The following is a 255,610-nucleotide window of genomic DNA, read 5'->3' on the forward strand; positions in this document are numbered from 1 at the left end:
AGTCTACCACTGAACACCAGCTGCCAGGGAGCAACAACCGTAGATGGATATTACTTTTAAGTCCTGCTTGTGGGCTTCCTTGAGGCACCTGGCTGACCACTGTGGCAAGAACAACACAGGACTAGATGGACCAGTAGAGTCTTATGGCTGCCCTCCATTGTTACAGAGGGGTGCTGCTGGTGAACCAGCCATGAGGATGCAGATTTTGGTGACACTCCCATAGCAAACGTGACATGTACAAAGTGGAGTGGGTGCTATGGTGCTGTCAGGCCTAGCTGCCTCCTGCCAAATTAGGAGAAAGGTCCTGGAAGCAAGACAGGACCAGGGCAAGTCTGAGGCAGGGAGAAGAATCCAGCTGAGTCCCGTTGCTGGTCAGAATAGAGAGCTAACCTGTTATCTAGTTTTAAATGGAATTTTAATCTGCTTTCCATTGGTTTTTGATTTCAATTTTTACATAATTTTTGATGTTAGTGTAAACCACCCTGAGCCACTTTAGGAAGGGCGGTATATAAATAAAATAAATAAAAACCTTCAACCATTGGGGCAAACCTCTTATTTCCTCCCCCCCCCCACCCGCTTGAGCTAGGAATGCCCCTGGCACCACTGTTTGGCTTGGTGGCATAGACTGAGGACATTTGCAAGTCACCATTGCTGCCTTGGCAGCAGGCCCCGAGAATGCTGCCTACTCAAACCCACAGATTTGGGGTGTGTGTGTGTGTGGCGGCATCATATTGTCCTTTGCCTCAGGCCGCAATGCCCCACTGTGGGCTCGAGTCCTAATAGCAGCAGATACCACAGCTGCTGATTAAGCAGGGGTGTGAAAACTTTTTGAGGAACCATTTTGGACAAAAACTTTAAACACAAACAACTAAACTTAATATCCTCCAATAAAGAACATTGTAGTTTGTGTCAGGCTTCCTGTTTTGCTAATGAATCCCTTTTAATAGTTTTCTTTTGATCTCGCCACTTTTGGGAGCGGGGGGGCGGGGAGCGGTCACAGCTAAGAAGAATTCAGAGTCTTCGAATCTGGGAGGTTTCCCCACTCCCCGCTTCTCTCAATTCCTGTTTTTCACCCCCTCGCTATGGGCTATCTCAAGACCTCTGGCTTTGCCCCAGCTTATGTTACTATTTATATCGGTATGGGTGTCCCACTGGACACTTTAATGAATTACCTTGCCTAATAGGTTTCAGCCTACTATTGTAAAGGAACGAAAGATAGCTAGGCCACTTGCTTGCTGAAGGATTTAACATGCCAACTGGGAAGGGGAGAGGAGGAGGGAGTGTGACAATGAGGGTCAGGAGGCCAGGGAGGGGCTCCAGGGCTGGGAAAGGCTACGTGCTGGAACTGGACTCAGGGGCACAGTGCTCAAGGCCTGGATGATCGGCCCGTGAGGAGAGGGCAGGGGAGCTCTGCCACTTCCCACCTCGTCCCTCTCCATTCCCGTCACTGGCAGAGTTTCCTTGGCCAAATGCCCCAGCCGCTGGCAACAGCAAAGCTCCTTTGAACCAATAAAGAGCCCTTTGTGTCTCTTTGGGGCTCACATTTCTCCAAATGGAATTTGAGCTTTTTTTTAAAAAAAGGAGGGGAAAGGTGTAAGGAGAAACACTTACAGTTGTGGGCCAAGGCATTGTGGGAGGCTGCAGAGGAAGGCACGCAACAGTATTCCTTCCATTTCTTCCAACTGTTCCGTCCTCACAGTTCAGGGGAAATTATTATTTCCCCTGAAGAAAATAATGATTATTAAATTATTGTTTTCCCTGAAGAGAGGAGAGCTGGTCTTGTGGTAGCAAGCATGATGTGTCCCCTTAGCTAAGCAGGGTCTGCCCCGGTTGCATATGAATGGGAGACTTGAAGTGTGAGCACTGTGAGATATTCCCCTTTGGGGGATGGAGCCACTCTGGGAAGAGCAGAAGGTTCCAAGTTCCCTCCCTGGCAGCATCTCCAAGATAGGGCTGAGAGAGATTCCTGCCTGCAACCTTGGAGAAGCCGCTGCCAGTCTATGTAGACAATACTGAGCTAGATAGACCAATGGTCTGACTTGGTATATGGCAGCTTCCTGTGTTCCTATTATTACACTAGTCGGTGAGGCCCGCTGACCTGTCATTGACTGGGCAAATTAAATATATGTAATAGAATTTTTAATTAATGTGCTTGCAAAAGAGAAGTAAAATAATTTGAAATTTGAAAACTGCAAACATTATTCATTTTATTCATTAATGACTATATGTGGTCATTAATGACTATATATGGATATATACGGACTATATATCTTTCCCTGGACCCCACAGCAATGAACAGTTACAGGCCAATCTCTAATCTCCCTTGGTTGGGCAAAGTGATTGAGAGGGTGGTGGCCGACCAGCTCCAGGCAGCCTTGGAGGAAACTGATTATCTAGACACATTTCAAACTAGCTTTAGAGCTGGCTTAGGGGTTGAGACAGCCTTGGTCGGCCTGATGGATGACCTTTACTGGGGAAACGACAGAGGGAGTGTGACTCTGCTGGTTCTTCTGGATCTCTTGGCGGCATTCGATACCATCAACCATGGTATCCTTCTGGATCGCCTGGGGGAGTTGGGGATAGGGGGCACTGCTTTGCAGTGGTTCCATTCCTATCTCTCAGGTAGATTCCAGATGGTGGAGCTTGCTGCAGTTGCTCCTCAAAACAGAAGCTGTCATATGGAGTCCCTCAGGGCTCCATTCTGTCACCAATGCTTTTTAACATCTACATGAAACCGCTGGGTGAGGTCATCAGGAGGTTTGGTGCTGAGTATTATCAGTATGCTAATGACACCCAAATCTACTTTTCCTTTTCATCTTCAGGAAATGGCACTAATTCTCTAAATGCCTACCTACAGGCAGTAATGGGCTGGATGAGGGATAACAAATTGAAGCTGAATCCAAGCAAGACGGTGCTCATTGTGGGGGCTCAGAATCTGAGGGGTGAGTTAGATATTCCTGTGCTGGATGGGGTTACACTCCCCCAGAAGGAGCAGGTGCGCAGCTTGGGAGTACTCCTGGACCCAGGCCTCACCCTGGTATCTCAGGAGGCCATGGCCAGGAGTGCTTTCTATCAGCTTCGGCTGATTCGACAGCTGCGCCCATTCCTTGAAGAGGATGACCTCAAAACAGTGGTGCATCAGCTGGTAACCTCCCGGCTTGACTATTGCAATGCGCTCTACGTGGGGCTGCCTTTGTACATAGTCCGGAAACTTCAGTTAGTTCAGAATGCGGCAGCTAGATTGGTCTCTGGGGCAACCCGGAGAGACCACATGATGCCTGTTTTGAAACAGTTACACTGGCTGCTGATATGTTTCCGGGCAAAATACAAAGTGCTGGTTATTACCTTTAAAGCCCTGAACGACTTGGATCCAAGATATCTTAGAGAGCGCCTTCTTTTATATGATCCCCACCGCACATTAAGGTCATCTGAGGAGGTCCGTCTCCAATTACCACCAGTTCGTTTGGTGGCGACTCAGAGGCGGGCCTTCTCTATTGCTGTTCCCGGGCTGTGGAATGCACTCCCAGCAGAAATTTGTAATCTTAACTCCTTACTGACTTTCAAGAGAGCCCTTAAAACCCATTTGTTTGGCCTGGACTTTCAGGGTTTTTAATTCGTTTTAACTGTTTTAATGTTAACCTGGTTTTCAGGGATTTAATTGTTGTGATAGTTTAATTGTTTTTTAAGATGTGTTTTAATTGGTGTTCATATTTATATTTCTGTTTTAATTGTTATTGGTTTTAAAGGTTTCTGTTTTTAATTGTAAACTGCCCTGAGCCATTTCGGAAGGGCGGTTTAAAATTTGAATGAATAAATGAATGAATGAATGAATAAATAATTTGAACCTGAGAAAGATCCTCTGATTCTCTTGGGCATGATGTTATTTTGGAATTACTGATCTGATTATTGAGTGTTCAAGTGTGTTGAGAACAGTAACAGTTAAAATATGATGATGGTATTAAAAATTCCTTCTAAAACATACATTTTTTTTTTATTTAAACCATTCTCTGAGCTTATTCTGGTGTAAAATGTGGTGCATTCAGATAATTTAAGTGGCAGGATTATTCATGCAAAATTACCTGTAGGTAGTTGGGAAGTATGATATTCCGAATTTCTTCAAAAACATCAAAAAGATTATTTAAAATTTCACCAGGTATATTGCAGTATAAATATTCATTCAGCTAATTTCAGTGGTAAGACTGTATGCAAAATTTGGCATCTGCAGATCAGTGGTTCTTAATGTGGGGTCCACCAGATGTTTCTGAACTACAATTCCCAGCATCCCAGCCTTAATACATTGTGGCTGGGGATGCTGGGAGTTGTAGTTCAGCAACATCTAGCGGAGCCCATATTAAGAACCACTGCTGTAGATCATCAAGAAATATGACTTTATTTCACACAACCATACATACAGATTCTTCTCTCTCTATATATATAGAATTTACATCCAATGGTTTACAAGACTCTTCCCACCCCAATTTTTTCCTTACAACCACGCTATGAGTTAGGCTGGCTAAGAGTTAGTGGGGCTATTCACTCAACCTACTGGGCAGGGGGAAGGCTGTGCAAACCTGGCCCTTCTGCTAGAAAAACAGTAAAAGTGTTTGTGCTCCCAGACAATCCAGCTTCAGAGGGCCGGGACGATGCGTCCTAGCCTCCAGGAATCCCACAATGCACCACATGCTGAGCGTGGTGCATGGGGGGGATTCCCCTAGGAGGCAGGCGCTCTTCTCTGCATCTCCTTGGACTGTGTGCACAATTCCAGAGTACATGATCCCGGAGCCCGGGTTAAGGGTGTGCTCACTCCCTTAATCCTGGCTAAAAGCTGGGTTTAAAAGCTGCCCTGCCAGGATCAGGCACAATCCTGGCGGTTCTCATGCGCAGCCTGACTTCCCTAGCTTGGGTTAGACTGCCCGTGAAAACAGCTTCAGTGGCTGACAGCCAGACTAAATTACCCATGAGCAGTCCTACTGAAAAGAGTAACTTCCCATTAGTGGGACTTCTCATGAGTCACTTAGTCTGGATGTCGGCCAGTGACTGGCCCAAGGTCACCCAGTGAGGACTCCCAGCGCATAGTCATCTCCCATTCTAGACATTATCATTTTCTCCCATCAGTTCTGGCTCTTAGTTTATCAAATGCAGTGGGAGGGAGCACTAGGAACTTCTTATGGAGCCACAAAGCCCTCTTCTTTTCTCCCATACACACCAACGGAGTGAATTCACTCCTTTCATATAATGGAACTGCAATCAGGGTAAAAGAACCAGTTATGGGAAGGGAATGCTTGATCCACTACCCCAGATTCGTGGGGGCTGGAAAAGGAAGTGTTCCCTTCCTAATGGTTACCCAACTGCAGCCATTCAGAAAGCTAGCCTTTCAAAACTGTGGTCATTGCCAAGGTTGTCATGTGACCACATTGGTTGCTGCAGCTCAAGTCCAGCTTGTGAACCTCTACCCTGGCTTACGATCTCTCTGCTTTGTTCCCAAAAGGAATGTGGTGTGTCTTTCCAGGGATACCCCTCGGGCAAAGGTAGGAAAATCAACCAAATGTAGACTGTATCGCTCCTACTGGTCCTGCACCACTCTCCAACTAGACTCATGGAGGCTTGGATGAGGCAAACTGAAAGTCTGGTTTTGGCTAGCCAGGAGTACTGAAAAAACTTGCTGAGTCCCTGTGATTAAAGGGCTCAAAGATAAGCTTACATGTGTATGTATATTACTTGATTATACAGTCACTTGGTGATTCTTGGGTGAAAGTGTGAATGGATTTCTACTGGGGTTGAGCCTACTGTTGAACCTCAAAACCACTTCTATGCCCAGAGCCTTTCTATGATTGTAGCAGAGAGTGATTCTTTCAGGACTCACCCAGGCAGGGAGAGGGCACATGGAGGGCAATTTGCAGAGCGCCCACTGAAATCTGGTGTTGACTCTGGTTAGATCCATGATGGCTTGTTCACACACACAAGCCACTGCTGGATGCTGCACTGAATAAGGAATATACATATCTGAATCAGCACCTAGAACCAATACAAGAGGCTGCTTTCTTCTTTAGAGGTGCCAATGAATCTATGTGCAGTCTGAAAGATGTACCCCACTCTCAAAATGCCATGCAATATAAGTAGATACTGGGGCATACCTCTCAGATCACGTATGGGTGTGCGTTAAGAGTTGCGCCCATGCCCCAAGCATCCTCTGTGACATGGCTGTTGTGTTGTGGCTGTTCCTTTTTATAACGTTTTTGGTGGTTTGTTTTATATTTACTTTGAATAATAAGGCTAGCTATAGTCTGCTTTCAAGGCCTGCAAAAAGTGGCATTTGCATTTTTAGAATTCGGACAAAACGTTTCCCTGGATCCTGAGCTGTATTACTTCGATTGCACAGCTGGTTGGGGGCACCAGCACATCCTGGACTGGCCCTGCATGAACCTAGTAAAGAAGAACAATGAAGCCCAAGCTCTTGAATCCATTGAGTGATGACAGGGAATGGAATATTTGCTATTGACATCAGTTCTCACACAGTTTCCCACCTTATGTGGGATTTAAAAAACTGAATATATATGCATTGGATCATTTTATTACAAGCAGCCAGGATCTCTGCTTCTGTGCATGACGGGGGTGGGGAGGTTTACTTTCGGAAGAATCCCACCCACAGAGGAAAGCCACTGGCGGAAGAGTACATTTCTGGAGGCACCTGCAGATTTAAATAAGAATAACAATAAAAACAAACCTGCAATCTCTTGGCTTGGGCAACTTTCCATGACTAGGATTGTGCAGAGGCTCTTCAGGTGGTTCTTGGCCTGGTGCTCCTGCCTGCTGCTCTGTGAAGTCAGGCAGGTTAAGTGGTAGCTGTGCTCTGGTGCAGCCGAGCTGATGTGTTTATTTGATGCAGAGTGTTTGGATTTGCACAGCAAGGGGACAGGTAATGGAGCTTCTAGTTCTTGTATGAGTAAATCCAGCAGATTGTGTGACAATCCAACCCACTGAGTACCTAGCATGGAAGAAGAAGAAGAGGGGGTAAGAAGAAGTGGGGTTCCCCAGGGATCTGTACTGGGACCAGTGCTTTTGAACTTGTTCATAAATTATCTAGAACTTGGAGTAAGCAGCAAGGTGGCCAGATCTGCAGATGACACTAAACTATTTAGGGTAGTCAGAACAGATTAAGAGGAGATCCAAGAGGCTCTCCAAACTGGGGGAGTGGGCAACAAGATGGCAGATGCAGTTCAATGCTAGCAAGCGTAAAGTGATGCATATTGAGGCAAAGAAACACCCAACTTCACATATACACTGATCAGGTCTGAGCTGTCAGTGACTGACCAGGAGAGGGATCTTGGGGTCGTGGTGGACAGCTCGTTGAAAGTGTCCACACAATGTGTGGCAGCTGTGAAAAAGGCCTATTCCATGCTTGGAATCATTAGGAAAGGGATTGAAAATAAAACGGCTAATAGCATGATGCCCTTATACAAATCTGTGGTTCGGCCACAGCTGGAGTACTGTGTAGGGAAGTACATGAACCAGTTCGGAGACCCTTTTATGGACCTCCAAACCGGTTTGAAAGTCCGGTGGTTCAGCCGGTTTGAAGGTGTGTGTGTGGGGGATAGCTTTAAGGACCGGAGAGGGTGCTCTCTCCCCCATCCACCACGTTTTCCCTGCTGGCACGGTGTCTAAAAATGGCCCCATGGGGCAACAGCGTACCTCCTTGACGCCCCAGTGTACGTCGGACCGGAAGTACCTGGAAATGCCCGGTGCACTTCCAGCCTGATGTACACCGGCACAGCAAGGAGGCACACTGCCACCCCGCGGGACCATTTTTAGACACAGCGCCAGAGGAGGAAACATGGTGGGGTCGGTGGGTAAGAGCACCCTCCCCAGTTCTTAATGCTATCCCCACCCCCACCTTCGAACTGGCAGTTGCCAGTTCCTGGCACACCACTAGTACTGTGTACAGTTCTGGCCACCATACTTCAAAAAGTACATTATAGAACTGGAGAAGGTGCAGAAAAGGGCAACCAAGATGAACAGGGGCCTAGAGCACCCTCCTTACAAGGTAAGCCAACACCTGGAGCTTTTTAGTTTAGGGGGAAAATGACTGAGGAGAGACATGATAGAGGTGTATAAAATCATGTATGGTGTAGAAAAAGTTGATAGAGAGAAACGTTTCTCCCTCTCACATAACACTAGAACCAGTGGTCATCACATGAAACTGATTGTCAAGAAATTTTGGACCAATAAAAGGAAATATTTCCGCCCACACATACAATGCATAATTAACCTATGGAATCCTCTGCCACAAGATGTGGTGACAGCCACCAGCCTAGATGGGTTTAAGAAAGGCTTAGATAAATTCATGGACAAGTCTATTAATGGCTACTAGCTTGAGGGCTAGAAGCCACCTGCAGCCTAAGAGGCAAGATGCCTCTAAATAGCTGTTGCAGGGGAGCAACTGCAGGAGAGGGGGCATGCCCTCAGTTCTTGCCTGTGGTTTCCCCAGAAGCATCTGGTGGGCCACTGTGTGAAACAGGATGCTGGACTAGATAGGCCTTGGTTGGGCCTGATCTATCAGGGCTGTTCTTATGTTCTTAAGATGTTAGTATACTTTGCTATCTGCACCAGCTGCTACTGTAAAGGTAAAGGTAACATGTGCTGTCAAGTTGATTTCGACTTCTGGCGCCCACAGAGCCCTGTGGTTTTATTTGGTAGAATACAGGAGGGGTTCACCATTGCCTCTTCCTGTGCAGTATGAGATTATGCCTTTCAGCATCTTCCTATATCACTGCTGCCCGATATAGTACCAGCAGGGATTTGAACCGGCAACCTTCTGCTTGTTAGTCAAGCATTTCCCCGCTGCGCCACTTAAGGTGATGCTGTGGGACTGTCCAGTTCTCATGGGTAAACATTTTAAAATGAAGTTCTAGAAGCCCCAAAAGATTATCTGTAAGACCCTCCCACCCCCTGCAAACCTCACCCTGTTTACTTCCCTTCTTGGCAGCTGCTCTATGTGATGCTGGCTATGTGATGATATCATAAAGTCAAATCAGAGAAGGCACAGGACTTCATGCCCTTGGTCTATTCTAAATGGACAAACATTTTTGCGTATTTTGCAGCCCTCCCTCATACTATTGGCAAAATTAGGGATGTATTTCACAGTGCCGAAAGGTTTTTGTTGTTGTTGGTTTTTTGCAGTCCCGCCACCAAATTCAGCTCAGCCCTACTAATAATTTAGTTTTAGGAAAGCTTTGAATAGCCGTCCAACCACTAGATAACACTACCCATTCTTGCTTCTATTAATTCTGTATCTACTGTGTTTTATAATATTGATCTCCAGCTCTGCTATCATATTATCTTCACTTCTGTTTTGTGCCTAAGGAGGTCTACAAGTTCCTATTAATGCCGGGGACAATTCAGATAGCTACTGAGTTCTAGATTTTCAAAGGTAGGGCCACTGCTGTGTCTATGTCCCAACAGGCCTCTGAGTAATCTGGTACTTTTGCACATGGCACAAGTCCTAAACTAATCACCATCACTATCTTAAATTGCACACATGGTATAGTACCATGCATTTAAATGTTTTTTTTTTCTTCCTTCATTTGTTTTTCTTTGTTTAACATCCTGCCTGAGGAAGAGTTCTGTGACACACAAAAGCTCATTGGAAATTTTGGTTAGTCCTAGTAAAGATATTCACTGCGGGCTTAAAGATATTAATCACTCACTTGAGGCTGTTATGTTAAGGGGGAAAGACAGCTGAGGAATAGACATGATAATTAAAAAACAACAACAATTATATGGTGAGACTGAATAGGTGGAAAAATCATGCTATTTCAAAATGCAAAGCTTGGGGTCAGGCCTGAGACCTTGATTTGGGGCAGTATACAAAATATGTTAAATAATAAATAAATAAATAAATAAATAAATAATGTGTGGACTGTAGATTTAAGGCAAACCAAAAGAAAACACAACCACAAATGCATTTTAAACATATGGAATGTATTGCTATGGGATGTTGCAATTCCAGTCACTAGCACGTATAGTTTTTAAGACCTTTCAAGGATAATCACCTAGGCATGAGGTTAGACTTCAGAGACAATATAGCATTTTTTAGATCAGATGCTAGGGCAGGCCTGCTCAACTTTGGCCCCCCAGCTGTTTTTGGACTACAACTCCCAGTCCCATAATCCTAGCCATAGCGGCCAAAAGCCAGGGATTATGGGAGTTGTAGGCCAACATCTGCAGGAGGGCCGAAGTTGAGCAGGCCTGTGCTAGGGTTTACATCAGAGTCTGGCTATCGCCATCAAGTCTTGCTGATACTCCTGAGGCATCTGGTTGGCCACTGCTGGACACAGAATGCTGAACGGAATGGACCATTGGTCTAACCCAGCATGGTAATGCTTGCATACTGATTGTTATTTATCACCAACCATATGCATAGGTACTGTACAAGATCACAGAAGAGGAGCATCCTTAACCAAGAGGGACTTGCAATCTACATTGTGTAGTAAGAGGGACATAATGCACTATGGGATATAGTGTTGGGGTGTTCTGCCTCTAGGAATTAGGGATGAGGGGTGTGGAGAAGGCTCATGGGGACTATGAATTTCTGAAGGAGGACTTCCAAAAAGAAAGAGGAATGGGAACTTCAGCCTTGACTGTTACTTCAGTTTAGAGCAAAATCTTACAAAGCCATCTACATACTACACAGACTAAGGTGGCAAAGTTCTGGACTGTACCACTTCATGGGGGGAGGGTTCCTTGCAGGTAGGAAATTAGCACATAGAGGAGAGGGTTATACTAAATCTTTCTAAATGGTGGCCCAAAACGTTTGACTACCTGAGGTGAGGCACCAAATGCCATCCTGCCTTCATCTCACCTCACCTGCCACTCTTGCCTTCACTGCTGTTGTCATCCTTTCTGTGCACCCCTGCCCTCCAGGGTGAGCTGCTCAGATTGTTCCCTTCCTCTTCAGGAGAGGAGAGGAGGAGAGGAGAGTGGTGGCTACAAAGAGGAGAGGGATGAAAATGAGCTGAGTTTGGTGAGGCAACTGGTAGACAAGATGGTGGCAGCTGTCCCCTCACTCCAGTGGTCTGCCACCTTTGGTTAATACCTCACCACACTTCATTGTGGAGTTAGCTATGAACTTTCTCCCTTGATGTGTTAGTTTGCTACATACAGGGGTTTTAAAAATTTAAACAAACAAATCTTAAAAGACTTGACCCCATCATTGGCAGTCTGAAATGATACACTCCAGAATTCTAGCAAATGCTCTGTTTCTCATCTGCAGAATGGGTACAATGGTTCTAGTGTTCTTTAACTCAGGTTGGAGGTTTGGTCTATACATGCAGCAGAATGAGGTGGTAGAATCCTGAGGTAGCAGGCTCTATTGCTTCAGAGGGCAGCTAGAGAATTAGTTGCCCTCTGAAGAAACAGATACTTTCTGAATGCTCCCCCATGAAAAAAATAACCTGCAAGTAAAAAAACCCAAAACCACTATCACATCAGGCAGAAAGGTTCTAGCTCAGTTTGCTCCCTGTTATGCTAGTTGGTTTGTTGTTGTTGGTTTTTTTGCAGGAATTGTTTCATGTAGAGTAGTGTTAAACTGTATTCCCCTAGCAGCAGTCTGAGTCTCAAAACTCTACCATCTCATTCTCCTGCATGTGAAATCAGGCCTTATTCCCTCTGAGTGAGAATTCACACATGCATGTGCATCTCCCTTGATTTCTCCTGATATTAAGCGATGATTTGCATAATAATAGCCCTGCTGGGTCAGGCCCAAGGGGCCTATCTAGTCCAGCACCCTGTTTCCCACAGCGGCCCACCAGATGCCTCTGTGAAACCCACAGGCAAGAGATGAAGGCATGCTCTCTCCCCCACTGTTGCTCTCCCCCTGCAACCACTGTTCCCTCTAAGGCGTGCTGAATGCAGGTGTGCACACACTGCCTTGATACTGCCACCCAGGACAAAATTCATTCCGCACAGAGATTAAAAAAATTAGATGGACCACTGACTGCAACTGATATTTGGAGGCATCCTGCCTCTGAGCTTGGAGGCAGCCTATATAGCCGTCATGACTAGTAGCCCCTGATAGATGTGTCCTTCATGAATTTGTCTAAGCCCCACTTAAAGCCATCCAAGTGGTCATCATCATGTCCCATGGCAGAGAATCCCACAGATTAATTATATACTGTGTGCAAAAGTACTTCCTTTTCTTAGTCCTAAATTTCCTGTCAAGTTTACTTGTGCCATTAATTCCAATGGGAGTAAAGTTGTGCTGTGGAGTCAGTGTAGACTCCTGGCAACCACAGAGCCATGTGGTTTACTTTTGGTAGAATACAGGAGTACTCAGTGCTAATTTTCTGAAGCCTGTCAGTCAGCCTGAGGGGAGGGGTACACTGAGCTTCAGCATGTAACCAACCAGTCAGGAGCAGATGAGGAGGGTCTTCACCCTCCTCCTCTCCTTCTGTAATAAACACATCTCTGAGATGTGAGCGAGGATGTTCTAAACTGTCTTGGGGGTGGGGGGGAATTAACAAATTGCCAGGGCCGGATGGCATCCACCCAAGAGTTCTGAAGGAACTCAAATGTGAAAATGCTGACTTCCTAGCAAAAATATGTAACTTGTTCGTACAATCAGGCTCTGAAACAGTGGACTGGAAAGTAGCTAATGTGACTCCAATTTTCAAAAAAGGATCCAGGAGGGTTCTGGGAAATTACAGGCCGGTTAGCTAACTTCTGTGCCAGGTAAATTTATGGGAAGTATACTTAAGGACAAAATTATTAAACATATAGAAGAACAGCCTTGATGAAGGAGAACCAGCATGGCTTCTGCAAGAGCAAGTCTTGCCTACTTGCCCCAAGAACCTTTTGGAGTTCTTTGAGAGTGTCAACAGGGATGTGGATAAAGGTGATCCAGTTGACATAGTATACTTGGAGTTCCAAAAAGCTTTTGACAGAGTTCCCCACTAAAGGCTCTTGAGTAAACTTAGGTCATGGGATAAGAGGACAGGTTCATATGTAGATTGGTAACTGGTTGAAGGACAGGAAACAGAGGAGAATAAATGGACAGTTTTCACAATGGAGGGAAGTAAGAAGTGGGGTGCCCCAAAGATCTGTACTGGGTCCAGTGCTCTTTGTTCATGATCTAGAACAGTATTTCTCAACCACTGGTCCGTGAGGCATTGGGTACCGGTCTGTGAGGCATCACTAATAAAAATCAACCCCACAAAAGAACAATTTCAGGCCAGCAGGGGCCGTGCCAAGAGCTCCCCGAAGCTCATTTCCAGGCAGCCCTTGCCACCGGATAATGTTCATTTTGAGGAAGCGAAATGAACATTAACCAGCAGCGAGGGCTGCCTGCCTAGAAATGAGCTCTGGAGAGCTCGCCTGGGCTCCGTGGACCCTGGACCCTGCCCCCTTTGCACATGACATCACTGGGGGTAGGAGGTGGCAGCGAGGGGGGCGGCCCCTTTACTAACTGCTGGTCCAAGAAACCAAGTATGAAGAATGTACTGGTCCATGACTCCAAAATCGTTGAGAAACACTGATCTAGAAGTTGGGGTAACCAGTGAAGTGGCCAGATTTGCAGATGACACCAAACTATTTAGGGTAGTGAAATCTAAAACAGATTGTGAGGAGCTCCAAAAGGATCTCTCCAAACTGCATGAGTGCGGAGGGGGGGAAAGCAAATCTGGTTCAATGTAAGCAAGTGTAAAGTGATGCAAACTGGGGCAAAAAACCTCAACTTCACATATACACTGACGGGGTCTGAGCTTTCAGTGACTGACCAAGAGAGAGATCTTGGGGTTGTGGTGGACAGCTTGTTAAAAGTGTCGACTCAGCGCATGGCAACTGTGAAAAAGGCAAATTCCATGCTAGGGATCATTAGAAAATAGGAAGGGGATTGAAAATAAGAATGCTAATATTATAGTGCCCTTATACAAATCTATGGTCCAGCCACATTTATTTATTTATTTATTTATTGTTAAATTTATATACCGCCTTTCATTAAAAGAATCCCATGGCAGTTGACAGCAAAATTTAAAAACAAGATGGTAAAAAAGACACAATTAAAATATTAAGTGAAAATATTAAACAAATCTGATTAAAAATTTGAAACAAAAGCATAAAAGCAATACAGAGTACAAAGAGCAGCAGCTGAGAATCAAATAATGCCTGGGCAAAAAGCCAAGATTTTACACTCTTTCTAAAAGCTGTGATGGAGACCGAGGAGCAAATAGCCACTGGGAGAGCATTCCAGAGTCTTGGGGCAGCAACAGAGAAGGCCCTGTCCTGCATGTATAACAACTGAGACTCCCTCATTGTCGGCACCCGGAGCAGAGCCCCCTCAGATGACCTCATCAAGCGGGCAGCAACCCTTGGGAGCAGGTGGTCCCTCAGGTATCCCGGGCCCAAACCATTAAGGGCTTCAAAGGTCAAAACCAGCACCTTGAATTGGACCCAGAAACAAACTGGTAGCCAGTGCAGCTCTTTCAAAATGGGTGTGATGTGCTACCACCGGGCAGCTCCAGATAAAACCCTAGCTGCTGCATTTTGCACTAGCTGCAGTTTCCAGATATTCTTCAAGGGCAGCCCCATGTAGAGCATCCTCTCTAATAAAACGCTTGGTGTCCGTCCGTGCCTCGGCTCTTCTGGGCATGTGCAGAGCGCATGCCCAGAACAGAGCCAGGGAGGCACGAAAGGCAGGACCCGGCGGCCATCCTGGGCGGCCAGAAACGGCTGCCCCAAAGAAGCCGGGACTGCGGAGAAGGGGGACACTGGCCGAGGCGGCAGCAAAGCCACCACCTCGGCCAGAGGACGCAGTGCGGCCAAGGCGGCGGCGGAGCCATGGCCGCGGCCTGGCCGTGCCGCCAAAGCCGGGCGGGGGGAGGAGGCGGTGGGGGAAGCCAGCCGAGGTGGTGGCGGAGCCGCCGCCGAGGCCTGGCACCGCCGCCGCCGCCGGGCGGCTGCAAGTCCTTGGGGCCCTTGCCCGGGAGACCGGCCAGGAATGTGAGGCGGGGGCGGCCTGGACCGGACCGGCAGCAGCGCCCCCAGAGTCTGCCCGGCCGCCGCCGCCCGCTCTCCCGCCCTCCCAGCTGCCCAAATACTCCTTCCCCGCTCCCCCGCCCAATGATTAAGGGCCAAAATGGCCCAGAAGAATGCCTCCGCGGCCGCCGCCACGGCCACCAACCGCCCTCCCAGCTGGCCGAGACCTCCTTACCCGAAGCAGCCCGCGACAGTCGGGCGAACTAAAAGCCGTTTTTGCGAAGAAGAGAGGAGCTCCCGAACAGAGCTCCTCTCTGTGCTAAGCCTCTTCCCGAAGTGGTGCTTTGGGCGCAAAGGATGCCTATTGCGTCCTTTGCGTCCATAGCAGCAGTTTGGGCATTGGCTTAGCACAGAGAGGAGCTCTGTTCGGGAGCTCCTCTCTTCTTCGCAAAAACTGCTTTTAGATCGCCCGACTGTCGCGGGCTGCTTCGGGTAAGGAGGTCTCGCCCAGCTGGGAGGGCATGGGGGGGGGGCAAAGGCCAGAGGGAGTGGGGCGGGGGGGAAACTCCCCCCTACTAGCGCCCGTTATTACAATGGGCCTGAAAACACTAGTGTTACAATAATCCAGCCATGACGTAATAATCCAGCCATGACACATTGGTAACTGTGGCCAGATCTGCCTTCTCGAGAAAGGGACGCAGCTGGCGCACTAGCCGAAGCCGTGCAAAGGTACACTTGGCCACCGCCTCCACCTGAGCTTCCAAAATCAGAGCCGGGTCCAGTAATACCCCCAGCTGCGTACTTGCTCCTTCAAGGGGAATGCAACCCCATTCAGAACCGGTAAAATCTCCTCATCCCGATTGGCTCTCCTACTGACCAACAGTACCTCTGTCTTGTCCTGATTCAATTTCAGTTTGTTAGCCCACATCCAACCCATCACGGCCTCCAGCCCCCGATTCAGGACATCCACCGCCTCCCTAGGATCAGGTGAGAAGGAGAGATAGAGCTGAGTGTCATCCGCATATTGCTGACAACTCAGTCCAAGTCCCCGGATGACCTCTCCCAGCGGTTTCATGTAGATGTTAAACTGAGCATGGAGTACTGTGTGCAGTTCTGGTCACTGTATCTTAAGAAGGATATTGCAGAACTGGAAAAGGTGCAGAAGAGGACAACCAAGATGATCAGGGGCCTGGAGCACCTTCCTTTTGAGGCAAGGCTACAGCATCTGGGGCTTTTTAGTTTGGAAAAGAGGCAACTACGGGGAGACATGATAGAAATGTATAAAATTATGCATGGAGTAGAGAGAGTGGACAGAGAGAAGTGTTTCTCCCTCTTTCCCAACACTAGAATCAGGGGTCATCCTCTGAAACTGAAGGCCAGGAAATTTAGGACCGACAAAAGGAAATACTTTCTCACACAGCGCATAATTAATCTATGGAGTTCTCTGCCACAAGATGTGGTGATGGCCACCTGCCTGGATGGCCTTAAACGAGGCTTGGCCAAATTCATGGAAGACAGGTCTAGCAACTGCTACTAATTTGGTGGCTATTGGCCACCTGTAGCCTCAGAGGCAAGAAGCCTCTAAAAACCAGTTGCAGGCGAGGAACAGCAGGAGAGAGGGCATGCCCTCACCTCATGCCTGTGGGTTTCTCAGAGGCATCTGGTGGGCCACTGCGTGTAACAGGATGCTGGACTCAATTGGCCTTTGGTCTGATCCAGCAGGGCTGTTCTTATGAGGACATGTTGGCTTCAAGCCAGGGTCCCTGTTAGGGTATCGGACCATATTGAATGTGTGTACTTGAGTTTGGGGACCAGGGATAGATTGGGACTTCTGTTGGTGTACCGATCGCCCCGCTGCCCAATGGAATCCCTTACTGAGCTCACGGACTTGGTCGAGGAACTTGCGTTGGAGTCTCCCAGACTTTTGGTGCTGGGGGACTTCAATGTTCATTTTGGGACCAATTTGTCCGGGGCAGTTCAGGAGTTCATAGCGGCCATGACAACTATGGGCCTATCCCAAGTGGTCTCTGGATCGATGCATATTGCAGGTCACACGCTTGATTTGGTCTTTTATTCTGATCAGGGTGGTGTTCCGTGGGTGGGGACTCTTACGATCTCCCCGTTGTCATGGACGGACCACCATCTGGTTAAGGTTGGACTTACAACCGCTTTCCACTTTTGCAGGGGCGAGGGGCCTATTAGAATGGTCTGCCCGAAGAGGCTACTGGATCCGGTAGGATTCCAAGAAGCCTTGGAGGGACTCAATGTTGGCTCTGCTGGTGATCCTCTTGATGCCCTGGTTGAGAACTGGAACAACTTGCTCACCAGGGCAGTAGACACGATTCCTCCTAAGCGTCCCCTCCAACCTGCTTCAAAATTGGACCCTTGGTATACGGAAGATCTACGGGGACTGAAGCGGCAAGGTAGGCGACTGGAGCGCAAGTGGAGAAAAACTTGACTCGAATCCGACAGATTACGACATGGAGCACATTTAAAGATCTATGCTCAGACGATACGTGTGGCAAAGAAGCGGTTCTTTTCTGCCCATATTGCCTCTGTGAGTTCATGTCTGGCGGAGTTGTTCAGGGTTGTGAGGGGATGAGTATCTGCCCCCTCTTCCTTGAACCAGAATTTGGAAGCATCAGTTACCCGCTGTGTTGTGTTTAATGAATTTTTCGCAGACAAAATCTCTCGGATTCGGACCGACTTGGATGGAGACTCCACAATTAATTTGATGTCTGAACTGGAGGTGTCCGACAACTCCTCTTATACGATTCAACTGGATCAATTTCAGTTTGTGACTCCTGATGATGTGGACAAGCTGCTTGGAGTGGTGAGGCCTACCACTTGTCCTCTTGACCCTTGTCCAACATGGCTTGTTCTATCTAGCAGGGAGGCTGTTGTAGGCAGCCTGGTAGAAATCATAAATGCTTCTCTGAGGGAAGGCAGGATGCCTCCTTGTCTTAAGGAGGCAATTATTAGATCTCTTCTAAAGAAGCCTGTGTTAGATCCCTCAGAGCTGAGCAATTTTAGGCCAGTTTCCAATCTCCCATGGCTGGGCAAGGTAATTGAGAGGGTGGTGACCTCTCAGCTCCAGGCGGTTTTGGAGGAAACTGATTATCTAGACCCATTTCAAACTGGTTTTCGGGAAGGCTATGGGGTGGAGACTGCCTTGGTCGGCCTGATGGATGATCTCCAATTGGCAATTGACAGAGGAAGTGTGACTCTGTTGATCCTCTTGGATCTCTCGGCGGCTTTCGATACTATCGACCATAGTATCCTTCTGGAACGTCTGAGGGTGTTGCGGGTGGGAGGCACTGTTTTACAGTGGTTCCGTTCCTACCTCTTGGACAGATTCCAGATGGTGTCGATTGGAGATTGTTGCTCTTCAAAATCTGAGCTTAAGTATGGTGTCCCTCAAGGCTCCATACTCTCTCCAATGCTTTTTAACATCTACATGAAACCACTGGGAGAGATCATCAGGGGATTTGGAGCTGAGTGTTACCAGTATGCTGAGGACACCCAGATCTACTTCTCCATGTCAACTTCTTCAGGAGTTGGCATATCCTCCCTAAATGCCTGCCTGGAAGCAGTAATGGGCTGGATGAGGGAGAATAAACTGAAGCTGAATCCAGATAAGACGGAGGTACTTATTGTGCGGAGTCAGAACTCTAGAGACGATTTTGATCTGCTTGTTCTAGACGGGGTCACACTTCCCCAAAACGAACAGGTTCGCAGTCTGGGAGTACTTCTGGATCAACGTCTCTACTTGGTTTTTCAGGTTGAGACGGTGGCCAGGGGTGCTTTCTATCAGCTCCACCTGATACACCAGCTTCTCGAGATCTGATACACCGTTTCTCGAGATCAATGACCTCAAAAGAGTGGTACATTTGTTGGTAACCTCCAGACTTGACTTCTGTAATGCGCTCTATGTGGGGCTGCCTTTGTACGTAGTCCGGAAACTTCAGTTGGTTCAGAATGCGGCAGCCAGGTTGGTCTCTGGGTCATCTCGGAGAGACCACATTACTCCTTTGTTGATGGAGTTACACAAGCTGCCAATAGGTTTCCGGGCAAAATACAAAGTGCTAGTTATAACTTATAAAGCCCTAAACGGCTTAGGCCCTGGGTATTTAAGAGAGCGTCTTCTTTGCTATGAGCCCCACCGCCCATTGAGGTCACTTGAGGAGGTCCGTCTCCAGTTGCCACCAACCTGTTTGGTGGCTACACAGAGATGGGCCTTCTCGGCTGCTGCCCCGAGATTGTGGAATGCGCTCCCTGCTGAGATAACATCCTCCCCATCTCTGGCAATGTTCAAAAAACACCTGCAAACACATCTCTTCAACCAGGCTTTCTCAGCTTTTTAAAATTTGTTTTTAAATTGTTCTGATTATTTAATTGTTGTTTTATGATGTTTTTAATTGTTAATCATTGTTTTTATGCTTTATAATTTTTGTTTTACTTATTAACTGATTTTAATGGTGTTTTAATGTAAACCGCCCTGAGCCTTTTGGAAGGGCGGTATAAAAGTTTTAATAATAAATAAATAAATAAATAAAATCCTCAGATGGGAAGCAAAGAGCACAGCTGCAGCATAGGGAGGCAGGAGTGCTTCGAGTACCCCCTGGCAGCCCTTCAGGTACCCCTAGGGGGTATAATATCCCCTGTCTGGAACCCCTGGGCTAGAGCAAAAGCACTGACTCATCTTTAAAGAGGAGCATATACTCTCCTCTATCCTAAACTGTTCTTGTGAATCTTTAACTAACTGGACTCACAGGACTAACTGGACTCACAGATGATTAAACAGCTTGCTGAAGGTAAGCTGGTTTGGGGGTGGTCAGTGCTTGGGAGGGAGACTGCCTGGCAACCCTGTAGCACGTTATGAGTTCCATAATTGAATATATACACTAGCCTGATTTCTCCTGACCGTGGGAACCCCTGGGCTTGCAGGCGAGCCTGGTGGCCTCCAGGCGGTTAACCCGCCTAACTACCCCTCCCCTTAAACTGGGTTTGCAGAGTGAGCGTTCCGCAAACCCGGTTTTAAAAATCGTGGGTAGCCACAGTGCGGCTCCTCACGAGTAGACCCCCGGCTGGAGGCTGAAAAGCAGCCTCCCAGCTCGGGGCTCTCCCTAGTATGCCATGCGCACTCACGCAGGGTATACTGGAGCTTCCGGGGGCCGCGCGGCCCTCAAACTCCCCAGCCCCCGCCGGCTCTGTCCGGAGCCAGCAGTCATTTGGACGGCCGGTCTGGCCACCCAGGGCTCCCTCCCTGCTTGCTTACTTTTCCAAACCGGGTCTCGCTGATCGTGAGATTGTTCTAAGTCACTGTCTGGCTTTCTGACTAATGCTGTGCTGGGGAAGTGAACAAAGTTGTGTTGGCTGCACAAAGTTGGGGATTTTTTGAACTGCACTATTGTGCAAAAGTTCCCTCCAAAACATATGAGGCATGCCATAGGTGTGCCACATTGTGTTGCACAAGCACTAGTCTGGAACACAAGCTCAAGACTTCGTGCAACAGGCCGATCTTAGAACAATGTCCTTGTGCGAGTGCAGCATTAGTCGGGATGCTGGCCAATGTTTATAAATGAATATTCATTTAATATGCACATGAATAATAAATGAAACAGACTCAGCCTAAGCACACTTACTAATGATTTATTCCCTGCAGTACATACTTGTTTAGGATTCTACTGCAGAGGTAATTCCATTCCCTCCTTCTGCCTACCCTGTGGGGAGTGACTAAGCAGAATAAAATAAGGCTCTTGGGATAACCATAGGGCGGGATCACACTTGCTTGCTCACCACTTGATGCGGTATCGTGCATGTGTGAATAGGACACAGCACAGACTGAACTTCCATTTCACGGCACATCACCCCAAACACAAGGCGTTTCCGTGGAGCCCGTCCGCACATTCCGTTGTGCGTCATCTGGTGGTCAATACTAATCGAGGGATGTCCAATAAACATGCATATGACCTTGTGTATACCTAACACCGCGTGCCTTTGTTCCCATGAATGCAACCAGACATGCTGTCCATTGCTCTCTCCCTCTCTTTGCCTTGGGGTGGCTGTGTGCTGAACCGAGCATGCACAGCATGACACTCCCCCAGGGGCCCTCCTGCCTGGTCTATTTTGGCCTCCGTCGCGTGCTTGGGCCAGCTTCCTGCCCTCGGACAATAGCGCTGGGGCGTGGGGGGGGGGCGGGGGCGAAGACGACACCCAAGTCCAGGCCCAACACCCCACGCCCCCATCACCCTGGCAGGCTGCAAGCTGCCAGCTGGCCCAGCGCCAAGGCTAATCCTCGGAGGCCCATCCAAAACACAGGAACCCATCCGGGAGTGATCCTCCCCGCAAACAATGAGAGCCTGGAGGGGGAGCTCCCTGCGGTGGGATTAAGGCTGACGGGACGTGTCGAGCCAGCGGGCCAGGCAGCCAGCCGCCAAGATAAGACGCCACTGGGAACAATAGAAGGAATTGGAAGGCTGCGGGCTGTTAGCGTGCACCACCCAGACTTTGAAGAATGGGCTTTGGGGATGGATGAGAAGCGGCGGCGGCTGCAGCAGGCTCTGGCTGGTGCTCGCAAGAGGCAGGGGGAGGAGGCCGCGGCGTGATGGCAGGCTGCCCCTAATCAGCGGCATGGAGCTGGGCTGGGGGAGCATTCAAGTCACACTGGGTGCGTGTGGTGTGTGAGTGAGCCGTTCTGACTTACGCCAGGCTTTACTGAGCAGGGGTGCAGGGGGAAAGTTTGCGGAGCAACTCCTCCCTTCATTTTTTTATTTTATTTTATTGCGGGGGAGGAGGAGAATGGACACTTAGAGGGGGCAAGATTGCTATAGGTTCGTTTGGGCGGTTCAGCGAAACGAGGGTGGAGCTCTTCAAATGCTTAGAGGGCTCTTTGCACCTCTCTTCCTGAGGGCATGCTTTTGCACAGGCCAGTTGGACCTCCGCGGTGTTGAAACAAAACACCCCTCCTTGCTCCCAAGAAGTGAGCATATCAGCTAGAAGCTTAGCAGGCTCCCTGATGTGCAAAGGGAGGTGTTCTTTAAAAAGAACAACGAAAGAAACCCAGGTGTTTTGGGTTTTCTTCTTCTTCTTTGCATTATCAGTTAACTTTTCGATCCTGCTCTTACTGAAAGAGTGCAGAGTAGCTTACAAGGTTTTCTCTTGCCCATTCCATTCTAGCTACACAATGACCCTGTGAGGTGGGTTAGCTGAGAGAGCAACCAGTGCAAAGTGCAGAATTACCCAGTGAGTTTCATGGCTGAGTGGGGATTTGAACCTGGCCCTCCCAAGTCCTAGTCCACCGTTGTAATCACTGCCTGTAAAAAGCTATCTAGAGGAGTATTCAAATATTTGGCCCTTCTCCTCTGCAGTTTTAATTAGTACAGTAGTGAAAACTTCACCTGGCTTGTAATTCTGCTGAGTTTTGAAGCTTGCTGGGCTCCAAGGACCAGTTCACAAAATCACAGACACTTCACTTCTTGAGTGTGCTGTGTGAACTGGCCCTAAATACATAAGAGCCAGCATGGTGTAGTGGTTAGAGTCCTGGACTAGGACCGGGGAGACCCGAGTTCAAATCCCCATTCAGCCGTGATACTTGCTGGGTGACTCTGGGCCAGTCGCTTCTCTCTCAGCCTAACCTACTTCACAGGGTTGTTGTGAGGAGAAACCTAAGTATGTAGTACACCGCTCTGGGCTTTTTGGAGGAAGAGTGGGATATAAATGTTAATAACAATAACTGCCTTGCTGGATTAGATGAAAGCTACATCTAGATGTTCATTTTGTTTCGAGAAGTGGCCAGCCAGATGCCTCTAGGAAGTGTATGAGCAGGACATGAAAGCAGCAGCCCTCTCATATTTTGTCACCAGCACCTCATATTCAGGGGTATACTGCCTCTGAACATAGAGGTTCCATTTAGCTATTATGGTTTATTAGAAGTCACTTTAAGTGGCGCAACGGGGAAATGCTTGACTAACAAGCAGAAGGCTGCCAGTTCAAATCCCTCCTGGTATGTTTCTCAGACTATCGGAAGACTATGCTGGTGTTTCCCAGACTATGTTTCCCAGACTATGGGAAACACCTATACCAGGCAGCAGTGATATAGGAAGATGCTGAAAGGCATCATCTCATACTGCATGGGAGGAGGCAATGGTAAACCCCTCCTGTATTCTACGAAAAGAAAATCACATTGCTCTGTGGGCGCCAGGAGTTGAAATCAACTTGACAGCACACTTTACCTTTACCATTGATAGACCTATCCTCCACAAATTTGTTTGAACCTTTTAAAAAGCCACCTAAGCTTACAGTCACCTTATCTATCTAGTGGCAATGAATCCCACAGGTTAATTATGTAGTGTATAAATAAGTACTTCCTTTTTCCTAGGAACCTATTGCTGGTCAACTTAAATGGATGACCTTGTATTCTAAGATGATGAGAGAGGGAGTCAGCATCTGGGTAGGCAGCTGTCTTCTGCATTAGCTGGAGGGGCTGTGTGTTCTTTAAAGTGAGAATGACATTAATTATGAATGGCAGTAATACACATTAAATACGGGAAGATTCATGAATGGTGAGTAAAGCTCTTTAAAATGCATATGTGATTTTGGTTATAGGCACTGGAGTGGGAGGGATCAGATGTCCCGATGCAAGTTGCCAGTGATAAGTAAGAAGAAGAAATGAATTGTAAAGAACTGTGAGCAGCAATAAACATGTGAGATGCTTCTTTAATACTCAAAGGCTAGGGGTGTATCATCTACTACCCCCCCCCCCATATCCCGCAAAAGGCCTTATGAGGAAGGCTGGAGCTTGGGAGTGTGATGGCGCCATGACTGGCGTCGTGTGGCTGTTCTGTCTGGACCCCTGCCTGACTCCTCCTGGACCCCAGCAGCTTACCAGTGCTGTGTGCCCTCAGCTTGCACCCAAGCAAATAATAGTCCTTGTGTTTTGTGTAGCATAGCATAGTGTAGCATAGCGGCAGTGGGCGGTGGGGGCAGAAAACCTGGGGACAGCCTGTGCTGAGCTGGGACTATGGGCTGCCCAAAGAAGCATTTATTTTGATAGTAGCTCTTGGCCCAAGATCCTGTTTCAATGAGAAGATACTGTTTATAGAAAGGGATTTGCTCCAGTGCAGGTTACGCAAAGGCCAGGCTGCCATGTCGGAGACAAAACAAATTTGCAGGGGTAAACACGGGGACTCAAGTTAAACAGGCTGCCCAGTCGACTATAGTAGGTTCTGAGACTAACGGGGTTAACAGAAAGCAAGATCTCTGCAAAAAGAGAAAGAAATCTGCCATCCTAACTTTTATAGAGGCAATTCATGGATTAGATTCCCCTTAATATACTTGTAGATTTGCCTTTTTAGCCTGCTTTCTGGTGATGATCTCATATCACCCAGCATCCTGTGTGTGTCCGTCCATGTGTCCCCACTGCCCAATCAACTTCACAACACCTGGACCAATGTGAACCAAATCGGGCACAGTTGTAGGGACATCTCAACAGCATAGTTTGTAATGGTGTCATCCACCCCGATCGAAGATGGAGGATGCATAAACCTTTGAGGTGCAAGTGGGCTAACTTGTGAACCACCTAACCGATTTGAACCAAATTTGCTACAGCTGTAGGACACATAGGGACACCTCAACTGTGTAGATTGTGATGATGTCACCCACCCCAATCCAAGACGATGGATGTGTAACTTTTGAGGCACAAGCCAGATAATATGTGGACTGTCTAACCTCTTTGAACCAAATTGGGTACAGCTGCAGTGAGTGATACATAGGGACTCCTCAGTGGCATAGTTTGTGATGATGTCATCCACACCGATTCAGGATGACAGAAGCATAAACTTTGGAGGCGCAAGTTGGCTAACTGTGGTTTTCTTGGTAGAATACAGGAGGGGTTGACCATTGCCATCTCCCACACAGCATGAGATGATGCATTTCAGCATCTTTCTAGATTGCTGCTGCCTGATATACAGTAGGTGTTTTCTATAGTTTGGGAAACATACCAGTGGGGATTCAAACTAGAAACCTCTTGCTCCCTCGGCAAGTTACTTCCCCGCTGTGCCATTAGGTGGCTTGTTCTACAGAGTAAACAGTAAGATAATTTCCCCAAATATTGTACACTCCTGAGAAAGGAAAAAGTAACTTCAGTATTATCTGAAAGGTATTAATTTTCATTACTGCTTTGGTAGGCATCACATGAAGGACTCAAGCAGCCAATAGAAAAATATTGACAGCAGATTTTAAAAAGTGCTTATATTGATTGCTGTTTTGCTACTTTAGAAGCTTCAGATGAAAAGTGGCCTAGATTTTTTTTTAAAGTAAATAATTTCTAAAGACTATAAAGGCTACCTAGTTAGTAGTGGCCAATGAAGTGTGTGGTTCTCTGACAGGAGCTACTTGACACCACTGCAGGATGCTTAAAGAGGAAGGGAAGAGCCTATTCATACCAGAAACTGTTGGGAGGCTGCTGTGGAGGCAGCCAACTCCATGCAAGATTGTGATCGTGATGGCTGGCTGGCTAGCTAGCCCTACTGATATCAGCAGCTTGCAGAAAGGGCTACTGACCAATCAGCAAGCATGTGCTTGAGCAATGCCGATAAGTCTCCCCCATCGCCACCTGTTAGTTATTGGGTTTGCCTTCCCTCTCAGTTAGTCCACAGCTGCAGTCTGCGATTCCTGCTAGTGGACCACCTGACCATCAGCTACTGCTGCATCTAAACCAGCATCTGGTCTTTGAGAGTGACTTGCCTGATGTGCCAGGGAAGCACCCAAGCAGAGAAAGATCTTGGGGAAGCCATCCCCAGTCCTTTGTCCCCAACACTTAATAATCTTTGATCTGCTGCCTTTAATAATGAATGGTCCCTTCTTTTCTAACTTGAAGCACTAATAAATCTGTTTTCCATGAACTTACTGAAGTGGTTTGAAAAGCTATATGCTGGTTACTATCAGAGCATCCTGTGGCAATTAATTCCATAAGTTAATTGCACACTGCGTGAAGGGCGACTTCGTTTGTCTATCCTGACCCCTTCTGAGAACCATTGTGGTTCAGGAGTGGGATACTGTGTTGAGTGTGGAGGGAGATGGGTTAAAAATCCTTACTTGGCCATGAAGCAATCTGGGTATCCTTGGGCCAATCACAATTTTTAATCTACGTCCCAGGCTTATGAGAAAGATAAAGTGGGAGACAGCTCAGCCATGAATGCTTCCTGGAGAAAAGGTAGGATCTAAACATGATCCATAAATAAAATATTGCTAATCACTTTAACTGCATGAGCCTGAGTTCTAGTGTTTTGACAGTGAGCAGTTTCTCTACTCTACAGTATTTGTGTATATATAAGCTTCTATAACTTTTGTTTAGTGTATTAATTTGTACTGTAGTGTATTAATTTGTCTTTCTGCACAGAAGGGCACTCGGGGTTGCTTACATTCAAAATATAGTGTCATTAATATAAAAAGTAAAGTGTGCCATCAAGTTGATTTTGACTCCTGGCGCACACAGAGCCCTGTGGTTTTCTTTGGGAGAATACAGGAAGGGTTTACCATTGCCTCCGCCCACACTTTATGAGATGAGATTATGCCTTTCAGCATCTTCCTATATCACTGCTGCCCGATATAGTACCTGTGGGAATTCGAACTGGCAACTTTCTGCTTGTTAGTCAAGCACTTCCCCGCTGTGCCATTTAAGATGACGACATTAATATAAACTGGCTGAATAATACACAGAAAGAGAGAAAAAGCGCAGATTAAAACAAACTAGCTGGGAGCATCTGCACCTCCAGCCGGCCCGCCCACCGCCACTACCTTTCTCTCTGCCCCCCAGCCTGCCTGGCTTTCTGGCCGGCCCGTTTCTCCCCCGCCCCACTTCTCGGCCCTCCCCCGTGCTTTCTGGCTGGCTGGCTTATTCTTCCCCCCCTTCTCTGCCCCCTCCCCCGGCGCTTTCTGGCTGGCTGGCCGGAAAGCCGTCCTGCCACCTCCTCCTTCTTGCCCACCAATTCCTGGCAGCAGCCTCCTGCTCCTGGCAGCTTGGCCAGGCTGCCACCACCTCCTGCTCCTGGCGGCCGGGCTGCCTCCTCCTCTTCCGGCCAGCATAGCTATTTTCACCCCGTCGCTATCCTGCCACGCATGGGATTATTGACAGGTACGCCTAGGAGAATTAAATATATGAGGCCATTTTAGAAAGTCTAAAGAGTGCTTTTCGTTCTTTAAAATAAAATAAAAATCGCCTGGTATCTTGACTAGAGGGAGTGGCACCCTTGCAGCTGGAGGATTCCCTAGCGGTGGAGTGCACATGCCCAGGGAGGACGAAGCCATGTTTGCTGATCTTCCCTGCCTCCAGAAATGCTCTGTGCCTTCCAGAAATATGACCCTGAGGGTTGTGTGAGGGGAAAATTGCTTCCCCCTCCGCATGCAAGCAATACAAAGATTGATTGTACTGTTTCTTTATTTCAGTCTTTGACAAGCATAAGGCAAAAGGAGACATAAAAGCTGTGAAATTAGCAACTATTAACATTAAAAGCAGTAGGATCTATGCCTGGAAACTGTGAAATGTAGAATTAAAGGGTAGTGACATAAAAGTTGTACAACTAGAATCTATAAATCTATGTCTATAAAATCTATAAAAAGCTATAGAATCTGTAAAAAGCTACACAGGCTATAAGACTTAAAACAATGACTATTTACTATAATAAAATATACTCCGTGCTATCTAAGATGCTGAGGCAGTAAAAACAGTAGGACTGAGTAACTGGACAACAAGTATGAGCTGTGTTGGGGCTGGTTAACTTTTGCTGGCGGTCAGAGCCCGATGAATATTACACGCTGCCGCGCAGAGCTTGACAACATTGTATGTTATGTGGGAGTTGCCGTCAGACTAGAGTGGTAGAGAAACCTAGAACTGGGCTGTAGAGCCTGATGACCTCGTGTGTAGTGGTAGAATAAGGGTGTTACAGATGTCTCTGTAAAATAGGCAGTATAAGAGGATGTGTTCGGTGGTTTCAACTTGCCTGGCGACGCAGGGGCACGGACAAGGGGATCTTCCCGTATCTTCCGTCAAACACAGCCGAAGGGAGGGTGTTGCACCGGGCCAAGGTGAAGTTCCTTCTGTGGTTAAAGACCTCCAGTTGCCTAAGGTATGCAGCTGGTATTACTATGTGCCTGAGCCTCTCAGCGATAGGGAGGTTTGGAGCCCTGCCTAAATCCGTTTGGCGCTCAATATCCATACTGCGCTGCTTAAGGAGTGTTTTCTGGCCGGCTCATGACTCAGGGAGAGTAGATGGGGAGGAGGGAGCCTGAATGAGGATAGTTTTGCCGGCAGGGTTTGCTTCTATGTGGATTGGTGTCCATCCTCCATCGTTAAGGGGACTAATCCCAATGGGAAGAAGGATAGTCTTAGCCAGTAGTTGAGCATGGACACCTATACTCTGGCCTCCACTTTCACGAGGCCTGCCTCCAATTGTAGACCGGTGTGAAGAGACATATGGGGGTATGTGGAATACTGCTCTTAGGAATTTGGATTGGACTAGCTCCAGAGGGGCACCCCGCATGCAAGCACACACTGCTGGGGAAGCCTCGGGCTGTGAGGACATAGCACCTCACTGTATCCTTGCTCTGTTGCTCTGGATGTCAGCCATAAAGTCTAACACGTAAAGTTTAAAAACAGTACTAAGTCTAAAAAAACTCTCTCTCCTCTCTCTCCATTAGCTGATCTGGTGCAGAGCATCTGTGCCCCTAGTTCTCCCTGCATCTCCTCCCCATCTTCATTCCACCCACCCCTGCTTCAGCCCCAGTCTGTTCTCCCCCTCCCAGTTCACTTTCCCTCGCCGTTTGGCCTGGCTGGTGCTTTCCCCTACTCCCCGCCGGCGGCGCTTTCCCTCACCGGCTGGCCTGGTTGGCACTTTCTAGTTCTCCCCGCTGCTGTTTCCTCCCCCATCTGCCTTCCTCATTGCTGCCATCCCCGACTTCTCTGGCCGCTGGCCAGCCGCCCCCGCCTTCTCATGCCCGCCAGTGCCATTGTTTGCCCACCACCACCATTATCTTCCTGGCCCACCGGCCGGATGGCTGCCGCTGCCACCATTTTCTTTCCCCTGTCTGTCCCCATCGCTATCCAGCAGCTATCCTCCAAACTCTCGCAAGAGCTGCCACGCATGGGATTAGACACAGGTATGCCTTAGCGAATATATATATATATATATATATATATATATATATATATTCATTCTCCTGGGTAGGCCTTGGAATGTGCGTCCCAGTGCCCAGCTGATTGGCTGGGCGACGGAGGTGCCTGATTGGCTGAGGCCCACCCAGGAGGATTGGTCACCGTGGCGGTGGGCCCAGCTGTGGAGGACAGAGGCAGTGGCTGGCGGAAGCAAGGCCCAGGAGGGGGGAAAGAAAGGGGGGGGCAGAAGTGGCGGTGCGGAGGCGGCTGGGCCTGGCACGGGCCGGCCATGGTGGGGAAGCGGAGACTGGGGCAGAAGGTGGGGGGAGGAGGTGCGCTCTTTGGGGCTAGTGGTTACAGGTGCTCTGTGCGGGGTTGGCTAGTCTATATTATTAATTCTCCTGGGTGTGCCTTGAAATGTGTGTCCCAGCACCCAGCTGATTGGCTGGGCGGCATCCGGGCCTGATTGGCTGAGGCGCACCCAGGAGGATTGGTCGCCGCGGCAGACCTGGTCGCAGAGGCCAGAGGCAGCGGCGGGCCCAGCCGAGCCGTGGAGGCCAGGCCCAGGAGGGCGGGGGGAGAAAGTGGGGGTGGGGGGAAGAAGTGGCGGTGGGGAGGAGAGGCTGCTGGGCCTGGAAGCGGAGACTATGGCAGAAGGTGCGGGGGAAGAGGTAACCGCCGGTCCCAAAGAGTGCACAGATGCTCTGTGCAGGGTTGGCTAGTATATATATAATTTGAGAGAGAGAGTCTGTCTATAGTTCAAAAAATAAATAAAAAATACAGTTTTCATTGTCCTTTTGAAGGCAAGCAGTAAGGGCCAGGCATTCCTCTTTCTCCCTTGGAGTCAATTAAAACGCCATTTGAAGGCTGCCACAAACACTTTTTTTCGGATGGGGAGGACATATTCCATGTGAGAACCATAACAGATGAAACCTACTTTCTACCTGGATGGCCCGGTCAGTGGAAATTTCCCTTGTCAGTGCCTGTGGCTGCCAAGAATGTGCAAAGCCAGTGTGATATGACTTCTACAAGTGACCACAGATATTAAATAAGTGTGCATATGAAAATTATTGAATATGAAGAGCCCAGTTAGATAAAGAACCTGAGGGTTGAAGACACAAACTAGGAATCTGCACTGCCTGTTCGAAGGCAGGGGGTTGACTTTAAGGGTGGGGAGGGTGCCTTTACCCCTTCCTCCGCTTTTCTCCCGCTAGCGTTCTGTTAACAAAGGGTCTTTCGGGGCGGCAGCATACTTCCTTGCTGCCCCGTCCCCTCGTTGGACCCTACATAACTGGAAGTACCTGACGCACCTGTGAGCGTGCATGTTGGGTGCGCAAGCGTGATGTGTGTGCACATGCGCTGACATATGCAGGCGCATCGGGTACTTCCGGTGACGTAGGGTCCGATGAGGGGATGGGGTGACAGGGAGGTACATTGCCACCCTGACGGACCCTTTGCTAATGGAGCACCAGTGAGGGGGAAGCAGAGGGAGGGATAAGTGCACCCTGCCTTCAAGGTCAAACCCCACCACCCCCTTGAACTTCCCCCACTTGGTTCCATGCACATCCCTAACACAAACTGCCCAACAGCCACATATTGCAACCTGCCACTTGCTTGGTAGGCCTTGTATTTTTGCCCAGGCAGGCTGCAAAAATGGAAGGTGTATCAAGATCCAAGCGGGCCACTACACACAACTGGTAGATGGCATTTAGTTTAGTAGACCACAAATTGTAGACGAATAATGGTTAAATTACAATTTATTGCATTTCTATTCCACCTTTCATTCAAGGAATGCAGCAGGCGCGTAACAATGATAGGGCAAGGGGAGACAGTTGTCTGGGGGCCCCACTGCCTGGAGGGGCACCCCAGAGGCACCTCATGTGACTCCCCATTGCCCCCTGCCCAGCCCCAAGGCCCCTTAGCCACTTGCCCTGTTCGCCGTCTCTCCAGCTTGTTCTCCTGGCCGGCAATCGAGGCAGCAGCCCAGCTGCAAAGAGCTCCTTTTCTCCCGCCTCTCAGCTGATTGGCGGGTGGGCGGGGCTTCCACGGAGGCCTCGTGTAGGCCTCTGTGAAGCCTGAACTCCAGTAGGGCCCAAGCAAGCCAGGAAGGAGGAGGCAGCCAGAGAGGCCTCCACTGTTCTCTGCAGCAGAAGACCCCCTGCTGCCAGGTAGAGTGTGAACTCCTTTTTGTGGTTACCTTTCCCGCCCCCCCCCCCCTTTTATAGGGATCTGCTTGCCATAGGGCTTGGATATGGGGGTGGGGGAGGAGGGACCGAGAAGTCTCTGAAAATTTATTTTGAAACAGCTTGGAAAATTTGCTGACTTAAAAAAACTATCTAAAAAGTCCTATAAGTGGCTTGTTTCATGGCAGAAAATTGCAAAAACTTCTGGAACAGTATTTTATTAATTTTATTTATTCATTCATTCATTTATAAATGCACTTATGTTCAAGTTGTTTTGCAACCCAGAAGGTCTGAGTGAGAACTGTGAAGCATGTGTGGTGCTTTTATTTTATTTTTCTTGTGTGTGAACTGCTCCCCAATAACTTGCAGGGACTTCAGGGTCAATCTGGCCAACATGTGAATGCAGCACCTCCATTCCAGAGGAGATGTGTCTTAAAGGGCTTTAAAAGCCTCCTGTGAAAAACCTCCTGCAATCAAACTTGACTGAATTTGTTCAGAATTCTGAGAAAACAAACATAGGTTCACCCTGCATGGTTGAAAGTCTCCTTTGCTAATCTGCAGCGAGGGGCCCATTTTAATAATTCATCTTTCTAGTGTGTTCTAGGCATTAAAAGTAATACAAATGTATAGTACTCAATGTATATCACTATATATTGTGACGTGTGTGTGTGTGTATTCAGTGAAATGTATTTGCAGGCAGCATACTTATTTTGGAATATGAGACTTAAATCCTTGGGGGCCTGGGGTGTGCGGAGGCCCTGGACTTTGGGGGGGGGGCCATTTTAAAATCTTGTCTCTGGGCCCACTCCAACCTTGCTACGCCCCTGGAATGCAGGCCTTGTTTGGTGGCTATAGGCCATCTCCAGCCTCGGAGGCAAGATGCCTCTAAATACCAGTTGCAGGGGAGCAACAGCAGGAGAGAGGGCATGCTAGGGATGTGCAAACAGGTTCGAATCTGAACTGGTTCAATATCAAACCAGTTCTGTTTGAAGGTTCAGGGTTGAGTTGAACCATCCCCGGTTCAGCTTGACTCCAGACCGAACAGCCCCCTCCCCCATTCGGGGGTTCGTCGAACATTTTTGAGAATCCCCCCTCTTTTCCTTCTTTATAACTTACCCCCTCTGAGGGGTTTCTCCAAGGTGGCGAGGGGTCCGTGGAGGTTCCCCCTTCCCCTGCCGGCCTTCCTTTTTGTAAAAATTGCCTGGTTCGGCTGTCTTTGGCCTTTTCTGGGCCTATTCCCTGGCGTGGCGGCCGTTTTGGAGGCTGCTATGCCTGTGCAGTGGGACCCTGCGTGGCCGATGAACACTAACTGGACCAAACCCAGGGGGCGGGGGGAGGTTCGAAGAGGGCCAAAACCAAACTGGCCCAGTGCAGTTCAGGTTCGGTTCGAACTCAAACCGAACCAGGCCAGATAGTTTTGTGCACACCCCTACCTCTTGCCTTATCAGAGACATCTGGTGGGCCACTGTGTGAAACAGGATGCTGGACTAGATAGATGTTGGACCTGATCCAGCAGGGTTGTTGTTATGACCGTCACACGTGTTTCTTCCTCCACCATTTTATCTTTACAACAATCTTGTGAGGTGGGTTAGGCCGAGTGGCTGGTCCAAGGTCACTCAGCTTCATGGGTATTTGAACTCATGCCTTCGCAGCTAATCGGGTTCTGACCACTGCATCTCCTGACAAGGAATGCCTGAGCTCAAAACATATCAAGATCTGGTACCTTGTAGTAAATTGTTTTGATACTTATGTATTGAACTTCTGTTGCCATGGGGGGTGTAATGTTTGAATTGGCTTTTCTGTTTTATGTGCTGAAGCAAAACAAATAAAATAGAATCCAACTGTTTCAGAGCTAGCAGTAAAACACAGGGAAAATCAGAAACAGAAAGAAAGCTTAAAAACCATTATGTTCAAAAAACTGAGGAAGTACCTGGTAGTTATAAGGACACTGGAGAAGTGCCTAGAAAGCTGCATGTCTCAATGAGCACAGGAAGGCATTGGAGTCAGGGTGCCCTATGTCTGACCCTTGGCACCCTGAGCTTCCTCCCCCTTCCTGCCCAGACCCCATTCTGCTTCCCTGAGGGAGGAGAATCCCTGCTCCCTAAGCCTTGCGATTGGCCAGGAAAGCTGAGCCCAGCTGGGGATAAAAGGTGACAGTGTGCATCCTGCCCGCCTGCAGCCATCAGTATGAGCAGCTTGGCCTTGTACCGGGGCATCTACACCGAGGAGCGCTTCCAGCAGGTCTATGGGACACCGCTGGAGCCAGGAAGCAGTCTGGCAGGGATGCTGAGGAGCAGGCTGGCCCGTGGCTGCCGGTGCTCCAGAGCTGCTGCCTTGCACTTCCTTCGAGGCAGGCTTCCCATTGCAAGCTGGCTGCCAAGGTATCAACCCAAGAAGTGGCTTCTGGGGGATGTGGTAGCAGGGCTAACTGTGGGCATTGTGCACATCCCGCAAGGTGAGTTTTTGTGTGTGCATGCATGCATGCGTGTTTGTGTGTGTGTGTAGGTAGGGATAGGGATACTGCTGAACTGAATGCCAGGTGGCAATTCCAACAGAAATATCTTGGCTAAAAAGACTGAAGAAGAACATTATCAAAGGGAGCAAGCCCCCCCCCTTTATTGGAGAATTTTCCTCTGGAAATACCTGCTGGAGCAGGGCAGCAAAAGGAACAGTCTTGGGAAATTGGGGAGGGGGGACATGTCACTTTTAGGTACCATCCCTGCTCCACATATGTCTGTATACACGCTCTCTCTCTCTACCATGTCTCCCTGCTTCTCTGATCTCTCCTGGTTCTGATACCCTTCCTCCTAATCTGTTTTAGCTACCTGATTTCTGCTGCCCATCTGTAAGATCTTCAGAGCTCTGCAGTCTCTCCCTGCTCCCCAGGTTCTGCTCTGTCTCTCTTAAGAGTCTAATGCTTGCATTCCCTTTCGCTCCATGGGGTTCTACACTTCTCCATTCCCACTCTAACACCCGCCCGCCTTACTTCTTCTGGTGGCGAAGATGATCTCAGCCCACCTTCCTGAAAACTAGGTTTCCGATATCTGTTCCCTGCCCCCCACCAAACTTTCTCTGATTCCCCACACACACGTCAGTGTCCTCCCGACATCCACTTCTCCTGTAATTCCAGTTTATGCTTTTCCAAATACCACCCCCCTTCACATACTTTTCAAATCTTTGATCAGCTTTGTTATGTAATTTCCTTTTGAATTCTCTTCAGTCATCTGTCCTCTACTCCTACCTCAGCTTTCTGAGGCTGCAATTCTGTGCACACTTACCTGGTAGCAAGCCCCACTGAACACAATGGAACTTACTTCTGAGTAACTGTGCAGAGAATTGGGCTGCCCATCTTGCTGCTGGAGTTGATCCCTCTGTTTTCTCTGGTTGAGTGAGGTGGGGGGGGGGCACTCCGCTACTGAATGTTTTTCCGCCCTAGAGGCCACAGGTTGGAATCAGTCCCTGCCTAGCCTTGTTAAGGTGGAACCTCTCTTCCTCCATTGCCAGCCCAGACCTAGGGAGCTGTGCCTAATGGAGCATGCATCAGTGAGTTCCTGGTCAGGGCAATTGCTGCCAGCATTACCTCCTCCACCTTTTGACCGAGGAAGAGAAGGAAACTTCCATGGGGACAAGTTCCACTAAAGAACATGTGAAAGATTCCTTTCAAAATGCATAGCTCTTTGAGAGCCCATTTTCAGGAGGAGATGGCATCGAATCCTCTGTTTTTATTTGTCATACAACATTCTGCCCCTCAAACAGTTATAAGTTCAGAATTCCATATTTCAAAGCATAATTGCAGCTTTGTGAGACCCTCTTCCTGAGGGAGACTATATCCCTGAGGGAGAGGTTTTGACCATTCTGCATACATGCCTGATTCCTACAAGCTGTTTGGAGACTGGCTAATTCCTCTGATTGGGCCAAAATGACATGTTTTGTTATACTAAATGTGTAGTTACAGCAGCCATAGAGTGGGGTGACGGTCAGGATCAGGCTACAACGAATGGGAATATTTAATCCTTTGTTATGCTCTGTACCCCCTAAATTGACACACTTACCTTTTGGAGCTAACAGCAGTTCCAGAGATGTGATTTTCATTTAAACCGCAGCATGGCAACACAGAGTTAAGCACACCCTCCTCACGTTCCCTGCTCCCAACTCAGAGCCCTGTTTGGCTTCTCCCATCTGCTGGCTATTTCACCTTTTAAAAAATACACAAAAGATGGGCCAAATTGTGCATTTAATGTAATGTATGGCAAAGACATCTACTTAAGTCAATTTCCTTCTTTTGCCACATGGGGCTCAAAAGGTTAACATCCCACTCCCTCTGAGCTGGCTGTCTTCTCTACTCTCCTCTTTCTGATCCTTCTTCCCCATGTTCAAACCCTATCCCTATGATGTCTCCCTTTCCCAAGCATTACCCCAATTTCATCTAGTGAGACAGCAAATGTTGATTGTGATTGAGTTGCAGCCTTTCTATAACACAACCAAATTCACTGTGAAATGAACCATTTTTAATTATAAATAAGGGCGTTGTTATGGTCAGTTTACTAACAGTTACATTTATAGTTCACCCTTTCTCCAAATAACTAAGGGTGGCATTCATGGTTCTTCCTCCCCCTCGCCACGTGTTGTGCTCGCAATAACCCTGCGAGGTAGGTTAGTCTAAGAAACAATAGGGTGGATCTTAATTTGTGCTTCTTCGGCAGAAGTGTCATTTCTATGGTGGGTGGTGAGGGTGGGGATCCCTCCCTTCCCTCTGCAACCCCTTGGAAATATGCTCTTGAAGACCCTCCAACCCACAGTGGTGACATATTTCTAGAGGGCATGGAAGGCTGAAGAGGGGATTGGTAAAGTTCATCTCCACCCCCACCCCACCCCACCCCACCCCTGTACAAAGAGAATTTACTTTGTTCAGGGAAGTACTAGGTGGTATCCAATCGGAGCCAGGATCACTCAGTAAGGTTATACAGAATGCTGCTTTATAGCGTCAGATCTGTTGGTCCATCTAGTCAGCACCGACTGGCAGCACCCTCTAGGGTTTCAGGCAGGTCTTTCCTGGTCCTACCTAGACATGCCAGGGATTGAAGCTGGGACTTCTGCAGGCAGAACAGATGCTTCCCCACTGAGCTACACTCCTGCCCCAGTGAGTTTCTTGACTGAGTGGGGATGCAAACCTGGGTCTCCTGCTGCTAGTCCAACCACCACCCCACACCGGCTCTGAGCAGCAGCAGCAGCAGCATACCAACAGTGAAGAAGAAGAAGAAGAAGAAGAGCCCTCAGCCCTCAGGGTTGAAGGTGTGTGTATGGGGTGGGGGAGGGGAGTGTGCAGCAGCCCTTGGCTGTGAGAATACAGGGTCCCTTTTTCATCAGTGAAATGTGGGTGGTCAGGTGGTGTCTGCTCTTCCTTTGACAGCAGGGCAGGGAACAGGAGAGGGGAATTCGCGATTATGCTAGGAGCACCAGGAGCCTTGTGGCTTCCTAACAATGGATGCCCTAGGGTGGTGCCACCATGGGCAAGGTGGTACTACTCTAGAGCAGGTGTTCCCAACCTGTAGTACTCCAGATGTTGCTGGACTGCAACTCTCACCGTCCCCAGCCACAATAAATTGTAACGGGGGGTGATGGGAGTTGTAGTTCGGCAACATCTGGAGTGCCATAGGTTGGGAGCCCCGGTCCTAAAGGAACTGCTTTTGAAACTTTCATGTAATGGGCATCCCAGCACCAGCTTCCATGCAGTTCCCCGCTGCTTCTGTATGAGGCTTGTTTCCATGAGATTAAAACTACCTTTTTGGGGGGGGTACAACGTTTGCTAGCCTGAAATAGCACCTCAAAAGTGTCGTCTGAGACAGGGCCTTTAGCTTGCCTCGTGAACAGATTGGCATGGTGCTACTTGTAACTTTTTTCTAGTGATCTCCCTTTCCTCTCCTTTTGGTTTAGCAGGAAGTTTAGCTGTCGTCCAGATTTTCCCCAGATAAAATAGATGGTATTATACCAGCCAGACAGGCAGTTTTCAGCATTAGTTGCATGTGTAAGGAATCCCCGGGAGCTTTCCCAGACAGCAGGCTTTACCATGGGTTTTCTGCAAGGCTTTACTGTGAGGTCAAAGTTGCCCAAAAAGACTGATGCAAAAAGTGGATTTTTTTTACCCCAGATATAAATCAGGCTATACTCTAACATGCAGTGAAAAAACCTGAATTGTATGTTAAGTGCTCCCCGATAACTCACAGGGATTTCAGGGTAAATTTGGCCAATATTTATTTATTTATTTAACATATTTTTATACTGCCCAAAACTTACGTCTCTGGGCGATTTACAACAAGATAAAACATTAAAACATTAGTTAAAAACAAAAATAAGAAATTTAAAACACAACAATTTTAAAAAGTTTTAAAACAATATTCTAAAACAACATTAAAAACAATCAAAACAGTATCAGTTAAAAGCCTGAGTGAACAGATGCATCTTTAAAGACTTTTTAAAAATTGTCAGAGATGGGGAGGCTCTTTTTTCACTAGGGAGTGCATTCCAAAGCCTCGGGGCAGCAACGGAGAAGGCCCATCCCTGAGTAGCCACCAGACAAGCCGGTGGCAAATGCAGACGGACCTCTCCTGAGGACCTTGCCTCAATGGGCGGTGGGGTTCATAACGATATGTGAACACACACCCTCCATTCCAGAGGAGATACGAACTAAAAGCCAGGTGTGAAAAACGTCTGGCTGCCCTTTCTTTCCAGAAGCAAAAAACCTGCTCTGGGAGGGAGTGATGAGGGTATTCATGTATTTGGAGCCCACAAGAGGAAAAGTAACTGGAGAGGGTTGATTTGGGGTGGTGAGGCATTAGTCAGGGGATGATTAAGTGCCCCCTTCCTATGCCAGGCTTTTTGCTTGCCCCCATCCTGCACCGGGACAGTCTCCACCTCTGACAACAGCAGTGGTGAGGAGAGGGAGGGCCTCCAAGATGGTTTTGCTTAGAAAAAGCAATTGTGGGGGAGGAATGTGTAGCTAGGCCCTGAGTACATCCTGAAATGGTTACAAGTAGCAGGGGGGAAAACAGATAGAGCTTTTGTATTGGCTCAGTCAGAACATACTGAAGGGCCAGTATATTGTAGTGTAGGTGTGGGCAACCTCTGGCACTCCAGCTATTGTTGGACTACAACTTCTGTTATCCCCAGCCACAATAATGTGTTCAAGGAATTGCAGTTCAATAGTAGCTGGAGTACCAATGGTTATCTACCCTGGTGCATTGGTTAGCACAGAAGCTGGGATGAGGGAAGCTTGGGTAATCTTGGGCCAGGCATTAGCCTAGCCTACCTCACAAGATGTTGTAACACATTCACACCACAGGATTGACATGTAATCAATAACAAGATTTTTCTGCGGTGTTTCCTATAGGGATGGCCTTTGCTCTGCTCACCTCAGTGGCACCGGTCTACGGCCTCTACACTTCATTCTTCCCTGCCCTACTGTACATGCTCTTTGGCACTGGGCGCCATGTGTCCACAGGTGAGTGTGCCACAGAATTCGGACAGAATGTAGTCATCACAGTTGGCTCTGAAGGTACTCCTCTTGGGCTCCCTAATAAATAGTGGTCTGGTTCACATAGTTGTTTGATTCTAGGTGGGTGACCAACATTAACATGATTGTGTGGATCCATGCCAAGGTGGGAACCTCAGATTCATCTCAGGGGTGATGAGTCACCCCTGGGTCATGCAGAGGCCAATTGTGCAGGTGCTGCGGCCTCCAAAATGGGCCGAAGAGCTGGCCAAACGGCTGGTGGCAGCATAAAGGGAGGCCAGTGTGGGGAGGGGGAACCTCCGTGGACCCCCCCTGCCTCCAGCAGCTCCCCCTAAGGGGGTAAGTGTGTCTGTGTGGGGGGGGTGTGTGTTTGGTCCGGGTTGGACCAAACGGGATGGTTGGGTTTGACCCCAAACAGCTGAACCAAATAGGTTCGACGTCAAATGCATTTGATATCGAACCTGTCTGCACATCGCTACCTTGGAGGTGGAGTAGCACTGTATGAATTGATAGAAGCTAACAAGGTAGAAAACCTAGGTGGGCCGGTGTCCTCCACAGAAGCCCTGTGGGTGACAATACAAGGCCTGAAAGGAAATGTGCTACTGGGGATGTGCTATCGCCCTCCAGATCAAAATGCTGACAGTGACTGGGAGTTGCAGAAGGAAATCAGGGAGGCGTCAAGTAGAGGCAGGGCAGTAATAATGGCAACTGGGGATGATGGGAGTTGTAGTTCACTTTTAGTTGACTTCATTTGTAGTTGACTTCAATTACCCACACATAGACTGGGTAAATTGACAATCAAGTAATGACAAAGAGGTAACATTTCTAGATATGCTGAATGACTGTGCCCTAGGACGACCTGGTGCGTGATGTCAGTGTCATCGACCCTTTAGGCAACAGTGACCATAGTGAGATCAAATTCAGCATATATGTGGGGAGAGAATCACCAAGGTGGTCTAACACAGACACTTTGGATTTCAGAAGAGGAACTTCTCCCAAATGAGGAGTATGGTGAAAAGAAAGCTGAAAGGGAAAATCAGGAGAGTCACTTTGTTCCAGAATGCATGGAGTTTACTCAAAACCACAATACTAGAAGCCGAGTTAGACTGTATACCCCAAAGGAGGAAAGGTACCACTAAGTGCAGGAGGATGCCAGCATGGCTATCAGATACCGTCAAAAAAAGCCATAAAAGGGAAGAAGACTTCCTTCTGCAATTGGAAGGCCTGTCCAAATGAAGAGAACAGAAAGGAACACAAACTATGGCAAAAGAAATGCAAGGTGACACTAAGGGAGGTGAAAAGAGTTTGAGGAACATTTAGCTAAAAGCATCAAAGGGAATAATAAAAACTTCTTTAAATACATCAGAAGCAGGACACCTGCCAGGGAGATGGTTAGACAATGAGGGAGTGAAAGGGATTATTAAGAAGGATAGGGAGGTTATAGAGAAGCTAAATGAGTTATTTGCGTCCGTCTTCATGGCAGAGGATACTGAGCATATATCTGTTCCTGAACCAGGCTTTTCGGTGAGGGAGGCTAAAGAACTGAGTCAGATAGAAGTGACGAGATGATGTTCGAAACTGTCTGGAAAAACTTAAAACTAGCAAATCGCCAGGGCTGGATGGCATCCACCCAAGAGTCCTCAAAGAACTCAAATGTGAAATTGCCAACGTCCTTGCTGAAATATATAACGCATCCCTGCAATCAGGCTCTGTACCGGAGGACTGGAAAGTAGTCAATGTAACACTGATTTTCAAAAAGAGATCCAGGGGCAATCCGGAAAATTACAGGCTGGTTAGCTTAACATCCATTCCAGGAAAATTAATGGAAAGCATCCTCATGGATAACATTGTAAATCACATAGAACAATAGGCCCTGCTGGGAGAGAACCAGCATGGCTTCTGCAAAGCTAAATCTTGCTCTCAAAACCTTTGAAGTTCTTTGAGAGTGTCAACAAGTGTGTGGATCAAGGTGATCCAGTTGACATAGTATACCTGGACTTCCAAAAAGCTTTCAACAAAGTTCCTCATCAAAGACTCCTGAGAAAACCTAGCAGTCATGAGATAAGGGGACAAGTACGTGTGTGGGTTGCTAACTGGTTGAAGGACAGGAAACAGAGGGTATAGATAAATGGAGCGTTTTCACAATGGAGGGAAATAAGAAGTGAGGTACCCCAGGGTTCTGTACTAAGACCAGTGCTTTTTAATGTATTCATCAGTGATCTAGAAGTAGGGGTAAGCAGTGAGGTGGCCAAATTTGCAGATGATTCCAAACTATTTCAGGTAGTGAAATCCAAAATGAATTGTGAGGAGCTCCAAAAGGATTTCTCCAAACTGGGTGTATGGGCAACAAAATGGCAAATGCGGTTCAGTGTTGGCAAGTGTAAAGTGATGCACATTGGAACGAAAAGCCCCAATTCAAGTATATGTTGATGGGATCTGAGTTGTCGGTGACTGACCAGGAGAGGGATCTTGGAGTCGTGATGGACAGCTCATTGAAAGTGTCGAGTCAATGTGCGGCAGCTATGAGGAAGGCCAATTCTATGCTAGGGATCATTAGGAAGGGGGTTGAAAATAAAACTGCAAATATTATAATGCCTTTATACAAAAGTATGGTGTAGCCACACCTGGAGTACTTCTGGTCGCCACATCTAAAAAAGGACATTGTAGACCTGGAAAAGGTGCAGAAGAGGGCAACCAAGATGATCAGGGGCCTAGAGCACCTTTTTATGAAGCAAGGCTACAACATCTGAGGCTATTTCATTTAGAAAAAAGACAACTGCGGGGAGACATGATAGAGGTCTATACAATCATGCATGGTGTGGAGAAAGTTGATAGAGAAAAATCCTTCTCCCTCTCACATAACACTAGAACCAGAGGTCTTCCCATCAAACTGATTGTCAGGAAATTTAGTACCAGCAAATGGAGGTACTTTTTCACACAATGCATAATCAACTTGTGGAATTCTCTTCCACAAGATGTGGTGACAGCCATCAACCTGGATGGCTTTAAGAGGGGTTTGGATAACTTCATGGAGGAGAGGTCTATCAGTGGCTACTAGTCAGAGGGCTATAGGCCACCTCCAGCCTCAGAGGAAGGATGCCTCTGAGTACCAGTTGCAGGGGAGTATCAGCAAAAGAGAGGCCATGCCCTCAACTCTTGCCTGTAGGCTTCCAGCGGCATCTGGTGGGCCACTGTGTGAAACAGGATGCTGGACTAGATGGGCCTTGGGCCTGATTCAGCAGGACTGTTCTTATGTTCTAAATAATAAATATTCCTCTCTCACTAGATACACAGATAAAGGCCAGCTTTCAATGTTCTTTCACACTATAGCATGACTAAGAAACAGATATATAAGGCTATGCAAACAAACAGAGACAGGCTATGTGGATGGGAGCATGGGAGCATGCTGGAATCAACAGGCGAAGGAGGAATTTTAGCTCCACCTTGTCCCAGTAGTGTCCTAGAGTGCACCCTTTTCCCCATATAAGTGAAGGATTGTCATCACTGCTGTAGAGAAAGGTAAAGCGCTCAACTTGGGGATACTCTTGCAGTGAGGGTAAAATTTGCTCTCCACCTTCGACTGGGTAGCACATCTCATTGACTAGGATCCTGCAGAGGGACAGGGTTGCAGTGTATTGCATCTCTCGGGGGCGGGGGAACAATGTATAGTCTCTCTCTGCATATGTGCTGCCTGTTCTAATGACAACTGGTAGGCTAATTAATAGCAGCAATGCATTTGAATTGGACATATTTACTGGGACAGATATAACCTTTTAAAAAAAAAGTTTTTACTAGGCAATACCAAAAGCTGAAATTCACTCCAGACATGGGAAATTCACTCAGAACTTACAAACTCCACACATTTAAAATTCAGATTTTGGGCTCTTCGACTTTTCAGGGGAAATGTGCAAATTGGAAAATGCGGCAACCCTCCCTTCCTCCTACTCATGTTCACTCTTAAGACTAAATTGACATTCTGCGGGGTTGGACTGAGTGCTGCGTTTGGACATTGCATACCCAGCTTCAGATCCCTCCGCTGCCATAAACCTCACCAGGTGGTGTTGATCCTTGTCTCTCAGCCTATTTGATTTCATCCCCCCAAAGCCCTTGAAATTGAGTAGGGCATAAACAGAGATTTCTCAGCTCTCTGAACTCAGAAAGATTGTGCGGCTGGGCCCACAGGTGACTGCCTTGTGGTTGCCTTCCCCTCTGGTCCCGTCTTCCACTCACTCACCTGCCTGCCTGGCCCCTGCCACCTGTCTGCCTGCTCAGCTACCTGCCGTGTCCACGTCATCCAGTGCTGCCAGCCTGGTCTTTGGTTAGGTCTCAAAGTGCTGCGGCATATTATAATTACATTACCATGTGCTGCCAAATGCTGTGACACATTTGAATGACGTGTCATGGTGACGTCATAATAACATGTTGCAGTACTTTGCGTCATAGCAAAGCCAGGCCTGCGACAGACACAGTGGACGCGGCAGCCACAAAGGCGGGCAGATGGTGGCATCGGTGGTGGGTCCTGGGCAGGCGTGTGAGTAGACATTGGGTGGGGATGAGCATCTGCATATCTTCTGCCCCCCCCCGCCTCCCCACTGGGCCAAAGCCAGGCTTCACCTGGGCGCCAAAAATCCATGGGATTTTTGAAAGTATGAATGGTTGGCATTATCTACTGTATTTTATCCTACCTTAAATTCAAAGTAGCATGGATAGTTCTCTTCTTTTCTTTATCCTCAAAATAACCTGTAAGGTAGGCTAGGCTGATAGACAGTGACTAGCCCAGAATCACCCAATGAGTTTCATGGCTGAATAAGGATTTGAACCTGGGTCTTCCAAGCCCTAGTCCAACATCCTAACCATTAGTGCAGTAACACAGGGATAATTGGGTATGATCAAATGCAGTCCAGTATGGCACACAGAGATTTGCTTGTCCTTCTTTTCTCCCAGGCACCTTTGCTGTGGTCAGCCTGATGACAGGCTCTGTTGTGGAGCATTTGGTTCCTATGCCTCAGCAGTCCAATGACACAGATCCTGATAAGATGGCCTTGCTCGAGGGACAGCGCATTGGAGTGGCTGCTGCCATGGCTTTCCTCATGGGGCTCCTTATGGTGAGTCAAGCTGTGCTGCTCAGAACTCAACGAGACTGAAGCAGGCCCCTCAAAGCTTAGCCAGAGAGAGAGAGAAAGAATGAGAATTGGTCCTTGCCAAAAGATGACAAGTGGGAAGAGGATCAAAGATGGCCACAAACTCACAACCAACACACAAGCAGGACAGCTGCTTGGACTGGAGTTGCTTTTTGCTGGCATTCCCAACATATTTTGAGTCTTTATTGAGGGGATATCTTCCTTGGAGGCCTTCAGGAGACCCTTAAAGACCCAGCTTTTTAGCTTGGCTTTTAATCATATTTAAATTGCCATTTTAACCTGCTTTTAATTGGTTTCTGATTTTAATTATGTATTTCTGATTTCACTGTAAACCACCCTGAGCCACTTTAGGAAGGGCGGTAAATAAAATAAATAAGATATTTAACTCTCCTATAAAACCAACTCCATGGAAGCTCATCAGCAGGGCATGAAGGCAACAGAGCTCTTCTCCCCCGTCATCTGTGCCCAGCATCTGGTGTGCGGAAGTCAAGGCGGGCCTGCATGAGGCGAGGTGAGGCAGTCCCCTCAAGGCAGCAGATTGTTGGGGTGTCAGCAAGGCAGCAAGAGGCCCTCCTGCCCATCACCCCTTTGGGAAAGGAGAGTAGGAGGGTGCAAGCAAGGGGAGCAGCAATTGACACCCTGCCTCAGGCACACAGAGGTCTTAAGCCGCCACTGACTGAAGTATACAGTCTTTGAAAATGGATCCTCTTTTTCTCCGTGATGTGGTCTGATCCTTTTAGAAAGGCGTCTTAACTAATGGCCGCCACCACATCTTGTGACAATGAGTTCTACACGTTAGTTGTGTATTGGGTGGGAAAGTATTTCCTGATGTCTCTTCTGAAGAGTTCTGAAGCTGATGGCATAGGTATCAGTGACACTTTGTTTTGTTGCAGACCACTGTTCTGCACCAGAATGGAGAAATTAGCTCCCCTAGAAAGACTTTGGCACAATTCACACGCTCCTTCTTTTGTAAATGTGTTATTGGCAGGGCTGTTTGTACTCTGTTATTTGCTTATTTTTAATCTAAATGCTGCAGCAAGAAAAGCTGATTTCTGTGACTTGTATAAATTATGCAAAATTGGTGCAATTTCTCTTATTTTGGATTGAATCTACTTCCTCCTGCTGCCATTTTGAATAATGCATTTTGGTTCTGCTAGTCATGAGACTATATAAGGCACTAAAACCCTGCCCTCTGATCACTTAAATTCCTATCCATTCACTCTGTTCCTCTGACTTTTGAGATTTTATGAGGTATAGCCTGCAGAACTGTTCCTCTAACAGGAATTTCCAGATGATGTTCACTACAACTCCCAGCAACCCCAGCTGCAATGACTTTTAGCTGGGGATTATGGGAAGTATAGTCAACAACACCTGGGAATCTCTGTTAGAGAGAACACTGGCCTTCAGACCTTCAACCATACCTCCACCACCATAAGGACTAGAAACTTGTGATTTAAAAACAAAAAAAAATGAACATGAAATTATTGGGAAGTTGGAATTCCACACACCCAGTACTGTGGGTTTTTTGTTCTTTTGTGGAATCATAGCAGACACACAGCCCTGGTACTGGAAACAGCTTCAGATGGTGCTGACATCTCCTCCTCCTCCCCAGATAGCGATGTTTACACTTCACCTGGGCTTCCTCTCCACCTATCTCTCAGAGCCTGTCATCAAGGCCTTTACTAGTGGTGCTGCCTTGCATGTGGTGGTGTCACAGCTCCAGAGCTTACTGGGTCTACCCCTTCAACGTCCTGATGGCTGCTTCGCCATCTTCAAGGTATGTATTTGAAACCGTACTAGTTAAAGGACTTGGAGGCCCTATGCAGATCTACATATTGAGGCTCTGTGTGTGTCTGTTTAGAAAGCCACCAGGAACATAAATCCAAAATGCCTTTCTTATAACTGGGAACATGGCTGCTGTTTCTCTCTTTCTACCTGTGGTAATAGCTAGGATAGCTTAAAGTTGTTCTCAGACCAACTGTTTTGTAGATCAAGAGTTCTAGACCTAGGATTCCCAGCAGTGTTCCCTGTTACAGGGATTCCTAGATGTTGTTGACTACAACTCCCATAATCCCCAGCTAAAGGTCGTTGTAACTGGGCATGATGGGAGTTGTAGTCAGCAACGTCTGGGAATCCCTGTTACAGGGAACACAGATTCCCAGATGTTGTTGAACCTCAACCAGGGGCGGTCCTTCCACGAGGCAAGGTGAGGCGGTTGCCTTAGACAGCAGATTATTGGGGCACCAGTAAGGCTGCGAGGTACATGCCGCCCGCCAGCTCTTCAGGACCAATCTGATCCTTGCATGTTTTGCAAGGAGTGCCTCTCCTCACACGCCTTGCAAAGCCTGCAAAACGCATGAGGAGAGAAGAGGAGGCTGCTGGCAACATTCCTTCATGCCAACCCCCTGCATTTCAAAGCTTGCAAGGGTTGGTTTTGAAAGAAGGCTAGCCTCCTCCAGGGCCACAGGGCAAGACAGCATCTGACACCTCGTCTCAGGCATCACAGTACCTTGGGACACCCCTGACTACAATTTCCATCATCCCTAGTCACAATGCTGTTGTGGCTGGGGGTGATGGGAGTTGTAGTCCAACAACATGTGGGGACTCAGGGTTGGGAACCCCTGTTGAAGATCATGGAACATGCTGAGTTGGCCTGCTCGTATCCAAGCCAGTTGTTGCTAGAAGGGCTCAGTCAGCATTGCTGTTCCCAGGCTGCTCAGGGCATTCCAGTGTGACAGAAGACCTGGCTGCCCCTTGTTAATACCATGTCAGATGTTTGTGTCTGTCTTATTCCCTAGACGGTGGCCTCTGTGGTGGAAGCCTTGCCTTTAACCAATGTGGCCGAATTGCTGATCTCAGGCCTCTGCTTGGCGGTGTTGGTACCCATCAAGGAGATCAATAACCGCTTCCGTAGCCGGATGAGGGTTCCCATCCCAGGAGAGATCATCATGGTATGTGTGGGGTCTTAGCCTAGCCAGGCCTGTCCTGTCTTTCTCCATTCAACTAGAGGATGGTGGATGCATAGAAAACCCCCATTTTACACACATGAACAAATCGATAGAGTGTGCATCACTCATATTTCCTTTGTAGGGATGTCCACCTCCCCCCATCCTTAGCCACTAATTTCCATGTGACTCTGGCGGGTGGACCTTGGGCATTTTAATTAAAAATTCTGCAGCTTTTGCAGAATTCTGCAAGTCTGAAATCTACTCATCCTTGCTTTAAGAGGGTGCTTTTAAAAATGATGTACCATGGACCCCCTTGAATTTGACAGGTACTTTCTTCGACAGGTACTGCTGGCCACTGGTATCTGCTTTGCTTCCTCCCTCAGCACTCACTACAACGTGCAGATTGTTGGACACCTCCCAGCAGGGTAAGAGCCTTTCTTTCTCTCTGTTCTCTATGCTCACTGCCACTCTGTCGGCATGGCAACGACAGTGAGGCTTCCTGGCTTGGTCTGACCTGACCTTCGCATTGGGATGACATTGAGGTCAACCTGGTATGGGGGTGATGGGTGGGGAGGGGCAGGGAATGCTCTCTGTCCCAGCCCACGATGATTCCCCTTCCACCATTCTTTCATGCAGGTTCCCACAGCCCCAGCTCCCAGCCCTGCATCTGCTGCCCCAAGTGCTGGGGGACACGGTGGCCCTCACATTCGTGGCCTACGCCATCTCAGTGTCACTGGCCATGATCTACGCTGAGAAGCACCACTATGTCATTGACCCCAACCAGGTGTGTGTCCAGCCTGGAAAGCGAGGGTCTCCTCAGGGTGGGGTTAGAACCTGGACATTTCCAGCCAAGGATTCTGCTTCCTTTGCTCGTCAAGCTCCCTCCCCTATGCCCTGTAGGACTTGGGTTCTTCTTGAAACCTTTAGTTACTCAGAAAATGAACATCTATTATCGCACTCAGAAAGATAATCTGATCCCTAAGCGAGGATGGGCTTTTGCCTTTGCCTTCTATTTCTCAAAGAGACAGGGAAAACCAGAGCTACACGTCAATGAGACTTCAGAGCTGTAGGCTAATCACAACTTGTATCCTGCCAAGTATGGGGTAACCAGTGCTAGGCAAATGGGGAATAGCAAAATCAAGACAGTGGGGTGGGGTGGCGCCCCATTCCTGCTCTTTCTACATTGTGTTCTTGCTCTGTAGCTTTCATTTGAGAAACAGAAATTCAAGGCTGTGTCTCACTCACTCCAGGCATTTCTGTCTCCATCACCTGATATCCTGTCCCTATTTCAGCCCTGTTTGGGGTACTACAGGAAGCTTTTCACATGGGGCTTCTGAAGCCCTTTAATTCACATCTCCTCCAGAATAGAGGGGGTGGGGAGGGTTCACATATTGGCTAGATTTATCCCAAAGTCCCTGAGAGTTATCAAGGAGCAGTTAAGACACAATTCGGGTTTTTCACTGCGTGTTGGAGTATAGCCTGATTTCCGGGGTAAAAAAATCCACTATTTGTGTTGTTGTTTTTGGGACAACTTCGAGTTTGCAGTGAAGCCTCCCTGTAAACTTGCAGTAAAACCTGCTGTGAGTGTGTAAATGTCCCAGGAGACCTTGTTGCTGCTGTTTTCCCTATCTGTATTGATCCCCCAGCCAGCTTTCTGACCTCCTCAGGGCATCTCAGTTGGGATATTTTGTCTGAACACTTCATGGCACAGCTTTCCAAAGCATGAGAGATGCCACGTGTACACCTGCACCCCGCCTCCCAATGTCACTGCTGGGTAACTGACTTGTCTGTAATAACTCCCTTACACTCCCACTCTCACCACCCTCTATGATCAGGGAATCCTGGGAAGTATAATTCTATGAGTAGGGGTGTGCACAAACCGAAAATTGTGGCTCAGTTCGTATTCAGACCGAATTTGAATCGAACCACTTGTCCCCAAACTGGTTTGGTCAAACTGACTGACCGGTTTGTTTGACCGAACTGGTTCAGCGGTTCGAGGGGCTGTACTTGTAGAGGGGAATCAGGTGAGGATTCCCCTTTACAAGCAAACGGTGGGGCGATCGTCTAAAGCAGGGATTCTCAACATTGGGTCCCCAGATGTTATTGGACTTCAATTCCCATAATCTCCAGCCAAAGGCCACTGGGCCTGGGGATTATGGGAGTTGAAGTCCAATAACATCTGGGGACTCCATGTTGAGAATCCCTGGTCTGAAGGGCAGCCAGGGTGGTGGCAATGAGAGAAGTAGTTTAAAGTTCTTACCAGTTCAGCATACCTGCCGGTGCGGCCACTTGCCCCCCTGGTGCAGCCCAAGCATGTGGTGTTCCCTCTTCAGCAAGCCACCTGCTTGGCAGTGCAATTCCGGCCTCCAGGTGTTCAATGCGGCTTGCTGAAGAGGGATCGCCGTGTGCTGGGGATGTACTGGGGGCGATTGGCAGCACCAACCTCTGTGCCGGGCTGGTAGGAACTTTGAACTACTTCTGTTGGCACCACCCTGGCCGCCCTTTCAATGCCAAATAGGGATGTGCATGAACTGGCAGCTGGCGGGGAGGGTGACCTTTAAGAAGTTCGGCAGGGAGGGTGACCTTTAAGAAGCGGGAAGGGTGCTTTTACCCCTCCTGGCGCATTTTCCCCACCAGTGCTGTGCTCAAAATCCTGTACCCTCTTGCCACCCCGGTCAGCGTAAGACCAGAAGTGGCCGGTTCGTGTGCGCAACGTGCGTTCGCACACTGGCCACTTCCGGCCTGACACTGACCGGGGTGGCAAGAGGGTACACTGCCGCCCCACACCAGCGATCTTGAGCACAGCATCAGTGGGGGAAATGCAATGGGGGCGGGGGTAAGAGCACCCTCCCTGCTCCTTAAAGGTAACCCCCCCTGCTGCTGGACCGGTCCGGAGGTCTGGAAAAGGACCTCCAAACTGGTTCATCCACATCCCTAATGCCAAACTGGTCTGCCCGAAACGGGCTTGGTTTGATCATGGACTGAACTGCCTCTGGTTCCATTCACAATCAAACTGCCAAACTGGCCCAGTTCAAGGCATACCTGTTCAGCGTCAGACGGTTTGTCCACACCCCTATCTGTGAGGTCTTTATAGTGCCCACACAAACATGCAGTCTGCAGGGCCCTTTGGGGGAAAGGCATGAAGTAAGCTTGTTTAAAATTGCCCTTGGTTTGTATTGTAGATGTAGCTCAAGAATTCTTCCCTTGCTCCCTTTCTAGTTCCTCTCAAGGCAGGGCAGCTTCAACCAGATAAGAACCTGTCCTCACCTCACCTTCCTGTCTCCTCCCGCAGGAACTACTGGCCCATGGCCTCTCAAACCTGGTTTCTTCCCTGTTTACCTGTTTCCCCAATTCAGCCACACTGGCTACAACCAACATCTTGGAGAGTGCTGGTGGACACACACAGGTATAAGTCGATGTCTTGGAAGCATCTTGACGACAACTTGCCTTGCCTAGCACCACCTTGGTATATTCATGGTTGCTGCTTAGGCATAGCCAGTGGCAAAGGGCCTGATGCTATCAAAGGAAATGGAAGTGGAAAGCAGTGGGCAAAGGATGTCAGTGGCAGTCGGAAGCGAGTGGGTGAGCCCCAGGTCAGGTATGAGCAGAGCTGGGACAAAGGGTAGATGGGTAAGGAAGCCACCAAGGGTGCAAGCTCACATAGGGGCGCAAGGAACTAAAATTTTAACTATTAAGTGTTATAATTTATAAACATGTTTTTAATATCAGAAAACTTCTCCCTCCATGGCACATATTTTGGACAGTACCACGTGTGTATTTGGTGATTTGCAGTGCAGGGGAGGGACGGTTTACCTAAACCATTACAAAGAGTGGGTCCATGGCTACAGTGCAAAACAAAACTTCCGCCCTCTTTTCAACAGTAATTCACTAATCCTGAAGCCTGAACTGTTCGCACGATTTAACGGCTCCTCTAAAAAGCTATAGATACGTTGTTTATATATAGGAATGGTTCACATAATTGCCCAAAATTAAGTAAGATGGGAACCAGAGCTTCCCAGGGAACGTGTGCTAGGGATGTGAACAAAAGCAGGTTGCTCAGTGAGGTTTGAATCCAAACTGGATTCGAACTGGACCGGTCATGTTCAGCTCTGGCACCCCAAATGAGGTGCCTGGCTTGGTTCACATTTGAGCCAGTTCAAGCGGGTTCGGGGGTGCCAGACGTGGTTAATTTCTTTCTTTCTTTTTTTTTTTTGAAAGATTGCACTTCTGCCAAGGGCTTTAGTGGCTGCAGGGGGGGTCTCCAGCTGCTCCCCCCCCAGCCTCCCTCCCATTTTGGGGCTGTTTGGGGCCTTTGGCCCTCTGTGAGCATGCGGTGGCCATTTTGGAGGCTGCCACACATGTGTGCTAACCATTTGCTTGGCCAGGTCATGACCCATGCTCAAAGAGGGCCAAAATGGTCTGAAAACAGGCCAAAACGGACCATGGGAGACCGGCAGGGGGAGGGGGAGTGCTGGAAAATGCACCCTGCTGGCTGCAGCAGCACCCTCCCAAGGCCACTGAAGCCCACGGAGGTAAGTGTGATTTAAAAAACAACAACAACCCCATGTCCGGCACCCCCGAACCTGCCTGAACTGGTCCAGGGGGTTCAGCTCGACCTCAAGCCAAACTGGGCCAGCTTGAGCGCGAACCAGCTTGACCTCAAGCCAGTTCGCACATCCCTAGCACATGTTCTTAGCAAGTGTGTCGTCTAAGCCTACCAACCTCTGATTCCCATGTTGGTTCTTGACTTTTGCTGAGGATTTTCCACTTAACTTCAAACGTCCACAACAAGTTGGGTGAAGAATCTCGGGTGGAAGTTGGTAACTGGTTTTGAGAGGTAAAATTGTGTACTTTCACTGAGGATGTAATTTTCAAACTTTGTCTAGAACACACAAATGCTTTGTCCTGGCTCTGGATATGAGGCACAAGTGAATGGGAAGAAGCAGCCTGTTGGCAATGGAGAAACCAACTTTTCCCCTTACAGGGCTCCTGTGCCTTTAATAGTACTGTGTTAGAGAATAGTAATGTGTTAGAATAGTAATGTGAATAGAGATCCGGCTAAGAAGCTTTTCCCAACATGGAGATACAATAGTAGTAAGAAAAGCTTTGGCTCTTTCATCTCTGCTTGTCATGCAGCTGTTAAAAGCACAGGAGCCCTGCTAGAAAAAAATGGTTGGCAAATCTAGTTAGAACCTGGAGGCTGGGGCTTACTGATAAAGGCATATAATCTCTGTCCATAGAAAGGTGGCAAACCTATTCATTTTTAACACACAGAAATCAACAAGTTCTTTGTCTATGCCAGGAAAAAATATATATTTTGTTTGTTTTTGGTTCTTATGCACAAAGCCTTTGCCAATAAAAATGTGACGACTTTATGGTGGGAATGCCATGAGCTTTAGGTACTGATTGGCATGACTGTGAAGAGAAGGGGAAGTGAAGTAATTTTAAGCATATGGTATTAATACACATATATGACCTGGGTAAGGGCTCCAGTTTAACTGGGGTTTTACTCATGACAAAATCTGCTTCCCTTTCTGACAGCTCTCTGGCCTCTTCACTAGTGCTGTGGTCCTTATTGTGCTGATGTGGATCGGACCGCTCTTCTACTATTTGCCCAAGGTGAGCCAGTCAGGGCCATGGATGGTTGAGTAGGGATAATCAGGCGTGCAGTTCATTACCCTCAGTCATTGAAATCAATTTATTTATTTATTATTTATTAAAAATATTTATACCCCGCCCCTCCAGTGCACTACTGCTCAGGGCGGCTCACAACAATAAAATAGATACAAGACACAATAAAAGTAATATGGTCTTCGGTGCACCGATCTCTGCAAAGGACTGTGCTGTCTATGCCTTGAGGCACTGAGACAGGATGCAGCTGGGGTACCTTCCACGGCCAGCAGTGCTAGCCATCGAGAACTGAGAAATCATAGCATGTTTTCTCAGCCTTTGGCTTTGAACAGCTTCATATCAGATCTCAAGATCTGTATGTTTAAGTACTTGACCTGTAGGTGGCTATAAATGAAAGTGCCAAACTATTTATTCCAGCATGATCATAGCCAACGTTCTCCTGTCATGCTAGCAAACAGGGTGTTGGAGAGTTGTCTTGTAGCAGACCCAGTTTTTCTTTATCATCTAGGCTGTTCTAGCTTGTATCAATGTCACCAGCCTTCGCCAGATGTTTCTGCAATTCCAGGATTTGCCTGAGCTGTGGAGGATCAGCCACATTGACTTCGTAAGCAATGACAGCATCTGGGAATGGGCCACTTTCTATTTTGGTGGTTAGAAATTAAGCACTCTAAATGTTCCTTCCCTACCAAAAGGGTTTTTGTAGCTGTCATTTTTTTTTTTTTTTGCAGCTGGAATAGATTCATTTATTTACTACATTTATTTACTGCTTTGCAGCTGGAATAGATTTATTTATATATGCTGCTTCTCTGACTATGCACACAAGGCAGTTCATACAGTCTGATGGAGGGAGGCTTGTTGTCTCACCTGCTGTCTCTTACTGTATGTCCCAACCCAGACCTTAAGATCTTCGGAGGTCCTCCTTCGAGTGCCCCTGCCAAACGAGGTGAGGTGGGTGGCTACTAGGGAGAGGGCCTTTGCGGTGGTTGCACCCCGTTTATGCAACAGCCTCCCCAGTGAGGTTCACCTGGCTTAATCACTTTGTTCTTTTAGACATCAGGTGAAGACCTTTTTGTTCACTCAGGCTTTTTAAATTTCAAAATTTTGATCTGATTTTAATTGATTTTTTAAAAATGTTTTTTAAACTGTTTTGTATTATATTTTGTATTTTCTTCCTCTCCCCCACCTTTCTGGTCTGTTATGATTTAATATGTTAAGGCTCTACACACGATCAGTGTGCAAAGCAAAAAGGGGTTCAGTGGGGAGAGCGGGCCTGATCCACTCTGCCTGCAGACGATCACTCACCCACTTAGGTTCATATCTAGCTTTATTTCAAGAAAGTTGGTTAGGAAAAAACCCAAGATTGGAATATGATATCTGAACCAACCAATCTTTGTTACATTGTATCCTAAATTGGAAATAAAATTCCTAGGAGGTTTGAGTGGACAGGAGAGGGGAGCAGCAGCACGTATTCTTGAGGACCTTACATGGAACCATGCATTGACTGTGGTTTTCTGTGATGTCTGGACTGACCCTATGCCTAGAGTCCCACTATAGTGTTGTTAAATGGATACATTAAAGCTGTTAGCTCTAAAATGTATAAGACTACAGCCCTGTTCAGTCATTTGGGAATCTAGGGGCACTGTATTGGCGAACATCATCCCCGAGAGCATGCCCACAAGCCCCACCCCTGAGCTGACATGCTCTGAAACCCCACCCTCTCCCTCTCCACAATTACAGCATTCATCTGCACAGGCAGACACTGTTCTTGTGGAGAGAGCCTTCCTGTTATGAAACCCGGTCCCTGGAGCGCTCCAGTACTCTGATGACAGGAGGAATCTCCGTACGAGTGCAGCATGGATCACTGCAGGCAAATGTTGTAATCATGGAGTGGGGGTAAAGTTTCAGAGTGCATCAGGGTGGGTCTTGTGGGCACACCTCTGGGGTATAGCTCCCCCCAGATTCCATCAAGACTGAACAGGGCTCCTGCATGGTATGTTTACTGCATTACAAATAGTCCAGACCTCCTCATGGTTTCTTTAACACCATTTAATGGTGGGGGAGTTGGGAGTGTCAGTGGTATAAAGCAGGGATTCTCAACGTTGGGTCCCCAGATGTTATTGGACTTCAACTCCCATAATCTCCAGGCCCAGTGGCTTTTGGTTGGGGATTATGGGAACTAAAGTCCAATAACATCTGGGGACCCAACATTGAGAATCCCTGGTATAAAGGTTGCAGAGATTTAAGCCAACGATCTGCAGTTAACAGACCTTTCCTCCTGCCAAGAGCCATTTCTGCAGACTCCCTTGACTGAGTGGTATGAAACCTGAGTGGGCAGAGGGAAAAGCAGAGCCAGTGGAAGGGGGCAAAGTCAAGAAACGCCTATCTGTGTCAAAGCCGCTTCCATCTTCTGAGTGGTTCTTCTGTGGCCCTACTGATCCTGTTGCATCTTTTCTCATCTGTTGCAGGCTGTGTGGGTGGTGACGTGGCTCTCCGTGGTTGTGCTCAGTGTAGACCTGGGCTTGGCAGTGGGAGTTGTGTTCTCCATGGTGACTGTTGTTTGTCGGACACAGAGGTACATGGATGCCTGTCTGTCCGTTTCTTCTGCATAGTCCTCTTGCAGATGTAATTGGTTTCATCTGATGCAATTGATATAAATAAAAGCAATACTCCTGTTGGGGCGGAGTTGGGGGGCGGGGCGGAGAAAGCATGCTTTGTTTTTAGATTATGCTAGAATTGTCAATTATCCCTCAGACGAGGATTGTATCCGAGGATCATGGGTTGTTGCCACCTACTGCTCCGAGACAGGGCCAATCAAAAAAGATCTTGACAGCAGGAGGGAAGGACAACCCCCTCGCCCCTTCAGTCTTCCGCCCTGTCTCGCTCCAAGCAGGTGCTCCTTTTTGCTTCGCTCCAGTGTCACCTCTCCTTTTCATTTTCCTGGTGGTTCTGGGTTAGTTAGACCTTTGAGAGAAGGATCTGTCCTAGTGTGTCCGCTCGCGATCTTTCCTGCATTCGTGGCGGCAATTTGTGAACCATGGAGGTTTCAGTTTCACGCTGTGAGAGGGAGGCCTCTTCCTCCCTCTCTGAGGACTTGGTCGCCCCAGCGACGTGCCGTGCTGAGTGGGCTGCGGCTACCTCTCCCGCGCCCAAGACTCAGCCCCCCAAGGCGAAAAAACTTAAGAAGCTCTCCGAGGAGAAAAAAGCGGCAGCGTGCGCGGCCAAGTGTGTCGCCCACAGTCGCCTGTGGGGTCCCAGCTGGTGGGTGTTGCTCGAGGGCAGGGAGTGTCAGGCGGGGGAATTCAGCCCCCACCGCTGCTACAGGAGGGCGGCTCGGTAGCTCGAGCGGAGGAAGAGTCGGGCGGAGGAATTCCGTCCCCGCTGCCTCTACAGGAGAGCGGCGTGGTGCCTCAGCTTCGGTCAGCAGAGTGGAGCTCTCAGGTAGGGACTCCGCTGCCAGGAGAGTCGCCTGCCAAGCACGCCTGCCCTTCTCCCTCTCTTCAAGAACGGGGGCAATCTGGGGCGACTGAGGAGGAGATTCCTCCGAGTTTCGCTGCCCTCCTCTGGCGGGTAGTCGCGGAGGAGTTTGGCAAGCTTGTTCCTGATCTCGCCCGGCAGATTCCCACCTCTGCCGCTCCGGCTGCCATTTTGGGTGCTCAGGCAGCGGGAACAGCCAATCCGGCCGCCATTTCGGGTGTTCAAGCGGGAACATCTCCCGTTTTGCCACCTCAGCCGTTTGTTCCTGGGTCTCTGCGGGCACCCTTGGGACCGCCTACCCTGCCCCCCTGTGCTCCTTCTCACCCTACTGGGCAGGGGTCTGCCTTAACGGCACCCATTTTGTTCCCAGCAGAGGACAGGGAGCAGCCTTCTGAGGATTCAGATTCGGGCAGAGAGGAGGGGGAGCTGTCTGGAGATGAAGGAGAAATTTTGCCGCCTTCCCAGGCCCCCTATAGTTTATTTAGTCAAGCTGATTTCCCAGTTCTCCTGCATAAGGCGCATAAATCTCTGCGTTTTGAGGGACTGGTGCCGGCTCCTCAGGAAGCTCCTGAAGGAGATCCAGCTGTTTTGCCTTTGCTCAGGGCCCCAGAGGTGGCGGTCCCTTGTTCTCAGATATTTCTAGACATTATTCGGGGTGAGTGGGACCGGCCCTTAGAAAGCAAGGGCCCTCCACCCGGGGTTAGGCGCCTTTACACTATTACTAAGCCCATTATGGATATGCTCCAGGTTCCCCCAGTGGACAAGGAAGTCGTGGCTCTCGTGACTGGGGCAGTCCTCCCGAAGGACGGGGACGAGGTGCTTCGTAACATTGAGGACAGGAAGTGTGATGCTTCGTTGCGTCATTCCCATGAAGCTTTGGCGCTTGCTGTGAGAGCCTTGGTGGCCACTTCTATTTTTGCTCGGGCCTCGGTCCTGTGGGTCAGGGAGCTTCTTCCTCTGGTCCCGCCGGAACTAGTGACCCTTAGAAAGGGTCTAAACAAATTAGGCAAGGCTTCTGCCTTTATGGCAGATAGCTCCCTTGACACCGTCCAACTGTCTGCCTGGGCCATGGCCTCTGACATCACCGTCAGAAGGCACTTGTGGCTCAAGAATTGGAAAGTAGATCAAAAATCGAGAAGTAATTTAGCCAATTCTTCCTCTAAGGGAGGTAAGCTTTTTTGGGAAGCATTGGATCCGGTGCAAATCGAAACTAAGGATAAGAAAAAGGCTATGCCCTCCTCCGTGCAGCGGCAGGAGCGCAGATCCTTCTCTAATGCTTCTTCTTCTTATTCCTACTCCTCAAGCAGTTTTGGGCAGAGGGGGTTCCTGTCTAATTTTCGTTCCCGTCAGAACAAGCAGGACAAGCCTTCCTGATCCAGATCCCAGGGCTTTGCCAGAGACCGTCCTCAACCAAAATTCCAGCAGTCAGGCCAGTATGCAAAGTCCAGGTTCAAACGTCCCGCTCCACAATGACTCCGTTTCGGGGCGGCAGGTGGGCGGCCGGCTGGGGTTCTTTGCTCACCAGTGGGCCCGGACGTCCATAGACGCCTGGGTTCGGCGCACAGTTTCCCTGGGCTACAGCCTGGAGTTCCTGTCCCGTCCTCCAGATCGCTTTCTCTCCTCTCCTCAGTCCTGCAATGTCCACAAGCATTCCCTGATGGTCAAGGCAATTCACCATCTGCTCGACATCAGGGCGATCGAACCGGTCCCCCCAGAGGAGGTGGGACATGGAGTCTATTCTATACTCTTCTTGGTTCCAAAAAAGACCACGGAATGGAGAGCCATCCTGGACTTAAAGTTTGTCAACGGCTTCCTCAAGGGGAGGCACTTTTGGATGGAAACCCTGAGGTCCATCCTAATGGCTCTCCAGGAAGGGGACTTCTTGGCCTCCATAGACCTCAAGGAGGCTTATCTCCATGTTCCCATTCATCCTCTGGACAGGAGGTTTCTGCGTTTCGCATACGCAGGGGTTCACTACCAGTACTGGGCTCTCCCCTTCGGTCTCTCGACTGCGCCGCGAGTGTTCACCAAGATCATGGTGGCACTTGTGGCGCACTTGCGGACCAATGGGATACATCTTTACCCGTATTTGGACGACCTTTTAATAAGGTCACCATTTTGGGAGAAGGGGCTGTAGGATATCAAGGAGACCCTGGCGGTCTTGGCAGGTCACGGTTTTCTAGTGAACTTCAAAAAGAGCTCCCTCACCCCCAGCAACGTGATTCAGCATTTGGGGGTGATAATAGATACGTCGCGGGGGATGGTCCACCTGACTGACTAAAGGAGACAGAAACTGTTCGCTGCTTGCTGCAGGCTGCTGGGCCATGCTCGATCAAACATTTTGTTTCTATCACAATTGCAGGGTCTGATGGTTTCCACGATCGGGATCGTGCCTTGGGCACGTTTTCATTCTCGTCCTCTGCAGTGGCTTCTCCTACCTCTTCAGGATCTAGTCGCGGGCAGGTCGAGACTCAGAGTGTCCCTGACCCCTCGTGTGCGCCTATCTCTCAGGTGGTGGGCATCCCAGGCTCTCCGCAAGGGGGTGAGTTTCCTTTCGGTCGACCGTGTCGTGGTAACGACCAACGCAAGTCTCCTAGGTTGGGGAGGTCACTGCGGTCACCAGGTGTCTCAAGGTCAGTGGTCAGATGAAGAGCGGTGTCAGTCCATCAACTGGCTAGAACTCCGGGCGGTCCGACTGACTCTTGCTCAGTTTCTTCCCGAGGTTCGCGGTCGGCATGTCCTGGTTCGCACCGACAATGCCACCACCAAGGCACACCTCAATCGTCAGGGGGGGACGAAGTCTTGGCCCTTGATGTGTGAGGCCGAGAGCCTGCTGCTTTGGGCAGAAAAGACTCTGTGCTCATTGGAGGCCGATCATGTCAGCGGGGTGGACAACACGGTGGCAGACTGGCTGAGCCTGTCCCAGCTGGATCAGGGGAGTGGATCCTGGACAATCAGGTCTTCAGGGAGATTGTTCGCCAGTTCGGGGCTCCCCTGGTCGACCTCTTTGCGCTTCTAGACAACGCCAAGCTGCCCAGATTCTTCTCAAGGTATCCATCTCCGGGGACGGAGGGGGTGGATGCTCTGATGTCCCCCTGGCCGCAGGGTCTGCTTTATGCCTTCCCGCCTTTTGCAGTGCTATCCCGGACGGTGCGAAGGATCAGGCACCAGAAAATGGAGGTCATTCTGGTAGCTCCGCATTGGCCGCGACGGCCATGGTTTTCGGACCTGGTCGCCCTCTCAACGGAACCTTCACTACCTCTAGGGGATCGGGCGCATCTCCTTCATCAGGGTCCTATATTTCATCCAGACCCAGAGTGGATCAATCTTCACGCCTGGAGATTGAGCGGAGCTCACTAATGCGTTGCAGCTATCCCTCTGCGGTCCAGGACACCATGATGGCCTCTAGGCGCCCATCCACAGCTCGCGTCTATCAGTCCACCTGGCAGGCATTTTCGCAGTGGTGTCACGCTTCTGGGGGGGATCCCCTGTCGGCTTCTGTGGCGCAGGTTTTGGGGTTCTTGCAGATGGGGCTAGATAGAGGCCTTCGCCCTAACACTTTGCGTCATCAGGTGTTCTCTATCTCATCCGTACTACAGGTCCCGGGCCTTTCTTCCATGGCTGGGCATCCTCATGTGCAGCGTTTCCTGAAAGGGGCGGCCATTTTGAAGCCTCCTCCCATTCATCGTTTTCCAACTTGGGATCTTAATCTGGTTCTCAGGGTCCTTTCGAAGGCTCCATTCGAGCCTCTGCGTACTGTCCCCTTACGTATTCTTACTCTGAAGGTTCTGTTCTTGGTGGCCATCACCTCGGCTCGACGGGTCTCCGATCTGGGTGCTCTGTCCGTTAGGAAGGAGTTGTGCCTGGTCTTTCCTGACTATGTGGTGTTACGTACAGATCCAACTTATCTCCCCAAAGTGAACTCGATTTTTCACAGAGTGCAGGAGCTGATGCTTCCTTCCTTTTGTCTCAGTCCCTCCTCCCCTAAGGAGAGGGACTGGCACAAATTGGATGTTCGTTGTGTGATCCGTATTTACCTAAGGCGGACTAAATCCTTCAGAGTATCCCAATCCTTCTTTGTTTCTTTCCGCGCTTGCTCTATGGGGAAGAAGGTTTCTAATTCCTCTTTGTCTCGCTGGATCTGTCAAACTATCCAGTTGGCATATGCTACAGCGGGGGAGGCTGCGCCTGAAGGCATTACTGCTCACTCCACACACAGCGCAGTAGCTTCTGCGGCCCTCTCTACCTTGGCCCCTTTGGCTGACATTTGTAGGGCGGCCACCTGGGCTTCCCTTTCAACTTTCATTAGGCATTACAAGATACACGATTGGGCCTCTGCGGATGCATCCTTTGGCCGACGTGTATTGCAGAGGGTGGTTCCGCCTTAGGATCAGACCTTCTGTTTTGTGCCCCCCCCCCCAAATTGGTTGCAGCTTGGGTATGTCCCATGATCCTCGGATACAATCCTTTTCTGAGGGAGGATGAATCGTTGGCACTTACCTGAATGGCCATTCTCCTCAGACGTATGGATTGTATCCGACCCACCTGATTGTGTGTCTGATCCTGTTCCCCTCTAATTGTCCTTCTTCTACTGCACCCTATATTACTGTGGGGTGGTGTTTTCCTCCTCTGGTGTGTGGTCTACTTGAGGGGGTGATTTAGTGTTAGGCTTGGACCTTGGTTCTTTGTCCATTTGGCTGTTCTGCATTCTTGGGCATGTTGCCTTATTTTATTCTTCTGCAGTGTCTGTTCTAGTTTCTTTTTGGAGCTTCGAAGCACTTTGTTAATGACTGAAGGGGCGAGGGGGTTGTCCTTCCCTCCTGCTGTCAAGATCTTTTTTGATTGGCCCTAACTCGGAGCAGTAGGTGGCGACAACCCATGATCCTTGGATACAATCCATACATCTGAGGAGAATGACCATTCAGGTAAGTGCCAACGATTCATTTTCTATGATTGCCCTGGAATCTCCAGGGCTAATCTCCATGTTTGCTGATCGAATGACCATAACAATAAAGATTTGATTTGATTTGATCTCCATGTGGCCACTGAAAGCAATCCTAGGTCTCCTAATGGCTTGATGGTGTGCAAATATGATGAGGTGGGATCTTCAGGAGTAGCTTCAGGCAGAGTTGGCATACATTTATTTCTCAGCCATCACTGTCTTAGAAAAATTGTTAATTCCTAAGTGAGAAAGAAAGGAGAATACCACTTCTTAGATAATGTTGGTTACCTGCTATTGTAAATTCTTACATTAAAAATCATTTTTTAAAATTCAAAAAACTGCTAGAGGGCACGCCATCCAAAAGATTTCCCATCAATTAATCTAATTTATTTAATTCTGTAAGGCTGCGGCCCAATGTACACTTACCTAGAGTCAGAAGGTATAGGACAGTCAACATGTAGGATTGGAAGCAAGTCCCAAAGCAATCAAAAGGGCTCACTTCTGGGTAGACGCACCACAAACTGGGATTTAAATATTGTAGCTCTGCTTTCATAGTATTGTTGAATTACTTTGACAGAACAATCCCAATAAATAATTTTGAGTTTCTTGCTTGTGGGACTTGCAGTCATTGCTCAGTCCTAAAAGAATGAAAAATTATCATTAAATAAAGACTAGATATTGAAAATCTGGCAAATTACATCCTGGCAAATTACATCCACTTAGTAGTAATTCAGTGTAAGGTGGAAGAGACAATGGAATGGGGTGTTTGAAAATATGTGGACCAATGTTAATCATCAGTGATTTTTTTTTTATTTTTTAATTCGGCGAGGAAATAACCACAAGACTTAAATCCCAGGGTTTATATTATTTTACACAGTTGCTAATTCTTGGTCTCGTCTTCTTTTCTTTTCTTATGTGTGTGTGGGTGGTGGGTTTTTTTGCATATTACTACTTTACAAAAAATAATACTTTTTAAAAGAATGCATGTGAACTGGGCCTATGGAGATGATCTTGGGGTGCCAAGTGGTGGCTAAGGCTGCACTAGTGCCAGAGGTTCCTGGTTGGAAATGTTGAGCCACTTCTCCTGTTTATCTTGACAACGTTGGCACTTTTGCATAATGGTTCAGCTTATGGTGCAGCTCCTCCCTCCGTGCCAGCGTTACCCCTCCTGGCAACTGGGACAATGCTGGCTCAGTGAGAAGCTGCCTTGTGAGCTTCTTCCAAAGTGGCCTGGGGCTTCTCCAGTTTTCCTGGCACTGCAGGAAGGAGCCATGTTGGAGCAGCTCCCATGCCACAGAGGTAACATGAGACTCTGGCTCCCTAAAAAGCTTTCACCTCCTGTCATGCTTGCTTGGGGTGTTGGGGAGGCTCTGCCCAAAAGGATAACAGCCAGCTCAGTCGTTCATGTTGCTTGCTCTTCCAACAGGGCCGAGTGTTCAGTGCTGGGCAGGGCAGCTGATACGGAGATCTACAAACCTGTCAAGTCCAATAGCAAGGTAAGGGTGGTGGGGACATAAAAATGCACTCTCGTATCATGCCTGTGTCTGAAGTTGTAGCCCCACTGCAGTCACTACTACAGCAAGAAAAGGACAAAAACTCTGCAGTGGAACCTCCAGTTTTTGATAGGCTACGACAATTCTTTACTAGATAATTCATCCCGATACTTGCTGGGTGACTCTGGGCCAGTCACTTCTCTCTCAGCCTAACCTACTCCACAGGGTTGTTGTGAGGAGAAACTCAAGTATGTAGTACACCGCTCTGGGCTCCTTGGAGGAAGAGCGGGATATAAATGTAGTAAATAAATAAATAAATTCCCTGCCTCTGTCTTACCTTTTGATAAATCCTTTTGCTTTCCCCCTACTCCACCCCACCCCCGAATATTGAGGGTGGGTCATAAAGTGGTGGGGGGATTGCATTTTGGGGCTTATTGTGCATCCTTGGCCATTGTTTCTGGAAAAGCAGGCTGTTTTGTCATTGTTAGTGACATTGTGATAAGATCCAAGTGGTGTGGAAATCCGTCACTGAAATTATAAGGACTGGAGAAATTTGATATTGGAAATTTTACAGCAGACCAACAAAAAAGATGGTTTAACAGATTTTGTAATGAAGATTTGATAGATTTTCCATAATTATTAGAAGCATTATAGTGGCTGACACCCAGACCAATGTTTTCCTAGTGCAAACATTGTCCTAGCTATTTCTGCTAAGTAGGGAGCTTGCATTCCAGGTGTGAAGCTGCTGTGAAACCTCTTCCTCAGTCCATATCTTCTGCAGGGATTGATGCCAAGCTATCCACTGTCCTTGTGCAGGTGCTGCACTTGCACAATTGGACCAAGTGTGTAAGAGATTGCGCAACTTTGAGCATTTGCTCAGCTACATGATCTTCTTGTTTGTTGTACTAATGCAGCATTAGTCTGGATGTCACCCAGTGTCTGTAATGGATTATAATTTAGCTTTAGACTGTATGATATTATAGGGCTGTTTAAAGGCTGTTCTCTCAGAAGACAGTCTGAAGTTAGTATTCAGTATTCTGATGCTGCTAGTATGGAAACAGCATGACATTGGAGGTCAGAACTGTATCCCAGGAGGACCTGGAATGTAGCAGAAATTACTAAATTAGTGGACCTAGTTAACGCCCCAAATGGGTAAAACATAACCAGTAGCTTTGGGATAAGAAGAGGCTTTTTTCTTAATTACTGGAATAGATATTTGAATTACAGCAGATTACAGTAAACTTGTTTTCAAAACCTTCAGATTTACTGGAATTTGTATTTTGTTATGTATACTTAAACAAGCATTTTATTTTTTAAAAATGGATTCATTTCCTAAAAGATTGTGCCTCAGGAACAAATTGTGTACCCAGGGGAATGAGGTAGGCCATGCCAAACATGATGCATTATGCACCTCTTTTCTCTGCCCCCATCCTCGTTTCTCAGTGCTTTGAGATCCCAGGCGTGAAGATTTTGAGTTACCAGGCCCCCATCTATTATGGGAACCGCAGCTTCTTCCGTGACACGCTGAGCCAACTTGTGGGGCTGGACCGGGACTGGGAGCAGCATGAGGACCAAGGTCTAGAGAGCAGCATCAAGATGAACATCAGCACTGTGGTAATGTTCTGGGCAGGCTGAGCCGAAATGGGTCCAGGGGTTTTGTTAACCCATCTGCAGACAGAAAAAAATTGGGTGTTGTTTTGGGGTCAGGGCAGAAAACTCAATGGTGGCAGTGGTGTTCCTCCCGATGGCCCTCGTATCCCCCCCTCTACCCTCTCCAAACGACACTTCATCATCACATAGTGTTGTTCCAAGGGGCATTCTGGGAAAAACACGGCCATTCCGTGCCCCCCTTCCCAACACACAGAGAAACCCCTCCAGAACAATGCAACAGGAAATAAGGTAAGGCAGGTGTTGCCCCCCTTTTTGGCCCAGATCACCTTCCTCAATTTTGAGCTAAACATTCTCAACTGAGAACACTTGGCTTGGCCCTAATTCTGGGTGAAGGACTGGAGAGGACATCGGGGATTCTAGTACTGGGAGTTAGCATTTCAGATAGAATCAGTTTTGGCCAAATGTCCATTCCAGCTCTAGGGGTGTGCACGGAACCATGGAGCTGCGGTCCGGCACTGGGGTGGGGGGTTCCATTAAGGGCGGGGGGGGTTTACTTACCCCTCCCGCGCTTTCCACTGTTGGCGCCGTAATTATTGTAAAAATCCCAGCGGCAGGATCCCTCGCCGCCCGCTTCAATCGACGATGATGGCTCCTCCGTGGTACTTCCCTGCCGCCCCCTTGAAGCCTCCTTGAAGACCCTGCTGCTGCCGCCCCCTTGAAGCCCCCTGCCGCCCCCTTAAATCTCACCCCGGACCCGACCGCTCGCTCTTCAGAAACGGGCGGGCGGCAGGGGGATGTCCTCCCGCCCCCTTCCCTGACGTCTGCAAAAGTCTTTAAGAAGCCTTCTGCGCGTGTGCGCACAGAAGGCTTCCTAAAGACTTTTGCAGCCCGGCAGGGAAGTAGGTGGGAGGACATCCCCCTGCCGCCCGTTTGACTTTTGCAGACCGGCAGGGAAACGGGTGGCAGGGGGATGTCCTCCTGCCCCCTTCCCTGCCGAACTGCAAAAGTCTTTAGGAAGCCTTCTGCACGCGCAGAAGGCTTCCTAAAGACTTTTGCAGACGGCAGGGAAGGGGGCAGGAGGACATCCCCCTGCCGCCCGCCCATTTCTAGAGAGTGAGCGGTCGGGTCGGGGCGAGATTTAAGGGGGCGGCAGGGGGCTTCAAGGGGGCGGCAGCAGCAGGGTCTTCAAGGAGGCTTCAAGGGGGCGGCAGGGAAGTACCACGGAGGAGCTATCGTCGTCGATTGAAGCAGGCAGCGAGGGATCCTGCCGCCGGGATTTTTACAATAATTACAGCTCCAAAGGTGGAAAGCACGGGAGGGGTAAGTAAAGCCCCCCCCGCCCTTAATGGAACCCCCCACCCTACCCTTCCGAACCCTGAACCGCCCATATCCGGACCGGTCCGGAGGCCAGTAGAATGGCCTCCGAACCGGTCCGTGCACATTCCTATCCAGCTCTACATTGGGAGAAGTAGTGGCTGCTGGTTCCTGGGACTGGGAGTGGGGCTAGGCAAGGCAGGTCATGGGTGGAGCCACAGGTATTGAGAGGTGGAGTCAATTGTGGGCAGCTATGGAGGTGGAGCCAGGACTAGGGTGTCTTAGCAAGAACTGGCAAAGTGCAGATTTGCAGCTAATGAGTGGGATCAAAACACAAGCACACACACACACACACACACATACACACACACACACACACACGAAATGAACTGTACAAGCCCTAAGTAAAGCTCAGACCAGCAACAAAAGGCTGCTTCTGTGGAGAGTAAATGCATTCTGAAGTCACCAGGGCAGCTCTGTCTGCCTGATTGTTGCAAAAAACCGAATACTACTAATAATAAATAAGAAGAAAAAACTTTGAGCCAAAGTGGTACAGTGGTTAGCAGGCTGGACTAGACCGAGGAAATCCAAGTTCAAATTCCTATTCAACCATGAAGCTCATTGGGTGGTTCTGGGACAGACACTTCTCTCTCAGCATAACCTTCCGCGTAGGGCTTTTGGGAGGATAGATGTACCCATGTGCACCACTCTGGCTTCTTGGAGGAAGCACAGGCTATAAGTAAAAGTAAATATATCTATATAAGCCACAGGTACAGCAGAGACCAGCCAAAAAAGTGGAGATCAAATGCATTTTGAAGTTTCAAGGATAGCACTGCCTGCCTACTTTAAAAAATGCATACATAAGTAATAGAAAAATAACAGGATTTTCAATTGAAGTTGTTGACGATGAATATTTATATACCACTCTTCCACCAAAGTTCTCAAAGCAGTTTACATAGAAAAACAAATAATAAATACGTAAGATGGTCCCCTGTCCCCAAAGGGCTCACAATCTAAAAATAAACATAAGGCAGAAACCAGCAACAGCCACTGGAGGAATGTTATGCTGGGGTTGGATAAGACCAGTTGCTCTCCCCCTGCTAAATATAAGAGAATCACCACTTTAAAAGGTGTCTCTTAGTCACCCGTAACTTAGAGGACACCATGGGAAGCAAAGATGTTTGGGGACACTCTCTCTCTACTCCATGCCTGCTGAACAGCTGGGTGCACTTTCTGCTCACCTTGGATTCTCACCACTTAGCCTGAGTGTCCATCCTAGCAAACAGCAAATGTTATTTATAGAGATCACTTTCATAACATAACTGCCAGTGGGTATATTAATGTTACAGAAACTGGCTTCAATCCAGACTAAAACCTGATTAGCTCTCTGCATAGCAAATGGATTTTTAAAATTATTTCCCTTCCAACAGAATCCATTCCTTCTCTCCACCACACCAACATGGCAAACCACTTCTACAATTATTTGAAAAGCAATTTGGACTCAGAAATCCACACATATGTCCTAAAAGAACTTTCTGACTTCTTATGCCAGTTTCTAATCTAATTAGTCCAGTCTTTCAATTTGCTGTTCCTTCCAATGTTTTATGGCATGTCATTTTGGGAATGGGTCATAATGCTTTACATATAGATCTGATCAGAGAGCAAGGGAGAGAAAGCAGAGGTTGCATTCCTCCCCTCCAAACAAACACCAACAAAGAAGCCAGCAAGAGATCAGCCAGCCTACCTGCTCTCTAGCCAAAATGGTGATTGGATTCTTCTGGGTAGTGTTTTATAGCTGTTTCTTGCATAAACTTAAGGAAATCTTAAGTAGATGTAATTAAAGGTTTACTCAGCAACAACTCCATTTTCTACATCCCTTTCCCTCCCCTTCCCTCTTGACTCCTCTCCCACAAACCCTACAGGATCCCCCTTGGGACAAATGTCCCAAGCAAACTGCAGAAGTTTACTGAGTAGAATTCAACAAGCAGCTAAAAGAAAAAGACTTCTCCACTCTCTGGGCACTCTGATTGACTTCTTGAAGAGTTAATCACCATGATGCCTTCTGATTGGTGCTCAGGGTATTTTAAGCTCTGCCCACCTTCTGAAAACAAAGGCAAGCCTTGTAATTGGCTCCTGCCTCATTAATATTCAAATTTGAACAACTCTTTGTGTTTTTATGGGTGTTTACAAAATTCTGGTACTGTCGCCCACCCTACATACCCACTGGGGCCAGGCTGCAGGCAGGGAAAAGGCACAGATAGTGAGGCAGGCAGAGAAATGGCTACAGAAGACAGATGGAGGAGGTAAAATGGCTGACAAATATTTTCAGGTATTTTCAGGTGGGTGCTGCCCACTCTGCCCTCAAATAAGAGCCACCACTTATTGGGAGTGAGCCATGTGAGAGTTGGTCTTGTGGTAGCAAGCATGACTTGTCCCCTTAGCTAAGCAGGGTCTGCCCTGGTTGCATATGAATGGGAGACTAGAAGTGTGAGCACTGCAAGTTATTCCCCTCAGGGGATGGAGCTGCTCTGGGAAGAGCAGAAGGTTTCAAGTTCCCTCCCTGGCTTCTCCAAGAAAGGGCTGAGAGAGATTCCTGCCTGCAACCCTGGAGAAGCTGCTGCCAGTCTGTGAAGATAATACTGAGCTAGATAGACCAATGGTCTGACTCAGTATATGGCAGCTTCCTATGTTCCTAGCAACCAGGAGAGCAGCTGTTAGTCAGAACAGACAATACTGGGCTAGTTGGATACTGGCTTGATTTGGTATAAACTGGAAGAAAAAGCGTCATACTGAACCAAAGATACAATTTATGGAAACAACAAAATGGTCCACTTATAATTTCAAGCACAATGTTTAATAAAGTTAAAATCTGATGTATGTTGCCTTACCTCAGAGTCCTTTCTGCAATGCATGGTTCTATGCAGCAGGGGGCTACCATGAAGCAGGGTGAAGTAGGCTGCTTCAAGCAGAAGATAGTGGGCCAGTTCTCAGGGGTGTCATAGCATCCCACACACCCCAAGGATGACCTGTTAGAAGAAGGGAAAGGTACCACACTACTTTCCATCTTCCCTTCCTAAGAGAAAATGAAGGAAGGGGGAGGGATTTCAAAGATGGAGGGAACTGGAGATAAGATTTTAATAGGGAGGGTGGGAAGGGAGGGCATGCCGTTTGGTGCTCCACTTCAGGCAGCAAAATGCCATGCACTGGCATTGGCTACGTGCTACTGTACATCGTGGACAGGTTCACATGACTGCCAAAAAGTAAGGAAGCAAAGGACAAGTTGGGTGAATGTTGCAAAGCAGCAGCAGAGGATATGACATCTGAACTTGCCTAAGTGTGGTTCTTTCCACACCAAAATTCCAAACATTCTTCACAAATTATCTGCCCAACTCCAAATGGCGATGACAAATGGGCTGAGAATCTGGGGAGGATTTCAGGAATTGAGCGCAGGAACTGAACTTACGTGGGTTCGGATGTCATGTCTGTTTCCTTACATTTGCCTGACATGTCTCTAGCTTCCTTACTTTTGATCAGTTGTGTGAACCCACCCAGTGGATGCACTCATGATGGTCAGCTGAGCTGGGTTATTGGATCAGCTTACGGTCAAAGAGTTATCAGGAATGTTCATTTGGATTTAATCTAAGTTTTCAAAGGAGTTATCAAGAACATGTGTCTAACCAAGGGCACAGGTACCATGGAGGAAGGGGGAATGAGTGTCCCACAGCCTCCAGGGTCTGGGGGAGCTGCCAAGCCTCCCCCTTGGCCTCAGTCAGGGGGCCTCACCCCCTCCCACACTCAGCTGGCGAATGAAATGGTTGCCGGCTCGGCAGAGGCGTATCTAGGGAAAATAGCGCCTAGGGCAAGCACTGAAATTGCACCCCGTCCAAACATCCGACACCCATCTGTCAGATAACGTTACCATAATATCAGCTGAAAAATACAAGTCAGGCTCGTTAATCTTTTAATATTTCAAGAACTATTTAGCAGTGGACGTAGCCAGACCAAAAAATGCTGGAAAACTACACATTTCAGTATGCTGGGGCTCATAAAATACCCAAATACTATGTGGAGGTGTACTTGGAAAACTAAACAGAAGTGCCTGTCTAATTCTCTACTATGCCCTGTAGCATCACCATTACATAAGTTTTAAAAATCAATGGAGAATTTGACTTTTCCCAGATACTCTGTAAATAATTAAAGGATATGCAAAGTAAACTGTGTCGCTGCTTGGAATATATTCTAGTCTTTCAGAAAGACAGTTAAAATGAGAGAAAGAGAGCAAGAAACTCCCAGTGGGCCTTAATATTAAGGGTTTCACACTGATTCAAAGACAAATTCACCATTAATAGTCATATTAGCAAGACATCACATTTAACTCACTTATCGCAAGAAGCAAAGTAAGAGCAAATGAATACAATCCTAGCTCATACCGTACTCTTCAGCTCAGTTTTCATAAGCCCTGGTACATAGTGCCAATCTGAATATGTGTACAGTGTCTTATATTATATATATATTTTAACCTGTAGCCCCTTTGGGGGGCTTCCTACAGTCTGGGGGGTTTTTTTTTTTGCAAAGGTTCCCCCTCCCCCCGCTGGCCTCTAGGGCCTTCCATTTGAGCATTTGCGGTGACCATTTTTAAAAATAATCTTTTTTTTAAAGGCCACTGAAAACAAAATGGCCACCACGCATGCTCAAATGGCCTCTGCAAGACCTGGCATGACCTAGGACCTCACAGAGGCCATTTGAGCATGCACTGTGGCCATTTTATTTTTGGCAGCCATTTTTTTTTAAAAAAAATTAATTTTACAAAATGGCGCCCCCTTTAAGTGGTGCCCGGGGCACATGCCCTGCCTGCCCTACCCTAGATACGCCCCTGCGGCTGGGAGTGGGAAGCATGCCCCTCTCCTCCCCAGCCAGTGTTTCACTGAAATGCTGGCTGTGCTGTGGCGAAAAGCTCAGCCAGCCAGCGTTTCAAAGAAACTGGGGAGGGATGGGAGAGGGTCCGAATAGACCCTCCCCTGGGCATTGGCCCCACCCCTGCCTCTGATGTAAAGGGGTTGGGCCAATGCTGAGGCCGGGGCCCATCAGCCCGGCAGAGCTTCCCTTCCCCAGTCAGAGGTTCATGGGATCGCTGACGGGTAGCTCCTTTCCCTGTCTCCTTGAGAAGGCAGGGGAAGAAGCTCCTAGGCAGTGATTCCGTGATCCACTGACTGGGAAAGGGAAGCTCTGATGGCCTCCGGCCTTGGCATTGGTCCTGCCCCCTTGCGTCTGACGTCAGCTGCAGGGGGGTGGCTTGGGGCTTTGCGCACCTAGGGGGAGGCAGAGCCTCCGGAGGACTTTGTCCTCCAGCCATGGCCAAGCACCCTACGCCCCTGTGTCTAACATTTGGACTTAAAATATGTATATGCTGCCCTCCAGTACACTACTGCTCAGCCGGAGGGGGCACATTGTATGTAGGTGCCTCATTGTATGTACAGTAGGTGCCATTAAAGGCACCTTTTATGTTCATAGGAATTCTAAGGTGTTTTCAGCTAAGTTGCCTGGGAAACTTGCTGGGTCATTTTTAGGAAACATGGAAGTTTTTCTGGAACTGTGAATTCTACCTAGGAGCTATTGTTTAGGTGATCATATCCCGGGGGTGAGTTCTGAGCCCCCCGATCATGGTTGGAGTGATTGACTGTGTTTCAGCCTCTGATTCAGAGGCGCACCTAGGTAATTTTGGAGCCTGGACCTAGATGCCTCCTCCACTTCTGTCTGATGGCAGCGGAAGATCAACATCATCCCCCCTATACACACACACACACACACACACACACACACACACACACACACACAATGCAGTACTTTTAACACATAGGTTCTTGAGGACCCAAACAGCAACTGAACTCATAAGGATGTAAAACTATGTTTATGCAAATATGCATTAACAGAAACGTATATTCCCATCACACGTTTCTGGGAAGGGCGCCCCTGCCCAGCAACATCACATGCACCTTCTCTCTCGCCCCCACACTTCTCATCCCCACGCACACACCCCACCCCAAGACCACAACCCACAGCATAACATGAGAACTCAGGCAACTCTGTTTACTTGTTCTCGCTCACAGATTGGTGATCTGGGTTGTGTGTGTAGTTGTCAGTGGCAACCCACCAAGGGAGGCACACGCCGCGGGCTGGCTGGCTGCAGGCATGCCTGCTCAGATGGCCGCTGGGCTGCTACTGCAGAGCCTCTGAGCGGGACAGGAGAGTCAGTGACCCAACAGTGGTTGCTGCTGTGGCTGCCTGCTCACCTCTCAGGCTGCAGAGAACACCCGGCTGGCTGCTCCGTAACTGGAGACCTGCTACACTGTGCAGGCACACTGCGGGGTGGGGTGGGGTGGGGGACTTGGGCTGCTCCTGCTCACCCTGCCAGGCCCAGGTGGCCAGGACTGGCCCTGGCCACACCCAAGAGGAGATTGGGCGGTGGTGCCCCCGGGACATTTCAAAGAGAACTTGGGGTGCCAGGCGGAAGAGCACCACTGCTCTGATTAGTCCCTAATGTGTTAACAAAACAAACATTGAAGTGTGTTTGGCAGTTGTTATGATCATTATAAACAAGACTTAGATTGGAGGGTTGACTTTGAGACCCTCCCGTCCTCCCCACCTCACCCCAGTGGAGGTTAATTGCTCGTTTATGTGCTTTTCCCCCCTCTAGGGGAGCACCATTTCCATTCTGGAGAAGAAGCCTGACTCAGGTATGCAAAGATTTATTCCTGCCTGATTCCTGAGGAAACCTCCTGGGTACACACATTTTGTACTTTGTGGTTAAGAAAAGCTGGTTGGAGGGGGGCAACCTGAAGGAGAGAAATGGGTAAGGGGAAGGATTAAACTCCCACTTCTCAGCACCTCTCTGCCCATCCTTTGATGGGAAACTGCAGCTTAGGTGGCCATTTTCAGTGGAGAAACTGCACCAGAGGAAAGGGTTAAGCCCCTCTTTCTACACTGCAATCCCAACCTGGATCAGGGCCCCTGTAGCTGCTTTTTGTTGAAGAAGAGATGTTTCCTGTCTTAAGACTGTCTTTTAATAATACAGTTATTATTTTGGCCCTAAAGGAGCACATGACTCCAGACTCTCATACAAATAAAATAAAAAGGCAGAACTAGTCAAATGAAGCAAAATATGAAGAATCCTGCCCATTTGGATGTATTACACTCACCTAAACTTTGCCTAGCTGAAAGTGCACCACATGGAGCTTTCCCCCTGCATTCAAGAGGGCAAGAAACCTTTTTCCATTCTTGGATTGTGTGGACAATATTGAATTCCAGCACAAAGGCAATCAGGTTCCTTGCTTCTCTGTGCAGTAGTGACCATACAGTTGGCGAAGATTTCTCTGAGTACTCAGCAACAGTAGCCTGTGTGTTAGAAATCAACTAGCCAGTGTTGATGAATGTTTGTGGTCTGTTGTGTGCATGAACCTGCCTGCATGTCTGTGGCAGAGTTTCAGAAAGCTGGCTGGAGAAGGGAGTGCTTTTCAGCCACTGTAGAATGGCACATGGCAAACTCCCATTGAAGCTGTCAGCTGTGCTCAAATTGCAGAGGGAGCCTGGCCCTCTTTTGTTTATGTGTTCGGAAGGCTAATGGGGAGCCATTGTTTGGCTACAATTGTAAGGAGTTGGGTATGGGGTGTGCGGATTTCATTAAGGGCTCCCCTACTCCCCCCCCTCCATAATTCAAGCACTAGTTGGTGGGCTCAGGCGTGTAGATCACCATGGATTTTGCTGGTGCGTCATCTGTCTTGTTTGCTCCTCCAGGTACAGCATTACAGGCGGTGATTCTTGACTGCAGTGCCGTAGCCTTTGTTGACTCAGCTGGGGCACGTCTCCTTATACAGGTACCAAAAGACCACTGTGTATGCTGGGGGAAGAGTGTACCAAGTACCAGAAAGAACGAGTGCTGAGACTTAGAGCATCTGGCCAGGGAGGCTGCGATCCAGATCTCCTTAACCCCCAAAGCATCGGGAAGGGGCAGGTTGGCTGTGATGGCCCATGTGTGAATGTATTCTGCAGCTATTCAGGCATGCTCTCCTTGCTAACTAGTACATAAATGCAGACAACTGTACAAACAGGAGATTCAGGTTCCAAGCAAGGCTGCAGATGGATCTTTTAAATTACAAAATTGCCTGGCTTTTTATGGATTGAGTAATCCAGTTACACATTAGAAAGCCTTGCAAGGTGCTCTCATTTATTTCTTACACTAGTGACCCCTCTTCCTCTAGTGCAGGGCTGCTCAACTTTGGCCCTCCTGCAGATGTTGGCCTACAACTCCCATAATCCTGGGCTATTGGCCACTCTGGCTGGGGATTATGGGTCCAAAAACAACTGGGGGGCCTAAGCTGAGAATGGAGCCCTTTCCATGCAGCAATCAAGTAACATTACTGCTGTTGTGAAGTGTCGTTTATCTCTAGCATTTTAACTTTACCATGTACAGGTGAAACTCGGAAAATTAGAATATCGTGCAAAAGTCCATTAATTTCAGTAATGCAAATTAAAAGGTGAAACTGATATATGAGACAGACGCATTACATGCAAAGCGAGATAAGTCAAGCCTTAATTTGTTATAATTGTGATGATCATGGCGTACAGCTCATGAAAACCCCAAATCCACAATCCCAGAAAATTAGAATATTACATGGAACCAAGAAGACAAGGATTGAAGAATAGAACAATATCGGACCTCTGAAAAGTATAAGCATGCATATGTATTCAGTACTTGGTTTGGGCCCCTTTTGCAGCAATTACTGCCTCAATGCGGCGTGGCATGGATGCTATCAGCCTGTGGCACTGATGAGGTATTATGGAAGACCAGGATGCTTCATTAGTGGCCAGCAATTCTGCATTGTTTGGTCTCATGTCTCTCATCCTTCTCTTGGCAATGCCCCATAGATTCTCTGTGGGGTCAGGTCAGGCGAGTTTGCTGGCCAATCAAGCACAGTACACTGTATACTTTTCAGAGGTCCGATATTGTTCTATTCTACAATCCTTGTCTTCTTGGTTCCATGTAATATTCTAATTTTCTGGGATTGTGGATTTGGGGTTTTCATGAGCTGTATGCCATGATCATCACAATTATAACAAATTAAGGCTTGACTTATCTCGCTTTGCATGTAATGCGTCTGTCTCATATATCACCTTTTTTCACCTTTTAATTTGCATTACTGAAATTAATGGACTTTTGCACGATATTCTAATTTTCCGAGTTTCACCTGTACATCTCTTTAACATCAACTTCACTCCCACCTCCCACCCCCACTTTCCCCCCTATCTGGGTGTGTGTACTTGCCAGTTGAGGATAATCTGGTGAAATGAACTCAAGTCTACTAGAAGCTGCTTCTGTTAACATAAATGTATTAAAGGTGTCACCAAAACTTGGTTGCTTTTGCTGCATCAGACTAACTTGGCAACTTCTCTGTCTGGAGTCACAATTTTGTGTACTTAAAAGAAAAACAAGTGGAGCACAAACAGTGACCAGTTCTAGTCCGTGAAATGCAGACAGTGGCCCTCTCTGTGTGCAGCTGCAGGGCAGCAGATGCCAGCCAAAAAACCCGACTCGTCTCAAGGTACCCCAACTTTGGATCACCAAAAATGATGTCAGCCTATAGCTCCCATCACCCCCAGCCATCATTACCATTGGCTGATGGAAGGTGTAGTCCAAAAACATCTGGGGACTCAAGGCTGGGAACCCAGGGCTGGCCGATCTTCCAACTGTATGATCCTACGACTGAGAAGATCCCAATGCACCTGGGCCCTTGGCAATCAGGGAGTTGCTATCAGGGACCTACAGAGGCAGGCTGTGTCTGAAGGACACATTTCCAGATTGGCCAGGATGGTAATGGCTTTTCTTGTCTTGCAGGTGTGTGTGGAATGCCAGAAAGCAGGTGTGCGGATGCATTTAGCTGCCTGCAACGGTAAGTGAGGCAAGAGGGGCCACCAGTCTTTATCACCTAGCTGACTTTTAAAGCAAATGTTTGTGTGTGTGTGTGTGTGTGTGTGTGTGTGTGTGTGACAGACAGACAGACAGACAGACAGACAGGTTACTGCAGGATCGGCAGTTAGGATACTGCTGCTTGGGCAACCAGCATCGCTACAGTTTCTTGGATTGTGCCTAATGGGAGAAACAGTGGGGACACTTCTTGTGCAAGCAGCATCAGCATCCTCACTGCCTTCCAAGCCCACAGTAGCATCGCTGTGGTTTGCACCATCTCCATAATAGTGCACATCATTTTGGCTACTATTTATACTTTTATTTAGAGGAAATTTCATTCATTCAAAAGATTTAGTATCCTGCCTTTTCAGGCCACAATTCTCCCAAGGAGGTTTAGAATATAAAATGCTTATAAAAATGTAACACTTGACTAAACAATAACTTGGGTGATCACTTTAATATGTAGTGTCAGAAGTATCCTTTGACCTCCTGCCCACCGATTCAGGACTGGACGATCATTGCAGGGGTGATGGTAGGGTCTCATTCTTAGGTGTGAACTAGTCCTTGGTTATGCAAGATCAAATGTTTGTGAAATTACAGGAAAGTTTTGTCCATGGTGCTTGGTCATGTCTCATTCACATGTGCACATCCATCAAGAGGCAACTTGCACATGTGAGACCAGCCCCTCAATGACCCGTCTGTTTCCTCTTTTTCATACAGCCAAGGTTCTGCAGACCCTGAGCTTCTGCGGCCTTATGCATAACCTAAACCCACAACAGATTTTTGTCACCGTTCATGATGCTGTTTCCTATCTCCAGCAGACCACGGTAAGAGGCCAGGGGTGTAGAGAGACAATAGGAGGGCTTTTTCCCCCGTTAGCTCCAATCTAGGATTCTCTACATCCAGTTGTGCTGCGTAGAGGTGGATATAGTTGCGAAACCTGCAGCCTGGTTCTCCTGAGCAGAAGATGGGGTGGTAAACCTGTGTTTAGATTTTGTACCACTTTAGACTACACCAGTTGTGGGCTTCACATCACTGAATGCTCCCCCATGAGAATAAAAATCTAAATATACAATAAGCCCTACTCAGACATCATGCTTTACACATTTGGATGTCTGTACAAATGTACATGTTTTTGTGTGAATGACTGTACCTGCGTTCATTTTAAAAGTAAACCTGGGTTGAGGTTGCTCAATAACATGATAGGAAGTGTATTGCTGTATGCAATGACACGTGAAGAAATGTATATGCAGACAGATCTGTACATACATATTCTGAGGTTGTTCTCATGATCAAGAACCCTTGCACCAGGGAGGCAGGCTCTCACCTGCCTCCCTGCACACGATCACACTATGTCAGACAGCTCTGCCGTTTGGCACACAAGTGACACCGCTGTAAGGATGCTGTGGTTCAGTGAGAGAGAAGCCTAACAGAACTTGCCAAACAGTGCAGCTGGGAAAGCAGCAATTTTTGACAACTGCCCAAAAAGTCCTCTGTGTCACCTGAAAAAAGGTCCCCAAGGACTGCACACCCATCGGGAACATGCTTTCAGGTGGCACAAAGGAAGGAGAAGGCACCAAAAATTGCCACATTCTCAACTGAGCCAGCCAGTGCAGTTAGTTGGGAAGTTCTTAGGCTGCTCTCTTACTGAACCAGTGAATCCTTGCTCTGTATGTCAGCCAGTGCTTACAAATTACACTTTCACCCCGACACATCAGTGGCAGGGGGAAAGTGTTCTTAACTACTGAAATGCTAATTTTCCTTTGATAGTGGGAGCATAAAATCAGGTGAACCACCACATGCACCTTGAGCCACAAAGTTTACCACCTTATCTGCTTTTTGGAAGAATTAGACCTAGGACGACAACTCCAAGGAGAGATGCCCATCTCCCTGGTTCAGTCTTGGCGTCACAGCCCTTTCTCTTCAGCTGTTGGTGAATGAATGAGTCTCTTCTAGAGATATAAAAAATGGGAGCAGTTCTTTGTGAGCCCTTTCCTGTCCCACATAGGAACTGAGCCTACCCAGAAGTAGATCCAGAACATTCTAGAGCTTTAGCCATGGAGCTGGTGCTCACCCTTCCCTTCCAAAACGGGAGGCCCCCAGTGTGAGCCTACGCACTAGAGCTGGGACACATGCCTTTCTGCCCATTTTTCTTCGAACTCTCACATTAGCAGCAGTTACTTGAGTGCATTTCATAGTCTGCTGCTGACTGCTCCTGACATCTTAGTAGTGATACATAGCATTTGTTCCGCATATGTGGAATACACAAAGCACTCAGTAGATCTTACTGATCCTTACAACTACCCTTTAAGGTAGGTCAATATTGTCCCCATATTGTGGCTGAGGCTGAGAGAATAGCAACTAGAGAGTAGGGTTGTGCACGGAAGCATACGGGGGTGGTTCGAAGGCAGGGGTGCTGCTGCTTTAAGGGCGGGGGAGGATGCACTTACCCCTCCCGCCGCTCTTCCCCCACTGGTGCTCCAGTTTTCTAAAGTCCCTTGGGGCATCAGTGTACCTCCCTGCTGTCCCATTGCCCCCGTTTACTGGAACTATATGGAAGTAGCCAACACACCTGTATGTGCACACATGCATCACATCTGATGTGCATGCAGGCGCATCAGCAACTTCTGGATAGTTCTGGTAAATGGGGGCTGTGGGGTGGCAGGGAGGTTTGCTGCGGCCCTGAGGGACTTTATAAAACTGGAGCACCAGTGGGGGAAGAGCGGCGGGAGGGGTAAATGCACCCTCCACCACCCTTAAAGCAGTACCCCCACCTTCGAACCAGCTGCTGTTCGAACCGGTTCCATGCACATCTCTACTAGAGAGGATTGGGAGGGTATAGACCTTGTCATAATATGCAGCATAGGGTCTCATGGAAAACTTTGTTTGCTTCTGCCCAGGAAAGTGGGGAGCAGAAAGACCCAACCATTTGGGTATGACCATCTCTTGCCTGCCAAGAGCCAAGGACTGTATTGAGCAACCCACACGTACCAGGACAAGGACTGTTGGAGATGACAGACATGCTAAAGGCACCTGGCTGCCTCCGAGACCAGCAAGACTTTGCCTGCCGCTAGAGAGTGCGGGCTTGGAAGAAACAGACACATGGTGGTAAAGAGGCAGCAGGGACAGCCGGGTCTTCAGGCCCAGCAGCTCTTCACTTGCCCAGACATGTGTGACTAGTTGTAGGCTGGACTAGTCCAATACTATAGAATTGGGGGGATGGTTTGTATTGTGCTCCCTCCTCTCCTGGCTCCACCTCCTGTCCCTCTGGCCTGCAGGAAGGATAAATCCACATGGCAATTCTAAGCCATGTCTCATAACTCATAGAAAAGTCCCTGTTCTTCCCGTGCTGGTGCATGTGCCTCTTTTTTGCAGCATTCAGCACAAGGCACTAGCCTTGTCATTGCCATATTAAGCCTACAGGTAGGCAGCAGTTTAGACTGATGCCTACTTGAAGCCATGGTGGACTTACAGCTGCTGAGGCGGGTGGGGGCAGTATAAATGCCACCATTATTTTTTGGTAAAACTAGGAGCCACATACCAGATTGCCACCCCAAGCCCTCACCAAACTTCACCATACAAGGGATCTTTCACTTATGCCAACAGAACAACCCATTTCTGTCTCCTCTTAAAGAAGATTGTGTGTGGGCGGGGTTTTGGTTTGTTTGTTTTTTTACTAGTCCTGCTTCAGTGCCATTCACAGTAGCCCAACAAGCAGCAGTTTAGCAGGTGATGCTTTTCCTCACATGAAAATGCAATGATGGGGGGAACTTCACCACCTCTGTTTCTAAGTGTACAGGAGCAGTAAAAACACAAAACCAACAGACTGAAATTATTGGGATTTCTCTCTCCCCCCCCCCACCCGACATAGGAACCCCATTTCCTCCCCAATGTTTTAAATCCAAGCTCATCTCCTCCAGTAAGTGTCCACTGCCAAATCTACATGTGCCTCATGTCCCTTATAGAAAAGTGTAACTGCACAACAGAAAAACAAAGCAACGCTTTTTATAGGAAAAAACCCCCCAAAGTGTTTATTCCCCCCCCCAATTGTTTCTTTTACAGGAAAAAAAAAATCTGTTTGAAGCAGTTGCAGGAAAAGTAACCATAGCCAAAAGGAAAGGGACAGGCAGGGTCTCAGTCCATAGGCTTGAAAGTGCCAGAGGGAGTCTGAAGGGTAGCCAATTCTGTTTTCTCACTGCAGCCGATGCCACTCCTTTCCCTTCCTGCTGGATGCAAGATGTGGGAGATGGGCGATGGGCGATGGGCAGGCAGGAGGAGATGCGCTGATTCCCAGTCTGCCCTAGTATGGATTCAAATGTTCACTGCTGTTAAACTTGTATCTTCCATTGCAAGCCCTTCTAGAGAGGGATGCATGCCCTTACGGATTCTCTGCTCTGGAGAAAAGGGCTTCTCCTTCCCTCCCCGATGAGGTTTGTTTCTCAACTCTGTAGCCACCTGCCCTCCAAGTGCATATTCGGCTCTCCCCTCCTCTGCAGAGCCTCTGTGAGAATGTCAGGAATGGCGATGATGAGGTTCATCTCTCAAGCTGCTTCCCTCCAGTGGACAGTTTTTACTTGCAATTTAGATCTCATTAATTGGGAGCAGGCTCTAGGCCCGCCTGATCAAATTGTCAAAACGAGACCCTCTGGAAATCAATCACCCTTACCTTTTTCTTCTTCTGGTGTGAGAGAGAACTGTGGGGTGTGTGATTTATATATTTTTTAAAAAGCTGTGCCTACCAACACAGAACCTCACATTGAAAATGGTGGACTGAAAGCAATAGTATGGGACAGAAAGTAACATACATTCAGCCCAGTCCAACAGCATAGATTTTTCTGGACTGTACCACTTCAGAATGCAGCTGAAGAACTGCATATTTGAATACTTCTCCATGAAAATGACCATAGGGCACTTTTAAACGAGAAAACCACTGTATGCTGCCTGGAAACAACTCTCCAGGGTCTGCAAGCCCTGCTTCAGAGTGCCAGGAACTGAAATGGGCCCCTTCCATGTGCAACCGTGGGGCCAAACATTGAGTTCCAGTCCCTTCTCTGGTCCTTAATCAGCAAGTTAGTGTGTCAATAAGACTGAGCTCTTTGTCCTTACTAGTCTGGGTATGGGCAGGGTTTGCTCGATTTCTTCCCCCATGAGGAGGGAACAATGAAAGAGATTGAGAAGGGGAAGCAAGGGGAAGCAAGGGGAGGCTAGGTAAGGCCACCACCTCGGGTAGCAGATCACCCGCTAGCCCTCTGCCAACCCATAGCTTCACCTGGCCTGCCACCCTCCACCCAACTACCCTGGGTGGCAGCACATGCCAACTGCTGCCCTCCTCTTCCCCCATCTGCTTGTCCTGCCTTGCCTTTTCAAGAGACAGGTGGCCATGCAAAGTGGCAGGAAGAGCCTTTAAATCACTCCAGTTGCCTTTTGGGAAAGGCAGGGCAAGACAAAGAGCGTGAGCTACTGCTGTCACCACCAGAAAGGGACGATCAGGTAGCGGGAGTCAGCAAGCGGCACATACTCTATGGTCAGGGCAGTCTTGGGCAAAACGTCAGAAAAGGTGCATAAGACGATGAGAAAAATCAAAATGCCCAATGCAGTCTAGCAGTGCCTTCTCTGGGGCACCAAAAACAACCCCCCCAAAAACCTGTTTGCACCAAATGCTCCTGGTTGCAATCATTCAGAAGCACTCTACTGAGTTTCTCTCAACAAAGCCCACTGTTTATGCATATTTCTGAACTTTGCCTCCCCTTTTCGTTCATCCCACATTAAGCACGGAATTATGCTGAATGTATAAACAGACCCAAAGACATCAATGGGATTTATAATACAATCTTACGCACTCTTACGGGGGGAGCGGGGGAAAGATATGTCGAGGTGCACAGGCCTAGGGGCTTGTTAATTTACTGGATAACACCCAATCTCTATTACAGTTCTAGGCTGTCCCTAATTTTTGAAAATGCTGAGCTAGTAAACTCAGGAGGGCATCATTGCTCTGGAGTAAGGGAGACCTCTGCAGAATAGAGGGAGACCCTTTGGAGGGGCAGAAAGACAGAGATGGTGTTACAGTTGGGCACAAATCTTCACCTACTGAGGTCCCTACGGACAGCATTGGTGGGAAATGCAAAGGAAATACGTTCTCCCTTGTGTGGTGAAATCATGTGTGTTGAATTGACATGCAGAGAGGAGACCACAGGATTAAATACAGAATTCCTAGGTGCTGTGATAGCACCAATATACACACCTGAATTTACAGTACAATTTGTTCCCTGCTTTCTACCACAGCCGAAGTGCAATCCAGTCAATCCTACTCAAGCCCTATAGCCAGCGGAAAGTTACAAGGTGGGCCCTCCCTCCCCGCTCTCCCTCACTGCCCTACAGTTGCATCAGTGTCCAGATCCATCAAGGAGACTGGCTCCAAGAACACAGTTTGCAGCTGGACTGCTAGGAGAAAGTATACAACATACCAGGGGTGGGGAGAGAAGTGAGGCATATGAGAATGACCTGATTGGCTGCAGCCTCTTCTGTTACCTACCCCACAGACCAACCCCATGCATTGCAACTCAACATGTAGGAAAACCAAATCCAGCCCCAACTTATGAATACATTTCCCCCTAACAAACAACAATGGTCGGAAAAGCAGCTGAAGGTTGCTGGGTTGGGACAGACAAGGCAAAGAGAGAGGGTCTCGGGATACTGGAAAAAGCTTGGCAAATGAACTTGGTTTAGACAAAATCCACTACTATTTCTGGTAGTCTCTTCAAATCAGCATACAAAAATTCCGCCACATTAGAAAAGAAACTAGGCCACCTCCCTGTCCATGAGCCAGGGCTGGGAACGTACAGGCCACTTCTATTGCAGGGGAGGGCAGACCTGGAAGTGCCTGGAGTTTGGTGTGTGCTTGATGGCCCGGCCCTTCTTTCGCGACACTTTGCTGCATGCATACCTCAAGGCTTCCCCCTGGTGGCCGCTTTCCATCACTGTAGTCTTTGGCACTTCAAAATATCCCAGGATGGCACCAGCTTGAGGCTGAGTTAGGGAAGGGCGCACAGATGCAAAGACTTGGCACAAAAATGTTGTGGCACTCGAGAAAGCCCCAAAGTTCAGGTCTCCCTCTGATCACATCCCTCTCTTGGCCTAAACAGTACCAGAGGAGGTTGGGATATCTGAGAGGGTTGGCAGGTTTGTGGAGTGGGCGGAGGGAGACGAGGGGCCGCATGGAAGTCGAGGACAGCAGCTGCTCCCAGCAGGGTGGAGGGGGAATGAAAAAAGTTAACTCCTAGGGTTCTATGGGGCAGTATCACTCCCCAGCCAGAGTCCCCCAGTTCCAATGCAGGATGGGTAACACCAATGCAGCACCCTCTCCGCCACCAACAAGGCTGGGAAGCAACCAGCAGCCCAGCTTCTCCATCCTTCTAGAAAACATTTAGGTTTTTAAAAACAAGACAAGAACAAGGAGTGGATGCCCATTTCCCAAATGGCTCTTAAGGCCGGAGAATGCTGAGGCCTCCCTGAGTTCTGGGGGTGGGTGGGGTGGGCTTGGCAAGTGGACAGGCAATACCATTCGCCCAGGGCTGTGGCCAGTTGCCACAGCAGGGTGCCTGAGATCAGTCGGCCTGGTGGCCTGAGGACCCAGCCGGTGGTTAAGGATGGGGCTAAACTCCCTAGCAACAAAGGCTAGTTGCCGGCCATACACTTGAAATGGTTCTTGAAGTAGAAGAGGCTGTGCTTGACAATCACACTGTTGTCTGAGGAGTTGGGGTAGCGGAACTTGGCGTACTGCTTCTCGCTCTCCGTCTTCAGCCATGGCAGCTTGATCTTGGGGGCGTGGTCCACCACCACATCGGAGCAGGAGCCCACGTGCAGCAAGCCCAGGCCATCGATGAAGAACTCTGTATTTGGAGAGTGGTTAGAAAGAAAAAGGAAAATTGATAGGTCAGCATGGTCTTGGGGCGCCTTAGCCAGGAAGCCCTCATGCAGTCAGAACCACATCTTCATTCAGAGTGGTCAGTATTCACAAGTGTAACCCTACCTTCCACTGAAACATCACCAGGGATCCCGAGTGCACCACTCAAACTGTATACGCCGTATGAAATCTTTGGCCACCTTATACAGAAGAGTAAGCACTCCCCACCTCCTCAATCTAGTTCAGGGGCATTGCTAGGTACTAGGGTCCAGATCACAGCTCAAGGATAATCATGTGTTATAGCACCTATGAAGGTGGAAGCAGCAGAGAGCTAGGAGCTCTCTCACGTGCCTTGTACATACGCCTCCACTGCTACACTTTCTGGAAGAGGCCATGAAGGAGGGAAGCGGCTGATGAGATTCAGGGATGTCAGGAATTCATTGGAGGCCTGTGCCCCATGAGCCATGACGACTATGGGCCTATCCCAGGTGGTCCCTGGACCAACACATAATGCTGGTCACACGCTTGATTTGGTCTTTTGCTCTGATCAGGGTGGTGTGGGGACTCCTATCATCTCCCCATCATCATGAACAGACCACCGACTGGTTAAAGTAGGACTTGCAACCACAAGCTGCACTTCTGTAGGGGTGAAGGATCTATTAGGTTGGTCAGCCTGAGAAGGTTATTGGATCCAATAGGATTCCAAAAAGCCTTGGAAGGGTTTAGAGTTGGCTCTGCTAGTGATTCTGTTGTTGCTCTGGTGCAAACATAGAATAATGAACTCACTAGTGTGGTAGACACAATAGCTCCTAAGTGTCCTCTCTGACCGGTTTCAAAATCAGACCCGTGGTATTAAGAAGAACTACAGGAACTGAAGTGGCGAGGTAGACTAAAGCACAAGTGGAGGAAGACTTGGCGTGAACCTGACAGATCACAACATAGAGCAAGTTTGGAGATCTATGCTATGGCAGTGTGGGCAGCAAAGCAGTGATTCTTTTCTGCCTGCATTGCTTCCGCAAATTCACATCCGGTGGAGTTGACTAGGGTTGTGAGGGGGCTAGTTCGTGGATAAAAATCTCTCCTATTCGGGCTGAGCTGGATTCCACAGTTACTTCAGAGTCTACTGTGGAGGTGTCCAGCAACTCTTCTTATAGAATTAGACTGGATCACTTTCAGTTTGTGACTCCCGAGGATGTGGACAAACCGCTTTGGATTGTGCATCCTACAACCTGTTCTTTTGACCCTTGCCCAGCTTGGCTTATTTCATCTGGTAATTGTGGTAAATATTACAAATGCAGGAGGGCAGGATGCTTCCTTGTGTTAGAGGCTAGTATTAGGCCTTATTTGAAGAAATCTGCATTGGATCCCTCAGAGTTAGCCAATTACAGACCTGCTTCCAATCTTCCATGGTTGGACAAGGTGACCGTGGGTGGTGGTTGCTCAGCTCCAGACAATCCTGGAGAAAACTGATTATCTAGACCCATTTCAAACTGGATTATGAGCAGGCTATGGGGTTGAGACTGCCTTGATTCGGCCTGATGGATGATCTCCAATTGGCTATCGATGGACGGAGTGCGACTCTGCTGATCCTCTTGAATCTCTTGGCAGCTTGTGATACTATCAACCATGGTATCCTTCTGGATCACCTGAGGGAGATGGGATCGGATGGCACTGTTTTATGGTGGTTCCGTTCCTCGGGTAGATTCCAGAAGGGGTCACTTTGAGACTGCTGCTCTGTTCTGCAAAGCAAGGACTAAAGTATGGAGTTGCACAAGGCTCCATACTGTCTCCAATGCTCTTTTATATCTACATGAGACTGCTGGGGGAGATCATTAGGAGATTTGGTGCAGGCTGTTATCAATATGCTGACACCCAAATCTATTTCTTCATATCGACCTCATAAGGAAATGGCATAACTTCCCTAAATGCCTGCCTGGAGGTGGTAATGGGCTGGATGAGGAACAACAAACTGAAATTGAGTCCAAATAAGACAAAAATGGTACTATCTGTGAAGGTCAGGACCCGAGACATGGTTTAGATCTGCCAGTTCAGGATGGGGTGACACTCCATCTGAAAAATCAGAAACGTAGCTTGGGAGTGCTACTGGATCCCAGATTCTCTCTGGTTTCTCAGGTTGAGGCAGTGGCCACAAATGCTTTTTATCAGCTTCAGCCAATACGTCAGCTATGCCCATTCCTGGAAGTAAATGACCTTAAGACAGTGGTGCATATGCTGATAGCCTCCAGGCCTGACTACTGCAGTGCACTCTATGTAGGTGGGGCTGCCTTTGTACAGCAACTACAATTGGTACAGAATGCGGCAGCCAGACTGGTCTCTGGGACAACCCAAAGGGACCATATAAACACCAATTTTAAAAGAACTGCACTGGCTGCCGATGTGTTTCTGAGCGAAATACAAAGTGCTGGTTATTACCTATAAAGCCCTCAATGGCTTGGGTCCAGGGTACTTAAGAGAGCGCCTCCTTTGTCATGAACCCAGCCACCTATTAAGATCATCTGGGGATCCAGTTACAAATACCACCGGCTCACTTGGTGGCGATTTGCGACTGGGCCTTCTCTGTGGCTGCCCCAGGGCTCTGGAATATGCTCCCTGTCAAAGTAAGAGCATCTCCACCTCAAACTGCTTTTAGAAAGGCCCTCAAGACACACCTGTTTTCTCAGGCTTTTAACTGAAATTAATTGCATTTTTTCTAATCCTATGAAAGTTTTGTTTTTACAGTTTTGTATTTGCTGTTTTAAATTGTGAATACCACCTAGAGATACACATTATCAGGCAATATATAAATAAATAAAAGATAAAGACACACTGGTTCACATACAAGCTAAGTGCTAGTTCCACTCACCAAGGTGTGCGACACGACTGAGACGAGGATCGAAGCCGACCTGCCGCACCTTGTCTGTGCGTGCCAGGAAGAAGTTGATCACGCCATCAGTGACCACACAGTTGGGGAAACCCTCAATGCTATGGTGGTGGCCCTGGCGCATTCGTATGCAATCACCTTCTTCGTTCCCAGCCTGCACGCTGATCTGCTGTCGGTATGTGGAAGTGTAACCAGAGATCTCCCGCACTGCTCCACCCACCTGCCAGGCAGAAAAAGAGGACATTTGGGCTGGACAGAAGCTCAGAGGCTGAGGATGCTCATGACAGTTAGTCCAGAGGTGGTGGAAATGGGTTTTAATTTTGTTAACTCTGACCTTTAAAAAAAAAAAAATTCCTGCTGTAAGCCACTTCGAGTTATTTATTGATTGGAAAAGCAAGATGATTCTGCCTGGATACCACAAGCTGGCCCTGTGGCTGCAAGCACAAAACTGTCCCCTTTGTTAAGCAGGGTCCACCATTGGTATCCCTTTGAATGGGAGACTACATGTGTGAGCAATAAGACCTAGGGATGTGCATGGAACCGTTTGGCACTCCATTCTAGCAGCACTGAACCAGTTCTGGCAGCTGGCGTTCAAACCAGTTCAGAGGGGGTTAGAGGGGGGTTGCTTTAAGGGGCAGGGAAGGCGCTGTCTACCTGCCAGCCCCTGCCCTGCTGCTTCTCCCCTGCCAGCGCTCTTCCAAAATGTGGACCTACATCCCTACATTACCCTTAGGGGATGGGGCTGCTCTAGGAAGAGCATCTGCATGCAGAAGATTCCAAGTTTCCTCCCTGACATCTGCAAGATAGGGCTGACAGATACTCTTGCCTGCAACTTTGAAGAAGCCACTGTCAGTCTGTGTAGATCAGGGTAGCTCATCTTTGGCCCTCCTGCAGATGTTGGCCTGCAACTCCCATAATTCCCGGCTATTGGCCAATGTGGATGGGGATTATGGAAGTTGTAGTCCAAAAACAGCTGGGGGCCTAAATTGAGCAGGCCTGGGCTAGATGGACTAATGGTCTGACTCAGTGCATTATTTATCTGTTCCTAAATAATTTTCTAGTTCTTTATTCAGTTCAGAGATGCAGATGTAGCCTGCATCAGGAACTGAGATTTAAGTTTTTTAAAATTAGCATTGGGCTGGCCGCATTGCAAGAGCCTGTTGCTCCGACGCAGCCCCAACTTGCACAAGAGATCAAACCAAAAGGCCCATCTAGTCCAGTATTCCAGGAGTTCTCAAACTTGGGTTTCCAGCTGATGTTGTATATCACCCCCATGGCCATTGTGGCTGGGAATGACAAGCGCTGTAGTCTAGCATCATCTGGGAAGCCAAGTTTGAGAACCCCAAGAGCAGGGATGTCAAACTGTGGCCCTCCTGCAGATGTTGGCCTACAACTCCCATCATCCTTGGCTACTGGCCATTGTTATTGGGGATGTTGGGAGTTGTAGGCCAACAACAGCTGGAGGGCCACAGTTTGACACCCCTGCCCTAGAGTACTTGGTTTCCAGCAGCCGCCAATCAGGTGCCCAGTTTACAAGCATCCCAGAGGCATGAAAGTGACAACTAAAATGGAAGGATGAGTGAGAAAGAATATTGGGAAAGTGGAGTGATTGACAGGTGGAAGCAGCTGCTGAAGAGAGGCCGACTGAAAGAAGCTGGGAAGAAAGATAGTTGCAAGGAGAGTGATTATACTATAGCATTAGTAATTTTATTGTCTTTTATTTGTTTAAATGACTGCCAGTACCTGGTGTCATATGTTCTTAAATAAAACCATTTATTCTGTCAAAACGTTGTGTTCTGGCCTGGGTGAATCTGTGGTATGTGTGGTCCCATCTCATGCCCTTGCCAGTGTTTGGGCCAAGCTGTGACTGACCTACTGAGCTCTAGAGCAGCTATCCCTTTGGCATCTCAGTTGACCACTGGGCGGGACAGAGCCTTCTATGGGACCCCAGGTCCGTCACAATGTGGTGGCAGTGTGGCAAGATTAGAATTCATGGGATTTGAATTTGGAAGTGGTACAGGAGAACGGTGTGATTTGCGGGTCCACGAATCTGTGGGGTGTCTAATAGACAACTGTTTCCAGTATCTGCAGATTCTAATGGGTTAAAACCCATATATCCGCAGTTCCTAGAGGGCCAGAAGTGACCGTGTCCAGCCACTATTTTGTCTGGAGGAACCCAGGTGGAGCCATTTTGCGTCTCATTTCTTGAAAGAAAAAGATACCTTTTCCTGTAGTTTTTTTGCAGTTTGGGGTGGGGGGCATTTTGTCCTTTAGGGGGCATTCCATGGGGGACCGGCAGAGTATGCCACAGTAAATTCTGGTCTATTTGGAGGATTTTAAAAGTTTTTCCCTCCACCTGGAACCTAATTTCCTTTTCCTTAGCTCTAATGCCTTGTTACTTCTGGTTCCACTCTTCGCGAGGAACGGAACCCGCATGAGTAACGAGATTCTCCCGCATAACAAAATTTATAAAAGATGGATTCACGCAGAAGCTTGGTGTGAGCAGAACTTTTGAGGGAAAGGACACACACACGGCAATTGCAGTCAAGTAGTGGTGGCTTTATTTCATTGGATTAGGGAGACAGATGATAAAGGAGCATACCTCCAAAAAAAAGGTACCACCAGCTGATCAGAAACAGTTAGTGGGGGATGGTGCTGAAAACGGAACCAGGTTCATACTCCAAGTCATTGGAAATTTGAGGATAAGAAGGAATAGCTTGTGATGGAGATAGAGTTAAAGCAGCCCAGAGACAGCATGAACTGGAGGTTGATCCAATGAGAATAGAGGAACGCTGAAGTGGTTGAGTCCAAAATGGTGCCTATAGCCTGGCAAACTCTTCCTTCTCTCATACTGACATGAAGATGTTTCCCTTATACCAAAAATGAGATGACATTGTAGCTTTTTTCATCAGCTTTAAGAGAGCAAGCAGGGACTTCAGGATACCAGATGAAGAACACATGATTTACCTTAGAGCTCTTATTTGTGGAGATTTAAGTGAGCTTTATGGAGAGTTGAGGACAGAGGAAGTTAAAGACTATGCATGGGAAGCAGCAGGAATTGCCAGGTTCTGAGCTTGCCCCATCAACCCAGCTTGGTCACTGGGCACTGCTGAACAGGAAAGCATAGGGAGGCGAGGACTTTGCCTGTGCAACAGTTGCCTCTCAGCTCTGGCTCCCGACCCGTCCTCTTGCTCTTTGCTCCTCTTTGACCAATGCTCACATCTCAGACTTGGACACTCAAAATTGGAATGGCTCAAAGCTGGTTTTATTGCGATTTTCCAGTTACACCGTACCCCCATATATTGTACAGAGTGCTAATTTCTAAAAGAAAATTGAGGAAAATCATTGTTTCCATTGGTTATATGCACCACCATACTTGAACTTGTTTCCCTTTCCCCTTCCTTTGCCCCCGAGCTGCCTGGACAAGGAAAGCTACTGCTACTTATTACCAATTCTATAACTTGCCGTGGAAGGAAGCAGGAAACAGTTTTCTTGCTGGCAGGGTAAGGAACTGCTTGCGCTTTATTCTACAGTACATGGTACACTGAGATGGGGAGGCAGACCGATCACGGACTGGAATGGATTGCCCAATCATTCAGAGCTGATTTGAGCCCTTTGGTTTGAGCAGAGGAGAAGGCAGGAGCGTGTGGCTGACGGGCAAAGAAAGAAGCAGCTCTGTGAAGCAGGTAATACTTGTAAGGATGCCCCCTTTTCCTAAAATGTATATCTCCATGTATTATATGCATCATGAACTGAGGCTGTTATTAAAGGAGTGGGGGAAGTGTATTATAATCAGAAAATTGCTGTATTATTGAGCACATAGTCGGAGCTGTTCGATTCTTGTTTTTAATTGCATTTGCACTTCTGAATTGGATATGGATCTCAAGCAACTGAGTTGGATATGGAGCATATGACTATTTGATATGGATGTCAATCAAAAACTCAGTTAAGGAAACAGAATTCCTCAGTCTCATTTGGACAAGATTCATTCATGCTTGGTTTTCCCTACATTCCTTAGATTTGGGGCTCAGCATGTAACCCCGGCCCTGGAATCAGTTTTGAATCTCCTCAACTGCCATGGCTATACATCGGGTTTTCATCTCATGGCTGAAGGTTTCCCAGCTTTATGATCCAATAGTGGAATCTCTCCCCACATCTGGATGTGAAGTTTTGGCGGCATATTGCATAAGGGCCACCAGAAGGTTTTCAGGGGGAAGACATCTGCCAGAAAGGGTCAGGAAAAGCAGCCACAGGGAAGAGACTTACCAGGTTCAGGCTAGTTTTCTCAAGGACATCCACCAGCTTCTCAACTTTGGTGCGGGGTGTGAAGATGAAGTCATCATCCACCCACAGAACATATTTGGTGGTCACCTGAGAGATGGCAAGGTTCCTGCCAGCAAACCAGCCCTAAGTAGAGGAGAGAGAGGTCCTGTGAGCACCATCCACAAGCACTGCCAATGCCAGACCACCAAGCATTGCCTCATTGCTTTACTACCAATGACTGAACTCTGACACATGATCATTTAATGGTAAGTGCCTAACCAGTGGGCACTGAAACTCCTCACTGTGTCCCCACGAGCTGAAGTATTGTCCCCACATCCCTTCCACCAACACTTGGGTTTCTGGTCAGCAACTCCTTTTAAACTCTGGGTTGGCAACTGAAGGGCTATGGAGCTGCCCAAGGGGACCGAGTGATCCAAGGGCCTCCAGACACTGACCCCTAGCCTAGGCATTGCTTCCTATGAATTCTGACTCCCTCTCCGACCTTGGCTCAGCTCCAACACTAGCCCTTTCCAGGCACTGATCTAGTCCCTTGTACCCTGTATTCAAATTAATCCATATGTATTCAGACTGCCCGCTGGTACTGTACTCACAATCATGAACTTGGATTAGACTCACACTGAAGAAAGGATAGAGAAACTCCGTTCTCTTCCTGACCATGAATACAGCCTTGAGCTCCTCTCGGACATTCCCACTCTACACACTGACTGTGTGGAGGGGACATGGCACATCACACCTGGTGGTCCCATTCTGGATATCCACAAGTCCAGCACAAGCGTGGACTTCCATGCATGCACAGCTGTAAGCGTGTAGCAGCCACTTTCCCACTTCCAGCTGTACAAGTTGCTATTTTGAATTTTTTTTAGTGGGAGTAGTATGACCTCTGAATTCTGCCTGCAAAAGGTCATGTAGTCTTATTTTTTGCATAAAGTCAAGGTTTAAAAGCTCTCCTTAAGTTCATCTCTTAGCAAGGCCTAAGTTCACAGCTCTCAGCTCAGGAAAGATTAGGCTCACCACAGAAGCTATGCTCAAAAGATGTTCTCTGCAAGGGTACAGAAAGCAAAAACCCACAACTGATGTACATAATTGACGTACATGTATCAGGTGATATGAAAGGTTAAGGAATAAGGGTTCTAGCCCATCGATATTCTAAACCAGTAACAGTCAAGGATAATGTGTTCTAAGGGTTTCCATGGGGGGAGATGGATATCAGAATGGCGAAGTAAGTATGGGAAGGGATCTGCTGAGAAAGCTCTATGCCAACTCTCCAAGGTCTGGTCACCTCCACTTGCTGAAAACAATTTTATTCATCTTGACTAGCAGTAAGCATAATAAAGTACTTTTATAGCATTAACTGAATAATTGTGTCTAGACATTTTTCTGTGGGTTATTAAGGCAAGTAGTTCTGGAGGGCATCACAATTCTTTCATTGCCCTTTTGCTGAGGATAATGGTCACGCCCCAGTAGAGGACTGTGAATATCCCAAGTGAATAACAATTTTCCTACACACTGAATGTGTGGAGGCTATGGGCAAGGCCAGCAGGTGTAATCCCACTTACCCTTCTGCACATAACAGGGAACATCTGCCAAAAGCTTCTATTAGAAAGTGCTGAGTGGTAAGACAACATACAATGACATGCCTTGTTTTCCTGGGATTCCTTTTCTTGGAATCTCATTTTCCTGGGATTCCTTGAACAGGAATCCCAGGAAAGTGTTGATGTCCATCACCTACCACTAATTTTTCGACTGCAGAAATATGCCATCTCCCAACACAAGGGACAGCCTTCAAATACCAGTGTCCAAATTACAACAGTATATGAACACTGTCCCTTGTGTTGGGAAATGGCATATTTCTGCAGTCGAAAAATTGGTGGTAGGAGATGGACATCAACACTTTCCTGGGATTCCAGTTCAAGGGCATGTCATTTAATGTTGTCTTGCCACTTAGCACTCTCTTAGCTTTCTGCAGATGTTCCCTGCATCTATATGGAATAGATGAAATAGAAATATATCATATTTCTGCAGTTTCAAAACCTGTTTGAAACTCTGAAGCTATTGGGCAGCCAGTGTTGCCAGTACCAAACTAGTTAGCCTAATGGTCTGACCCGGTATAAGGCAGCTTTCTATGTTTACTGGTCCCCTTGTCTCTTTAGCCCTATTCAGACATTCTGTACGAGTGCACAAATGACTGTACATAGGTACATGGCTGGGTGTGGATGACTGCACCTCTGTGAGTCTGGGTACAAGCCCCTCAGGAAGTGTCCTGCTGTACCTCCGTTCAACGCAATGCGAATAAATACACCTGCGTACAGATCTGTACCCGAGTGCACTGTACACACAATTTATGAGTGCTCATACAGTAACGTCTGAACAGGACTTTTCTTTCCTTGGGAGCCAAACTCCTGGGAAAGAGAGCCGCTCTGTCAGAGCACGTCCCATGGAATCCTGCAGAGCATTTAATCATGTCAGGCCTGAGGCTTTTCCACAAGTCGCACACCTTGCCAAAGGGCATGAAGTACTGCTCAATGTGGGGTCCCTGCACATGTTCGGGGGTCTGGCTGTCATCAGCGATGATGATGGTCACTGTGGGGTAAAACTTGCGGATGCTGTCAATCAGTATTTGCAGCTTGTCATAGCGCAAGAAGGTCTTCGTGGCTATGGTGACCAAGGCGCTGACGTTGTATTCTGCTGTGGAGACAAAATACAGAAGGGACTGGTAGGGTGCTGATGAAGTATGGCTTGACAGGGCCTCAAGTGGAGAGCAAAAGGTACCCTTCACAGCATTACATACTTGCTGTATGTGAAAAGAACAATATACCCAACAATCCGCTACAGTGCAGTGCTTGCACTGGCCACTAGAGGGTGCAAGATACCTTGAATAGATAGAAGCACAATGCTGATTTGCAAACAGTGGCTCTCATTACTCAAGAGTTGGGCTGCAGATGGCACTGGAAAAGGCATAACTATAAAAAGCTTCACTGGAGTCACCATCTGGGCTCTGCCCTGAGGCCTGTTTAAAAGCCTTGGAACTCAGCCTTGGAACAAGCAGAGTCAAAGACACAAGCATCACTGGTTATATGTATATTTTATTTTAAATATATAGCATAATAAGAATTTTAGAATTGGCAAGAACCTTGGGGGTATTCTGGCCCAATCCCCTGCCTCAGCAGTGAAGGAAATTGCTATAGCACTGCTGACAGTTGACCATTAAGCCACTGCTTGCCTAAAAACCTCCCAACGAAAGCCCACCAGAGGATGGTTTGGATATTGCAGCTGTTTAGAGAAAACACATGGAGATCCTTGTAGAACTAAATACTAAATATTTATTGGTTAAATACACTTGGATAGGAAAGACCTATATCTAATCTAAAGGACTACATAGTGGATATGTGAGAGAGAGAGAGAGAGAGAGAGAGAGAGAGATAGATAGAGAGAGAGAGATGTTTCCATCTGCTCTCTAGGAGGAAAGGAAGGATTGTGACTCAGCACAGGAAGTGCTGCAGAGTCAGTTCAGGGGTCATAGAGTAGGGACAGATAGGGAGACCCTGACTCACTGTGAGTGTACAATGCACTGTTCAACAGCTGAACACTCCTACACAGTTAAGACACTCCTCCTAAAGTCAAGGCTAAATATGATTTCTTCTAATATGGTGTGATATAGGAGGACAGAAACGTTAGCTTAACATTATATCCCTGAAAATTATACATAAGGTGCAACATTATGAAACATTCCGTTTGTCATTCCAAGGTGTAGCAATGTTTTTAAATACCAGAAACTTGTCTGATTCTTATCAGCTTCTTGAAAAATAAAAGTTTGGTCAGAAAAGCCATATTTCCCCCTCACCCCCGCTTAAAATGAATCCAATATTGGCAAGGCTTCTTCCCTGGCCCCCATGCCTGCCCACCCCACCCCGCCGGCCACAGTAAGAATAATTTTAGCTGGATTTAATAAATGGGATCTAAATTAATGGTGTATATTTCTTTTAAGCACAGAGTAACCTTTTCAGGTTTCAACCTTTCCAGTTACCTTTGAGATCAGCCCAAGAATTTCTATCCAAAATGCTTGCATCATTGAACACTGCCAAAAGAGATGAACACACTCCGCAAAAGGTCCTGAATTCCTCCAGCAAATATCTTGTGTATCAGGATATATTATACACATATATTCAGGATCTCCTGCGGATTGTGTTCAACTTTTTTGGCATCAACTCAATTCCGTTCTCTTTCGGAACATTCCTCCTTTTGAATAAACAACATGAGCATCTCTAAGCATTTGGCTGAAATCATGGAAAAAGGCACCCTGCACATGGTCAGGGACACCCTTTCTTGAAGTCCAAGTCTTAGCCCAGGCATAGCAGGCAGGCTTCAAAGCCCAAACCTTCTCTCAGGACACACAAGAGACCCACAGCCCTCATAGGTTGCCCTCACCTCCAGGGGTCCCTCTGCTGGAAGATCCTGGGTTGTAGAGCCTGGGGGTAAGTAGGTGACGGATGCGAATGGCGAAAGAGGCCTGGTGCTCATCGGTAGAAAACTGCACTGGAAAACAGAGGAAGAGGCAGATCATCAGTCTAGGGCTGCAGGCATTCACCTGGACAGACACGAACCCCGCACTGAACACTTTCTCACTCTCCAGCAATGGCCATTTGACCTGGACATTGTGTAGCCGGAAAGCTCTTACAACCCAGCTGGCTCTTTCCTTGTCCTTTCCCCTTTTGTGTTGTGTCAACTTGACTAAGCCAGCAGACAGGGCTGGTGCCATTTTTCAAGAACATAATGCCTATCATCGAGTCAGCATGGTATAGTGGTTGGCTCAAGTGCTGGACTGGGGCTGGGGAGACCTGGGATCACATCCCCACTCAGCCATGAAGGTCAGTGGGTGATCCTGGGAGGGTGATCCTGGAGCTGCTGTGTGGGTAAAACGGGGACCAAGGAAAGAGAGACCCCATGATCCACTCTGACCTCCTTGGAGAGAGACAGAAATGTAGCTGCGACTTCCAAACAGCCTAAGATTCTGCTTTCTAGTTAAGAGAAACATGGCTTAGTGTGGCAAGACTGGGAAGGACCCTCTGACTTGGTTCCTGAGGAGACACTACCCAACAGGTACGTGCACAATACTTAAAACAGGTCATCCCAAAAGGGAACAACCCCTCCCTCCCTCCCTCCCTCGGAAGCATGCATAGGATCACAGTCACAGCGGACTCTGAAAGCCTATTACTGAGAGCCAGCATAGTGTGGTGGTTAGTTAAATCAACTGGACGGCAAATGCTTCCTGATTCTGGACCTCAAGTCTTCCAAGAGGGCTCCATTGTTTCTCCAGCTCCACACTGTCCAGCCTAAGCCACCCATGAGCACTAGAAGCAGCAGCCTATGCAGGGGCCCAGCTGGCAAGGATTCCGAACTTCCGCAGCTGCCAGCTCAGAACAACTCCATGCCCTCTCTGGCACCACCCTCCTTCCCAGGAACTGCCTGGAGCTTTCCCACACAAGCAGGCTTAACTGAGAGTTCGAACTTGCCTCAAAAACTCAATGCAAGAAGTGGAAGTTTTTTAACTGCAGATATAAGTCAGGCTACGCTCTAAACATGCAACAAAAAACCTGAATTGTGTGTGGAGTGCTCCCCAATAGCTTGGAGGGACTTTGGGGTAAATTTGGCCAAAATGTGGACGCACCCTCTCCATTCCGGAGGAGATGCAAACTAAAAACAGAGTGTGGAAAACTTCTTGGCTTTTTCATCCCACTATTCCTGGAACTGCTGCCCTGCCCTTTCTCAGAGTGGGTATTGCGCTGTTAAAGAGGGAAGCAAGTAGGCAAAGACAAGGACAGAAGTCTACTCCTGTCCCAGCTCTTTCCCCCATCACAAGAATCTATTGCAGATTTTTGTCCTTTGAAGAGGAAGGCATGCAGGGGCAACATCAAATGCCTATTCATGCTCCACCCAGATCACTTGGTTGTATTTTGGGCAAAGGGCTTTTAATGCGTTTACTACATTTTATTAACCTTCTGAGCTGCTTTGGGGACTCTGGTTAAGAAGTGGGATAGAAAGCTAATGGACAGAGAGAATATAGCAAAGATTAAATAATTCCTCTACTTACTCCTGCCACCACATACAAAGAGGTCTTAAGCTTAAAAAAAAAAAAAAAAAAAACTCCAATGAACTCCTGGGAGAAAGGGATTCTACTGATCATGAACTATATAGTGGGTGTTGGGTTTTTGTTGTCGTTGAATGTTCAGAGCACTTTGAATACACAATAATCAGTACAACAAACGGAGAGATAGTAGTTTGCCCAAGTCACCTAATCGCAGAGGCAAGATTCAAACTGGTGACTTGCTGCCTCACAGCTTACATTTTGAGCCACCAAGCTACAAAGGCTCTGTGGGTCACTGTAGCCTCCCCCACCCCACAAGAGACAGGGTTAGGGTTGGGACACTTCTGTTGCATTCTTTAGAAGACCCGACCTGCCTCAAAGCCTCCACTTGCAGCCCTATAATGCAGGAGTTCTTCAACTTGGGTCCCCAGTTGTAGTTGGACTAGAAGTCGAAAGGCCACTATGGCTGGGAAGGAGGAGAGCTGTGGTCCAACCACACCTGGGGGTCCAAGCTTGAGAGCCCTTGGCTCTGGGGTTTTCTTTTATTCCCACCCCTGTCTTGTTTCCAGTGCCTTGTTGCAATTCCCTTGGGTCTCTGTGGAAGTTCTTTCCAGGATGCCTTCAGAGCCATCCTGCCCTTCAGTTCCCTGCACTGAAATCCCAATGCGGTGTACTGCTGCTCCGGTGACTCCGTCTCCATACCCACCTATGTCAGCTGTGTTGGGATGGAAGAGTGTGTTGGTGTAGGTGACAAACTGCATTTGCCGGTTGAGGTTGTCCAGCTGGGAGCCCGACATGATGAGGTGCATTTCCCCCTCCCCTTCCACCTTAACCCCGTCCACTTCAGCCGCCACATCAAAGGTGCCCATAGTAGCTGTCAGGTTGACCTGCCAGAGAAGCAGAAGGATGCCAGGGGTCAGGTGCAGAAGGAGCTGGCAGATTTTAGGATCTAGCTGTGAATGATTCACTAGGAATAGAACTGGACTCTTTTAGGACACTTCATAGATCAAATGCAACTACACCTGTTCGTACTCTGTACTGTAATATGTACATAAGCAAATCTGGATGGTGTTGGAGCATACGCTTTGAATGCAGAAGTTTACAGATCCAATTACTGGCATCTCAACACAGGGCTAGGAAAGACTCCTGCCAGAAACCTCGGAAAGCCAATGCCAGTGTGAACAATATTGAGCTAGGTGGGCCAGTGGGCCGACTCAACAGCATGCAGCTCATGGTACATGCTTGTTCAAGTGGGGGGGGGACTAACCCAGATATGTTAATTTCTGCAGAATTTGAAGTTTTGCAGCAAGAAGTCTAGGAGGAGGGTAGGGAAAAGGGAGTAGTAATAGGAATGCATGAGGGTTGGGGAACAAGTGGAGACCATGGGTTAGGAGAAGCAACTCAGCAAGGTGCAAACAGAGTGGAGCCTTCTGCTGATGCCATCTGAACGTTCTCAAACCCTACCTGCAGTGCTCCCTGTAACAGGGATTTCCAGATGTTGTTGACCACAACTCCCAGAATCCCCAGCTGCAATGGCTTTTGCTGGAGGATTCTGGGAGTTGTAGTTAAGAACATCTGGGAATCCCTGTTAGAGGGAATTCTGACTAGCTGCCTTTTTGATAATTCAAACAAGCAATCATCACACCCACCCTCCAAAGCCTTTGTGGTTCATAATCTCAGCTGTTTCATCAGAGACAACACAAAAGAAATAAAACAGGCTAGTAATTTGTCAAGGACACAAGGCTAGTTTCTTCTTTCAGTGGAATCAAGAGGCAAGATATTTTCTGGATTACAGCATTTCCGGTCACAGGCAAAGGTGTGCATATTCAAGTGCGTTACCACACACACAACACAAACTTCTGTTCATGCAGAAAAATAAAGTAGGGAGGAGAGGCCTAGGCTGGGCCTCTCCCTCTGGCATTTTCTACATACAGGGAGGGCTTTCCCCCTTCAGCATTCGAGCATATAACAGTGCTGCATTTCAACTGGCTCTCACTTGCAAACCACCAATTTCTGCAAGGAGCCATGAGAGTCAGCAACCAACAAGGATGAGGAAACAACCTGATCTTTGTGCCGCAGATATCTTACCCGGTACAATGTTCTGTCAGCTGCCTGTAAACTCAGACCTGGGGAATGAAAAGATTCACGGAGGTTAGGGGAGTGTTGACCAGCGTGAGAAGTTGCTCTGCCAAGCACACTGGCACATCCTTCTGCCCTCCCCCTCCCCTGCCGCCACATGGTTCTCTTGGAAACTCAAGGAAGAAACTCTCACCTGGGATGAGGGTGGTCTGGAGGGGCCGGACTTCCACCCCTTGGGCTGGATACTCCAGTGGAGAGTTGGCTTGGACTATGAGGAGCTGGTCAGCTGAGGACTGGGATCTGGAAGGAAGAAAGGCTTGAGTTGCCACCAGGTGGCCTTGGAAGTATTCCTCGGCTTTTAAGGACAACACGTAAGGGACGTTTGACAAGCACAAATGCCTCTGTGCTTGCCAAAACACCTTGTTGTCGGGGCAATTAAAGGAACAGAAATGCACAACACATATTAGTTTGTGGGTATCTGTCACTTGACTTGCCACTTTGACTTTTAACAGTTAGGAAGAGCCAACCCTAAGATGACCCAGGCCATAGTATGTCTGCTCAGAAGTAACCCCACCACATTCATGTTTTTTCCACAGAAGTAGGCTTAAGATTGCAGTTGCATAAACATCCTAAGTATCCTTCCTTCTGGCTGAACCAGAAGTTATCCATTTATATTCTCAAGGAGAGGAGAGCTGGTCTTGTGGTAGCAAGCATGACTTGTCCCCATAGCTAAGCAGGGTCTGCCCTGGTTGCATCTGAATGGGAGACTTGGTGTGTGAGCACTGCAAGATATTCCCCTCGGGGGATGAAGCTGCTCTGGGAGGAGCATCTAGGTTCCAAGTTCCCTCCCTGGCGGCAGTTCCAAGATAGGGCTGAGAGAGATTCCTGCCTACCCTCTTGGAGAAGCCGCTGCCAGTCTGTGTAGACAATACTGAGCTAGATAGACCAATGGTCTGACTCAGTATATGGCAGCATCCTATGTTCAAGGAGAGCTGGTCTTGTGGTAGCAAGCATGACTTGTCCCCATAGCTAAGCAGGGTCTGCCCTGGTTGCATCTGAATGGGAGACTTGATGTGTGAGCACTGCAAGATATTCCCCTCGGGGGATGAAGCCGCTCTGGGAAGAGCAGAAGGTTCCAAGTTCCCTTCCTGGCTTCTCCAAGATAGGGCTGAGAGAGATTCCTGCCTGCAACTTTGGAGAAGCTGCTGCCAGTCTGTGAAGACAATACTGAGCTAGATAGACCAATGGTCTGACTCAGTATATGGTAGCTTCCAATGTCCCTATGTTCCTATATTTCCGTGTGTGTGTGGCGGGGGGGGAGAACAGAGTCACCAGGGGCTTATCAGTGAATGACACAGCATCACTACAGGGATATTCTGGGGGAAGAATGGTATACACTATCACTGAAGTTGCTACTGCCCATTGAAAGGGGCACCACTGAAGAGGCAGAACCGGCAGAAGACAAAAGGGGAGGGGAAGAGGTGGCTGCCACCACCACCCACTGATAAGACCCCCCCCCAAAAAAAATCTTTCACCCCATTTGCTGTCCCTTCCAATAAAATTGCCAAAATCACCCCCATTACTACCACCTGAAAATGGGGTGGCAAAAATGAGGAGCCACTTCAACTTACTCAGAAGTCCGTCCCAACAGAGCATGTGAGCAAAATTACTCCGACTAGTCCCTTTTGAAAGTTGCCCAATTTCAATGGGACTACTTTGAGTAATTTTCCTCATGTCAGGCAAGTGTGTTTAGGATTATGGGGAAGCAAGCACGAATAATCTTGGTTGAACAGGGTCTGTCCTGGTTTGCTTATGGATGGGTGACGACATGCAGCCACTGTCTGCTGTAAGATATTCCCCTTAGGGGTGGAATTGCACAGCCGAGTGGCAGAGCCTCTGTTTTGCATGCAGAAGGTCCCAGGTTCCCTCCCTGGAGGCATTACCAAGTAGGGCTAGGAAAGTCTCCTTCCTGAAACCTTGGACAGACTGCAAGCTACTCCATGTAGAACAGGGCTGCACAACTCCAGCCCTCCTGCAGATGTTAGACTACAACTCCCATCATCCCTTACTATTGGCCACTGGGGCTAGGAATGAAGGGACAAGGGAGTTGTAGTCCAAACACAGCTGGAGGGCCAAAGGTGTGCCGCCCTGATGTAGATAGTACTGAGCTGGATGAACCAGTGGCCTGACTCAGTATAAGGCAGTTTCCTAGGATTTCAGCTTTATTTTTATTTCTTATTGCCATTGCATAAAACAAAACACCATGGAGATTTTGTGGGGTGGGCGATACCATAAGAATGAAAACTTAGGCTGGAATATTATCTCTCGTATTTGAGAAACACTTGCTCAGCATTTTAGACTTCTGCAGTTGTTATCCAAATTCTCTCCCGGGATCTATGCACTTTGGTTGAAAGGGATTGTCAGCTAGAGTGACAACATAGCACTCACAATCCAAATTCCAGCTTGAAAGACAGCCCGTCAAGCCTGCTAAAGCAGAGATTTGTGAGTGGGTGGCTGTTTGTCGACAGCTTGAGTTTTCTGGAAGAAGAGATTCATTCTAGCCTTGTTCACAGAGCAGAGAGGAGTCGTTTTGTCCTAAGATGACAACAGTCAGCCTTACCAGGTTTTAAAAATGATTGGAGCCTGTGTAGCCATTTAGAGGGCTGGCAGATTAGTTGCACACTCATCCTGGTGGCTGCAAGAACATTTTTAATTGAAGAACTTCCATAAGGAAATCAAGGCTTAGTATGACTGCCAAGTTGATCTTTTGCCATTGCCATGCCCATGAAGGAGGATGTTGCTCCACAGTCTGAAAGTGTGTGGAACACGGGCAATGCTCTTGATGTCTTAACATATTTTAGAGGTCCGGTTACGGATGCCACCAGCTCGTTTGGTGGTGACCCATGACTGGGCTTTCTCTGTGGCTGCCCCAGGGCTTTGGAATATGCTCCCTACTGAAATAAGAGTATCTCCTTCTCTGTTTTGGGGAAGAACCTCAGGACTCTCCTGTTTTCACAGGCTTTTAATTAGAATTTTTAATAATTTTAAAAACTTGTTTTAATAACTATTTTATTCTATTGTTTTTATTGTCCTGTATTTTAATTTGTGACTTTTAAATATTTTAAATTTTGTACACCGCTTAGAGATGTACATATCAGGAGATATAGAAATATAATAAATAATAAATAAATAAATGTTTTTATACTGCCCAAAACTTACATCTCTGGGCGGTTTACAACAAAGCAAAACAAATGACAATGGAAAAAGTTAAAACATTAGTTAAAACAAAATGAACAAAAGTTAACACATTACAATTTTTTAAATTTAAAACAATGTTAAAACTATTAAAAATATTTAATTAAAAGCCTGGGTGAACAAATGAATCTTTAAAGACTTTTAAAAAGTTGCCAGAGATGGGGAGGCTCTTATTTCAGCAGGGAGCGCATTCCCTGCAGCAGCGAAGAAGGCTCAGACCCGAGTAGCCACCAGACGAGCCAGTGGCAATTGCAGACAGACCTCTCCTGATGATCTCAATGGGTGGTGGGGTTCATGACTAAGAATACGTTCTCTTAAATACCCAGGGCCCAAGCTGTTTAAGGCTTTATAGGTTATAACCAACACGTTGTATTTTGTCAGGAAACTTATCGGCAGCCAGTGTTGCTCTTTCAATAAGGGAGTAACACGGTCTCTCCGAGACGACCCAGAAACCAGCCTGGCTGCCGCATTCTGGACTAACTGTAGTTTCTGGACTACATACAAGGGCAGCCCCCCATAGAGGGCATTGCAGTAATCCAGTCTGGGGGTTACCAGCATATGTACCACCGTTCTGAGATAGTTTATCTCAAGAAACGGATGCAGTTGGCGTATCAGCTGTAGCTGATAGAAGGCACTTCTGGCCACTGCCTCAACCTGAAACACTAGGGAGAGGCTCGGATCCAGAAGCACTCCCAGACTGCATGCCTGTTCCTTCCGGGGAAGTACGACCCCCATCCAGAACAGGCAGATCAAACTCATCTCCCAAGTTTCAATCCCGCACAATGAGTACCTCCATCTTATCTGGATTCAGTCTCAGTTTGTTATCCCTCATCCAGCCCATCACCGCCTCCAGGCAGGCATTTAGGGGGTTTATACCTTCTCCTGATGGTGATGACATGAAGAAATAAATTTGGGTGTCATCACTGATAGCGCCCTGCACCAAATTTCCTGATGATCTCTCCCAGCAGTTTCATGTAAATGTTAAACATCAGAGACAATATGGAGCCCTGAAGGACACCATACAAAAGTTCAGATTTTGAAGAACAACAGACTCCACCATTTGGAATCTACCCAAGAGGTAGGAGCAGAACCACTGCAAAGCAGTGCCTCCCACTCACAACCCCCTCAGACGCTCCAGAAGGATACTATGGTTGACAGTATCAAAAGCCGCCGAGAGATCCAAAAGGACCAACAGAGTCACATTTCCTCTGTTAATTCCCAATTGAAGATCATCCATCAGGCTGACTAAGGAAGTCTCCACCCCATAGCCTGCCCGAAAGCCAGTCTGAAATGGGTCTAGATAATCAGTTTCCTCCAAGACTGTCTGGAGCTGGGAGGCCACCACTCGCTCAATTACCTTGCCCAGCCACGGAAGGTTGGAGACAGGCCTACATTTGCTTAACTCTGAGGGATCCAAGGTAGGCTTCTACCCTGGTGGCCCAATAATTGCCTCCTTAAGACAAGGAGGCATCCTGCCTTCCCTCAGAGAAGCATTTATAATCTCTACCAGGCCTTCTACAACAACCCCTCTGACAGATAGTATATGCCAGGTCAGGCAAGGGTCAAGAGAATAGGTGGTAGGCCGCATTGTTCTAATCAGCTCATCAACATCCTCAGGAGTCATAAACCTATGTTATTGATGCAATAAAAGCAGAGGTACCTTTCAATGCCAAAGGATTTACAAGGGATTGACTAGTTCAATCACTGAATCTGCCAACAAAAATGGCAACCACTGAATCTGCCAACAAAAATGACAACCACATCTATGCCTGTGGTGCATAAAGGATTGTGCCGTCGAGTCTGTGTCGACTTCTGGCGACCACAGAGCCATGTGCTTTTCTTGGTAGAATACAGAAGTGGTTTACCATTGCCTCCTTCCGCGCAGTATGAGATGATGCCTTTCAGCATCTTCCTATATCGCTGCTGCCCGATATAGGAGTTTCCCATGTTTTAGGAAACACACCAGTATATGATATATAATGAGTTAAAGAAAATATTTAAAATGACATTTCTTAAGAAGCCAGAATCCTTCCTGCTGGGAATAACACAAGGAGTAATTTCTACAAATAACTTAACATTCTTCATGTATGCTTCTACGGTGGCCAGAATAATATACGCACAGAAATGGAAGAGTAATGAACTGCCTTCAAAAGAAGATTGGCTGATAAAAAATTTGGAATATGCGGAGATGGCAAAACTTACAACACTGATAAGAGACCAAAACTTAGAATCTTTTAAAGAAGATTGGAAACCATTTTTGTTGTATTTAAAAAACTATTTCCCTACTATAGATCTTACAGCTGGATTTGAAATTTAGAAAAAAAATGCAGGTTGGATAGATTAACTGTGTTTATAAGGGTTCAAATTTATGTCTTGAATTATTATTATAGCAAGGGTAAACTTTATAACTGATGTTTCACGAAGAGAGGTGCGCGGGAAGTCCATTTATGTTTATTTTGTTTGTTATGAATGAATATTATTATTGTTAAAATCAATAAATATTGAATTGAAGGGGGGGGGGAAACACACCAGTGGGAATTTGAACCAACAGCCTCCTGCTCTCTAGGCAGGTTGCTTCCCCGCTGCGTCATTAGGTAGCCCTATGGTGCATAGCTGGGCAGTTTTAGCACTACAGCCCAAAGCATTAGATACATGATCCACCATCCCAATATCAGATTCCCCATGATGGCAATTATACACCTGGATTTGTGCAGACACTTGCTGAGGTTTGGTTGGCAAGCACAGGAGAGAGGGTCTTCTCTGTAGAAATACTCAAGTTTCAGAAATGCCTCACCTGGCAGGCTCATGTGTCCCAATCCCTCCAATGACTGGTCAAAAACAGTCTGTTCTATCAGGCTTTTGGAACTGGATGACACTACAAGTGTTGCTATTTTGGTTTTCTTCCCATTTTTAACTGTTGTCTAGTTTATTTTTAGGTTGTGTTTCCAATTATGCTATGAGCCACTTTGGGGGCACTGCCAAACACCACATATACACTGAAGATAAGTAAAAATTTACTCCCCTTCTTTAAAGGATCTAGTGCTGCCTGATATATGTTTCTTCATGATGGCAACTATGCATTGGTATTTTCAACTCCACCAATATTACAGGTTTCTCTTCTGCAATTTAGTTTTGCCTGGTTCATGTGTGGCAGCAAAATCAGCTCCTGTTTGTTCAGCAAGACACGAAGGAAATTCATCTACTTGCCGGGTATTTATTTGATGTGACAGTTTCCTGAGCACACCCTTTTATCTTGCCTTTTTTCTCCAGGGTAAAGTTGTGCCGTCGACTCCTGGCACCCACAGAGCCTTGTGGTTTTCCTGGTAGAATACAGGAGGGGTTTACCATTGCCATCTCCCACGCAATATGATGCCTTTCAGGATCTTCCTATATTGCTGCTGCCCGATATAGGTGTTTCCCATAGTCTAGGAAACATACTAGCAGGGATTCAAACCAGCAACCTCTTGCTCCCTAGGCTAGTTACTTCAAACTGTCAGAAATGCAAACCTGAAATACTCCTTCCTTATCAGTCAAAATCTGAAGTTTACTGGGCTTTTAGTGTTCCAGTTGGACGATTTTCATTAATGAAAGTTTCTTACATAAATACATCGCCCACACAAAGTCTGCTTCCTTGGCATGTTGCACTTCAAAAAACTTTGTCTGCATAGCAATCAAATGTGGTTTTGTTTCCTAACAGAGGACAGGAAATAGAAGACAACATACACCTAGGCTTCTGCAATCATTTTGTGTAGCAAGCTCCTAAAATAAGTTAGGGAATTCTGTTTGACAAGCATCATGCAATGCATACTTTATATGTGATTCTCAATGACATTCTTCTGGAAAATCCTAGGACTGGTTTTTGATGGTATCTTCTGGTTTGAGATTCATCAGCTGAATCCCATCTCTAAAGGATGACAGAGTCTGGGAAGTCATCCAGAAATGGGTTTCTCCTTGCTTATGAAACAGAAGGTTATGGGTGGGATGGATTGTGTCATCAAGGAAATACCCATGTTTCAAAAGTTTGGCCAAGTTCTGGGTCAGAGAGCATGCAGAATCAGAAAGCAAGTGGATTTTTTTTTTGTTTTTCAGCAAGCGTAATTGTACCACCAGATCCTTTAAACATTTTGTTTTCTTGCTCGTGAAGCTTGATCTGTTGGAATTGCAAAGAATTCCCAAGTACAAATCTCCTAGCCAACACACACATTTACCATGAGTGTCTGCCCCATCCACTGAACAAATTTTGCTGACACAAACAGAGATTGGTCCAGGTTAATTGCTAGTGGCCTTTCTGTTGGGTTAAAAAATTCAATGGCTTGGTTTATAACATTCTCACCATGCTCAATTATGGCCAAAATAACAGATTTTTCTGTTATTCTGTCAGAGTGCTTTTCTTTTAGAAAGGAACATTGGTCTTACCGTGAAGGGTTCTTTTTCCCTGTAGTAGGAGATCCTCAGGATGGTAGTGAACTGAGCATGCTCGAGACAGAACTGGACCACGTGACTTGTTTGTGGGCGTAGCCTCCTCCGTCCTAACCCCAGTTCCAGGGCTGTTGAGCGAGGTGGTATGTCGAGTGGAGAGAGCTCTGTGTAAGTACTCTGTAAGCTGTAGGTAAAGAAAAAAGTGGGAAGAACTCGGACAAGAGGTTAGAGAATAAGACAGACAAGTGCAAAAAAACAGCCTAGGAGTCTACTCCTGAGGGACTGCCTCCGTCCCCAATCAGGCCCATCCTTCAGTTGGCCCCGTTAACCATCTGTGCATCTCTACCTCCCGAAAATACATCCGGGTGGGGCTGAGGATCTCCTACTACAGGGAAAAAGAACCCTTCACGGTAAGACCAATGTTCCTTTTCCCCCTGAGTAGGAGATCCTCAGGATGGGACGTGCCCAAGCTGAAGACACTAATCCCTGGGATGGGAAGGATGTATTCAAACCCCTTGTCAAAGCACCGTGCGCCCCAAGGCTGCCTGTGCCGCTGAGTGGTCAGAACCTTATAGTGCCTAGGGGAACGGAGCAGCGGAAGGCCAAGTGCTGCTGCCTTGCAGATTCCCGATAGTGGGATGGGCTGAAAAAAGGCCGCAAAGGTAGCTGTGCCTCTGGTCGATCGCGCCATGAACCGAATGTTGAGATCCGAGTAGGCCAGGTGAATGCATGATCCGATCCTGCCAGTCGAGGTGCCCTTAGAAACTCTGTTCCCCAAAGAGGAGAGACGGAAAAAGACAAGGAGGGTGTTGGACTTGTGAATGTGTCTGGTGCGATGAACGCCAAGCCCTGGGCCCATCAGGTTGTGCTACAATCATTCCCCTGGCTGGACAGGGGAAAGGCCGAATGAAGGAAGAATGTCAACTCTGGATCTATGAAAGTGAGAATTGACATTTTGGGAGGGAGGTGGTGTTCAGGCCATGATGCACTGCATCTAGCTGGAAGGTGCAATATACCTTCTGTGCCAAGAGGGTACCTAGCTCAGAAACCCTTGAGCCAAGGTAATAGCTACCAGGAAGAGGGCCTTATAAGACAAGAGCTTCAGTGGACTGGTAGCAATGGGCTCGAAGGAGTCCTTCGTGAGAGCGTTTAGGAACTCAGTTGAAGTTCCAGGCAAAGAACGCCTGACTAGAGAGGAGATAGGTGTGTCGCTCCCCCAGGAATTTGTATGAGTGGGCGCAGGTTCGGTTGGCCCAAGTCAGTGGAAGAAAAAATGGCAAAACCAAGGCTAATGAGGAGGCTTGGTGCCTCAGGGTGCTTGGTTGCAGAGGAAGGTCTAGGCCGGCCTGGAGAAAGGTGAGGACCTTAGGCACCCCTGTGGGGAGTGGATCTCTCTTTGTGAGATCAACCCTCTGCGGAAGGCGAGCCAGGAGGCTTGATATATTCAATTGGTTGATTGGTGTCTGAAGCCAGAATGGTGTCTTAGACCTGTAGTTTCTTTCTTTCTTTCTTTCAGACAATACATGCCCCTAATAGTAAGACCGATACATAAAAACATCCATTAACCATCCTTCCAGATATGTAAGTAATTAGATGGAGGAGAATAATTACAATTATCTTGATTTGTGAACAGAATAAAACTGACCAGATCCTAAAGAAAAATCAGGAGAATTAGCTTGATCTGTTCGAAGATGAATAATATGAGTCAATTTTTCCCAGATATGGTAATGTGCCACAAAGACTGGTGCCAAGAAGTCAACGACATAGTTTTATGCTTCCAACGTAGTGCAATGGAAAGTCCAGCCTCAGTTAACATAAAAACTATAAGCTCCTTAGGTGATAATGTCAAACTAACTTCTGAAAATATATGTAATAGAGGCAACTCTGCCCAAAAGCAGAACAAGACCAGCATAAATGGAGTATGTACCCCTATCACAACAGCCATTCCAACATCATGGGGACAGACTCTGATTGATGTGGGCTGCTCTAGAAGGGGTCAAATACCACCTGAGAGAGAGCTTAACAAAATACTCTCTAATTCAGGAAGAGGTAGAAAACACCAGCTTCCATTTTGGTATTCCTTTCCACAGTAAGTCGCTAATAGTTTGCTGTAGGTCATTTTCCCAAGCCAACTTAAGGCCAGTTAATGGATCAGATGATTGGCTTATTAAAATCTCCTATAATCTAGAAATCAGGCCCTTAAGAGTCTTCTGAAGCCTTTAATATTAATTCCACAAACATAGTCAAACTCCTATTAGCTTGCTTAACTATATCAGGATGTAAAATAGAGGAGTGAAACTGAAGAAAATTTAACCAAGAGCAATGCTTATTCATAAACTTCTCCCAAAATGGTTCTAATCAATTGGCGTATTGAAATAATAAAAATCCTTAAATCTATTGTGTGATACCTCCCAGACATCAAGTAATCGGGAGGGAGAGTCAAAAGTTGGAAATTTGGGATGACTACAAATGGTTAACAAGGGGAAATATGGGAGGGCAAAAATTTTATACCAAATCCCCCAGATCTTAAAGGTGGTACTTAAGGTGGATTTGTAACAGATTTAGAACTCTTAATAAATTCAAATATCAATAACTGGTTGTTGAAATTACCAAGATGATCCTCGGGAACCTTCATCTTCACCCAGAACTTTTCCAGGTCTACTATTAACCACAAAATATCCCTAAGATGCGAGGCTTCATAGTAGGCAATTAAGTTTAGAACTCTGATACCATCCTGTTATACTTTCCTATATAATACACTATTACGAAATCTGAACCTTCTGACAGAAAAGCATCTTTGTAGCCCTTGGCCACTAAGTCTGCGCACTCAGCCTCCCGGCAGAGAGCTGTACCAATGGAATTGGTGTGAAGTAGTGTTGCCTGTAAGGGTGATAGGGAACCGGACCAACTACGGGGGATCCATTGGGCTCTCTGTGTGGAGAAGACATAGCCTACTCTTATCCCATGTTTTGACCAAAAACTGGGTCTAAGTGGGACCAAAAGGGGTAGCTCCCACAAATGGAGCAGTAATCAAAGGAAACATAGAATAATCGTCAGCATTTCAGGTCTTAAGCCAAGATGACCTGTATACAGCCACGCCCACTGCTATGGCTCGACTGTGTACAATCTAAGCTAGACTTGGCTCTAAGAGCAGCAGTCTTGTTCATTTAGTTAATGCCCTGGTGAAACCTTAGGCTGGTCGGGAGGGACCATCTTGAACAGTGCCTTGGTCCAGAGTCGAACGCTCGAGCAAGATGGGGTTGGTGGTGCATAACTTGAGGGACGTGGCTGAAGGCGTCTCGGACCTTCAAGAGAAGGGAGTATCAGCGCCTGTCGTCCTGGGGCTAGAGAGGTCCCTGTCCTATGAGTGTAGGAGACCAATTGAGCCCCCGGAAGGGACAACCTTAGGCATGGCCAAAGGTTTTGAGGGGTCCCCTGGGACTGGAAATGTTGCTTGGGGAGGTCAACCATCGGTTTGGCTGAGGCAGAGCGCTGCCACTCCACACACATCACCCTGCGAAATAGAGGGGGGAATGTAACTGTGGATGTTACCGGATCAGCTGCAGGGAAAACTTGTTAGTCCAGGGGCGAAGACGGCTCTGCAGTTTCCGACGGGGAGACAGCACTGATTGTGCGCTGTGCCTTAGACAGGAAAACCTTCCGAGTTCTGCTAAGGGAAAAAGTCTGGCAGAGTTAGAAATGGGCGGCATCACATCCCCCCCTGATAATTCCCCTTCGTCCTTGTCTGGCTTCAATGGCCCAGTAGGGTCCAGAGGCAGAGATTGCAAGGAGCCCCTTTTTCTGACTGATGGTCAGGTGGTAACTGGGCGGTAGGCCTCCCTGGTCTTTGGGGAAGGGGAGGGTACGAGGTGATGCCTTTCAGGCTCTTCGTAAATCACTGGTAACTGTATAGCTACCCGCGGGGATTTGAGCTGGCACCCTTCTGCCTGTTAATCAAGCATTTCCCTGCTGCACCACTTGAGGTGACTGGGGGGAAGGGAAAAGGGGAATGGTGCAAGTTGACCCAGTGTGGGACCGGAAGGCCGCCTTATTAGTATTATTATTACATTTATATCTCGCTCTTCTTCCAAGGAGCCCAGAGCAGTGTACTACATACTTAAATTTCTCTCTCACAACAACCCTGTGAGGTAGGCCAGGCTGAGCAAGAAGTGACTGGCCCAGAGTCACCCAGCTAGAATCATGGCTGAATGGGGATTTGAACTCGGGTCTGCCCGGTCCTAGTCCAGCACTCTAACCACTAAACCACACTGGCTCCACTAGGAAGCATGGGGTGTTAACAACTCCTGTTCCACCAGCGGGGGTGGGAGGAAGAGGGGAAAGAATCCCTGCGCCTTCTCTTGGTTTTGCATGGCAAAAAATCTGGGCATACACCAACCACGCTCATACAGAGGAAAAAACCCCTGAGCCATGGGCTGGGTTTAAGCGATGGTGGAAACAACTTGGGAGTCACGCGTGTCCCAGCGTGTAAGGGGTGAGGCACCCGCAGAACTGGTAACGGCCATGCTAGGAGAGTAGCAAGCGAGGCTGTAGGTGGCTCAATGGAAAACATTTATATCTTACAGCACTCAGTCTCCCATTCAAATGCAAACCATGGTGGACCCTGCTTAGCAAAGGGGAAAATTCATGACTGCTGCCACAAGACCACTTTCCTCCCACTGCTCCAAAAAAACTCACACAGCCATTGAGAATCCTGGGTGAGAAAAGGTCTATACTTACAGCGGTGACTGCTGAGGCTGTGCGGGGAGCGTGTGAGCAATCCATCATGCAGCGTGGAGGGAATGCGCGGACCAGCCGGTTCCCCCTCAAACGCTGAGGCCCCAATGGCCGGAGGATGAGATGCCAGGATAGTGCCCACCGGGCTCTGGTCATCTCCCTCAAAGCGAAGGCGCTTGTTTGATCCAGCCTTCCACTTGGCACCATTGGGTTGCTTTCGCTTTTGATTTCCAGCTGGCCACCTGAATCAACAGGCGCTCCCTTAAAAGTACGTTGGAAGGACTCACTCAGGCTGGCGCCTCTATTTCTTGGCGTCCACTGCGCCTGGACCTCTTGGGGGTTTTGGCTAAGTGCCCCCCCAAGGTCCCTGTCCCCATTGTCTGAGCCTGAGGCTGCAGGGGGAATCTGAAGCAGTCATGCTGGACTAAGGCGTGGCAACAACAAGAGCTGAGAAAACACGTGCAGCTGAGAAGCCTGAGCCCTGAAAGAGTTCTTCTGACCAGGACCCCTCCAAACAAATGCAAATACTTTAGTAAGTAGCCAATCAAGCCGAATGCAAGCTAAAAGAATTAACTTGAGTAGGAAATCTTATCTGATTGTTTGTTTGCTGGCTCCAAATAGAGGCAGCTCCCTTCCCCACCCTTGCAGAGCCAAGAGGAGAGGAAGGGGGGGGGGAGGGGGGGGGAAACCACCAGGCAGGCACAGACCCAAGAGTTGTGACTCCTGTTTCCCTCAATAGCCAGAGGCTGGTCATTAAGGAGAATAAATAAAACAAACTGAAGCAAAGGCTTAACTGCATGAGCTCTCTCCTAAAACATCCTACCCCGAGCAAGACAGAACTGGAACTGGGGTTAGGAAGGAGGAGGCTACGCCCACAAACAAGTCAACGTAGTCCAGTTCTGTCTCGAGCATGCTCAGTTCACTACCATCCTGAGGATCTCCTACTCAGGGGAAAAAGCCAGCCAAGCCTCAGAATGTTTAATTCTGTGATGCACCAAATTTTTGCTCCTTTTAGGTATGAATGAAAACTGCACCCAGCCTTGGGTGGAGCTCACCTCTCCCGGTAACGGCGGTACTCCTGTTCTCGCATGCTGTTGATCTCTGGCAGCTCTGCAGGGTTGAACACATTAGCAAATTCCAGAGACCAGCCATGACCAAAGAAATGTTTCTGGAAGGGGAGGTTCATACTAGGTTCCACTTCACATTTACAGGAATTCTTAGGAAGAAGTCTGTAACGGGATGGAAACATACAAATAAGCATTGCGGAAACATCTCTGCCTTAAAATTAATTGTTGGCCAACAACCCTAACAGAGTTCACAAATGAGCTGCTTGTCATGTATGAAAGGGTGCAAGCGAAACACAGTGAGCCACATTTTGCATCTGGGAAGCTGGTTGGAAGCAGAGCAGGAGTCTGGGGTTGTAACCATTGAACAACTGCCAAGGTCGCTCAGAAGGGCCCATAGCCAATCTCCAAGACCATCTCTGTACCCATAGTCCTTATGCAGAGGTAACAGAGCCACCTTCTTGGCTTAGCCACTTCATTGTCACCTTCTCTTTCTGATCTCGCACATCATAAACCTGAGGGGTAGATAGGATGGAGCCCATGCAAGGTAGCCTGCTTTGGGCCCTGAACACCTGGAGCCAGTCCTGGCTGGGGGAAATGAAAGAAGGGAAGCGGTGGTTGTGGCACCTTATGGTCACTGACGTACACGCAAGCCGTCTCTATCTTTAGAGATTTACCTTCTCAATATCTAGACAATGGGCTGAAACAAGCAGAATTATTTTAAAGGTGCATACACAACATTTCCACAAAAGACAAAATAAGAACTATGATGGTACCGGCCCTGATTTAAACAAAAAAAAGAGTGGAACTATCCCTGATAAATCAGGACAGGTAGCGAACATCTGGGAAAGGGGCTTACTCCAGAATCTCCTCTTTGATCCGGAAAGCAATGTGTGCATATTTCTTGTCAGGCACCAGGAGGTGGTCCTTCAACAACTGCTCAGGTGCTCGGTCAGGCCGATTTCGTAGGTCCACTACACTGTAGGGTTTTTGTGACCACACGTGAAGGTAGAGAAACGCCAGAGATGCCGTCAGCACCATCAGCACACACAAGGACTTTTGGACCGGACGCATCCTGGAGAGTAGGGGTGGGGAATGGGCGAGAGAAGAGAGAGAAGGAATATTAGAAAGAGATCCATGTCCTGGATGGGATAGCAAGGAACGTGTGCTCAGCCCAGTCCAGCTAAAGCTTAGTCTTCTTGACTAAGTTAAGCCCAGCTCAGTCGTGACTCAAAGCCTGCATGCTATACCAGGCACAGTGTACATGAGAATGCACTAGTAAGCCCCACCTCATGACAATGAGCTTTTAAGCCACACCTCCCCACTCTCCACAGATACAGTGTTTTGTCTGAGGAAACAAATGCAATGATTAGAACACTGGACACCCTGCAAAAGCATTCCCAGTCATGGGTGCTTTCTAGACCAGTGTTTCTCAACCACCAGTCCGCGGACCAGTGCCGGTCCGTGAGGCATTAGGTACCAGTCTGTGAGGCATCACTAATAAAAGTCACCCCCCTGCAAAAAAAACCACACAACCCAATTCTGGGCCAGCAGGGGCCGCACCAAGAGCTCCCTGAAGCTCATTTCCAGGCAGCCCTCGCCACCGGATAATGTTCATTTTGAGGAAGCGAAATGAACGTTAACCAGCAGAGAGGGCTGCCTGCCTAGAAATGAGCTCTGGAGAGCTCGCCTGGGCTCCGTGGACCCTGGTCCCTGCCCCCTTTGCACATGACATCACTGGGGGTAGGAGGTGGCAGCGAGGGGGGTGGCCCCTTTACTAACTGCTGGTCCAGGAAACTGAGCATGAAGAATGTACTGGTCCATGACTCCAAAATCGTTGAGAAACACTCCAAAATCGTTGAGCAAGGGAGGCAGTGGTGTAAAACCCTACGCTCACCCTAACGGGCTTCAAAGTGGGAATAAACTGATTGTGGCTGGAGCTGCCAGCCACTACTTTCTCATGCACATGTAATGCTTTAAGCCTGAAACGTCAAGATAAGATCCAATTGCAGGCAGCGTGCTCTCTAATTTTTTTCCATCTGTGCAGAATGAGTTTTGTTCTGGTGTGCAGTATCAAGGCAGTGTGTGCACATGTGCATTTGGAATGGGTCCTTCTTGATTCAACCTGAGTGGGATCTAAAATTAACTGAGCGGACATTGAAAAACTTGTGAGCGCGCCTTAGAGGGAACACCGATTGCAGGCTGCAGCTGTGCAAACATTCCCATATACAAGAGTGTCAAAATCCAGATCATACAAATGCACACTTGGTGCATTTGTTGGGAAGCAATTTTAAGCTGCCATCTGGAAATGCCCATGAGGATACCTCCCAAATATTGAGTTTGTCTCCTCAGACAATGTACTTTTGAACAATGTAGGGTAGGCCTACAAAGTGCATTGGTGCCGGGGGTGGGGTGGGGGGCAAGGGGCACAGAGCTTGCCAGCGTTCTCTTGTGGACTCTGTATATACAACTGAACAGGGCTTACGAGTGAACAGAGTTAATCACAAGTTACTTAAGTCACATTGCTCTCATCAAGGCCTAGGTCATACCTATTTCTGAGGCCAGGCCAGAGTTAAATCAAATGACTAAAAGGTTGGAAGAGCTAATTTAATATCCATGACAAACCAACACCAGCTGGATTGACTTCCTTAAGTTCATGAATTGAACATCAGAGAACTTTTTTTTTTTTTTTTTTTTGCAGAATAGGGAACATAACTTAAAACCATTATTTGAGACGCAGGCTTCCCCAAACTGCGGCCCTCCAGATGCTGCTGAACTACAATTCCCATCACCCCCAGCTACAACTTATTGTAGGTGGGATGATGGGAATTGTAGTTCAGCAACATCTGGAGGGCCGCAGTTTGAGGAAGCCTGTTTGAGAGTCTCTGTTGAACTGAACTTTAACTACAACAGGTCTGCCCCGCATTATCCCCACCAAACTTGGGGTATAGGTCTGTAATCAAAATTTCATCTGTTGGTGGTGGGGTGTGTGTGATGTTTTAAAGGGGTGAGGGATCTTGTTTTACATGCCCATGATTATTTCTGGCCAGCACAGCGGGGAAGTCACTTGACTAGCAAGCCAGAGGTTGCCGGTTCAAATCCCCGCTGATATGTTTCCCAGACTATGGGAAACCCCTATATCAGGCAGCAGCAATATAGGAAGATGCTGAAAGGCATCATCGTCTCATGCTGAGTGGGAGATGGCAATGGCAAACCCTTCCTGTATTCTACTGCAGAAAAACCACATGGCTCTGTGGTCGCCAGGACTCAACACTGACTCGACGGCACACTTTACCTTTACTGACATAAATTAATTATGAGCCGATAAAACGGGATTTGAGGAACTCTTATGTGTGGGGGAGTAGCAGCATCCAGGCTTCTGCCTTCTTCAAGGTTTGGGCTATGACCAACTATGTCTGAAATATTCCTGGACATTTGCCCCCTGCAATATTTTTCACAAGAGCAGACCTCTCAAACCTCCACAACTGCTTTCAGTTGTCACCTGGCGACTGGTATGCCTATTTAGGAGGAAGCTGGCAGGGTGCACAGAGCAGGTCTGGCCCAACCAGAGCAAGTCAACCCACTCTCTGCTCCTCAGTTCCCAAGCCCTGCCCACCTTTCTCTCCTTGGTACACAAAATGCACAGAGAGAGGAGCAACTTATTTCCCCAAGCCCAAACCTTGATGCTTTCCCTTTCAGTCCCTCCTTACCCAACAGGAGAGTGGCAGCAACTCCTGCTCACACCACACCTCATCTCTCCCCGAATCAAACTTTACCACCTCTCCTATCTGCAGCAGGTGGCAAGGAATGGAGCAACAGGAAGCACAAGTCCACACTTCCTGTTGCTTCATCTCTCCTCCCTGCCCCCATTCAGATACGACAAAATCAGATTGTTCTAGTCACTATGCCGAAATTAAAATTTCATTACCCTAAACAGGAAGCACCTTTTTTCCCTACATGATCTCCCCCAATGTAGAAAGCAAAACAAAAAACCCCAACCAGCTGAACCACAACCAAGGCAAAGGAATAAACTATTTGACACCCTGCCCATGTTAGCTACAGGCAACATGCATCCAATCATTTTGGACTTTGAGCTGCATGGAGATCTCCACCCAGTGTTCCCTGCAGTGCAGCATTAACAGTACAATCCATTGTACAAAGGACAGGTTACCAAGAAATCATCAACCAAAAAGCACAAATATTTGCATTTGCTAATCACCTTAACACAGCCATGAAATCTCTGGCACATCAATCCACCTACAGTTTGCAAAATGCTAAACACAAACACAAAAGAAACCTAATCAAATAAAACTTTATGAAACATTAAAAGTGAAAGGAAGCCCCCCCCCCGCCCCCGAAAGGAAGACTCCGACTCTTCCATTGAACACTGGAAGCTATCTTATAGTCAGACCACTAGTCCATCCAGCCCAGTATTTTTTGCTCTGACCAGCTGCAGCTTTCCAGTCTCAGTTAGAGGAGGTCTTTCCTAGTGCTGCTACCTGAAATCCTTTTTACTAGAGATGCTGGGGACACACATGGAACTCTCTGCATAAAAGCATGTATCCTAACCTCTGAGCATACCCATTCACACAAGGCTTTTAAAAATATGCAGCCAGACACAAAGTGTGAAGGGGTGTTTTCTGAAAGAACATCTGAACAGTTCAAAAATCCAAGTTTTGATGTAAGAGGATACAAAGAGTGATTGGCAAGAAAAGTGAGTAATCAAGGCTTCTCTAGAACCCAAACCATGTTGATGCGTAGCCGTTTCTCTTTTCTCTGCCAAAGACACTTCCTGCAGACTTTATTGTTCCTCCCACAAAGTATTTACACTTTCCTGCTGTCGAATTCCCAGCTCTGAGGATTTCCTCCCACTCTGTGTAAAAGAAAAAAGGAAAGATTGTGCCTTCGAGTTGGTGTTGACTCCTGGCGACCACAGAGCCCTGTTGTTTTCTTGGTAGAATACAGGAGGAGTTTACTATTGCCTTCCTCCAGCGCAGTATGAGATTATGCCTTTTGCTGTTGTCACTGAAGTGAGCATCTGCCTCCAGCAACAGTCTGGGAAGCACACTGGCACTAGGCTTCTAAATATCATGGAAGACTCTAGCCAACCAAGTATCTGTACACAGACATGTGTTGTTGCAGTAGCACACATTACATGCACAAATTGCACTTGCATACCATTGCACAGTTCTGAATTTCCCTCTAAAATAAGTTCTGAATTCACCGTGCTTTTGAGCATATGAAGCTGCCAGATAGAAGCTCTCCATTCATTATCTTCAACTGGCAGCAACTATTCAAGACCTTAGACAAAGATGAGTATTTCCTAGCTCTGCTACCCAAGATCCTTTCCCAGGGATATTTCAGGTGGAATATCCTGGTTACAGTCCGTTTTCTATACATTCCCCAGGATCCACAGAAAATCTACTTGATTTTAATTGATGGGAGTTGTAGTCCAAAAGCCATTGTGGGTGGAAGTGATGGAAGTTGTAGTCCAACATCTTTTAAAATGTGTTTAAATGGCTTCAGTCTTTTTAGTGTATATTTGTTGGTATAGCCATTTTCATTTGTTTTTATGTGTTTTATGTTATTTTATTTTGCATAAAACCCAGATAATGGGGCGTCCATATAGATAAAATCATCATTTTCATCTGGGGACCCATGTTTGAGAGCCCCTCCTTCAATGTAAGGAACAGGCATCTTCTCGTTAAAAAAAGCAACAAAAAACCAGAAAAGAATACATGAATACAGCATAAAGTATAGAGTTTTCAGCAATATGTATTGTATGCAGCCAGGAGACTGGTGTGGGGACAGAAAACCAGGCAGCAGTCTCCTGGATATTCTAATCAGGGGCCTGCAACACCTTCCTTATGAGGCAAGGCTACAGCATCTGGGACTTTTTTGGTTTGGAAGAGAGGTGACTACAGGGAGACATGACAGAGATTTATAAAATTATGCATGAAATAGAGAGAGTGGATAGAGAGAAATTTTTTTTTGCTCTCTCACAACACAAGAACAAGGGGTCATCCCCTGAAACCGATTGCCAGGAAATCTAGGACCTTCAAAAGGAAGTACTTTTCTACACAGCTATGGAATCACACAATCTATGACATATTCTACACAATCTATGGAATTCTCTGCCACAAGATGTGGTGATGGCCACTAGCTTGGATGGCTTATAAAGGGTCTTAGAAAAATTCACGGAGAACAAGTCTATCAATAGTTACTAGTCTGATGGCTATAGGCCACCTCCAGCCTCGGAGTAAAGATGCCTCCAAATACCAGTTGCAGGGGAGCAACAGCAGGACAGAGGGCATGCCCTCACCTCTTGCCTGTGGGATTCTCGCATCTGGTGGGCCACTGTGTGAAACAGGATACTGGACTGGATGGGCCTTGGGCCTGATCCAGTAGGGCTGTCCTATTTTAACATAAGCATTACAAGCATGGCCCTTTTTTTCATTTCCTCTGTACAATATTGGAGAGTAAAGGTAAAGTAAAGTGTGTCGTCGAGTCGATTTTGACTCCTGGCACCCACATCGCCCTGTGGTTTTCTTTGGTATAATACAGGAAGGGTTTCACCGTTGCTCCTCCCACACAGTGTGAGATGATGCAGCATCTTCCTACATTGCTGCTGCCCGATATAGGTGTTACCCATAGTCTGGGGAACACACCAGCAGGGATTCAAACCAGCAATCTTCTGCTTGTTAGTCAAGCATTTCCCCACTGCACCACTTAAGGTGGGCACAACATTATAAATCCAACACAAAAGGAAACCTCTTCCAGGAAACCTCCTGCCTTCCTCAGGGTTCACCCCACAGCCTGGGGAAAAGGTCCTCTGTGATCCATACCCGCAGTTGTTGAACACCATTTAGCCAATCAATGAAGAACAGCCCGGCTCCATTTGATCTTTAACGGGAAGCTGCTGCTCGCCCCCAGTAGAGGCTGCCTGAACCAGCAGCCTGAGGCTATGAGGCGGAGCCAGCAGGAGGGCGGCGGATGAGAAGTTGCTGGTTGTGGGGCCTGGAGGCCTCTCCTCAGCTGCCCCCGCCCCAACGTATACTCTAGCCGCTGTGTGGGCATTTGTTGCGAAAAGCCTCTCGCTGTGACTTCTAGCCTTAAAGGGCTCCTGCGGCCCTTGGGAGACGAGAAGGGCAAGTGCGAGGGACGGAGCTGCCCAAGGGGCTCACAACAGGCGAGCGAGGCGCTTGCTGCTTGCATTTCCTGGCAATGCGGCTGGAATATGGGGCTGCTCGCTTTGCAGGGCTGAGCGGGGTGGGGGGGGCTCAGTGGGAGGCAGCGGCTGCTGTGCCCTCGAGGCAAATGGACAGCCTCTCAAGATTCCAGATTCCCGCCTGCCAAGCTTAATGGCCCATCTCTCCTCCATAGAAGGGCACTTGCTCTCCGCCCCTCTCGCCAAAAAAAGTTAAGCGAGGCGTTGCTCCTCAAGTCCCCCCCCCACCCCCGCCCTCACCTCGCCATAGACGAGGACGAGTGACCATCTGACTCTCCCCGCAAGGCAGGTCGAGGCGGCCTCTCCCCTCCCAGTGGACGCGCTTCGTAAGATTGCACTGCTGATGAGCCACCCTCTCTGTATGTAGGCACCACCTGCCTGGTTGGAACCAAGCTCGTCCTCCCGACTCCGCGGTCTCATCCCTGGCTGCCGCCTTCCACGTAGCTAACGGGCGTCACTTTAAACCACTTCTCAGATAAACACACGTAACCAGCAGTTGTGTTAATAATTCTGCAAATAGTTTGACGGTGTCGCCGCGCAAGGCTAGACGACGAGTAACATTCTTAACCGCGGTAGTAGTTCTTGACTCTCCCCCCTAGTCGGGTATGCAGAGAGAGGGACAACCTAAGAAGCAACTCCTTACATTTTGGGCGGGGAGGGGAGAGAGGAGAGACGCTTTGCGGCGGGGGGGGGATAATCTGTTTGGGGGGATGAAAGTATGGGTTCGTCTCGGGTTTGACCGAGAGGCAGGGCAGTAAAATCAGCGGGGAATTCCTCAAATGTTTGGGGAGAAATCGAATCTGCAACCTTGCCCCTAGTTCCTGCCTTCTCCAAGGGAGAACGCGCAATCGGAAATTTCCTTCACGGGAATAATATGCACTTCAGGGGTGCAAAGATAGGGGAAGCCTAAGGGGGAACTCCTCTCTTAAATTTTTTGTAGTGGAGAAAGACACTTTTGGGGCAGAGATATGAGTTATTAGAGGTTTTCTGAGGGAAATTCAAAAGAGTGAGGGGGAAACTGCGTCACTACTAAGGCATATTTAAAGGCCCTATCCACCCCCAGCACAGTACTTCCACTTCCAGTGACTGTTGCTGATGTCTATCTTATGTTTCTTTTTAGATTGTGAAACCTTTGGGGACAGGGGTCCATCTTATTTATTTCTCTGTGTAAACTGTCCTGAGCCATTTTTGGAAGGGCAGTATAGAAATCAAATAAATAAATAAATAGGGGGAGGAGGGAATAAAAGGGCTTGAAATACATATGCACACGCACGCGCGCACACACACAGGCAAAGGGGGACCAGAAAAAGCAGAAGAGAGAATGTGGTAATGATGTGTTCAGAAAACCAAAGAAACTCCATTTTGCCTAGAAAAGCTCATTTTAACTTAAAGTAACCTAGCCCAAACTCAGGGACATCACGGCCTCTCGTGATTAATGTCATTATTTCTCTCCAGCTAAATTGTATCTATGAAACCTGTTAACATAGTCAAAGTTCTCACTGTTTTTCGCTGACAGTTAAGAAAACAGGATCTAACCAAATAAGGAGTAATCACCAGATGGACAATGAATCATTTGCATGCGTACTAGATACTTGGCCATGTATACTGTGTCTAGGGTGTCGGCATTATTTAGATTGTTTATATAAATGTAAGATGCACCTGTAACCAAACTGTAATCAGTTTGAGAACATGAGCCTATTGATTACCTATTGCTGACTGCAGAGCAATAAAGCCTCAATTAATAATTCCCAATCCTTGTATCTGACTGATTGGTTAAGCGGACCCAGGAATGAGCCCCATCCACATCAGTAATCTGAAGTGCATCACAAGCCTGAGAGGACAAAGTGTATCTGCACTACATTACCATTGTGCCCACATCAGCAAGCACAACACCTTGGCTCAAAATCACTCTCCCTGTGCTGCTGAATTCAGAGCAGGGAAAAGAAAACAACTAGAGAGGGAAAGTTCAGCAACCTCTTTCTTCCACCCACACATCTTTCCTTCACAGACTCCTAAGCTGCTTTTTCATTTTTAAAAAAGACAGCCTGCAAAGGAAATAATCACATAATTGTTTGTGATATACCCACGCAAACCATCCACGTTGGGAGGGCAATCTAACCTAAAACTAAGGCCTAGGGAACCACAGCACAGCCATCTTAATATGAAGTCCCATAACTCTTTATGCCTCTTCCACCCTGGAAACTAAGGGGTTAATTCTCCCAGCCCTCTCTGCATTGGGAAGTAACCTTTGCCTCTTAAGGAGTAAATATGCTGCAGCTGCTGGTATCTTACTCTTCCGCTGAGAGAAACCTAGACAAGGATTGGGGAAACAGAATAAGCTATGAACATGGATGTTGGGAAACTATGAACAGTGGATGTTGGGAAACTGAGGCCTAGGGAACCACAGCACAGCCATCTTAATATGAAGTCCCATAACTCTCTATGCCTCTTCCACCCTAGAAACTAAGGGGTTAATTCTCCCAGCCCTCTCTGCATTGGGAAGTAACCTTTGCCTCTTAAGGAGTAAATATGCTGCAGCTGCTGGTATCTTACTCTTCCGCTGAGAGAAACCTAGACAAGGATTGGGGAAACAGAATAAGCTATGAACATGGATGTTGGGAAACTATGAACAGTGGATGTTGGGAAACTGAGGCCTAGGGAACCACAGCACAGCCATCTTAATATGAAGTCCCATAACTCTCTATGCCTCTTCCACCCTAGAAACTAAGGGGTTAATTCCCCCAGCCCTCTCTGCATAGGGAAGTAACCTTTGCCTCTTAAGGAGTAAATATGCTGCAGCTGCTGGTATCTTATTATTCCACTGAGAGAAACCTAGACAAGGGGCAAGGAATGGGGAAACGGAATAAGCTATGAACGGCGGATGTTGGGAAACTGATATGAGTTAAGGGATGGTCAATTGTTCGTTCTGATGTAAACAAAGGTGGATCTGCACTGATGATAGGCTTTGCATTTTTTCTAAGACTTTTGTTACACCATGATAAGATGACTAATCTACACTCTGTGTATAAATACTTACCTGTAACTGGGGGTCTTCGCTCTCGATTTGGGTGCACCCCGAAAGCCTTACTTGCTAGCAGTAAACATCCCATAAGCTTTTCCCTCTGTGTGTGTGTGTGTGTGTGTGTGTGTGTGTGTGTGTGTGTGTGTGTATTATTTGGCGTCTCGTACAAGAACCGGCTTTCACGGTTATATCAGTTGGTGCATTGGCCAGGAAACCGGGGGAGCACCAGCCTCCCAGTCTGTGAGCGGAGGGACCGACAAAGGATCCACTAGGACACCAGACCAGCGCGCATCGGTGAGGTTTTGACCGAGGGAAGGACTCCTGTGGATTCCTGAAGTCCGTCACTCGCTACAAACTGGTGACGCATCAGGAAAAGCTTGGTTCGTAAAGGAACTTGGTTCACAGAGGAACCGTGGGGCATCCCAGTCAAGAGTGAAGACCAAGGAACGGTGAGTCCAAAGGGCAGAGGGGGGCAGAGGTACTGGCAGATGGGCAGTCCGGCGTTAAAGAGGACGTGTCACCTTTGTAGAAGCCATGGGCAACACCCAAAGCACGCAGAGTGTAAAAAACAACAACAACAACAACAAAACCCAAGAAGACAAGGATTGTAGAATAGAACAATATCGGACCTCTGAAAAGTATACAGTGTACTGTGCTTGATTGGCCAGCAAACTCGCCTGACCTGACCCCATAGAGAATCTATGGGGCATTGCCAAGAGAAGGATGAGATACATGAGACCAAACAATGCAGAAGAGCTGAAGGCCGCTAATGAAGCATCCTGGTCTTCCATAACACCTCATCAGTGCCACAGGCTGATAGCATCCATGCCACGCCGCATTGAGGCAGTAATTGCTGCAAAAGGGGCCCAAACCAAGAACTGAATACATATGCATGCTTATACTTTTCAGAGGTCCGATATTGTTCTATTCTACAATCCTTGTCTTCTTGGTTCCATGTAATATTCTAATTTTCTGGGATTGTGGATTTGGGGTTTTCATGAGCTGTACGCCATGATCATCACAATTATAACAAATTAAGGCTTGACTTATCTTGCTTTGCATGTAATGCGTCTGTCTCATATCAGTTTCACCTTTTAATTTGCATTACTGAAATTAATGGACTTTTGCACGATATTCTAATTTTCCGAGTTTCACCTGTATTTTCTCTTTCCTCTGCATCTGCCTGCGCCCCACTCCTCAATGTTCCCAAGGGTGGGGGAACCCTCAGGAGCAAATTTTCAGGGAATGCAGAGGGCTCCTGGAGGAAAGGGGAACATTGTTCCTCCCTGTATTGTGCGACCAGAAGCATTCTGCTCACACAACTTTTACTCTTGGTGCTACCCAATTCTATGCAATTGTTGTGTCTTAATATTAACAAGTATCCCAATAAAATAGAATTTCCACGTAAAAATCTAATAAGCACATTAAGTGTACTTATTATTATTTGCAAATAACATTTCAGTTCAAATATTTTCAGCGATTGGAAAAACCTCTGCAATTTATACAACACATAAAATTAACATGGATGGTATACTTTTAATGCTTTATTTATAGAATTCAAATGTGGAATCAGATCCCAATCCACTTGGGGCAGTGGAAAATTCCCCCATTCAAGATCTTCTAGAAAACTCCCTTCACCAGTAATATCAATGTAATCACTGTATCCTTAGATTGGGAATATGGGTATAGGCTCGGACAGCTGTTGGACTACAACTCCCATCATCCCCCAGCTACAGTGGTCAATATACAGATATGATGGGAGTTGTAGTCCAACAACAGCTAGAGGGTCAAAGTTGTGAAGCATTGAGTTGGAAACTGGTATTATAATTTGCTTTGCTGCCTAACTTTATCCCATATTCCCATCCAGCCTTTATCTATCCTCTCTAATAAAACGCTTGGTGTCCGTCCAAAAGTAGAGGCCTGCATAAAAAACAATACACTGTGGCACACATTCAAGATCCTGAGACTGCACAACAATATAAGATCAAAAGACCCTGAATTCAGCAAATGGCTAATCACAGTAGGCAACGGAGACACACCACAGATTGAGGGATTACAAGAAAACATCTTTGAGATCCCATCAAGCATCATATGCAGAACAGATATCGTGAGAGAAATTTTCGGAGAAAAAATACAAGTTCAGAATATCCCAAACCTAGCAAAAAGATCCATCCTTTGCCCAAAAAACAGTGATGTGGACAGCCTCAATGACCAGGTGCTCCACATATTAGAGGGTGAACCAATAACTTATCTCAGTTCAGACTCCATAGATGACACCACTGAAGAAGACGCCAAAAACTACCCAGCAGAATTCCTACATGACCAAACACCCGCAGGCATGCCAAAACATACACTCACCCTGAAAGAAGGCACAATCATAATGCTGCTAAGAAACCTAAACACAAAAAAAGGCTTATGCAATGGAACCCGCCTAATTGTCACACACCTGGAAAAAAATATCATACTAGCAGAAGTTATTACAGGATCAGCACAGGGAGACATGGTCTTCATCCCAAGAATTGATTTGGCACCAACATGCACTGACCTGCCATTCACCTTAAGAAGACGACAATACCCTGTCAAATTAGCATTCACAATGACAATCAACGTCACAAGGACAAACCCTAGAAAAGGTCGGAATCTATTTGCCTGAACCCGTGTTCAGCCACGGGCAATTATATGTCGCGCTATCAAGAGTACAAAGTTTTAAAGATGTCGTGGTCAGGGTGCTGGAAGGGCCAGAACAAGGAAGACTAATACCAGACTCAGAACAAATATTCACCAAGAATGTGGTGTATAAAGAAATACTATAAGGGCGGAGGGGGAGTAACAAAAAAAAATAAAGACTACTTATTACACAAAACATAGCCTCATCACTATGTAACAACAAAATGAGGGAGAAGGAAGAACAAAACAACAGAAAAAGGGGGGGAAGGGGGAAAGGAGAGGATAGTAAACAGGGACAAAAGGGAAAATAAACAGCAACAAACAAGAGTAAACAAGGACAATGGAGAGAAAGGGGGGGGAAGGTACAGGAAAACAAGAACCAAAAGACAGTGAGCAAAAACCAGAGAGAAAGAGAGAGAAAGAGAAAAGGGGGGGGGAGGGACACACAGAAACACACACACACACACACAGTCAAGGGAAAGCTAGCGCCCGTTATTATAACGGGCTTAAAAATACTAGTCCTTAATAGAGTTCTTCCTTGATCTTAATCAGACACAAAAGGTTGCATGATTTTGGGGTAGGACAAAGAGCTAAACTGGTTAACTTTAGAATATTAGCTATGGAGGTGGGCGAGCCTTTTTTTTTTTTTGTATTTGCCCTTTTACCTCTACAAGGGCTCTGGGCATGGCACTGCTGTTGGTCCTAGGGAGAAGTGGAGGCAAGGCCAGCAAAAACATGAGCTCATTTGTATTTCAGAATAGGTTCAAAATTCTGCTGCCAAGGAGAAAGTCAGCAGAAGTGCCTTTATGCTAGTTTGGGGGAGAACAGTGGTGATGAGGATATTAATTGATTTTGTCTTGTTAACTGCCCTGGGTATCTGGATGAAGAACAGTATGAAAATATAAATTAAAAAAATACATACATAAAGTACCAGTGGGACTCTTTCTGACTGACTGATTGATTGATTGATTGATAGTTAAATTTATATACTGCCTTTCATTAAAACAATCCCAAGGCAGTTCACACAATTTTTTTAAAAAGACTATTAAAAATGACACAATTAAAATGTTAAGCTAAAATATAAAACAAATCTGATTAAAAAGATTTAAAACACAAGCATAAAAACTATACAAAATACAAAGAAGCAGCAGTAGAGACAATCATATATATATATAAAAAAAGCCCAAATTTCACACACTTTCCTGGGTAAAAAGCCCAAATTTCACACGCTTTCTAAAAACTGTGATGGAGACGGAGGAGCAAATAGCCACTGGAAGAGCATTCCAGAGTCTGGGGGCAGCAACAGAGAGAGCCCTGTCCTGCGTGCATGACAACCGAGCCTCCTTCATTGTCGGCACCTGGAGCAGGGCCCCCTCAGATGACCTTGTCAAGTGGGCAGCAACCCTTGGGAGCAGGCGGTCCCTCAGGTATCCTGGGCCCAAAACGTTAAGGGCTTTAAAGGTCAAAACCAGCACCCTGAATTGGACCTGGAAACAAACTGGTAGCCAGTGCAGCTCTTTCAAAATGGGTGTGAAGTGATCCCCCCAGGCAGCTCTGGATAAAACCCTAGCTGCTGCATTTTGCACTAGCTGCAGTTTTTGGACATTCTTCAAGGGCAGCCCCACACAGAGCGTGTTACAGTAATCCAGCCATGACATGACTAAGGCACTGGTAACTGTGGCCAGATCTACCTTCTTGAGAAAGGGACGCAGCTGGCGCACTAGCCGAAGCCGTGCAAAGGCATCCCTGGCCACCCCCTCCACCTGAGCTTCCAAAATCAGAGCCAGGTCCAGTAATACCCCCAAGCTGTGTACTTGCTCCTTCAAGGGGAGTGCAACCCCATCCAGAACCGGTAAAATCTCCTTATCCCGATTGGCTCTCCTACTGACCAACACTACCTCCATCTTGTCCAGATTCAATTTCAGTTTATTAGCCCACATCCAACCCATCACGGCCTCCAGCCCCCGATTCAGAACATCCACTGCCTCCCTAGGATCACGTGAGAAGGAGAGATAGAGCTGAGTGTCATCTGCATATTGCTGACAACTCAGTCCAAATCCCCGGATGACCTCTCCCAGCGGTTTCATGTAGATGTTAAACAGCATGGGGGACAAAATTGAACCTGCAGGACCCCACAGGCCAATGGCCACAGAGCCGAGCAACAGTCCCCCAGCACCACCTTCTGGACCCTCCCTCCAAGAAAGGATCGGAGCCACTCCAATGCAGTACCTCCAATTCCCATACTCAAGAGGCAGTCCAGAAGGATACCATGGTCGATGGTATCGAACGCCACTGAGAGGTCCAGCAGAACCAACAGGAACGTACTCCCATTGTCTAGTTCCTGGCATAAGTCATCCACTAGAGCGACCAAGGCAATTTTAGTTCCATATCCGGGGCGGAAGCCAGATTGAGAAGGGTCCAGATAATCCGTTTCATCCAAGACCCTCTGCAGCTGGGACATCACTACACACCAGAGGCGTAACTAGGGAAAATGGCGCCCAGGGCAAGCACTGAAATTGCGCCCCCCCACCGTGCGCGTCCCCCCCGCCGCCCCCTTAGCTAAGCAGGGTCCACCCTGGTTTGCATATGAATGGGAGACTAGAAGTGTGAACACTGGAAGATATTCCCCTCAGGAGATGGAGCCACTCTGGGAAGAGCATCTAGGTCCCAAGTTCCCTCCATGGCAGCATCTCCAAGATAGGGCTGCAAGAGACTCCTGCCTGCAACTTGGAGAAGCCGCTGCCAGACTGGGTAGACAATACTGAGCTAGATAGACCAATGGTCTGACTCAGTATATGGCAGCTTCCTATGTTCCTAAATACTACTGCAGCACACACACAAGACACCTGTCCCATCCTGACACTCAGCCAACTTCCATAATCAAGATCCTACACACACACACACACACACACACACACACACACACACACACACACCACAACTGCCTACTCCTAGATTTACAAGGAATACAAGCCACACCTAATGGCACAGCAGGGAAGTAACTTGCCTAGGGAGCAAAAGGTTGCGGGTTCAAATGGAAACACCTATATAGGACTGCCAACTCTGACTGAAGCGATATGTGGGGGAACCCCCCCCTCCAATATTTCACAATATCAAGCCATTTACATCTCTAGGATAGTTTTCAATAGTATCCTGGAGATTCATGCCATTTCCTGGAGATTCATGCCAACTACATCCATGACGTTATTTGCTGCAAAAAGTGGAGTCATAATCACAGAAATTGTCACTGCATGTCCCTCATGAAACAATCTTTCTTCACAAGGGCAAACATGTGTGTTAAGAAACTGAATAGTACAAACAAACCATAATTTTATCTTTATGTATACACACACATACACACGCAGAAGTGTGGCAAATAAGGATAAACACACACACAGAGAAACAGTGTTCTCTCTCTCTCTCTGCCAGAACCTACATTTTCAGTTATAGCTTTTGCATTCAAATACATTCAGTTAGAGAGAGAAAGAGGGAGAGATTTAAAATAAGATCATTAAAAGTAAGCAAATCTGTATGTATTGTCTGTGCACAAAATCCTCAACATTTTCAAATAACATATTAATAGAAAAATACAATTATTGAGATTGTCTGGGAAAACATCTTGCCCTAGAAAATATGAAAGCACTGTGTTCAAAGGACATGGAAAATAAACCCCCTTTCTTTATAGACCTGTCCCCATGGGATTTGGCAGAAGACAGCCTAGAGAATTTCTAAGAAATGTCAGGTTTTCTTTACTTTGTTCTGAACAGAAATAATTTTGGCTCAAAAGGTAAATTCGATTGACTGTAGATTTTACTAAATGCGAATTTAGTTGTGCAAGCAAAGGGAAACCGAGAGTGTACTAAATATGACTACATTTTACAACCCCTTTCTTCCCCCTTCGTTTTTTTGATAAGCACTTAAGAGAAGCCTATTCACTGGAAGCTGCCAATTCTTTTATTTACAATGAGAACATCACCGGAGGCTCCACCCCAACAGCCCACCAGCGCGGGCTCCAAACCAGCCCCTGCCTGGGAGACTCTTCTTCCGTCCAGCAAGAAAGGGCCACCGGGACCAAGTCTCAGTTAAGAGAGTTCCTCCCCGCTGTCCCATTACTCTTAAATGATTCACAGGCTAATTTAATTCCCGCTTTCTACCCAGTTTACCTTGAAGTCTTTTGAGAGAGACCAATATCTACTTTTCTTTCTCTGGATTAGAACAATGGAGTGGGAAGACAGACTTTGAATGACCCGAAACCAAAAGCAATGTTGCTGCCAGCTTATGCAATAGCTGCTGTCCTGACGCCCTGGCGGGACCAAGTCTCAGTTAAGAGAGTTCCTCCCCGCTGCCCCATTACTCTTAAATGATTCACAGGCTAATTTAATTCCCGCTTTCTACCCAGTTTACCTTGAAGTCTTTTGAGAGAGACCAATATCTACTTTTCTTTCAATTGATGGCTCTCAGACTCTCTCTCGGTAGCAGGTGGTGTTCTTCCTGTTCGAGGGAGGGAGCGGCCGGCAACGCAGCGGTGCGGCTTGCAATGCAACCATTTACTGAAACTAATAGCAAGGGAGTTAGGGGATCTGGCAGCACCGCGGCTTGCATACATTACCAGCAAGCTGCCATTATTGGGGAGGAAAGGACAGGCACGGACGCCGATGGCAGCTACACACAGCAGGGAGGGGTTCAACACCATCCTCTGCTTTACAATTCAGTCTTGCACAGGGGTGGGGAAGCAGCTTTTGGTAACACTTTGGTTTTGGCTTGGAGGAAATCCAGCTTTTTGGTTGTGGCATGCGCGACTGGGGGGGGCGGTGCCGCGGGGCAGGGAGTGAGCGTTCGTCAGTGGAGTGATATGAATGATGAAGAAAGGTCCGTTGACGAAGCAGCAAGCAGGCAGGTACTGCAACTTTAGGCGCCCACGCTGTGGCACCCAGGAGCAATGGGGGGGGGCGCCGGGACCCGGGGAGGGGGAGGGGGACTGCTCAATGCATCCCACACTGCTGTGCACAAAAAAATTTTTTTGGAAAAAAAAATTTTCGCGAAAGGCAGGGGCAAGGTGGGGGCACTTTTTGGCGCCCCCCCCCACATGATCCAACAAGGTGGCGCCTGGGGCACCTGCCCCCCCTATTGTTATGCCTATGCTACACACTCTTATCACCTGGCCCAAAAAGGGCAGGTTAGAGACAGGTCTATAGTTGTCCGGGTTGGAGGAATCAAGGGAGGGCTTTTTAAATAATGGTCTTACGATTGTCTCCTTGAGGCACGATGGTATCCTGCACTCCCTTAATGAAGCATTAATAATCACCTCCAATCATCTGCCTGTACCCCTCCTGGCAGCTTTTATTAGCCATGAAGCACAAGGATCAAGAGCACACAATACCACCTGCATACTGTCCTGGATCTTGTCCACATCCTCAGGCTGCACCCAGTGAAAAGAATCCAACACAATAGGACCAGATGGTACCAGAGGCACGTCTGCTGGAACTCTGGAGTCCAAATCAGCACAGATGTCAGTGACTTTATCTGCAAAGTCACACGCAAACTGATCACAGTGGGCTGTAGATGATTCCTCCTTTATTACCTGGGGGTGGGGGGATGTGTGCAGCAATGTCTTTGCTACATGAAACAGATCTGCTGGTCTGCACTGAGCAGATGCAATGGAGGTGGAGAAAAAGCATTTCTTTGCCGCCCCACCACTACCACGGAGTAATCCCTAAAACAGGCTCTAGCCCGTGTTTGGTTGGATTCGTCATGACTCTTCCTCCAGCGTTGTTCCAGCCATTGCCCGAGTTGTTTCATCACCCTAAGCTCCGAGGAAAACCAAGGAACCAAACAGGCTCCACCATGCTGGAGAGAGCGCTTAGGAGCAACCATGTCAACAGCCTGGGCTGCCTCTCCGTTCCAGAGATTCAACAGGGTCACCAGCTCTGGACACTGGAAACTCCCTGAGGGCTGTCTGGAAACCAAGCGGATCCATAAGCCTCCGGGGGCGGACCATTCTTATCGATCCACCACCCCTGCAGAGGGCAGATAGAGCAGTCAAACTAAAGTCCACCAGATGATGTTTTGTCCATGACAAGGGAGTTATCCCAAACTCCCCCACCTCCAGATCATTTATTTTGTCGGCAAAAACCAGATCCAGAGTATGTCCTGCCTTGTGGGTAGGACCCGGTACAAGCTGAGACAGGCCCATGGTTGCCATGGAGGCCATGAAATCCTGAGCTGCACCTACTAGGGGAGCTTCAGCATGGACATTGAAATCCCCCAAGACAATAAGTTTGGGGGAACCCAAGGCCATTTCCGAGACCACCCCTGCAGCTCAGGTAGGGAGATTGAAGTAGGCTTGAGTCCAAAACATTTCGGAGGCCATTATAGGCGCCTCCGAAATGTTTCAGCAGCCAAGGCCATTTTGGCTTTCGGCGGTGGGGGGCAGGGTCCTTTAAGGACGGGGGAGGGTGCACTTACCCCTCCCGCTGCTTTTCCCCTGGCAGCACTCTGATTTTAGGAAAATCAGAGTGATGTACCTCCCTGCCACCCCTTTCCCCTTTTTATTTATTTATTACATTTATCTCCCGTTCTTCCTCCAAGGAGCCCAGAGTGATGTACTACTTACTTGAGTTTCTGCTCACAACAACCCTGTGAAGTAGGTTAGGCTGAGAGAGAAGTGACTGGCCCAGAGTGAGTCACCCAGCAAATATCCTGGCTGAATGGGGATTTGAACCCGGGTCTCCCCAGTCCTAGTCCAGCACGCTAACCACTACACCACCACGCTGGCTCTACGGTACCAGAAGTACCGGCTGTGCGTGCGCCCGTTGCGTGCGCACACATGGCCGTACGTCTGGTGACGAAAGGGGGAAGGGGTGGCAGTGAGGTACTCTGCCGCCCCATGGATTTTCCTAAAAATGGAGCACTGGCGGGGGGAAAGCGGTGGGAGGGATAAGTGCACCCTCCCCCACTCTTAAGGAGCCACCCCCGCTGCCACTGAAACGTGGTGGAGCCGTTCCGGGTTCAAGCCTAGACTGAAGTGCAGTGGGGTGGTCGGTACACCAGCAGAATCCCCAGCCTATCTGGGAGGCCCACCCTCAAGGACCAACCCTCAAAATTCTGAGATTAAGAACATAAGAACAGCCCTGCTGGATCAGGCCCAAGGCCCATCTAGTCCAGCATCCCATTTCGCACAGTGGCCCACCAGATGCCGCTGGAAGCCAAAGGCAGGAGTGCCCTCTCTCCTGCTGTTACTCCCCCGCAACTGGTACTCAGAGGCACCCCGACCCCAAGGCTGGAGGTGGCCTACAGCTCTCCGACTAGTAGCCGTCAATAGACCTCTCCTCCATGAAGTTATCCAAACCCCTCTTAAAGGCATCCAGGTTGTTGGCTGTCACCACATCTCGTGGCAGAGAATTCCACAAAGTTGATTATGTGTTGTGTGAAAAAGTACTTCCGTTTGTTGGTCCTAGATTTCCTAGCAAACAATTTCATGGGATGACCCCTGGTTCTAGTGTTATGAGAGAGGGAAAATAATTTCTCTCTATCCACTTTCTCCACACCATGCATGATTTTATAGACCTCTATCATGTCTCCCCGCAGTCATCTTTTTTCTAAACTAAATAGCCTCAGGTATTATAGCTTAGCCTCATAAGAAAGGTGCTCTAGGCCCTTAATCATCTTGGTTGCCCTCTTCTGCACCTTTTCCAGTTCTACAATGTCCTTTTTTAGATGTGGTCAGGGGCGTAACCATGGGGGGCGGCAGGCAGGGCACGTGCCCTAGGCGCCACTCTAGGGAGGGCGCAAAAATGATGGCTACCCCCCTCCCCGCCCCCGGTCGGCAGTCCCCAAATTCTAGCTGGTTCCTCCTTCTCCTGTCCCTATTATCCTGCCTGCAGCCTGCCTTCTCGTGGCGTCCCTGCTCTGGGCGCCATGCTTCCTGCTCCTCCCTGCCTAAGCCTGCTGCAGCCATTGGCCGGCCGAATGGCTGGACCTCCCCGCACTCTCGCGAGCTTTCATCAGTCACATGATGTCAGACGTCACGTGCTTCTTCGAGGCTTCAGTTCTGCCTGCTGGGCAAGAGCGTCTGGTGGAGCCTCCGTGCGTTGTTTGTCTGCTGCCCTGCTCTGCTCTTCGAGGCTGAGAGAGAGCTACTGTGACTCGGAGAAAGAGAGCAAACGGCGCAATTCAAAAAATTAAAAAAGAAAGCAATTCAAAGGTGTGTTCGTGCATGAGTTTTTACTCTTTTAAAGTTTCCATAATCCTCGTGCTAAGCCTAAGGGTGCTCCAAGCGGCGGGAGGGCGGGCTGCCCGGACACGCATGCGCGCAAACCACCCTTTAAAAAAATGGATTTTCCCCCTCTCCTCCCTCCCCATGGGGGTGGCCGGCTCCCATTGCTCAAGCCCCTGGCCCCTGTGCTGCCTGCTGCGTGCTGACCCGACCGAGGGAGGGGGCGCAAATTTGCTTGCCAGACTGAGGCGAGCAGCAAGGAAGCTCCCCCTGAGCCTTGGGCATTGTTTGTGTGTGCGCGCGTGTGTGCCTTGAGCAGCCCTCTCTCCTCTCCTCCCTAGCCATTAAACCTGCCCCTATGGCCCCTGCAGTGCTCTGTGCTGCAGCTGAGCCAGCCGATGACTGCTGAGGGACGGGGCGCAATTTGCTTCCCTGCTGCTGGGAGGAAGTTTCCAGCAGGCAAGCATTTGCGCCCCCTCAGCAAAAGGAGCCGAGCCTCAGCCTAGTAGTGGCTTGGCTATCATCTGTGCATTGTTGGCAACGACATTGTGTTTTTGTAACTTGAGCAATATGCTCTCTCACCGGCGGGGTGGTGGATGGGGTGTCTGGGCGAGGCAGGTAGAGAGAGAGAAAAAGAGAAAAGAGGCTTGCCTTCCCGGTCTTGCAGCAGCTTGTTCTGCTGCCCCCTCCCCCCATCTATCCCAATGATCCCAACCATCCCCTTTCCCCTTGCCTTTCTCCACAATAGGGAGGAGGAGGGAAGTGGTGCGTTGGTTGGGCAAAGCGGAGGGAAGCAGTTGCGTGTGCCTAGCCTCTTCCCCCCTCCCATCCATCCCCTTTCTTCTCTTTCTGTTTAAGAAATGGAGTTTATAACAGTCTTCTGCAAAATTATCTCCCTGCTCTTTGACTTTGAAACGTAATGGTATTGGTCTGTGAACTCTTTGGGGACCCCCTTTCCCCTAATATGCTTTATTTTTACTCTCTTTGCATGTGTGAGCAAAAGCTTTTCATTCACTTCCTCTCCTTCTCCAGCGCTGGGAAAGAGGGGCTGCTGCTGCCCCACGGAGGAAAGGAAGGCAGTCTGGGAAGAAACCCCACTTCTGAGCACTTCTGGTGGGGTGGGGGGATGCAGCACGGCCGCGGCGCTGATAGAGTCAGTTTCTAGCGGCTGTGGCAGCTTGCAAGGCGCGATGGGCGCCAGAGACGCAAAGCAGCAGCAGCCAGCACGAGAAGAGCTTGGGGCTGTTCACCACAAATGAAAGGAAGGCAGTCTGTCTGGAAAGGCCACGTGGGGTGGGGCTGCTTCTGCTGCTGGGGAAACCCCGATGCCGAGGGTAAGGGGTGTGGGGGGATGCAGCATGGCCGCGGCACTGGCAGAGTTGGTTTCCAGCAGCTGCAGCGCTTGTAAGGCGCTATGGATGCCAGGGCTGCAAACGGCAGCAGCAGCCAGCACGGGAGGAGCTTGGGGCGGTTGCTCTCCACCAAGTTTGTGTCCCTCCTGCAAGAGGGCAAGGAAGGACGGCGTGCTCGTTTTGTCTTACATAGTGTCTTACATAGTGAGTGTATCAGCAGCCGCTTTCAGGTTGAGCAGTGCTCATCTGAAAGCGGCTGCTGATACACACACTGTGAGACAAAAAAGGTGGATCTATGACCACCAATGTTTTGGAAGGGATAGATCTCATTGAAAAAAAGTCAAAAACAGCATCCAGTGGAAAGGTAGAGGTGCTGGCTGCAATAGAAAGGAAGTTGAGATAGACTGAAATATCTTGAAGCTGAAATTGAAGATCTGGAACTAAAAGGAAAGGAACTGGGTCAGCAGAAATTGTGGCTACAGCAAAGCATTAAAAATGTGAAGGAAGACTCCTCAAACAAAAGTTGTTCATATATTACCCCATGAAGGAGTCTGTGATCTCTTTGATGTTCAGATACTGAACTACTGGATTTGACGCAGCCAGATTGCCTCATCTACTTCTAACTATATATTTGTACTTAATTTCATAACGCAAGTATTTAAATAATGAATATAAAATGGGCGTAGTTCACAATGCTGGATGTGCATTTGTTTGTTACTTTGAACAGTTTCTAAAGTCAAACTGAAGTGCATTTTTAATGCTGTGCAGAGAGCTGGTACTCTCAAACCTACAATAGCTTAGTACAGTTAATTGAAAGCCCCAGTTCATTATTTGTTCCATAGGAACCAAAGTTTAATAGTGCCCCTACTTTCTTCCAGTAAAGTTATCTAGACTTGCCACTTGAAACAGATTACACATACTATTTAAATCCAGCTTCTGGCATTCTGTGTTCCTGGATCTGGGGGTGGGGGTTAATATTTGTGGTTCATGTGCAGGGGTGCCAGTGCTTGTACACTGGAGATTTTTTGGAGAGTAACTATCCACTTCAAGCTTATAGCAGATGTTAGCAGATGGTCATTACAGCAGAGTAATAATAATAATAATAATAATTCCTTCAGAACTGCATCTTGATAAGAATGAAACATTTCCACAGTGTTCTCTGAGAGTTTGATTTTCCTAACTAATATTGTTGCTGACAATCTTTGTGATGATTACAAGGTTTATAGCTCTGTTTTTCTACTTCTCTGAAGTGTACTCCATACAGGGATATATGATGCAAACATGAGAAGCTGATGCATTTTCTGTTTCTGTAGCAAAGAAATTATCATCATTGTTATTACATTTATATCCCGCTCTTCCTCCAGGGAGCCCAGAGCAGTGTACTACATACTTAAGTTTCCCAACCCTGTGAAGTAGGTTCCCAGCAAGTATCATGGCTGAATGGGGATTTGAACTCGGGTCTTCCCAGTCCTAGTCTAGCACTCTAACCACTACACCACGCTGGCTCTTCAATTCAATTCAGTTGGCATCAGTTGCACAAACAAGATGCAGGTGTCTTGGTTGCAGGACTATATGATAAGACTCCTAGGATGTAGCTTATATATGATAGAGTCCTAGGATACAGCTTATAAAAGATAGAGAAGGGCATATATGTTGGGGTAATATATGAGGCAATATTATGGTAAAATATAAGTTTTCTGAAAGATCCGTGTTCAGATGTTTGGATGCCGGGGGGGAGGGGCAATTTCAGTGCTTGCCCTAGGCGCCGTTTTCCGTAGTTACGCCTCTGGATGTGGTGACCAGAATTGTACGCCAAATTGTACTCCAGGTGTGGCCGCACCATAGTTTTGTATAAGGGCATTGCCTGACTGGGCACCTGGAAATGGGAAAGATCTCTTGATAGATGACTGCAATGCCCCTCCCCGACCCTCCAGGCGGGGCTGCTGAATGCTCAGGAAACCTAGAGGACAGAGCTGAGATAGACCAACCCCACCCAGCTCATCCAACCAGGTCTCCGTCACACATACCAGGTCAGCATGCTCACCCACAATCAAATCGTGGGTAAGAGATGTTTAAGCATTAACTGACCTGGCATTCAGCAGCAGCACCCTAATCTAAGAGGGAGTGTTCTCAGAGCTCCCTGAAGCCAAAGAGTTGGGAGAAGAGCACCATGAACATCTTGTTACCAGCTACACTTAGTCTACTCATCTCCCAGGAGCCTCCCTGTTTGCAGTTGCATGTCCAGGCTTGGAGACGGCACTTTGGATATGTTCAGGAGCTGCACTGCAATGTGAGCTCTCAGTTTATTGTACACATGCGGACAAGTCACTTAATTGGCACGGGGATAGTTGCCCTTAGATTTGGCTGCAAACAAAGCGAATTGGAACAGGGATAAGATGTACCCCCTCTCCCTATGTGGGAGCCCCAACTAAGTAGACTATAGCACATTAACTGGTATCCAAGACCACTCTAAACTTAAGAGTGAACCACCTCGCTCCCCTCCCTTCTTTCACAGGAGATAACATGCTAACGAGCAGTGGCGTATCTAGGGAAAATGGCGCCCAGGGCAAGCACTGAAATTGCGCCCCTGTCCAAACATCTGACACCCATCTTTGCTATAATATCAGCTCAAAAATACAAGTCAAGCAACATTTCTGGGGGTGAATTCTTACAAGTTATTATTATTTTTTAAGCACCACACAAATTAAAGACAGGCACTTTCCAAGTCTGAAATCCTAGCTACTTTAGTACAATTAGATCCCACCTTCCCCACCAACAAATACAAAATTAATGTAGCAATACAAGATTCATTGTTCTGCCATCTACTAATGAGCCCCATTTTAAAAAAAATCAATCTGAATTTAAACATACATGGGGTGGGGATGGGGAAATCACACAGAGGTTGTTGGTGTTTTTTAAATAACCTTTAAAAATGCCAGAAGTTGGGAACATGATGAACAGAAGGATAGAGGTTACTTTTCCTCCCTTTTAAGTTGTACCCCTGGAAAAGCTTCTGCACAGCCCTTTAGTTTAAAAAAAATGAAGACTCTACCCTGTTTTAAAACAAAATGTGCTGTGAAGCCCAATCCCAGGCATGATTTCCCTAGAAGTAAGTCTCAATGAGTTCAAAGGAGCTTACTTATCCCTAGAAATTGTGAGCAGGACTGCAGCCAGAGCTAACTAGGGTCTCAGCCAACACAGATCCAGATGTAAACAGAACCAACACGAGACCAAAAGAAGAAGATAGTGTAAAAGGGAAGGAGAGGGAGGATGACCCCTAAGGTAGGAAGAGCTGGGTGGAGCAGGAAGAACAACGGGGACCCTTCCCTCTAGCTTTCTGCTAGAAATAACTTCTTGATCTTTTAGCAAAACTGGTCCTCCTTACCCTATCTCCACTGCAGATCCAAGGGGCTGGGTCCCGCCGCCCTCCTCCTCCTCTCCAGAATGACTGGAAAGCGAAAGGGGTCACCCTTTCCCCATCACACATCCAGTTTTGCAAACTACAGCTTTCCAGAAGGCATGCTTGTCCCTGTTTACACAGTAAGAGACTCATGAGCCTGCACCGCTGCCTGCCTCCTTCAAAGAACCGGCGCTACAATTGAACCCAAGAAGCTGCATTTGGCTTTAGCAAAAAGAGAAAGAAGGGTGGTGGGGAAGCAACACAGTCGACAAGTGTGTTCAGGACCCAGACATTCACGCTTGGAAACTAGAATTGGTTAAGGTCTTCTGATCCTACATAACAATAAATGGATTTGTTTATTTCAGGAGCGGGCAGATTTCAGGTCTCCTCCTGCTGCCATATTCACCCTCGTGTCCTGCGCTTCTAAAGCCTTTCTGATACGAGGAGATTGGCGGTGGTTCCCCATTGGCGAGAAAAAGATATTTGCACACGCTCTGAGTCACTCTCGTGCATCTGCCCCCCTTACTTCCCACCTGTACCAAGGGGGGAAAAAAGCAGGAGCTTATGTGGCTGAGCCCTGATTAAGGCTACATAAAAGCCTAATCCGGTCGAGGAGAAAAATGCAAGCTAAAACATATAAAAAAGAAGCTTAAATGTTGCACGACGCTCCCTGAAGCCGCTATCCTTCACCCACCCCCCGCTGTGTGGAACGCCCCAGCCAGCCAATCAGAAGCAGCCTGCTCACAAACGACTTCCCCATTGTGCGTGGAATTCTGCGCGGCGCGCGTTCTATTAGCTGCCGCTGGTGGATCGGGGGCTCCCTGGAGGGGGAGATTGCGCGCCAAGTGGAGAACGCAGGAGAGAGCGCTGATATAATCCCAGAAGAGATTTCCCAAGAAGAAAGGAGGAGAAAAGCGAGGAGCAAGAGGGGCAAAGTCTGTCCTAGACAAGTCACTCTTTCTCTCTCTCTCTTGTTTCCTCCCCACTCTCCTGTTCAGACCATTCTTGTCTGCCTAGTCATATCCAGCAACCATTCCAATCCCACTCCTCCTTCTCCTCTCCCCGTCTCTGCTGTGCTTGCTTCTTGCCCTCCTCCAAATCTCGGCAACAGTCGAAGAGAAAGATGCAAAACTTAAAAGTAGCGAGGGACAGGTACAGCAGAAACACTGGCATGGTAGGGAGACATTTACACATTTGCTAGTAGAGCGAGTTACGTAACTCACCTGGACACATGGGGCTGACTTCCAAGTAGCCGTATACATGATGTTACACTGGTGCTTAAGCATCCTTTGGGTGGGTGGGTGCTGCTTCATACCAGATGTGACGTTTTAAAGAAAACAAAGAATTCCACGCACACACATGAAGCTGCCTTATGCTGAGTAAGAGCATTGTTTGCAGAGGCGTAACTAGGGAAAACGGCACCCGGGGCAAGCACTGAAATTGCGCCCCCCCCCCCGCCAGAGGCATATCTAGGGAAAATAGCACCTAGGGCAAGCACTGAAATTGCACCCCCTGTCCAAACATCTGACATCCATCTTTCAGATAACTTTACCATAGAATCAGCTCAAAAATACAAGTCAAGCTCATTAAAATAATTTGTTGATTTAATTAACAAATTATGGCACTACATGAAAATTATAACCGCACCTTCCTTGCTGATCTAAGTCAGTTTTTTCAGTTTCTTCAGTTGCCATGAGCCAAACTCCATTTAACTTGCATAAGAGGGATCCTTCTTAGGCCCCCAGAGCTGTATAACTATATTACTGTTCAAATTAAAACTCCAGGTGAGAGCGAATGTGCCAAGAATATTACAGATAGAGCTCTGACTGCAATTTTTCTAATTTCTCTACTTAGTCCAAATACAACAAATACTATCATGAACAATACTGGATGTGACAAAGTCCATGCTACATCTGTAGCACTCACTAGTTTGTTTGAGAAGTGCCTGAAAGCACAGCACTGCAGAATGGGAAGAGATCATTTCAGAAAGAGGAATTTTAGCAACACATTATGCTGAAATCAGAACAAGAAATATGCTGCTACTCTCTCTCTCCTCCTCTTCCACTATAACTCCAGCCTTCCAGAAACCAGGAGCAACTTCAGTTTCAAGACCTTCCTATCCCTACTCTCGTTTAACATCTCCAGCAGCTCAGCACAGCTCTCACTCACACATTGCTCATTCAACACCAGCAGCCTCTGCCTCCTCCTTCCCCACCCTCCATGACCACCCCTACTTATCTCAAAACCATGAAAAGCTTCCCCAGTTAATTTCTGCAGATCAAGCTGGTCTTAAAGGCAGAAGACCAGAGCAGGCCATTATTTCTTAGCTGGTTGGCAACCCCACATAGTAAATTAATTTATGCAGCATGAGGCCAGAATGCAAGGCATTTTCTTTCCCATTTCAGAAATAAGTGCAACGGAGAACAATACACACAACACAGTCTATAGGGTTGCCACCTTTTTTTACTAGTCCTGTTCCTGTGCCTTGAACAGCAGTCTGAGACACACAGAAAGTTAGCAACTGAAGCCTTTCCTGGTATGAAAATGTGAGGGGTAGGGTGGGCGGGTGGAAGCATCACCTGCTTCATTACTGGGAGTTGGGCTGCTATTAAAGGTGCAGGAGCAGAGCTGATTTTAAAAGGTGGCAACCATACAATATCAAAAAGCAGAGTGGGGGCATTTGCAAACCACTGGCAGCTATCAAAAGCAAATAGCAGCAAATTTTAGCTCCTAATCAAGTCACCACTTTGAGAATCCCTCCGCTTCATTAATGCAAACAGCTATCGTCCCCACCCCCACCCCCATGCAAGGGTCTCCTCCAAAAGCACAATAGGCATCAGTAGCAGTTTAGCCCCTAATCAAGTCACCACTTTGAGAATCCCTTAGCTTCATTTATGCAAACAATTATTGCCACCGCCACCACCAGGTTCTCCTTCAGAAGCACAATAGGCAGCAGCAGCAGTTTAGCTCCTAGGCAAGTCACCACCACTTTGAAAATCCCACAGCTCATTGTCCATGCAAGCAAGCTCACAGCCTGCCTGCTTCTTCTCCTCTCACCCCGGAAGAAACACAAAACCCACCCACGCACCCATGGTCTCGCTATTCCTGAGCTGCAGAAGGAAGGGAGCAGCAGCAGAAGGAAGGCAGAAGCAAAAGGGAGGGAGGAGAGGACATCGGGGATTTGCCTAAGTTCAAGAAGGCTTTTGTTCTGAGTGGGGAGTGTGTATGGGGAAGGCATTAAGAGGGGTGGGGGGGGGCACTGACTGCTCCAACTTGGCTGGCATGTGGTGGGGCTTCCCAGCAAAGGGTGGGTGGGGGGTGCAGAAGAGGGGAGGCACCAGGATGGGACTACTCGAGGCTGAGGGCTCCTCCTCCATGTCTCTCCTGTCCTGCATCCTCCTAGGCAGCCGCCCTCCAAAACAAGACAGGGAACCACTTAGCTTAGCACAGCAGCAGCAGCAGCAGCAGCAACTTAGCTTAGGCGGGGGAAACAGAAGCATTCAAGGACCAGCAGGCTGCAGCTGTGTCTTCTCTCTGGCTCACCCGCTGGCCGCCGCGTGCTCCAGGAACTTCCTGTTCCAGCCTCTCCTTGCATGCAAGTAAACCCCTCCTCTGCACATTTTCTTTTTGTCCCAAAAGTTAATTTAAAACAGAGAGGGGATTAAACACACTGTCCTTTTCTGGATCACACACCCCCTGCCTTTCCTCCAAACTTCACTGCGCTCTGTGGATCACAAAACCCTTCTCTCGCCCCTGACTAGCTGACCTATACAAGTTTACTCAGAAGTAAGCACCATTGAATTCAGAGGGCTTACTCTCAAGAAAGCATCCCTAGTTTACTGTAGCTGTGGAGCGCTTCGACTGATGATGAATGAGAGTTGTTGCAGCCTCAGGCAGCATTCTCTGGTTAAGCATTGTTTACAGGGTAGGGCGCGCCTGCGACGACACATACAAAAGAGATGGGTTTTTGAGCAAAAAGTTTACTTACTTTGGATTGGATTGGTCTGGAGAATGCGTGTGTGTGCAGCAGTCAGAATGCAGCCTGCTGGCAGTGGAGATTGGTCGGTTGTGGTGGCCTTTGGTGGGCAAAACAGACGGCAGCAGCACACCAGGACAAACAGCATGTGAATGCTGTTGCTGCTACCTCTCAACCCACATGGTCGGGCAAAGGTCCTGCAGGGCGCATGCTCACTGAAACTGAACTGGCTCATGCTCCTGCCTCAACCCACGTGGTTAGGTTGTGGGCATGCTCACCGGCCCTCCGCCCCGCCCAGACTCGGAGTTCTCGCGTGTGCGCTTCTGCTGCGCCTGTGCGAGTGGAGGGGGTGCCGCCGGAGAAGAGATGCCATGCCAGCTATGGGTGGCAGCGGTGAGCAGCGGGCTGCCCGGCGGTGCCCGAGGGCAATTAAAAAATTTTTTTAAAATTTTTTTTTTACTTTTTTTTTTAAATCATGGGGGGCATGGAATTGCACCCCCCTTCAAGTGGCGCCTGGGGCACGTGCCCCCCCTGCCCCCCTATAGCTACGCCTTTGATTGTTTGATCATCAGAATAAAACCCCTCCGAGCTTACCATGTCTTCAGAGATTGCCCTCCTTCACAGCTACCCAGCAGCTCAATCCCACAGTGGTGGAGAAACTAAAGCAAGCCCCAGGAAGTGGAACAGCAGCTGAGGGGAAGGGCGGGCGGAGCTCTCTTTGCTGAAAATGAGGTCCGGCCGCCGAAGCTGCAATTTGCAAAGCAGGCACTAACGGCAAACGCGGCGGTGGCACCCAGTGCTGGAGCTGGCACCGGGACTGGGGGAGGGGGAGGGGGGACCGCTGCAGTGCACTCAAAAAAATTTTTTTTTCTCAACCCCCCCCCCAAAAACGGCAGGGGATCTTCAGGGATACTTTTTGGCGCCCCTTAGCGGGTGGCGCCTGGCGCACGTGCCCCCCCTGCCCCCCCTATCGTTACGCCTCTGCTAACGAGCCAATTATGCCAAGCAGGAAGAAAGGCAGATAAGGTAGCGAAGTAATGTTCTCCCCATCACAAAGGAGATGAGTCAATGACATAGACCTAGAGGTGTACCCATTGAAATTACTGATAGGATTACTGGAGAGCCCATCCCGGCAGGATATACGCACACAAAAGGAGACCCCCACATTGTTACACCCCGGAAGAACGATCAAACACAATGTGTTCCATCCAGGCCCATCCTGGCCCCTCTAATCAGCAAAGTATGACAGAAGAAATGTGCCCCCAAGACACGTTTTGGGATATATGTATCCCCAGTTCCATGACCCAGTGTGTTCCCTCATTCCTTTTACTTGGGACTCCATTACAACAAGCACTCTCTTGTGCTGCTTTAGTCTTGACACCTGGGACTCCAACAAGCGATCTTCATGCTCCCTCATATGCTATACTTGGGACTCCATTGGGCACTGCTTTTGCCCTCCTACAACCTACAAAGAGCTTGACATCACTATTGGGATCGGTCCTTGGGCCAAACCATCCAGCTTGCCTCGCACCCACAGGAAGCTGGAGCCACGGAGAAACCTTTCTCATGGGCACCTCTCCCATCTTTGCACCCCTCCTGCTTTCCGTCACGCTGAGGAGCGAGACTCTGCAGTCCCTCCAGAGGCCCCTGGGTCTCATCATCCATATCAGGTGAATATGAGCCTTTGCCCCTCCTTGGGCCCCGGAACTATCTCTGCTCTCCTATCTTAAATCCAACCCCCTCTACATTCACCCCTCAAGCCTCTTTTCTCTTGCCCACCGGGGATCTCATACAAATTAGACTTTAAGCTAAAATGCCTCATTGCAGTTGGTTTACTGGAAACCTATTTTTAGTTGCTTTAACCACACAATTCTCTTCCTCTATTCCCCTCTATCAAATAAGTTCTTCTTTTGATTTTGAAAAACCATATTCCGCCTCGATCCAGTCATTTCTTGAGTCCAAATGTTTGCACAAATTAAAACTGGTGGAACTGACCCCCTTAAGAGCTAATTTCCCCACAAAGCCTGAACATTGGGGTGTTGACCAAACATTCCCGGGCCAGTTCCATTAACAGTCTTCACATCATCGACCCTGAGGAAATCAGGCATCCAACAACTAAAAGCTAGACAGTGGTTTTGAACCGTGAGAGGGCTGCATCCTGCGCAAAAACGTTTGTGGCCTGTATGCACTGACAGGTGCATCCTGAGTCAGAGCCCTTCTCTGCCCAGCCACACCGCAGGTCCCAGAACATGCTGGAGCACTAGTCTGCAAGTTATGCTGGTTTCCCATAGACAGCTATGCAAGCCAGCCTTCAAGAATGGTTGTTTTCCTTGAAAAGGAAGGAATGGTGAACTCGACTGATTGAAACATCACTTTCCACATTCTGGTCTTCCTCAGTGGTCTAAAACCAGCAGTGAATGTGAGACACGAGTCATTAAATCACATTTCCCTCAAAGGAAAACAGTTTAAAAATAAATAAATAAATAACAAAACAAAAAAACCCAAACAAGTTTCTCACCCTTATGGCTGCAAACAAAAACAAACAAACAAACAAACAATGCTCAAGGTATGTGAGCAATGCTTACTACTACAACTACTACAATATTTATATACTGCTCGTCAACCAAAGTTCTCAAAGCGGTTTACATAGAAAAATAAATACATCAAGAAGATGGTCCCCTGTCCCCAAAGGGCTCACAATTTAAAAAGAAACAAAAGGCAAATACTAGCAACAGCCACTGGAGGGATGCTGTGCTGGGGTTGGATAGGGCCAGTTGCTCTCCCCCTGCTAAATATAAGAGAATCACCACTTTGAAAGATGCCTCTTTGCTTAGTTAGCTAGAACCCCTGAAACCAGCAGAGCAGCCGAATAAGGTTGCCAGCCATTGTGGATAGGGCTTCAGTGCAAATCCTCCACATGAATAGCAATGGCAGAACAAAGGGCACAAGATAGGTCAGAAAAAATATTTGCTAACTGATTACACAAAATTTGTGAAATCCTGGAAATGTGCTTGAGCTGCATAGTTTGCCAAGCGAAGCTGACAGAGTAGCACATGCAAAGATGTTATAAAGAGAGGCTGGTTGCCTCCCTGCAACCTGGAGCACCCCTCTACATTTGGAACTACAAGCCTGTAATTACCACTGTTTGCACTCTAGATCCCACGGGACTGTGAGATCTTCATTTTGTTCGGCCTGTAGCTAACTCAAAGTACATGTCACTTGGGCACGTAGTCTGAGAGAAGGAACTCTTGGGTCAGGTTCAAAGCACAGGGCTACAAGAGGACCTCCCTGTGCTTTCACCCCAATTACTTTCAGGTGGGAAGCTGGAGGAGACCTGATTTAATCAGGTGCTATTCTTTAAAGGATCAGCCAAGTATTCTCCCTATGTTGGCACAGCGGATCAAGTGAAGATAGCACCTCCTCAGGAAGGAGTGATAAGAAAACAACAGACCATCCCCTTTGCTAATGAGTATGGATGAATGGGTGGCTCAAGGCGGGGGAAGCTTGCTTGTTTACATTTTAGCCACCCCCAGATATTCTAAAAGACACACAAGATCAACCATGATGCGTTCATTTTCCTTCTTCCTACACAAGACTTTCAGATCTTCCCCAGTTTTGTTGTTCAAGAATAGGACATTGTTGTATCCTGTCCACATTTGCAAGGTGTAATCAGCATATTGCCCTCGGGCAAGAATTTTCCTATAAAAGATCAAGACACCCTCAATCCCTGTGTCAGGGTCACCACTGCCTCTTGTGTCACATGTGGCTCTACCTCAGATTCACCAGGTGTTTCTTGCTCAGCCTCACCATCTTTTTCCTAAGTCTTGGCAGAGGCACCTCCATTTTGCCCTGCCTTAACTCTCACTCCTGTTTTACCTTTCACCTCCAAAACAGCCCTTTCCTAACCTGGTCTGCTCAGTACTCTAGGCTGGCTGTGAGATTCTGGTCAATTTTTTTTTTTTAATTTCCCCTGGCTCCTGGACCTCTGCCTGGTTCCTGGCTTCCCACTCCAGCCTTCCTGCCTGCCTCGGAGAAGAGATGCCTCTCGGTAATGACCGAGCTGCAAAGGCTCAGTAAATAGCATTCCTCTGGGAAGGAATAAGGTAGTATATAGCCCCTATTCTCAAAATCCTTCTTCCCATTTGCCTCATTTCTCCTAAAATCCCAAACTGTCCGTTTCTCTCTTGTCAGCCTTGAGTGAACTTAATTTGGAAACTCAGGCCAAATTGCTTGCTAGTTGTTGCTCTTTAACCATTATTTCATCATCCTGTATCGCCCAATAAACCTCATTTTATTTTGAACTTTAAGCTCTCTATTCAGTTCTGTGACCAAAGCTTTGAATAAATTTATTCTGAAGGTGGGACTACTCCATTTCAAGCTAGCTAATTCCCCGCCCCCAGCCTAAAACATTGCTCGGGGTCCCTGCCAACTCCCCGGGAGCAGTTCCATTAACAGATAGGAATGTGCAAAACGTTTCAATGCTGCCTTTAGGGAGTAATAAATTGCCACTCAGCTGATATTTATCCAGCAAAAATTCAATGAGTATGGTAATAAGGGATCTAAATTATTAGCAAATAAATGAAAAAGGTTTCACAGATTAAAATTAGTGCACTTAACTGATAAAGGCATAAACATTATCTGAAGTTAGAGAAGCTAATAAAATTGTTTGTGCAACTTTATTCTAAACTTTATTCTTCAGACCAAGCAAATCTAAATAAAATAATGATTTTTTTAGACTCAGTTAAGATCACTCCCTTTCCAGAAATTCACAGAATGAATCTAAATCAACCGATTCTCAAAGAGGAAATAAGGCAAGAAATAGAACCAAACTCCTGGAATTGATGGTATTACTGCAATTATTTATTTAAACATTTCAGAAATAATTGTCCCTTATCTACGTTCTCTCTTTAATTCAGTGTTACAGGGTAATCATATCCCTGACTAATAGTATCAGGTTCATTTAATAATGATACCAAAACCAAATTAAAACAGGGAATCAGTTAGCAATAGCAATAGCACTTACATTTATATACCGCTCTATAGCTGGAGCTCTCTAAGCGGTTTACAATGATTTAGCATATTGCCCCCAACATTCTGGGTACTCATTTTACCAACCTCGGAAGGATGGAAGGCTGAGTCAACCTTGAGCCCCTGGTCAGGATTGAATTTGTAACCTTCTGGTTACAGGGCAGCAGTTTTACCACTGTGCCACCAGTTCAATCCTATCATCCAATTACACTTTTTCATGAAGATCAATTTTTTTAACAGCTTGTTTGGCCAAAAGACTAAGTAATTTTATTGCTAATTTTATTAATCTGGATCAAGTTGGATTTATTAAAGGTAGAGAAATAACAGATCCCATTGGAAGAATTTTAAATTCAATTTATCATGGGAAGTGTTTAAAAACCCATTGGTTATCCTTACTTTGGATATTTTTAAAGCTTTTGACCAACTCCAATGGCCTTATTTGTTTAAGTTAGTTGAAAAATATCAAATGGGGAAATTTTTTTATTAATCTTATTCGACAGCTATATAATAAATCTTTAGCTTCCATTCAGATCAATTATTGGAATTCAGAACATTTTATAATAAATAGAGGCACTAAGCAGGGTTGCCTGCTTTCACCATTATTTTCCATATTAGTGATGGGAACTTTAGCTCAAACCATTAGAGATAATCAGTACATTAAAGGTTTGAAGATTAATGGTGAGGAGCATTTAATTGGCCTTTTTGCAGATTATGTGGTTTTAATTCTTTCAGAACCTTTGTGAACAATACCGATAGTTGAAGAAGTGCTGTTAGATTTTAGGGATGTATCAGGTCTGTCAATCAATTACCAAAAATCTGAGTTATGATGTTTCAATATGGGTTTAAAAGCTAAAGAACATACTTAAGACTCCAGAAGTAATTACTTATTTGGGAGTTAAAATTTCTAATAAATTATTGATGTTAAATAAATTGAACTATGTGCCAGTCATTAAGTATATTAAAAGAAAAATTGAAAGTTTTGAGCTAAAAACAAAATGCACTTTAAATAAAGGGCATTTCAAGCACCATTTTGGAGGCCTGTTTTTTCTTTGCTGGTTGATTTTCTAGCACTGGCTTCAGATCAGCTTGTGATCTTGCTTTTTGTTTGGCTTGTTATCATACAGATCAAGTGTATTCATGGGCAACTGTGCCCCCATTGGCTGGGGAGGGGGAGGGGGAGGGGGAGGGAGGGGGAGCCCCAAAGAAGGGAGTTTCAAAATGTATTCTAATGGACTGGGAGGCAGAGAGCACCCGTATAGTGTGCCTCTTCTGAATATGATACATCAAGAAAGGAGGAAGAAAGGTTTGATTTTGTAGTTTTCTTTTCTCAGCACTGAGTAGAATATACTGTGCTATTGCTGCTATAACTATCTGGTTTTGATCTCAGATTGACAAATGCAAAGCTTGGGTCCCTTCCTTCCTTGAGTTGTGGTTTGTTTTGTTTGTGAGATAGTGTTATGGTGAGAAATGGACAGTGGAAGCTGTGTGTGTGTTATATTTCTTGGCGATTGCTATGATGAGCTCCAGAGTCTGGCCTTGAGTCTAGGAGTGTGTACAGACTGTTTTTTGTGGTTTTTTTGTGAACCAAATTTGGACTGAACCGCAGGTCTGCAAACTGGTTTGGTCAAACCAACCAGGCCAGCCAGTCGGTTCAATCAAACCAGCTTGAAGCAGTTCAACAGTTTAAACTGGGCTTGATTGAGGGCAGCGAGAGGAGTGAAGGTGAGAGGGGCACCAGCGGGAGGTAGCGAGAAGCATCTTCAAAGTAAATGAAGTCCTTACCAGCGGTACTCTGTGCATGCAGAAAGGCCAGAGTACTGTGCATGCACAGAAGCCAAGTGAATGTGCAGCTTCACCACCATCACATGGGCAGCTGGGGGGAGTGCTGCTGCTCCGAGCAGATTTGGTACCAGTGGTAAGGATCTCATTTACTTTTAAATAGCCCTCTCGCTGCTCTCAATCAAGCCCAGCTCAAATAATCAAACCAGATTGTTTCGAACCGGGTCCGGTTTGGTTCAATCTCAGACTGGCCCCCTTTCCTGAAGGGCAGTCTGGTTCATGATCAAACCGACCCAAACAATCTGTTTGGTGCACATCCCTAGCAAAGGAATAAATGTGCACACACAAAGTATTATCTTCAAGACTGAGGCCATGGGGTGTTAGGCGCTTTACAGATGCAGACGTTCTTTCTTCTATCATCCTTGGATTATATGGTTTCTCTCTATAGGAAATTGGAGTGGAGATACAATGGGGTGGATGTGTCCAAAGAGCATGCGCCGCCCTGCCTCAGGGGCTGCCTTGCTCAACTCCCCCACCTTTCCCCCCTCACTGGCCAGCTCGCAAGACACCCCTGCTGCTGCCCACCGCCATGCTCTTCCCCGCGGTGCACCACGCTGCTCCTCCCCAGCTGCATGCCACGCTCCTGCAGCCTGTTGCTGCTTCCCAGCCACTCGGGGTTCTCCCCCTTTCATTTCTTCAAATATTGCTTCCCTTCCATTACTCCAAGCATCACTGGGTATAACTTTAGTACGGAACAGGATGCTTTAAAAGCATCATTACAGGTGGGTTCATGTTCAAATGATCAGTGGGTGAAGAGTGTGGTTTTACAGGGAGGTTTTACCCTGAGGCTTGGTGGCATGGGCAGGGTTCAGAACAAATGAGTGAAAGGGAAAGTCCCTGTGTCAACAGGAGTCAAGCAGAGCCATTACTCTGCCTCTTCTCCCTCCGCCAAAGCAGAGATAGGACCCAGAGGTATGGCCAGTAACAAGGGAATGGGTCACCCTTAATTCCTTTTATACTACAACATGAGCACTTAGTGGATAATATATTGCTTTATTGATGAAATGATATATTGCTCTGAGTTTAACTTTTTTTTTTTTAAGTAAATATGCAAGGAATGTAGTCCCTTCCTCCATTGCAGAATATTGCAGCATGGGAGAGAAAGTTGTATATAGGGCTCCCCCTTATCTCTCTTTGTCTCTCTTCCTCCTTTCTGCTGCCATGCACTCCCAGCCAGGGACTTTTGGCTGGCTTTTGCTATTGCTCTTAATTAAAACTCTCTCTCACACACACAAAGAGTGATCTCTTCCCTAGTTAGATCTCCTGTGTCTTAATGGAGTCAGAAGTACAGATTTTAATTTTTTTATTATTTTATTTTTACATTTTATATCCTGCTGTTCCTCCAAGGAGCCCAGAGCAGTGTACTACATACTTGAGTTTCTCCTCACAACAACCCTGTGAAGTAGGTTAGGCTGAGAGAGAAGTGACTGGCCCAGAGTGAGTCACCCAGCAAGTATCCTGGCTGAATGGGGATTTGAACCCGGGTCTCCCCGGTCCTAGTTCAGCACTCTAACCACTACATCATGCTGGCTCTCTTTGTGTGGGAGGCAAGGCAGGGGTGAGGGGAAGTAATGTAGTCTTTGGCAGAGAACATGCTGGTCAGCTGGCTAACGAGCAACTCTCCCCACATTTCTTTTTATGCTTGTTGACTACACAAACAGCTAGAAGAGTGGGAAGCTGCCTGTAGAAGTTGGAAGCAACAAGAAGCCCTCCTGGGAGCACTGCAGGAACTCTGCCTCCCCTGCTCAGTGACAATCCAGGCTGTCTCACCCACCATCACTCCTCTCTCCCTCGCTAGAGCTCTCTCCAGCCCAGACACTAACACCACTGCTGTTGTGGTGCAGAAGCACATGGGAATGTGATGCAAGGCTGGGAATTCCCAAGTGCAGTAAAGCAGAAGTGTGCTGTTCTGCACATGTAAATGAAAAAGCAAAATGTGTTACAATTAAAAACACCTTAGAGAGAAGTGGAAGTGGGAGGGACGGGAAGGGACTACGACCTACAATGTCCCGCTAGGTGTGAATTAGATCGCTGAACAAGATATCCTTTAAAAATCCAAATACTGGCCACTGGTGTATGGTGGCATTATATTAATGATATCTTTGTAATCTGGATCAGAAATAAAATTTGGAGCAATTTAAGAAGTATGTCAACACAGTGTTCCAAATTTTGTTTCTGATCCAGATTACAAAGACGTCATTAATATAATGCCACCATACCAGTGGCCAGTATTTGGATTTTTAAAGGATATCTTGTTCAGGTTTTCCCATAAACAGATTGACAGAGCCATATATGGGCCTGTAGCTGTGCCTGGTATTATTTTGTAGGAAGTGTTTATGCAAAGTTGTTGCAAGTAAGAACCAGCGTAGCCATGGCAATGATAACTTCTGTAGGAAATTCATGGTGTAGAACTGGTTAGCAAGGGGATTTTTTAGTATTAATAGAACGTAGTATCAGTGTTAATTGATAATAATAAAACATAGGTAAGGTGTTAGCTTGGCTTGAACATTACTATTAAACTTCAGAAGAGTAGAATGACCTTATTCTGAACTATAACTTCAGCTGTCTGCAAAAAGGTCAGATAATCCTATTTTCTACATAAAGTCAAGTTTCAAGGTTCTGCTTACATTCATCTTTTAGCAAAAGGCCTAAGTTCACAACTTTCCGCTCCAGTTTTCTCATCAATGCTTTTGGGAAATATTAAGCTCACCACAGAACTTTACTCATCTATATTAAAAGGCAGATGTTCTCTACAGGGGTACAGGAAACAAAAACCTTTGGAATTCTCTGCCACGAGATGTGGTGACAGCCAACAACCTGGATGGCTTTAAGAGGGATTTGGATAACTTCATGGAGGAGAGGTCTATCAATGGCTACTAGTCGGAGGGCTATAGGCCACCTCCAGCCTCAAAGGCAAGATGCCTCTGAGTACCAGTTGCAGGAGCGTAATATCAGGACAGAGCGCATGCCCTCAGCTCCTGCCTGTGGCTTCCAGCGGCATCTGGTGGGCCACTGTGTGAAACAGGATGCTGGACTAAATGGGCCTTGGGCCTGATCCAGCAGGGCTCTTATGTTCTTATGAACCAAACCGGGGGCGGTGGGTTCTAAGGAGTGCCAGACTGAACTGGTCTGGTCAAGTTCGAGTCCGATCTGGACTCGAACCAAACCAGGCCAGCCAGTTCAGTGCACATCCCTAATAGCTGACATACATGTATCAGGTTTGAATAATCTGTTGGGAAACTAAGGTGACACGAAAGGTTATGAAATAAGGATTCTAGCCAATCAATATTCCAATAAAGGTGAGCGATAACTTGTGCTACGAGTTTCGTTGTGGGGAAATGGGTGTAAGAGTGGGAGTTTTTGCCAGTTCTGATGAGAAAGCTCTGCACTAACTCTCCACGGTCTTGTCACCTCAGGTTTCTGAAAATGATTGTATTCTTCTTGACCAGGTGTAAGCATAATAAAGTTCTTTTATACCATTAACTGAATTGTGTCTGGACATTTTTCTGTGGCCCATTAGTGCTGGGAATACTGGCCATACCCCAGTATAGGACTGTCCCAAGTTAATCATAATTTTCCTACAATGGGAAATCCTGCTGTTCTGTATATGGACATCACCCTGCCTATAGGCTTCAAACGGAAGATCCTCCTAGCAAGAGAGACTTGACAGCAAGGATGACTCCGAGGAGTAGCATGGGGTAGTGGGCGCTCCCCTCAAAGTACTTCACGCTGCTCTCTCTTTCACTCCCTCATCCACCAGACTGGAACTTCACAGTAAAGTGTCAGACAATACAGTCATAGCATATTATGGCCCAATAGCTTGAATTAACTTTAAACGGTCTCTGTTATTTAAAGAAGCCTCATTTACTCATTCCTCTACCCCTGAACAAACAGCAGAAGCCAGGTCAGTAGAAGAATCCTCCAGCCTCCTAGGACCCAGGCCAACTCCTTGGCTTCTCTCCTGACCAGGAACTGGGCTGGCTAAGACCAAGGGGATGCAGGGTTATCTCCCCTGGGTGTTTTTCACACCGCAGGCTTTAGTGTGAGTTTACTGCAAGGCTTTACTGAGAGTTTGAAGTTGCCCCCCAAAACTGATGCACAAAGTGGATGTTTTTACCCTGGATATAAATTGGGCTATGCTCTAAAACACCATGAAAAACCCGAATCATGTGTGAAGTGCTCCCTGATAGCTCACAGGGACTTCGGGGTAAATCCGGGGGTGGGGTTAAGCCTTTTGCTGCCCGTAGGTGGCCAAGGATTTACAGCCCCCACTGCAGCAGCAAGGGTAGGGGTGGAGGGAGAAAGCCCCCTTTTTTCTCCTTAGAAGTCACCACTGTGCACAGCGGGATGAGGTCAGCGAAGGCCACACAGCAGTGGTTGCGGGGAGGGGGGGGTGAGGGGAAAGTCACCTCCTCTACCTTTAAAATGTTGCGCAGGCAATGGGGAGGGTAAAGGGGTGGATTTCCCTTTGTTTCCCTCCCTGCAGCCGCCGCTGGGAGGCCTTCGCTGACCTTATCCCGCTACCTCTGCTTAAATCTGCCACTGGGTAAATCTGGCCGATATGTGAACACACATCCTCCATTCTGGAGGAGATGTGAGCTACAAGCCCTCTGTGAAAAACAGCCTGCAAATTTCAGCCGACTTGTACTGAGCTGTCTGCCCCACTCCAGTATTTCCTGCCACGTGGGTTTGGACAGGATAACTACACAAATTATGTGTAATTGATGTGAATACGTCTGCTTCAAACACTGCATGTGAAACAATATTCTCGTGCCTTGGATGAGTGAAAAATTACCTGAGGAACATTTGTCAGTTGCTTGACAAATGACTGGTTAAGGGTCTTGGAAAAGAGTTGTCAAAATCTCTTATCAGAAGCAAGTTGAAGACAGATTTGCTTCTTGTTATAACAATAGGTATAATTCCACTTCATTAATCCTAAAAACCTATTTATTTGGCCTGGCCTTCCAAGGCTTGTAAAGTGTTGTTTTTAAAAAGTATTTTAATTGGTTTTAAATAGTTTTAATCATTCTTGAATTGTTTTTATATTGTTTTAGCATTGTTTTAATTGTGGGTTTTATGACTTTTTAAAAGTTATTGTTCACCGCCCAGAGCCTCTGGATGGGGTGGTTTATAAATGTAAATTATTAATTAATAAATAATAATAATGGGGCTTGCGTGCTCTGAGGAAGGTGAGAGCAATGCCAGAGGTCCAACCATACTGGACAGGTCTCACCAGAGGAGCCAGACAAAGAGTGCCTCTCCCATCAACAATATGGTGAGACGTAACTTTAATAAATCTGTACCGGATCGGTCGTCGCCCGGGTCAACAAGGACCACGCCAGGTGCTGGAGTCCCTGGACATCTGGTGGCAAGTGGGCTACAGGACTCAGGATCTTCAGTTGAGCAACCAGGGCTGGAGACTGCAAGGTTACTGGAAGAAACGTCACTTAACCGAAAAAAATATACGAAAAATGCCAACAAGGAAATAATGATCTGCTATTACAAGTCTAGTCCAACTAGAAGAGGTTATTTAAAAAGAATGTACCAAATTTGGAAAGAGAAGCATCCAGATACAGAAATAACAGAACAAAGGCTAGCAGACCAGAGAAGATTCATAATAAGAAATAACGTATTCACAGAAGTTGAGCTGGAAAAACTGCAAAGAGCAACACAGGCTCAAGATATGGAAGAAGAATAACCACCAACTGAAGCAGTTGCTCAAGTGCAGGTGGAGGAGGTGTTGGAAATAGAGGATGCCACTGTTGCTGAACTGTTTCAAAACCAAAATCAAAACCCCTTTGCCTTCACCTCAAAAACCCAAATGCCGTTTAACAGAAAAGCAACAAGAACTAAAGCAAAAAATAACTAAGCACATTGAACTAAACAACCACCAGGGTTCGACTTCCAGCTCTCAAAACAGTTGCTAAAAAACAACTTGCTCAGGCGTTAAAAGATGTCAATGCTCCACTTGCAGAAATAACAACCAATAATTTGCAAGAAACAAACCAACTAATGTACAGTGCAGCAACAATAATAACACAAGAGCTCGGATATAAGCTCAATGGACCTGTAAAAAAAGAAAGCAGTACATCACCTAAATGGAAGATTAGATTAGAAAATAAAATCTCCAGACTTAGATCAGATGCTAGTAAATTGAAAGATATGAAAGACAAGAAGCTGAAGAATGAAAACACCAAACAGTATCTGATCCAAAAATACCACCTAGATTCAAGGAAAATTAGAGAAGTCCTGGAAATAATAAAGCAGCAAATAACAGCAGTGTCAAAGAAGATTAGCAGATACGAAGCCAGAATTACACAATGCAGGCAGAATCTCCAATTCCAGTCGAATCAGAGACGTTTCTACCAAAGCATAGAAGTAGAAACAAATGCAAGACCTGATAACACCAGAATTAATAAGTGAAAGAGCAAAGAAAATTAAAAATTGGACTGCACCAGGTGACGAATTGCATGGCTTTTGGCTTAAACACCTAACAAGCCTTCATTAACAACTATCAAAACAGTTCAATCACATTTTGCAAGGTGGTGATATTGAACAATGGCTAACAACTGGGAAAACTCATCTCATCATGAAAGACCCAGCAAAAGGTGCAGTTCCAAGTAATTATAAACCGATAACCTGCCTGCCAACCATGTTCAAATTATTAACTGGAATAATAGCAGATGAAGTGATACAACACTTATTAACTAACAAACAACTTCCAGTTGAACAGAAAGGAAATTGTCTGAACACCAGAGGCACAAAAGACCAGCTGCTGATTGACAAAAAGATTTTACAAAATTGCAAGAGAAGAAAACAAATCTAAGTGTTGAATGGATTGACTAGAAGAAAGCCTTCCACTCATTGCCTCACACATAGATACTAAAATGTTTAGAAACAACTAGTGTCAGCAAAAACATTCAGATATTTATTTAAAAAAGCAATTAGCATGTGGAGTACAGTTAACAATCAATGGCAAGACACTTGGACAGGTTAGCATTAGAAAAGGCATTTTCCAAGGGGACTCATCATTCCCCTCTGTTGTTTGTAATGGCCATGACTCCACTTTCACAAATACTAAACAAAACAGGCCTCAGATACCAAACATCTAAAACATCAAGTAAAATCAACCATCTGCTGTACATGGACGATCTGAAGTTGTATGGAAAGTCCCAGTCAGAAATCGAATCACTGCTAAACACTGTCCATCTATTCAGTAGCAATATAGCAATGGAGTTTGGACTAGACAAGTGTGCTGCATTAAAAACGAACAGAGGAAAATAACAAAAACAGAAGGAATAGAACTGCCCAACGGAAGCAACATCAAGAACCGGGAAGAGAAGAACATTACAAATACTTGGGCATTCTACAGGCTGATAACATTGCACATGCTGAAGTTAAAAGAAAAATTGGAAGTGAATACATCAGGAGAGTTAGAAAAATCCTCAAGTCTAAACTCAGTGGTGGGAACACCATACACGCCATAAACACCTGGGCTGTACCTGTTATCAGATACACTGCAGGAATAATAGACTGGACCCAGGCAGAGCTAGAGAAGCTAGATTGTAAGACCAGGAAAATAATGACCATCAATCATGCTCTGCACCCCCGCAGTGATGTAGATAGGCTATACCTCCCTCGCAGCTCAGGTGGAAGAGGAATGCTGCAAGTCCATCAAACAGTAGAGGAGGAGAAAAAGAGGCCTTGAAGAATATATCAAGGACAGTGAAGAAGATGCACTTAAAATGGTCAATAACAAGAAACTATTCAACAACAATGAAACCAAGCAGGCCTACAAGAAAGAACAAGTCAAGAACCGAGCAGAAAAATGGAGAAATAAGCCACTGCATGGTCAATATTTGCACAATGTAAGTGGGAAATCAGACATCACCAAGACCTGTCAATGGCTTAAGAATGGCAACTTGAAGAAAGAAACAGAGGGTTTAATACTGGCTGCACAAGAACAGGCACTAAGAACAAATGCAATAAGAGCAAAAGTTGAAAAGTCAACAACAAACAGCAAGTGCCACCTTTGTAAACAAAAAGATGAAACAGAGGACCACCTAATCAGCTGTTGTAAAAAGATCGCACAGACTGACTACAAAATAAGAGTTACCAGCAGATCAATAATTATTGCTATCGGCATTTGTCCTCCTAAAGTAAGAGCTAACAACAGATTGGTGTATTGTGCTGACAATAGTATCAACGTAAGTGTGCCGACAATGTGAATGATTTACTTTATGAATAACAGACCGCAGCTGTTTTGTTTATGTAATTAATCACTCAGTACGATTAACGTGTTACTCCCTGTGAATCACCACGCCTTCAATTAGCGGGCTATATAACACAGAGCCCCATGAACTAACTAGTCATTGAATGATTTGTTTTCCCGGAGTGGGATGTAGGAGGATAGAGCTCTCCAAAAAATACTTTCGGAGGAAATGGGTATGTGTTAATGGGCATATAGAGGGGAGGTTTTGGATAACATTATGATGTTTGTTGGATGATGTAATCAGCTGCGGAACTGTTCTTATGCTCACATTTCCAGAAGCTTTGCAGCTCTGATGAAGAATGTTCGAAATGGGCTGGAGAATTTCCCGGGTTCGCCCATCAGCTCTGCTTTAGACAGCTCTGCTTTAGACAGACATTTGTGTACAGATTTGCTGACTAGCTATTGCACTTGCAACTTCTGCAATTGGAACTTTTGCAGTTTTTTTTCATGAAGAACAAGACAGCTCTGCTTCAGATAGACAATTGTGTACAGATTTGCTGACTAGCTATTGCACTTGCAACTTCTGCAATTGGAACTTTTGCCATTTTTTTTCATTGAGAACAAGACTCTCCTGTACCAATTGATTATTTGGATGTTCAGGACCTACGTTCATTATGTACTATTCACACTCATTGTATTTATGCAGTTAAAGTTTAAGTGATTTGTATATAAAAAACCCTTTGAGGTCTTTTTTTTGGTATATACTCAAAAAAATAATAATGGATATTCTCACAACATTGAAAGTGTTTGGATTTTGTCACAATAATGTATAGGTTGGATTCTTCTTATGAACAAGAGTTTTGATAGTGCTGTATGTTTTGGGAGTGTTATCAATTCCTATTGCTATCATTACCATTATTTTTGCATGGTCTCACCCATTTTGCTGCTGACTACAAACAAAGGCATGACAAGGTAGCAGGGATGATACACTGGAACTTCTGCAAAAAATACAAGCTACCTGTAGCCAAACATTGGTGGGACCATAAAATTGAAAAAGTTGAAGAAAATGAAGATGTAAAAATATTATGGGACTTCCGACTACAAACAGACAAACATCTGCCACACAATACACCAGATATTGTTACCTGAGCAAATGACCATTGACACGGATAGTGAAAGAGACAAAGGTTTATTTCTCAGAGCTGAGGACGACCCCTGGTGCCTTTTGGCAAAAGTCCAAGGAGCGTACCTCTTACAGACTAACAAGAGTTTATAAAGATTTTCCTCCACCCCTAGGCATCAACATTCAGCCCCAAAGAACCAATCATATTCTCCTTGAGGGACGGAGCTGCTCTGGGAAGAGCAGAAGGTTCCAAGTTCCCTCCTTGGCATCTCCAAGATAGGGCTGAGATAGACTTCTGCCTGCAACCTTAGAGAAGCCGCTGACAGTCTATGTAGACAGTATTGAGCTAGATGGACCAAGCATCTGACTCTGTATATGGCAACATCAGGAAATCTGATTGTAAAGTACATCCTTGTGCTGTGCTACACCAAAGGAGTACAAGCTTACTCTATACCTCATATACACAAGTTTAACTCCTTTGAAGCTTAGGACTCCTGTTAAAGCATTCCCTTTGGGACTTTTCAATATATATATTTACAGATATTGTAAACGAACCCCAGGCTTGTTTAAAAAATCCTTGGGCAGAGTTGCCACCAGTCTCCTATAAGACAAAACTAACATTAAAACCTTCCACGTTCTATCTAGGACACTTTCCAGATTAGACTCTGCAACAGGGTCATGACATGTCTCTGAAGTGTGCTTCTGCACTTCATGTGTTGTGACACCGCAGTCTCTACGCTGACAGCAGATATTTCCAATGCCTTGTTTCGAATTTAATCACTGCGATATCCTTACCCATAAAAGCCTTGGGCGTGCGGAGCGCATGCCCAGATCGGCCCAAAAAGATACGGCCGCCCAGAGACTGGCAGCCATGTTTTTAGCGATTGGACAAAAGTGCCCCAAATGCTGCAACCGCCTTCCTTGCACCCCCCCCTTGAATAAAGGCCTAAATGGCCCAAAATATTGTGTCCGCGGCCGTCGCCGCCAACCCCCCCTCTCCCACCCAGCTGCCCGAGACCTCCTTACCAGAACCAGGGCGAAGTAAGGACTCTTTAAAAGCAAAATAGAGGAGCTCGCGAAAAGAGCTCCTCTCTCGGCAAAGCCACTGCTCAGACTGCTGCTTTGGACGCAAAGAACGCAATAGGCGTTCTTTGTAGCCAATGCAGCACTTCGGGAAGAGGCTTGGCCGAGAGAGGAGCTCTGCTTGCGAGTTCCTCTCTCCTTTCAATTCACTGTGGCGGCGACTGGGCTATTTTGAGAGGGGGAATAGGGAACTCTTTATTCGGGCAGCTGGGAGGGCGGTCGTTGTCGGCCTTTATTTGTGTGGGGAAGGGGACGGGGAAGGAGAAATCGGCCAGCAGGGAGGGCGGGAGGACAGTTGGCGCCGCGGGAAACATTTGGGGCACTATCTTCCATTTGGCCAACATGGCCACCACTGTAACACAAGCACTTCGAAGTCCCCTGCCATTCCCTCTCCCTCTCTGCGGACAACCAATCACAAAGCTGGAGAACTCCCCCCCCCCTTACCAGCTAAGGACGGGAAAACTGGCTGCATAAATGACGGGAGTGCGAGACAGGTTAACAGACTAACGGTCACCACTTCAACACCGCCAGAGCAGAGCATAAGGAAAGTACCAAACGTTGTAGATTACTGCCTCCACATTGACTAAAAAAATAAATAAAAAAATAAAAAGCCAGGACACAAAACTCCCTGAGGGGAGTCAGCCGGCTAACCAACAGGGAAGCCCTTTTCTTCCCACAAAAACAGAGACAGTGCTATCCCTTGCCTATAGTGGAGAATTGGAGAAAATACCACAGAGGGTCATACAGAAATAACCTTCAAAGGGGGCACAAAACAAAATCTAAAAAAAGGAGCAAAAGAGAGAGAGAGAGAGAAGACAGGAAAGAAGGACAGTACACATATATTTGACTTATAGACACTGCCCTCAAAGGGGGCAAAAAACAAAATCTGACAAAATTTACAAAGAACAAAGACACACGTGAAACACTGACTTGGCCTTGGCCAAGATCCTCAGCCCAGAGCCCACTAACACACAGGGAAGCTACAGCCAGGCAGAACAAACAAGATAATAATAAAATTGCCAATATTCCTGCTGATACCAACAGTGTGAAATAAACCACAGTTACAAAACAACAAGAACAAAAAGTCTGTACAGTACATTCGGCCAAAATCAATAAAGAATAAAAAGGCCAATTTACAAAGAGAAAAATAATAATAAAAAAAAAGAAACAAAGAAACATGGCCTCCATAGCACAAGAAGAGAACAGAAAAACGACAGCCAACACAGAAATCCAACAAGACATAGAGAAGCAACATATAGAGAAAGAAAGAAAAAACTACCAAGTACTAATAAACAAGAAAAAAGCAGAAAGAGAGAAACAGAGACGTGCAAAACGAACAAATGAGCACAAGGAAAATGAACAGCACAGACATACACAAAGACGTAGAGAAAAAAGAGCAAAGCAGACACCAGGAGAAGAACATATAGAGGAAGAGCTAACTAGCCAGCAGAAACAAACAAGGCAGAAAAAAGCAGAACAGGAAAACCTAAGACGAACAAAAAGAACATTTGAGCAGAGACAAAATGAGCAACAAAAAACAAAAAATAGACGCATTAAAAAAAAAGCCAATCAGACTCCGGAAGAACAACAAACACAGAGAACACAACATGCAGAAAATGAGAGAACAAGAAGAAGAGAACAGACTGCTGAAAAACAAAAACAGCATCGCCAAGAGGTAACCCATAGAAAAAGAATCCAAAATCAGGAATATCAGGCTGCAATCACCACAACATCCATTCTAAATGACAATACAGAGCAGAACCAGAAAAACATCCAACCACATACATGTGGAAATTTAGACCAGAGATGTGAATTCTGCAATGCTAAACATTTTGAAGGAGAAAGACCCACAGACTGCAAATTTTCACAATGCTGCTCAAAGGGGAAAGTAAACCTACTCCCCATTACAACAGACCCATTCATTGAGCAACTTATGACTGGACAACATCAACACAGCAGAAACTTTATGGAGAATATCAGATCCATAAATAGTTCACTAGCATTTGCCTCCATGGGAGCAAACATAGTAACACCACCAGGCCATGGGCCGTACTGCTTCCAGATACACGGCACAATTTGCCACAGAGCAGGCACGCTGCACCCACAGCAGGGCCAAGACAGACAATATGCACAATTATACATCTTAGACCCCACAGAGAGAAGATTACAAAATAAAACCAATACAAAAATCAACCCACAACTTATGCAAGCTCTAAGTACACATTTTGCAGAAAACAATCCCTTTGCTGAGGCTTGCAAAATGCTACACCAAGTAGAAACAGAATGTCAGGAGGGAACAGAACAGACAGGCGATGCAATTAGGGAAGTAACCTTGACCATAGTCCAAGACCGTGAAAATGATCCAAGACGATATAATGCACCGCAGCATAATGAGGTAGCATTTATTTTCAAAAATAATGACGGAGAGCCACCACTGGAAAGAGATCTACTAATTCACTGTAAACCCGGAGCAGGCAACCCAGACCACAAAATTACACAAAGAATAAGTGTCCTTGATCCCAACCTAGAGCCCATGGTGTACCCATTACTATTCCCCAGTGGAGAACAAAGCTGGGGGATAGACATACCTTTACAACTTAGGCCACAAGCCTTAAAGAATTTAACAAAGCAACCATGTGCACCAAGAGTACGAGTCAGCCAGATGCAGTACTATGGCCACCGACTATCCATCAGAGACAACTTTAACGCCTTCCTAAATGCAGGACGTCTTACACAGCAATACATGGTAGATGCATATGTAAAGACAGAGGCCAACAGACTCAATTTTGTACAACAAAACCAGCCAAAATTACGAGTTGAGAAATACTCAGGATTGATGGACCACTTAAACGAAACAGCCAATACAACAGGCCAAATTCCTGGAAAGCCATTTATTTTGCCATCCTCATTTGGAGGTAGCCCCAGAAACATGCTCCAGAACTATCAGGACGCAATGGCTATTGTCAGAAAATACGGAAAACCAGATCTCTTCATTACAATGACATGCAACCCAAAGTGGAATGACATTGTAGACAACCTAGAACAGGGCCAAACTGCTGCAGCACGACCAGATTTAGTGGCAAGAGTCTTCCACCTGAAACTAAGATCCCTAATAGATGACATCTGCAAGAAACATATATTTGGCCCACCAACAGCCATTTTGTATGTCATAGAGTTCCAAAAAAGAGGCTTGCCACATGCACACATACTGCTCATCCTGACTGAACACTATAAGCCAAAAACCGAAACATCCATCGATAACATAGTATCTGCAGAGATCCCAGACATTGAAAAAACACCACAACTGCATGAAATAATAACAAAGCATATGATCCACGGACCATGTGGAACTCATAATCGACATTTACCGTGTATGTCGAATGAAAAATGCACAAAAGAATTTCCAAAAGAGTACCAAGAACACACTATTGCAAACATCAATGGATACCCCAAATACAGAAGAAGAGACACCGGAGAAAGCAAAATACAAAAAGGAAAACCAATAGATAATAGATGGGTTGTGCCATATAATCCATTTTTGGCCATAAAGTATAACTGCCACATCAACGTCGAAGTCTGCGCATCAGTAAGGAGCGTAAAATACCTGTTCAAATATATATACAAGGGACACGATTGCGCAAAAATCGAAATCCTAGAACCAGACACTTTGAACCATGACGAGATCAAAACCTACCTGGATACAAGATATGTCAGCGCGCCAGAAGCAGCATGGCGACTAAATGGATTCGAGATGCATTACCAATCCCATACAGTACACAGACTGGCAGTGCATCTCCCAGACGAGCAAGCAGTAATTTTCACCCCAGAAGACATTGGCGCAGCAACTGACAGAGCAGCAAGCCGTGAAACACAATTGACAGCTTGGTTCAAACTAAATCAGCAAGACGAGAAGGCAAGACACATATTATACGCAGACATCCCAATATTTTATGTCTTTGACAAAGCAAACAGCACATGGAAAATTAGGCAGCGTGGGGCAGAAAAAGTGATTGGCAGAATGTATTCTGTGAATTTGCAAACAGACCAGGAGCGCTATTGTCTACGCCTCCTACTGCTGCATGTGTCAGGAGCAACATCCTATGGAAACCTCAGAAGCGTGGATGGAATTGAATACCCAACTTTCCAAGAAGCAGCAAAAACAAGAGGACTCAAACGATGAACAGGTGTGGGAAAGTACACTCGAAGATGCAGCACAATACAACATGCCCACGCAAATCAGAGAACTCGTTGCCTACATCTGTGTCTTTGCATCCCTCCAAAACATGCAGGAGCTATTTACAAAATATGAACCATACCTCACTGAAGATTATGTCCATAAACATCTACAGCACAATAAAGATTGCACAGTGTGTCGTGACCTCGCCCTCCAAGAAATTGCAAAAATATTAACAATCCATGGAAAGAAATGCACAGACTACGGCTTAACATACAACATGCATAATACAGAGCACCTTAAAGAAACATACAACCAAGCCTATGAAAAACAAACAGCAGAACAGATGTCAAAAACCTTCAATGATGAGCAAAAAGCAGCCATGGAAGAAATTATAACAGCTAGCCAAAACGATGAGCTAGAACACCGCTGCTTTTTCTTGGATGAACCAGGAGGGAGTGGAAAGACATACTTATATAAAACCATTCTCAGCACAATTCGTGGCCAGAATGAACTCACGCTCCCTGTAGCCTCCACAGGAATAGCAGCAAACCTTCTACAAGGCGGCAGAACATATCACTCACAATTCAAACTGCCAGTACCAATACTTGACAACTCCGTGTCTAACATGCGCCTCAATTCCCAAGATGCTAAAAACATTAAAAAAGCCAGAATAATCATTTGGGATGAGTCAACGATGGCATCCACTCAAGCAATAACAACAGTAGACAAACTAATGAAGGAAATCATGGAGAACAACAAACCCATGGGTGGTAAACTATTTTTACTTGGAGGAGATTTCCGACAGACACTTCCAGTAGTGCCACACGGAACCCAAATCCATATTGTAGAGGCCTGCATAAAATTCAGTACACTGTGGGACACATTCAAGATCCTAAAACTTCACAACAATATAAGATCAATAGACCCAGAATTCAGCAAGTGGGTAATCACAGTAGGCAGTGGAGAGACAACACGCATTGAGGGATTACAAGAAAACATCATTGAGATCCCATCAAGCATCATATGCAGAACAGATATTGTGAGAGAAATTTTCGGAGAAAAAATTCAAGTGCAAAACGTCCAAGACATAGCGAGAAGATCCATCCTTTGTCCAAAAAAACAGTGGTGTGGACACCATCAGTGACTAGGTGCTCAGCATATTGGAGGGTGAAGAAATAACTTATCACAGTACAGACTCAATAGATGACACCACTGAGGAAGATGCCAAAAACTACCCAGCAGAATTCCTGAATGACCAAACACCCACAGGAATGCCAAAAACATACACTCACCCTGAAAGTAGGCGCAATAATAATGCTTCTAAGAAACCTTAACACAAAAAAAGGACTATGCAATGGAACCCGCCTAATTGTAACAAACCTAGAAAAGAATATCATCATAGCACAAGTAATCACAGGTTCAGCACAAGGAGACATGGTCTTCATCCCAAGAATTGATTTGGCACCAACATGCACCGACCTACCATTCACCTTAAGAAGATGACAATACCCAATAAAATTAGCTTTCGGTATGACAATAAACAAGTCACAAGGACAAACCTTGGAAAAGGTCGGAATCTATTTGCCTGAACCAGTGTTCAGCCATGGACAATTATATGTAGCGTTGTCAAGAGTGAAAAGTTTTAAAGACGTCGTGGTCAGGGTGCTGGAAGGCCTAGAACAAGGAAGACTAATAGCAGGCTCAGGACAAATATTCACCAAGAATGTGGTGTATAAAGAAATACTATGAGGGCGGAGGGGGGGAAACCAAGAAAAATAAAGAATATTAATTACACAAAACATAGCCTCAATAGTATGTAAGAACGAAATAAGGGGGGAAAAAGAGGGGGTGGAAAGGAGGTAAAAATGAGAGACACAGGGACAAGGGAGAGGGGAGGGGGGAAACTCAGAGGACAACAAAAACAAAGAGCAAGTGAGAAACAAACAGAGAGAGAGAGACAGACAGAGAGATTTTAAAAAAAACACCACACAGACACACAGACACACACAAAAGGGGGGGGGAGGCTAGCGCCCGTTATTATAACAGGCTTAAAAATACTAGTAGTGCTATAACATTGTATATCCGGCATGAAAAGGTTGGGGTTTTTCCAGGTTGTTAGTTTTCGTGAGACTGCTCCCCCTGCTGGGCACTTTGCTATTTATGCTTTGAATGTGATTTGCCTGAATAGAAGCATTGTGCCGCTGTTGAGCGACTAATCAGGAAAGCGCCTAGAACAAGAGTAAAATATAGCCCAAATGATTTAAAACCTCTTTAAAGAGCATACAACCAGAGCAGGCACGTAGGGAGACAGAATGGAGCATGTTTCCAGCCAGATCAAGTTTAAAACAATCAAAAGCTAGTTTATTGAAGTAGATATAAAAAGTAGGATAGTTCACAGGCAAATGAAGCAAAATGGTTAAAATGCACAAGCGAGATCTTTTTCTTCTTGTCTGGTTTTAGACAGGAAGCTCAGTAGCTCTTAGGTTGCAGTTCAGAAAACAAAAGCGTGCATTGCTGTGAAGTCTGCATGCTCCCAGGAGCCATGCAGCCTGGTCTCAGCGAACAAAGCTAAACTAACACCAAAGTAACGTGTTGGAAACAGCAGCCTCAAGTCCCCCCACCCCTCACTTAACTCTCTCCTTTAACAGGCTGGTTCCTTTATAGGGAAGGACTGGTGAGGCAAAGCTAGCTAGAGGTTACAATCTGCCTCTTGGAGATAGGCAGAACAATCAAAAGCTTAACGTTTCTCCCTCAAAGTAGCAGTTTTCCAAACAATAAGAGCAAGATTTCTAACAGACAAGTGAGAGACAAGAAATCCAAAAGGAATACCAAGGCCAGACCAAAATTGGCTTTGGAACTGAGGGACATTCAGATATGAACCCAGAATGTATTTTAAAGCCGGAAAAAGGTCAATTCTGTCACATGTTCCCCCCGCCCCCCAACTTGTACTAGTGGGGAAAGTGTTCTGTTGTACACTTCTGAAAATTGGACAACATCCAAAAGGTCAGGTGGCTTAAACATCACCAGTGAATTTCGGGGAACACTAGACTCTAACTCATCATGTAGACTACATAGCCTATGGTGCATACTAGGAATAGTACAACAAAATACAAATCATACACAGGATCAGAACAAACATGGTCCCTAAACACATTCCATAAAATGAACATGCAAAAAGCATAACAAAGCGTTTTCAGCTATTTAGCATGACAGGTATAAGCATTTCCCTTATTCCTACAAGGTTTTATGCAGCCACGTCTCTAGGCCACCTCCAGCCTCAGAGGCAAGATATATCACAATACCAGTTGAAGGAGGAGAGTAACAACAGCAGGAGAGAGGGCATGCCCTCACCTCTTGCCTGTGGGCTTCTCAGAGGCATCTGGTGGGCCACTGTGTGAAACAGGATGCTGGACTGGATAGGCCTGATCCAGCAGGGCTCTTTTTATGTTCTTAATCAAAAGGCAATAAAGCATCTTTACAGTACTTTTATCATAGTTTCAAACCCAAAAACATTACATAAACACTATTATTCATCATACAGAACATCAGTTCAGACATTACTTTAAAGGTGCTCTACTTGTGTAGGGCTACAGTCTCTCCTACAGACTATACAGGCATCAGCAACACATCCTCCCGCTCCCTTCAGGCGAAACCGCAAAGAATTACAACAAACGTACAACCCATAACCAAGCACTTAAACAAAAATAATTTCCCTGACTTTGAAGTCCAGCAGGTCAGCCCAGAGACCAAAGGGTTTTTTGTTGTTATTTTTTGTAAAAAATAAAATAACTACTTGTCTCATTTTCCTGTTCTGTAGCTGCACCTTGCTGTAGGAAGGGACAACATGTAGATCAGACAGTCTCCATTAATCCGCATGGCTGGAATCCCTCCCACATTCCATAAGAAGGGAGGAAACAGATTCATAGAGTGAAAGGGTCCTGAGAGGCAGCATGGCTCCTTAGAACTTGCCGAGTTGCTTCAAGGACAACACAGGACCAACTGATGAACTTGACAGCATAAGAGCTCAGTGATGCTACTGATGGAGAAATCTCGGGAACTCTGGATTTGTTTAATGAGCAGAGACCCTCACCATCCATCAGGTTAAAGCTTTTATGAACCACAGCATGCCAGGTGTCTCTCTTCCAAGAGCACACACTCAGGCTTTTGGCAAGCGTCTTCTATACTGTTTACATACAGGCTAGAGGATTGAGTACAGAGCCTATCATAGGCCAAAGTTTCATGGTATACACCAATCATTCTAGTACAAGCAGAATAAAGCTTAGCCATTGGTAGACAAGGTGAACCAATTACAAGGCAGAAATCAGCAATAATGCACCAATCAGCTTTTAGCTGAGCTTATGCCTAATCAGGCAGGGCAAGCTGTGTTCAACAGGTGTTGTATCTCTACTCAAGTGAGGCAGAATATTGTTTCAAAGAAAAGGGGCCCTTGTAACAGCACAGTGCAGAAGCTTGTGACCTTTAGGACCTATGTAGGTAACACAACTAGGTGAAAGGGGATAGTGGAATTTTCTCATCAGTCTACCCTTTGAGGCTTCATGTGGATACATTAAGCCTCACTCCTTCCAATATCCTTATAGGTTTGCTCTTCCAGCCTGTGCAGTTTGTTATAAATCACCTGCCTGTCTGAGCATCTAGGGTAAGCATACTTGGAGGTGGACTGAACAAGCCGCTGCATCAAGCCTTTTATCAGCATTATTCCAGCTTATAAGGTTCCCATGCAGATTACTATAGCCAAGCAGACTGCTAATATTTTCCTTCCCAGACCCCCCTGTATCAGGCAACCAGGACGTCAGTCAAGATCAAGCCTACATAGGACACTTACTAATTTTATGTACATGATCAAAAATTTCACCATACAGTAGTTATCAGGTGCATAAACACAATATTCCTTTCCTCTCAGGGCACAGGCACCTCCTTTGGCGGCCAGTACATAATCCAGGCCCAGGTGGTTCTGGAGAGTCATTTGTCTGATCTTCCTTTGTTCCTGGACCAGAGAAAGCAGGGCTTTGCCTGTCTCATTGGCCAATACTTCCACTACAGCCTGGAGCCTAATAACCGCTCCTCCAACTCTAGCCACCCCTACTGGAGGGAGAGATGACCATCCCATAACAGCTGATACCTGCAAGGGACTCCTGCTATCTACTATGTCCTTAGCTGTATGCAGGTCGCGTTTACTTTGTCTCTCTCCCTTGAGGATTTGAGCTCTTACTCTGACGGTGCACCATAGCTGGGCCACATAATGTTTTCCGTTCTGGTGTGGGGGGGGAGAGGCTCTGTAGGCTTGATTATCACACACATAGTAGTGGCCTGCTAGGGCCACCCTTTCTTGCAGGTCTTGATGTACAGTGTTGTTTGATGGTAATACCTTGAAATAGAATAGCTGGAGGGAGTTATATTGTGCATATAGGAGCCATTTATGGTAGCCCCATTTTTTATGAAGGTGACTTCACATGTGCTGTTTCCCAACTGTGGACTGGTGCCATTGCACTGGAAACAGAACTCTCCCTCTTTGGGCACAACATACAGGAATGAGTTGATCTCTGCCTGTCTATCTGCCCAAGTGAGGTTCCCCCTATTCCCCTAAGTGGCATATTCATAATCTAGCACGGTGGCATTCAAAGGGATGAGGACCATGGACAGACAGACAGACAGACAGACACACACACACATACACCCCGCCCAAGCATGAATGGGCATGTGGTGACACACCCAGCAATCTGTCTTATTTAGGGCCTTGGCTATTTTGTAGGATAGTTTGACGACCACGTTTTCTCTGTAAGTTGAGAGTGCACAAACAGCAGCACTAAACAGTCCCAGTACCAGTATCACCAGGATCTTCTTCATGTTGGAGGTTCCTCTGGCCACATGGTTGCCAGTCCTCCTTTTGGTCTGTATCCTTCTGGATGTGGGTGGGCACCTTTCTGCAGTGGGATGCGTGAGTCCAGGTAGTCTTTCCTTCACATTTGACCATGTTTTGGGTCATTAACAACACCTAGAAAGGACCCGTCCACCTTGGGGGCCAGACAATTTCCTGTGCTTGAATTTCCTCACCAGGACCTAGTCTCCAGGCTGCAAGGAACGACAGGCCTTGGTACTTGGTAGTATGTGGGCCTCTTTCACCTGCAAGTCAAGTGACTTTTTTTTTTAAAGTTAAATTCACACAGCAGCTTACTGTATCTTGGTCCAGCTGGACCAAGCTGTCCTGTACTGCCTTTACCCTGGTTCAGTTCCCACCCTTAGGGGTCTTCCTAAGGCTATGGTTCCTATTATTTAATAATAATAATTCAATTTCTATACCGCCCTTCCAAAAATAGCTCAGGGCGGTTTACACAGAGAAATAACAAACAAACAAGATGGTTCCCTGTCCCCAAAGGGTTCACAATCTAAAAAGAAACTTAAGATAGACACCAGCAACAGTCACTGGAGGTTCTGTTCTGGGGGTGGATAGGGCCAGTTACTCTCCCCCTGCTAAATAAAGAGAACCACCACGTTAAAAGGTGCCTCTTTGCCCAGTTAGCAGGGGAGTTATTAGGAGTGTTTCTGAAAGAAAGGAGCATGTAGGGCAGGGCATCTGGCCAGGGCAAGCCAGTATCCTTGACAGTCAAAGCCAGCCTGGTTTTCAGGTTCACGTTCCTTCTTTCCACGTCGGCTGAACTCTGAGGATGATAACAAGTGGTGCAGGATTGGCATTCATGCTGAGCCTCAATGCTGGAGAAGGGAGCAAACCAGAATTTTGTTAAATATAATCCCCCCTTCGTTCATGTGGGACCCCTGGTGGTGCCTCATGAACAAAAATGCTGAATGAGGGCACACAAGGCCACAGAACGGCCAACAGGATGGTACCAGGTGCCATCTGGGGCAGTAGTACAGCCAGCACGCTCCCAGAAGGGGTGTTCCCCTGGGGAAATGGCCTGCTGCAGGGAGGACAGTTCAGAAGGAGGGGGGAGCTCTACGAAATGAACAGCCAATATTTCTTGGGCCGAAGGGCCCTTAAGGGCAGCAGACCTAGTTGCTTGGTCTACAAGCCAGTTTCCTTTCACAAGAGGAAAATAAGAGAAGCACGACAGTATACAACAGCAAGCACAGAAGGGAGCAGCATGGCTTCCAGGAGTGCAGCAACTAGCTGTGCATGAGAGTTGGGTGTGCCTGAGGAGGTAATAAAACCCTATTTCCTTTAAAGTACCCCAAACAAGTGGCAAACCCCAAAGGCATACCTTGAATACACTGTACACCGTGACTCTGGTTCCAGAAGCCAGGGTGCAGGTGCATGTCCAGCTCAGCTAGTTGTGTGCTAGAAATAGGGTGGCAATATTCTGGCTCTCCAAATCCGGTTGCCAAAGTATTAAGCACTGTGCAACTTCAGCCATGGAATCTCCAGAAACTTTGATCCTGGAAAGCACTTTCTGGTTTTAACAAGTGAGTTTAAAGCAGAAAATAGGCACAAGCCAGCAAAGGTGAGGCACTACTAAATTCCACCCCAATGCTTTCAGTAAGACTTAGTTATAACTGAACTACGTTTGAACTTTCCCCAATGTTTTTTTTTTTTAAGTGATCTGTTACTGTACTCTACATATGCTAATTTTGTCTCCTGAACAGCAGATTTCTTGCCAACTATACTAAAAACTCTAGGGTGAAGTTCCAAACAAGCACATGCCAATATGCAATATTGCTTAAAGAGAAGCAATATTTCTTTAGGCAAGTACTCTTAAAAAAAAACAAAAAACCACAACATTACAAGATCTTAAAACCAAGTGAAGGTCCAAACAAGCCTGCATATTAGGACATGCAGTCCAACCCAATGAACAAATTCAACCCCACTAAATTCAGTGGAGCTCACTCCAAGACAGTATTCCAAAGGTAAGAAGGAAGCATGTGTAGAAAGGTGTTGCAGCCGAATTTTCTCTGAAAGCATCATCTTTCCATGTGGGGGCCACAGGAGGATAAGGAGGTGAACATTTGGCTACAACATGTGGGAAAACACGGGCTTTGCAAGCAGGTAATGCTAGGAAAGGCATTTTGTTGATGACTGCTTATCATAATATGTTCTACACCAGGTAAGATCTCTAGATGCATTGCAGGCAATTCCCGAAGGAAGGCAGTTTTGACTGAGAGATCTTAATGTATCTCCAGAACAACCCAAAGGACAATCAACCGGGCCAGATGGATGCATGGTATCTATGGGACAATGGGTCAGTGAACTGGGTATCGCTCAAATGGCCTGAAAAAGGAGCTCCAGGCATGCCTGCTTGGCAACCTGTTTCTCCCCTCATCTGCTCCACTTTATACTGCTGCCTTGTATCCTTCTCTCACACCCCAACATGCTCTGAAAAATACATCCTAGTATGGAAGATGATTTGTTAGAAGAATGGTTTCTGCCACTGGCTCCTCCTGCCAACCCACAGCAGAAAGTCATGGCTTTCACGGATGTTCAATCCCAGGAGGGTCCTACTTCGGTGACCCATGCTAAGACTAAGTCATGTGGGACAGCTTCTGGCCAGCATCCAACATTGTCCATCGCCACTGCGGCACTTGGTAAAGAAATCAGAAATGTGGAAGAGCAGTTAACACTCCCACCATTAAAGGGCGTCATCCCAGCAGCTTTGTGTAAGGCCCTACGTCCGGACCTAGCTGCTGTCTACATGCACCAGGGAACGCCAACCAGAAGGGGACAGAAATTCACTGTACACTGTACAGTTCTATGAGATCTCCACCAAATCAATCAGGCATCTGCCTATCACCCCGGATTTATCTCCAGGATGTTTTTTCTGGCTTGACTCCACACAGAGGAACTGCCCAGGGTCTCGCTTGTACCCAGAGCCTAAATTTTCCTGGAAATAAGGTGGCCACCATGTTCAAACTCAACAGTATTCAGGACCTGCAGGTCAGGAAAAGGATTTTGGGTAACAATTGCAACGATGATACTTTGCTGCTTTTCTTACTGTTGACCAGTCTTTGTATCATTTGAAATAGGGGGAAGGGAAAATACCTCTGTTAGTGGATACAGGTGCAACCCGGTCCACTCGGCACATGGAGGATGCAGCTGCCTTGGCTCCATCTGGAGAGGTTGTAAATGCTGTGGGAATGGGTGGAGTAGTGATACCCCATCCAGCCTCACACCCCACTTCTGTGCAAGTGGGTCCCCTTACTTGTGATCATGCTTTTTTGTTAAGTGACAACACTCTTGTAAACCTATTGGGAAGGGATCTACTATGCAAATTAAGAACTACCATTTATTGCACCCCAGATGGAGTGTATGTGGATATCCCCACTGATTCGGCCCCACGGCTCAATATGGCATTAGCAACAGAGGAGCATCTTGCTGAACCAGCTGGTCATTGATTCCCTTTGAGCTCAAGAAGTCCATGTAGCATCTCGCCCCTTGCCCAGACCTTATCATTTAATCCCTGGTCAATGCAGATGAAGTACTGTTTGCGGATGGGTCCTACTTCAGAAATCAGGCAGACTATGTCTTGGTTATGCCATTGTCACTGGATTTGCTGATCTTGAAGCTTTTGCCCTCCCAGCCCTTTCTAGCTAGCGTTGCCATGTGGCCCGGAATTTTGGGCAGCTCCCAATTTGTTATCTCTTCTTCTGCAGCTGACTGAGCTGAGAAAGCTACTCCCAGTTGCTTCTGTGTGCGGCTGCCTTGTTCTACCCAATCTCCTTCCCAGGCCAGTCCTTATCACTGCTGTTGCTTCTGTGCCTTAAGATCCTGAAGATTCCCAACACACAAACATTTCAGCCTTTTGTGTAGTCTATTTGTTATTTGAGTAGCCCTTTTCACAAATTCAAGTTGCATTTTGTAGAGAGTTGAGAAGATCAAAGCTTCTATCCATTTTCTTTATTGATTAGTATATTGCAATGCGAATGGGTGGAAGGGAGGTGTTGGGTGAAGTTTGCAAAAAGCACAGGATGGAGGATGTGTCCCTTCAGAGTTCTGGCTCATTCGTTCCACTTCTGACAACAAATTGATGGAGAAATTCCAGGAATTCTGGGTTTGTTTAATGAGTGGACTGGAGGCCTTCACCGTCCAAAAAGATGCCTCCAACCAATTCCCTATTCTACTCTTGCTCCACCCCAGCATTTTCTGGATTATGAACTTTGCGCTGGTAAAAGTGTTGCGAAGTGCGATGACAGTATGAGGCAACGGCTTGAAACTGCGAGTACAGTTTTTGTGATTCAGCTAAATAAACCATCCACTTCTTCCAAAAGGCTTTGTCCTCTGACTGGAAGCATCCCTCAGCTCAGCTCCTTAAGGAACAGCCAAGCTCTAAGCCATGCTAATTAACCTTAGGAATAGGCAATTGGCAACCTATCAGGTTTAGAACAGGACCTAGGGGCTTCCCATCTAGCCTCCACTTCCAAGAACACTACTGTAGATGTTCCTCAGCTGCTCTTTGTCTGCATCTTGAGCCTGGTCTACACATGGAGAAGAATGAGGTGGTAGGATGGACTTTTCCACTTAGCACTTCAGGTGTATGATCATAGTTCCAACTAGGAATGTGCAGAATGTTCCAAGTTCGGAATGTTCCAATTTGAAATGGGCCCTTTGAGTGTTCCATGCTCAGAACAGAACAACCATCAAACACAGAGCCTGTTCTGAGCTCAGAACAGAATACCCCCCATTCCGAGTCAGAACGTTTTGAGTGTTCCGAGCGCCATTCCAGCAGCCATCTGTGTGGTCAGCACCATCACGCAAATGGCTGCCGCGTATGCTAGAGCCCAGAAGCTCCAGAGCATTCTGAGTGTTCTGAGTTTGGAAAGGAATACAAATATCATTTTGGGCACATCTCTAGTTCTCAATTTTTTATTGTTTTAAAAACCCATGGAAGTAGAAAGCCGGCCTAGCACGGAGAAATAGCCCAACCACTGTGCTAGCTTTCTGTTTGTATGGAATTGTTGGGGTTGGTGTATGTGTGTGTGCCACAGGGAACCATTTAAACATGTGAGATAGAGATAGTAAGATAGTTCTTTCTGTCACCTCAGCATTCTGCCACCACATTCTGCTGCTGACTAGGCAGCTGAGATACACACAGGGGAGGGAAGGCTTTACCAAAACCTCTGTCGCTATTCACAAGGAGTCAGGGATAAAAATAATCCTGTGTCTCTGCCCTGGCTCACAGGAGAGGGAGTTAATAGGGTGTAGTCACTGGTTTTGGCCCTTCAGCCCTTGCTTAGTCCAAATATGTAAATATTCATTGCCAGCCAAGCTGCTATGTTCTCCTGCCAGCTGCTGTTCATTTGAAATGCAGCTGGACTGAGGCTTCTTGGCAGTTCTCGACATTCTGGCTGCTGGCCAGAGTCTAAAAGTACTGGTCTCAAAACAGGGGCCTCCAGGGTTTTGAGAAAATTGCAAAACATGGGCGGAGAGTGTCGGCCAATGATGAAGTGGCTTGATCTAGAAATCTGTTGTGATGACAACAAAGGAAGTTAATATTATAATGTGCTGGATCCAGTGATGGGAGAATTCAATGTTGCAGCCTTGCTGAAGCTACTAAAGTGTAGACCTGACTGACCCTGTGGAATGGAGGTAAATGCAGTTGTTGAGGCTCCCCTCAAATGGCATCTTGTTACATAGCATTTTGGTCGCATAAAGGACAGTGTAGTAATGATAACTAGAGTGGCAGAAGGCAGTCTGGTCCACACAGGCAAGAGGATGGATGGTATCACTTCAGACTGCAAATGGGGAGTACATTCCTTGCAAACAAACCAGCAATGCAGCAAAGAGCTGGGAAAGAACCTTTCTTCTTGATATGCTAGATTTCTTTTTGCAGAGGTTTTTTCCTTTCTTACATAGAGTAGTATTCGAAACTGGAATCTATCAACAGCAGTCTGAAGTGATGCCTTTGGCTATACCATCTCAGCATCCCACCACCTCATCCCCCTGCATGGGAAGACACAGGTTCAAATCCTGATCAGCCATAAAGCTCACTCAGCAACTCTGGCTCAGAAGATGGAGCCGAGACGTGCTTTCCCCCGCTCAAGCTCCCTGCTCCCTTCATTATAGGCGCTGCAAAGGAGCAGGTCAGTAATGTATTAAAGACCAGAGGGAGGCTTCAACTTCTGTCTGTGGGTTCCAGGTGAGGAGACTTCCTTTTCCCTCATAGACTCACATCAATCAGTTTGGACGACACAGCCCCTTTATTGACTTCTGGGGTGGAAGGCATATTCCCCAAGCCCATTAAAGAGATGGGTCACCAGTGATGGGAGCATGCCTAAAGTGGGCAGGGCTGGCTAAAGGTTTTAAGGGACCCTCAACAAACTGACCTCCATGGATCCCCCCTTCCTTGGGTGGTGGCCACTCTAGCACCAAAGACTATGGTTACAGAGGCAGTCTCATGAATCAGAAGTGGGCTCTTCTGAAACCGTTAGACTCTCAGCAGCTGCTCAACTATGCGGACTTCCGATACCAGCCTCTTTGGGTGCGGTCTCTTCAGGCAACACTTGAGCATGAGAGTGCCAGTGCTCACTGAGGTATGTGGTGGCGGGAAATCTCCTAGGTGAGAGATGAGAGGTGGATTGTATTCTGGTGATGAAACCTCCTAGGATAGCTGCACTGGTGGGTTGTATTTTCCGTGGCTGAACAAATGATATTATTGCTGACTCCTTGCACTTTGTTGTTTTATAATTGCTCTTACCCTCCGTAAACATCAGTTCCTAATAGTTTTCTATTTATTTATCAGCATGATTACTGCACTCGGCATTTTGCAGCTGTTTGGCAGGGTTATATTTACACTCTACATTTTTGATCATTTATGTTAGCTTGGTTCTGTGGTTTGTTATGTGCCTAGGAGAGGTGCTTAATATTCAGAAAGGAGCATTCCTAATGCAGTCATGATGGGCACGAGAAGATATGGCACTGGAACTATATAAGTCAGGTGAGGGGAAGTGGAGAATACATATAAAGCCTGTCTTTTCCGGTTCTCTTCCCAACCAAGGGGTCCAAAATAGTCAAAGCAGCTTGCTGTTATGCATTGCAGTGCTTTTGAACAACCACAATGCACCACAAAACAACTGCCATTCATGTCCTGGAGCATATTACCAAGGCCCAGGTAAATGAGCTGGGAGGGGCTGATCATTCTCAGCAGTGCCACTTGAGTTCTTGTTGCAGCACCCAAAAGTCTGAAGGTCAGGGAGGGTTGTTGTGATTTATGAGGGATTCAATCTCCCTCTCCTGTCCAGTTGGGACCTGGATATGAGTACTTGTACCTGGTACTGGGCTCCATGCACAGATTAAGGACTCTGTTCATTTAACAGCCATATTACTGCCCAGATGTTTCTCTGTCTGAGCTGAGGGTGGTAAGTCTTGTACCTGCTGTAGAGAAGTTCCAGGATGCTTATCTTTTCAGACTAGAACATCCATGCCGTGGCTGCTTTGACAGGAGTGGCTCAGGCTTCATGGCCACCATAAAACCCATTCCCAGATCCTGAGTAAGAAACCTGAACTCTCACATCATTCAGCCCCTAGAGTGCCAGGGCAAGTCTCCCTGCTTGGGGTACCATGTGACCCCTTTACCTGCCGGAGCAGTGTCTTCCTAACTAGGGATGTACGGTTCGGTTCGGATCCGAACCGGTTTGGATTCGGAGGTTCAAATCCGGACCGAATCGGGCCCTTTCGGTCCGGATCCGGGCCGGATCCGGGCCGGTTTGAATCCGAACCGGTTCAGAAAATCCGGTTCGGATGTCCCATAGGCTTCTATTGACTTGCATTTCAAGTTTAAAGTGTGTCCTCCATTTTGTGGCTCCTTCCTGCAACTTTTGCTCCTGGCATCCATTTTGTGAGGCTATTTTTCAGGCATTGCATTGGCTGTGCTATTGATCCTTTGATTGGCCAGAATGAGTCTTGCCCTCTGGTAGGCTGCTTGGCTGTTGCACTGTTGAGAGCTGGCACCCTGTTGGCCGGGGGGGGGAGCGCAAAGGTGGGGGCTCCCAAAGGAGGGAATTTCAAACCTATATAAACCCAAGCCTCTTGCCTAGAAACTTCTCTTTGGCTGCAGTTGTGGGATCATCATCTGAGACCCTTGCTTTTGCTGCTGGTGTCTGTGTGAGTCCCTGCCTGTGTCCTATAGTGTGTGTCTTTGTGTCTCTCTCTCTCTCTCTCTGTTGTTGTGCCACCTTCTTTTGTCCATCTGCCCTGTGTCTGTCTGTCTCTTCTCTTTACTTACTTTATTTTTTTCTTAACTTTCCCCAACTTTTCCTGTTGTACTTGTTTTTCTTCTGTTCTCTCCTCCTTTCCCCACCCTCCCTTTACCCCTTTTCTCTCTCTCATTCCTCCTTCTTTTGGCTTCCCCTCCCCCACCCCCACCCATCTGCATTGCTTTCATTTATTGCTGTTTAGCAATAGCAATAGCACTTACATTTATATACCGCTCTATAGCCGGAGCTCTCTAAGTGGTTTACAATGATTTTAGCATATTGCCCCAAACATTCTGGGTACTCATTTTACCGACCTCGGAAGGATGGAAGGCTGAGTCAACCTTGAGCCCCTGGTCAGGATTGAACTTGTAACCTTCTGGTTACAGGGCGGCAGTTTTACCACTGCGCCACCAGTAGTAGTAGTGCTGCGACTGGCCAGACGTTTACAATGCCCACGCCCACCTAAAAAGAAACCCAATGCTTGCTGACCAGCACAGGCCCTTATCTCCACCTGTCAGCATTTGGGGACCTGGCGTGGGCACGGCACACACACACCCAAAGTAGCACAGCCCTAATAGTACTAGACTCAGCGGCAGCGGGGGGTATATGTTCTAATGCAGTGTAAATATATAAATATTAGTATGTAAATAAACATGTAAATATTTTTTTCTTTAAAATCCCATGTTACAATCAACCCTCAAAATTATGCAAAAGAAAAAAAAATGGTAACAAAGGGATAACAAAATGAATGCTGAATGAATTGATTTTATTGAAAATGTTACCAAAAATCATGTGTGGGGGGCTTGGTTTACATGGAAAAAAGAATTTAATTTTTTCCCCCAATGAAACGAATGAATTATCATCTTGTTTTCTTGATTGTGGTCACTGTTGATGTTGGCTGATGGCGAAAAAACAGAAACCATCAGAATAGCAACGAACTGGCTGCCAACACAACATATTGATTGATAACTATGCAGGGGAGGGAATTGGGTCTGTGTGTGTGTGTGTGTGTGTGTGTGTGTGTGTGTGTGGTGCAGGCTCTGTCTCTTTCTGTTGTGTGTCTGTCTGTCTGTGTGAATGGATGCCTAGCACTGTCTGTGTGTGGATGCTTGCTGTGTAGCTTGTGCTGTCTTTTGTCTGTGCTGTGTGTGTAGTCTGTAGTGTCTACATGTTTTTTTCCTTCCCCCCCCTCCAAGACTCCCTCCCCCCCATGCCTCCCTCCATCCCTCCCCCCATCCTCCCTCCTTCCTCTTCATCACCCTCCATCCTCCCTTCCACGCCCACCTCACCTGCCCCCACCCCGGTCTGGCAAGATGATGAGAATCTGGTCTCTCCCACCGAAGCACACATGTGATCACGTGTGTGCATAATATGTGGCTGACCAATTCTGAGCCGGACCATGCTCCCCCTTCAATCCCCTCTGCTACATCCCTCTCCCCCTCCAACTCACCCTCCCTTTCCTCCCCCCTTCCCCCCCTCCCTCCCCCCCTCCTAGCTAGCAGCACACACATACACACACACACACACACACAACACCTGGTGGCAAACACCAGCACACATGCACTCACACTGGTGCCACCACCTGCCTTGGGCCTCTCTGTGTCCTTGAGCAAATATGTGGTGGACCAGAGAACCATTTCTTTCAAGTAAGGTAAAAGGCATGCACTCACTGCACACACACGAAGAAGAGGTGAAGACAAGAGACAACTACTAGAACCAGCAGCAGCAGGTGAGTGTTGTGTTGTGTTGCTTGCCATTGCCCATGCTCAATGCTCAGTCAGTCTGCTGAAACTAAACTAAATATCATCCTCACACACAGCTCAGCTCAGCTGCACTCACTGCACTCACTAGACACTACAGCTGGTGGTAGAAGATGTCCTGGATTTTAACTTTCAAATCTGTGCTAGGATTGCCTCGCCTCCTCCTGCCTGTAATTGTGCCCTCTCCCCTTGCAGTTGCGTCGTGACGGGTTGGTGTGCGTGCACCATCTACTTAGCTCTCCTCTTGTTGGCTTGGCTTGCTAGGCACTGGCTGGCAGCAGCTGTTGGCTGTGTGCTATGCTCAGGCTGTGGTGCGTGTGACTGGCAATGTTGGCGTAGCAACACTGGTTGTGGGGGTAGTAGTAGTAGTAGTAGTAGCAGTAGTAGTAGTAGTAGTTGTTGCTGCTGCTGGCTAGGCTGGCCTGTGCTGACTCTGCGCGCTTGGTCTGGTTTGGATCGGTCCCTCTGGCCTGCCTGGATGCAGATGTAGGGTGTGTGTGCATCATCCATGGGGAGGAGGAGCAGCAGAGCAGGTTGGCTGGCTTCTGTCTGTCAGGCCTCAGTGGCAGGCACTGAGTGAGGCGGTGGCTTGTTTGGGCATCACATCATCCATCATGCAGAGCAGCAGGTCTGCTGCTCTGCTCCACCTCCTGCTTCTTCTCTGTGTGCTGTGCTGTGCTTAGTGTGCTGCTCCACTGCTGGCAGGCAGCAGCAGCAGTGGCCTTTTTGTTAGATCAGAGAGTTGGTGTTGTCTCTCTGAGTGTCATCTTAGTTGCTTGGGTAGGTGGTAGGTAGGTATTAAGGTGTTAAGTGTTAGGGCGCCCAGAGAGAGGGGCAAAAAAGTTGGGGTGGCAATTGATGGGTGCCCCTAGCATTGTTGGTGGATGTCTTGAAAAGAAAAAAAAAATTCCCATTGGCTAGAATGGGGATTTTGGGCAGCCCCGGACCCACCTCTGTGGGGTGGCAGCACCTCCAAAGTGGGTCCGGGGCCATGGCAAAAATGGCCTCAGTCCCTCCCGGCAATCCCCGGATAGATAGGAGTGATGGGTTTTTTTTATTAGGATTTCCTAAGGCATTAAATAACTGTCTCTCTCAGAGCTATGCTGGCTTTACCTTTCACCCACTGACACACATTCTATTCTTTCCAATTAGATAGTTATTTAGTTAGTTAGGTGCACGTGAGGGCCACTTTGGTGAAAAAAATCTCCAGTATGAGAGCCATTTACTGTCTCCATGCAGTTCTGTGCTTTCCCCAGCGCTGGAGAGCAGGGAAAAGGCCTATAAAAATAATGGAGCCCTGTAAAGCTCCAGCACCACAAGTGTCCTCACCACCACCCTAGCACTTTCGCCATCCTTGGGGTGTGTGGAGGCCCTGGACTTTGAAGGGCTGGGGGCCCACTTTAAAATTTAATCTCTGGGCCCACTCCAACCTTGCTACACCACTGCTTTAGGAAAGGCACCTAGATGTCCATGCTGCCCATGTGAAGACCATTTCCCTAAAGTTAAGGATAACAAATTATATCCACTGTCTAGCCAACACTAGGGGGTGGACAGTCCTACTGCATAAGGCTAGTACATACATTTCTTAGTCAGACAGCTATACATTAGTTGGAAGCATGCTCTAGGGGTGTGTGTGTGTGTGCCTCAGAGAAAAATTCATGTGTTATCATATGATGGGACACTGAAATGTTGTCCATATAACAGTGAATTGGTTTGCTATGAAACGAAAGAAACAGAGCATGTACATTTAAGTTCCTAAATGTAGTCTGGCATTTTCTTCTCTCAGATGAAAGATCTCTAGTTTGGGTCAATACATAAAAGGCAGAGTTGTAAGTCCATAAATTCCCCCTAAAACCAGATTCTCTATCAGATTGGTTGAGAATGTGGGCAAGTGACAGACTAGTGAAGGACTGTAGTCCTGGGATGGGGCGGAGAGTGGGGGATGTCACACCTAGGTTCTGTACATTGTCTCATGTATAGCTGTTTCCATAGCAGAAAGAATTGCAACCTACTCTGATGGTTGCCTCATCTAGATTGAGTCAGTAAAACCACTCTGTTTTCAGAACCTTCCTCTGTGTCAATATCTAATTTAGCTTCTTCTTCACTGGCAGTGTGCATGTATTGGCATGCCACAGGAGTGGGCCTCAGACCATTGGTGACTGGTGAACCATGGGGCAGGGGTAGTGGTGAGAAAGGGAGTGGAGCACTTTAAAAACAGCCGACTTGCCACTGCCAAGACAGGCCTGGCACCCAACTCAGCATCCTGTACACTCAGCCAGGCCTGTGCTCTACTGCATGTTCCGTCCCCACTGCTCAGCTGACCAATGGGCAAGTGCGGCAACCATTTGCTAGGTCAGCATGACGAGATTTCCCAGGTAAATCTTGAAAAGTTGAATTCAGACAGCGATTCCTGTGTTCAGGTAACTGGTGTGTAAATTATTGGAATAACTGGGCAGACAGTCTAGCAAAAAACCCAGCACAAGCACATTTACTTATTTATCATAGTTATGTACCGCTTGATATGTGTATCTCTAGGCAGTATACATAATTTAAAATTCAACAGACATAAAAACAGAACAAAAACCATTAAAAACAGTTTTACAGAACAAAAACAATCTAAAACTAATTTTGACTGAGAAACAGGTGCACCTTGAAGGTCTTTTAAAAAGTTTTCTAAATTGGGTTTTCTCTCACAAATTACTCAGTTCTGTTATTCAGGCTGGAACACTGGTCTTAACTAGAGCTGCTGCTTGTAAAGATAAAGCTAGGCCTCTAAGTCTTGGACCACCTTAAGTGGCGCAGCAGGGAAATGCTTGACTAACAAGCAGAAGGTTGCTGGTTTGAATCCCCGCTGGTATGTTTCCCAAACTATGGGAAACACCTGTATCAGGCAGCAGCGATATAGGAAGATGCTGAAAGGCATCATCTCATACCACGTGGGAGAAGGCAATGGTAAACCCTTCCTCTGTATTCTACCAAACAAAACCACAGGGCTCTGTGGGCGCCAGGAGTCAAAATCGACTTGACGGCACACTTTACCTTTTACCAGTCTTGGACTTGGCAACTCTTCAGGAAGAAGATAATGCAACAACTATTGCAGGCAGGTACAGACTTAAAGCAACAGTACCAGATTTAAAAGACTGACAATGTAGCATTGGCAATAAACTCCAAGGTTAATTTTTTGAATCTGCTAGATCTGCTTGGGTCCCAACACCAGTGGCAGGGCACCATCAGTCTCTCTGCAATGCCTTAATGGGCAACAGACTAGGGGTGTGCACGGAACCATGGAGCTGCGGTCTGGCACTGGGGTGGGGGGTTCCAATAAGGACGGGAGGGGCTTTACTTACCCCTCCCAACAATGGCGCCATATTTTCTGGAGCAATCGGGCGGCGGGATACCTCCCTGCTGCCTGCTTCATTCCCCGCTTGGCTCCTTAAGTATTCAGAATCGGGCGGCAGGATACCTTCTTAGAAGCCATTTGCAGCCAAGACGGCAAAGGGGTGGCAGGGAGTTATCCTGCCGCCCCTTTGCAATGGGGAACTGGCAAGAAGGGGGCGGCAGGGGTCTTGAAGGGGGCGGCCGCCAACCGAGCGGGGTTTTGAAGGGGGCGGCAGGGAGGTATCCTGCTGCCCGATTCTGAATACTTAAGGAGCCAAGCGGGGAATGAAGCGGGCGGCAGGGAGGTATCCTGCCGCCCAATTGCTCCAGAAAATACGGCGCTGTTGTTGGGAGGGGTAAGTAAAGCCCCCCCGTCCATATTGGAACCCCCCACCCCATCTTCCCGAACCGAACCACCCCGTGTCTGGACTGGTCTGGAGACCTTTAGAATGGCCTCCGGACCGGTCCGTGCACATCCCTACAACAGACCACTGAGCACATTTTCTGGTCTGATCTGTGACCAGACGATATAAGTAATAACTAGCTTATCCTGCACAGAACACCTGTGTGCTAGTACTTGATTGTTCCCCTCACCACCACCCCCAATAGACCCCTCACCTCAGAGATCTCTCCAACCCCACCTGAGCTGCGCTCCTGCTCCTCCATCCCATTGCTTCCATCCCCCTCTCCCCTCTTGGTTGTTCCTCCATCCCGTTGCTCCACCCCCTTCACCCCACTTGGCTGTGGTTGCGGCGCTGCCGGCGCCGATTGGCCAAGCCTCAGCCCCCTAACCCAAAAGACCTCCCCACCCTACCCCAAGCCCTGCTCCTACTCCTCCCCACAGGAGTAGCAGCAGCAGCAGCGGTTGACTGGGCTCGCTGCCACAACCATGGCCACTCATTCCCCTCAGGTTGCTGACAGGCCCAGGCCCGTCCCTCGCCTGCCTCCTTCCCTCCACCAATGGCCTCAGTGGCCCTGAGCAGCAGCAGCAGAGGCAGTTAACCGGGCCCTTCCTTGCTGCTGCTGCTGCTCATTCCCCTCTGGCCGGGCCCATCCCTCGCCTCTCTTTCTTTCCCTCCCTTCTTTTTCTTTCTTTCTCTCTCTCCCACCCTCTCTCTTTCTTCCTAGTTAACAGATCTTGTTCATCTTTTTTCCTCAACTAATTTGCACAGTGCTGGCCTCCTTCTCCTGAAGGGGCTCTTTCCTCCCTCATGACCCCTCTCTTCACAGACCTCTGCCCCCCTGCCCACTATTATTTTTATATATATGTGTGTGTATCTATATCTATATCTATATCCCCTTCTTCTCTCCTCTACAATCAAGCACATCTTCCTTCCAATTGGTAGCATCACAGGCTCCTCCTCCCTATCTGCATATGGAATCCCCACTGCCCAATCAACACAGTGCTTCTGCTCTGTTGCCTCTGATTGGTAAAGCACTGTGTGGGCGAAGCTTGCAACTTATGTCCTTATCCTTTTATATCTATAGTAGATAGATAGACAGTAGATAGACAGTTATAGTAGATAGACAGTTTTGCTGTGCTGCTTCATGATACAATAGTGTTGTAAGCTAAAGCTGAATGTTATTGCTTGCATGTAGTTATTAAACAGACAGTGCAGGCATGGGCTGGCAAGTGTGAGAGATTTTTTGTTTCTTTTCCCTTTGAGATTCCACTTGTGCTGTACAATGTGTCTCCCATGTTCCTGTGTCTTTGGTTTTATTTTGCTAGTCACAGTTGTGGGCTTTTAGTGCTAATACTGCTGATCCAGTTTCAATGACAAGCAAGATTTTCAACATGAAAACCAACTACATTATTTCAAACCCTCATGAGATCCTTATCCAGGAGCACCTATTAGCCCATAAATTCCCCAAAGGCCTCTTTGGACCCTAGGGACACTACAACTTCCAGTCAGTCGACAATATCCCCTTCTTGGGCAAGGTGTTTGAACAGGAGGTAGGCATGCAACTTCAGATTCTCTGGGGCAACACTAATTATTAAACTGGCATAAGATAATAAACGGAGTTCAAATCCCCACTCAGCCATGAAACTAGCTGGGTGACTCTGGGCCAGTCACTCTCTCTCAGTCTAACCTACTTCACAGGGTTGTTGTGAGGATAAACCTAAGTATGTAGTGCACCGCTCTGGGCTCCTTGGAGGAACAGCGGGATATAAAATGTAATAAAATAAAATAAAATAGTGCAACTATGGTAAAGATGAGGAATTGCTTCAGCGTTCTATTATTATAAGCCCTGGACATTCTATTGGTCATAAAATTGAAACCATTTATCCAGTCTGCCTGAACATTTGCAAACATCTAGGTGAAAAGTGACACCATCCTTCCAAATCGGATGCCAATCTTGTTGAGGGGTGTGAGCAAAGAGAGACATTAAAGACCTCATACAGTAGAGTATGCTCTGGTGGTAAAGAAGTTTAGCCCAAGAGATTATCTGGAGACAGTAGAGACAAACAAATAAAGATTTACTAAGAAACTAAAACATCACTTATTGAGAGAGAGCCATTGAACAACATACCCAAACAGGCACTAGCTTTCAACAACAGCTGAACAATTCTGACTCTTAACTGACTGAGAGAGACCTATTAACATAACCCCTCATGCCTCTAGTGGCCAGAAGAGGTTACTGTGGTGCCAAGAATTTAGAATTCTCTTTAGAATTCTCACAGATAAAATGGCTAAGGGTCCCTGTTACATTTCTCTTTTCCATAGTGCCCAATCCAATTCCATAGTGCCCAATCAAAAAACAAACAAATAAACAAAACCACACCTGGGAATTCAATAATCCAAAAATCTTTGGTCTAAGATGAGAGTTAAGATGCTTTACATTTTCACGCATGCTCTAAGAAGCATGGGAATTGCAGCATCACCAGCTGCAATTATCTTTGGCTGGGGATTATGGGAGTTGTAGTCAACAACATCTGGGAATCACTGTTACAGAGTACACTGGTGCCCATCTTAACTTCTCTGCCATAAAATCTGTAAAGGCTTTGTAGAGTGCCTTGTAGAGCTGTGCAGCTCTGTATCTATCCATCCATCCATCCACTCATCGATCTATCATATTTTTATACCACCTGATATGTAAATCTCTAGGCGGTGTACAAATCCCAACATTAAAATGACAGGTTAAAAATGCATAGAACATGATAAAAACAGTATAAAACAAATTATTAAAATTACTAAAATTCTAATCAAAAGCTTGCGAGAACAGGAAAGTCTTCAGGGTCTTCCTGAAAACAAACAGAGAAGGAGATGCTCTTATTTCAGCAGGGATTGGTGGCAACCGTAACCTGACCTCTCCAGAAGATCGTAAAAGGTGGGAGGGTTAATGACAAAGGAGGCGCTCTCAAATAACCTGGTCCCCAGCTGTTAAGGGCTTTATAGGTAACTAGTGTTTTCAGGCCCGTTAAATAACGGGTGCTAGTAAGTGCTCCGGGCCCACCCCCACTCTGTCTTGCTCTCCCCCCCTCCCCCCTGCCCAGAAGACTTTCCCCCCTTTTATTCGCTCCCTGAGGCGGGCCCCGGCTTTCCCCGCGGCAGGGTCGGTTCCGCCGCAGGGAGTGGTTGCGCCGCAGGGAGCTTCGCCGCCGCCTCGGCCATACTTCCGCGGCAGCGGCCCTGTCCGTCCTGCCACGGCCCCCCGCCCCCGCTTGCCGAGGCCGCGGCTTCGCCGCCGCCTCGGCTGCACTTCTGCACTTCCATGGCAGCGGCCGCTGCCGTCGGGGCCAGTCGCCCCGCCACCCGCCTCACCCGCACTCCCACCGCCAGTTGGTCCGCCATGGCCCCCTCTGGCCGTGGTCGCGGCTCCACCGCCGCTGCCTCGCCCGCACTCTCCTCCCAGCGTGGGCGGCGGCCACTTCTCCTTCTCCCGGCCATGTCCGCCGGGTGCTAGCGTTCGTGGCCACCTTGCTCTGTTCTGGGCATGCGCTTCGCACGAACGCACGCTTGGTGTCCGTCCACGGACGGACACCAAGCGTTTTATTAGAGAGGATAACCAGCAGTTTGCATTTCACCCAGAAACATATTGGCAGCCAGTGCAGTTCTTTCAAAACCGGTGTTATATGGTCCCTTCGTGTTGTCCCAGAGACCAACCTGGCTGCCGCATTCTGTACCAATTGTTGTTTCCAGACTACATACAAAGGCAGCCCCACATAGAGCGCATTACAGTAGTCAAGAGTGGAGGTTACCACATATGTATCAGTGTTCCTCTAATTTCCACTATCAGTGAGTGGAAAGAGTTCTATTCTGGGCGGCAGTATCAATTCAGTGTGCGCACATCACACCAACACACACAGATACAGAAACTGAAAGAATGCCCCCCCAATTCTGCGACAGGGGAGCTGCTGCATCCCCCCATCTTCCTCCCCTCCATCAGGGCTGTCCTTAGGGGGGGGTGCAGGGCTGGGGGCAAATCAGCATTGTGGGGGTCCCTTAACATTTCAAATAAATTTAAAAAATAATATTTATGATGATTTTATGTAAAACCAAATCACAAACATACAGAGTTTAACACACCAGAGATACACCTAGGTAAATTTACCAAACTCCCTCCGATACACTCCTTCCCATCCCATCCCATCCCATCCCACTCTTTTCCTTCCCACCCCACACACCTCCCTCTACACACACCCTTCCCTTCTCAGTCTACACACACCCACACAGTGTCTTTCCCTTTCTCCTCCTCAGTACTCCCGTGACCTCCACTTCTGTCTGTCTCCTTTAAAGTTTTAAACACAACGCAGAAACAATTTGCGCACACACAATCATCTACCGTATTGCCCACTGGATTTAGATTTGAATTTGCCAAAGCAACATACAAAAAAATGAACATAACAGTTCTGGAAATTCCACTGTTTAATATGCCCATTCTTTCACTTTGGAAGAGCAAAGCTTACTGCAGACAGTCCCAAACATATCTGATCTCCCTCCCTCCCTTCCATTCTCCGTCCTCCAACAACTCACACCAGTGACTCACTCCTAAGCTTTTTGCTCCTGCCAGGTTTGGGGTGCAGTGCACACAAAAAACTAACTACATTTTGCTGCAGAGAGCGCAGAGATGATAAGGCGCAACTTAAACTTTGCCGCACACAGAACTATGGGTGGGACACAATCAGGAAGTAATTAACAGCCTGCTCTCTGCGGGAGGATCGCAAAGTTGAAACACTTATCAGGCATTATCAGGCAAATCGCTGCTGCTTCCATCCTGAGTGGAAAGCTGAAAATAATCTGCAGGGATCAGAAAGCATTTCTGGCTCTCTAAGAAAATGTAAAAAGCAGCACTAAAAACGGAAGAAAATGATCAGCTAAAAAGCACTGAAATGGTCAGCCAGAGGGCGGGGGAGGACAGAGAGCCCTGGCTTTCCATCCTCTTCTTCTTGCCTCCTCGCGTCCTCCTGTTAAATATTAAACAGTTCTCTTGTTAAATATTATCATTATATTAAGCCTTTCTGCTAAAAAAAGAAGAAGTAACCTATCACCTAGCATAGTCTGGTGTAAAAAATAGTGCATTCATCTAATTTGAGTGGCAGGATTGTGTATGCAAAATTTGGCATCTGAAAGTAGTCAAGAAGTATGCTTTCATTTTGCACAAACTCTCTGTATATGATGATTCCCACACTCCAGAAAACATTCTCCCTTACAGCTAAGTTAGCTCAGACCCCTTCCAGAATATGAGAAGAGGAGATCTATGATAGGCATTAGTACAATACTAACAGAGCAAGCAAGATGCTCCCAGGATAGCGGCTTGAAAACAGCTCCGGAAACACAGAACCTGTTTCAGGAGCAATGAATTCAGTCCTCTTATGCCACAAGCAAACAATTAGCAACAGCAAAGAAAAAGCGCAACGAGGAGAAACGCTGTAAAATATCTCATCTCAAGTCTTGTTCAAAGCCTTCAAACAGGCTTAAGGCCTCAGTGTTACACAGTATTCTTAAGGCCTCTGCCCAGCTCCACAAAGGTCACAGTCAGAACAACTTGCAGAAAAACAAAAAAGCATATATCTGCTATTCAAAAAATCCTGTTTGCACAAGCTGTGAAACACATCTCAGTTGCCCTGCTGCTCATACAGGTCAGCAAGGCAGCTGGGAGATGCAAACTGGAGGCCAGCCACCAGCTCCAAATAAATAGCAGAGGGAAAAAAGGGAAAGTTGCCTTCATCCGCACAACATCTGGCAGAGCTTTGCAACTGCTAATTCAATTGCATGCAAAAAATACCCATCGCTTAGCCTTGGGGTTGAGCTGCCAAAAATCTCAGGCAACACATAGTTCAGGCCTTGACATATTTACTTTGGATCTAGGAGCCAGCCAAAAAGTTTAGGAGCTAGACAATGGACACTTGATAAAATTACTGTCGCTTAGTAACCAACATTGTGGAGGGGGAAGAGTAAAAGGACTTCTCTGTCTCCTTTACAAGAGAAGCATACTTGGATAAACAGAAACAGGGCTGCCTGGGACAAATACATTTTTTATTAAATTACTCTAACTCTTAATATCCTAGTCTAGGAGCCACGGCTCCCTCATACCAGGGATTTTTCAAGCCATGATTGCATTTATTTATACAGAGAGAGAGCGGGGTGGGGGAATGAACAAAAAGAAGACTAACAAAGTTAAAGGAAACCAAAATTAAGTTGAATATTTTGGTTTATGCCTTCATCAGTGAGAGATGGATTTTTTAAAAAGTTCTTCTAGTAAGAACTAATTTGTCTACTTTCCTTTCACTATCCCTACATCTAGACCAGGGCTGCTCAACTTTGGCCCTCCTGCAGATGCTGGCCTACAACTCCCATAATCCCTGGCTATTGGCCACTGTGGCTGGGGATTGTGGGAGATGTAGTCCAAAAACAGCTGGGGGACCTAAGTTGAGCAGGCCTGATCTAGACTAAATTTGGTCTAAATCGGTTAGGCAGTTCACAAGTTAACCCACTTGCGCCTCAAACATTCATGCATTTGCCATCTTGAATTGGGGTGGATGACATCATCACAAACAATGCATTTGAGGTGTCCCTACAACTGTACCAAATTTGGTCCAAATCAGTTCCCATGTCGTAAATCCAGCGCCGCCTGGCCAAGAGCCGCCTCCGTGGCCTGTCCCGCCAGCGGGCCCACCATGCCAAGTGCCACCTCCGCGGCCTGCCGTGCCCGCTGCCGCCGCTTACCAGTCTTTGCAGCCGGCCGCAGGTCAACCACCTCTCCCCCCACCCCCACATTCTGCCCCAGTATCAGGGGCCACTGGCTGCCTCACCGCCTCGGCCCTCGGCTGGGCCTGCCACCGCTTCACCACAGCCAGGCCTGGCACGCAACCACCACCCATCGCCAGGCCAGGCCCGCCAGCGGCCCTGGCTCGCCTCGCAGCCAGCCAATTCTCCTCCTCCTAGGTGTGCCAGCCAATCAGGCGCCTCCGCAACCCAGCCAATCAGCTGGGCTGCCGGGGCGCATTTTCCCTGGCACACCCAGGAGAAATATATATAGGACTTCCGGTTTTGGTTGCTGAAGGGAGGGCAGCGTCCTTCCAAGCTCCTTTGAGCCTTGTTTTTAATTCTTTTCTTTTCTTGTTTTAATCTTCCGAGGCTTTCTTTTTTATCTCCTCTGCCCTTCGTTCCTTTTTACTGCTAATATTGAACCTGTCAGCAAGGCATTTCAAGGTCGGAACTTGGAGTAGGAGATACAAGTCCGAAGCTCCCGTCTGCTTTCTATGTTTGCTGACTCAGTCAGACTTTAGCTGGTTACAATGGGAAGAAAGCGGTCAAGAAACAGCCCATGTAATTCGACCACGGAGCCCAACAAACGTGCAAAGCAAGTTTCAAAGCAAGCAAGCAAGCAAGCAGGCAAGCTTCAATTCGTCATTACTTGCCAACTGCAGATACGGTTAGTTCTTTGGACTCGGGCTCTCTATCTTCTAACTTGGTGGTGCAGGGTCACACGCAAATCTCAGGTACACCAGAGCAAGATCTTATACAGCTTAGGCATACCACGGAGAGAAATGGAGCCTCCCAGAAGCTGTTATGCTTAGGGAATGACCTATTAACTTCAACAGAGCAGCCCACTCCCAATGCTAAAGGGAGGGAATGGAGATCTCTTCAAGCAACTTCCCATACCTCCCTGAACTCTAACAGCAATGAGGGGTTGGGTACACAATCAGCCCCCAAAATCAAGATACCCAAAAAGCCTCAGCCTCAGCCGCCTTCAGAACTATCATCTTGTCGGCTGGTAGCGGAAACGCTCAAATCTGTGTTTGATAGACTCTCATCGCTAGAGAGGGAAGTGGACATTGTTATGACTCTTCTGCATGATCTGTCTAAAGGCCAGACTAAGAGGGAGAGGTCTGATAATGATATCAGTGGGGAAAAGAAGCACGGCTGTGGCTGTGGCATTTATCAGTCCTACCACAATTCCCATGTGATTCCAGGAGGCAGAAGCTTAGTTAATAGAATATTACAACCACACCGTATTTCCCTTGTAGTATACCTGAACAGGGTAAACTACAACAAGTGGTATAATTTCTATGCTATTAGACTCTCACTAAGTCAGCTCCTGAATTGCAGCCTGAGAGATGTAGACCTCAAACGATTTGAGAGGCTACCATCTAACCATTTCCAAAGTAGGTTCATGCTGGATTTCTATTCTTCCCGGATCCCGAACAGGATTTTCCAAAGAAAATCCTGGATTGAAGGCTTTGAGATATTCCCTAATCGCTGTTTTGCCAACACTATCCTGGAGCCTCTAATTTTAAAATCTCCCAGGAAAATACCAGAGCAGCCGGGTGAACAAGGGCACCGTAAACGTGCCGAGACTGAACCCAATGTGTCTGAATTACTTTCGCCCGTGGAATCTCACTCAGTTAACTCCCTCTTCATGCAGTTTACAGAGGGATTCAATGTTACAATCGACGAGTTGAACCCTTCGGTAATTAGCATCTCTTCAATGATAGAAGAGCCGACAGATGCAAGTAACCAGCCTATTTGGAGACAGTCCAAGGAGCCGACGGATAACAAGGCAGACTTTCTTTCCTCCTCACCAGTTATGACTAGTGATCATATGCCTTCCTCACAGGGCCAGAAGGGGGCTGACTTGCAACATGAGCTGGAATTAATCAAGACAGACCTTCCACTTTTGGTACACCTTGCAGAGGTATTTAACCAGCCAGACACTCCCCCTAAGAAAGATCGGTGGTTTAATTTGTTGGCTGACCCCCACTTTGCAGTTGCTATGCCACTTCTGAAGTCAGGCGAAAATTGTCTTAAAACTCCAGATTTTTCATCTAAAAGCATCACCTCTGGAACCCAAGCTGCTATGATGAACCTGAACACTCTTACTGCTCCATTACAAACTCTTGCTTCTCACACAGATCCCAGTCCAACGGTTCAGAAGGAAATGCAAGAGAATTCCTCCCTGGAAACAGGTCAAGAAATATTGGCTCAGGAAACTCTCAGGGGTAGAGAGGCTCCATTCAACCATTGAAGGGAGGCAGATCAGCATGGGCTTGCTCTAACGTCCTGGAATGTGGGGGGATGGGAAGCTAGATCCAAGGACCCCTCATGTTTGAGCCTTTTGGACATATTTGACATCATATTGATGCAAGAAACCTGGGCACTCTCTGATCTGGTACTTAACGGATTTTATGTATTTTCCCTACAGGCCGTTAAGAGTAAGAAAAAGGGCAGACCCAGTGGGGGCCTCGGGACTTTTATTTCAACTAAGTTATGGGCATCATCAAAATAGGTCTCTTCTCTGGATAACATAGCACTGACTGTGGAAGTTGTTCATAATCAGACTGCAATGCTGATAGTCAGCGTATATCTCCCCCCGAAATGCAGGGCCCAGGAAATTAAGGAAATCTGGGGGAAGCTGGAAGGGTACATCGTTGCCCTTACAGAGGAATTTCCTAATGCAAGTATAATTCTGGGAGGCGACTTTAATGCAAGAATGGGCCCCAGTGATGAATTACTTTATGCTCGATATAAGAGAAGTCCCCCTGTTTGGGAAGAGTACGTGCTTCCGTACATGCGCCTCTCTAAGGACAGCACCTCAAATTTGGGTGGATATTGTTTGGCCCAAATGACCTATGGCTTAGACTTATTTGTTTTAAATGGCTCAGTGGACAATGACCACCCGGCAGAGCTGACATTTTGGGCAGGGAGGAGAGCGAGTGCCATTGACTATTTTATTATTTCAAGGTGCCTGGCCCAGTACTCCCCAAGTCTGGAGGTGGTCCCACAAGTGGAAAGTGACCACCACCCAGTTACTCTGCTGTTGCAAAACCCGTTGGGCCCTAAACAGTACGAGTCAGTGCCTTCTATGAAGACAGAGGATAACTGCTGTCACGTCAGATGGTCCCCGAGTTTGGCTGATAAAATCTCCACTCTTCTCCAATCGCATCATCTACAGAAGCTGAGCCAAGATATGCTTGATTTCTCAGACTCGGTTCAACTCTTACAAGTCTACAACTCCATTACCTTGGAATTGCAAAAACATCTTATTTCTAAACAGCGTGAACCCTCTAAAGGACAGTGGAGACCTTCCAAACCATGGTTTGACCAAGACTGTGTGGAGAGTAGACATCTTCTTTTGGGCAGATTCCAAGTTTACAAGGTAGATCCCACTTCAATTTCAGCCCAAGAACTAATGATACAGAAAAAGCAATATAAACAGCTGATTAGACAGAAAAAGCAAGCCTATATGAAATCCTCTTAGGATTTGTTATTGTATTCAATCCAATCAAGACAACAGTCCCTTTTCTGGAGAACAGTGGCAGGGATTCCGCTCAGAAGACATCTGATGCCCGATCCTCACATCCATCCGGAGCTTTGGGAGAGGCACTTCCGAAAGTTGTACTGGGAGGAAGGCGCTTTGCCAGGGCCCTTTACATTCAATGAGGAGCCATTACCTGACTGGCCGCCCGTTACCACAGCAGAAGTTGCTGACCTAATTCGCCAACTGAAACCTGGCAAGGCCCCCGGCGCTGACCTGGTTCCACCGGAATTGGTTTTGTCCAATGTGGACTGGTGGGTGCCGGTGCTCGCATCATTGTTTACTGCCATTGATAGCTCAGGGTTCATACCGAAAGATTGGGGCCTGTCCATCATTGTACCTATCTATAAGAAGGGGTGCAGAAGTGAGCCAGGCAATTATAGGCCGATCAGCCTTCTGAGTACAGTTAGCAAACTTTACGCTAAACACCTCTATGGGAAACTGAGGGATTGGATGGACCAGGATAACATTCTTGCAGAAGAGCAAGCAGGGTTCAGAGAAGGGAGGTCTACTGTCGACCATTGTTTTGTTCTGCACCATTTAGCACAGAAATATGCCCAGTCCCTGCATGTTGCCTTTGTAGATCTTAGGTTCGCCTTTGACTCAATCCCACGGGATAGGCTCTGGGATAAACTGAGAGCTTCCTCCATTGATCGGCGACTCTTAGCTCTAATCAGAGCCTTACACGTATCACCAACCATGAGGGTTAGGTGCAATCCACAGGGAGGATTAACCAGAGCTATTCCAATTGGAAAAGGGGTCTGTCAAGGATGTGTGCTGGCGCCCTTGCTGTTTAACCTTTTTGTTAATGATATGGTGACCCATCTAGATAGCTGCGATTTCCATCCTCCCAAGCTAGCTGGAAGAAGTATCTCAGTGTTGCTGTATGCGGACGATGCGGCCATTCTGGCCAGAACCCCAGTTGGTCTAAGGAGGGCCTTGGGGGCATTGGCTGTTTATTGTAAGAGAGAACGGCTGAGTATTAACTACCAGAAAACAAAGGTGCTCTCCTTTGCTAGGAGACCCAAGAGACGGGTATGGAAAATCGATGGACAAAGGATAGAGCAGGTCCAAAATTTTGTATACTTGGGGGTAGCTGTTCACTCATCGGGATCAAGACGAGCCCATGCCTCTCATGTGGCCCAGGCTGCCCAAAATAGCACCCGAGCTATTTTGCGGTTCTATAGAACCAGGGGAGGGTTTTTTTATCCCAGCAGCCTTAAAACTTTTTCAAGCGAAATCATTGACACAGTTAATTGTATGGTGCCCAATTGGGTCCTTACCCAGATCTGTCCCCCTTAGAAGTGGTGCAGTCTAAGTTCTTAAGAGCAATATTTCAGACACCTAAGTGCACCTCTAATGCGAGGCTCAGATTGGAGGCGGGCCTCATCAAAGTTGAGGCCAGATGTTGGCAAATGGTGCTGTTTTACTGGCTGAGAGTTTTTCCTCGGACACAGAGCTGAGCTGCTTAGTATTAGAAGATTCTTATCAGTCACCATGGAAGTGCGCTCTGAACCAAAAGATGACCACTTTGGGCCTCGATCAGTCAGCCCTGCTTACGCAAAGTTTGGAGACAGCTAGGAAGTTCATCAAACAGAGAATTGAGGATATTGAGAGACAAACAGATATAGCAAGGGTACCTGACTTTCAGAGCCAGGAATCCAGTCAGCAGAGGCGTAACTAGGGAAAACGGCGCCCGGGGCAAGCACTGAAATTGCGCCCCCCACTCCCATGCCGCCCCTTAGCTAAGCAGGGTCCACCCTGGTTTGAATTTGAATGGGAGTCTAGAAGTGTGAGCACTGGAAGATATTCCCCTCAGGAGATGGAGCCACTCTAGGAAGAGCAACTAGGTCCCAAGTTCCCTCCATGGCAGCATCTCCAAGATAGGGTTGCAAGAGACTCCTGCCTGCAATCTTGGAGAAGCTGCTGCCAGACTGGGTAGACAATACTGAGCTAGATAGACAATGGTCTGACTCAGTATATGGCAGCTTCCTATGTTCCTAAATACTACTGCAGCACACACACAAGACACCTGTCCCATCCTGACACTCAGCCAACTTCCATAATCAAGATCCTACACACACACACACACACACACACACACAGACACCCCACAACTGCCTACTCCTAGATTTACAAGGAATACAAGCCACACCTAATGGCACAGCAGGGAAGTAACTTGCCTAGGGAGCAAAAGGTTGCGGGTTCGAATGGAAACACCTATATCGGGCAGCAGTGATATATGAAGATTCTGAAAGGCAACATTTCATACTACGTGGAAGGAGGCAATGGTAAACCGCTCCTGTATTTTACCAAAGAAAACCACAGGGTTCTGTGGGTGCCAGGAGTCAAAACCAACTTGATAGCACAACAAGCCACACCAGGGCTACCAACTTTCCAATAAGCCTCTGTAGCTGTGTGTTTGATAGTTGCTTGGCAGGCAGAAATTTGCAGCTGAAACGTTTCACAGCTCATCCATAATGTTTATCCCTCAACTTACGCAGGCTGAGATGCTATTAAAAGCCACAGATGCAGAAGCAAGGCTGAAAAACTGGCAACCCCCAGTGACGAACAGAAGAACAGCCCTGCGGGATCAGGCCAGGGGCGTATCTAGGGAAAATAGCACCTAGGGCAAGCACTGAAATTGCACCCCCTGTCCAAACATCTGACACCCATCTTTCAGATAACTTCACCATAATATCAGCTCGAAAATACAAGTCAAGCTTGTTAATCTTTTAATTAATAAATTATGGCACTACTACATGAACATTATAATTGCACCTTCCTTGCCCCTGAGGCTGAAGGTGGCCTAAAGCCCTCAGACTAGTAGCCATTGATAGAGTTGACTACTGTAAGGCTGCAATTCTATGCTCCTTGACTTGGAAGCAAGTTCCCTGAACCCAGTGGCACTTACTAAGAAGTAGATAGGCACAGGATTGGGTTGCTCGTGAATTTGTGATTTTTCTCTTTGTTTGTTTCAGCTTAGTAGAATGCTGAATCCTACATGTTTGGATGCAGCATTTAAGAAGTGTCCATTGCAGCTTTAGGGGCAAACTAGGTCTAGGCAAAATGAAGCAGCTTTTGAGTTATTTAAATTTAGGGTGGTGAGATGACTAAACATGTTCTTAGTTCTCTCCCTCTGAAATAAATGCTTCTTAAAATTGCTTAACTTTGTCTGGAAGAAGAAATCAATAAGAAATCCAGATGCTATAATCTTACAATCCTTCTAAACATATTATCTGAATGTAAGTCCATCTGTAGAGAATTGGATTTATTACAAGTAAATTATTCACAACTGGTGTATAGGAGTTCATCAATGCTGAACTTAAACATAAACAGTAATATATGTATAAACTTCACAAGGGTTTCTCTCCCTCTCCCCGTTCATGTTTCATTCCAGAAGCCTCTTAATTAATGGCAGTATTTTGAAGAGGGTGGGTGGAGGGAAACCACATATCCCCTAAACAGGACATTTCTTGAAAGGCTGAAATATTCTAATAATGCACAATGCTTTTAATGTGCTCAGAGTAGCTCTTAAGCTTGCTAAATCCATGTTATTTCCTGTTTCAAACTATAAAATCAGACAAATAATTAAACTTTGTGAAGGATCAACTCTCTCTCTTTTTAAGCTCCGCTCTCTCTTGCTCTCTCTCTCTCTCTCTCTCTCTCTCTCACACACACACAGCACCTTATACTTCCCAATCAACGCTTTAAACTCCATTCCATTCATTATCTTCCTGCAGCCATGGTTGAGAAAACAAACAACACACCGAGAACTAAGCGAGATAAGAGCTTCAGGTCTTTACAGTTTCATTGTAAGAGCTGCTGTGTCTTCTTAAGACAAGTAGTGGCTGGGTGAAAGAGAGGAGGGGGAGGGGAGTCAACTATTCCCTTAAAAGGGCGTGGGGAGCAGAGGTAATCGGCTGCACACATACATGCAGGGTTATAGCTAGGAGAAGAGTGAAAGCAAATAAAAAGATTTAGGAACAAGTTTCAGTTAGTGCCTCCAGGAGAGAAGTAAAAAAGAATGGTCAAATGCTTAAAGTTGGTGGGGGAATTATTAGGATAGATAAATCACAGTGTGAGAGAGAGGAAGGCTCCTTCGAGAAGGGACGAGCGCGCGCCCCAACCACCAGCTGTTCCCTCAGCACCCTTTGCTTTACATTTGTTTGGAAGCCCCTAGCTGGGGAAGGCAGCGCTGGAAGCACAATTCAGCCATGCTGCCTGAGGGGAAGGAAGGCTCCTTCCAGTCAGAACGAGAAGTCCCTCTGAGCGGTGGCCACGTCAACCTTCGGCTCCAACAGTTTCCTCAAAGATCTTTCAAGCTAGTCTGGGCGGGTGGGAGTCTAGGCTGCTGCGCTTCCGCCGCCTCTCATCCCACACTCCCAAATTTACTGTTGAAGAACTATACAACCACCTCCCCCCCAGTAAATTTTAAAGTTTTTTTTTTTAAACACCACTACTCAACAACACACACCTCAACTCCAGCCACTGGTGACCCACCATCCCGCGAGGGAAGACACCCCACCTCCCAAGAACACCCAAAGCAGTCACCTCACATGCTTTATTGCAGAGACAATGAAGTTGTGCAGCCCGACTCCCAAGCAGAGAGAGAGAATGAAACCAGCCGACTCAGCAGACATTCTCTAGAGTGAGCTGAGCTCACGCTGTGCAAGCGTGAGGGGGCGGGGGGAGTGCTAGCTCTCTCCCGGCTAAGCCAATAATATGCAGCAGCAGGGTGAGGCAGCGCAGCAGAGGAACGGGAGGCACCCGAGCCAAAACGCGGTGGCGCGGTGGTGCCAAAAACTAAAATTGGGGGGTGGGGGGGCGCTGGGGGCGGGGCGATCAGTGGCATTGTGCGCCCCCACCTCAAGTGGCGCCTGGGGCACGTGCCCCCCCTGCCCCCCCTGTCGTTACGCCTCTGCCAGTCAGATATAGTTTGGCTCCAGCATCCTACCTCACTGTCTTGGAGGTGCCCCCTCTTAGAAGAGTTTTTACCCTGGCAAGATGCAATGCCCTGCCTTCAGCCCTCTTAGAGGGCCGATACAGAGGGATTCCCTACGGGGAGAGGCTCTGCCCATGTGGTGAGGGTCAAGTGGAAACAGTCACCCATGTTCTATTGGAATGTTTGTTCTAGAGAGACCTGCGCCGGGATCTCATTTACCCTTTGATAGCTAAATGCCCAGGTCTCGATCCTCCTCAGATGACTGACAGGCTGTTGGAAGGAAGCAATTCCTGCGCTACCAGACAGACAGCTAAATTTTGCAGTGCAGCTCTTCGTGTGCGGAAGAAAATAATGGGAAAATAGCCGATGGATCTAAGGCCAGAGCAACTTGTATCCATAATCTGGCCAGCTGGAGGTGAGCACGCAGGTACTGGTACCACCTGTATTTCAGCTGTAAATTTAATGACAATATCTTCCAGAGTCTAACCCCACTCAGATTTAGGAGTCAAGAAGGCAACTGGTTGAGTTTTGATTTTATGTAATAGCCTCATAAGTAGGAAATACTGCTGCCTCTTTTATCTCCAATTATTGTAGTAGTATTTTCAGTATCCTGTTTTATGCTGAGGAGGACTTTTTAAATTTATTTATTTATTTTAAAATTTATACTGTTATTGTTTGCAATAGAAGTTTGATTGTCCTCTCTTTTACATTTGTTTTAACCTCATGCTGGTCGCCGACCGAAATAAAAAGATTGATTGATTGATATAGATTAAGATACAATCCTAGAAGTTGTGGGGAGATTAATAAAGTCGAGATAAAACAAAGTTAAGTATCTTTAAAAGTAGGGCATCTAAAAGTATAAAGCAGTTAAAATAACATATAATAGCTAAAATGTGAAGTAGAGCAACAAATTAAAATTAGACAAGTAAAATAATCAGTAGTTCAAAATCTGCGACAAGGCGTATGGACTGGCAAGCAGGACCCAGCAGATCTTGCATGCTGCCACGCACAACCAGGCAGCATTGTATGTGAAGGTCTGATTATCATCCGAGAGCAGCATCTTGGTATAGTTTTGACTAGAGCGACCAGGGTATCTGAGAAGCAGAGGGAATATGAGCTTGTCACAAAAAAGAGGAGCACATGATCTATGGTTTCCACCTCCCTAGAGTCACAGGGGCAAAACCTTTCCATGAATGGGATCCTCCTGTATTTGCCTTCCAGAATGGCGGAGGGAAGGGCATGACACCGGGCAAGGGTGAATGCCCTTCTGTGGCTTGGTATTTCCAATTGTGACAAACATGCAGAGGGGGAGACGATGGATCTACAACTATCTGAGGCCAGGAAGCCAGGTGCCTTGCTTAGGTCTGCCAGGCGTTCCATTTCAAGAATCCTCTGTTTGAAGGCTGTTTTCATGACCTTGGTTTTTGGTAGTTTATTTCAGGTTGTTCACTCTTGCAGTGCTGTGACAATGTTGCCAGCACTCTTCTGAGGCCTACAGGGGTCCTCCAAAGGATAGCAGCAGCATCTGCATAGAGTAAGATGGAGATGGTTCTTCCGGCCAACTTGGGAGGGTGGAAGTCAGGGTTGTTAAAGCAGCTCACCAAGGCATTGATGTAAAGGTTGAACAGTAGCGGGGCCAGGATACATCCCTGTTTGACTCCCTTCTGGGTTGATACAGGGTTCATAAGGTGTCCTTGGGGGCTACATCTCACCTTGAGTGATGTGTCTGTGTGAAGGATCAGATAAAGCAAATGTCCATCAATTGAGGTGGATTGAGGCTTTTCCTATAGCTTAACTCGGGATATAGAGTCAAATGCAGCCTTGAGGTCTATAAAGGCAGTGAAGATGGAGGTAGATTTGTTAGAAGAATACTGATCAATGAGATGTTGGAGCACCAGGCACTGGTCAGTTGTAGATCTGCCTTCCCTAAAGCCCACTTGTTGGTTTGCCAGCATCTCTTCTTGCTCTAGCCAGTCCTTGAGTTTCCCATGTATGTGTCTGGCATACAGCTTGCTGATGGTGTTGAGCAGGCTAATGGGCCTATAATTGGCAGGGTCATCCATTTGTCCCTTTTTGAATATGAAGACGATGATCGCCAGTCCCCAGTCCCTGGGGATGCAGCCCTGGCAGTCAATATGGGTAAGTAATGAGGCCAGGACTGGGGTTCACCACTCCAGGTAACTTTTTATAAGATCCATAGAAATGAGGTCTTCTCCCGGGGCCTTTCCTGCTTTCGATTGTGAGACAACCTCTGCTGCAGTTACTGGTGGCCAGCTGGGCAAGTATTTTATATACTTTGGAAGGAGACCTGTATTTGCCATGACGTCCTCATATAGGGTCTGGAAGTGCAATTCCCAGGTTGCTGGAGGGATGTGGGAGTCTATCCGGGTCATGCCACTGCAGGAAGAGTTGGCTGTGATGCGCCATAATGTGGACCAGTCTTTAGCTTTGGTTGCCTGGATAAGTCGTGACCAGGTGGCCCTCATGGCCTCTCTCTTCTTGATTATCAGTAGATGTTTATATTGTTTCTTGAGTTGTGAAAGATGTGAGAGACCCTCCATGGTGTCTGCCCCAGTGCTAGCACTGTAGATGAGGTACGAAGATGTAAGGGCTTTCTTTGCTTCTATAAAGTCCTTTTCAAACCAGGGTTTGGATGGATGCCCGGGTGGCTTTGGAGCATAGTCAGCTTTCCTAATTAAATGTTTTTGGAGTTCATATACTAAAACATCATATGTCTCCAGAGGGACAAAAGATGAATCCTTTAATGTGAGGTCTCGCCAGTAAGTCAGGAAAGGCATCAGCTCATACTACACGGGAGATGGCAATGGTAAACCCCTCCTGTTTTCTACCAAAGACAACCACAGGGCTCTGTGGTCACCAGGAATCGACATCGAATCGACGGCACACTTTACCCTATAGCAAATTCTGAACTTCTGAAAAAAGCTTTCAGCAAGCCTTCATGTATTACTTTCCATCAAATGTATTATTTTCCATCATAGCCTAATTTATGTAGGCTATTAGCAAGAGCTGTCCTAAAACCACCGATCAGCAATCCTGGATCATCGTTAATCCAGCCGCTGCATTACTTGTAGTTTTCTACGGGATACCATCACCTTTAGCAGTACCATTACCAAAAGAGTCTATCACATCAGATACAGCCTCTCCTGAACTTCAAACCAATGTGGTTGATGTTATACAATGCAAACATCCAGACTGCCACATGCAATATGTGGATGCTTTGCCTATAGACCTGAGGATGTGTTTCAGGAACCACAAAGCTGCCATCTTAACAAAGAAATTGGAACAACCTGTGGCCAGACATTTCAACTCAGGCAACCAGAGTTTCATTGATATGGAAATATTTCCTATTGAACAACATCCACATCATGAGACACTGGATAAATGATATATAGACTCAAGACCCTCACACCTCACGGAGTAAACTTGGAGGATAACGCATAAAATCTACATGCAGCATCTGTCCATTATTTTTTTCCTGTCACCTGCCCTGGAGTTCTGCTAAGACAACATACTTAACTGCCACCTTGTGAGCTGTAGAACATATATATATTTTTAAAGCAACATCATTCTGTTGAAGGTGTAAGCCAGAACATTCAACTTTAATTTGGTTTCCTCTAAATCTCTGTTGACTGATGTCAGTCATCTTTTTGTACTGTATATATATTTAGTGACTTTATCCTTCCAGGATCCAGATCCTCCTGAAAAACCTCAGTGTAGGAGGTGTGTGTGTGTGTGTGTGTACACACACACACACACACACACACACAGCAGCATTGACTTTGTTTCACATCAGCTAGATGGCAACTTTGCCCTCCTCCAGAAAAAGTCCTGCAGATGCCCATGATCACAGCTTCTGGCTCCAGGTAGTACCTTCCTATTTATACCAGCCTGGCTTCAGGAAGCCTCTGGCAAACTGCCTTTCACAGAAACCCCCTCTTATGAATTGGCACCGAGAGAGTCATTCTGCCACCACATGAAGCTAGAGGCACAGATGGAGACTCAGGAATCAGCAGCAGGTCCTCGGCAAACTTCCTAACACCACCAACCCAGCGGATCACCCACTATGCTCACCTTGTTACTCTTATATAGTTTGTCAACCTGAGCTCTTCAGTTTGCTTTGTTATCAAATTATAAATATGTGTTCTCTGTTTAAAAAAGACAAGCACATTTTATTTTCATCTTATGCAAATTAGGGATGTGCGAAACATTTTGGGTACAGAACGATCTGTACCTGAAACTGCCTGTTTCGGGCGATTTGTGCACAAAACAAATCACCCATCTGCAAGTCCTGAAAGATTTGGCTCCCAAAACAAATCGCCCGAATTTCAGAGCCGAAGGTTTTGTTGTTTCAGACCTCCATTTTGTGGCGATCTCTGTGTAGTCTCCATTTTGTGTTTGACGTCTATTTGAATTTCCCGCCCTTCCAAGCTTCAGATCGGTGAATGAAAGCATGGGCTGATCTGCTGATGATTCCCTCCTGGTTCCAGATTGGCTCTTTTGGCTCTTGCCACTCCTGACTGACCCCACATTGGCCAGGGGAAAGGTTGAAGAAGGGGCAACGATGCAGGGGAGTTCAAGGAGGAATTTTCAATTAGATTTAAAGAGGCAGCAGCCACCATTTTGCCTTTCTGCCTCATGGGAGAAGAAAGAGAGAGAGCTTTGCTTTGCCTTGCCTGTTGCCTTCTGCCTTGCCAGCCTGCCTTGCCACTCAGCCTGCCTGCCCCTGCTGTGTGCCAGCCTGGAATGGATTCTCTACTGCATTGCTTTTTTGTTCCTGTTGCTGATTCAAGAAAAGAAAATTCATTTTTCACCCCCTTCCTGCTGCTGAGAGAATCACTGCCTGCCTGTACCTGCTGTCTGTGCCAGGCAACCACCAGCCCCAGAACCCCTGTGGCCAGTGGCCACCTGGCCAGCCACCACTCCCCCCCCCTCAGATTTTCCAGGCTTTTGCCCCAGCCGCCCCCCAAAAAAACTGAAGAAGGAGAAGAACTGAAGATTGAAGAAGAGAGAATAGACTCAGAGACCAGACCACAGAAGTGGGCAACCAGACACACAACATGGGCGAAGCCCTAGACTGAGTGAGTACCCATTTAACACACACATACACACACGTCTCTAGAATTGTGTATTCTTGGGGTTTTTTTCCTGGAGGGAGGCTTTGGGTTGCAATTGAATTTTAAAGGTTGTGTGTAGTTTAGTTTAAAAGAAGTTTAAACAGGGGTTCTGTGTGGGAGGGATCCCCATTAGCTAGTACTAGTAGGAGGTTAGAAGGGTAGTGTAGCCTCGTGGTTTTAAAAAACAATTCTGTCTTTTTCCCCATTTCAAAGACTTTTTTTTTTTTTGCATTTTTAAAAAGCAGAAGCCTGTCCTCCCGCCCCCTGTGCCCATAATATATCAGTATTAATATTCTCTGCCCAGCAGCCTACAGGCTCTGAGTGGGCAGGAAGGCACAGACTATAGCCTCCTCCGTGCACCCATTTACCCCTCAGCCCCAACTGCAGCATTCCGAGGCCATGGCAAAAATTGGCCCTAAACCCACTAACCCTTCCGCAGAGCACACACGCATAGGTATACTATGCTTCCCCCCACCCACCCACATAATCTCAAGTCTAGCAGTATATATATTATGCAATTCAAATGCCTTGGATGGTTTGTTGTTGTGCCTGTATTTGGGGGACCTCGTGGATGGGCACAGGACAGCTTCTCTCTCTGTGGACTTCTTTGCAATGAAGATTGGGTTATATTTTGACTTCTAGCATCATCATCATTTTTATTCAAACTAGATTACTTGCATCTACAATAGGTTGTGCTGGTGCCACAGGCTCAGATCTGTTGCAGAAATGTTAAAAAAAAATGCGCCAAATAATTGTGTGCCATTGTCGTTATCATCACTCTTTTACTTGTGTAAAACCTCGCTGTTCCACTGGCAGAATGTTGTTTTTTGCACCCTTCCTTACTTAACCTGCTTTTATGGCCAGGTGCCACAGATGTAGCTGTGTCTGTTGCTTGTGGATGAAAAATGCTTGGGGGAGGGAGGGCAGGGCACGTTTGATGCTGTTGTTGGCCCTTGTCTGCTGTATCTGTGATATCACACTTGCTTGCTTGTTGCTGGCTGCTGCTGTTACCCTGCATTGAGAGGGGGCACGTGGGGCAGTGCATTTCATTGTTGTGTGTAGATCAATTGCATTTCTGTTGGGGGGATGGTGGGACACAGTGGATGTGCGTGACCTTTGGAAACCTTGTTCAAAGCTCTGCTGTTGTTTGATGTGTGCTGCATCCACCCTATGGGACAATGAGGACAGACAGTGCCCATTTCTGCCTGTGGGTGCCTCCTAGGAGTGCCACAGTGGGTCAGGTGGTAGTGCCTCAATGGGTGCCTGCTACCATCCAGATTCCAAAGGAATCGTTGATTTTTAAACAATTTCTAAAATTGCATGTCTTTGGGGCAGATTCAGGGCAGAAAAGGGGCTGTCTCATCCACTCTCATTTGCTACCAGAGAATCTACACTCAGAATACCTCAGAAACAACAAAACCCAGTACCCCATGGGTTTGTGGGTATGGGGGTGGTTGGTACCCTATGTCCACTACACCACCACTTGCTCTGGGCAACCCCAGTGCCCCCTAAGTGGAATAATGGGGCTGCTGAAATCCCCATTATTCCCTATTGGGGAAAAGCTTAAAGATTCACAAATGTCACAAATTCTTTAAGAATCAGCCCTTTGCCCAATTCCTTTGAGATCTGGATGGTAGCAGGCACCCAGTGCGGCACTACTGCCTGACCCACTCTTCTGCCCCCCTAACCCCCTTTCTACCCCAAATCTACCCCAAAGACATGCCAACTTCAAAGATCATTTAAAAATCAGCCCTTTGCCCAATTTCTTTGCAATCTGGGTGGTAGCTTCCTTGCACCCATTGAGCACTACCACCCACCAAAACCTGCCCTGGACCACCCTGGTGCCTCTCCAACAGGGAGTTATAACTAAAGCTGCTGAAATCCCCATTATTCCCTGTGGGGAAAAGCTTAAAGATGCATAAACTTCAAAAATCATTTAAAAACCAGCCCTTTGCCCAATTCCTTTGAAATATGGGTGGTAGCTTCCTTGCACCCATTGGGCACTACCACCCACCACATCCCACTCTGGGCCAACCTGGTGCCCCCCACACGGAGCTATAAGGTTGCTGGAATCCCCATTATTCCCTATGGGAAAAATCTTTAAGATGCATAAACTTCATAAATTCTTTTAAAATCACCCCTTTGCCCAATTTCTTTGAAATTTAGGTGGTAGCTTCCACCCATTGGGCACTACCACCACCACCCCCTCTTTTGGCCCCCGGACCCTTTTAAAAATCCAAATCGATTCAGATTTGGAAAATGTGGGTACAAATGGAATCTGGGGTGATTCAGGGGGCTCACATTCGGACTCAAAACAAATCGGGGGTGTTTCAATTTGGGTACAAATAAAAACGAAAAAATCGATTTGTGCACATCCCTAATGCAAATAAACTGCAATGCCCAGAAGTAATAGTTAATAAGATAGTTTATCCATTAACAAAGCAGCATGATTGATTGATTAAGTGCTGTCAAGTCGATGTTGACTCTTAGCGACCACATAGGTAGATTCTCTCCAGGATGATCTGTTTTCAACTTGGCCTTTAAGGTCTCTCAGTGGTGCATTCATTGCTGTTGTGATTGAGTCCATCCACCTTGCTGCTGGTTGTCTTCTTCTTTCCTTCCACTTTTCCCAGCATTATGGACTTCTCATGGGAGCTGGATCTTCGCATAATGTGTCCGAAGTATGATAGTTTGAGCCTGGTCAATTGTGCCTCGAGTGAAAATTCTTGATTTGTTCTGTGATCCATTTGTTTGTTTTCCTGGCTGTCCATGGTATCCTCAAAAGTCTTCTCTAGCACCAAAGTTCAAAAGCATCAATACTTTTTCTGTCTTGCTTCTTCAAAGTCCAGCTTTCGCATCCATAGAGTGTCATGGGAAAAACCATTGTCTGAACGATTCTAATCTTTGTAAGTGTAGACATGTCACGGCATCTAAATATCCTTTCCAAGGCCTTCATTGCAACCCTACCAAGCAGCATACCATGTTACATTTACTAAAATTAGTTCCAAAAAAGTTGTTTTATATATTACTAGCTTAACGCACCCTGAGCCATTTTGGAAGGGTGGTATACAAATCAAATCAAATCAAATCAAATAAATTAAACCCATGCAGAGCATCTGTACACTAGTATTTGATTGCTCCCCTCACCCCCTGCCACAGCCCCCCTCACCTCAGAGATCTCTCCACCCTCACCTGAGCCGCACTCCTACTCCGTCTGGCTGCTTCCATCCCCCTCACCCCTCTTGGTTGCAGCTGCAACATTGCTGGCACCTATTGGCCAAGCTGCAGCCCCCTATTCCCAGAGACCTCCCCACCCTCACACCACTCCTGCTCCTCCCCACAGAAGCAGCAGCGGTTGACTAGGCACTTGCTCACTGCCACCACCGCCATGATCACTCGTTCCTCTCAGGCCACTAACAGTCTCAGGCCCGTCCCTCACCTTTCCTGCTTTCTCTTTTCCCCTCCCTTCTCTCTCTCTCCTTCATTCTCTCTTCCCCTCTGTCTTTCTTCCTCTCCTTCCTCCTCTCTTTCTCTCCCCCCACTTCCTGAGTTAACAGATCTTGTTCATCTTGTTTCCTCATCTAGTTCACACAACGACAGCCTCCTTCTCCTGAAGGGGCTCTTTACTCCCTCACCACCCCTCTCTTCACAGACCCCTGCCCACTATCCTATATATATATATATATATATATATATATATATATATATATATATATCTCCTTTCCTCTACAATCAAGAACATCTTCCAACCAATAACAGTTGCATACCAACTGACCTTAACCATCACAGGATCCTCCCTGCTATCTGCATATGGAATCCCCAATGCCCAATCACTATGGTGCTTCTGCTCTCACAAGCTCCTCCTCCCTATCTACATATGGAATCTCCACTGCCCAATCACCACGGTGCTTCTGCTCATGAGCTCTTGCGAGAGCTGCCACACAAGGGATTAGCCACGGGAACACCTTAGAGAATTAGATAGATAGAAAGTACAATGAATTTGTGTTAACAAAAACGTTGCAAATCTGGTTAGCGTAACCACATTCTTCTATGTCATTGTTTGGGAAATACATGAACTACTAATGGGCAGCTTGATTTAAATCCAGGATTTCAATCTGCCTTCTTTTTGGCAATTTAAATCATCAAAGGAGAAAAAAGCAGATTGAAAGTATTGATTTAAATCAACTTTCCCATTAGCACTTCATATATGTTGCATTAGAATCAATCCACCTTATAGACCAAATTTCGTGCAACTTTAATCATAGCACTGATTCAGTGTGCCTATTTTTCCTTAAGTACATGTGGAGGCTCGTGATATCTGAATCAGGATCATGGGGAGTTAGGGGAGGCCTTAAGGCTCCCCTGCCATGATCTCAGTCTGGCTCAGTTTTCCCCACCCACATTCATGCTATTTACATCAGAAAAAGTAGGTTTGCCAGGGCCAAGACATGATCAAAGCTGTGTTTAGTCTGGCCCTAAGATTTTACCGGGCACTAGCCAAGTAACCTTAACAGTCACAAGGGCTAGAAACTTTAATTTAAAAAGAAATGGGATTTTAATTTTATTTTATTTTTAGAAAGAAAGCAGAATTCTGTGCCTGTAGGGTGTGGCTATGGAAGTATGAAATAGACACAATCTGGGCTGAAGGAAAGGAAATTAAGAAAAATGCCAGAGTACAACATAAAGTTATGAGCACCACCACTGCACCCAAAGCAACAAGTAGACTGATTAATCAAGAACTGAGAAGGCAGAGAGACTTTCCCCTTGAACTAAATGGCAAACAGGAGGCAATATAGGAGATCAGCAATCCCCTGGGTTGCCAAGGAGCCCTCCCAGATTTTGAAATGAGCTTACTTAGTTCTCTTACTACCGAGCTTATTGACATGATATATTTGCTGCTGCAGGTTCCATTTGCACTTTACAAGGCAAAACGGCAAGAGTTGATGAAAACAGTACAGATTTTTGTGGCACACAAAGCCTAACAGATTTATTGTTGCATGAGCTTTTGTGGCTCTAAACTGAATCATATTTAAGGTGCCATAAAATACTTTGGGGTTGTTGTTGTTTTTTTGTGGCAACTTGCAACAAATTTAACATGCTTCCCCTCTGGAATCTGTCACTATGGATGGTGAAATTAGATGGTGAGGTGGGATTGGGGAGAGAGATGCTGATGGTCCCATGACTGACTAGGAAACTCTAGGCCCTTTATTTCAGTTCCAGGCAGAGTGAGGTTTGCTTCCCAGGACTCTGAGGCACTGCAGATGATGTCTTGCCCTCTTTCAAATATATATATATATCTGTTTCTATCTCCACCTTTCTACCCGGGTATTCGGCTCTGCATCCGCTCATTTTGCACCAGTTATCTCCCCACCAATTTTCTGTGCCGCACCATGTCCCCAGCTCTTCACTGATCTTGGACCAGGCATTTGACCAAGCCAGGATGAAGACAGCTTATCCTAGGCAACCCAGTCACCAAAACAAGAGGAGAGCTTAAAACTTTTGACTGGCTATATGAAACACATGGCAGAGAACTGACATAAGTGACTAGTGTGCCCCTTGTGATTTTGCCTTGGAACCAGCTGTGCCTAGGCGCTCTCTCTCTCTTTTTCACACTCACACACACACACACACACACACACACACACACACATCTTGGCCATGCTCATAATTACCAAGAAATGGGTGAGGCTATGCAGACACTGTTCTTTTAAAATAAATATGTTTAATTTTTGTAAAAAGCAAATTCAAATGTACATGCCCCAGTTCAGCTAGGGGCACTATCCACATATAAGCACACATCATGTATCCCCAGCCAGATGGAGAACTGCAAGTGCAGGTAGGAGCTGCGTGCACAGCTCCCCTCTCTGATCTAGCAGCCAGGACTGTGCTTTCTAAAAGCTGCACTTAGAATCATAATTAGAGGGGACATTCCTGGCTTTGCAGCACTTCAATATTGATTGTACTTTAACCTTCCAAACATTGATCAAACTTATTATTATTACTAGCCGACCAGGGGCGTAGCAAGGTTGGAGTGGGCCCAAAGACAAGATTTTAAAATGGCCCCCCACTCACTGAAGCCCAGCTCATGAAGTAAAGAAATTTTAAATGAGTCTGAATAGTGGTAACAAAAAGCATATCATCCTAAATTTTTTTTTTAAGTTTCGTAAATTGTGGATGATGCAAGTCATTTAATGGTACGAGATAAAGACATGCTGTTCTGGTAGCTCCAGGTCTTAACACTCACATCAGTTTTGGAGGATGAATACAATTGAAGGACGCCCGGGGGGTGCGCAGGTGGGGGAGCCAGTCATATGACTTGCCTCTGGGGGGCCCCACCCAAGGCAGTGTGCCCCAAGACAACTGTCTCCCCTTGCCCTATTATAGTTACGCCCCTGTAGCCGACCCCACACAGAGCATCTGTGCAGCGCTTTGGGGCCGGCTGTTTCCCCCTCCCTCTCCCTCCTGCCCTGGTCTCTCCTCTCTTCCCCTTCCCTCCAGCCCCACGCTCTCTAGTCCTCCCTTCTCCCCCTACACCGAGCCTCACCGGGCGGGCGGCCAAGGAGGGCCCTGCCACCCACCCGCCGCCGTTTTTTCCTCCCTCCCGCCCACCTGCCACCGCTGCTTCCCCCCCATCCACCCACCCGCCCAACACCGTGGCTTTTCTTTTCCCCCTCCCCTGCCCGCTGCTCTTCCCTCCCTCCCTACTCCCGCCCACCTTTCTCCCCCCCCACTGCAGCTTTTCTCTCCCCCCTCCCCCGCCTGACCGCCACCACCACTTTCTTCCCCCTCTCCTCCTCCCTCGGCCGGGTCTCTCGCTGGAACTCTCACAGCGTGTCGCGAGAGTTCCGCCGCCAAATCCTGGACACGCATGCCGGCTAAGAGAATTAATTATATAGATTATTATTATTATTACTATTAATAATAATAATTTAATTAATATACTGCCTGACTCCAAAGGCTCTAGGCGGTTCACAAAAATAAAACAATTTTAAACATTCAAAGATTACTAAAAGCCTGGCTTTAAAAAAATGTCTTTAAAGGGCTCTTTTAAAGGCTGGTAAAGATGTTAAATCACGAACGTCTACAGGAAGTGCATTCCATAGCCCAGGAGCGACTATAGAGAAGGCACATTCCGGAGTCACTGCCAGATAAGCTGTCAGCATCCAGAGATGGACCCCTCTCAGTGACCTTAATGTATGGTAGGGATCATACAGAAGACAGCACTCTCCCAGGTAACTTGGTCCTAAGCCATTTAGAGCTTTAAAGGTAATTACCAGCACTTTGTATGTTCCCCAGAAACCTATTGGCAGCCAATGTAATTGTTTTAAACAGGCATAATATGGTCTCTCCAAGAAACCCCAGAGACCAATCTAGCTGCTGCATTTTGGACCAACTGAAGTTTCTGAACTACATACAAAGGCAGTCCCATGTAGAGCGCATTGCAGTAGTCAAGCCTAGAGGTTACCAGAGAGTACACTACCGTTCTGAGATCATTATCTTCAAAGAACAGACTTAGGTGTTGTATCAACTGCAGCTGATAGAAGACACTCCTGGCCATAGCCTCAACCTGAGAAACCAGAGTGAGGCCCAGAAACACTCCCAAGCTACACACCTGATCCTTTAGGGGGAGTGCAACCCCACCTAGAACAAGAGGATCTATCATGTCCCTCCCAGTATGACCCCTTACCATGAGTACCTCCATCTTGCTTGGATTCAGTTTCAATTTATTATAAAGGAGTTGCTGTGCTGGGGTTGAATACACACACACACACCCCGCCGCCACTAAATATAAAGAGAACCACCACTTTGAAAGGTGCCTCTTTAACCAGTTAGTAGGGGACAATTGCAACCCGCTCTGCCCTATCAGCCATATGACAAGCACTGAGCTAGCTGAAACCAAACATATACTCAGAAAGGAACTATATAAATCTCACTTCTGGAAGAAGGTGCTCTAAACATCCCACTACTAAGAAAAGAGGGAAGGACAGGAGATGAATTAATGATGGCAGCAGCCATTTTAAAAAGCATGCTCCGTTTTAGTAAAATTTGCCATTCCATTCACATGCACCTCCTTGCATAGCCTACTACAGGACATTATTGAAGGAAGGAATGAGGAGCAGAAGTCTCCTCCACACTCAGCAGTGCAGGAGGCCAGAAGTGACAACTAAAGCAGGGGGCCAGTTGGCCTTATGGGCAATAATGGTTTGATTTTTTAAAAAAACAGCCCTGTGGCAGATGAATTGGCATATGCAAAATCATGGTGTATCTGTTAATTGTTGATTTTTAAAATATGAATTAAAAAGTTATATATCACTCTGTGCCAGTACAGCTTCCTATCTATGGTTATCAAATGTCACTCAGATTATACTCTATGGGAGAAGGAGATGCTTGCAGTAAAGATCCTTCAGGTAGGCAAGCTTCAAACCAGAAGGGAGGGGGGCTAAAGAAGTGAGTGTAGGATGGGAAAGTGTTTGACAGGAAAGTAGAATAACCAGTTTCAAACTTATTCTGTCATGACGATCGCTAAACTACTTACACAAGCACATACTTATAATATGAATTAACTACAACCCCCTGATGCCACACTAGAATCCCACTTTACCTATAAATATGAACAGAAAAGATGCAGAAAGTCCACTATTTTTACAGTCCGTGATTAAAGAATATTTAGACCTTACGCTGCAATACTATGTGCACTTACTTGGTAATAAGCCCCACTGAACACAGTGGGACTTCCAAGTAAACATACATAAGATTGTGGTGTTACTCTTTGACTGACTGAGCTCGTGCAAGTTCACTGAGCAATAAATCTCACTTTATGCAATGGGATTTAAAGTTGTGCAGTCGAGTTGGTGTTGACTCCTGGCGACCACAGAGCCATGTAGTTGACTTTGGTAGGAGGGGTTTACAGGAGGGGTTTACCATGGCCATCTCCTGCGCAGTCTGAGACGATGCCTTTCAGCATCTTCCTATATCGCTGCTGTAAATCCCATTGAACACAGTAAGATTTATTGCTGAGTAAATGCGCATGAGCTCAGCCAGCAAGTCAGTCTAATTTACCTCACAGATTGGTGGTGAGAATATGCATGGCCTAAGAGTGTGAGTACAGTCGACAGTGCTGTGCAACACAAGCCAAAACCTCTTAATCTGAGCCTGCTTTGTGGCAGGGGGGGATCTGGAGGCAAACACCTTGTCCTGTACTGCAATGTTTATGGCAACCTTCTACCAAGCAGGGGTGACTGCTGTACAGTGTCTCAGAATAACAACAACAAAAGATCCCTGGGCCCAGGCCCAGCCATGACAGGTGACTATCTGAGAGATCTGTGGCAGTCAAACCAAGCTATCTTCCTTCCACCCTGCCCCACGTTCTCTTTCTCTTGCCCCCATACTGACTGGCCACTGTGACGGCCAGTGCCAGCCTGCCGCTCTGGGCGCTTTTTGGTCCAGGACGGGAAGGGACACCCTTCGAACATGGCTGCATCGCAAGGCCTATTTCCAGATCTTCTCTGGCACCTGCCTGCCTGGCCTGCCACCTTCTAACTGGCCAATTAGCTGGCTTTCCGTGGAATAAATCCCAGGCGTCAACGAGAGGCCAGCTTCTATGACATTGGTGGGAAATGACTGAGAGGCAGCTAAAGGAGATACAACCAACACCAAGGAAATCCCCGCACGCGAGGGGAGCCGGCAAGAATGAGAAGCATTAACCCCTCGCTTCCCAGGCAGGCAGCGTTCAGGTGAGGAAGGGACGGGCCCATCCCTAAAAAGGCAGCTCTTTTCTCGAGAAAACGCCGCCAGACGAAGAGTACGTTCGAGAAAAGGCACCCTTTCTATAGCCTCGACCCCATTCAAGGCCTGTTGTTCCCAGGCCAAGATGTATGAGAACCGCCCCGCCCCGCCGCCGTCCTGCAATCCCCGCGCACCCCAAAGCTGCATCGCTCTAAAAAAGCTCGGTGTAACGTGCCCCAAAGACTCTCCAGTGCAGCCCATTAGCTGGGCTCCATCTGCCCCCTCCCAAGCCGTAACAAAGGCTCCGCTGAGCAATGCCTTTTTGTGCCTCTCGGAGCTGAGATGCTGGCTAGCAATCTGCGGGCGGGGAGGGGGGAGTACCTTGCTCCGGAGGAGGAGGAGGAGAGGGGCTGCTGCACACATTCAGCGTTGCACCATCTTCCTCGTCACCACCCCCTTGCCTTGCTCACATCTTGAGTCCGCGTTCTTCTCCCACTCGCTCTCGGCGGCGCATTCTTCCAGCTCTCCGCTTCGCCGCCTGCCCTTAGAAGAATAACAGCTCTGTATATAAAACACAAACGTCGCTATGCAAAAAAGGAAAAAAGGAGGAGGAGGGAGAGGGGAAATAAACCGCCCCACCCCAGCCTGCTGCTATCGATGGGAGACTGAATGGCTCGGCCCGGCCCTGCCCCTAGTGGCCAGGCACGGAGGCTGGAGGATTCTGCAGTGCACTCGGCAGCCACGGTCGGACCTGGAGTGAACACGCGCGCCGTGTGGGGTAGGGTTTTCTCATTCCTCCGCCATCCACGGTCCATCCATCAAGTGCCACCATGAAGTGTAAGCGCTGTCAAAATGCAGGGCGGTTTAAGCAAGAAAGACAAATAGCATACGAGCCTGTCGAGCACACACTCCGTGCTAGACAAGCTAATATTTACAAGGAATAATCAGTATTAAGGTAATGCTGCCGTAACTTCTTTGAGCTTCCATCGTCATCCAAGGCAATTGCCTTGCCACCTCGCCGTCTACCCGCCTGCATCGCAGCCTCCTGTGCAAGGGCGGGTGTGCAGATCTCCCACAACCTCCCCACCAAGCATTTGGGGTGCTCCTCCCCTCATTTTACTTAATTCTGCCTGCCAAACCTAACAATCCATCAATCCACAGAACAATCTCTTTCCTCTCCTTCAAAAAATGAAAGCAAAGAGTTGTTTCTCAAGTTTCCCTTCCTTCCATCCCTCTGCTCCTGGGCCTTCAAGAGCAGCACGACAAATATTCAGCACTGAAGCTTTTCCCTATGGCTGGATCTCCATCTCATCAGCTGAATGTTTGGTTATCATTCAGCCGTTAAAAGCACATGAGCCCTGCGGAAGAAAAAGCTGGTAATCTTACAGCTTGCCACAAGGATCCATTTTCAAAAGTCTGAATAGTAGCGATTGCGGCCTCGTAGGGATGTTGCGAGTGAGGGTGAAAACACAACAAAGATCTTGAAACACTTTCTGTGTTAGAAGAGCTGGAGGAAGAAAATTCAGGTATGTAGCAAGCCAGAGGTTGCCGGTTCGAATCCCCGCTGGTATGTTTCCCAGACTATGGGAAACGCCTATATTGGGCAGCAGTGATATAGGAAGATGCTGAAAGGCATCGTCTCATACTCCATGGGAGGAGGCAATGGTAAATCCCTCTTGTATTTTACCAAAGACAACCACAGGGCTCTGTGGGCGCTAGGAGTCGGCACTGACTCAACACACACTTTACTTTTAGGAGGTCTCACATTGCCTATTGGGGACTTGATAAAAGTCGAAATGGAATGCAATGGGTGGAAGAACCCCTTCAAAATCTAACTGGATCCCAAAACCAGCGGGATGTGTTAGACACTGGACTGGAGAACAATCATTTAGCACTGAAATATTTCCAATATTACACTTTTATTAGCACCTTCAAGGGCTTCAAGCAGGGGCGTAGCTAGGGAAGAAGGGGCCGTGTTCATCCCTCTCTCTGGCGGCCCCCCAGAGTGAGGAAGATAATGAAGAAAATAGGGAGGGGTGGATCTGGAGGGCCCTTAGGAGCTGGGGGCCCGTGTTCTTTGAACCCTTTCGCTCAATTATAGCTATGCCCCTGGCTTCAAGGGAACGGAACAGTGCAACACCCTGAAATAGCCAAGATATTGCACTGTTATTAACCCCTCCACAGTCAGAACAGTGTGGGAAAAGCTCGGAATGGCCCCCTAAAGTCAAGTTGTATCCCAAAAACAGTGGAATGGGCTACAGACACTGGAGAAGAGTTTTGCAGCAAAAATCCTTTCTTCTTAGCATTATTAAAAACAAAGCATTTCTAATTCTCCTCTGTTAGCAGCATCACTACTAAGTTTCCTCATAATGGAGGCTGTGTAAAGGAAAAGAGTGTTTCAAAGATTTTTTTCTTTGTCACTTATGTCAGCTGCAACACTTTGGACATTTGTATCTTTCACAAGGATCTTCAGTTATCTCAAGAGTACTGAAGTAGTGCAAAAGTCAACAGAAATTAAAATTTTCTAAATCTATGTCTTTGATAAATGCAATAAAAATTCACATGATTAAAACATGTGTTTTCTTCAGCAATCACAACAGCAGTATGCTTATCATTTATAACAAACACAAATCCACATAATTTAAAACTCAACTGTTTTCATTAACCAACTACAACAGAGTATTATAACAAATAATAATCCACATAAATTGTAAACTGTTTTCATTAAACAAAAAATTTCTCGCCTTTTCAAAGAAAGATGGGCTTAACTAGGCGTGTGTCCGAACCGGTCCGGCGGCCATTCTATAGAATGGCCAAACTGCCGGACCGGTTCTGCCCTGGTTGGTCTGGGTCCGGGTGGGGGGGGGTATTGCTTTAAGGGCGGGAGGGCTTGTTTACCCCTCCCGCGCCTCTTTGCCCCCGCCAGTGGCCGTAATCTACTGTAAAATTGGGGCGCTGGAAACCAGCCGCCGCCGCTTCCGCCGCGCCCCCCCCCCCCGCGAGCAAATTAGAGATAAAAAAGGCTACTGCCTACAAGGAAAGGCTACTGCCGCCCCGCCACCCGCCACCCCCCCCACGAGTGCTCACCAAGTTAGAAGAACTTAGAGAGGAGCTCGCGAACAGAGCTCCTCTCTTATCGAAGCCTCCGGCCCAACTGGGGCCTTGGGCGCGTGCGCACGCGCACTAGAGCTCTTTAGCCTATAGAGCTTTTGCCGGAGGCCCGGTCTACCCGCCGGGAAGAAGCCGGGTAGACCGGGCCTCCGGCGATCGGAGGCCCGGTCTACCCGCCGGGAGGAAGCCGGGTAGACCGGGCCTCCGATCGCCGGAGGCCCGGTCTACCCGGCTTCCTCCCGGCGGGTAGACCGGGCCTCCGGCAAAAGCTCTATAGGCTAAAGAGCTCTAGTGTGCGTGCGCACGCACCCAAGGCCCCAGTTGGGCCGGAGGCTTCGATAAGAGAGGAGCTCTGTTCGCGAGCTCCTCTCTAAGTTCTTCTAACTTAGTGAGCACTCGTGGGGGGGTGGCGGGTGGCGGGTGGGGGGGCGGCAGGGCGGCAGTAGCCTTTCCTTGTAGGCAGTAGCCTTTTTTATCTCTAATTTGCTCGCGGGGGGGGGCGCAGCGGAAGCGGCGGCGGCTGGGGCGGCTGGTTTCCAGCGCCCCAATTTTACAGTAGATTACGGCCACTGGCGGGGGCAAAGAGGCGCGGGAGGGGTAAACAAGCCCTCCCCGCCCTAAAAGATAGGCTCCCCTTTGGTGCTGGTCCGGACTGCTCCGGACCATGCACATCACTAGGCTTAAACCAGTCTAAAAGAATGGCCGCTTGCTGTGATCAGGGTAGGTTGAGTCCTTATTCAATGCACCGTTCTGTGTTCCACATCAAGCAACCAGATAGCAGCTGGTTGCCCACAAGCAGAAGAGAGTTGTGGACACCACTTTATCCTGACTTGCTCTCCTGCAATGCATGCAGTGAATGGCATATTGCCTCTGAATTAAGCATGGAAGCATTCTTGAACAAATGTGCCCGTTTCCACATATCAGAAATACAGAGGCCAAGGTAAAGGATAATCAGAGCAAAAGTAAACCATGGGTCTGAATATCACGAGCAAGACAGTATGAGCAAGACAATATAAGCAAGACAATATCATGAGCAAGACAGACTCCGAAGAAATTCATGGCAGAGAGAACAGTAACTAATCATTTCTTATTTATACCATGCTTTTCAATAACACATTCCCAAAGCGGTTTAAACCAAAGAGATATTAAAATCAAATTTACAAAAACACAGAAATTATTTACACACGCCAATGCAGAACCGAACAAATCAATAACCTTAGATGCCGAAAAGATAGATTTCAAAACCTGTAGAAGCTTTTAAGCTGGTCTAAAAGCAAGGCCACTTGCTGTGATCAGGGCAGTCCCATCACAAGTGACCAACCAGATAACCTGGGAAGGAAGCCAAGTACTCTGCATCCCCTCCAGCAATCTGAACACAAAGCTCATTGAATGTAATTTTCAGACATTAAAAGCTTCTAAAAGCTTCTGAATGTAAAGTTGAATGTAATTTTCAGACATTAAAAGCTTCTAAAAGCTTTTAGCCCATCTTTCTCTGCAAAGGCAAGACAATTTCAAGCTTATGCTTTGTCTTTAGCTAACAGCCATTACTCAGCCATAGTAAACAATAGGGGACAGATAGGAAGATATTTGTAAACTACTTGTTTACAAATCTACTATTCTGGTCCATTTGTAGCTCTGAAGGGGTTAATATACAAGTGTAATACTGGAAGTATATTTCAGTGCTAAAGTATTCTTCTCCAGTGTCTCCAGCACATCCCTCTGGTTTTGGGATCCACTTTGATTTTGAAGAGGTCATTCTGGTCCATTACACGTGGTTCTGGCATGTTCTGGCTTTCACCCAAACCCTCCGGCATTACCATGCCAACTTTTAAAATTTGCTCTTTAGCAGGGGAATTAAGAAAAGAAGATTATGTAGAGGTAAAGTGGAGAAGAAATATTCCCCTGCCTAATTTCTGGTGTCAGATTGCTATTAAGCAGTCGGCATGATCCCAGCCATAGGTTCCACCCCCTGGTGAGGTCACAAAGGAGACCACAGCCCAGGTGGTTACAGGGGGCCGAGGGACCACAACACCCCACCGATGCAAGAGGAAAACTGGGTTTCCTCTCAAGGCACCTCAGCAGCAACAGGCAGCTGGGTTTCAATCAATAAACCTTTGGCTGCAAATAATGAGCATGCAAGAACCAGCAGCCCTTCAAGTGGCGCCCACTGCCATACCTTTTCCTTGATGCCCCCGCACCACATACAGTTTGAAGTTGTAAAGATAAAGATAGCTGTAGGAAGATCTCAGCAGCACGTGGCGGCAAGGCAGAAGCAGGGTCCCATGCCTCCATAATACTCCTCCTCTCCCTCTTCCATGCCATATGCAAAATTGAGGAAGTGAGTGCCTTGATTGCAGTTGTTGGGGGGGGGGGTTGACTCCCAGCCAGGGACTGGCACTCAACCCTTCGGGGACCAGCAGTGGCCCAGGGACCGGTGGTTGAGAAACTGTGCACTAGATTATTGGGTTAGGGCTTTCTCCCTTCCTGTGCCACTCATCGCTACACAACAGGTAGAAATTCAACAGGGTGCAGCCCTTTCTGGCTTGGAGATACAAAGGATAGGAAAGGTGCTTTTATTCTTTTTCTTTCTTTCTATGTCTGCCTGCTATAAAGATTTTAGATGCTTTTAGATTGTGAGCCCTTTTTAGGGACAGGGATCCATCTTATTTATTTATTATTTCTTTGTGTAAACTGCCCTGAGCCATTTTTGGAAAAGCAGTATAGAAATCGAATAAATAATAATAATGAATAATAATAATAACAATATAAAGTTGTTAAAGAGTTTTTCTTGAGAACAGAGAAAGTGGCAACTCTAATTGGGACATGAGCTTTTGTAGACATCTGCCTATTTTACCAGAGGTACAAGAGACAGTCTCTAAGGTATGATCACTTGATATTTTTGCTGCTCCAAACCCAACAGTGCCATTCTTTTGGCATTTATTTCATTGGGAAAAAAGGCCACACAGAGAAAATGGGAACAGGCAGAGACAAAGACTGCGCACAGAATGTTTTGTTTTGTTTGTTTTGAAAGGAGTGTGGGTTCTTTCTGAAAAGAGTTGCCAACTGGTCAGGGAACAAGGGGGAAGAAGAAGATTACGATCAATGATCAGATACACAAAAGTCAAAAGCCAAGCACACAGAGGTGCACTTAAGTAATTTTGGAGCCTGGACCTAAAGGCCTTTGGAGCTCCACTCACCCACCGGCTGCTGCAAATTAAGCATTATTTTTTAACACTTAGGTTCTTGAGGGCACAAACCACACCACCCAGGACAGACTAAAGAGGATTTGGGGGACCCCAGGGCATGTGGAGGCCCTGGACTTTGGACCTAAAGTCCAGGGATAAGAATGCCTTTGCAAACACACACACACACACAATACAATAGGTACAGCACATCAAATTAAGTACAGTACAATAATGGTAGGTAGGTAGGTGAAGTGTGCCGTCGAGTTGAAAAGCACCCCAGTTGCAAGGAACAGGGATGCATGAAAATGTTGCGGGGGAAACCTCTAGAATCTAGCCTTCCTGTTTGATTCAGCCACTGGCTTTCATCCTCCTATCGTGGATAGGGATTGGGGCGTCTTGCCAGAACCAAAGAGGATTAGGCTCAATTCTCGCCGATATACTTGCTGTCTAACTGAATGGAGTCAAACAACAAGGGTGTGTTGCTCAAAAAAGCTTTTATTTCATGTCATGAAAAGCACGAGTATCATCAGAGAGCATCTGGCTGATACTGCGCACCTGAGCCATACAGGTGGCTAGTTTTTATAGGTCTCAAACATACAAGCATATCAACAAAGCAATTAATACACGTTATTAGTTATGAAACTTACATATTCCAGAGGTGTCATCTAGAGCCTGAGAAGATGAGTTACTACCTGGCTTTTATGACAACTTTAATCCCTATGGTATCTCTTCGTACCAGCAAGACCCTCTTTCTGCTGACTGGGGAATTTAGCTAATGGCCTGTGTTTGACCACTCCTGGTACCTGTTATCTTTGATGGGCTTCTCAACCCACATTCTTGAGAGGGGGCCTCCCGCTCTTGACTTTGGCCTCTGTTACCAAGAGGATTCTCAACTCTGAGCAACCTGCTGGCTCTATACTCCATTAGGGATATGAACCAAACTTTCCTGAATTATACTTTGACAAGCCGACCCCCGCACAGAGCATCTGCACATTTTTGGGGGCCGGCTACCTCTCTCCCCCCCACACCCCAGTTTTCGCCTGGCCACCGCCGGCCTCCCCGGCCAGGCCAGGCCCGCCGCCGCCCTGGCCTCCATGGCCCAGCAAGGCCCGCCGCCGCCTCTGTCCTCCACCGAGACGCGCCTCAGCCAATCAGGTGCGTCCCTCTGCTCCGCTGCCCAGCCAATCAGCTGGGTTGCTGGGACGCATCCTCACAGAGGCTGAGTCACGTCTACGGGGATTAAATATATAGATACATACTTTTATATACTTATTTGTAGGCCTGGATTAAACAATTCGTTATCAGTCCCCCCTTTGACCCTGTCCTGCATCGGGAACAAAGGGTCACTCATTCACATATGCTTCATTCCCATATACCTTGTGCAGCCTAGCTTTCTGCTGCTCAGTCAGCGTTCTCATGGGGATTTTGGGAAATTGCCCATTCAGGTTCTAAGGCCACATTTTCCACAGGTTACATAAGCATTGAAAGCAGCAGCATGCACTTAATATAATTATAGCTAAAGCAATAAGTGTTACAATGAGTTCTCTGAGCCAACTCAGGTTTGGTAGCCATCCAGTTAACCAATTCCACAATCCAGGAGCATCTCCCTTTCGTGCCTGAGACAGCTCATTACTGATGGACTCCATGTGTCTAATAGAACCTGAGATATTAATTTTATAATCATAAATATAGGAACAGAGTTCTTGTTTCAAAAGTCCACACACACAACATTTTTTAGAGGCTAAAACAAAGTCTAGGGCTCCGGTTCTGTATGGCAAACTGTTGGACTTCAGACAGCTCTTGGTTGATAAGGCCAAGGGCTTTAGTAGTTTCACTTATGAACACCTGAAGGGCCACTGTAAAATAGAGTGCACCCAGGCCTCTCCAGTACTGTTGGGTGTTAAAACTAGTATTGCAGTGAACCTGGGGGAAGGGACTGGAGGATCCTTGCTCCCCAGGACCACCCAAACCCAATAGGAAGCACCTGAAGCAATGTTAGCATATTGCAGTGAGTAGCATATGCACGCTGCCTACGGACTCACCAAAGAACTATGTGGGATTTGAATAATATTGTGCCCTTAGCAAAGGCTATAGTGAAGGGATCACCTGTGCTGGTTGAGATATGCCTCCTGGTTAGAGTCCTTAAGTCACAGGAGTCATTTTTAGAAGTTTGCCATAGGGCAAAATAGAGCTGGCAAAATGTTCCAACAAATGGTTTTGAGATAGAGGATAGGTGTGAGCGATCATACCACTTGCCCCCTGCCTTGTAGGCTGTTGTTGGCCATGGCCCAGTAATATTTACACTCAGATTTTCCCAGTGATGGCCCATTTCCTTTCAATATTTGACAGATTTCGCCTGGTGGGGTGTAGGCTAAGGCTATATATCCAGAAGAGCTAGGGCGACGTAAACAGGGCACCTTAACTTTCTCCCACCACTCTGGCTGCATGTAAGTTTGGTAACTGAGGGGAGGGGCAAACCCAACCCCGTAGTACACTGGTGTATGGACACGTGTCTCGTAATCTGTCTTATCCGAGTGTTCTGCAAGATGTCTACGCAGAGTAAAGTGATTCTTGGGGGCCCATGTTCCATAGGTCTCAGAACAAACAACAAGGATTCCCATTATGCTATGGGGTCCCAGGGCTCCCTCCTGCTTTCCCTGTTGGAAATTCTCTGTGGTGAGATAATCCCTTTTTCTCATTATAGCAGAGTGCACAGAGGCACAACACAGTTAGTTAGATTTAGTTAGGCATGCGTATGTGCTGAGAGTAAAGTAACTTGGAGCCAATTCATAGTTTCAAATCAATATAAAAGGCATTTATTAAGGAACTCCATTCTAGATAGGAAAGTGAGGATTTAGGATCTCTAATCTATCTATCTAACTGGATGCAGTTGGATTCTGCATCCTCTCTGCACATATGGTGCAGGGAGAGGAACGCCATGTTGCAAGGTAGGCAGGCAGGTAGCAAGAGAGAGAAGGAGGAAGGAAGTTTGAATCCCCTGAGATTAGCAATCTACACATCAAAGGGATAGCATCAGAGCAGTGGAGAAGTGATGACAAATGTCTTGACCCTCTAGCCCTCTGAATTACTAGTCTGTCCTCCACTGTCTGAGACAAGAGACAGCGCAAAGTCCTTTAACTTCCAACACCCCCTCTCGATTTCTCGTGACTCAGCTCACAAGATTCATTTCCTCTCTCAGCTTTTCAAAGCAGGGTCTTGGTAGCAGGGAAAATAGGGAAAATAGCACCTAGGGCAAGCATTGAAACTGAGCCCCTGTCCAAACAGGGATGATGGCACTTGTAGTCAACAACATCTGGAAATCCCTGTTAAAAGGAACACTGTACCATCTAGACATGGTTGTTGATCAAAACCTGAAAACATGAGCCATTTCTATTAAAGACTTAGAACAACAGTCAGAAGTTATGTGAGGATTCCAGTGTCATTTTCTATCTCATCTCATGCTTTTAAAAAAAAACATGACTTTGTCCGAGAGGATCACCTACCCAAATTCCTGCCAGCCTTTGTCTAGTGATGACTGTTGGCTCATGGTGGGGTATATGTGTATTCACCACACTAGTGCTTACTTTGACACCAGGAGGGAGGAGGATACATTAGTTTGCAACACTAGACAGAGGAATTTGCAACAGGAGGAGACAGCCAAGTTCTGCCAGGGCCAAAACCAGCCCTTGCCAGACTAAGAAATCATTGTAACTTGCCCCTTCCTGTCACAAGCAGTGTGCTGTTCTTTTATTATTGACTCTAACTCTCAGATATCCCAGTCATGGATGGAAAATTTAGGGTCAATTTACAAGAGACACATTTTCTACATGGAAGTTTCTTCTGTGCAGGTGTTATGCAGAAACCCATGTGTAGTGATCAATACATATGTATCTATTCCGCACAGTTTTTCAGCAAGGTCTTTTATATGTTGTTCTATATGCAAAGAACTGTCATATATGCAAGGAAATTCCTGTCTCTAAAAGTCATTTCACTTTATGATATACATATGTTTAGTTAAAGGATAATAACAACAACAACAACAACAACAACAAGCCGCAGTGAGGCACTACCTTGGCGTGGTTGTGGGGCTTGTGAGCTCTGAGGAAGGTGAGAGCTATGCCAGAGGTCCAACCATACTGGACAGGTCTCACCAGAGGAGCCAGACAAAGAGTGCCTCTCCCATCAACAATATGGTGAGACGTAACTTTAATAAATCTATACCGGATCGGTCGTTGCCCGGGTCAACAAGGACTGCACCAGGTGCTATAGTCCCTGGACATCTGGTGGCAAGTGGGCAACAGGACTCGGGATCTTCAGTTGAGCAACCAGAGCTGAAGACAGCAAAGTTACTGGAAGAAACGTCGCTTAACCGAAAAAAATATACGAAAAATGCCAACAAGGAAATAATGATCTGCTATTACAAGTCTAGTCCAACTAGAAGAGGTTATTTAAAAAGAATGTACCAAATTTGGAAAGAGAAGCATCCAGATACAGAAATAACAGAACAAAGGCTAGCAGACCAGAGAAGATTCATAATAAGAAATAACGTATTCACAGAAGTTGAGCTGGAAGAACTGCAAAGAGCAACACAGGCTCAAGATATGGAAGAAGAATTACTACCAACTGAAGAAGTTGCTCAGGCACAGGTGGAGGAGGTGTTGGAAATAGAGGATGCCACTGTTGCTGAACTGTTTCAAAATCAAAACCAGGCAACCACCCCTTTGCCTTCACCTCAAAAACCCAAATGCCATTTAACAGAAAAGCAACAAGAACTAAAGCAAAAAATAACTGAGCACATGAACCAATCAACCACTAGAGTTCGACTTCCAGCTCTAAAAACAGTTGCCAAAAAACAACTTGCTCAGGCATTAAAAGATGTCAATGCTGCACTTGAAGAAATAACAACCAATAATTTGCAAGAAACAAACCAACTAATGTACAGTGCAGCAACAATAATAACACAAGAGCTCAGATATAAGCTCAATGGCCCTGTAAAAAAAGAAAGCAGTACATCACCTAAATGGAAGATTAGATTAGAAAATAAAATCACCAGACTTAGATCAGATGCTAGTAAATTGAAAGATATGAAAGACAAGAAGCTGAAGAATGAAAACACCAAACAGTATCTGATCCAAAAATACCACCTAGATTCAAGGAAAATTAGAGAAGTCCTGGAAATAATAAAGCAGCAAATAACAGCAGTGTCAAAGAAGATTAGCAGATATGAAGCCAGAATTACACAACACAGGCAGAATCTCCAATTCCAGTCGAATCAGAGACGTTTCTACCAAAGTATAGAAGGAGAAACTGCAAGAAACGTAGAAACACCAAATAAAGAAGAAACAGTGCAATTCTGGGGGAAATTATGGGACAATCCAATAGATTATAATAAAAAAGCAGGCTGGATGAAAGAGGTAAAAAAATGTAACCAACAAATGCAAGATCTAATAATAACACCAGAATTAATAAGTGAAAGAGCAAAGAAAATTAAAAATTGGACTGCACCAGGCGACGATGAACTGCATGGCTTTTGGCTTAAACACCTAACAAGCCTTCATAAACAACTATCAAAACAGTTCAATCACATTTTGCAAGGTGGTGATATTGAACAATGGCTAACAACTGGGAAAACTCATCTCATCATGAAAGACCCAGCAAAAGGTGCAGTTCCACGTAATTATAGACCGATCACCTGCCTGCCAACCATGTTCAAATTATTAACTGGAATAATAGCAGATGAAGTGATGCAACACTTATTAACTAACAAACAGCTTCCAGTTGAACAGAAAGGAAATTGCCCGAACACCAGAGGTACAAAAGACCAGCTGCTGATTGACAAAAAGATTTTAGAAAATTGCAAGAGAAGAAAAACAAATCTAAGTGTTGCATGGATTGACTACAAGAAAGCCTTTGATTCATTGCCTCACACATGGATACTAAAATGTTTAGAAACAACTGGTGTCAGCAAAAACATTCAGATATTTATTTAAAAAAGCAATGAGCATGTGGTGTACACAGTTAACAATCAATGGTGAGACACTTGGACAGGTTAGCATTAGAAGAGGCATTTTCCAAGGGGACTCACTATCCCCTCTGTTGTTTGTAATTGCCATGACCCCACTTTCACAAATACTAAACAAAACAGGCCTTGGATACCAAACTTCTAAAACATCAAGTAAAATCAACCACCTGCTGTACATGGACTGAAGTTGTATGGAAATTCCCAGTCAGAAATCGAATCACTGCTAAACACTGTCCAGTAGCGATATAGCAACGGAGTTTGGACTAGACAAGTGTGCTGCATTAATAATGAACAGAGGAAAAATAAGAAAAACAGAAGGAATAGAACTGCCCAATGGAAGCAAGATCAAGAACCTGGAAGAGAAAGAACCTTACAAATACTTGGGCATTCTCCAGGCTGATAACATCGCACACACTGAAGTTAAAAGAAAAATTGGAAGTGAATACATCAGGAGAGTTAGAAAAATCCTCAAGTCCAAACTCAACGGCGGGAACACCATACAAGCCATAAACACCTGGGCTATACCTGTTATCAGATACACTGCAGGAATAGTAGACTGGACCCAGGCAGAGCTAGAGACGCTAGATTGTAAGACCAGGAAAATCATGACCATCAATCATGCTCTGCACCCCCGCAGTGATGTCAATAGGCTATACCTCCCTCGCAGCTCAGGTGGAAGAGGAATGCTGCAAGTCCATCAAACAGTAGAGGAGGAGAAACGAGGCCTTGAAGAATATATCAAGGACAGTGAAGAAGATGCACTTAAAATGGTCAATAATGCAAAACTATTCAACACCAATGAAAGAAAGCAGGCCTACAAGAAAGAACAAGTCAAGAACTGAGCAGAAAAATGGAGAAATAAGCCCCTGCATGGTCAATATTTGCACAATATAAGTGGGAAATCAGACATCACCAAGACCTGGCAATGGCTTAAGAATGGCAACTTGAAGAAAGAAACAGAGGGTTTAATACTGGCTGCACAAGAACAGGCACTAAGAACAAATGCAATAAGAGCAAAAGTCGAAAAATCCACAACAAACAGCAAGTGCTGCCTTTGTAAAGAAGCAGATGAAACAGTGGACCACCTAATCAGCTGTTGTAAAAAGATCGCACAGACTGACTACAAACAAAGGCATGACAAGGTAGCAGGGATGATACACTGGAACATCTGCAAAAAATACAAGCTACCTGTAGCCAAACATTGGTGGGACCATAAAATTGAAAAAGTTGAAGAAAATGAAGATGTAAAAATATTATGGGACTTCCGACTACAAACAGACAAACATCTGCCACACAATACACCAGATATAACTGTAGTCGAGAAGAAAGAAAAACAAGTCAAAATAATCGACATAGCAATACCAGGGGATAGCAGAATAGAAGAAAAAGAAATAGAAAAAATCACAAAATACAAAGATCTACAAATTGAAATTGAAAGGCTGTGGCAGAAAAAGACCAAAATAATCCCAGTGGTTATTGGCGCCCTGGGTGCAGTTCCAAAAGACCTTGAAGAGCACCTTAACACCATAGGGGCCACAGAAATCACCATCAGCCAATTACAAAAAGCAGCTTTACTGGGAACAGCCTATATTTTGCGACAATATCTGTAATAACCAACAGTATTGATGATAAAATTCAGCCATCCCAGGTCCTTGGGAAGGACTCGATGTCTGGATAAAACAAACCAGTCAATAACACCTGTCTGACTGTGTAAACAAGAAATGATAATAATAATTCGATTTCTATACCGCCCTTCCAAAAATGGCTCAGGGCGGATTACACAGAGAAATAATAAATAAATAAGTTGGATCCCTGTCCCCAAATGGCTCACAATCTAAAAAGAAACATAAGAGAGACACCAGCAACAGTCACTGGAGGTACTGTGCTGGGGGTGGAAAGGGCCAGTTACTCTCCCCCTGCTAAATAAAGAGAATCACCACGTTAAAAGGTGCCTCTTTGCCAAGTTAGCAGGGGTAACTTGGGTAAGCAAAGTACAGCATTTAAGAAGCAGAGACCCATACACCCAGTTCTTTTCCCTATGACCAGAATAGGGTCATATTCTACTGGAATATCTCCTGTGTTTATGGATAACTTTCTGCTGAACTCTTTACTCTTAGTGGAAGCAAGCTAGGTGTGATATTTATGTTTGAAAATCTAATTCTAGATCAATTTGCTTGGATTAATACTGAACACACAACATTTGAATCTAGATTAATTTTAACCTGCTCCTTTGAAATGAAATTACATTAATATAAATGTAAAGCTGGCTTTATTTAATTGAATGACTATTTACATTTCAATTATTTTTAAAATCATATGAAGTTCAGAATAATATCTAATTCAGCAAAAGAAATTAGTTAATTTTAATTCTGTTTCACTGAATATAAATTTTTGGCAGTCTGAGTGAAGCAAATGTTTACATCATTTGCAAACATCTTGTATTTTTAGCGCTAAATAGCTATTTAGTAGAATGTGTTGGATGCAAAGAATTTTGAATTCATAAAGCTGAAAATGTAAGTCAGCTTTCTCAGTTTAAAAGTTGCACCTACCAAAATTCCCTTCTTCTATATACAACTAAAAGGAAGGCACCCTCTCCTCCTTTGCCACTGGACACTATATCTGCAGCCCTGTTCCTTCCTTTTCTCCAGCTATGGGTTTTCCCTTCTTCTATACAGTCAAGGCTTCCTTTCTCTTCCTTGAACTCACTCTCTTCTTGCAGGCTTTCCATTGAAAAACCTCCTGCCTTGCAAACTGCAAGCCACAACTGCTCTCAGGTTGGAAAATGCAAATGCAAGTTTTTTTTAACAAGAAGAGGGAGGCGGGACAGGAAGCTGGAGAGCATTCACATTTCTGGACCTCTCTAGGCACGAGCTCCTCTGTTCATTTAACCCTTTCAGCCTCTCCTGAAAAACTAGTTTGTTGTTGCAGCTCTCTTTCAACTTATTTCTTTCATTGTATATATCCTATATAATAAAACCCTAGGGTACCTGCGTCCGTGTCTCTGCCGGGTGTTCTGCGCATGCGTGGGTACCTGCGTCCGTGTCTCTGCCGGGTGTTCTGCGCATGCGTGGGTACCTGCGTCCGTGTCTCTGCCGGGTGTTCTGTGCATGCGTGGGTACCTGTGTCTCTGCCAGGTGTTCTGCGCATGCGTGGGTACCTGCGTCCATGTCTCTGCCGGGTGTTCTGCGCATGCATGGCGTGCGCTTCTTGGCTGGGCTGCAGGGGGTGAGCGGCCTAGGCTGTGGGCAGCCATGTTGGCCGCGGAGACGAGGTGGCGGGCCTGGCCAGGCAAGGCCAGGTGGCGGCGGGGGAAGCCGGGTGAGGCAGCGGCGGGCCCGGGCAGCGGCGGGCCCGGCCGGAGGTGGGCGGCGGGCCCGGCCGGAGCCACGGGCGGTGGTGGGCAGCGGGCCCGGCCGGAGCCGCGGACAGTGGTGGGTGGCGGGCCCGGCCGGACCGCCCGGCAACTCTTCTAATGCCCGTTAATGGAACGGGCTTAATGACTAGTTTAAAAAATAAACAAACATCCTCAGCAGGGCAGGGAGGAAGCATCAGCCTGAGAAAGCAAGTCAGAGATATAATTTCTTTGAGACTACACTTGATAGCAGGCAGGGCACAGGCAATTTACTTACTTTGGACTCTGGGGTGGGTCGGGACTTGCAGCAAGAACAGAAGATGAATAGACTGCAAGCAGCCAGAGCCAGCAGAGCAGGCAGCCACAGTGGTTGCAAATGAGAACAAGCAACCCTGCCCAGGCTACTAGGATTCCCCACCCGCCCACCGCCGCCCAGCGAGCACTTGCCAGTGTTTGCTGCCTGAAAGCAAGCCCTGAAATGACTCCGAAGAGCTTGCTCAGGCTCTTCGGAGCTTGAGGCCACGCCCCCTTTGACACCACATGCAAAGGGGCATGGCATTGAGCAAGCTCTTCGGAGTCATTTCAGGAAGGCCTTGCTGGCTGAAAACATCTATTCTTCCTTTCTCTCCCTCTCTGGAGGGAGAGAAAGGGGAATAGACGCTTTCAGCCAGCAAATGCTGCCTGAAATAAAGGGCAAGTGCCTGCTGGGGGCAGGGGTGGGGCGCCTCTCCAGACCTCAGTTGGGGCGGGGGGCGGGGCATGGCAGGCACTTTGCGCCCCCCCTGCAATGGCGCCCAGGGCACATGCCCTGCTTGCCCTACCCTCTTTATGCCCCTGCTTGGTAGTGGCTTAGTGAGTATGTCTGCAAGCATTTCATTTGTTGGGCAGTAGATCAGCTTGATTAGTCTATCCTTCTGCAGACTTCTCACTATATGGTACTTCATATCAATATGTTTGGTATTCTCCTTAAGTGCCATCTCCCATCCTGATTTATAATTGTCAGTGAGCACCAGAGGGGCCAAACCCACAGGGCACAATTTGAGCTTCAGCCAATAGTTGTCCATCAGCTTCCATGCCCTTGCCTCCACTCTTAGAATCCCTGTCTCCAACCTCAAACTTACATTGGACACACATCTAGGTGTGCCAAGAATTGCCCTCAAGAATTTAGTTGGGATTGTCTCTGTCTCATGCTTGATGTAAATTCCTAGTTGTGCGCCAAACAAAATTTGGGCCAACAACTTGGCCTCAAACAGCTTCAGAGCAGTTGGTAACAATACCAATTCCCCCTCCTTTGCCATAGAAGAATCTTAATATAGCTTTGGGGCTCCTCTGAACTGACTGGGTGAAACTGCTGATGTGGGGCTTCCAAGAGCCCGTAGCACTAAGAACTACCCCCAAAATCTAAAGCTCTGCACCTGTTCGAATTACCACAGCATCGTCCTCATAAAGCAAAAGGAGAACCTGGATACCTGCCAAAATTAGAACATGAAACTCTGGCTTATCCAGGTTAGTGGCTAACGCAGAAATATAAAAATTGAAAAGAGAGGAAGCCAGGATACAGCGCTGCCCCTTGTTCACAGATATTGCATTCGATAACAACCCCGTGGTTTACATCTTACTCGTAATGAGTTATTAGAGTACAACTTTTGAAAAAGTAAAAGCAGATGCCTGTCTATACTGGTTGCTTTAGGTGTTTTTCATAAAATCAACCTCGAAATGGAATCAAGCGCAAACCTAAAGTCCACAAATGCCACATAAAGAGTGGACTTAGAGCTCCCAGAATATTTTGCCACTAAATGCTGCAGTACCAAGACCTGATCAATGGTAGAGCGCCCTACCCTAAAGCCAGCTTGTACCCTACCAAGAAAATACTCTGTTTCTAACCACTCCTGAAATTTCCAGTGGAGGTGTCTTGCGTACAATTTGCTGACTACGCTTAGCAGACTGACTGGGCAATAATTGGCTGGGTTATCCTTGTTACCACTTTTGTATAGAGGGACTATGACTGCAACCCCCCAGTCTTTGGGGATATGTGCTGTGCAGTCAATATAGGTGAATAATGAGGCCAGGCCAGGAATCCACCACTCTATATTTGCCTTGATTGCCTCTGGTAAAACGCAATCGCTTCTGGGGGCATTACTTATCTTCAGTGCATCTTTTAAGGATTTTATTTCAGTTGTAGTTATGGGGGCCCATGCTGGTAACATCTCCCCTTCTTGCTCCACTATCTCATTCTCCTCCTCTGAATAAAGCATTCTATATTTTATTTTATTTTACACTTATACAGTGGTCCCTCGACTTACGTAAATAATCCATTCCGAACGCACGTTCGGAGGTTGAAATTTTCGTTAAGTCGAGGAGCGCACCACGGACGTCTCAAAGCACTCATAATTCGAGGAAGCCGCATCTAAACATTCGTAGGTCGAGTAAGCAACTACTTCTGGTAAGCAACTACTTCCGGTCTTTTTGTCGCTCGTAACTCGAAAACAACGTAAGTTGAGTAGTTCGTAGGTCAAGGGATTACTGTATCCCACTTTTGCTACGAGGAGCTCAAAGGTACCCATGTTAACAGGCACATGGTTATTTTTATCCTCACAACAACCCTGTGAGGTAGGTTAGGCTGAGAGAGATATGACTGGCCCAGAGTCACCCAGTAGGTTTCATGGTTGAATGGAGATTCAAACTTGGGTCTTCCTGGTCCTAGTTCAACACTCTAACCGCTACACTATGCTGACTTTATTGTTCTTCCCAGGCTTCCATCGGAATCTGGTAGACTCATCATCATCATCATCATCATCAATTTTATTACAGCCATTGGCCAGCAGAAATAGAAATAACAAACATATCTAATACAACAATACTAAAACACGACTTCCGGTTGGACTGCCAACGCGGCTGCACGCTTCTCGACAGGGAAGACAGAGGAGAAATTAAGGGGGGTTTGAGGCTTCAACCCCCCCCCACGCCACCCTAGATTAAAGGGTCTGGACTTCAAGATAGCCCACTGTTTTCCCCTGAACCGGCTCCTTAATTTAGAGCTGTGTTGGAGAACGCAGTTCTGTCTTAGGTTGAGTGGTGGGGGCTGGATTCAATCAAGCTTACTCCTCCATCGGAAATCTTTTTGACTGAAGCCGGCTGGCGTCTAATCTCTACGGTTTGGATTTAATTAATTACTTAAAGTACAAGAAGCTCACCTTTCAATGTGATTAATGACAACTTGCTGGAATTCTTCCTGCTTTGTTGGAAAGATATTACAGAACTCAAGACGCGGCTGTAAGTTTTCTTTGACTATAAATTAAAAAGGGGAACCCAATCTTCTTGCTAAATACTGGAACTCAAGAGCTGAATTGATGTTTACAAGTTTTAAAATCTGGAAAAAGATCTTATTAGTGGGAATTATTATTTCTTTTCTTTTTACTGCTGCTTGAAAAAGTTTATGAAAGAGGCGTTTGCTGTTTGCCATTGAATTTGTCCATCATTAAGCCAGCCAATTAAAGCAAGAGGCGTTTCACACTACCTTGAGAAAATTCAACTGCCAGTGATAAGATATATGAGCTGTGCTGTGGAACTGATTATATTTGGAAAATAACCACAGGCTTTTACTTTCTCTCTCGAGATCAAGGACATTAAACCCTGTTGTGAAAGTGTTCTATTTTCTCCCCCCTCTATACTATGAAAGGAGGAGGAGAAGAAAAAGACAATGCAAAAAAACCCACAGCAAAGTCAGATACATTCACAGCCTAGGAAACTTTCCCTTCCAAGTCCAGGTGTGGGGGAAGCCAAAATGCTTATAGATTTGGATCAGACATTATCAGATATGAAACAGCTATTGGAAACAAATGCAACCACTCTTCACAACAAGTCAGTTGTGATATGTTACTAGTGAAACAGAATATACAACTAATCAGACAGGATATACAGACATTAAATGACAGAACATCAAATATTGAAGAAACAGTTAAGAAATTAGCACAAGACAATAAAGAATTTAAAACAAGGGTTGACACTTTGGAGAATGAAGTGGGGATCACTGAAAGATGATAAGGAAAAATTACTAGACCAAATGGCACTGTTGGGACAAAAAGAGAGGTTTTTAAGGTTTAGAGGTATTCCAGAAAAAGCTGGTCAAGACATCAAAAAATTACTTGGGGAGGAGCTTGCATCACTTTTGGGAATCTCAGCTGAAGAGATGGATGCACAGATTGAGGTAGCTTTTCGTTTAAATTCGGACTTTGCTACAAGGAATAAATTAATTAAGGACTGTTTGGTGCAATTTAGTTCAAAATCAATCACTGAGCGAATTGTTCAAGCCCATTTTGTTACAGCCCTTACTATTGAAACCCAGCAGATAAATTTTTTGAAAGAAATACCAGCCAGAATTCTAAGAAAACGTAAGGATTACAAATTTCTGACAGATGCTTTGAATGCCAATGGAATACGTTTTAGGTGGGAAATACCTGAGGGAGTTTCCTTTTTTTATAAGGGTAAGAAGAATAGATTCACTGAGCTCCTCAAAGCGCAAGAATTCTGGCAGAAATACAAAAAAAATTATCTTCTGATCATCCAGCAACCTCAACACATAATTCTAATTAGACCAGATGGATTACAGATTACGAACATTAATGGGTTAAACACCAAAGCAAAAAAGAAATAAAGTCTTTCATTTTCTTAAGAAACAAAATTTGGACATTTTGTGTTTACAGGAGACATATATTAGAAAGCAAGATAGAAAATTTTTGGTCAACAAGGCTTTAGGACAAGAATTTGTTTCCTCAGATAAGAAAAAGGGGAAAAAAAGAAGGGTAGTATTTTATGTCAAACAACAATTTGAACCCAAATTGATTTTCAAAGATGATGAAGGTAGGCTACTAGCCTTGGAAATTTTAATTTCTGGAATTAAAACGGTGATTATTGGAATCTGTGCTCCTAATGAAAAGAAAGTTGAATTTTATAAATATTTGGACCAGAAGATGGCTGAGTTATCGAATATTAACTTGATTATATTGGGAGACTTTAATGGTGTTGTTTCTACATCTTTGGACAGAAAATCTGATATATCTGAAAGGAATTTACAAGGCAAACTCCCTAAAGCATTCTTTGATCTAGCAGAACACATGGACCTTTATGATTTGTAGAGAATTAAAAACTCAAATGCAAAAGAATATACTTACTTTTCTGAAAGATATCAATCACATTCAAGGATAGATATGGTTTGGACATCTAAAGCTATTACACCATGTATGAAAAGAATGGATATTTTACCCAGGACTTTTTCAGATAACAATCCAATTTGTTTTACATGGAAGAAGAAAGGAACGACTTCATTTCATTGGAGATTGAATGAATACCTCTGGAAAAAAACCAGATGTTGTGGAGAAAACTAAAAGAAGTTAAAGGATTATTTTGAATTGAATTTAAATCAAGGAATGGATAATAAAATAATCTGGGATGCAAGTAAAGCGGTTATGAGAGGTTTTTTTATACAGCAAAATGCATATTTTAAAAAGCAGAGAGGATTGAAAAAAGAGACATTATTGATGCAGATCTCCAAAAAGGAAAGAGAATTATTATGGACCAAAGATAAGAAGATGGTCACTCAAGCTATCAAAATGTTACAACAACAACTTTCTATGTTAGTAGCAAATGAACTTGAACGGAACTTGAAGTATGCTAAGCAAAGGGCATTTGAGTTCGCAAATAAACCAGGCAAGTTGTTGGCTTGGAAAATTAGATCTGAGAAAAAAAATAATTACATATCTAAAATACTTACAAAAAATGGACTCTCTTATGATGGTAAGGAAATAAGAGGTGAATTTTTAAAATACTATTCAGAATTATATAAAGGCAAAATAGTTGAAGATAAAAAAATTGAGCAATTTCTTAGGACCAAAAATATTCCAAAACTCTCTAAGGAACATATAGAAACTATGAATGCTCCGATAACAATCACAGAAATAACAGAAGCAATAAATCAAAGCAAGGCCAATAAGGCCCCAGGACCTGATGGATTGTCAGCTTTGTATTACAAATCACTTAAAGATCAAATTTTACAGCCTCTGCAATGGACTATGAATGACATTTTGCAAAAAGGGATTATGCCGGATTCGTGGAAGTATGCAAACTTTGCAATAATCCCAAAACCGGATCAAGACTTAACGCTAGTTAAAAATTATAGACCAATCTCACTTTTAAATAATGATTATAAACTTTTTGCTGCCATTTTGGCAAGAAGAATGAAGGTTATATTAAGACTTTTTATTCATGAAGATCAAGCTGGCTTCTTGCCAAAGAGACAATTGAGAGATAATGTGAGAACAGTTCTGAATGTATTGAAGTATTATGAAAAACATAATGATAAACAGATGGCGATGAATTTTTTGGATGCAGAGAAAGCTTTTGATAATGTTTCGTGGCAATTTATGTGGAGATTATTAGATGTAATGGGTGTTGGCAACAATTTCATTAGGGCAATTAAGACAATCTATTTGGAACAATATGCTAAGATTATTGTAAATGGGGAATTATCAGATAATTGTAAAATACAAAAAGGGACCAGACAAGGATGTCCACTTTCCCCATTGCTTTTTATATTGGTCCTAGAAGTGCTTTGTAGAAGTATTAGAGAAGATTTTAAACTACAAGGCCCCAAAATTGGGAAACAAGACTACAAATTGAGAGCCTTTGCGGATGATGTTGTGTGTGTTTTTAGAAAACCCAATGGACAAGATTGGAAGACTCTTGGAAATAATACAACAATTTGGCCAGTTGGCTGGATTTTATATAAACAAGGCCAAAACCAAGGTTCTGACTAAAAATATGGATCAGAAATCTAAGGACAGATTCTCTGAAAAAAGTGAACTGAAAGTGGAGAAGAAAATCAAATATTTGGGGGTCTGGCTAACAAACAATTCCTTGTTGTTTACAAATAATTATGTTAAAATATGGAATACAGTGAAAATTGATTTACAAAGATGGTCTAATATGAATTTGTCTTTAATGGGAAGAATCTCAGTGGTGAAAATGAATGTCTTGCCTAAAATGTTATTTCTCTTTCAGACTATCCCTATAATCAACACTTTAACTTGTTTTAAGCAATGGCAGAAGGATATAACTAAGTTTGTTTGGCAAGGGAAAAGACCAAGAATTAATTTTAAGAATTTAACAGATACAAAGGAAAGAGGTGCTCTTACTTTACTGGACTTAAGGCTGTATTTTGATGCTGTTTGTTTGATGTGGTTAAAAGAATGGATAACATTAAGAAACCCTAGAATACTTGATTTGGAAGGATTTGATAGAAGGTTTGGATGGCATTCATATTTGTGGTATGAAAAAAGTAAAATACATAAAGATTTTTTGAACCACTATGTGAGAAGGAGTCTAATGAGGGTGTGGCTAAAATATAAAAAATGGTTGGAACCTAAAACTCTGTTATGGGTATCTCCGATTGAAGCTCTAACACGTAAAGAAGTAAATATGCAATTGCAATATGGTACCTATAGGGATTTGTTGTATTTTCAGGAAAAGGACTGTAAGTTAAAGAGTTTAACTGAAGTACAAAATTTGGTCAGAGATTGGTTGCAGTATCACCAGTTAAATGAAATATATAAGAAGGATCTTAAAGTTGGATTTGAGGATCAGATGTCGAGCTTTGAGAAGGAACTATGTGAAAATGATGAAAAATTAGTTTCTAAAATGTATAAGCTTTTGCTTTTGGAGGAGACAAGAGATGAAGTGGACCATGGTAAAGTGGGCTCAAGATGTGGGATGTAATATAGAAATGGCAGCCTGGGAAAAATTATGGAAAACTGATTTAAAATTTACTGCATGTTATGCTAAAAAGAAAATTACTATAAAATGATGTATAGATGGTATTTGACACCAAAAAAATTGGCACTAATGTATAAAAATGTTTCAAACAAATGTTGGAAGTGTGGACATTCTGAAGGTACTTTTTTCATATGTGGTGGACCTGTGGGAAGGCTAAGGCCTATTGGGATATGATATATAATGAGTTGAAGAAAATATTTAAAATGACATTTCCTAAGAAGCCAGAATCCTTCCTGCTGGGAATAACACAAGGTGTAATTTCTACAACTAATTTAACATTTTTTATGTACGCTTCTACGGCGGCCAGAACAATATATGCACAGAAATGGAAGAGTAATGAACTGCCTTCAAAAGAAGATTGGCTGATAAAAATTTTGGAATATGTAGAGATGGCAAAACATACAACATAAGAGATCAAAACTTAGAATGTTTTAAAGAAGATTGGAAACCATTTTTGTTGTATTTAAAGAACTATTTTCCTACTATGGATTTTACAGCAGGGTTTGAAATTTAATAATAATTGCAGGTTGGGTAGATTAATTGTGTTTGTAAGGGTTTAAATTTATGTTTTGAATTATTATAATAGCAAGGGTAAATTTTATAGCTGATGATTCACGAAGAGATGTGAGTGGGAAGTCCACTTTTGTTTATCTGTTATGAATGCTAATATTATTATTGTTAAAATCAATAAAAATTGAATTTTGGGGAAAAAACAATACTAAAACACAATAAAACAAAATACAGTGGTAGACTAATCTTAATGGTTGTTTTATAGAACAACCCGCTGTTACCTTCCAAAATAGTGATGGATTTTTAGCCTTAACTGATTGGGTTAGAAGATGCCAAGTTTCTTTGATAACAGCTTGCTTTTTCTCCCTAATAATCGTTTGTACTGTTTTTTAAAGGAAGAGGACTTCCTGTGCTGAAACTAAAGCTGGATTTTGCCTGTAAGATTTAAAATTTTGCACCAGATTCTGTCTTGCCAAAAGACAATCCTGGTCAAACCAGGTTTGAGACCTGATTGCAATATTAGGTTTATCCTTCTTCTGTTCTTTTGCATGGAATTCTTGTAGCTTGCTGTAGCGGTTTACAAGCCTTTGTTTCAGAACAAGCCCACGTGAGGGGAAGAAAATGGCTGAATCATCCCCTCTATGCTTTCCAAGCAAAGGCTTCTCCATTTAAACTTTCCTGTCCTTCTGGTAGTTTCAAAAATGGCTGCCACCACTCCTCTTTATCTCAGAGTTTGACCCTCCCTGGGCTTTGGGTGGAAATCCCAGGGAAACGCTCCTTCTTTTGCTATGGGAAAAAGTATTCAAAAATCCTCCCCCGTGCAAGCCTACATGTGGTGAGAAAACTGGCAGATTGCTGACTGTCTGAGGCAAGTGTGCACCAGAATGAGACCCCCTTCCAGCCCCCACTTTCCTGAGTCAAAAATCCACTCAGAAAGGTTTGTGAAATGCAAAGAACAACTACAAAAAAACCCACCTTTCTTCAAATGCTACAGACTGTTTCTGTCTGAGGCTCTCTCAGCTTTTAGTTACGGGTAAAAAATACTCAGTGGCTCCAAGACTACTTTAAAAAGCACCCCAGTTGCAAGGAACAGGGATGCATGAAAATACAAAAATACCTTTAAAAGCTTGCAGAGTCTTTTGCAGCACCTTGGATGGATGGGCGAAGTCTAGTGTTTCTTAGCTTAGTTACATTACAGGTAAGCAATCCTAGAACAGTTTCAAGGATATGAAAGAAAAGAGAAAAGTCTAACACAAAGTTTGACTAAACAAACATTCCCTAAACTCTCCCAAAAGCCTTGGATTCCTTTGTCTTGAACTCACCAAATCCTGGATGAGAATTCAAGCTTCCTGCCTTCCTGCCTTTCAAGGAGCTGCAGAAGTCCTTCCATGAGAGAAATCTCCAGGCTAGCTTTTGACCACGAGGGAGCAAAACTCCATTGCTCCTCACTAAGCCTTTCCGCCCATGTTTATCTCACCTCTAGTCAAGCTTCTTCTTACAAAGGAACATTCTCTTCCTCCTCATGGTTCTCTAGGTCCCATCTACTGGTGTGCTGATTGGCTGAGCCCTGGAGTTCAACCAATGTGTGAATGCTACCACATTCTTCTCATTCTATCTTGCCCTCACAATTGTTTCTCTGTTTTCCAACTGTCGTGCATGTATGTTCTCTAACCTATGTGGAGTTGAGGCAAGTTTTATTCCTAACTTTAAAGGGAGTTGGTCACTATCTAGCCTCTGCTTACCCTCAAATATTCTATGTTCTGCATCAGATTTTGCAAAGTGAGCCAGTAGTCTACGACAGACTTCCTTCCACTGGACCAATATGTAAATTCAGCAGGTCTATCGCTGGGGACGGAACCATTCAATACACCCAGATCCAATTTGTTGGCCAATTGCATCAGGCATAACCCTGCATAATTACATTTATCATCTTTAGCTGCTCTTGGCATAGAAGAGTCCTCTAAAACCTCTTCTGAGGGACTGCTTCTAAATTTATTGTATAACATAGCATCATCTGATCCTAATCTAGCATTTAGGTCCCCTCCAATCGCTATATAAGCTTCGGAGTGGAGTTCCAAACAGTTCACAATGAAACTTCCCAACCTATTCCACTGATGCCTAATTGACTGATACTTATGTAGTGGGGGAAAGTAGAGATTAATCAACAAAATTTTAACCTCCCCAAAAATGCAGCAAGGAGGAGACTACAGCTTTCAGAGGTGTGAAACAGCAAACAAGTAACTTGCAGCCCAGTAGCTATTAGTATACATGCACCCACCCCCCACCCCCACCGTTGGGTCTACTGCCTCAAGTGCTAGGGGAAGCATTTGAGCAGGATGCACAAAAACCACCCAGCTCCATCTTAAGACACTTAGCTCAAGTCTCTTGTTAAAAATAAAATAAAATAAACTTTGTCAAATAATTAATAAAACTTGGGTCAGATTTTCTTGACACTCATGTCATAATATTCTATGCCACCAAGTTTAGAGTACTGGAGTTCTTGGATAGCCAATTTGCCTGGGAAGCTAAACTTTCATCACATGGCTGCAAATGCTCACCTTCTCTCTGGTGCAGGCTCTTCCATGCCTTGCTGTGCTGGAGACGGCAAGGCTCCCTCTCCTCCTATGCACGTTCCTCTCTCTTCCCATTGCACTGGTAGCTCGTGCTCCAATTGTTTGGTCATTATCATGGTCAGAATGAAGAGAGTTCTCCTCATTACTTTGAATGAAAAACTCTCCTGCCAACTCCTTAGACATTTATTCCATAAGTCCAAGCAAGGGTGGTAATGGGTCCAGGAGGTCCACCAGTTCCTGGAGAATCTCAGGCAACTGCTGATGGGTGCATCCTTCCTCTGACAGTGATGTACTTCGTTGTGCCTCTTGGGCAGATGGTATTCCTTGCTGCCTTGGTGCTCCAAGAGCATGGGCACTGCTACTCTTCCTTAACTTGTTTTCCAAATCCAAGACCTTCCCAGACAGATCAGCTTGCATTCTTTGAACTGCCAACGCTCTTATCTTCAGAAGCCCTGGACCTAGATCTTGGTCCATAATTTTGGGGACATCCGCAGGGCCTGAAGTGGGGACTCCCTGCCCTTTCTCTCCTCCCATTTGGGATGTCACATTTCACGAGAAGAGGGTATTGAGAGACTCTGCTGTTACTTGAATGTTCGATAAAATTGCCTGGAGCCCCTCCAAACTGGGAGTGCTATGATCTTGCTGTACCACCAACTGTTCATTTAATGAGTTAAGAAGTCCTTGCTCTGGTGAACCATTATATGTCATTGGTGTATCTGTACCAAGAGTTACTTTAAAGTTCTGCTTGTCTAGCCTGGGTGAGAATACTGGTAATTCTGGCAAACATCCAGCAGGCTCTACGAGCTCAAGGTCTGCCTGTACTGGCTTACTCCTATCTACACTTTCACGGCTCTGGCTAATAATTTCTTCTCTAAAAACATCTATTGGTGTAATTTTAAAAGCAGACCATAAAAACATCTTCATTTTTAATAAAAATGATGGTATAATGGTTTGCTTGAACGTCAGCAGAAGCCTCATCCCTGATCTTTGATTAGGGAGTCTCTCCCACGCAATCAAGTCAGTTTGACCAAAGTCTGTTGTTAGAAGCTGACTTAAGAATGACAAATACTTTTTTCCTAAAATGCCATCTGCCTCTGTTGACTCCTAAAAATGCTATGTGTAGGAGCATCTCCATCTGCTTCATCTCCATCTGGGGTGCACCAGTCTTGAGGTTTAAAACCCCCTCACACCTCACCCCCTCTTCCTCTGCCTGAGTGGAAGCTTCTGCTGCTCCCATATCCAATACGTCAAATTTATTTGGTGAAGCAGGGGTAATTAAATCACAAACAGTCTCCTTCACAGTAGTATGAGTTGCTGAGGTGAAAATATTTCATGCTATGAAAAACTTCACCCCCTAATTTATCAGGTAACTGCTCTTTTAACACACAAAGTGTTTTGCAGTCTTCACTTAGTCTCTTCCTCACATCATGCTTAGGAAGCTTTTTGCTAGATGGAGATAAGCACTATCGCCACCTTAGGTCATGGGAAGCTGTTAAAGGCTTCCTGAGCAGGGGCAGGAAAAAAGCTGGCAAGACTGCTTCTGACTTCCACAATGGCACTAGCCTCAACTACATAGGAACATAGGAAGCTGCCTTACCCTGGGACAGGCCATTGGTCCATTTGGCTCAGTATTGTCCACACTGACTGGCAGCAGCTGAATACCATGGGACTTTGTTCTGAGTAAACATGTTTAAGACTGTGCTGTGAATGGCCTTGGGCAAGTCACTCAACACAGGAAGCTGCCTCCTATTATCCCTGTCTATTGGCCACTGTGGCTGGGGATTATGGGAGTTGTAATATAAAAACAGCTGGTGGGCCTAAGGTAAACAGGCTGGATCTAACTCCACACTGACAGGCAGTGGCTTTCCAAGGTTCCAGGCAGGAGTCTTTCTGAGGCTTACCTGGAGATCCTGGAGGTTAAACCTGGGGAAACCTTCTGCATGCAAAGCAAATGCTCTCCCACAGCGTGACAGCCTCATTCCATAGTGACAGCAAGAACAAATCTGGTCACCAGATTTTGGTGGCGTGGGAGGGATTTTGCTACTAGGATTGCTGCCAGGAGCAGCCTCTGTTCCCTTGAATTTAACAGCTCAATCCACCCAGAAATGTAGCAAGCACAACTGTTTCCAGCTTTTCATTTGCATGCCTGGGAAAGTGTCCTCTGCGACATTTCTGTGTGTCAGCAGAGGCATATCTAGGGAAAATAGTGCCTAGGACAAGCACTGAAATTGTGCCCCCTGTCCAAACATCTGACACCCACCTTTCAGATAACTTTACCATAATATCAGCTCAAAAAATACAAGTCAAGCTCATTAATCTTTTAATATTTCAAAAACTATTTAGCAGTGGATGTAGCTGGACCAAAAAATGCTCGAAAACTACAAATTTCAGTATGCTGGGGCTCATGAAATACCCAAATGCTATGTGGAGCTGTACTTGGAAAACTAAACAGAAGTGCCTGTCTAATTCTCTACTATGCATTGTAGCATCACTATTACATAATTTTAAAAATAAATGGAGAATTTGACTTTCCCCAGATACTACGGCCTTGCAGAGGCCATTTGAGCATGTGTGGTGGCCATTTTGTTTTCAGTAGCCATTAAAAAAAAAATTTCATTTAAAAATATTGGCGCTCCCCTTCAAGTAGTGCCCGGGGCATGTGCCCTGCCTGCCCTACCCTAGATACGCCCCTGCGTGTCAGGCACCTATAGAGGCATAGGAACTGAGTTGCCTGAAAAAGTAAAACCTAAAATCAACATGTTTGTACAAGTCCGATGTGGCTAGTGAATTGCATGACCAGGTGTAAAGGAGAAGAGGCAACATATCCCTTTAACAGTCATGAAGAAGAGGTCATATTGGCAAGTCATACAGGACTGGAAAAAGCTGCACCCACCGTCCCAAAATTTTCCCTTCTGCACAACTGTTCCAAAGTACTGGAGTCTTGTTTGCTTTTTAAAGGGTGGTGCCATTTGTGTGTGTGGCAGGGGGATCACAATGCTCCCTCCTCCCCTGAAACCATGTTCCTGATGAATATTGATATCTCCTCAGCTGGCCCAAGACTTCCTGCTCTAATTCATTAACATGGAGCACAATCCACCATAAAAATCTTTCCTGAAAATGATTAGTAGTTGTCAGGCTCATTAGTAGTTGTCAGACTCGTTGTCAGGCTCATTCAGTGGCAATGCTCACTGGCCAGAATTAAAACTCCTGTGTCTTTAAGATATTTGCTTGGACATCAGCAAATAGGGCTTTTCACCATCTGGAACTGAGTATTGTCTGCTGCTAATCGTGGTAAATTTCTTTTTTCAGGGAGGGAGAGGTTTGAAAGCTAGCAATCAGGGGCTTAGCGAGACCCCAGGGACCCAGAGACAAAATCTTTGTAGGGCCCCCCCATTGCACGTGCAAAGTGTGCATGTGCCCCAAGCCATGCCCCCTGTGGCTGACATCAGATATAAGGGCAACAAACATCTCCCCCCCACTGCTGCCCCTGCCCTGGCACCTCCCTTGCCCCGCCACCTTTGCCACCTTTGCCCCGCCACCCCTGCCCTTGCCCTTTATGACAAAGATCAGGGGCAGAGGTGGTGGGCAGGGGCAGTGCAGCGGGGCAGGGGTCGTGGGATGGTCTGCTTGGGGGCCCCTTGGGGCACCCTGACCCTCTGGGCCCAGGGACATTTGTCCCTGCATGTCCAATGGATGCTATGCCCATGCTAGTAATCCTATGCTGCAATGTTGTATAGTTCCTGTCCTGTTCACTCCAATGGCAGTTTTGACCAGAGAGTTTTTCAGTGGCTTGTGCTGTGTGGGTTGAGTCAGGTTTTTTTGATGTTGTTTTTGTTTTTAATATCCTTAAGTAGCTGCTGTATGTTGCTTTGTGCTGCTATGACCAAATCTGTGATCTGGCCAATCTACTATTTAATGTGTGACTCTGGTCTAAAACAATTAAGTGGGTCTATGTGTTAGGGGCATATGCCAATTTTTTTTAAAAAATCTTTTTTTAAAAAGGTGTGCAACTGACACTTTGCTCAGTATCAATAACATTGTAATGTACAGTTACCCTTACTAACTGGGTTGGCAAAGCATCACCTTGGATATGGTGATTCTGCTTATATTAAGCACAGGGAGAGCAACTGACCCTACTCAACCCAGCGTATCATCCCTCCAGAGTCTGTTGCTAGTGTCTACCTTTGTGTTTCTTTTTAGATTGAGAGTCCTTTGGGGAGAGGGACTCCCCCTCCCTCTATGTTAGGGCTGCACAACTTCAGCCTTCTGACTGTTATTAAACTACAGTTCTGTCTCTTGTCATTCTTAGCCTCAGTAGCCAATTGTTAGAGACCATAGTTGCAGCTGGAGGGCTGAAATTGTGTAGCCCTTTTCTGTGTAAACTGCTTTGAGAACTTTTCTGTTGAAGAAAAGAAGAGGAATAATAATAACTAGCTTAACCTGCACAAAGCATCTGCGCGCAAGTACAGTACCTGATTCCTCCCCTCACCCCCTGCCACAGCCCCCCTCACTTCAGAGATCTCTCCACCCTCACCTGAGCCGCACTCCTGCTCCTCCTCCTCCTCCTCCTCCTCCTCCTCCTCCTCCTCCATCCCGTTGCTTCCATCCCTCTCACCTCTCATGGTCACGGCTGTAGCGTTGTTGGCACCTGTTGGCCAAGCTGTAGCCCCATGTCCCCAGAAACCTCTCCACCCTCACCCAAGCCCTGCTCCTGCTCCTCCCCACAGGAGCAGGGACAGCAGCAGCGGTTGACCCAGCCCTTCCTCACTGCTGCCACCACCATGAGAGGCTCATTCCCCTCAGGCCACTGACAGGCTCTGGGCCCGCCCCTTGCCTGCCTGCCTGCCTCTGCCAATGGCCTCAGTAGCCCCAAACAGCAGCAGTGGTTGACTGGGCCCTTCCTTGCTGCCAGTAGGCACCGCCATGACCACTCATTCCTCTCAGGCCGCTGACAGACTCGAGCCCGTCCCTTGCCCTACCTTCTTTTTATCTTGCCCTCTCTTCTTTTTTTCTCTTTCTCTCTCCCCCACTTGCTCTTCCCCTGTCTTTCTTCTCCTCCCTTCTCTCTCTCTCTCCCTTCCTGAGTTAACAGAATTTGTTCATCTTTTTTCCTCATCTAATTCACACGACAGCCTCCTTCTCCTGAAGGGGCTCTTTTCTCCCTCACGACCCCTCTCTTCACAGACCCCTGCCTACTAACCTTTTATATATATACTAGTGGGCCCGGGCACAGAGCATCTGTGCCTCAAGCGGGCCCACCGCCGCTGCCTCTGGCCTCCCCGTGGCCGGGCCGGGCCTGCCGCCGCCGCCGCCAGCCTCCCCACAGCTGGGCCGGGCCTGCCGCTGCTGCATGGCCCACTGCCTTGCCTCCATGGCCGGGCCTCCGCGGCCGGGCCACGCCTGCCAGCCACTGGCTCGGCTCTGTCCGGGCCTGCCGCTGCTTCGCTCAGCCAGGCCCGCCGCCTCGGCTCCGCGGCCACCATGGCCGCCCACACTCCTGGCCCGCTGGTTCTCCTGGGTGTGCCGCCAGGACCAATCAGGCGCCCCCGCAGCCCAGCCAATCAGCTGGGCTGCGGCAACCCCAGGAGAGAAATATCCTCTCTAATAAAACACTTGGTGTCCGTCCATGGACGGACACCAAGCGTGTGTCCGTGCCTCCCTGGCCTGTTCTGTGCATGCGCGGAGCGCATGCCCAGAACAGGGCAAGGGAGACACGATGGCCGGCACCCGGCAGCCATCTTGGGCGGCCAGAAGCGGCGGCCCTGAAGAAGCTGGAGAAGCGGCAGCGGGGGAAACTGACCGAGGCAGCGGCGGAGCCGCTGCCTCGGCCAAAAGAGACGGAGGCCGGGGGCGGAGTGGAGGCCATGTAACTTTTAAAGAAATTGCTCCCGCCGCCGACGCCGCCGACCCTCTCTCCCAGCTGAATTGGGAACCAAGCCCACCACCCCCCATTAAGGGCCAAATTGGCCCAGGCACTTGCCCCCGCAGCTTCCGCTGCCGACCAACCGCCCGCCCGCCCAGCTGCCGATACCTCCTTACCCCCGGAACATGTCCTCCGCTTGATCCGCTTATCTATTAACAGAAGGAGAGAGGTGCTCGCATGCAGAGCTCCACTCTCTTTAAAGTCTGTTCCTGAACTGGCGCTTTGGGCGCCAAGGACGCAAAGCGCCAGTTCGGGAACAGACTTTAAAGAGAGTGGCGCTCTGCATGCGAGCACCTCTCTCCTTCTGTTAATAGATAAGCGGATCAAGCGGAGGACGTGTTCCGGGAGCAAGGAGGTATCGGCAGCTGGGTGGGCGGGCGGTTGGTCAGCGGCGGAAGCTGCGGGGGCAAGTGCCTGGGCCAATTTGGCCCTTAATGGGGGTGGGGGTGGGCTTGGTTCCCAATTCAGCTGGGAGGGAGGGCGGGCGCCCTGCGGAGGGAGGGGGAATGGCGGTGGGGGGACAGGAGAGCCGTTACTAGGGCCCGTTGTTCAACGGGCCGAAATTCACTAGTATATATAGATAGATGTAGAAGATTCCTTTCCTCTACATACAATCAAGAATATCTTCCGACCAGTAACAGTTGCATTCCAACTGACCTTCACCATCACAGGCTCCTCTCCTCTATCTGCATATGGAATCCCCACTGCCCAGTCACCACGGTGCTTCTGCTCACAAATCTCCCTCCCCCCTCAAGATTATATGAGTATATAAACAATGGTGAAAATAGTAGTTGATGCTGTGTAGGGCTGGTACTAGGATAGTGCCCTGGCTGAGGAATGCCCTTGGTGCTCCCCTGTCATGGTAATTCAGGAAGTTCATGTTTTATAATGAATAGTGCCCAAATAACTTATAAAACTTGGAATAAAAGGTTAAAGATGTTGCTTTGTCTTCCACCTCAGCTTACTGCAGACAGTACACTCAATAAAGAGTAAGTTACCAAGCTCAGCTGGGGGGATGTCTTCAGATAGCCATCTTAGGCAACTGCCTCCCTCCCCTAAGACTGGCCCTGATAAGTGGGATTATCTGAAAGTCTGGACCTTCATGTAATCTATTTCTGACTATTTCTAAGAAGAGGGCTTTGAGGTGTGGTGTGAATCTTGCCAGCTTCTTACTGAATTTTGAAACAGACCAGAAAATATAAGCCCTTCCTGGGTCTTATCCTGTGCCTTTAACAGCAGCTGGATGTGCAGATATCGGCAGGAGAGGCTTTTCACTTCATGGTGATGAACACTATTGTTTGCTAACATGTTCACCAAGCTGTTTAAAAACACAGCTATTTAGGCTGGTTGAAAAGTTAGCAACTCTACTGGTCACTCTCCGCTTCTCCCCACCAGTCTATACGAAGGTGGGATTTTAAAAAAATTTTAAATATAGAATTAGAATCCCCTTTTTATAGTTCTGGCTCTCTTAATGCTCATCTGTCACAAAGGAGTGAGGCTGAGAGCCTGCAGTGTCTTTATCATTTCCCTTAATCTCACCCGTACGTGGTCTGATCCATCATCTGAGCCCTTGATTGCATTAAATAAAATAACCCTAATGGCTGAGCTTTCTGCAATTCCCAGTAACTAGCCCAGATTGTAGGATTTAGATGTATAAACCAAATGCAATCCTTCCCCCCCGCCCCTCTCACACTATCATATCAAGGCAGTGGAAGAGTAATCCAGAGATCTAGGCTCTTTCACCCACCCTAAAGGCTCCAGCTACAGCATCCCTCATAGTGGTACAAATTTCCAGCACAGAAAACAGTATGTAACCACTCTGATATGGTACAAAGCTTACCATTATCTCAGTTGCTAGGTTCCTGATGGAACCATTCTGCTGGGAGGTGGGGGGGAGGCAAGGCTCCTTGGCTCAGCATAATGCTTGATTCACAGAGCAAGCAAGTGCCTCTTGTTAACTCCAAAGGGTGAGGAGGTGAGGAGAACAGTGACCATAGTGTGATCCAGTTCAGCTTATATGTGAGTGGAGCATTGCCAAGGAAGTCCAACGCAGATGCATTGGATTTCAGAAGAGAAAACCTCTCAAAAATGAGGGGGACTGGTAGAAAGGAAGTTGAAAGGGAAAGTCAGGAAGGTCACATCACTCCAGAAAGCATGGAACCAATAATAGAAGCTCAGTTGGAATGTATGCCAAGAAGGAGGAAAGGTACCACCAAGTTCAGGAGGACGCCAGCATGGCTAACAAGTAGAGTCAGGGAAGCTATAAAAGGGAATAGGTCTTCCTTCAGAAAATGGAAGTCCTGCCCAAATGAAGAGAACAGGAAGGAACATAAACTCTGGCAAAAGAAATGCAAGGAAACAATAAGGGATGCAAAAAGAGAGTTTGAAGAGCATATAGCTAGATGTGTCAAGATGAATAACAAAAACATCTTTAAATATATCAGAAGTAGGAAATGTCCCAGAGAGGCGGTTGTCTCTTTAGATGATGAGGGCATGAAAGGGATTATTAAGGAGGAGAAGGAGATTGCAGAGAAGCTGAATGAGTTCTTTGAATCTGTTTTCACAGCGGAGGATACTGACCATATACCCGTTCTGGAACTCAGCTTCTCAGGCTTGGAGGCCAAAGAACTGGGCCAATTTGAAGTGATGAGAGAGAATGTTTATTGACTGATTGATTGATTGATTGATTGTTAAATTTATATACTGCCTTTCATTAAAACAATCCCAAGGTGTTTTACAGCAAAATTTAAAAACAAGATTGTAAAAAAGACACAATTAAAATATTAAGCTAAAAATATAAGATAAATCTGATTAAAAATTTAAAACACAAGCATAAAAGCAATACAAAGTACAAAGAGCAGCAGCAGAGACAATCATATAAAAGTCTGAGTAAAAAGCCAAGATTTAACATGCTTTCTAAAAACTGTGATGGAGACCGAGGAGCAAATAGCCACCGGGAGAGCATTCCAGAGTCTGGGGGCAGCAACAGAGAAGGCCCTGTCCCGTGTGCATGACAACCAAGCCTCCCTCATTGTCGGCACCTGGAGCAGAGCCCCCTCAGATGATCTCATTAAGCAGAAGCAACCCTTGGGAACAGGCGGTCTCTCAGGTATCCTGGGCCCAAACCATTAAGGGCTTTAAAGGTCAAAACCAGCACCTTGTTTTCACAATGGAGGGAAGTAAGAAGTGGGGTCCCCCAGGGATCTCTACTGAGTCCGGTGCTTTTTAATTTATTCATAAATGATCTAGAAGCAGAGGTAAGCAGCGATGTGGCCAGATTTGCAGATGATACCAAACTTTTCCGGGTAGTGAAATCCAAAACGGATTGTGAAGAGCTCCAAAAGGATCTCTCCAGACTGGGGGAGTGGGCAACAAAATGGCAAATGCGGTTCAATGTTAGCAAGTGTAAAGTGATGCACATTGGGACGAAAACCCACGACTTCAAGTATATGCTGATGGGATCCGAGCTGTCAGTGACGGACCAGGAGAAGGATCTTGGGGTTGTGGTGGACAGCTCGTTGAAAGTATCGACTCAATGTGCGGCAGCTGTGAAAAAGGCCAATTCCATGCTAGGGATCATTAGGAAGGGGACTGAAAATAAAACGGGTAATATTATAATGCCCTTATACAAAACTATGGTGCTACCACACTTGGGTACTGCATACAATTCTGGTCACCACATCTTAAAAAGGACATTGTTGAACTGGAGAAGGTACAGAAAAGGGCAACCAAGATGATCAGGGGCCTAGAGCACCTTTCTTATGAGGCAAGACTACAACACCTGGGGCTTTTTAGTTTAGATAAAAGATGACTGTGGGGAGACATGATAGAGGTCTATAAAATCATGCATGGTGTGGAGAAAGTGGAGAGAGAGAAATTCTTTTCCCTCTCACACAACACTAGAACCAGGGGTCACTCCATGAAATTGATTGCCAGGAGATCTAGGACCAACAAACGGAAGTACTTTTTCACACAATGCATGATCCACTTGGGGAACTCTCTGCCACAGGATGTGGTGACAGCCAACAACCTGGATGGCTTTAAGAGGGGTTTGGATGACTTCATGGAGGAGAGGTCTATCAATGCCTACTAGTCGGAGGGCTGTGGGCCACCTCCAGCCTCAAAGGCAGGATGCCTGTGAGTACCAGTTGCAGGGGAGTAATGGCAGGAGAGAGGGCATGCCCTCAACTCCTGTCTGTGGCTTCCAGCAGCATCTGGTGGGCCACTGTGCGAAACAGGATGCTGGACTAGATGGGCCTTGGGCCTGATCCAGCAGGGCTGTTCTTATGTTCTTATGTTGAATTGGACCCGGAAACAAACTGGTAGCCAGTGCAGCTCTTTCAAAATGGGTGTGATGTGCTCCCACCGGGCAGCTCCAGATAAAACCCTAGCTGCCGCATTTTGCACTAGCTGCAGTTTCCGGATATTCTTCAAGGTCAGCCCCACGTAGATCAAGTTACAGTAATCCAGTCATGACATGACTAAGGCATGGCCTTAGTGTGGCCTGATCTGCCTTTTCGAGAAAGGGACGCAGCTGGCGCACTAGAAGAAGCCGTGCAAAGGCACCCCTGGCCACCGCCTCCACCTGAGCTTCCAAAATCAGAGCTGGGTCCAGTAATACCCCTAAGCTGCATACTTGCTCCTTCAAGGGGAGTGCAACCCCATCCAGAAATGGTAAAATCTCCTCATCCCAATTGGCTCTCCTACTGACCAACATTGAAGTATCGGGGTACCCCTGACCCCAATAGGGGAGGTACGTTCCTGGGTGGATGGAGCCCAATAATCAGCCCAGACGAGAGGACTTAAGATCAAAGTTTTATTTGCCCTTAAGTAGCAAAGGTGCTGCTCAGCTCGCACTCAAAGCAGGACAAAGGCCTGATTCAGAAGCAACACGTTTATACACCAAAGCATCCTTAAGAAAACAGTTACAGAAAAAGAAATAGTTATATGTCATAACACATCGTTAGTTCCCCTTTCGTCTAGAAATTATTTCCATAAACTGTTCTAAACTGTATGAGGAAACTAAAAATTAACAAATCGCCAGGACTAGGTGGCATCCGCCCAAGAGTTCTGAAGGAACTCAAATGTGAAATTGCTGTTCTCCTAGCAAAAATATGTAGCTAGTCCTTAGAATCAAGCTCGGCAACAGAGGACCGGAAACTAGTAGCTAATTTAACTCCGGTTTTCAAAAAAGGATCCAGGGTATCCAGGAAATTATAGTCTGGTCAGCTTAACTTCTGTGCTGGGTAAATTGATGGAAAGCATTCTTAAGGACAAAATTGTAAAACATATTGAACAGGCCTTGCTAAAGGACAACGAGCATGGGCAAATCTTGCCTCCTAACATTTTGGAGTTTTTGAGATAGTCAAAAGGCATGAGGTGATCTGGTTGACATAGTATACTTGGGACTTCCAGAAAGCTTTTGACAAAGTTCCCCACCAAAGGCTCTTGAGTAAACTTAGCTGTCGTGGGATAAAAAGTCAGGTTTGTGAGTGTATTGGTAACTGGTTGAAGGACAGGAAACCGATGGTAGGAATAAATGGACAGTTTTCACAATGTAGGGACGTAGGGAGTGGGGTCCCCCAAGGATCTGTACTGGGATGAGTGCTCTTAAACTAAACTATTTAGGGCAGTGAAATCCATAACAGTTTGTGAGGAGCTCCAAAGGGATCTCTCCAAACTGCGTGAGTGGGGAGGGGGAAAAAGCAAATCTGGTTCAATGTAAGCAAGTGTAAAGTGATGCAAATTGGGGCAAAAAAACTCAACTTCACATATACACTGACAGGGTCTGAGCTTTCAGTGACTGACCAAGAGAGAGATCTTGGGGTTGTGGTGGACAGCTTGTTAAAAGTGTCGACTCAGCGCATGGCAACTGTGAAAAAGGTGGGCTTTGGAAATGGCAAATGTGGTTCAGTGTAAGCAAGTGTAAAGTGAAGCATATTGGGGCAAAAAACCCCAACTGCACATATACACTGATGGGGCGTGAGGTGTCACTGGTCAGAACGAAAATTTTGGGGTTGTGGTGGACAGCTCATTGAAAGTGTCAACTCAGTGCACGGCAGCTGTGAAAAAGGCAAATTCCATGCTAGGGAAGGGGATTGAAAATTTAAAAAAACTAGCAGAGCTGGAGCAGAGCATCTGCGCCTGTAGTTCTCCCTGTCTCTCCTCCCCCATCTTCATTTCTTTCTCTCCCCTCAGCCCCATTTCATTCTCCCCCCCCCGCCTGTTCTCCCTCGGTGGCCAGGCTTTGCCGCCGAGGTGCTCCCTCAGCGGCAAGATTTGAACATGGGTCTTTCACAGTGAAGCTAGTATTCCAGCCTCTGCACCACACTCGTGGATATTAATTGTGGGGGTGGAATCTATACACTCTACTGGAATATACAAGCCTATACCATAACATTCCTAATAATCAAACATGTGTTTGTGGTGGGAGGGGATATTTGCATCCTACTTGTGGAGTGAGAGACTGTCTAGGAAACATACAGACTGTCCAGGAAAGTTCCTGGATTGTTGAGTGTTGCTGATATGAGGCTCCCTAGTGGTTAAAATAAATGTTGCTCCCTAGCAGTGGCCCCTCTCATTTTTTCATTTCTGTGTGGAATGAGTTTTGTTCTGGGTGGCAGTATCAAGGCACTGTGTGCGCATGTGCATTCAGAGCACGGCCTTCCTAATTCAACCTGAGTGGGATCTAAAATTAACTGAGTGGACATCAGAAAACTTTGAGCGTGCACCTGCTCATGCCTTAGAGGGAACAGTGCTCCCTAGTGGTGATTATTATTATTAAAATATTTATTGTGTATGTATTATTTCAACAAGTTCTCAAAGCAGTTTACATAGTGTTGTAATTTTTTATTCTTAATTTTCCCTAGTAGCCAGATTTTAGCTATGGGTTTATGACCAGCTGCTTGCCCACTGCCCAGAAAGTGAAATACACACACACCAGAAACCAAATTAAAATTTTATTTGAATTACATTAGAAATAGGTTAAAGGAAAATCTTAAGAGGTTTAAACATATAAAGGAATTCAGTAGGCATCTCACCAGTCCTGCTGAATCAGTCTGTAAATCAGTCTCAGCAATACAAAAGAGAAAACTTAAAATAGGAGATTCAATGAAAAGAATTAAAATATTAATTAAAAAAACTATAGCCAAGGGTCTGGCTAGAGAAAATTAAGAGAAAAATCAACAGAGGTATACCCAGCTTGAAGGCCAAAGCTATGAAAAGGCAAACATTGGTTTAAAAGGGTGGGTGGGTGGGAGGATTAGAGTGGAAGAAAAAAATCTAAAATTGTAATCCGTGATCTGTAATCCCTTGTTTTAGGGGAATGTCCTTCCCTCCCAAAGTGATGGCTTGGAGTACTGATAGGCAGTGTCTAATTACAAGATACCACCTATTTTGATTAGAAAGATGTAATTTTAGAATGATTAGGTATTAATCAATATTGCCTTGTGTGCAAGAATTATGAATTTCTGACTTACATAGTTATATACTTGGATCTAATTATTTCATCAGTCGGTTGACGATTACCTAATGGCCAGTGCTCAGCAGAAAAAGCCCCTTCCATGTTCTTGTAGCTTTTCTCCTTAGGAAACAAGCTGTTTACTGATTAGGGATGTGCAAAAAATTTGACTGAATCGAGAATCGAACCTGAATCCAATTAGAATAGATTCAACTCAAATCTGCTTGCACAGTATAGGATTGGTTCAAATTGATTTGAATTAGCCTGGACTAGAATCAAATTTGTTTGAATTCAATTTGAATTTGACCAAATAAGAATCAATTTGAACGAATCCCATTCTGTGCAGATTTGAATTTAATCCATTCTAATTGGATTTGAATTCAAATCGATTCAGTCAAATTTTTTGTACATCCTTATTACTGGTATCTGATTTGCATAAATGACATATACCCATCTAAATTCATCTAACACCCATAGCCAAGCGAATTTCTCCATTCTCTACAAAGAGCCTGCAAAGCAAATCTGCAAATTGTCAGCTTAATACTGTCATCTTAGAAACAGATTTGGACCAAAGGTCATATATGAGTTCTATTCAAAGCATAAAAGCCCCTTATTTGAAAAAGGACTGAAATAATGTGATTACATATGGTGTGTGTGTGTGTGTGTTGGTGTATTTATTTATTCAATTTCTGTACCGCCCTTCCAAAAATGGCTCAGGGTGGTTTACATTAAAACAAAACAATTAAAATCAATTAACAATTAAAAACAAAGGCTATAAAACACCTTAAAACAATTAACGTTAAAACACTCAAAACAGTTTTAAAACCCTGGAAAACCAGGTTACAGCAAGTTAAAAACATTTACAACATTAAAAACCCTGGAAGGCCAGGCCAAATAGATAGGTTTTGAGGGATCTCTTGAAGGCCAATAATGAATTCAGATTATGGATTTTCGCAGGGAGTTCATTCCACAGCCCAGGAGCAGCTACAGAGAAGGCCCACTTCTGAGTTGCCGCCAGACATACTGGTGGTAACTGGAGATGAACCTCCTCTGATGACCTTAATGTGCGGTGGGGATCATGCCGAAGAAGGCACTCTCTAAGGTAACCTGGACTGCTGGTACTATATCAGGCAGCATAGATATAGGAAGATGCTGAAAGGCATAATCTCATACTACGTGAGAGAAGGCAATGGTAAACCCCTCCTGTATTCTACCAAAGAAAACCACATGGCGCACACATACATTCAAGCCCCCTACTATCTCAATAGGAATGAGAAGATGGTTCCCCCCATCCTGAATGTGTTCAAAGCCTAAAAATAAACCCAAGGGAGACACCAGCAACAAGTACTAGAAAGGATGCTATGGTGGGTAGAACTGGAACAGTTGCTCTCTCCCTGCTCAGTATATGATAGCTACACCTTTAAGGTGCCTCCTTACTTTAAGGTGCCTTCTTACAGTTAGCAGGGGTTATTTAGTAAAAATGACTTGGGCTGTCATCCTAAACACATTTGCTTGGTTGGGAGTAAGCTCCATTGATCTCAGGGGGGCTTACTTTTGAGTTGGCATGCATAGGATTGCACTGACAATTAAAAAAAGAACTTCTGATAAAATTTACTGGTGGCACACCACTACAAAAAGGTTGTCAACCCCTGAGATAAGAAGATGGGTCCCCTTATGGTTCAGGAACTGGTTAAATAACAGGAAGCAGAGAGCAGGAATCAATGGAGAATGTTTACAGCGGAGGAAAGTAAGAAATGAGGTCCTCCCAGATTCCAGAATCTTTGTTTGAACCAATTGCTTTTTAACTTCTTTCATAAATGAACTGGAGTTTAGGTTAAGCAGTGAGTTGGCAAGTTTGCAGATGATACCATGCTATTCAGCATGAAGAAAATGAAAACTGATTGTGAAGAGCTCCAAAAAGTTCACTCCAAATTGGGTGAATAGGCAACAAAATGGCAAATGAGATTCAGTAAGTAAGTGTAAAGTGATACAAATTGGGGCAAAATATTTCAGCTACATACCCACAGATGGGGTCTGGGTTGTTCATGACTAACCAGGAAATAATTCGTGGCCTGGTGAATAGCTCAAAATAAAAATGTCAACCCAGTGCCTGGCAGTTGTGAAAAAGGCAAAACCCATGCGAAGTAATTTGTTTTTTAAAAGCTGCATTACATGCTAACATTGTATAAGATTCAGTGAAATTTGTTAGAATCTACTATTGAACTGTATTATCTGGGATCACCAATCCAGACGTAAAGAATCTAGTGTGGTATAAGATCTTACAGAAGTCAGTGCAAAAGATAGTTATGACTAAGTACCATAGAAAGTAATTGAATGAGGCTTCTTCGTGGCTAAGCTGCGACCTGAGCCTATCTATGTTTCGCTGGAAATCAATCTTACTGAATTCAGTCAGATTTACTCTCGGACAAATATACA

General features: G+C 46.5%; 2 protein-coding genes and 1 long non-coding RNA gene across 28 annotated transcripts; 2 read left to right on the forward strand and 1 right to left on the reverse strand.

Moving 5' to 3' along the window:
* The first annotated feature begins 21,190 nt into the window (after window positions 1-21,190).
* Window positions 21,191-79,149, forward strand: LOC128342241 (solute carrier family 26 member 10-like). Of its 12 annotated transcripts, none has more exons than XM_053289361.1 (18): window positions 21,191-21,637; window positions 23,575-23,672; window positions 38,690-38,800; window positions 43,757-43,917; window positions 45,566-45,730; window positions 46,752-46,904; window positions 47,244-47,326; window positions 47,538-47,685; window positions 50,194-50,307; window positions 52,443-52,520; window positions 53,041-53,136; window positions 54,998-55,104; window positions 62,375-62,444; window positions 63,885-64,055; window positions 72,061-72,100; window positions 73,158-73,237; window positions 75,256-75,310; window positions 76,048-76,388. In XM_053289361.1, exons 3-18 carry the CDS (start codon window positions 38,692-38,694, stop codon window positions 76,215-76,217), a joined length of 1,800 nt encoding a protein of 599 aa, XP_053145336.1. In that variant the 5' UTR covers window positions 21,191-21,637; window positions 23,575-23,672; window positions 38,690-38,691; the 3' UTR covers window positions 76,218-76,388. The 12 variants fall into 12 exon arrangements, with proteins under 12 accessions (XP_053145336.1, XP_053145330.1, XP_053145332.1 ...); XM_053289354.1 differs by lacking the exons at window positions 21,191-21,637; window positions 23,575-23,672 and adding exons at window positions 33,352-33,757; window positions 78,228-79,149 and having other exon boundaries at window positions 76,048-76,154; XM_053289355.1 differs by lacking the exon at window positions 23,575-23,672.
* An 845-nt stretch (window positions 79,150-79,994) lies between these two features.
* B4GALNT1 (beta-1,4-N-acetyl-galactosaminyltransferase 1) lies at window positions 79,995-239,818 on the reverse strand. Of its 15 annotated transcripts, XM_053289383.1 has the most exons (12): window positions 119,497-119,521; window positions 116,790-116,901; window positions 112,888-113,103; window positions 112,020-112,193; window positions 98,750-98,856; window positions 98,566-98,603; window positions 97,184-97,364; window positions 94,821-94,928; window positions 92,890-93,080; window positions 90,378-90,518; window positions 86,094-86,331; window positions 79,995-83,216 (listed from the first exon to the last, which is right to left on the reverse strand). In XM_053289383.1, the coding sequence occupies exons 3-12, from the start codon at window positions 113,100-113,102 to the stop codon at window positions 83,002-83,004; spliced, it is 1,608 nt and encodes a 535-aa protein (XP_053145358.1). In that variant the 5' UTR covers window position 113,103; window positions 116,790-116,901; window positions 119,497-119,521; the 3' UTR covers window positions 79,995-83,001. The 15 variants fall into 15 exon arrangements, with proteins under 15 accessions (XP_053145358.1, XP_053145342.1, XP_053145341.1 ...); XM_053289367.1 differs by lacking the exons at window positions 116,790-116,901; window positions 119,497-119,521 and adding an exon at window positions 239,778-239,818 and having other exon boundaries at window positions 92,890-93,077; XM_053289366.1 differs by lacking the exons at window positions 116,790-116,901; window positions 119,497-119,521 and adding an exon at window positions 239,778-239,818.
* On the forward strand, window positions 157,135-157,764 carry LOC128342244 (uncharacterized). The gene is made up of 2 exons (XR_008314857.1): window positions 157,135-157,200; window positions 157,304-157,764. It is a non-coding gene; the product is annotated as an uncharacterized LOC128342244 (long non-coding RNA).
* Window positions 239,819-255,610: the final 15,792 nt, after the last annotated feature.

The sequence above is a fragment of the Hemicordylus capensis genome, chromosome 2 (genome assembly GCF_027244095.1).
Source record: "Hemicordylus capensis ecotype Gifberg chromosome 2, rHemCap1.1.pri, whole genome shotgun sequence".
NCBI classification, from domain to species: Eukaryota; Metazoa; Chordata; class Lepidosauria; order Squamata; family Cordylidae; genus Hemicordylus; species Hemicordylus capensis.

What these genes read in the sequence shown, in the direction of transcription:
- LOC128342241 (XM_053289353.1), top strand. Translation starts at nt 33,490, where the DNA reads ATGAGCAGCTTGGCCTTGTACCGGGGCATCTACACCGAGGAGCGCTTC. An exon ending in TGGGCGCCATGTGTCCACAG is followed by an intron (nt 38,801 to 43,756) that starts GTGAGTGTGCCA and finishes CTTTTCTCCCAG; the next exon opens with GCACCTTTGCTGTGGTCAGC. An exon ending in TCCTCATGGGGCTCCTTATG is followed by an intron (nt 43,918 to 45,565) that starts GTGAGTCAAGCT and finishes CCTCCTCCCCAG; the next exon opens with ATAGCGATGTTTACACTTCA.
- B4GALNT1 (XM_053289368.1), bottom strand. Translation starts at nt 115,782, where the DNA reads ATGAGGTGTGGTGTGAGCAGGAGTTGCTGCCACTCTCCTGTTGG. An exon ending in ATCAAAGAGGAGATTCTGGA is followed by an intron (nt 112,194 to 112,887) that starts GTAAGCCCCTTT and finishes ATCCCGTTACAG; the next exon opens with ACTTCTTCCTAAGAATTCCT. An exon ending in ACTTCATGCCCTTTGGCAAG is followed by an intron (nt 90,519 to 92,889) that starts GTGTGCGACTTG and finishes TCCTCTACTTAG; the next exon opens with GGCTGGTTTGCTGGCAGGAA.